The 234,051-nt window shown below is 36.1% G+C and overlaps 40 protein-coding genes across 40 annotated transcripts; 16 read left to right on the top strand and 24 right to left on the bottom strand.

Annotated features, from left to right (window-relative positions):
* The first annotated feature begins 1,407 nt into the window (after positions 1–1,407).
* On the top strand, positions 1,408–3,190 carry MONOS_18115 (uncharacterized protein). Its single transcript, XM_067871102.1, has 3 exons — positions 1,408–1,634; positions 1,704–2,194; positions 2,258–3,190. Exons 1-3 carry the CDS (start codon positions 1,565–1,567, stop codon positions 3,023–3,025), a joined length of 1,329 nt encoding a protein of 442 aa, XP_067721379.1. The 5' UTR covers positions 1,408–1,564; the 3' UTR covers positions 3,026–3,190.
* Positions 3,191–4,378: 1,188 nt separating this feature from the next.
* Positions 4,379–7,055, top strand: MONOS_4791 (uncharacterized protein). The gene is made up of 2 exons (XM_067874891.1): positions 4,379–4,929; positions 4,985–7,055. Exons 1-2 carry the CDS (start codon positions 4,429–4,431, stop codon positions 6,344–6,346), a joined length of 1,863 nt encoding a protein of 620 aa, XP_067721380.1. The 5' UTR covers positions 4,379–4,428; the 3' UTR covers positions 6,347–7,055.
* Positions 6,904–34,594, bottom strand: MONOS_4792 (putative ubiquitin-protein ligase; the record flags this gene model as incomplete). The annotated part of the gene is made up of 3 exons (XM_067874892.1): positions 6,904–12,457; positions 12,756–25,199; positions 25,374–34,594. The coding sequence occupies 3 exons, from the start codon at positions 34,592–34,594 to the stop codon at positions 7,240–7,242; spliced, it is 26,883 nt and encodes an 8,960-aa protein (XP_067721381.1). The 3' UTR covers positions 6,904–7,239.
* A 1,057-nt stretch (positions 34,595–35,651) lies between these two features.
* MONOS_4793 (uncharacterized protein) lies at positions 35,652–36,667 on the bottom strand (the record flags this gene model as incomplete). The annotated part of the gene is made up of 1 exon (XM_067874893.1): positions 35,652–36,667. The coding sequence occupies one exon, from the start codon at positions 36,665–36,667 to the stop codon at positions 35,909–35,911; it is 759 nt and encodes a 252-aa protein (XP_067721382.1). The 3' UTR covers positions 35,652–35,908.
* A 1,933-nt stretch (positions 36,668–38,600) lies between these two features.
* MONOS_4794 (uncharacterized protein) lies at positions 38,601–40,999 on the top strand (the record flags this gene model as incomplete). Its single annotated transcript, XM_067874894.1, has 2 exons — positions 38,601–38,912; positions 39,020–40,999. The coding sequence occupies 2 exons, from the start codon at positions 38,601–38,603 to the stop codon at positions 40,997–40,999; spliced, it is 2,292 nt and encodes a 763-aa protein (XP_067721383.1).
* Positions 41,000–41,591: 592 nt separating this feature from the next.
* MONOS_4795 (uncharacterized protein) lies at positions 41,592–50,237 on the top strand (the record flags this gene model as incomplete). Its single annotated transcript, XM_067874895.1, has 2 exons — positions 41,592–42,957; positions 43,210–50,237. The coding sequence occupies 2 exons, from the start codon at positions 41,592–41,594 to the stop codon at positions 49,701–49,703; spliced, it is 7,860 nt and encodes a 2,619-aa protein (XP_067721384.1). The 3' UTR covers positions 49,704–50,237.
* Positions 50,238–50,674: 437 nt separating this feature from the next.
* MONOS_4796 (uncharacterized protein) lies at positions 50,675–53,055 on the bottom strand (the record flags this gene model as incomplete). The annotated part of the gene is made up of 5 exons (XM_067874896.1): positions 53,039–53,055; positions 52,901–52,968; positions 52,517–52,821; positions 52,298–52,421; positions 50,675–52,224 (listed from the first exon to the last, which is right to left on the bottom strand). The coding sequence occupies exons 2-5, from the start codon at positions 52,950–52,952 to the stop codon at positions 50,675–50,677; spliced, it is 2,031 nt and encodes a 676-aa protein (XP_067721385.1). The 5' UTR covers positions 52,953–52,968; positions 53,039–53,055.
* Positions 53,056–58,995: 5,940 nt separating this feature from the next.
* Positions 58,996–64,458, bottom strand: MONOS_14540 (Tre-2/Bub2/Cdc16 (TBC) - like protein A). The gene has a single exon (XM_067867350.1). The coding sequence runs from the start codon at positions 64,362–64,364 to the stop codon at positions 59,418–59,420; it is 4,947 nt and encodes a 1,648-aa protein (XP_067721386.1). The 5' UTR covers positions 64,365–64,458; the 3' UTR covers positions 58,996–59,417.
* A 690-nt stretch (positions 64,459–65,148) lies between these two features.
* MONOS_14539 (uncharacterized protein) lies at positions 65,149–69,117 on the top strand (the record flags this gene model as incomplete). Its single annotated transcript, XM_067867348.1, has 2 exons — positions 65,149–68,221; positions 68,336–69,117. 2 exons carry the CDS (start codon positions 65,149–65,151, stop codon positions 69,115–69,117), a joined length of 3,855 nt encoding a protein of 1,284 aa, XP_067721387.1.
* A 2,227-nt stretch (positions 69,118–71,344) lies between these two features.
* MONOS_14538 (uncharacterized protein) lies at positions 71,345–73,162 on the bottom strand. The gene is made up of 4 exons (XM_067867347.1): positions 73,066–73,162; positions 72,873–73,013; positions 72,473–72,819; positions 71,345–72,377 (listed from the first exon to the last, which is right to left on the bottom strand). The coding sequence occupies exons 1-4, from the start codon at positions 73,116–73,118 to the stop codon at positions 71,614–71,616; spliced, it is 1,305 nt and encodes a 434-aa protein (XP_067721388.1). The 5' UTR covers positions 73,119–73,162; the 3' UTR covers positions 71,345–71,613.
* A 36-nt stretch (positions 73,163–73,198) lies between these two features.
* Positions 73,199–75,677, top strand: MONOS_14537 (uncharacterized protein; the record flags this gene model as incomplete). The annotated part of the gene is made up of 5 exons (XM_067867346.1): positions 73,199–73,234; positions 73,334–73,501; positions 73,582–74,575; positions 74,750–75,568; positions 75,629–75,677. 5 exons carry the CDS (start codon positions 73,199–73,201, stop codon positions 75,634–75,636), a joined length of 2,025 nt encoding a protein of 674 aa, XP_067721389.1. The 3' UTR covers positions 75,637–75,677.
* A 524-nt stretch (positions 75,678–76,201) lies between these two features.
* On the top strand, positions 76,202–79,118 carry MONOS_14536 (putative Lecithin:cholesterol acyltransferase; the record flags this gene model as incomplete). The annotated part of the gene is made up of 6 exons (XM_067867345.1): positions 76,202–76,210; positions 76,267–76,404; positions 76,481–76,591; positions 76,730–78,179; positions 78,341–78,465; positions 78,615–79,118. 6 exons carry the CDS (start codon positions 76,202–76,204, stop codon positions 79,116–79,118), a joined length of 2,337 nt encoding a protein of 778 aa, XP_067721390.1.
* Positions 79,119–81,384: 2,266 nt separating this feature from the next.
* On the top strand, positions 81,385–84,375 carry MONOS_6774 (putative peptidase S9). The gene is made up of 4 exons (XM_067877034.1): positions 81,385–81,525; positions 81,566–81,988; positions 82,064–82,571; positions 82,757–84,375. The coding sequence occupies exons 1-4, from the start codon at positions 81,397–81,399 to the stop codon at positions 83,941–83,943; spliced, it is 2,247 nt and encodes a 748-aa protein (XP_067721391.1). The 5' UTR covers positions 81,385–81,396; the 3' UTR covers positions 83,944–84,375.
* Positions 84,376–84,608: 233 nt separating this feature from the next.
* MONOS_6773 (uncharacterized protein) lies at positions 84,609–91,360 on the bottom strand. The gene is made up of 4 exons (XM_067877033.1): positions 91,200–91,360; positions 85,997–91,113; positions 85,420–85,783; positions 84,609–85,261 (listed from the first exon to the last, which is right to left on the bottom strand). Exons 1-4 carry the CDS (start codon positions 91,298–91,300, stop codon positions 84,982–84,984), a joined length of 5,862 nt encoding a protein of 1,953 aa, XP_067721392.1. The 5' UTR covers positions 91,301–91,360; the 3' UTR covers positions 84,609–84,981.
* A 6,128-nt stretch (positions 91,361–97,488) lies between these two features.
* On the top strand, positions 97,489–98,806 carry MONOS_6772 (uncharacterized protein; the record flags this gene model as incomplete). The annotated part of the gene is made up of 5 exons (XM_067877032.1): positions 97,489–97,540; positions 97,618–97,922; positions 98,018–98,141; positions 98,224–98,544; positions 98,652–98,806. 5 exons carry the CDS (start codon positions 97,489–97,491, stop codon positions 98,804–98,806), a joined length of 957 nt encoding a protein of 318 aa, XP_067721393.1.
* A 2-nt stretch (positions 98,807–98,808) lies between these two features.
* MONOS_6771 (uncharacterized protein) lies at positions 98,809–100,486 on the bottom strand (the record flags this gene model as incomplete). The annotated part of the gene is made up of 3 exons (XM_067877031.1): positions 98,809–99,914; positions 99,975–99,999; positions 100,307–100,486. 3 exons carry the CDS (start codon positions 100,484–100,486, stop codon positions 98,809–98,811), a joined length of 1,311 nt encoding a protein of 436 aa, XP_067721394.1.
* Positions 100,487–100,547: 61 nt separating this feature from the next.
* Positions 100,548–101,216, top strand: MONOS_6770 (uncharacterized protein; the record flags this gene model as incomplete). Its single annotated transcript, XM_067877030.1, has 1 exon — positions 100,548–101,216. The coding sequence occupies one exon, from the start codon at positions 100,548–100,550 to the stop codon at positions 101,214–101,216; it is 669 nt and encodes a 222-aa protein (XP_067721395.1).
* Positions 101,217–102,794: 1,578 nt separating this feature from the next.
* Positions 102,795–111,398, bottom strand: MONOS_6769 (uncharacterized protein; the record flags this gene model as incomplete). The annotated part of the gene is made up of 1 exon (XM_067877028.1): positions 102,795–111,398. One exon carries the CDS (start codon positions 111,396–111,398, stop codon positions 103,314–103,316), a length of 8,085 nt encoding a protein of 2,694 aa, XP_067721396.1. The 3' UTR covers positions 102,795–103,313.
* A 218-nt stretch (positions 111,399–111,616) lies between these two features.
* MONOS_6768 (uncharacterized protein) lies at positions 111,617–114,435 on the bottom strand. The gene is made up of 3 exons (XM_067877027.1): positions 114,079–114,435; positions 111,715–113,970; positions 111,617–111,634 (listed from the first exon to the last, which is right to left on the bottom strand). The coding sequence occupies exons 1-2, from the start codon at positions 114,388–114,390 to the stop codon at positions 111,994–111,996; spliced, it is 2,289 nt and encodes a 762-aa protein (XP_067721397.1). The 5' UTR covers positions 114,391–114,435; the 3' UTR covers positions 111,617–111,634; positions 111,715–111,993.
* Positions 114,436–118,622: 4,187 nt separating this feature from the next.
* On the top strand, positions 118,623–122,803 carry MONOS_6767 (uncharacterized protein). Its single transcript, XM_067877026.1, has one exon. The coding sequence runs from the start codon at positions 118,677–118,679 to the stop codon at positions 121,773–121,775; it is 3,099 nt and encodes a 1,032-aa protein (XP_067721398.1). The 5' UTR covers positions 118,623–118,676; the 3' UTR covers positions 121,776–122,803.
* On the bottom strand, positions 122,733–140,085 carry MONOS_6766 (uncharacterized protein; the record flags this gene model as incomplete). Its single annotated transcript, XM_067877025.1, has 2 exons — positions 122,733–134,043; positions 134,263–140,085. The coding sequence occupies 2 exons, from the start codon at positions 140,083–140,085 to the stop codon at positions 122,962–122,964; spliced, it is 16,905 nt and encodes a 5,634-aa protein (XP_067721399.1). The 3' UTR covers positions 122,733–122,961.
* Positions 140,086–140,731: 646 nt separating this feature from the next.
* MONOS_6765 (uncharacterized protein) lies at positions 140,732–143,256 on the bottom strand (the record flags this gene model as incomplete). Its single annotated transcript, XM_067877024.1, has 2 exons — positions 140,732–140,765; positions 141,071–143,256. The coding sequence occupies 2 exons, from the start codon at positions 143,254–143,256 to the stop codon at positions 140,732–140,734; spliced, it is 2,220 nt and encodes a 739-aa protein (XP_067721400.1).
* Positions 143,257–144,119: 863 nt separating this feature from the next.
* Positions 144,120–145,798, bottom strand: MONOS_6764 (uncharacterized protein). Its single transcript, XM_067877023.1, has 3 exons — positions 145,746–145,798; positions 144,577–145,658; positions 144,120–144,387 (listed from the first exon to the last, which is right to left on the bottom strand). Exons 1-3 carry the CDS (start codon positions 145,750–145,752, stop codon positions 144,316–144,318), a joined length of 1,161 nt encoding a protein of 386 aa, XP_067721401.1. The 5' UTR covers positions 145,753–145,798; the 3' UTR covers positions 144,120–144,315.
* A 301-nt stretch (positions 145,799–146,099) lies between these two features.
* Positions 146,100–148,019, top strand: MONOS_6763 (uncharacterized protein; the record flags this gene model as incomplete). The annotated part of the gene is made up of 4 exons (XM_067877022.1): positions 146,100–146,262; positions 146,318–146,382; positions 146,445–146,806; positions 146,879–148,019. 4 exons carry the CDS (start codon positions 146,100–146,102, stop codon positions 147,225–147,227), a joined length of 939 nt encoding a protein of 312 aa, XP_067721402.1. The 3' UTR covers positions 147,228–148,019.
* Positions 148,020–149,407: 1,388 nt separating this feature from the next.
* Positions 149,408–157,521, bottom strand: MONOS_6762 (uncharacterized protein; the record flags this gene model as incomplete). Its single annotated transcript, XM_067877021.1, has 2 exons — positions 149,408–156,900; positions 157,152–157,521. The coding sequence occupies 2 exons, from the start codon at positions 157,519–157,521 to the stop codon at positions 149,909–149,911; spliced, it is 7,362 nt and encodes a 2,453-aa protein (XP_067721403.1). The 3' UTR covers positions 149,408–149,908.
* A 1,093-nt stretch (positions 157,522–158,614) lies between these two features.
* On the bottom strand, positions 158,615–159,674 carry MONOS_6761 (putative 60S ribosomal protein L22). The gene is made up of 2 exons (XM_067877020.1): positions 159,123–159,674; positions 158,615–159,030 (listed from the first exon to the last, which is right to left on the bottom strand). The coding sequence occupies exons 1-2, from the start codon at positions 159,594–159,596 to the stop codon at positions 158,761–158,763; spliced, it is 744 nt and encodes a 247-aa protein (XP_067721404.1). The 5' UTR covers positions 159,597–159,674; the 3' UTR covers positions 158,615–158,760.
* Positions 159,646–161,636, top strand: MONOS_6760 (Uridine kinase). The gene is made up of 7 exons (XM_067877019.1): positions 159,646–159,995; positions 160,062–160,135; positions 160,183–160,351; positions 160,409–160,479; positions 160,591–160,666; positions 160,727–160,893; positions 160,951–161,636. Exons 1-6 carry the CDS (start codon positions 159,671–159,673, stop codon positions 160,834–160,836), a joined length of 825 nt encoding a protein of 274 aa, XP_067721405.1. The 5' UTR covers positions 159,646–159,670; the 3' UTR covers positions 160,837–160,893; positions 160,951–161,636.
* Positions 161,637–162,767: 1,131 nt separating this feature from the next.
* Positions 162,768–167,242, bottom strand: MONOS_6758 (putative solute carrier family 45, member 1/2/4; the record flags this gene model as incomplete). The annotated part of the gene is made up of 9 exons (XM_067877017.1): positions 162,768–164,413; positions 164,514–164,705; positions 164,773–164,899; positions 165,142–165,192; positions 165,402–165,464; positions 165,533–165,541; positions 165,639–166,218; positions 166,790–167,017; positions 167,112–167,242. The coding sequence occupies 9 exons, from the start codon at positions 167,240–167,242 to the stop codon at positions 162,768–162,770; spliced, it is 3,027 nt and encodes a 1,008-aa protein (XP_067721406.1).
* A 3,701-nt stretch (positions 167,243–170,943) lies between these two features.
* Positions 170,944–172,209, top strand: MONOS_14490 (uncharacterized protein; the record flags this gene model as incomplete). The annotated part of the gene is made up of 1 exon (XM_067867295.1): positions 170,944–172,209. The coding sequence occupies one exon, from the start codon at positions 170,944–170,946 to the stop codon at positions 172,207–172,209; it is 1,266 nt and encodes a 421-aa protein (XP_067721407.1).
* A 594-nt stretch (positions 172,210–172,803) lies between these two features.
* Positions 172,804–181,426, top strand: MONOS_14489 (uncharacterized protein; the record flags this gene model as incomplete). Its single annotated transcript, XM_067867293.1, has 1 exon — positions 172,804–181,426. The coding sequence occupies one exon, from the start codon at positions 172,804–172,806 to the stop codon at positions 180,892–180,894; it is 8,091 nt and encodes a 2,696-aa protein (XP_067721408.1). The 3' UTR covers positions 180,895–181,426.
* Positions 181,427–182,028: 602 nt separating this feature from the next.
* Positions 182,029–184,143, bottom strand: MONOS_14488 (uncharacterized protein; the record flags this gene model as incomplete). The annotated part of the gene is made up of 2 exons (XM_067867292.1): positions 182,029–182,141; positions 182,370–184,143. The coding sequence occupies 2 exons, from the start codon at positions 184,141–184,143 to the stop codon at positions 182,029–182,031; spliced, it is 1,887 nt and encodes a 628-aa protein (XP_067721409.1).
* A 10,908-nt stretch (positions 184,144–195,051) lies between these two features.
* On the bottom strand, positions 195,052–195,480 carry MONOS_15831 (uncharacterized protein; the record flags this gene model as incomplete). The annotated part of the gene is made up of 2 exons (XM_067868732.1): positions 195,052–195,205; positions 195,380–195,480. 2 exons carry the CDS (start codon positions 195,478–195,480, stop codon positions 195,052–195,054), a joined length of 255 nt encoding a protein of 84 aa, XP_067721410.1.
* An 824-nt stretch (positions 195,481–196,304) lies between these two features.
* On the bottom strand, positions 196,305–196,610 carry MONOS_15832 (uncharacterized protein; the record flags this gene model as incomplete). Its single annotated transcript, XM_067868733.1, has 1 exon — positions 196,305–196,610. One exon carries the CDS (start codon positions 196,608–196,610, stop codon positions 196,305–196,307), a length of 306 nt encoding a protein of 101 aa, XP_067721411.1.
* Positions 196,611–204,986: 8,376 nt separating this feature from the next.
* Positions 204,987–205,652, top strand: MONOS_13997 (uncharacterized protein; the record flags this gene model as incomplete). Its single annotated transcript, XM_067866756.1, has 3 exons — positions 204,987–205,083; positions 205,155–205,180; positions 205,227–205,652. 3 exons carry the CDS (start codon positions 204,987–204,989, stop codon positions 205,350–205,352), a joined length of 249 nt encoding a protein of 82 aa, XP_067721412.1. The 3' UTR covers positions 205,353–205,652.
* Positions 205,653–205,710: 58 nt separating this feature from the next.
* Positions 205,711–207,404, bottom strand: MONOS_13998 (putative proliferation-associated protein 1). Its single transcript, XM_067866757.1, has 4 exons — positions 207,289–207,404; positions 206,963–207,203; positions 206,209–206,879; positions 205,711–206,066 (listed from the first exon to the last, which is right to left on the bottom strand). The coding sequence occupies exons 1-4, from the start codon at positions 207,392–207,394 to the stop codon at positions 205,780–205,782; spliced, it is 1,305 nt and encodes a 434-aa protein (XP_067721413.1). The 5' UTR covers positions 207,395–207,404; the 3' UTR covers positions 205,711–205,779.
* A 1,419-nt stretch (positions 207,405–208,823) lies between these two features.
* MONOS_13999 (putative DDE superfamily endonuclease) lies at positions 208,824–210,022 on the bottom strand (the record flags this gene model as incomplete). Its single annotated transcript, XM_067866758.1, has 2 exons — positions 208,824–209,642; positions 209,756–210,022. 2 exons carry the CDS (start codon positions 210,020–210,022, stop codon positions 208,824–208,826), a joined length of 1,086 nt encoding a protein of 361 aa, XP_067721414.1.
* Positions 210,023–212,995: 2,973 nt separating this feature from the next.
* MONOS_14000 (uncharacterized protein) lies at positions 212,996–213,529 on the bottom strand (the record flags this gene model as incomplete). Its single annotated transcript, XM_067866762.1, has 1 exon — positions 212,996–213,529. The coding sequence occupies one exon, from the start codon at positions 213,527–213,529 to the stop codon at positions 212,996–212,998; it is 534 nt and encodes a 177-aa protein (XP_067721415.1).
* Positions 213,530–213,628: 99 nt separating this feature from the next.
* MONOS_14001 (uncharacterized protein) lies at positions 213,629–214,444 on the bottom strand (the record flags this gene model as incomplete). Its single annotated transcript, XM_067866763.1, has 1 exon — positions 213,629–214,444. The coding sequence occupies one exon, from the start codon at positions 214,442–214,444 to the stop codon at positions 213,629–213,631; it is 816 nt and encodes a 271-aa protein (XP_067721416.1).
* A 321-nt stretch (positions 214,445–214,765) lies between these two features.
* On the bottom strand, positions 214,766–215,491 carry MONOS_14002 (uncharacterized protein; the record flags this gene model as incomplete). The annotated part of the gene is made up of 1 exon (XM_067866764.1): positions 214,766–215,491. One exon carries the CDS (start codon positions 215,489–215,491, stop codon positions 214,766–214,768), a length of 726 nt encoding a protein of 241 aa, XP_067721417.1.
* Positions 215,492–220,008: 4,517 nt separating this feature from the next.
* On the bottom strand, positions 220,009–220,671 carry MONOS_14003 (putative DDE superfamily endonuclease; the record flags this gene model as incomplete). The annotated part of the gene is made up of 1 exon (XM_067866765.1): positions 220,009–220,671. One exon carries the CDS (start codon positions 220,669–220,671, stop codon positions 220,009–220,011), a length of 663 nt encoding a protein of 220 aa, XP_067721418.1.
* Positions 220,672–234,051: the final 13,380 nt, after the last annotated feature.

Here is a 234,051-nt window from a genome sequence, read left to right on the forward strand (position 1 = left end):
TCTGAAAAGAAGAAGAGGAGGATGAAACAAACATTAAGCATCCCCGAAAGCGCACATTTCAAGTCTGATGCAACGCTCATGTGCAGCCCGTGTCATAGAGCTGTAATGTCAAACGGAAGTGTTTCCAATGTTCGCAGTGTCTGCAGTGAAAGAAGCAGCTTCGATGAAGTCGTTGCGAGTGGAGTATGCATGAAAAAGAGGCATCAGGCACATCAATTGGCAGATAGCTGCAGCAGTGTTTAAAAATCTGTGATACTAATTATTAACATGGATTGTTTGCAGAGGATACAAACGTAAACAACTTATTCCGTTCAAATACAGTTTCTTTCTTCTCTTTGTCTTGTTGGTAATCAGAATTGTCGAAGTTGTGAAGAGACATTTTGATTCAGACAAAGCAGAGCAAAGCGAAGTACAAATGGAAGACTAGAGCAAGATGTCATTTGAGGGAGGACATTCACAACAGAGAGGAAGTTTGATTGGGGACGCAAAGGAATCATTATCTTTCTGATTGATAAGAACAATCAACTGCAAAAATTTGCCTTTTTTGTTTGCTTTGAAAAAAAGATGGAAAAGGAACAATTCGGATGATTCTTTGAAACGACATGAAGAAGCGGATATTGAGATTAAGGAAAATGAGAATGCTATCGTTGATTCTCCTGTTCAATTGAACAAACATTGAAAAGCAAAAACATTACAATCAACGAACATTAGGAGCTCAGCTTCAACTTTATCTTCTGCTTCTGCTTTCGATAATTCTTTGAATCCTGATCCATTCAGATCCTACTTCGAGTCACCTCTTTTGCTTCGTTCTGTTTTAGATAACATCTTCCTGAGAACAATTTGCAATTTTATATTTTCGAAATGGAAGCTTTTATTGGCTCTCATGAACAGTGCTTGGTGAAGAGTGCTTGCCAATTACCAGACAAATTCATCAAATTGACCATTTTTTTTACGAATTTCTTCTGTTTTCATTCAAAAATTTGTTAACTTCTGTTATGATTGAAAGTGAAATTCATCATCTGAATTTTTTGTTCTCTCTCGGAAGATTTCTTGTCTTTCACGTTTTCTCTTTTGGTTAATTTTTTTTAATTGATTGTTAAACTTCTATCATCATCTTCTTCTCAAAAATGGCGAATCAGTCTTTATTGATAGAATCAAAGCTATATCCGCAAATTCATTTCGTCCTGTCTCTTGAAATTGTTGTATTGAGTGAGATGTTTCGAAGCGAATTTTTCAATTTCTTTAATTTTGTTTTATTCATCAAAAAGAATATAACAGTTTTTCAATTTTTTCCCCCGCTTTTGGAGATGAATGCTAAAAATTATCATTATTTTTAAGGTCAAATTATCGATCGAATTCAAAGACAATATTTTTGGAAAAGATCAAAAATTCCAAAATAAGAGAGTTTGTTTTGAAGAAAAGAAACCGAACTTGTGCATATCTGCATTTCATAATTGGAGATATTATCGAGCAATTTTGTTCGAGGAAGAAACAGTTATTCTGAGATTCAACACCGAATAAAGAATTCACATTTGCGATTTGAGCAGAACAAATAACGAACGAAATGAATGTTGCTGTGATTGTCAATGAAACTGATGAATTGCAAGAGCCACCCCCAACCGAAAAGTTTTTGAGTCTGTGCATTGTTTTCTTATCGTAATATAACTCAACTGCATGCTTTTTTTTTAAAATGATTCTTTAAGAATTGTTTTCAGGACTGGAAGATTGCGAAGAGAAAATTCAAATACAAAAAATTGTTGAAATGATTGAATTAATGGAGGAAATGAATAAAGGTGAGTTTGTATCCGTTTTAACAAAACAACTGTTCAATGAAATGGACAAAATAATTGAAGAAGAGAAACTTTCGATGGAGATTGCAATTTTACTTCTGAAGCATGCTGGATATTGCAGTGATATTAAAAATGAATGGATTTTTAGTTTTAGAAGATCTTCTCTGAGTAAAAGATTTCAGAATATGATTGATGAAGAAGAAAAGAAAAAAGAAAAGAACGTAAAGCTTCTTGTTGATCTTTGTGAGTGCTATCTAACTCTTTATTATGGCTTCTCATCTGAATTTGTATCAATCTATGCGACTTACCTTCTGAAAGCTGCATTGAAGAAAGAGGAAAACGAGGAAATTAAAAAAGAGGTGGAAATGGCTTTGCTTTCTTTGAGCAATATTCCAGGATATTATGTTTGAGCACTTTTTTTTCATTTTTGTTATGCTTGTTTTTTCCCCCTTATTTTTTTAAAAAAGGAAATGGAACAAGAATTGTTTTTGGACGAAATCAAAGAAATTATTCAATATCATCAGGAACATCGCAATCTGACACGACTTGCTTATCATTCTGCTTGGCGATTTTTGATTGGAAGATTATTTGCAGACAAAAGTTTGAAAGATGTAATCGTGAATGAGATGCATTTTATCGGAGAAGCAAGAAGAGAACTGGATGAACTTTCAAAATATGTGGATTGGAAGAGAAAAGAAGAGGAAAAAGAAAGACGAAAAAGAAGGGAAGAAGAAAACATTTTTATGAGATGGATCGAAACATTGACAGCTTTCTTTTGTGGATGCACATTGCGAAATGAAGAATATGTTGGGCTTGTTAGCAGCATTGTGAGTGCATTTCGAACAGCAAGAGATAATTACGGAGAAATAAGCAGAAAATGCATTTATTTATTTGAAGAAGCAGCGTATAACAGAGCAATAAACATTGATGACTTGTTGAAAGAGGGAGCACTTGATATTGTTTTGGAGGAGATTCAGCAACCAACACTTGATGAAGAAATGTTATACGAATGCTTCATATTTTTTATGAAAGTTTTTTGGAGATTGAAAGAAAAGACGGATGATGAAAAGGAAGAAGAGGAAAGAAAGGCAACGAAAATGGAGATGTTCGAAAGGATGGAAGAAGAAGGATATGAAGAGGTCATTGAAAGCTTTCATAAAATAATGGATTTTCTAAACAGTAAATATAATGATGATTTATCTTTGAGTATTTCAGATTATTTTGTGAATATTTGAAGAAATGAAATGTGTTGAATTTTGTCACTCTTTACTTTCAATTTTCTCTTTTTTCATCATTTCACAAAACGATGCAAAAATTAATTTTTTTAAGTTTGTTTAATTGTTTTTTAATTCACTTCATCGAAATGGAAGGAAGTAATAAGAAAATTAGCAAACGACTGTTGGATAATCGTTTCTCTTTAGCAAATGGGACAAATATTTTGCAATTATAAAAAAAACAGAGGTTTGTTCCAAACTTTTCTGCAATTATATCATTGCAAAATTTTCATTTCAATGCAAAAAAATACAGAAAATTTTAAAAATTGAGAGTCGTATTTGAAAGAATGGTGTGGAACATAATTCATAAAGAAAAATGTTTTGCACCAAATCTTTTCTCCGTTGTGTAGATTCCTATTGTCACAAACAAAAATATTACGGTAAAAGGAGATTATAGGGGAACACGAAATTTTCAAATTTTTTATTATAAACGGACATAAAATAGTATAAGAATCATTTATTAATTAATTAAAATTTGAGATCATCAATCACAAAAATTTCTTATTTTCAATCAAAACATTTTGATCTGACCCAGTATTTTTTAAATAATTTGGGTAAAAATCATAAAAAATCTCCACATTAAGAGATTAGTTTAGGTTCTAGGGTTAGCAAAACAAATATTGGGTTTAGGGTTTGTTCCCGTTCTTCTTTATAGGGTAAGCACTCAAAAAATAACATGAAAATTTATTGATCTATCCCATAAATATTAAGAAACCTTGATTATTATTTATCAAACAATTTGATGATCTCAAATTTTTATTAATTAAAAAATGATTTATATACTATAAAGAATTCGTTAATAAAAAAAAAAATATGAAAAATTCGTGTTCCCCTATAATATACATTTACCAATATTACTTTCTGAATTCTGTCCCCAGCCTTCCTTCTAATTTCAACATCTTTTCTCCTTCTTTTTTGAATCAACTTTCTTGAAAGATGTTTTTACTCCATCAATTATTGCCACCTTTTGTGTCCCCTTCTTAAACGTACTTTCTTGTGAATTTCCATTTCTTTAACACATCTTCTTTTATGAGGTTGTGGTGAAATATGAAGATAAATTATCTCAAATTATTGATTATTCAATTGTTTTCTTGTAATTTTCCCAAACAACTGATATTTCAATTATCCTGCAAACTTTTCAAAAAAGTGACAAATAACTTTCAAAAACTGTTTTTTTCTTTGGATGAGAATTGAATCTTGACATTTTTATTTTTTGCACAATCCTTAGCATTTCACTAGTTTGTGGCCAACAAATAATCCCGAATAAAGTGAAATATATTTCTTCCAAAAACCAATCACAATCATGATCATACCATAATATTTTAATTTTTTAATTCTGTTTTGATTGGACACAACTCGATAAAATGATTTCAGAAGTTGAAAATGCAGTTGAAGCTTTGGAAAAGCAGGAAATACCGGAAATATACAAATTTATTGTTGAAATGGACAAAAAAGAACTCAAATCTTATCTAACAATGAAAACTTTTAATAAATTCAACAAAATGATGGAAGAAAAATATTCGGAGATAGAATGTATCATTTCTTTGTTGAGTTGCATTGGGTATTACAAAGTTTTGTTCGGAATTAAGAATTCTTGCTTTGAAGGTTCTTTGCTTTATAAAAGAATTGAAAATATGATATTGAAAGAAAACAACAACATAATTGCAACGAACGAACCATCTCTGATAAGCCTTTGTGAGTGTTATCTATCTATGTGCAAAAGTCATCTCGAAATGCCGGGTATTTTAATTTTAATTTGTGTTCCTCTCATTTTGAGAACTGCAATGAACAAAGAAAAAAACGAAAAAATTGGAAAAGAAGCGGAAATGTCTCTGGTTTCTTTGAGCAACATAAAGATGAGATTTGTTTGATTTATCTTTTTTTCTATTTATTAATTTTAATTTTTGATTTTTCTCATAGAAAATAGAAAAAGAATTATACATGAAAGATATCACCGAACTCATTAAATATCATCAAGAACATCATAACTTGACTCACCTTGCTTACCAATCCGCGTGGGAATTCTTAATATGGCAGACAAATGAAGACGAGAAAATGGCACATTTTGTTGAAAACGAATTGAATTTTCTGAGAGAAGCAATAAGAGAGTTAGAAGAATTAGAGGAAAGAGAAAATTGGATGAAAAGAGGAAAATTCTTGAAAGAAGTGACGGATGAAATTACTTTAACGAGATGGCTTGATACATTGGGCTATTATTTTTTTTTCTATGAATGGAAAGAGATAAAGTCACCCAACTTTTTTGAATGCATTGTTAGAATTCTGAGAAAAGTAAAGAAGTATCACAGAAAAGTGTTCAAAAGGTGCGTTTATGTTATCAGCCGAATTGCGAATCCAGTGTCATCAGACATTAGCTATTTGCTCAGAAGTGGGATTATTCGAATCATTATGGAGGAAATGCAGCAGCCAACTGTCAGAAGAGATTACTTGGAATGGTGCCTGAAGTACATCATTTCGCTCGTGAAAAGTGTGGACGAACCTTCGAACGATGCAAACGAAAGGGAAAAACGTAAAATGCAAAAGCATCAGATTCTCGATATTTTAGAGGAAGAAGGATACGAGAATGAGATTATCAGTGTTTATGAATCCATGGTCAAAACATTCTATTTCTATTTTCCTATTCACCCCGCGGATATAATTAGCTTATTAGTTCAAAACCAGAATCTAACATTTTTGAATGATGAAACAATTACAGGCAGAAATAATCCGTTCGAAGCCAATCCGTTCAAAACAGGTCAGCATTCAAGCCTTCAATTTGGAGCTATTCCACCTTCAGTCAATCAATTTCTGGTTCCTTCTGTTGAACTGAACCCGTTTGCAACGCAGGAAACTGCAAACCCATTTGTATCTGCAACAGATCCATTTGCATCTTCATCTAATTCAGAAAAGCCATGTTGTTGCTCATTTGTCTCTGCTCCTGATCCATTTGCACAATCTACAGGGCCATTTGCACCTTCAACAAACCCATTTGCGTCTTCTGCAAGTCCATTTGCGCCTTCAACAGATCCTTTTGCACAATCTACAGGACCATTTGCACAATCTTCACAACCATTTTCACCTTCAACAAATCCATTTGCTCCAAATATTTATCCGTTCAATCCAGATGACATTCCAAAAAATCCATTTGTTTGCGTATATGAGTCTTCAAAACAATTTATCCAATGTGCTAATCCTTTTGATTTTTCTATTGATCCATTCACAAGAAACGAAAATCAATCTACACAAGCTGAAAATCAGTGTGCTTCAATCTTGAATCCATTTTAGACTTCGGATAGCACTTTTTGTTCAAAGTTCACATTCTTTTCAAACCATCACATTAGCATTCATTCAATAAAGGAACTGCACACACATTTATTGCAAATTTTCAAAAAGATAGAATATTTCTGTGGAAATTGTTCGACAGAAATATTTTAGTTTCTTGAGCATGAAATTGCATCATTTATACTGCGAAATGAGAAATAAATTTTTTTTTCATTTTTTTTTCCTTTTTTCTATCTATCTATCCGTCTATCTTTGTTTCTTTCTTTTTGTTTTTTGTTTTGAAAATTATGTTATGATTGTTGAATGAAAATATTTTTTGATTAGTATTTTTATTATAAATTTTGTTTTTTTATGAACAATTAAATTTTCTTTTATAAAATGTTAATTTTTGAAATTATTATAATTTTTCTCAATAAATTCTTGAAATGCGATTTCTGTTTGAAAACTCAAAATGAAATGCTATTTTGCTCTTCAAATGTTTGATTTTTTAACTAGAAGAAGAGCATGCTTAAATTTAGAGTTTTTGTGAATCTTTGTTTTTTGAATTAAGAAACAAAAAATTTTTTATTCTTCTTTTATTTATTTTTAATTCATTATGTTTGAAAATGGTTACTGGTTGATTAGAATGTTTTTTCAACAAGAATGCCAAAATCTTAATTCATTTCAAAAATCAAAAAAATTTAGAATATTTTGAAAAATGAAATACGAACAATTGAAATCAAATGTTAAAAAACAAAAAATATAGATAAAAATTTAAATTCAAAAACCGTGACACAATCTTTGCGAAATGCTAAAATTTCTTAAAAAAACAAAATTAAATAAAAAATAAAAATAAAAATAAAAATCAACACCAACAATCCACCAATCAAAATGCAAGTGCTAAGTTCCACAAGCAATCACAATCCTCTTGCTTGCCTCAGCGTCTGCTCTGTTGTCTGCGCACTGATCATGCTATCCCCATCCATCGTGTTGCACTCCCTCTGTGCAAACAGCAGCTTCGCCTTCAAGTCTGCCTCCGTCGCATAAATCGGCAAATCCAACCGGAACCCGCATGTGCACGCATGCGGCAGCTCATTCGCACTCAGCGCCGAAGACAGGTTGATCCGCATGTTCACCCCTTTAAAGCCAGCATCATCCAGCGGAAGCGTGTCTCGACCCCACACAAACCGCAGGAACAGCCGCTTGTCCGCCAGGCTGAATGAGTTGATCACTCGCCAGAATGCCTCAGTGAACCACGCAGGTGCTCTTCTCCCTGTGAATGTGGAGTTTCTCCGCAGCAGCTCCACATCGAAGCCGTCTTCACCGCACGCCAGTCGCGACAGCTCGTACCAGTTCAGTATCACCACCGACCTTCCAGGCACAACAGCCAGCAGCCCGTTTTGGATGGCGTTGCACTGCAGATCGAACTGCGACAGGACATACGACTCGGCCAAGGAAGCGAAGATGCCTGCATTCCCGCCGTAGACTGTGATGTTCTTCCCGTTCGGCACAAGATCCACAATTCTGTTGGCTGCATCGCGGATAGCAAAATACCCTTCATCTGTCGCATTCATCGCTGCAAGCTCAGCATCATATTCATCAATAAGAGCAGGATTCGACGAAAGGATCATCAGCTTCTGGTACTCCATCTCTTCCTCTTGACGCTCTTCGTTCGCTTCGTCATCGTCACCCACAATCAAAGAGGAAGACGAAGATGATGCTTCTGAAGAAGAAGAAGAAGAAGCTGATAACGAAGAAGAGCTCAGTGAAATCGAATTTTTCTTCATCGCTTTTCTTTCTTCTCTCCTCTTCATCTTCCACTCTTCGTGCGACTTCCGCATCGTCTGAATCAGTTTCGCTGTCGACGAGTCAAACGCCATAATGTCCTCAAATCCGATGCTTTCACACACTATCTTCTTCCACACAATCGGTGCAAATCTCAGATTGAGTGGCGACTTCGCATAAATCGCATGGCCCAGAAGTGCTCCAATGTAGCGATAGTGTGCCAGATCTGTCTCGCTCGTCTTCGTCGGATTCGGAACAACTGTCTCTGTGCCAACACCTCTTCCTTCTCGTCCGTTTGGCGTCTTCACAAACAGGTTCGGCTGAGCTTTCAGCTTTTTCTTTGGCTTTTCTCCTTCTCCTCCTGAACTGCTACTGCTGCTGCTGTTTGACTTATCTTCTTTCTTCCCACTTTCACTATCTTTCTTCTCCTTCTCTTCCTCCTCCTCCTCCTCCTCTTCTTCTTCTCTCTCTGCCTCCTCCTCACTATCTTCACACGATTCATCATCGTCTCTCGTGTTCATCAGCTCCTTGCAAATATCTGAAAGTGCTTCATTATACGGCCCGCCTTGATCAATCGTGCCTTCTCCCTGGAAGAACACTGTGAACACTCTATCTGTGTTCCTGAACAGCGACAAGGGACGCTTCCCCATCTCCGCCCAGATCTGCCCAAACACCGTTTCCTTTGCATTGCGTGCGTTTCTGGCGAGATATCTGTTGATATGTACATCGCAGCTCCTCTTATTCGATCCAGCCGGAAGCGACTCCGCAAACAGACCAGAGCGAATAGCTGGAAACATCAACACATTGCTCGACGAGAGGGAAGATGTGATCAGCCCGCTCGTGAGCATCTCCGTCTGCGACTGCACAGTACTGCCCCGCTGCCTGCTCTTGCTCTTCCGCAGCGCCTCGAGCATCGCTGCCGACTGTGCGTCAGTCATTCCGTCGCGCACAACAGCTTCCTCCTGCTCTTCTTTGCTCGATGCATCACAAAGCACATCATCCACCATGAACGGCCGATAGAGTGTGCCCGGAAGTGTTGAGCAGCTCCATCCAATAGTGTCAGCAGACATTTCAATGTCACTTGCTCTGCCATTTGATCCCATCCCATCGCCGATCTTGTCTCCACCCATCCTTCTCCCATCACGTGATTGTCCACTCAACGGAGACGATGTCTTGATACCCCATGCATTCAGCTCCTTGTTTGCTGATCGGATCAGACTGTCATACGAGCCGGCTATCAGCCACTCCCGCTGCTCCCACCCTTTGTTCAGCGCCACAATGAAGATGAACCGCGCCTGCGCCAATGCAGGCGAAGAGGCAATGCGGTGGAGATACTGGCTCGGCCGCACATCCGACGTGAACACACAGCGCAGCAGGAACGACACAAACAGCGGCGTCTTCAGCAGCCACCGCCGCAGCGAGCCGACAAGCGGGCGCACGTAGTCCGTCTCTGAAGACGGGAACTTCCGCTTTTTGATGAGGCGCTCGCGCCATTTGACGAATTCAGGGCGGAGCTCTGGATTGGGTTCGGATTCTGTGTCAGTGTCAGTGTCAGAGTCAGAATTGGGAGAGGAAGAGGAAGAGGAAGAAGAAGAAGATGATGATGAGGATGACATTGATGGCATAGCCATTCCAGGAGCGAATGAAGCATCCATCATATTCTTATTTGCTCTCTTCTTATTCTTCCTCTTATCCTTCCTTCTGGAAGAAGACGACTCAATCTCCTGCAACGATGAAGGATCGAAGCTGAAGGCTGACACAGCCAGTGAAGGGCACTTGTATCTCTTCTTCTTTGCGAGGAAGCTTGTTGGCTTAGAGTTACTACTGTTGTTATTGTTATTATTGTTACCGCTGCTGCTTCTGCTGCTATTGAGATCACTTGTGCTTCTTTTGCCATCGATGTCTTCCTCGTCGTCGTCTGCCACATCCACCAGATATTCGCTTTCCTTTGGCCGGGCGAGCGAAAGCGGATGAGAATGCGGCAGAGAGGAGAGGAAAGTGACTGAGGAAGATGGAATCAGGTCAGAGCACACAGTGATGAACTCATCCAGCTGGGAAGAAGAGGCTGACCACTCATTCAGCATCCGGAGGAAGATCGGGTCGCGGTGCAAGGACTCGCGGAAGCTGAAGTGCTCTTCGCGAAGGAGACGCTCTTGCTCACTCAGAGAGAGGGGACGAGAGGATGAAGAGGAAGAGGAAGAGGAAGAGGAAGATAAAGATGATGAAGAAGAAGATTTGCGTCCTTCTGTTTTGACGACTGCATCTTTCTCTTCCGTTGCATGTGATTCTTTGTCATCCTCCTTCGTTTCAGCTTTCTCTTCCATCTTATTCTCTTCTTCTTTGTTTCCTTCTTCCATTCCCATTAAACCTTTGCTTCTGCCCTCTTCCTCTTCTTCTTCTTCTTCTTCTTCGCTTTCCTCTTCTTCGCTGTCAACCTCATATTCCCTCTCTTCCTTCACCACAACCGGATATCCATCAATAAGCCCAGATTCTCTTCTTCTCAGCTCATTTTCGCCCATCAACACCTCCCTCGACCAACAAATAGACTCTTCTTCCTTCGCATTCTTCTGGTTTCTGCTTTGAGACACAGCGAAATCATTGGATTTATCTGAAGTGTTTGAAGTTTGAGATGAAGATGATGAGCTGTTTTCGGATTCAAGAACAGCATTTTCCCCTGTTTCTCCTTCTTTTCTTTCTTTTTCTTCATCCTTTTCAATATCCTTCTTCTTCTCCTTCTCCTTCTCTTTCTCCTTCTCTTTCTCCTTCATTTCCCCGTATATCCCCTTCGACTCGAAGATAAACCCAGATGTCCAATAAGAAGGCGAGACACCCGACGGAATCAGAGGGAACTGAAGCAGAGAAGGAGGAATTGCCACCCAAACAGGCACTTTCTCTGTCTTCTTCACAAAAATTTGTGGTTTGGATATTTCATTGATTGGTTTTGAATCTTGTTCTGTGGAGGCTGAAGAAGAAGAAGAGGAAGAAGAAGTAGATGAAGAAGTTGCTTCATCATCCTTATTTATGCATTTGCTTGGTGAACATGCTGTTAATCTATCGTCGTCTTCTTTCTCTTTCTCTTCATTTTCCATCTCTTTCTCTTCCTCTTTGCCTTCTGATGATTTCTTTTCGCTCTCCTTTTGTTCTTGTTTGGCTGCATCCTCACTTTCATCGTCCTTTTTCTTCTCTTTCTCTCCTTCTTCTTTCCTTTCTTCCTTCTTTTTCTCTTCTTTCTCTTTCTCTTTCTCTTTCTCCTTCTCTTCTTCTTCCACATCCACATCCACAAATGTGCAACCCCACAATGGTGCAAACAGATGATTCTGAGGGTGTGAAGTCAAACACGTCGATGAAGAAAGAGGGTTTGCCACGTTTTTCGAGTGCGAATGAGGAAGCATCGAAACCATCGCAGCATCGCGGCAGGTGGGGCATCGGATGTAGAGATCGTCTCCATCTTCTGAGAGAGAAGAAGAGGAAGAAGAAGAAGATGATGAATTAGAAGAAGAATTCGAAGAAGAAGAAGAAGAAGAAGAACTTGAGGATAAAGCAGAAGATGTGCCGCTCTTCTTGTTCTTGTAGCAGCATGTGCATATCATCCAGGGCCCCTCACGAATCTCTTCATCTGTCAGCGGCTTGAGAATAGGAGGTTGATTAGATGGAGAAGAAGAGTCAGAAGAGGAGGAGGAAGAAGAAGAAGAAAGAAGATGATTGTTGAGAAGATACGGATGCACACGATGGCAGTGGGAGCATCTGACTCTGTTGGCTTCATCGACTGTGGATGAATCAGAAGAAGAGGAAGAACTTGAAGAAGAACTTGAAGAACTTGAAGAAGAAGAAGAAGATGTTGACGATGATGATCCAGATATTGTTCGAGAAAGCATTGAAGCCAAAGGAAATGTGGGAGGTCTAAGAAACGGATGGGGCATGTTGATTTCCATTTGAGAAGGTTCAAACGATGATGGCTGTGAAGACGTGTTTGCATTATTGTTCTCAGAAGAGTCAGAAGATATTGAAGGAGTGGATGAATCAGAAGAAGAAGACGATGATGAAATCGAAGCAGAAGCAGCAGAAGAAGAAGCAGCATTATTAGCAGAATCAATGATAAGCGATGGGTCATTTCCAGATGTTTCAACACATGCCACTCCATTATTCATCATCATCAACATCTCCTGCCTTCTCACCATCTCTTCTTCTTGTCTTCTCTTTCTGATCACATTTTTCTCTTCGTTCGTCAGCTTCCTCACTGTTGGAATGGGAGAAAGCACTTCTTCTTCGCTGAAGAGCTCTTTCAGGCGGAGGCGCGTGTGCTGAGGGAGAGGACGCACAAACTCGACAAACATGCAGAATTTGTTGAGACTGGAGAGAGTTTAAAAAAATAGGAATTTGTGAGTGTTGAATGAGAAGAAATAGAAAAAAAGAAAAAGAAAAAGAAAAAGAAAAAGAAAAAGAAAAGAAAAGAAAAGAAAAGAAAAGAAAAGAAAAGAAAAGAAAAGAAGAAAGAAAGAAAGAAAGAAAATGAATAGGAAAAGAAAAAATATGAATAAAATGAACGAAATCACATTTTCAACAAAATTTCATTCAAAAATAAATAAATAAATAAATAAATAAATACAAACACAAAACATTCAATGAAAATATGAATATATCAACATACTCAGTATCTTGTGGGTAATCATACACCCACCCTTTCTTCACAAGCTTCCCTTCTCTTTCCAACTCTTCCTTTGCTTTTTCTTCCTCTTCGAAATATTCTTCTTCATTCTCTTCTCTTTCTCCTTCTCCTTCTTCCTCATCATAATCCTCTTTCTTCTCTTTCTCTTCATCCATTTCACTTTCATTTCCATTTCCATATCCCATCAACTCCAAACTCTTCCTCCTCCTCTCCTCTTCTCTCTCCCTTTTCATCCTCTCCTTCTTCTCTTTCTCTTTCTCCTTCTCCTTCTCCATCTTCATCCTCTTCCTCCTCATCTCCTCTCCTTCCATCCATCTCTGTCTCCCATGCTTCTCAGACGCACACGCTGGACACACAAGCACTTTGCACCTCAAACAGAACCAAATAACAGGCGTTCTCTCTCCACACAAAGAGCACTTGTGAGTGAGAAGAGAAGGGGTGAATGAGGTCAAAGTGTAATGGAATGTGTCGCCAGCGATGTGGATGCCCCGCCAGAAGGGTGTGGTTGTGCTGCGGCGAGTGGCGACAAGGCGGAGGAGGGGTGCTTTGGGGGATGGTTTAAGTGAAGTGGAAGAAGAAGAAGAAGAATATGATGATGATGATGATGATGAAGAACAACTTGATGATGATGAAGGAGATGAGGAATTAGTTCTGCGCTGTGATGTTGATTGGGAAGAAGGCGGAGGAGAAATAGAAGACGAGCGACAAGATGAAGATTTGTGTGCAACTGGGCAATGAAGACAGCTTTCGTCGCTATCTTTCACAGAAATGTTATTATTAAGTTCACTTTGGGAGTCAGCTTCCATTAAACCTCCTGTTTTTACTGCTTCTCCTTCTCCTTTCTTCTCTTCTCTTTCTCCCCTCTTCTTTTCCATCTTCTCTATTTTCTCTATTTTCCCTTTCCTCTCCCCATTCTCCTTCCCTCCCTTCGCATTCGTGAAGAAACACAGCAAATCCCCTGGAAGGATACCAGAATGGCCAAAGAACGAGATTCTGATGGCAGCAGCGCCTGGAATATGGACAGTGTGGTGGGTGATTAAGGAGTCCTGAGTGAAGGCAGGGGCGGAGGTAGACTCGAAGGGAGAGTGCATGGGAGAGGAGAGGCGACGGTGCTGCTTGACTGGGGTGTGAAGAGAAGAAGAAGAAGAAGAAGAAGATGAGGATGATGAAAAATCGGAAGGTGAATTGGAATTAAACACAGACAATGGTGTGCCAGAAGGAGAAGGAGAAGGAGAAAGATTTTTTTCATTGGCAGGTGTTGTTCTCAAATGAGGTGTGCTTCTGCTGCTTCCATTGCAATTGAAGGCATCAAATATGCGCTGATAGTAGCTGTGTGGCAAATGCAAGTCAACTCCACTCAATTTTGAATAATCAGAAGATTTGTCTGAAGGAGTATATAAAAGGGAAGAAGAAGAAGAAGAAGGAGAGGAAGAAGAAGGCGAAGATGCAGTTGTGAAATGAGGAGGAGGTGAAAGAGAAGAGAAAGGCGGTGGTGATCTGCCATAGGGAGAGTGCCGTAAATAAGCAGAACCTGGACGATGAAGATGTCTTTTTGCAGAAGAAGAAGAGGAAGAAGAAGAGACTCCTGGTGTATGTCTCACTGGAGTGGAAAGAGCAATAGCAGGTGATAGAGACGAATGCGTATGACCAAATGTCTGTGAAGAAGAAGACAAAGAAGAAGAAGAGGAAGGCGAAACCGGTGGGGAAGGTGTACGTAAGTAGCCAGAAGGAGAGGAAGGGTCGTATCCGCTCTCATATCCATCGTAGACGAGGGAAAGAGAGCTGTTTCTGTCAGAAGACGAAGGAGACATAGAAGCTGCTATCAGTGCATCGACAAGGGCAGCCTGTGCAACATCTGAAGTGAGAGAAGAAAGAGAAGAAGAAGAAGATGATGATGACGATGACGATTCTGAAGAAGAAGAAGAAGAATTCGAATCCTTTCCCGCAGATCCGCTTGCAAGTGCAGACAGTTCGTGAGCATCCGGCATCACCAATCGGTGGTGTGTTTTGTATTTCAGAGGGAAATCAGACGTCGCCAGCTGCTCAACAGTCGCCATAGCTGCAGACAAGATCGAGTTCTGTGTGTCGCTTTCGTGTTGGAAGGAAGAGGTGAGCGAGGTTGTTGGAGAAGAGAGGAGAGAAAGGCTTCTTTCGTTCTCAAGTTCTTCTCCTGCTTCCATATCTCCCCCTTCTTTTCTTTCTTTTCCTTTCCTTCCGCTCATCTTCCCCTTCTTCTTCCCCACTCCACCTGTTTTTATGTCTCTTCCTCCATAATTCGCACAAGCAAGTGACGTAGCCACATCAATCAGATGAGCTGCATGTTCTTCTTCTTCTATTCTTTCCTCCAAACTTCTGCCCTTTCGATACCTTCTCCACATCTCTCTCTCTTTTCCTTTCCCTCTTCCTTTCCTTCTTTCTCCTTCTCCTTCTTCGCTTCCATTCTCTTTCTCCTTCTCACCTCTCTCTTCCTCTCCTTCCACCTTCACCCTCTTCACAGGTATATACTTCCCCCTCTCTGACCCAATAATCGCATCACCCTGATATGGATTCAGAACATAATGCAGATGATGAATTCTTTCTCCTCTTCTGCCTAACAACAAAGATAGCATCGTCTCATGTGCCGAAAACACATCCACAGCCGGCGAAGGCGGTGAAGAGAATGTCAAAAACGACGTTTCAGACGGGTTGTGGGAGAAAGATGTGAGCACGGACACGATTTGGGCAGAGCTGAGAAGAGAGAGAAGAGGGGAGCAGTTAGCACCATGGGGGAGGAGAGGCATGGAGAAGGTGTTTGCGGGCACGAAGAGGTTTGAAGGGTATAGCTGCACAAATGGCTGGGTGCTGTCGAAGAGGGAGGAAGAGTTGAGTTTGCGGGAGGACAGAGGAGAAGAAGAGGAAGAGGAAGAAGAGGAGGAAGAAGAAACATCAGCAGCGTTGTTCATCTGCGGCGGGTGGAGCAGGTTCGGATGGTGTGTCTCAACTGCCTCTGGCAACTGCGCCTCGTTTTCTCTTCCTTCTCTTCCATCTCTCATCCTTCGAGCCCCTCCAAACTCTCTAACATGTCTTATAAACCCATTTATCAAATCCATATCCTGCTGCCCCCTCGCCCCCGACTCTGCCACCGATCCTAAATAGCTCAGTATCATAGACTGCATCCTTTCCACCATCGCCTCGTTAAACAAGTTCATAAACATAAACTCATCTTCACTGTCGCTCGGCTCCCACTCAGGTATCCCTCCTCCTCCTCCTCCTCCCTCGCTCTCTCTTTGCATCTCTTCTCTTTCAGACTCCCGTGGGTCTGTTGCCTCAGTCAATGAAGGTGCATGGCCGGAATCAAGAGAACTACTGGAGTTATTAGAATCACTTGAATTACTCGAATTTCCTGTATTACCAGAATTATTCGAATTACTTTGCTGGTTTGAGCTATTACCTTCTCCGTTCTCTCCACTCTCTCTCCCATCCCCCGCTATCTCCTGCATCCGATCTTCCAACGACCGCCTTTCCTCAGCCATCTTCATCCTCTGCTCATGCAGCTGCATACGGTGTGTGTGCATTCTGATGCGCTGCTGCATCATATTCGCATAGTGTCTGGCTAAATGGATGCGATCTTGTGTCAAGTTGATTAACCCCCTCTGGATGGATGACTGGATTTGGGAGAAGTCAGAGATGTTGGGTGGGGATGAAGAAGAAGAAGAAGAAGTATTTGAAGAAGTTGCTTGTGTGGAAGAAGAAGAAGAAGTTGATGTTGATGATGATGAAGTTTGTGAGTTTTCTATTCTTCCTCTTCCTCTCCCAGAGTCCATAAACATCGCATTTCGTGACGAATTCAAAGCAGAAGCAGAAGAAGAAGAAGTCATCTGCATTCTTCCTCTTGTGTTAGGCCACAGTGCTTCTCTAATTGGCAGTGAAAGAGACGGGAAAATGTTCAATTGACTGAGATAAGCTGGATAATTGCCCCATTTTGCTGCCTCTTGCATCTGCCGCTGGCAAAGAAGCACAAATTCAACCAGTGCAGACATCATTGGGAAGAGAGAAGGAGGCAGTTTGCCTGTTTTGTTGACAGAAGAAGAGGAATTTGAAGAAGAAGACGAATTTTGAGCTGATTTGTTTGTTTGAGGTGGGTTTTGGTCGAGAAAGTCGACGAGACGAGCGAAAAGCAGAGAAAGGAGTGTTCTTGTTTCTGAGATGTGGACAAGGAACGGGAAGAGTCTTGTGAGTGAGGGCTGAAGAGCAACCAGAGTGAGTTTCAAGGAGATTGGGGAAGGAAGAAGGAGAGAAGAAAATAGCTGGAGATGGAGGGCAGAAAGGGAGAACATCAGGGCAATCAGCAAGGAGGCGGTGCCTGTGGTTAAGAGGGATGGGTTATTATGAGGATTCAAAGAAGAAGAAGAAGAAGGAAATGCCTTAAACGTCGCAGTTGTCGTAGCAACCGCTGGGTTAGTATCGACATCTCTTTCAATCACCAGCCTCTGTCTGAACTGTTTTGTCTGCTTTTGAGCTGTTTTGACCTCAATGATCGACGTCAGAGAAGGAACAGAAGTGAAATCTGGCAATGAAATGGCATACGGCGCCATGCCGCAAAACTGCAGCGAAGACGACAAAGTTGTCAGAGAAACACTGAAAAACCGCTCAAAAGCGAAGAAACTCCACTCCGGAATGCATCTAACGATGGAGCTGAACACAGAGAGAGTGTTGGTGAATGTCTCACACACAGCAGCTGGAGTGGCGATTGGCGTGAAAAGCGAGCGGAAGGCAGGAAGAGAAGACAAAGACGAGGCATACTCGATGCTCTGCTGCTTGTGTGTTTGGGTGATGAGGGTGCGGAGGTGGTGTGTGCAGTCGTCGATGAAGTAGATGAGGACAGGGAGAAGAGAAGGGGTGAAGAGGAGGTGGAGCACTGAAGGGTAGGAGGAGAATGTGGCAAGAGCAGTGGCTGTGATGCAGTGGGAGAGAGGGTTGGTGTTATTGTGGAAAGTGGAGAAAGGAATACTGGGAATATTCAAAGAAGAAGAAGAAGAAGAAGAATTCGATGATTCAGATGCAAATGAATTCGATGACGAATAACACAACGCAGCTGGAGTCAGCCTCACATTCCTCTCCATCAAACCCTGTGAGCAAAAAGCGAACGGTGGGATAACCACAATCGGTTTATTCAATGACAGCATCGGATGAAGCAGTGTTGGTCTTTCCCCCATCAGCTTCCCCATCGACAGCGATGTGAGTGAAGCAGCACCCAAAATGGAGGTGATCTGCCGGGCAACGCGGAGGAAGATGTGGAGACGCTCTTCTGCTTTCATCTTCTCCCTCGTCCGCTCAATCCAAAACTGTTCTGACAGAATTGGTATATCCTTCTTGTTCCTGCTTCTTTTTCTTCCTTTCTCATACCTCTTCATCATCTCGTTCTTCGCATTCCTCCTCAAAAGCGCCATCGTTGCTCCCTTCGGTGCTAATGAATCCACTTTGCTCTGAAACTCCGCCATCATCCGCACAACCACACTCCCCACAATCCCTGTCATCCCCAGCCACCTCAGCAGCTGCTGCGCTTTCCGCAGCGAAAGAAGAGCCAAACCTGCTTTGACTGACAAGGGAGAGGCAGAAAGAAGAGGATCAAATTGGCCAATGGGCGAAGTGCAGCCAGAGGAGGAAGGAGGAGCAAGAGGGAAGGATGGATAGTAGGCATCGGCAAGAGATTCTGAGGAGTAGGAGGAAGAAGAAGAAGCTGATGATGATGATGACAATGCAGATATAGCCATTTCCCCCTCTAATTCTCCTATTCCTCCAACATCATTTTCTTTCATTTCTTCTCTTCTCAGCTTCTTCTCAATCCCATCTCTCCTCTTCTTCCCAACTCTAAAAGCGCCTCCAAACACCGCCCCATCCGACGCGTCTGCTTTGCACATCTGGAAATGCCTCCACTCAGCCCCTTCGCTCTCAATCCACTGCAGCCCCACAGAAGACAAAGCAGCTGAATGCACAAGAGTCGCTACCCTTCTGCCTGTAACATCAACAGACAATGAAAGACCCAATGAATCGATGTGGGGTGAGCTGAACACAGGAGGGGACGAGGCAAATGCAGGGAGTGTAACAGAAGGAGGAGTGAACATTGCAGCGGGCGCAAAAGAGGGAGAAAGAATAGGAAGAGGGGTAAGAGGATCAACTGTCTTGTAATACGGCTGGATTTCACGGGGAATTCTTTCTGCCTCTTCTTTCTCTTTCTCATCTCCCTCTTTGTCTTTGTCTTTGCCCTTTTCTTTGTTCTTTTTGTTAGTTTCGTCGTCCAATGGAGCAGCAAACGAGCACACAGCCCTGCCAACTGCGTTGGAAATGGCAGAAAGTGAGTGAGTGAAGCAGATATAAGCATTGGGGTGTATTGGAGGGAAAACAGGTTGATTCTGAGTGAGTGAGAGAGAGGAAGAGAATGAAGGAACAGAAAAAGAAGAAGAAGAAGAAGAGTTTTGTGAAGAATTTGATGAAGAATTGTTTGGATTCATTGCATCTTTGTCTTCCAGCACGATTTCTGCTCTTCTGAGACGTGATTCTGTTTGAGAGCGGATGAAGAAAGGAACACTGAACGGATTTCGGCTGCTGCCTTTCTTCATTGCCTGGGAGACAAGGGCGTTGAGTGTGGAGGAAGAGAGAGATGTCTGAGCAGAGGATATAGTGGAAGGAGAAGACAATGAAGAAGATGAAGAAGAAGAAGAAGATGATGAACTATCATCTTTCTTGTCATTGACAACAACAAGTGTGATCGATTCGTCCTTTTGACTTGATCTGCCTTTCATTCCTTCTTCTTCTCTTTCCTTTTCCTCCTCTCCATCAACATTCGCACAGCCTCCTCTTCCTTCTTCTTCCTCCTCTTTCTTTTCTTCCTCTTCTCCATCATCCACAATAATGCTTCCTCCCCCCAGTAGCGTTGCCCATTTCCTCCCCATCACTGTTTCTGAATGATTCAAGCCACCAAAGGTTAAAATAGGAACATATGACAAATAAGACAGAGGAGTCACATTTCGCATGTTTCCTAAGGGAAGAGTGGATAATGACTGCATTTTGTATGATTTGATAGAAGAATTCAAAGAAGAATTCAAAGAAGAAGATAAAGAGGAAAAAGAATCTGACAATAAAAAGTCAGAAGAAGAAGAAGAAGAAGATAAAGAAGATAAAGCAGATAAAGAAGAAGAGTTATACTGTCTGCTATTCAATGCATACACCGGTACAAACTGCTCTCCAACGCCCACTTTCGCATAACCCCCCGCCGCAAACGTCCAAAGCGGCCTGACCATCCTGTTAATCGTCTCGTTCTCCTTCTTCGTCATAATCTCAGTGAATCTGTCGCTGTCCACATGCAGATCGTAGTCTGTAGTGAACGGCGTGGTTTTGTCATTCACCACTTGCGCCTCCAAAAACGAGGCGGTGAAGAGAGAGTGTGGGAGAACAGGAGAAAGCTGAGAAAGGAGAGCGGTGGAGGAGGCAGCATATGTGTCGGGAGTGTGGTAGAAAGAGGAGAGGCTGCTGCGATTGTTGCGAATGTTGAAGCGCCGAAGCTTTCTGTTCAGACGGCGCAAGCGGCGGATTCGATCTGAAGAAGAAGAAGAAGAAACAGAAGAAGAGGATAAAGTTGATGAAGATGAAGCAGATGAAGCTGAAGCTGAAGCAGAAGCAGAAGAAGGCGTCAGAATCGCAGAAGCAGTCGCTTTAGCTTCTATTTCGTTGCTCTCAACTCCATCCAAACTTTCGCTCAGCATCGAAAACGGAGAAAGAACCATCGCAGCTTTTTCCTTCATAATTTGCAGCGTTTCCTTTGCTGCTCTTTGGCTTTTGCTTCTTCTGCTCTCAACAAACTCATCATCTGAGTCAATAATATCATCATCATCCTCTTCTTCTTCCTCATCTTCCTCTTCTGAACTCCCTTCACTCATCTTCTTCCTCTTTCCTTCCTTCTTCGCCACTTCCTCCTCAATCATCTGCGCCAGCAGCAAAAACTGATCGTTTTCATCTTCTTCGTCGAATTCTTCATCGTCAATGCCAAACTGCCCTTCTTCCTCTGCATCCAACCTCATATTCCTCCTCTGAAACTCTCTCTTCCCTTTTCCTTTTGCTCCTTTCCCTTTCCCTTTCATTCCTTTCCCTTGTTCCATCATCTCCTTCTCCTCCTTCAGCCTCTTCATCTCCATCTCATACTCCTCCGCCTCTTCGCCCGTTGGATCCAGCGCATCGTCAATCTCTTCGTGTATCCAGTTTTCCACATCGCTCTCCTTCAAGTCATTGTTCTTCTGGTTCTCCAGCCCCCACATCGCTGCCTGCTCTTTGTTATCGTTGTGCTTCAAAAGCGCATAATAACCTAACTCAAACGGAATCCCCAGCTCTTCCAGCTCCGTTGCCTCGGCCGTCCTCCGCTCCAGCATCTCGATCCGCTGCTTCTTCTTCTTCTCTCTCGCCGCCTTCAGCTGCTGCAGCGTGATGAATGGGTTGAAGAGGAAGGGATCTTGTCCGCAGTTCACTGAGATTGTGGCTGTGCCTGTGGAAGCAAGCGACACGTGAGGATACAAAACAGACTCATTCCGGGCAAAGGGAGTGGATGAGACGGGAGAAGAGAATTCAGACGATGAGGCTGAATTGTCTGAGAAGGAATAAGAAGAAGAAGAAGAAGAAGAAGAAGAGGAAAGGGAGGATGATGATGATGATGAATTTGATTGTTTCTGTGAGCTTCTCCTGGTTTTGAATGCACCAATTCCGATTGATGATACGAGGGAAGGCAAAGAAAGACCAGAAAGTTCGTTCATTTCCTGCATCCTTCTGTGAGTGTTTCTTCTTCTCGCCTCATTTGCCTTCTTCTTCTTCATCATCAGCAGCTTCTTTTTGCCATTTTCATTATCATCCTTCTTCTCTTCTTCTTTCTTCTCCTCCTCACCTTCCTCTTCACATTCATCTTCCTCTTCCTCTTCCTCTTCTTCCTCACTGCTGCTCTCCAACTCATCCTCCACCCCATTCCACCTAATCCTTTCATCCAATGCTGTGTAATGTGCCGGCGTGATGTTCGAATCATTCAGCGTCACCCAACTCGGCAGGCTCATTGAAGCACCTTTCACTTTCTCCCCATTCAATGTAAATTCCACTTTTCTGCTCTTCTTCCTCACAAGACAGCCAACAACATCGCCTTTCCCGAAGCAAACACGCGATCCACACGATGAACCCAGAGAAGAGGAAGAGGAAGAGGAAGAAGAGGAGGAGTTTTGTGAAGAACTACTGCCATTTCCAGAATTTCCGCCCAGAATCGCAGAACCGCCTCCTCTTCCCGACAAAATCTTCACCTGTGCTTTATCATCAGACAGAACCCCCTTCGACGAAAACGTCTGCAGCGTCGTAAATCGATAAGTCATTGCAAACTTCCCTTCAGCCACTTTCTCTTCCTTCGAGTCCTTGTTGATCGTCCTCGCACACAGCCCAATCGCGCACTGCTCCAGCTTCCCTGTGCACTGCTCAATGGACAGCTCAAAGTAGAAGTTGTTTCCATAGCGAGGAACAGGCAAATTCAACGGGAACATCAGCCCTTCTTTGCTCAGCTGCGACGTGGTGACTGTGCAGCGGCGGCAGGACGGCTGGTGGAAGTGAACGGAAGGAGGGAAGAGGATGCTTGCGTTGAAGGAGGTTGGGGTGTATTGGATGATGTTGCGCGGGAGGAAAGAGAAAGGGGTAGAGGCAGTGGTGAGAAGGGCGCGGGAGAAGAATGGGTTGAAGGTATATTGGGATAAAGAAGAAGAAGAAGAAGATGATGAAGATGATGATGATGACAATGAAGAAGAAGGAGAAGAAGAAGACGATGAATCAAAACCAGGAAATGCTGTTTTTTCATCGTTTTCCAATCCAGTTATCGGTGCATCATCTTCATTTTCTTCATTTGCATTGTTCTTTTTGCTGTTGTCATCATCGCTTTTCTCCATCAACTTCAATGAAGACTGAGCATTTGCCATCAACGCCTGCTGTCTTTCTCTCTTTTGTATCATCCGGTCAACTTCCATCTGTTTTTCCTTCTCCACTGCATCCCAATCAACCTGCGCTGAAGCAAATGGATGAGGTGCTAAAGAAGAGGAGGAGTTTGGCAGCAAGGCAAACAAGCCAGAGGAAAGAGAAGAGAAGTAGAGAGGAGAGAAGAGATGGCAGAGGACGGAGAGAGGAAGAGAGCGAGATGAATGAGAATGGAAGAAAGAGGAAGAAGATGAAGATGAATCGCTTTCATTGATGGAAGAATAAAGTGAAGCAGGGAAAGAGGAAGAAGAAGGCGGGATAAGAGAAAGAGAAGGAGAAGGGGTGGAGCTTGTGAAGAATGATGTGATGGGTAGAAGAAGCTCCAGCACAAACGGAGTGACTGAGGCAGCAGAGATGGCCATTGGTGTGAAAGGTTTGCTGTTCAGATAGGAAAGATTAGCATTCTTTGAAGAAGAAGCAGCAGAAGAAGCAGAAGCAGAAGAAGCAGAAGCAGAAGAAGAAGCAGAAGAATATTCAGAATGTGAAGAACGAGAAGAATATTCCAACGGCACATGCCCGATGGACTCTGCAATCAGCTTCGTCTGCAGCAAATTCGGCAGCGAAGGTGTCTCAAAGCAAGCTGTGATCACATCCAGCACAAACTCCACCACCCCTGCCCTCACAATGGACAGCTGTGCAGATGGCATTTCTGTTCTGGAGAGTGTTCCAATCTCAAACAGATGTGCTGTCAGTTCTCCTTGCTTTTTTGTGAGCCGCAGCTCTGCCGGCTTCAGCACCGCCGGGCAGAAGCCGAACCCGCTGCTCTCCAGCTCGTCCATGTCGTTCGTCGCCAGGCTCGACGTGTTGATCACTCCACTAATGCCTCTGATAGTCCCCTTCATCCGCCTTCCCTCGCGATGCAAGAGAGCAAAATGCCTCATTGATCGGTCGCGGGCTAAACGTGCATACATTCCTCTGGAGCGCACCCAGTCGAAGGAGCCATTCAGGAGGGAGTAGTGTGTCGTCTTGGCGAGTTTCTCTTCTTCTTCCAGGATTTGCTCTTCAGTTACGCTCATTGAGGAGTTGTGGATGAGCAGTTCAGTGGGGGAGAAGATGGAGAGGAGGGAGGTGATGAAGGAGGAGAGGATGGAGGTGGATGTGAAGGATTCGGATATCAAAGCTTCTAAATCGGATTGCAATGAAGAAGAAGAAGAAGATGATGATGAAATCAAATTTGAACTCTTTTTATTGAAATCTTTTCTTTTTCCTTTCATTCCCATTGAAAATCTATCTTCTCCTTCTTTCTCCTTCAGCATCTTTCTCTTCCTCTCCTTCTTCCTCTCATTCACACAGCTGCTCTTCATCTTCCTCCACACGTCACACAAATCGTCTTTCTTCTCTTCTGCTGCCACAAACAGCTCAAACAGAGGGATGCAATAGAAAGCTGAATGGAGCAGCGACACGCCAACTGACTGAATGCTCCAGGCAGTGTCTTCCAACAGAACTAAATCTCTTTCTTCTTCGCCTTCCTCTTCTTCTTCTTTTTCCTTATTTCGATCACTAACTTCACAACTGTTGCCTTTTTCGCTCTCTTTTCCACCATTTATCTCATTTATTCTTTCTCTCTCCTTCTTCTTCCTTTTCTCCTCCAATATCCTCCTCCAATCCTCTGCCTGGTCTTTTTTCTCCATAAACAGCGCAAACAGCGCCTTCAGCCTCCTCAGCAATGCCAAGTAGATCGAATACAAAGCATCGCCACTCAAAAACGTGAAGGAGCAGCTGAATATTCTTGTTGCAACTCTTGTCGCACTCAGCACCTCCACTGCCGACGACTCATCTATCGGCTGCTTTTTCTGCTTCTCTTTCTCTTTCTCCTTCTCTTTCTCTCCATCCTTTTGCTCATCTTCAATGGCTTCTTCAGTTGATGCGTGCAAAGATTCCATGTTGTATAAGCGTGGTTGTATTCCCTTGTGAAGATAACCTCTGCTGGTGGCAGCAAATGGCAAGCGAAGCACAGTGACTAACAATGAAGACTCAGAATATGTGATCCCTGAATGGAAAGGAAGGGTTGTGACAATTGTGGGTTGAGCGGAAGAGGATTGGGAAGAAGAGGAAGAGGAGGAAGAAGAAGAAGAAGAAGAAGACGAAGAAGAAGATGATGAATCACTTCCTTGCCCCTTCGCAGGTGCCGAAAACAGCAACGACGGGCGATAGAATCTGAAGTGGCGAACAATCTGCGGGTGTTGAAAAGGAATGAGACGAGACGAGAGCGAAAGCGAAGGCAGGAACAGCTGCTCAAACAGTGTCTGCTTCTTCAGCTTCGCCTGGTTTTTGCTCTGCTCGCTGTTTTCTGCCTTTGATGGCTGTGGTGTTTGGGAAATTGCTTCAGCTTTCTCAATGGAATAGTCGAAATATGTGTGGAGCACTTGATCGGGTGGGACTGTGCCGTTTCTCATTCTCTCTCTGATCGTCATCGTTGTCAATGAAGAAGAAGAAGATAAGGAGGAGGAGGAGAAAGAAGAAGAAGAAGATGATGATGATGAACAATTCCAATTTGTCAATTCATTTGAACTCATATTAGCATTTCCATTTGTCATTCCATTCAAATTCCCATCAAAATTCGTGTTTTGTCTGCACCTCACTCCACTTTCAACAACCACACACGGAAACATCAGCGTCTCTGTTGTCATCAGCAGCTCCTCACACGCCTCTCTGCCGCCTTCCAGCAGAACAATCGCATTGTTCCTCTTCAGACAGCGAATGAGGTATTGAACAGCGTCACTTCCCAAACTGAATCGGTTGGTTAAAAAGCTTTCCACTGCTGCTTTTCGGCTCTTCAGGAGATCTGGGTCGTGCAGAAGGAGAACAGAATAGTAGGTGGTTCCTGTTGAAGGCGGAAGCGGCGGCAAATTCTTTCTCTCTTCCAGTTCGCGTGCTATCGCTTCTTTTCTTTGCCTTTCTCGCTCTTTCTCTCTCTCTTCTCTCCTTCTCTTCCGCTCTCTTTCCTTCTCTTCCTCTGCCTCCGCGTCAATTTCCTTCCCTTTCCCATCGCCTTCCTCCGCTTTCCTATTCATTTCCTCCTCCTCCCTCTTCTTCCTCTGCTCCTCCAGCCTGCTCCTCCTCCTCGCCTCCCTCAGCTCCTGCGCCTTCTGCTGCCTCTTCCTCTCTCTGTCTGCCCTCGCCTCTTCCAAGCTGATGGCAATGGCTGCTGCTAAATCTGGATCTGCAGTCGGATCTATGCCCATAGCATACAATATGGCATCAGAGTCGGAAGCATCGTCAGCTCCAAACTCAGAAATAAGCATCGCCTCCAGAAGAGACTCGAACTCTTCGTTCTCTTTCTCGGTAAAGATCGCTTCTTCTTCTTCCTCTTCTTCTTCATCGTTTTCTCCATCATCTTCTCCTTCTCCTTCTTCATTGCTATCATCATTGTCCTCATCAAAATCACTGCTCCAATTGGAATCATCAGCTTTTTCATCCTCTTTGTTTTGTTCTGTTCCATTTCTTTTATTTTCTTTGTCACTTCCTCCTTTCTTCATCTTCTTCATTCTCCTTCTCTTTTTCTTCCCTTCACTTCCTTCTTTTCCTTCTCCTCTTGCTTCTTCTCCATCTTTCAAGCCTGATGAATGCTTTCGTGGATGAGGAGATGATTGTGAGTGAGGTTGAAGGCCCAGCCACTTTCTAACAAGAGCAGGATGTGGATGTTTGCTAATCTCTTCATCCAGTTCGGGAGAAAGAAGGAAGGAAGAAGAAGAAGAAGAAGATGATGATGATGAAATCGAGAAAGAAGAATAAGAGGAAGAATAAGAGGAAGAGGAAGAGGAAGAATCAGCAGAAGCAGAAGCAGTTGCATTTGCATTTGTCCCATTTACTTGTTCTTCTTCATCTTCCGCAGCTGGCTTCACAAAATAATTCCGAGTTGAAGAAGCAAGCGGAAACGGAACTTTATCCTTTTCAGTGGGGAGAGAAAGAGGATGAGGGAGATGGAAAGAAGAAGGGTTTTGTTTGGGGGAAGTGGCTAAGGAAATCATGGTGAGGAGAAGGCGCTGGATTAAGGAATAGGCAACGATCTGCTCAGGGAAGAGAGGAGAGGAAGAGGAATTTGATGAAGAAGAAGAAGAAGAAGTTGATGAAGATGATGATGAAGATAAAGAAAATGATGATGAAATCTCTTTCCCCGTTTCCTTTTGTTCCAATTGAGTTTCATTTCCTTTCTCCTCCTCCTCCTCTTCTTCTTCTTTATCACCACTGAACCAACTGTACTGCTCCTTCATCCATTTTCTCTCGCTTTCACTCAAATCTGCATGCAAAAACGAATAGCTAACAACTTTATTCACCACAGAAATAGCTGAATGCGGATTGTCCAATGGATAATTGCTGGGAAGAGAGGAAGGATGGAAGATGTGCGGGGGAAGAGGGACGGGATCGATGGAGCAGCTCTGAGGGTTGTAGATGGAGGAAGAAGGGAGAAGACATGAAGAAGAAGAAGAAGAAGAAGATGATGATGATGAGATTAATGTTGAATTATTTGAATGAGTTTGTTTATTTTCCATTGAGTTCTCTTTCATTGAGCACACTCCTTCACTTTCACATTTCTCCTTCTCCTTCTCCTTCTCTTTCTTTCTCTCTCTCTCTCCTTCTCTCCTCTCCACAAACACATCCGCATCCGGCTCACACGCCAGCATATACTCAACCAACGAGTGGATTGTGTGTATCACCACAATCGTCAACGAAACAGGCACAAACTTGAACTGCCTCAGAAGCAGATCCAACAGAGAAGCCACAGGAACAAGATGCCTCAAGGGGAGATGGGGGAGCAAAGAGCGATGGACAGAAAAAGTGGAAGAGGAAGCGACGGAGCCAGAGGTCTTGCCAATGACGATGGAAAGAGCAGGGCTCATGGAAGGAGTGGTGATGTGGTGATTTGGAGTGGATGGGCTGAAGGAAGAAGGGTTGTATGCCTTGTATGTGGTGAGTGAGGTGCGGAGAGAGAAGTCGAAGGAGGAAGAGGAGGAAGAGGAAGAAGGAGAGGTGAAAGGGAAGGAGCAGGCGGAGGAGGAAGCGGAGGTTGCTTCGGTTGAATAAAGAGAAGAAGAAGCTAAAGAAGATGCAGAAGAAGAAGAAGAAGAAGAAGCAGATTCTGCTGAAGTATTCAACTTCTTCCTCACCACAATGCCCTCAGGCGCTGTAGCTCTCAAAGAATCATATCTCACTTTCAGTTCATCTTTATTCAATGCATTCACCTTTCTCTTCCTGTCCACTTTCTTCAGCTCTTTCAAATCGTGTTCGGCTTCTGCGTATTTGTTGATGAAGAGGGCGAAGGCGGAGAGGACGTGGTGAAGGTGGAGGGTGGAGCACTGCCAGGCAAGCGTGTTTTCAGAGACGGAGGGGGAGAGGGGGAAAAGAGGGGAGAAGGAGAGGAGAGAAGAGGAAGAAGAAGAAATATCTTTGTTAACATTCTTAAGCATCGCATTCACATTTGCAAATGGCTTTCTATCGATCACAGCCCCAGCACGCGACAAGAGCGAGTTGCTGTATGAAGACAGCACCTGAACAACATAATGGATGAAGTGAATGGGAGAAGAGGAAGAAGGGGTGCAGCCGAAGATGGCGTGCTCGGCATTCTCCGAAGGCTGAAGAAGGGCAGAGGCGATGTGGGAGCGGGGGAGGAGCGGAGAGAAAAGAGGGGAAGAGGAAATGGAGGGGAGGTGGTTGTTGTTGTTGTGAGAGGAAGAAGAAGAAGAAGAGAATGAAGAAGAATTTGAAATGGAAGAAGAAGAAGAAGAAGAAGCAGAATCAGAAGAATAACTATCTTTACTCATCTCATTCTTTTTCTCCTCAATTGCATTCAAACATTGAGAAAGAGGACCTACATAAGATATTTGCGAGTAAGGAGTGGCCGTGAAGAAAGAGCGATGGCCCAGTTGAACTGAAATGCGAGAGAACAAAGTGGTAGCGAGGGAAAGGGCATATACAGAATATAAAGAGTAGTTGCGAAGAGAAGAGGAAGAGGAAGAGGAAGAAGAGGAAGAAGAAGAGGAAAGAGAAGAAGAATTTGCAATCTTCACATCTTCTCTGTTTCTTCCTTCTTCTTCAATCATTATTCTTTCTCTTTCTCTCTCCTTCTCTCTTTCTCTTTCCATCACCACATTCCTCAGCCCACAAATCGAGTCAAACACACACCGCTCTGCCAGAAACTCCACCTGCGCCTTTGAAGCAGGCACAAACAAAGAAGTCTCAAAAACATCGCTTTCTTCTGCTTTCTTCTGCAATTCGGCTATTTCTGAGGGAGAAAACGGATGATATTGGATTGAGAGCGATGGGAAGGGAGAGGAGGAAGAAGAAGAAGAAGAAGATGAAGATGAAGATGAAGATGATGATGGTGTTTGTGGTTGGTTTTCTCCTTCTTTGGAATCTTTGTCTGTTTCTTTTGGTTTGTTTTCGTCAGATTTGCTGGTAGAAGAGGAAGAAGAAGATGACGATCGTTCTTTCTCTTTGCTTTCTTTCTCTTTCGCTTCTTTTTCTCCATCTGAAGAAGAAGAAGAAGAAGAAGAATTCGATCCATCTTTTGATGATTCTGTTGGAGCAAACGAGACTTTAGCCGGAAGCATTCCAGACAATGCAAATTCAGGACAAACAGCAGGAAAGAGAGAAGATAGTAAGTTGTATAAGGGAGATTGGGATATTAATCGAGGTGTTGGCTTGTGAGGGGAAGAAAGGGAGGATGAAGAAGAGGAAGAAGAGGAAGAAGAGGAAGAAGAGGAAGAAGATGATGATGAAGATGAAGAATCAGAGGAAGAAGAAGATATAGAAGAAGTTTTTGATGTCAGAGATTCTATTTCTTTTTCTTTTAGCGTATTTTTAATTGAAGAAGAAGAAGTTGCTCTTTTTCCTTTGATTTTCTGTTTAAGCGCATCAAATGAATTGGAAGTCCAGACATTGCAGTTGTTCAGTGCTTTTTTAATATCTGAAGCAGTTATCAAAGAATCGCTTAATATTTCTTCTTCTTTTCCTTCTTCTTTTCCTTCTGTTTTCTCTTCTCCTTCTCCTTCCTCTTCTTTCTCTTTCTCTTCTTCTTCTTTTTCTTCTTCCTCTTCTTCTTCACACTCCTCATCAAACACCAGAAACTTGTCCATATCCACATGTATCTCGTTATTCGCTGCTTTCTTCAATGGCATCAGCGATCCAAACATTTCTTCAAATTTTGGCAAAGAATCAAGATAAACCTCAGATTTTGCTGAATTTCTTTCGAAAAACGGATCTTTTTGTGGATTTAATTGGTTTTCTGAAATGTCAGGCGCAAGTTTAACCTCAGGTTTTTCATCAGAAATTGCTAATTTTTCTGTTTCTTGGTTTAAATTGAGTTTCTCTTTTTCTTCTTTTTCTTTTTCTTCTTCTTTTTCCTCTGTTTTTTCTTCTCTTTCTTCTTCTTCTCCTTCTTTCTCTCCATCCCACCCCATCAACCCTCCCCTTCTCCTCTTTTCCCCCTCAAACCTCTCTCTTCTCCTTCTCTTCATCACAAACGAAGCAAAACCTCTGGTTGCCATTTCAACCAGCACTTCATCATACAAAGAAGCGCTTTCGGCAAAGAACGTGGTCAGAGAAGGAGGGTAAAGAGAGCGATAGACTGAGTCCAGAAGGACGGGGACTTCCGGATTGGAGGAAGAGGAGGAAGGGGAAGAGGAAGAAGAAGAGAAGGAAGATGACGAAGCCGATGAAGTTGATGAAGCTGATGTAATGTCGGTGGAAAAGGAAGAAGAGGAAGAAGAAGATGATAATTTTGAGTTCTTTTCATCAACATAATGCTCTTCTGGACAATAAGAGCTTTGCATAATTGGATCAAATGAACCAATTTCTTTGAAGCAGCGCTTTATACTTAATTTTCTCTGCTTCCCATCAGAATCTATAAGATTTTCATCATTGTCATCATCTTCTTCTCTATCTCTTTCCATATGTTCTCCCACTCTTTTCGTCAGCCCAAACGCATCTTCTCTTCTTGTTCTGCTGACAGCATCACGAATAATCGCGCCAAATCCATCTGGAGTGGCAAAATTGACTGGCTTTGGGTCATTTATGCGAGATAGGAGATGGAGAAGAGGATGATAGCTGAAGCAGGATATAACTGTGGAAGAAGAAGAAGAATAAGGAGAAGAGGAGGAGAAGGAGGTTGATTCATTAATGTGATTATCATAATCACAATTATCTGCATTTACAGATAACTGTACAGAATTTTCTTCAGAACTATTCAATTTCTCCTTCTCTTTCTCTTTCTCTTCACATCCCTTCTTCTTCTTCTTCTCCTCCTTTTCCTCCTCCTCCTTCTTCTTTTTCATTGTCATCACAGCCACAGGCGATGGAAATCTTGCAATGTCTTCGCAAACACACAGCATCGAAACAATCTGCTCGTGTGTCGTTCTTTGCAGCACCCCCAGCGCAATCACACTGCAAACCTGGAAAAGCTCATTGGTATCTCTGGAGGAGAATGAGTGGAGGGGAGAGGAAGAAGAAGAAGAGGAGGAGGAGGAGGAGGATGAAATAGAAGAAGAAACAGAAGAAGAAACAGAAGAAGAAACAGAAGAAGAAGAAATAACAGAAGTTAAAGCATTCCTCCTTTCACTTCCTTCAGATATGCCACATTTCGTATGCTCCAACACAGAATAATCAAGAAGCTTGTCATGAAACGTATCAGAAGGCAGTGCTTTTGACATCAATGCAGCTGTTTGTGCCAAGCAGAGGAGGAGGCAGTGATGAGAAGAAAGAAGGAAAGAGGCGAGGGGATATGGAAGCATCGAACCAGATGAAAGGAAGGTGTTAATAGAAGAAGATGAAGAATACGAAGAAGAAGGCGTATCATCAGCCATTGAAAAACAGGATGAGTCGATTGAAGACAAAAGCGGCTGCAGCGACGCAATCACTGTGAACAGCTCATCGACAAAGGAAGACAAAAATGGAAGAGATTTTGGTGTGCAACTGAAATTCTCTTTCGATTTTTCTTTATTGTTTGCGCAAGTTGCATTAGAAAGAGAAGAATTAGAAGCATAAATCGAATGTGAAAGCGTCAGAAGAAGAGAAGAAAGAATGTTTATTCCTTTTATCTTCTGCATCAAAACAGCTGTGTTCCTGTGAAACATCACCGTTTGCAGCAGAATTGAGTCGGTTGGGCGGAATATCGCATTGATCACACGGGAAATAGGCTCTGACTGTTCAGACGAGTGTGAATGAGAGGGCGTTGTGAGACAAATGGAAGAAGAGATAGAAGAAAGAGAAGAAGAAGAAGAAGAAGAAGAAGAAGAAGAAGAGACAGATGAATTGCGCTTTGCTTCTTCACAGTAAGATGAAGAGTTCACTTCTTCCTTCTCTTCTTTTGTAACATTTGCAATCCCCTTGACAAAATTGCTCATGTTATTCTGCTTCATCCAATACTCCTTCCTCTCCTCCGCCTCCTTTGCCAGCTGCTCTTTCAGTTTGTATGTCACAATGCTATCCAAATCCATCTTCTTCAGTGTGTTCAGCGTATCAACAAAGGAAGTATGCGATGCACACTCCATCTCTTTCCACTCACTGAAAAGAAGGAAGCAGCAGATGGTTTGCGCAACAAATAGAGAATTGTCATTGGATTTTGATTTGTTTGGCTTCTTTTCTGTTTTTTCAACTTTGAGTTTTCCTTCTTCTTTTTCTTCTTCCTTGTTTTCCTTCTCCTTTCCTTCCGTTTCTGTTTCTTCTTCTTCTCTCATTGCTTCTTTGTCCTTATTCTCCATCTCATCCACCATCTTCTCTCTCTCCTTCACCTGCCCACTCAAGCTCCTCACTTCCTGCACCACCCAACTCAGCAGATTCGCAAAGATCCGTCCCAACTCTTCATATCGTGTCAGAACATCCCTCATATTCAACGTAGCATTCGCCATATCTCCTTCTAAATGATTTCCTTCTTTCTTCACTTGCTCCTCCGCTGGCAGTGTCGTGACAACTGGTAGAAGCTTCGTGTATCTCAATACAACTGCATATGCATGCCTCACAAGCGATGCCTGAGAACAGCTGCTTGCTTCGTCTTTCAGAGCGCTATCATCATCTTCACCTTCTTCGCTCAACATCTCCTTTTGCTTCTCTTTCTCTTTTTCTCTCTCTTTCTCTCTCATCTCTCTGTACTCTGCATTCACTGCGCACATCCACTCATCAAACGATGCTGCCCTCACAAGAAACGGATAGAATAACCGAAGTCCTGGTGAAAGCTTATGCGCATCCAAAGAAGAAAGATTGAAAGAAGCAGAAAGAGAGAAAGGAATGGAAATATTCGCCTGGCGAGAGAAGGAGCTGTTGAACAGCTGGTTGTGGAGAAAGAATGAGAAGAACAGAAACGCTGAGTGGTTGAAGGCTTTTTCATCAACATATCGGGCGCGGTTGTAGAAGCACATGGGAAGAAGAGAAGAAGAATTGGAAGAAGAAGAAGAAGGGGAGAAAGAAGAAGAAGCAGAAATAGATGAATCCTTCAGCATTGTGTTATGCTCCAGTGAAGAAGGAGCATTCATCATCTGAGCCATTTCAAAGAAGTTCCTATACGGAAGCAGAGGAGAAGGCAGCGGTGAACGGCAGGCTAATGAAGAGAAAGGGGAAAGAGGGATTTTTGTGTTTTTCCCACTGCGTTTGGGGAGAGGGGTGCCAATGAGCTTCACAAGAACGCTGAAGAAGCTGCGGTTGACGAGATGCAGATACGAAAGAAGAGAACGTGCAGAGACAGATGTGGTTGAAGAAGAAGATGAGGAGGAGGAAGAAGAAGAAAAAATAGAAGAAGATAAAGATGTTGTTGTTGTTGTTGTTAAAGCATCAAGTGTTAATTTCTTCATTCCATTGCTGTGCTGCTCAATCACTTTGATGAATTCTGACTGAATACACTCCACTTTGATTGGACATTCAACTTGCTTTTCTGCTTCATTGGCACATTTCACAGCAATTTTTGTACCTTTTTGAGTCTTTTTATTATCTGCGGGTATTTCTTTACTGGCATCTGTGCTGATTGCACTTTCTGTTTTTATTTCCTTTTCTCCCTCTTTTCCTTCCCCTGTCTCTGTAGAGCATTCATCAGCTTTCTCCTCTTTCTCCTCTTTCTCTCCCTTCTCTCCCTTCTCTTCTTTCTCTCCTTTTCCTTCTTCTTTTCCTTCTTCTCTTTCTCCTTCTTCCTCTTTTTCCTTTTCCTTTGAAGCTGCCCCAACATCCCATCCATCCTCGCTGCTCACAAACCCTCCGCTCTTTTCAATGGCGCTGATAATCTCCTCATCTCCTATTTCAGTCAGAAGCCTTCCTTCGTCCCTGTTCGCTTCGTCGTTTTCTTCTTCTTCTCGAATCGCTCCTTCGTCAAACAGAATCGGAATCAACGACATCTTCCACCCTTCTTCCTCTTTCGCACCTACACCCTTCTGCTCCACAAGCACAGCGTTTCCCCGAAGAAGCAGGGGAGACGCGAGATAAAGAGAAAGCGTGTTGGAGTCGATGGTCTCATGGGCAACAGGGCAGAATTGGAAGGAGGACGGAGAATTTGGCACAGGAAACTGGGAAGAGGAGGGAAATGCCCTCTCAACAGAAGATGGAGCGGAATGTGAATTATCATCCTCCGAGCAGCTGTTGCCTTTGGACTTTTCTTGATCTTGGCCTTGCGCTTGCCCTTTCCCTTGCCTTCCGTCGTCGCTGTTGATGTCTTTTGTCATATAGAATGAGTAGATGTCTATGGGCGCAGAGTTAATAACGCTCTTCTTGTCAACTTTTATCATTATTATATCGCATCCGCTAAATGTGAATAACCGAGAAAAGCACGGCTTTATTTCACCTGCCTTGTTTGAGTGAAGCAATATTGCCTGAGTAATCATCAAACTGGAGTTAATGCTTCTCTCCGTAATTTTGTCATCCAAATAAAATATATCTTTTGTCAGTGAACAAACAATAGAAGATATAACGGATAAATATTTTTCCAAATCCCTATTTTGATTTCTAATATTCAGTATATTTTTCATGAGATTTGTTGACTTTGAATCTTCTAATTTCTGACATTCAGCTATCGAGTTTCTAATAATTGACTTGTTTATTTGATTCTCGATTTTTTTATAAACATCAATGAAGTTATTCAAAAATGAAAGAAATTTTCGGTTCTTAAAGCAATAAAATTACAAAAAAAATTTTTTTAAAAAAATTCTAAATTCTAGAAATAAATTGATATTTAAAACAAACCACAATGATTTGCTTTGAATTTTGCTCGTGAATATGAAATTTGATTAATTGTTGAAATCTCATCATAAGATAATGATGAAAATCATTTTGTTTTTTCTGCTGTTTGGTTTCAATGAATCTGTCCATTTTTCGAATGACACGTCGATAAAGTTGAGGGTAATAATAAGGCTCTGAATGAGATGTGAAATACAACGATGAAGTGGCTGACGGCTTACTACTTTTAAATTCCGGAACGGTGGGGAAAAAATATTGTAATAAAGTTCCATCAAAAGGAGAAACGTTTACGACTTGCCTTGCCTCGCTTGCGGGCGTATCGTTTTCAATACGTATAACAGATGTCACATTAGCAATATATGGATTTGTGTAATCATTGACGCATTGCAAAGTGTATGATGACATCTCTATTCAGCAAAAACACGCAATTGATTTTTCTCACATACCCATACCAAAAATTTTTTGCCAATACAATGATTTCCTTCAAAAGAGTAACAGCTCGACAGATGAATAGCAAGAAAAATTATTATGTCAATGAGGCTTATTTTCTGAAACTGATGTTAAGTTTAGCTGTGATTTTCATTAAAGAATTTTAAGAACCATTTTCAAAAAAAAAAATGATTCTGTAATTCTTTTTCCTTTTTTGATTTTCCTGCTTTATTTTTGTTATTGCTATGTTCCATTTTGAAGCATTGAAAAATTGCCTTCTATGAACAACAACGTTATTAGTTGTTGAATTGTGAAATGGCAAAATTGAAAAATAATTGTTATTTTAAAGTTTCAAAATTCAATACATGTCATTTCCTCAAACATTTACAGAATAACCTGATAAATTACAGAATATACTGAAAAAAAATTTTTTATTTTGAAAATGAAATATGTTCAAAGTTTAGAAGAAACATTAATCAAAGGAAAAAAAAAATATATCATTTGCTTGCAATTAAAAAAAACTAATCATTTTCTCATGAATTTACAAAATAATCAGAGATATCAAACGGTAACCCATTAAAATTGTTTTCGTCAAGAAACTTAAACACTTCAAGAAAGCTTATGACGATATCTTCGTATCCTTCTTCTTCTAACTTTTCGAACATCTCCATTTTCGTAACCTTTCTTTTCGCTTCTTCCATTCCATCACCCCCCTTTCCTTTCAACCTGCTTGAAATAGATTCAAAAACTCCCCAAAACACAAACTCCATTTCGTCATTTATTGTTGGCTGCTGAATCTCCTCCAAAGAAATATCGACGACTCCACTTGTCAGCAAGTCATCAACTTTCATTGTTCTTTTTGATGCAGCGTGTTCAATGGAATTAAGGCACCAGAAACTAATTTCTTTATTTTTATCTTTTGATGCTTGAAAAACACTCATAATGCTACCAATAAGCCCAACATATTCTTCATTTGGCACGAAGCATACGCTCAAGAAATGCTCCAATGTTAGCAACCATCTCAATAAAGCATGTTCTTCTTCCCATTTTCCCTCTCTTTTATCTCCTTTTCTCTTCCAATCAACACATCTTGTCAGCTCATCCAGTTTTCTTGATGCCTCTCTTATAAAATGCAGCTCATTTACAATTACATCTTCCAAACTTATATCTTTGAAAAATCTATCTATTAAAAACTTCATAGTTGATTGATAAGTAAGTTGTGTAAGATTGTGATGCTCCTGATGATACTTGATGTTCTCTTTGATTTCATCCAAAAACAATTCTTTATCCATTTTCTTATCAAAAAATTAGAAAAATACATAATATCAAAATGGAAATGGAAATGTTCAAACACAAAATTGAGAATTACTCAAAGCAAGCAAAGCCATTTCCACTTCTATTTGAGTCTCTTTATTTCCCTCTTTCTTCGAGGCAACTTTCAAAAGACAAGGTACACAAATTGAAATTAGCTTCGATGAAAATATGCCGTCAAACGAAAGATTGCATTCGCAGAGATCTATCAGAAGCTTTTTATTTTTTTCTTCTTCATTTTTCTTATCTTCTTCAATTATCATCTTCTCAAATCTATTTCCCAATGAAGAATTTCTAAATCCACAAACACTCATGGATTTCAATGCATTCCAAAATCCAACATGTTTCAGCAACAGAAAAGCATTCTCCAAAGTCAGTTTCTTTTCTTCAATCATCTTGTGAATTTCATCTAACAGTTCTTTTGTGATAACAGATTCGAATTCTTCTCTATCCATTCCTTCAATAGCTTTGTTCATTTCAATAATTTTTTGTTTCTGCTCATCATCATTGCAATTTTCAAGCTCAGAAAACAACTCTTCAATAAAAAAAGGAGAGAAAGAAATGCAGTTATCAAGAATTTAAGCACAACATCAATTGCAAACTTGTGAATGCGGATTGTTCATTCTTCGCCCCCGTTTTCATTTGAACATTGCAACCAGAAAGCAACACCATTTTGCCATTTAAATCAAAAAAGCACACGTTTGGATTAAGGAAATAGAAAAAAAATAAACTCTTGAGATCGCCCTATAAATTTGTGCATTCACACTACTCTTTCTTTTGCTGACATTTTGGCAAAGGGCTTAGGAGAGAAACAACGCTTTGTCTTTTTTCTTTATTTGTAATGGAATCAATGATCGAATATTTATCTTTGAACAGTAATGACAATTGGCGAGATGAGGGTGCAAGGAGTGAAGTTGTCCATCAGAATTGGTAATATTATTTCCTGTTTAAACAGCAGTCAATGATGGAGATGCATTGACTTTGAACTTTTTCCTGATGATTTTTGGGAATTGGATGGCGGACGAAATGCAACAATTTCGTTTTTTATGCAAATCACCATATTTCTGGGCTTTGGAAAGCTTGCAGTTGAAAAATTTTTTCATTACAAATAAAATGACAATAATAAATGGTTACATAAGATCAATTTGTCAGATGGAAAATGTCGATTTGATTGTCTAGAGCATCTGGAATGTGCATTGCAAGTCGTTGGGAAATGTTCTGGGGAAAAGACACTTGGCGAATGGGATCTCTTTGAACACAAGCTATATGCTGACAATGAACATGAACAGTCACCTCTGAAGGGAAAGGCGCTGAATGGGTTGTTGCAAGCAGGAGCCACAACAGAAAGAGTATTTCGCAATGGGCATGACAGAAACTTGACACAATAATAATAATTTTTATTATTATTAAAAAAATTAAAAATTATAAAAATAATAATAAAAATAAAAACAACAAATACTTTCGATGTTTCTGTTAAAGCTTGGTATTTGAAAATGCGAATGCCTTTCATTTATTCATAAAAATATTCTTGTTGGCTCAAAAAGCGAGATAAAAAATCTTTCAGCTTTGAAAACATTAAATATGTCTATGATCAGTTTTTATCAAATCATAAATAAATGAACATGTTTGGTTTTGTTTTATTGCTTGTTTTTAAGGATGAAATTGCGCAGATCCAAACTGTACGACAAGGTGGGAAACTTACTCAGAGAGTGCAAATCTAAGCATTTATTAATCGATTGCTTTTTGGTGGGAAGCAGAGAATTTGAGAGTATGTTCGTTGTGTTAGTTGTTAATTATAACATGCTTTTTGCTTTTAGCGATTGAGTGGCTTGGAGATTCGGTTCTTGAGGAATTGTTTGCAAACTTTTGTTTGATATATCTTTAAGGCTTCATAGAATCACAAAAAAGATTATAATGAAGCATTTCAATTTTGATGGAGAGCTTTTAAGGTTTTTGCGCGTTTGCTGCGTGCAGAATGGGCATTTCAGAGAAATTTTTGAGAATCTGAAAATCAGATTAACAATTCTGACTCCGCAAGAAAGATTGTCCTTTGACAAATGCTTCCAAGGCACAGACAACGAACTCAAGCAGCAAAAGCTGTCAGCAGATGTTATCGAAGCAATTGGAGGAGAGCTGTACAAAAAAAGGCAAGAAGGTGATTCAAATCTTTTGAGAGAGACAATGGACAATTTTGTTGAGTTGATTTATCAGTCTGGCTATAATTTTGTATGTGGTGATAATATTATTTTATTTTGTTTTTGTTTTTTATTTGTGCTTTTTTTCAAATATTTTTTTAATAAATAAATATTTTTTCACTTATTATGTGCTGATAGATGAGAAGAAAACTGATGTCAATTTTCGCAAAAAACAGATTTGAAACATCTCCAAATTTGGTCACCCCGCACACGTTTTTGAAAACAAAAACAAACAAATTCGATTCGCCACAGCTTCTGATTCAGCATTCTTTGCTCACTGCAATTGGCCAATGGAAGAATTGCGATCTTAAATCAAGAGCGGAGGGGGTATTAATGAAAGGCAAGGAAGCAAGGGTTAAAGATACTCGCAACATTGAAAAGAAGACCAGGAATGCAAGCCAGATGTTTGAAAACGAAGAATCATTAAGGAAAAAAGTGATCACGAGAAAAGTGATGGCATCGTTGCATCGGAAGCCTCTCACATCGACTCAAGCAGTTTTGTCTGTTCTGAACAGCAGAGGTGGCGCTTCAGGCAAAATGCATTCGTTTTTTTCTCCTCCGCCAATGATGCGATCACATCAAGAGAAAAGTGGCGCTTCACCAAGCACTTATCGATTTGGTTTTCCGCCTGCAAATTCTGGGTCTTCATTTTCGTCAATTCGTGCTATTTCTCCTGCCACGCGACTGCCTTCGTGTGCTGTGTTTCTCCGTCGGTCGCTTTCTCCTTCGAGTGTCGACATATCCTTCAGTTTTGCAGATAAAACTGCTCGCAACACGATTTTAGGAAAGCTTTCAAATGAGCAGCATCTGAGAACAAGTTCTGAATTTGAGTCTCGTTCGCTTTCAGCAGGCAGAGCTCGACCGCTTTCTGGCAATCTTTGCTCGTTCTCTCCATTTCCTGTGCCTGGAGAGCATCTGAGAGATCGAATGCCGTCTGGCCTTTGTGAAGAGCAAGCCAAATCTTCGACAAACAACTGGGGAAGAGCTCCGATTGAATGGAACGAAAAAAGGCGTCTTCAATCGATCCCATCATTTCCAGCAGCCACAACGCCTCATTCGCATCCTGCACAATTCCATCTGCAAGCATCAATGCCAGCATCATCTTCCTCTTCAGCTGGATGGGGATATCATACGGCACATCCGATAGGCTCTGAGAACAGGCTGTCAAACAATGCTTGGAGTGAAAAGAGCATCTCGTCAAACGAGCAAAGACGGGCGAAAAGGAGCATCAGCACACTTGGGGTGAGGCAGTCTGCACCGTTCTCTCTTTTTGACAGCAACAGAAGGTGGGAGGAGCAAAGAGATCCAAATGAAATGCCTTCTTCTTCTTCTTCTTCTTCTTCTTCTGATTCGAATTCGGGCATTGCAGATAAAGGGAGCTTGGGAGCTGCAAAGAAGCCTGAGCCATCGTTTTCAGGGGATGCAAGCACGTTTTTTTGGAGAGCTCGCAAAGAGAGCGGGAAGGAGCAGAGCGATTTGGAGAGCGATCTGCTGGGGAAGTTTGGGAAATGGAGAGAAGGAGCCTCTCTGTCGCCTTCTTCGTGCACTCCGCCTGGATCGCCATCAGCAGCACAGCCACACACATTCAGTGCAGCAAGTGTTCCTTCGAAAGAAATGGCAGATGACAGAGGTGAAGAGAGCAGCAGATTTGCAGGGGATGAGTTTGATGCTTCTGCTCATTCAACGCTTCCGCGAGCACAGGCAGAGTCAGGAAGCAAAGGGGATGCAAAGCGAGATCCTCGAGAGATAGCTGCAAAACAGACACAGACAATGTTATTTGCTCAGAATTCTTCAGGTGGATTGAAAGATGAATCTGTGACAAATCGACAGGAAAGGGGTTCGCTGGAAGATTGCACACATTCTCCTTTGGGCAGCAGGTCAAGTGGTTTGTGGCAGAATGGAAGTGGGATGAAAGGAAATCAGACCAGCAAAACCAGCAAGATTCATCAGAATGAAGAGCAGCGCAACTCTTTTTGGAAGTCCAAGGCAGACTCGAAATTGGTTCTTGTTGATTATTTCCACGGCTTCCAACGAGCAAAAGTATTTCTGGCCAAAACAAAGAAGCAGCGAAGAAAAGCCAAAGACTTTGCAAAGTCGTTGAGAAGAGAAGTGCCATGAAAGGGGGAAAAAAGGAATTCATAAGGAAAAAATGGAAGAAACCAATGAATGACATCGCTGTTTGGCAAAGAATTCTCACGTATTTGGAGATTCAATCAGAAAAAGAAGCGATGAAAAATCAACCAAAGTATTTTATAAGATGATTGTGCAAAACCTCTGGAGATGGCATTTGAGATTGGCGAAGAAGATTTGACAGAGCTTTCCTTTCAAAATGCAGAGATATAAAAGAAATGCCGGAATATATTGATATTCTTATCATTATTGGAATGAATAATTGTTTGCTTCCTTTTTTTTTTATGATTTATTTGACATCTTTTAAAATCGCTTCATTTTATTCTGATATTTTTGCTTTGAAGAACTTTGAAATTGAAAAAAATGAAAAGTTGAAGAATTATAATTAGTACACTTATTTTTGGAAAGATTTCGCTTGGACGTAGAATGAAATTTTTAAATCTTCATTTTTCGATTTTTATAACATTGAAATAAGAAATTTTCCTTTTAAAGCTCAACTGAATGTATAATTAATGCTTTCAAATGTTGATCAGACCCGTTTCAGTTTTTCAGCTGAAGAATTTTGATTTTGAAAGTTCGCATGAGATGGTTATTCTTTGTGCTGTATCTGGTGCAATCTTATTGCATCGCGCAGCAACACTCCCTTCAGTTGAATGAGCAGCTGAGCTCGCCTGGATTATTGGAGCAAATCAATCACCACAATTCACTCTATTCAAGTGGAAACTTTTGCAATAATGAGCGCAACTCATTTTTATTGCGTATCAAGAGTTCTGATTGGAGCGAGATGAAAGCAAGCGTTAAATTGAGGAATGCATCACTGGAAGTGAGAAAAGGGGGTTTCACTCCAAAAGAACAAGAACATGTTGTGCATCTGGAAGGAAAGTCTTTGCTTGTGCTGAATGACTGCAAAATCACTTTTTGTGGACACTCACAGAAAAGCCTGATTTCCCATCTTGGTGGGAACATCCATTTGCGCAACATATCGTTTTGCTTCGCTGATTGTCACGCAATTTCAGTTCAACCAGTTGTCTGGTCGCAGAAGGATCATTCGTCGGCTGTGGGTGACGGGAATCTGATTGTTGAGAATTCTGCTTTTTCGTGTTTTGAACTGAAACAAGGGCCATTTTTGCACTCAGAAAGCATCTCTTCTGTTTTGCTCGCACAAACACTCTTCTTCAACATCTCCACTGCAGTAACAAACAGACAATCAAATATTTGCACAGAAAATGCCTTCACATCGACACTGAGCAACTGTGTATTTTGCAATGTGGATGATGCGATCTATGGGGGAATTGTTGCTTCCATGAACAGCCAACAAGCACAGCTCTTCACAACCAACTGCTCATTTGTGCGATGTTTCCATTCTTCGAATGCCCGCAATGCATCGACTCATATTGACATTTCGAGTTCAATCTCTTTCATCTCAACTGATTTTGAGAATTGCTCAGGGGTGAAAGGAGGGGCTATAACAGCAGACGACCGCCCATCACTTGCTCTTTGTATTGTTGACTGCGCATTCAAGAAATGCACAGCATCATCCAGAGCTGGAGCAATATTCGTCAACAATGCTATGTGTGCGCACATCAAACAATCAAATTTCTCTGGAAATTCAGCTCCGACGAGAGGAACAACTGAGTTTTTGAATGTCTCGACCGGATTCTATATTGGAGATTGCCATTTTGAATTTGGGAAAACAACAAGTGGAAATCATGCGTTTATTGTAACAACATATATTGGGGCAACAAGCTGTGAATGTGTCTGCCCGAATGAGCCCTCCAGGCATTGTACAAGCTCTTCAAGCTCTTTTTCATCAGATATCACAAGATTTTCACCAAAGGAAAAAGGAACTGAGTATATCATTCCTCAAAAAAGAAATGAAGAAGAAGGTAGTCTGGTTGAAAGATGCTCTTTTCAATATGGCTTGGCAGCAGACGTTGGAGGAGCTGGTTCTATTCAGTGTTGCAATAGTCTTTTTTCAATGAGAGAATGTGACTTTCAGCACAACAGAGCAAAAGGAAGCTTCATCGGATGTTTAGAATTAATTATAAAAAAAGATTCTTTTATTTCGAGAACATGGTTAGCTTTTTGCTATTTTTACAACAATTCTGTTTCTGGAGGACTTGGAAATGATGTTTATTTAAATCACTTTTCAGAATACACTTTGACTTCGGAATTGCTTTTCAATTGTTTCACAATAGAGAAATCTGCAAAGAGTGTGAGTAATTCGACACATGATTTTTCTGATTGGATTGGTGAGACTCTGATTGAAAGATATGTGAGCACATCTGGTTCAGACAATAAGAGCATGTGCGGGAAAAGTGAATCTGATGCATGCCTGACAATTGGGTATGCCACCAGTCAATTTGTGCACTGGATGGACTGCAGCATTCATCTTCTGAGAGGAAGGTTTGAACAAGAGGGAACAACGATTGAGGTGGGAGAGAAGAGGATTGGAATCAGGGGCAAAGGGAGAGCAGACACAACAATCAGCTCGCAACTTCTTGAGAATGGAAAAGAAGCGCTGTGGTTGGTGAGTGAGGGGCGACTGGCAATGGAAAGTCTGACTTTTGTGAGGGTGTGTGAAGAGGAGCGACATGAAATGCAGAGAATGGTTGTGTTGAAAACAGCAACTGGAGATGGGAGGATAGATTTGAATGATATGAGGATTGAAGGGGAAAAGGCAACAGAATCGCTGAGCTTCAGTGCTCCTCTTCTGGAGGCAAAAGGAGGAAAGATGAATCTGAACAACGTGGAATGCACATCAATGCGCTCTTCAGTTCCTCTTTTGTCTCTTTCAGAGGGAGTGTTGCTGGAGATGAATCTGTGCAACATCTTTGGCATCGAGTCAGTCGGTGACTGTCCGAGTGTTGTTGATGGATTGGCGCCAAAGGGGATGATGTTGTGTTCTGAGTGTATTTTTGAAGGATGTTTGGGAAGAATGAGCAAAAAAGGCGGATGCATGAAAATCACTGTGGATGCTGACAAAGAAGCGATTCTGCTGAATGGCACTTCGTTTGATGGATGTGAAGCATCTACGGAGGTTGATGATGAAACAAAAAGTGGCAGAGGGGGTGGGATGTATTTGGATGCAACACTCGGATCAGAGATAAGAATGATGGAACTTCAGTTTTCTAGAAACAATGCTTCATGTGGGCGAGACATCTATTTTGTGTGTGAGGATCTTCGGGTGAGTGTCACTCAGCTGATGTTTCCGTTTTGGAGCTCGATTGAGAACAAAGAGAATTCGCTGTTTGGGAGCGATCACCAGGTGGCAAGGGGATGTGATGTTGATCTGTTTGTGTTTCTTTCAGGATTTTTGGAGAAAGAGGTGTATATTGGGCAGAGCGGAGAAGATGCAACATATTGTGGCCATGTGCTGTATCCATGCAAAACACTGGACGAGGGCATGAAGCATTTGGGCTCTGTTGAGGGAGATGGAAGAATTCTTGTGAAGGAAAATGGAGTGTGTAGAAAGCAGTTGAATATCTCTGGTGTGTCTGTGAATGGGGTTGGGTCTTCGGAAACAGTTGGAATTGAGTTGCACGAATCACTGAGTGGGAGCGAAAAGGATGTTCTGGTGAGTGAGGCAGACGCAACATGGGAAAGCGTGGATTTGCTATTTCCGAGCTTGTTCATATCTCCAGAAGGAGTGGAGTCGCTGCTGAATTCACGAGATGGAGTGCTAAAGATGTGCTCCTTTTCATTTTTGAGCTTGACACCTCAACAGAAGGTTGGGTTTTGCCTGGTCAAGGCAGATGGTGGCAGAGTTGAAATGATGAGTGTGAAAGTGATTGGGAAGCAGGGAGTTCTCTCATTTGCAAGTTCTCCGTTTGCCTGTTCGTCGAGTGTTGGGGAATGGAAGATGACGAAATGCCTTGTGGGAAACGTGAAGGTTGAAGGAGGTAGCATGCTGAGCATCGCTTATTCATCTCCGCAAAGTGAATGCAAGATATCGATGCAGAATTGCACGATCGCTTCTGTTGAAAACACGAATGGCGAAGCGTGTGTGCTGAACACAATGTTGAATGTCCAGACAACAATGATTGTTGAGCTTGATGCTGTGGCGTTTGAGGGATGCAAATCAGCAAAGTCAGAAAGGGGAGGAGCATTGGGAATGAGCATGGGGTGTGGCAGCAGTCTGAGTGTGGTGAATGATTCACAGTTTGGAGGGTGTGAATGCAGTTCAGAGAGTGGGAAAGGAGGGGGAGTGTTTGTTGAATGCAAAAGCGATGGTGAGGAGTATTTCTTTTCATCAGTTGTATTTGGAGAAACAAACAAAGCGAAACAGGGGAAGAATGTGTTTGTGATGAGCGACAAGCTGAATTCGAGTGTGAGCATGCTGCACTTTGGAGAATGGGTCTGCACTTGGAAGGAGGAACAAAATGCGTTTGTGGGAAGTGATGAGCATTTTGGTGAGGGTGTGGATTTGGGTCTGTTTTTATTTGAGCATTTTGCACCAGAGATATGGGTATCTTCAGAAAATGGATATGATGCGATTGGTTGTGGAGATAACAGAGTGATGTGTGGGACAGTTGGGTTTGGGCTGGAACGTCTGTCAAGCAGTGAAAGTGAAGGAAGCCAGAAAACGCTCAATCTGATGAATGAGAACTGGATGAAGGAAGAAATGGAGCTTGACGATCGCCAGATTGAATCGGGATTGGAAAATGAGAAGACCACTCTTGTTGTGGGACGTGAGGTGAGTGGGAGCAGAGAAGATGCTGTGCTTGTGAGCGGAAAAGGGAGGTTGAGGATGCTGAGCATATCGCTTGGAAGCACTCTTTCAGAGAGGAAAAGTGTGCTATTTGCCGTTAATCAGCAGAAAAGCGAACTGTGTGTTGAGAGATGTGATTTTGCAAAGCAGGGTGGAGCATCAGGGATGAATTTTAATCTGATTCGGCAGAGCTCGGGCAAAGTTGAAATAATCAGATGTGCGATTGATGAGTTGACGATGGGAGCTTCAGCTTTTGTTGTTGGTGGTGGTTCGTCATATTTTGGAATGAACAGGACAAAAGTGATGAAAGTGGAGTTTGAGGAAGGATGTGCATTGGAGATTGAAGATGGAGGCAAACAGAATGGAGCAGAGGAGCTTGGAGTTGCAATCGAAGGGTGCATTTTCTCTTCTATTCAGCAGACAGGAGTGGAAGAAAAGAGAAAGCCCAGCATTGTTGACTCACATGTGTTGAAGAGCGGGTATTCTTTCGTTGTGCTGAACAGCTCGTTTGAAGGATGCAGTTCTGCAGAAGAGAGAGAAGGAGGAGTGCTGCATTGCGAATATGAAAGAGAGATGAAGTTTGAGATCAAAGACTCGAATGGAACATCGTGCAGTGCGGTGAAAGGAAAAGGAGGGTTTTTGTTCTTGGACTGCCATGGGGAGGGAGAGCTTGGGTTTTTGCTGAACAACACGCTGTTCAGGAACAACATGGCTGTGAAGGGGAGAGATGTGTTTGTTGTTTGCTATTTGATAAGTGCACAGATCAACGAGCGACAGTTTGTGTTCCGGATGGATGAAGGGGTGTTCAACAGGACAGATGCTCTGTATGGGAGAGACTCGACGCTGGGGGAGGAGGACGAGGATATCAACCTGATTGGATATGTATTGTTTTACCGTTCGGATACTGTTTATGTGTCATCCGCAAAGTTTGATGAAACAAGGATGTGTGGGTCTGCGTCTGCCCCGTGCCGAACAGTGGATGTTGGGAATGAGCATGTTCAGGGGGATTATGACAGGAGGATACTGATTGAGGGATGTGTGCCGATTGAAGGGTGGATGCGAGCAGAGAATGTTGTGCTTCAGAGAAAAGGGAAAGGAGAAGGGATGGTTGTTCTGATGAAAGGGGCAGAAGACGAAGCAGAAAGTGTGATCAGCTGCAGCGGAGATGTGATGCTTCAAGGGTTGAGTGTTGTATTTTCTGAGCAGTCGCTGATTGGCAAGCAGTCGAGTGTTCTGTTGTGTGAAGAAAATGGAGAACTGTCGGTTGCCTCGTGTTCATTCGGGCGAATGAAAGTGAGTGAAGAGGGAAGTGACAACAGGTTGAGCATTCCATTTTCGGTTGTGAAATGTGTTGGTGGAAGTGTTTTGATGAATTCTGTGGTTATTGAAGGATTGACATTTGAGAAGTCTGTTCTTGTGTTTTCAGAGGGATCTGCTTTGAGAATGCAGGGTTTGAACTGCTTTGATGCTGTGCTTTGCGAGAGTTTTCTTGCATCAAGAGAATGCAAGATGACCCTTGATGGTATCAATATTTCAGGGATCATTGCTGGAGCATCGATTTTTGAGATGCAAGGTGTGAATGGGGAGATGTCGATTGAAAAAATGGTGATGAAAAATGTTGAGCTGAGGAATGGAAGCATTGTTGATATTCAAGAAGCAAAACCCGAAAGAGAGCAAGAAGAGGAGAACGATGAGCCAGTCGCCATGATGAGTGTTTCTGAATATGCTAACATCACATCGAGTCACTCAGAATCGGCAGTCATTATGTGCAATGGATTCAGAGGAGCAATGAGACTTGCAAACTGCACTGTGAAGGAGAACAGAATGAAGAAAGACAAAGGGGATGAGCTTTGTGTGTCCTTCTGCAAAATGGTTGATTTGGACTCATGCATTTTCGAGGGAGAAAAGGAAATGGCAGAGGAAGAAGAAATCGAAGAGACCAGAAAGAGAGATGAACTGTGCAAGTGGAATGGATCACTTGTCGATGTGATTGGCAGCGCGATTTGTGTGAAATACTCAGAGGTGGCGAATTCTGGGAAAGGAGGGATGTCCATATGGGGTGGGATTGTTTCCATTGAAAAAAGTGAGTTTTGGAACAACAATCCGGAGGTGCCAGGGTATGGGTCAGCTCGGAGGAATGTGCTATGTGCAGGAGCAGGGGAGTTGAATGTGATGAGTCTGAAAGGAGGGGATGGAGCGTTGCCGAATGCATCGCTGTGGATTCTGAACGATGGTTGTGCCGTTAAAGGGGTGGTGGTGGGCAGAGAATCGCTGTTTTTCATTCCAGTTTTGGAGGATGTGAAGGTTGAGTGCACAGAAAAGAAATGCGAGGTTGTGTTTTTTGGGCGTGAACTTATGCCTTGTAATTTGTCGTTCCAGGTTGTGTATGTGGCAGGAGACTCGAAACAAATTGATAAGCATGTGTTTTTGGAGGATGGATATATTTCAGAATGTGAGGTGCGAGGCACAGTAGAAGACTCAAAAATGACAACATCATCTGAGGAGACAGAAGTGTCAGTGTGCATTCTTTTTGGAAATGAAGGATCTCCATCAACTACCGAATCATTTGTTGTGAATAACAGAAGTGAAAAAATAGAGAAAGGGGATGAAAGAATTGTTGAAGGAGGAAAAGAAGAGAAATCATCTTGGGCTTCATTTATTGCGATAATATTTGTTGTTTTGTTTTTGATTGTTCTCATTGGATTTGTTTTGTTTGTTATTCGATGGAAGAAGGTCAAGAATGAGAACAAAGATCTGAGAGAGATTGTGAATGATAACATCAAAAAGGATCCAAAGGCGTTTGAGATGGTGACGATGGAGATGTCTCCAGAGGAGCAATGGAGGAGAGCAGAGAGGGAGGCTGAGAAGAAGAATGAAGAGAGGATCAAGAAGAGGGTGTATGACACAAATATGGAACATTCAGAGTCATCAGAGCATCTTCTATCTGAGAGTGACTCCACTGAATACATTCTGGGAAGAGACTCAGATAAGATCCCAGAATGGATGCTGGAGAAAGTTGACGAAAAAGAAGATGAGGAAACAAGAAAGAGAACTCCATCGCCTTCCATTTCATCCACTTCAACAACAGACACTTCAGACACAGAATCCACTTTTGTTCGTAGGGAGGATCTGTGTCCAACCACTTCATCGATGTCGAATCTGGTGGATGCGATGGCGTGCTCGTCTCCTCATGAGAAGCTGATTGTGGATCTGAGGGATTCTTTGTTTATGTTGTTGCATGGAAGGAACGAGAAGAAGGAGATGGCGATTGGGGCTCTGCAAGAGAGGGAGCAGACAGCTGCTCAGGTTCTGTTCTGGGTGGCAAATCTCGCTCTTCACTCATTTGATGAAATGGAAAATGAATTATCTTCTCTTGCCAATCTGAGTCCGCACATTGTGCTGTTCTCCGAACACATGGTTATTTGCATTGCTATGCATTCTAATTGCTTCTTCGATTCTGATTCGGATTCTTCGTCGATATCTTCATCAACTGTTGTGACATCAGCAAGTGATGATGACGAGGAGGACTCTCTGCCCTCATCAGCGTTTGAGGATGAGAATGATTTCAAAAAAGAGTGCTTGAGGTGGAAGGCTCCAGAGTTGCTGATCAACAAGAAGTTGGGAGCGTCAAAGGAATCGGTTGCATTCTCGATCGGAATGATGCTTTGGGAGTGCTTGACATTGAATATTCCCTTTGGGGAGTATGAAGCAGAAATAGCTGGAGACAAGATTGTGAAAGGAGAAAGACCAAGTTTGGAGGGAATTCAAAGCTCAAAGCATTTGCAAGCAGTTATTTCGTGCACTTCAGGGAATTCTGAAGACAGACCCACATTGGCTGATCTGAAGCGTCACTTTATCCAGTGCTTCCCAGCAGATGTAGTGCTGATCACAGTTTCAGATGCCATTATCGATGAAGAAGGTTCTGATGATGAACAAGTTCCAAGCAACAACAACGAAAGCTGTGGGCAATCGGAATCTTGAAATATGCAGATTTCACTCTTGCACATTTTATGAATGAAACAATATTTTCAAATTGACAAAAAGACACAAGAGTGCATTTGCTTCGAAGATGAAACATGAGATTTAAAAGAACTGCCATTACCTAAAGTTGCTTTGGGTTTTTGAAATAAAAGGTTTTTCAATAGAGAATAACAAGAATCACCAGGAATCGTATCATTATTATTGCCAAAAGTTTAGTCATCACTCAATCATTCTCACAATATCATTGAAATTTTTGAATGTGTTACCCGTTTTGCAAGCTCAGTGAAAAAGGAATTTGTTTGTATTTTGTCCAGGAAACATCAAATGTCAACAGCCTTTGCTTGGATTTGTGTTCAAAATGCAAATACTCAAAAGTTCTATTGGTTTGAGAGTGGGTTCCAAAAATGATTGTCTTTATTTCTCAAGGGAGTCATGATTAAATTTGACATTTCTTGCTCATTCACTTCACATTTAATTCCATTTCAACAAAACAATAAATAAAGTTCTCAATATTTTCAAAGGTCTACAAAAAAACGCTTTTTCTTTCTTTCAATAGTCCAGATTCTTGAGTGAAAATTGAATTTGTCAAAAAGAAAAAGGTTGCTGCCAAAAATAAAATAGAAAATGGACTTTAATGACTAGATAGTTTATCAATATGCATATTTGCAAGTGCATAATATCTCAACTCCCAAAGAAGATTGACACAAAACAATATGCAGTTGCATTGTCTGCTGTTGTGTGCCAAACACTGCTTTGGTTCTGAAACATCAGCGCACAAGCAAGCTGAAAGAAATCAGCGTGCTTTTGCAAGCAGGTGCAAATAAATGATAAATGTAATTGCAAAAGAAAACAGAAAAAAATGGGAAAAAAAAACAAATAAAAGGAAAAAAATGAAAAATGAAAAGTTAAGATAAGATAAGATAAGATAAGAAGTAGAAGATGAAGATGAAGAAGAAATTGCTAATATTCAGTTATAAGAACTTCTCAAATAGCCATGAATATTCTTTGAAAAAAGAAAGACAAGGATGATTACGAAGAAATTCGGGATCACTAGAAATACTACTACCATTACGAAGAAGAAAGGTAATTCCACGAACAAGAACATTGCGATAAGGAATAAGGAAGGGAAAAGCACCAAGAAGAAAGGAAAAAGAACATTCAAGAATTTTTGGATGGAGAAGAAGAAAATTAAAAGCAAGAAGAAGGCCACGTCGACTTAGAAGTCGACGAAGAAGAGAAACAATAGAAGAAATAGCGAAAGAAGAGGAGGAAGAATTTGAAGGCTTTGAGGAAGAAGATGGTTTTAAGGAAGAAGAGGGCTTTGAGGAAGAAGACGATGATGAAGGAGAAAACCAATCATAAACCTCAGAAAGATAAGCAGGAAGAGGGGTGGAAGAAGAATTGGAATCTGAATCGGAATAGGATGAAACGCAGCGTTGAGAAGAAGATGAAGACTGACAAGAAGGACGGCAAATACAGGAAGATGATGACGATGATGATGAATGGGAAGAAGATGAATTAGAAGATGAAGAAGAACAACGATGAGAAGTAGAATTGGAGAATTGAGTGGAATGTGTAGGTTGAGAGGCAGAAATGGCAGAGAGAAGGGAATTTGAAGAGTCCTTCCGATGGACAAGTGGAGGAATTGATTGGCTGTGAATGGAATGAGAATGAGAATGAGAGTTAGAAAAGAATGAATCGCGGGAAGAGGTCTGAGAAAATGCGTGAGAAGAAGGAGACGGAGGAGAAGACGGATAAGAAGGGCAGCAAGCATATGAAGAAGAAGAGGGACAAGAAGATAAGGAAGAGGAAGAAGAATCACAAAAGGAGTCTGAATCTGAATAATCATAGTGTTGAGTTGAAGAATAAGAAGAAGAGTTATGAGAAGGGCAGCAAGCAGAAGAAGAAGATGATGATGATGAACGTAACATTGTTGGCACAGGACGTTCCGAGGTCGATGACGAAATTGAAGCTGATTTTCCATTTTGTGAAGAAATTCTCTCTGTAATCTTTTCATGGTGCTTGTTCATCTCTCTCATCAGATGTTCAGTGCATTCTTCTCTTTGTACCCTTTGTGAGTAATCTCTATGTTTCTGATATTCTCCCTTTGAGTCTTTGAAGCTGTTTTCAATACTACGATGAGTCTGCTTGTATATTTCCCGTTCCGTCTCAAATCGTCTTGGAAGCTTCGACTCTACACTTGGATGAGTAAGCACACTGGCCAAGTCAACTTTGCTGTCTGGGTTGTGGATAAGCAAAATTAATATGAGTGACGCAATCCCTTTGTCAATTGAATCACCTAAGTACATCTCAACGAATCTCCTTGCGCCAAGCCATGACAACTCTTCCAAATCATCTTGTGACAAAGGATGGAGCGTGCACAATTCAAAGAGCACCATTCCAAGTTGCCTGAGATCGGTCGCTGAGTCTGAAAACGCTTGAGCTGCTGATGACGATGAACTCGAAGACGAAGCAGATGCCCGTCCCAATGCCGATGATGGCTTCTTGATTCGAAATAAGCCTGATTGATTAAAATCAAAAACGTTTTACCACTCAGATTTGTGAAAAATAGAAAAAAAAACTTTTTCACATGCCTAGTTTTACGTGTCCATCAGGTGTCAGACGAATGTTGTTCGAATGAATGTTACCATGCTTCAAACCCATCTTGACATATTCAAAAAGCCCCAGCAAAAGTTCTGTTATGATGGTCCACAATTCCTTCAACAAATGAAAAAATTAAAAATTGATTTTTTTTGATAATATTATTTTATAAACTGCAAATATAACATTGTCAATAAATGCAATGTGCAAACCTCATTAGAATAGTATTTCCAGTGTTTTTTTCTCTTCTCAATATCATCTTTCAGTAAAGTTCCTTCACAGTACTCAAAAATAATGCGCAATTCGTTATCATCATTGAAATTTGCTTTCACAATGTTTTCAGTATATGGACTTTTGATTGTTTTCGCTTTTGAAAGCTTTAAGTTTATAAGTTCATATGCATAATAAAAGCTGTCTTCAAAATGATAACGCTTCAAAATGTTCTTTTCTCCATTTCCTTTCGATGCCCTGTACACTCTGCACTCTTCAGATGAATTCATTAACTCAATGCGTACATCTTTTCAATATTCAACACATAAATAAAATTCACGGTTGAGCCAAATTTAGCAACATTGCAAAAACAAAAAACTGCAAACATTCATCCATAACACTTTGCATAATTTTCTCTTCAGCTTTCGATTTCGCCATCAAAGCTATTTCACGTCTGTAAAGAAAATATTTAAAAAAAATATACAGATCAATGTGTATAAAAGGCAATTGTTGATGTATCAAACTTTTATTAATCAAAAAATGGTTTATTATGAAGAAAACCAATATTTAGAATTGATATATTTTTTTCTAAATTCATTAAATTATTTCACTTTGACATCTTTGTTTCATTTCCTTTTTTTATTATTTTTGTTGATAATAGTCATTCAAATTTTTTTGTAATAATAATGTTAGACTTGTTATGATTTGAGAAAAGAAAAACAATGTGAGAATATATATGTGTCATTAATAAATCACGCCACTTTATTTTCATCAGGTCTTATAATTTCTGGCCCTCCAGAACACTTTTGGAAAAAAACAAGTAACAGGAAACCTTCAAAATATTATTATATATTATTCCAGAAAATTTTTTTCAATTTTTGTATTTTTGTGAAAAGATCTGGAGTTTTTTGTTTTATTTTTCAGATAAAAGACTTGCTCGTATTTTCACGAGCTTTTTGTTTTGAGATTTTTAAGTGTTGTTTTTGTTATTGAACATAACTTCTTTATAATTTTGGTTATTTTTCATTGTTTAACACTTTGTTTTATTATTATTTTTTCCATTTCACTAAAATTTTAACAAATTAAAGATTTTGTTGTGATTATTGAGTTGCTTTGTTTTTTAATGTTGAAAAATAGTTGGAAAAAAAATTGAAATGATCATCACAAAATTTTTAAAATAAAACAATGTGATATGAAGCGAAGGAATTGAAAAAACGCAAAAACAAATTTATTAGAAAAATAATTACGATCATAAAAAAATATGATTTTCTACTTATGAATACCTGTATTTGTTAATAATTTTCATATTCACATTTTCAAAAACGAAAAATTATGTTTATGAAAATGTATCCTTTTTATAATCAAAATTAAGTAAAATGGAAAAAATAATAAAAAACGATGTATTAAACAAAGAAAAATAACCAAAATTATAAAGAACTTATGTTCAATAACAATAAAAACACTTAAAAATCTCAAAACAAAAAGCTCGTGAAAATACGAGCAAGTCTTTTATCTGAAAAATAAAACAAAAAACTCCAGATCTTTTCACAAAAATACAAAAATTGAAAAAAATTTTCTGGAATAATATATAATAATATTTTGAAGGTTTCCTGTTACTTGTTTTTTTCCAAAAGTGTTCTGGAGGGCCAGAAATTATAAGACCTGATGAAAATAAAGTGGCGTGATTTATTAATGACCCTCATATTTATTTTAAAGAAATCATACTTCTGGAAATATCTTTTTCAGTTTTGTGAATGATTCATTTTCGGAAAGCTTTTGAAGAAAAAATAAATTGAAAAATAATTGAAAACGAAAAAAAAATTTTTCCGTATATGAAGGAGAAAAACAATTTCCAATGAGATTTTCTTTTTTTTGTATTTGAATTTGAATTTGAAAAATCTCTTTTGAACATAAGTTGAAAGAGATTTATTTAGTATACAGATTCGCTGATCTTTTTAAAAAATTCTTGTTGCTTAATATATAAGGAAAAAAAGCATCACACCTTGATGTAATTTTTGTTTTTTCTCATCAAATATCAATGTTTGGGAATGAATTCATTGTCAAGTTTTTATTTATAAACGAGAGAAATGTGGAAAGAAGAAAGATAAAATCAAAAAAATATCAGTTTTTTTTTTAACCAGATAATTGTGTAATCATTTATGAGATTGCATTTTTTTTTACTGTCAAACAGTTCCGTTTGAAATTCACTACGAATATTGATAAATGGGTAATTATTTTTTGTAACCATAACTTTTTTCGGTGTGTTTATGATAAAGAATATATTTTTTTGTTTTAGTTAAATCTTTTTTTCTCACATTTCAAATTCATGAAACTGTTTTTTCAAAGTCAGTGTTTGAGATTGAACTTGACATAACAATTTCACAATATTGAAATAAGTTTGCAATGCTCATTTTATAATATGGGACAAAATATTTCACTTCAGGTATTTTCATTGAAAATTTGGGTGTGAATATGTAACTTCAAGCTTTTTCATTGAAAAAATATGCTCTTTTTATTGTCTTTTTTTGATCAAAAAATCCATGCAAAATTTCTTTCTTTATTGTAATATTTGTGATGTCACAAAACTTTATGTTTCTATATCAATGATATCAGTTAATGAATATGAGAATCTTATTTATTCTGAAATCTGACAAAGATAAGAAAAGTTTTGAGTGAAACAATTTTTTTGTTTTTTGCGCATTAAAAGCTTGAATATTCATATTTTCCCCCATTTATGCACTTTTCATTGACCTTTTGAGAACAAAAAATCATAAAAAGAATGTATCGATTTTTCGAAATACGTGAAATGTTGGAAGACTTTTTGTTTCTATTTCAACGATTCGTGTTTACGGATACAAAAATCAAATTTATTTTGAAATTTGAGAAAGCAAAATTAAGATATGAGAGAATCTATTTTTTGTGCTTTGTACAAAAAAAGCTTGAAAGTCAGTATTTTCACCCATATTCGTAACAAATATACAGACAGAAAATATAAACAGAAAAAATTAATTTTAAAAAATAATCGGCATAACTACCGATCATGGCATCTGATCGATCATTCCCTAAATTTATCCTTTGAATTATTAATTTTTGTTTTTTGTACAGATAATGAAATGAGAATGTTGAAATAGGAAAAATTGAATTGCATAAATTTCTGTGTTATGAATACTCCAGGATTTGAAGCACAACCGCAATCCTCATTCATTTATGTTAAGATTTATGTAATTGACTTTCGTCCGATGAAAAATGTGAAAATTAAAAGTTATTTTTAGACTTTAATGAAAACGCAATGACAGACTTTCTTCGCGCATTAATTAGGGCATAAATTTGTGTCTTCATTTCAAATTTTCATTTATTAGTTTCAGAAACAATGCTGTTTTCTTCAAACCTTTTAAAGCTGCATTATCAACGATTTAATAAATTTTTTAGAACATGTGATGGGTGAGTTTCTTCAAAATCTATTACAGTTTCAAAAGTTATAAAGAGATATTTGAAAAATAAAACGACAAATTAGATTATTTTTGAAAAAGTTTTGGGGTTGATCAGTATGATACCATGATCGAAGGTCATGCCAAATAATCAAACAAATGAAAACTGAAATGTTTAAACTCGAAACAAAAATAAATATTTCATGAATATAATCTCGAACATCGTCATTTTTAACAATTGAGACACATTTAACACTTGAATGAATATTTTCTGTTAATAATGAAAAACATAAAAGAATGATGAACACCCCGAAAAAAGCATTGATTTCAAATGTAATAATTTGGGTGATTCTTTTTGAAAAGTCACAAATGTTTAATTTTCAAATAAATCTAAAATTTCATATTTTGCTCAAATTTCTGTTTCAGCTCACAAATCTCCTCAAGAATGTTTGAAATAGCATTATCAAGAAATTGATTACATGTTTGTAAAGGATAGACTATGTTAACAAAATTTTGAGCAAAAAATGAAATTTTTAATTTATTGGAAAATATAACTTTTGTGCCTTTTCAAAAAGAATCACCCATTTTCATGTCATTTTTTCGTGAATTCTTTCAATTAGTTACCCAGAAATCGTTCTTTAACAAATTGGAGCTATGAATAATATCCGATAAGCAACGATTTGTATTCCGGTTAAATCCAACAGATCATTTGAAAGGAAAAAAGAAAAATATGTCAAATATCAACGAACCTTGTAGTTCAATTTATGCGATTTTTCAAAAAAAAAAATAATTAGATATTAATAAGGTCCACATATTCACGCACTATCTTTCTGATCGAAAACTTATATGAATTCGAAAAAATTCAAGAGTTAATTCTCTTTTCTGAAAATGTCTGCGTTAATGGTCAATTGCGTTGAGCTTCAATCATTGTGTCTTTCTGCAACAATTGAACAGTTCTTTCTTTTTTTCTTCCTTATCTTTCTTTGCAGCCTTCATTCTTTGTTTTTTCATGTAGGGTGGTTTTTTTATCCGGACTTTTTTTTTATCCGGACAAAAATTCAAAAATCAAATATCTCAACAAATATTCAATATTAATTTCCAGCAATTTGCACATTTGTATGTTAGCATATATGACATCGATTCATATACAAATTTTTAATAGCAGTGTTGTATTTTTTTTGAAATAAATAATTTTTATTTTTGACAATCCGACTTTTGATGTTATTTTCTATTTTAATGAAATGGTTCAATTCATCTTTTAATCACACATCTTATTTTTTCAATGTAATAAGCAATTCTGGTTATTTTTTTTTCCCCAGCAATTTGCTCTTTCTAACAAAATGAAAATCTATCATTTTTGAAAAATCATTGTCAATGGTACAACTTAAAAAATATTTTTCATTAAATGAAGGAGCATCTAACTGAAACCAACACATGCATTAATTAATATTATAGTTATATAAAATTACCACAAAGTTATAATTATAAATGAATAATTTAAGATTCCACAAAATAAGTATTATTTGAATTTCGATGAAATTGAATTTCAAAAATCCACTATTTTTAAAACAAATTACATTTATGAAATCTCCATTGAATCATTCATAATTATAACTTTGTGGTAATTTTATATAACTATAATATTAATTAATGCATGTGTTGGTTTCAGTTAGATGCTCCTTCATTTAATGAAAAATATTTTTTAAGTTGTACCATTGACAATGATTTTTCAAAAATGATAGATTTTCATTTTGTTAGAAAGAGCAAATTGCTGGGGAAAAAAAAATAACCAGAATTGCTTATTACATTGAAAAAATAAGATGTGTGATTAAAAGATGAATTGAACCATTTCATTAAAATAGAAAATAACATCAAAAGTCGGATTGTCAAAAATAAAAATTATTTATTTCAAAAAAAATACAACACTGCTATTAAAAATTTGTATATGAATCGATGTCATATATGCTAACATACAAATGTGCAAATTGCTGGAAATTAATATTGAATATTTGTTGAGATATTTGATTTTTGAATTTTTGTCCGGATAAAAAAAAAGTCCGGATAAAAAAACCACCCTAGGGTTACACTTTTACTCCGACCTATATTTTTACACCCACCCTTTTTTTGAGGAGCTGGCTACGGCTTAATACAAGCTTGTAGCCAACAAAAAATAACTAGAAATGTTTATTTTAATAAATTTTACTTATGCAGAAAAAAATTTTTAACGAAAATTTTTTTAACTTTGAGATCTCGGTATTTTTTAATTGTATTTTTTGATCATTAAATTGATGGTCTTTCCATGAATATAACATTCTGGAAGTTTTAAGCTACATCATCATAACACATCATATCCTTTTTATTGTTTTTATAACTTTTCACATTTCACTTGTTTCTTTTTCATCTGTTTTCTCATTTCATCCACTTTTTGATAAAATGAAAATGTATATTGTATTAGAAAAAATTTTTAAATTTTATATGCTGTGTCTCATTTTAAAATCATTATATTGTTGCATACACACATAATTTTTTGCTGAAAAAATGTTACTGGTTGGAAAAATCAAAACTACCGAAATTGATGTTTTTCGTTTTTCTATTAAAAATCAAATTTGTAAAACTTTTTTGAATATCAACATAATTAACATTCTTGCATATATTAAGTATAATCTTATAATTTTTTGCAAAAATTCATCATTCTTTAAAATTTTTCATTTTATCAAAAAGTGGATGAAATGAGAAAACAGATGAAAAAGAAACAAGTGAAATGTGAAAAGTTATAAAAGCAATAAAAAGGATATGATGTGTTATGATGATGTAGCTTAAAACTTCCAGAATGTTATATTCATGGAAAGACCATCAATTTAATGATCAAAAAATACAATTAAAAAATACCGAGATCTCAAAGTTAAAAAAATTTTCGTTAAAAATTTTTTTCTGCATAAGTAAAATTTATTAAAATAAACATTTCTAGTTATTTTTTGTTGGCTACAAGCTTGTATTAAGCCGTAGCCAGCTCCTCAAAAAAAGGGTGGGTGTAAAAATATAGGTAGGAGTAAAAGTGTAACCCAATAAGTTATTCAATAAAATGAGAGAAATGGATAAAAATGAATTCAACTCTGTATTCCGTAACATTTGAAACTCGACTATTTAGAAATGCGCTTTTTGTTTGTGTTTTTGTATCAGGAAATGAAATTGTTTGTATTTTCTTTTTTCTTTCTTTCCTTCTTTCTTTTAAAAAATGAATAGACTGTATTACTCATATTAAAAAACTACAAAAAATGAGCTAAACATCTGTTAAGCACATTTTAAAAAAAGAACTTTTTCAAACAGAGAACATCGCCCATTCACAATGATATGAAGTTGCGAAATTATTGGTAACAACTTTCATTCGGAAATTTACCAAAAGCTGATTTTATTTTGTAATAATGTTTGTTATTGCAAAAATTAAACACAGATGAAAATTCATTATCTATTTTCTCTATTCAATAAAATAAGGAGATCGAGGTTTTGCAAGGGTTTCCTGCGAAACTGGAGAAACAAATGATCGCTTTAAATCTCTATTATCTCTCAGAGTTGCATATTCATAAAGATTTGCCCAGTTCTTCCCAAGATCCTCAATTGTTGAGTTATGTTCATCTCTTTTACCTCTTCTATCAGTCTGCTGCTTTGGCTTCAATGATGAATGTGAAAATCGTTTTGGAGTGTTGAAATCTGCTGATGAAAGAGATGTTGTTGATTCTGTTTCTGTTTCTGAAAGAGACGACGACAAGGAGCTTGATATTTCTGATTCCAATTCTTTTTTCTGCTCATTCATTTCATCTTTTCCATCAATTTCAGATCGTTTGTACTTGCTTTCTTCTTTCTTTTTCTTGTTTGATTTCAATGATCCTGCATTTCCCCTTCTCTTTTTCAACTTTTCTTCTTTTTCCTTCTCCTTTAGTCCTTTCTTCAGAAGCCTTTTTCTTTCTTTTTCTTCGTTTTTTGTCATCTTTCTCATTTTTTCTCTCGCTTTCAGCATTCCTATCATCACCTTATCTTCTATTCCTCCGTATGGCAACAATTCTCCATCTTCCGCAGCATTTAGAATATCATCGAACACCTCTTTCTGCTTTAAAATAGTTTCATCAGCAGATTTTTTTGCTTTCTCTTTTGCTTCCTCTCTTAAAACTTTCTCCACAATTTCATCTTCTTCTTCATACTCTCTTTGCTTGCTGAACATTTCTTCTCTAGTCTCTCTTTCCGCTCTAATTGACTTCAGTCTTTCAAATGCAAGTTCCATTTCTCGCTCGGCTTCTTTTTGCATGCCGCTTCTGTTCACTGCTAATTCACCTATTTTCTTATCAAATTCCAAATCTCCTCGATCCACCTCATCTCCTTCAGGTCCAATATCTTCATCTTTAAGCTTGCCGTGCTTCCCTCTTTTGCTCCCATCTTTTCCTCTTTTATGCCGTTCAAACATATCATCTAAAAGTGCTGTGGGTGTGATTAATGCTTGCCTCTTTCTTTTATCTTCTTCAATACCATTCATCAGCTCTTTTCTAAGCTTTGTCATTCGATCATTTTCATTTTCTGTTCCTGCAATTTGCTCCTCTTTCATCTGGTCCAATCTTCTCAAAAACTGCTCTTTTTGCCTTCTCCCTGCTCTCTTTGCTTCTTCTTCCACGATGTTGTTTTCTCTCGCTAGATGGTCAATGTCTGCTTCTTCGTTCGCTTCCCTTTCTCCTCTTTTCATCGTTCTCTGATTCCTTCCTTTCTCAATCATTCTCGCTCTTTCTCGCCATTTTGTTTCATCTTCAATGTCTTTTCTACTTCGAGCTGCCTCAATTTTCCTTCTTCTTTCCTCTTGTTCGCTCAGTTGTCTCCAAACAGCCACGTCAATTGCCGATTTTGCTGCCATCTCATCTTTCTCCATAACAGCTTCATGCTTCATTTCTTTCAACTTCTCTGCGCGTTCAAATGCCTCAGCTTCTTCATCGACTTCATTGTCTGCTTTCCTCCACATATCTTCTCTGTCTGCCTGCTGCCTCTTCTCCTCTCTCAGCCTGTCTTTTGACTCTTCAATAATCCCATCATACACTTTCTTTGTATCGTCTATCATCTTCGACACTTCTTCCATACCGTTCATCATTGCTCTCTTGTTTCTTCTCCGATCCGCTTCTCTTTCTTTCTTTCGCCTTTCTGCTTCTTCTCTTTCTGTTCGAACTTTTTCCATCCTTTCTTTCTTTAATTCATCTTCTTTCCGTTCTTGCTTGATTCTATCAGCATCTCTCTCCTCTTTTTCTTTCTTTCTTTTCCTTTCTTCAATTCTCTTCTTCAGCTCCTTTCGCATCTCTTCTTCTCTCTCGCTCATCTCCCAGTTCACATACGCAATCGGATATTTCAATCGTGAAGGCATAATTGCTGCATCCGAGGGAAGTGGCACAAAAGAAGGAATAGAAGAAAACAAAGCCTTTCTGAGTGGAAGAGGAATGGTGGAGTGAAGTTGAAGAGCTGTTGAAATGACCTGCCAACACGACGCGGCTTTGAGTGATGTGCTATGAAGTGTAGTTGAGCTTGACAAAGAAGAAGAAGAAGCACGTCCAACAGCCACAGTAGATGCTGAAGCTGAAGCAGAAATTGTCGAAGATGACGTTGATGAAGGAGAAGTTTGCGGATGAGAAAAGAAGTCTACAAACTGTCTCCTTGAAGTGCAGTTCATCAGAATGTCTCTGTTGCAGATGCACAACGCAACACTCAAAAGAATCAGAAAGTTTGGCTCTCCACATTTCCTATTGCTAACCATCCAAATTGCATAGTCCATCAACATCCACCAATCATCTTCTGCGAATACGTTGTGGAATAACTCGCTTACAGGAAGCCAGCACCAAATAGACGAGTCAATAAGTTTGTATGAGAAGTGTGCGGCAAGCGCAGGATCCAGCGACCGCAGCAGCAGTTCAGCTTCTGAGCGCAATGGAATAGGCACAGCAGGAAGAGAGACAAACCAGTCGAAGCAAACATTGACGAGAAGAGTTTGGAAGCATTCCAATATAAACATATCGTCGTTGGCTGGTAAAAATCGGAGAAGCGGAACGAGAAGAGAAACCAAAGGTCCCGTTCTTGCATGTAAAAGGAGAAGATCATTTGAATCAGAGCAATCCAAATATTGTGAAATAATAGTTTTATTCTCATTGCAGCTTTCATAGTTTTCTCGATCCACTTTGCAAGTGCCCTCATCACCGAGTTGTTCGCTTCCATCAACATCACCACTTTTCTCTTTAGCATTCAAGAAATTATCTCTTATTTCATAATTCGCACTGCCATCTCTCTCGTTGCGTTCTCTCGTTCCTGCACTTGTTCCTCTTTCCCTTTCATTTTCCCTTTCTTCTGCCTCTTTTTCCTTCAGGCTCATTGGGATAAACCAACCCAATCGCTTCATCACGCTCTGCTCGTCTGCCAAATACGAGTGCTCTATTCCGCCAACATCACCACAGACTGGACTCCATGCCGCCAGACACCCCATCAGCCGGTGCAAACGACTGAGAAGACGGATTTTCTGGGCAAATGGAGTTGCCGCAGGAATTTGTGATGCAGAAGAGGATGGCGTTATTTGTATGGAATGAACTGACGCTTCAGCTGACTGCTCATTTTCCTCTGTGCTCTTTTGCGCATTCTGTTCATCTGCTGTAGCTTCTTCAATAATTTTGTACATAAATGGGACATGAAACACAGCTGGATGATCTCTGCTGTTTGCTGCTAGCCACTCGAAAGCTGCATAATTGTTGGGAAGATGCAAAAGTTCAGTCCATGTCTTTTTTCGAAGATGATTGGGAAACCTGTTGTATTTGCGAAGCAGTGGGTGAAGTGAAGACAAAAGAGAGGCATTTGAAGAAGATGGAGATGGAGATGAAGAAAGCGAAGTGGATGAAGACGGGGTAGAATTTAGTGAGTGAGTTGAATGGAGCTGAAGTGGATGAGGAACAGAAGATGAATCAGTCTGATCCAGTGATGAATGATTTTTGAAATGAGTATCTGAATCAGATGGAATGTTATCAGCTTCTGCAATGTGACGTGAAGAATAATAAGAAGAGTAAGAAGAAGCTGAAGTGGACGGATCTAACAATGCCAGCGAGTGAACCACTTCAGGCGCTGGCGGTGGCGTAGTGACATGATATGAATTTGTGGCTGTTGAAATGGCAGGCGCTTTGAGAATGTTTCGTCTTTGCATTCGTATTTCGCTTCGTTCTTCTCTTTTCAATTCACTTTTATTTTTCATTTTATTTTGCTCTAATGAAATGTTCTCTTTGTCTATTTTTCTGGGTTTTTCGTTTTCAATTTGTGGATTCTTTGAATTTATTTCACTTTCTTCTTCTTCCTTTTCTTCTTCTTCTTCTTCCTCTTCCTCTTCTTCCTCTTCCTTTCCATTTTCAAGTTTTTCTTCCACTTCTGCTTCTGCATCTATTTCTCTCTCTTTTCTTTCTTCAATTAAGTCATCTTTCATCGACTCCGATTCGGACTGATCCAAATGAATTTCTTCTTTGAGAAGTTTTGTTCTGTGCTCAATTCTTTCTGAAGGCAAATCGTTAGACTCCAAAATTTCAGATGTGCCTGTTACTTTTTGACTGCTAACAGCAGGAGGTGAAAATCTTTCCTGTTTTTCTTCTTCATGGTGCATCTCACCCTCAATTTGCTCTCCAATTATACTATTTGAGGTCTTTTTTGTATTTGGAGTTGTGCTCTCGGACCAATTGCATTCGACTTTCGCGAAATTAAGAAGAAATGAAGGATTTGTTGTTAGAATGTCTTCAAGCGAAGAATGCAAAGTTTTCGTTTGCAATGCTGGATCAAACGTTGCCACAGTGAGATCAATCTTTCCGTTAAATTCAGTGAAATCCAAGACATACTCGTTTTCTTGGATTAAACTTTGCCCAATAATTTGTTTTGTTGATAATGAAATTACGTAAAAGATACCATCTGATACAAGCACTGCTAAAAGTGGAGATAATGGATTGCTTTCAGATAAAAATTGACACTTAAAAATGCGAGGAAAATGTGGTTCTTCCGTGCTCTGGAGAGATATTTTTGAATAAAGATATTCTGATCTATCATTCATGCAGGGTATTGACAATGAAATATCACCATCAATTTTTTCGACTTCATTGCTTTCATCTATTTCATCTTCAAGATCCAATAATTTTCTTATTTTCAGAGGGATATGAACAACAAGAATTGACGGTGACCATTTTTCAGCCATGACAATCATCGCATTATCGTCAGAAACCGTAAAATGAACATATGGTATTTGATTGCTTCCTAATTTATCGTTTATTGAATATATTAACGGAAATGGAGGAACAAGCGAATAAAAATAATTTTGATTGAGGCGATTCCAAAGAAGAAGCTTCCCATCAGCCTGCAAAGAAAACAAAACACCATCTTCTTCCATGAATATTTGGTGTAGTATTTATACAAAAAATGTCTTTTGCCTTTGTCAAGCTTATCGGATTTGCAAAGAAAAAATTTTTTTAAAAGATACCCATATCTTTTGTTTCATTTTTCAATTTTTGATGAACACATTTTTTAATCCAAAAAAAAAAAAAAAAAAAAAAAAAAAAAAAAAAAAAAAAAAAAAAAGAGAGAGAGAGAGAGAGAGAGACGAGAAAAGTTTGGATTGGAATATTGTTTTCATTTTTTCATATAATGAATCGAAATAGGAGTTTCACAAAATTGTCAATGTTGCTTATGATGATTTTATAAAACGGTTACGATGGCAAATTTTATTTGAAATCAAACTTTTGTTCGAGTTTTGATTAAAATTACAATCTCAATTAAAATTTTGGAAAAATGTGCAACAATAAATTTAACAAAATGTTTAGATGTTGTTATAAATTAACAAATTTTGATTCAAATCCCATCGAGATTAAATTTTTGATCAAAACTCGAACGAAAAAATGATTTCAAAAATAATCAGATATATGGGACGTAGTGTTTTGTTTCGAAAATTTTGTTCAATTCTTTATTTCCTATTTTTTTCACATTTTTTGACTTTACTGAATTATTTTTAGCTTGAGAATGTTGCACTTTTTTATGATACGATTTCAGAAAATATTTGGAACAAATTGTTATTTATTTCATAAACGCAAGTATTTTTTCTCAATTTTGTGAAATGGACCCATAACTTAATGTTTGAATTGAAAAACTGAGCTTTGTCACTTTAAAGAAAATTTTCTATGCAATTTACATCGAGAATAAGTTATAAATTCTTTGCAGCATTTTCATTTTCTGTAGTACTTTTTGTGCAAACTGTTTGCTCTGAAGATTTGGATTTGGTGGAAGAAGTTGAAAGTATTCCGGACTGTGGTTCTCCTCCTTATCCACGCGAAGGCTCGTTCATCCAATACATCAATACCTCACAAAGAAGAGGTCTGCTCATAGGAGGTGGAAGGGATGTTGATGGAATTATCATGAAGGATGCATATTTTTTTGATTTAAACAAAATGCTTTGGAGCATTGCTAATACATTTTCACTAGATATACTCCCTGATCGATACATGTGCATATCATTTTGCATTGAAGATGATGTATATATTTGGGGAGGACTTAGTAGTCGTGGGCTTTCAAACGAGTTGCTTTCATATGATTTTGAACGAATTTCATGGAAAGTTATTCAGCAGTCAGATAGTATTCCATGCGAGAGATATGCTGCTTGCAAAGCAGAAACAAAGTCGCACGTTTATATTTTTGGAGGACAAGGATCTCATGGACTATTAAATGACATATGGGAAATGGACAAACAGACATTTTTGTGGCGTTGCTTACGCAAAAATGATCCCACCAAAAATCCGCCTCCGATGCGAGATGGAGGGGCATGCGTATTCAAAGATTCTTTGTTTATTTTTGGGGGACTGACAAGTAATGTTAAAGAAAAACCATGTGCCTACAAAATAAACTTATCAAATCCTGATGATTGCCAGTTAATTGAAATAATTACTAATTATCCTTTTAGTGGAGCTATATTTCGATCTGGTTTTACAAGTTATGTTTCGGAAACAGAATGCTTCGGAATTATATGGGGAGGAAAGGAAGGGACAATGACAAGGCCGATAGATAAATTATATTTTTTGAATCTTACGGCTGCTGGACTCAACTCTGCTGTTAAAAATGCTTCTCTTGTTCCATTTTACTTTGACGGCTGGACAATCGGATACGTGGGGGCCTCGTGTACTGTGGATGAAGAAGGAACTATTTATGCATTTGGCGGAAAAGACGAGTCATTCATATCAAATGAACTTTGTTCTCTGAATAAAGAAGATTGGGCAATATCTCAGGATAGTAGATGCGTGCACGGACTTTTGGATAACACATCTGCTTCTTCCGCTTTTCTTCGGAGCAGTCAAAGCAACCATGTTAATATTGTGTCACAAATTGCTAATCATGTACCACTTCCAGTACTGAAGCATCATCTTGCTGAATTGAATGGAGAAATAGCTGCCATTGGAGGGTACAACCCCGAGCTAAACAAAATGGTGCCAGTGAACAAAAAATTCAATCCTCAGGAGATGTTTTGGTTGGAGTTAGGAGTATCAAAATATCAAAGCGAAGGAAAACCGTCGATTGGCGAAGCAGGGGTTGCCTCGTTGAATGGAAAAATTTTTGTGTTTGGTGGAGCAACTTACGATAGCAACGGAGATTTTCTGACGATGAGCAATGCTCTTTGGGAGTATAGTCAAGCGACACTTTCGTGGAGGAAGATAAAAGTGAAAGGCGAGAAAAAGCCACCGAAGATGTGCCGTTCCGGCGCCACAATATATGAATCAATTCTGTACATTGTTGGAGGTTGTGATATTGACAAGAATCTGAACCGAGACATCTGGACATTCAATTTTGCTACGTCAGAATGGTTCAAAATCTATAGTTATGTTTTTGCAATACAAAGACCAATTGTTTTTGTGAAAGACATTTTTCCTAGAGAATACTCAATTAATGATAACAAAAGCAATCATCAACATTTAAAAAACACTCAGAATGGGAAGAAAGTTTTGAATGAAAAAGTTAAAGAAGATGATGAACAGCCAATTCCTCACCTATTTGTTTGCGGAGGTGATGATGGGGAAAGTCCCATGGAAGGATGCCGAGCACATCCACTAAAAGCCACAAGCGTTTATCATGATTGGGCACGCTTATCAGGACCATATTATCCGATAGGCAGCTCTGGAGTTGTTGTTGGTGAAGGAGAAGCTGGATTTGTTGTTGGAGGAGAAGAATCTGGAATAGCAAAGAAATCGTACCTTTCTGTATTCACTTTCGATGAATACGGAGAAATCAAATTAGCAACACACAAGTATGACGAAGGCAGAGAAGAAACAGATTTTTCTTTAGTACGCGGAAGCTGCGCTTTCATGATTGATTCGCTGTACTGCCTCGGTGGCCACGCGGTGAGTGAAGGTATGACGCCATTGCCCATTGCCACAAATAAACTAACCAAAATCAAATTGAAGAATCACCTTTCCGGCTGCTCACCGGGATCGTTCTTCAATGAAAGCAAAAAGCAATGCGATTTTTGCGAAGACGGATCATATTCATCACATTTCAATCAAACGAAATGTGAAAAATGCCCTGTAGGAACTAGTTTATTAGAATCTGGAGCATCAATAAGTGCATGCGTTCCATGCAAAGATGGAATATATCAGCCTGAAACTGGAAGCAAAGAATGCATTAAATGCGATTTAAATAGTAGTTGTATTGTTGGATCAGCTTCAGAGAAGAACACTTTGCAGAGAAAGCCATTTGAATGCACAGAACAGCCGAAATCATATAATCCGAATTCAAATAAAGAAACAATGTTCACAGTGTTGTTTTATGGAGTTTCACTGACACTTGGCTTGATTGTGGCTGTTGTTTGCTTTTGCCTGCCGACAAGAGACAAACTGTACAAACTGGATCAATACTCCAATACTTACAAGGATGTACTCGATGAAAAGACACACAAAGCAATAAAGACTGTTAAGAAAACGAGTTATGGCGGATGTGTTTCAATTATTGGCATATGCTTTGTGGTTGGTGCAGCTTCAGCAGTGATTGTGTTATTCTTTTTGATTAACACGCTCGAGAATCGAATTTATGTTGACTCAAAAATCCTGAACATTACGCTGGATAAGTTTTCAAATAAAAAGATTGAGTTTCTCGTAAGATTGAGAGATTATTCAGGCGAATGCATAAATGATGTGAAAGATAAGCAAATTGAAGCAAAAGGCAAATGCTCTCCACTTCTCGGAATTGGAAAAAGTTCATATGATCCATTAAGTTTGCCTTCTATTCTTTGAAAACAATTTTAATTTTTATGCAATTGCTTTTTCTTGTTTTTATTTTTTTGGAACATTATCAATCTATTTATGTATTTCAAAATGAAACTTTCAGATACTTATCCTGCTGAGCCGGCTGCTATTGAGCCAATATGTTATCAATCTCCGTCTCCAAACAAATTATTCACACCAACAGCAGACTGCACAATTCAACTTTCAGCAGAGAATATCAGCATTGACGCAGTTGATAGACAAGCTAAACTTCTTTCATTTTATTCAAAGGAGAAAGATGCATTATTTTATGGAATAGATGGATTTATTTCGGTGGATTCTGGAATAAGAAAGCAGGAAGGGTACTTTTTCATTGATTCAACGTACAAATCACAGGCAGAAAGTCATTTTGATGGAGATTCGCCGCATGTTTTCAAAGGTGGAGAGCAAACACAGGTTGTTGCTGAGCTGATGGTTAGCAAGTATGAAGAGAACAAGTGGAAGCACATTGTGCAGATGGGGAACGAAGCAAGCAAAATATCAATTAAACCAGGCTCGCAAGCGAAGAGAGAGGATATCGGTTTTGCAATGAGTGTGGGAGTGGATATATATGCGGAACTGTCTCAGACGGTGGTTGTGACGACGAGATCGTTTAAGACGTCGGCTGTGGGGCTGATCACTGCATTAGGAGGAACTTTTGTGTATTTGAACTACATTGGGAAGCTGATACCAGTGGTGGAATTCATATTCAGCGGGAAATTGTTCTGTGGCTGCTGCAAAAAGAAGTGGAAAAAGTCGAACTTAAAAAGAATTGTGGGGAGGGAGCCTCTTCTGAACGATGAGAGAAAGAAGATACAGATGGAAAGTGATGATGTGACTCAAGACATGGTTGGCTATGCATTGTGAAAGAATGAATTCATTTGAGACTGAATTTGATTCCTTCAATTGCAATATCTATCTATTTATTAATTTTTTTTTACTTTAGCTGTATTGCATTTTTATAAGTTTCTTTTAATAAAAATGTTAAAAATGAGTTTAGTTTCTGTTCTGTTTAGTTTATATTCTTTTTCTCAAGAAATGTAAGTGGAATGATGTAATTTATTTATGCATTTATTTGATTATGAAAACCAGAGCAACCATTGCGATTAAAAAGTGATGGTTTTTTTACTCCTTTTTTTTTTTTTTTTGAACATTTTATCTTTACATTTCAAAAAATTATGATTTAATTTACAAAACATAATCAATTTCTTGTTTTTCTTTGTTTAATTATTTCCAAAAATTATTAATAATTAATGAGAACTATGAATAACAAAACTTCCTCTCTCTATGTCTCTGTCTCCGTTTCTATCTCTATCTTTATCTCTGTCTCTCTCTTTTCTCTTTTTTAATTGAGGACATTCACCAAAAATTATTTAAAATGAGAACTTTTGCATTCAAAATGGAAATTTTTCAAACTTAAATATAATTTTTACAAACAAAATAATGTTTTTTGCATTCAAATTAATAATTGTTTAAAACTGAACTAAATTATATTCACTCTCTCACGTAATTTAGTGAAAACTATTTTTTCACTTTTGAATGGGAAATTATTTTGCGTTATTATTATTTACATGTGTGTGAGAAATTTACTGGAAAATATTTTTTTTTCCCAGAAAATTTGTAAATTTTTAAAAAAAATTTTTATTCATATGAAAACAGAAGATATTTTCATTTCGAACTCAAAAATTACAACAAAAATTATTTTTATTCGAAAAAAAAAAATCAAATTCGATAATTTATTATTCAATTTCGTAATTTATTTATTCAATTTCGAAATTAAAAATTTTTGATTTCTGGAATGAATAACTTGTGTTTTTGGTTAATAATTCTCTTAATTTTTATTTCATCAGTTTTCTTTGTTTATCAATATTTGTAAAATGATGCATTTTCAATTAAAAAAAAATTTCATTCATTTTGAATGTCTATTTCTTTAATTGAAGTATTTCAAAAAGAAAATGAATTCATTTTCGTGAAAAAATTGATGTTTTTCTATTTTTTCACCGGAGAAACAAAAAAAAATTATTGGTAATAATATTCTTGTTTATTGTTATACAATAAATGTTATTGAAAATTAACAATTTTTATTTACTTATTTTATAGAATGAATGTTTTTATTATTTCCATCATTTGAGTGATGATTTTCGAAAATAAAAAAAAAATTGATTTATTGATTGTGACAATTTAAAAAAACACTTTTCTATAAGTTATTATATTTGATTGGTTAAAAAATAACTTGAAGTTTTCCGAAATCCATTCTCGAGATTTATAATAATTTTTTGTTATAAACGAATTTTGAAATTGAAATATTCATTTTCGAAATTGAATTATAGTTAGTGTTAATAATGGAAGACACTTTCAATAATTGTGGACAGTGGCTTTATCTCAACAACCGTTAAAAGTTGCTTTTTCACAATTAACCTAATTATTCCCTCAATGCATATTAACTTATAAGACATACAGAAATGAAACAACTTTCTCAGCAGAATTTTAAAAAACACATTTTGAATATTCGGAGAAACTTGAATAATCTTATTTCTCCTTATTTCACCGAAAAATAAAAAATATATCTTTCAATATTCTTGGGAGCAAGTTGTTTCATTTCTGTATGTCTTATAAGTTCATATGCATTGAGGGAATAATTAGGTTAATTGTGAAAAAGCAACTTTTAACGGTTGTTGAGATAAAGCCACTGTCCACAATTATTGAAAGTGTCCACTATTATTAACACTCACTATAATCTTTTTTTTTTTTTTTTTTTTTTTTTTTTTTTTTTTTTTTGTGAGTTCTTTATATCTGTAAGTGAAATCCCATAGTTGAAAAAAAATCAAAACACATATTCATATTATCCAAAAAGCGTTTCATTGAAAAGTGCAATTTGACTTTCTGATTGCAATAAATGTTCAAATAATATGGGGGAAAATACCGACTTTTAAGCTTTTTTTGCACAAAGCACAAAAAAATTTTTTTACTCATAACTTTATTTCTTCTTCTCAGATTTAGAAATAAATTTGATTTTCATATCTGTAAACAAACATCATTAAAAAATAAATTGAGTTGTCAAGTGACTAAATATGTTGCAAAAAATATCATTATATGCTAGACGTTAGCGAATTTTCATGTTTACTTCAACTCATTTTCATTTAGAAAAAAAATTTAAAAATTTAGCCATTAAGAAAAAATTCTAAAATGAAAATTTAATATAAATCATAAAATATAATCCAAAAATAGGATTAGCAGCATAACGCAACGCTCATTTGAAAAAAAACTATTTTCAAAGTTTTTTTAATTTTTCTGATTTACTGTTATAAAATAAAAATTCGGCTTCACATTGCGAGAAAGCTCTCTTCTGAATGTAACTCAACGCTATCTGTTTTCATTTATTTCATATCTGCCTTCATTTCTAGAAACCTTTTGATCTAATTGTTCATTCCCACTGTCAGCTCCTTCTTTTGAACGATCTTTCTCCACATCTTCTTTTTGAGTAACTTCGTCTTCGTGAAATCTCATTTCCGCCTTTTCAGCACTTTCTTCGTCTCCATCAGCATTCTCATTGTAATCTTCATCATTTTCGCTTTCCTTTGGCATTTGCCAATTTTCATACCCAATTCCTGTCTCTCCAGGCTCAACAACACTTTCACGTCTTTCCTTCTGTTTTTTGTCCTCTCCGCTCAAAATAGCCATCGCCTTCTGCTCTTCTGCCCCGACGCTCTTCACACCCACCAGCAGCAGCATCAGAAGCGTCAGCGAAAACTCCCCCAGCGCTGTTCTGATCAGCGAAATGAGTGAGGTTTCGCTCTGTGTCAAGTCCACTTCATAGAGGAAGATGTAAAGCACTGCCCGCGCAGTAAACAAGACGCAGCAGACAATAGACTGCGCAGCAATCTTCATGCGCAGCTTTGAGAATGCAGTGGTTTTTGCGTGCTTTTGCGGTTTTCTTCTCTTTGCACCTTTCCGGCTCCTCCTGCTCTGCTTTCGGTCAATTGGACTTCCATCTTGAAAAGAGCTTGATGGTTCATTCAAATCCCCGCTCTCTCGCGCCAATAGCGGAGATGCTTCAAAAGAGCTGTTCCTTTCAACTTTTTTTATTTTTAAACTAATCTGAGACAGATGGCTGTTTAGAAAATATCCTTTTTTGATAAAAAAAAAATTGAATTTTCACAAATCAACATAAATCATGGAAAAATCATCACAAAAAGTCATAACCAGGAAAAAAAAAGCACACCATAAGCAAAAAAGAATAAAGATACAACAAAATTCAGGAGCACATAGTAAAACCCTTCAGCCACCAAAATATCCTCCATGGCTTGCTGGCCAAGTGCATCCAATACCAAGATTGTAATCATAAATACCACTGGAATGATTATGCAAAATAATATAATCCCAATTGAAATAAACAACTTAACGCTGGAATCTTTGTTGTTTTGATGAACAACGCTTGCCCATTGCACTAATATAAAAGAATATGCTAAATCAAAAAAGTAGTCAGAGCCAGCGAGTAATAGCCTTTGATGTGACGAAATACTCATAAGCTTCAAGCATGTAGATTCCCAAACAATGTCGGCAACTCCTCTTAAAACACAAAAAATATTCAATATGTTACTTATAAAAAAATCAAAAAAGACCTGAAGAGAGGTGCAAATGGAATAAAGGCATGAAAAAGAAATTTTGGATTTATACGGCATCTTTTCAAGCGCAAGGCTTTTAAAATTTCCGATCTGAAAAATTCAAAAATTGAAATCAATGCAGTTACAAGAAGTAATCCACTTTAGAATTAGAAAAATGTTTTCAAAGAAAATATAAATGTCTCGTCAATACCATTCAATCCATCTAGTTGGCTCACATAAAGGATCCAACATTATTTTAGACATATCATCCCCTCTCTATTCAAAAAGCAAAAATGTCCAATAAGATCTTTGCCAAAAGAAAATATTTAAAGAGTTATTTTTTAATGAGCAGAAGGCCTCTTCCAAAGGCTAATTCAAGAGTATTGCGAATTTCATTTTTGTTTTAATATTTTTTAAATTGTATCTTTTTGATTCACATGTGCTTATTTCCTTTGCTGTTTTGAATTGATTGCTTTTAGAATATTATTGTTGAAACAGGACAAAGAAATGCAGCCCCAGATAGTTTAATCGTCGCAGATCCAGAGCTTGTTCAGTCGATATTTTCTAATGCAGAACCAGCAGTTGTAGCTCGACCCAGCGTACAAAAAGATGATCAAAAGCAAAACGTTATTCCTCCTGTTTCATCTGTTTGAAAACGCAAAATTTTTAACAAACTTATTTTCAGTTTTTAATGTGACTTTGTTTTTTTTTAATTTTATATTTTTAGAAGCGTTCTGCACAAGAAAAGCATTCGTATGCAAAAATTCACGCAAGTCGAAAAAAGCCTGCAACTCCTTCAACTCCTCCAAGGGCAACTGGTTCTGTACAGTTTTCATCTCCAAGATACTCTCCATCAAGCACTGAAGGAGCTGTTGAAGAAACTCCTTTTGTGGTCATTCATCAGGATCAATATTCTCAATCAAACAGTTCTCCTCGACTACCACCATTAGATGAACAAGCTACAACTACTCAGCAAATATCAGAGCAGCAAGTTATTTTGCCGTCTCAATTTATTCAACAGCCACAGTTTACAGCTCAAAGCCATTCAATTTTGGATTTGACAACTGTCACAGAAGTTGAAAATGAAAATGCATTTGAGTTCGAATCTGAAGAGGGAAATATGCAGAGTTTTGGCGAAGAAGGAGAAGGAGAACTTGATCAGTTTGAGAAAGAATTTAATAAAGATCTCTATGAAGAAGATGGTATCCTCTCTCAAAGAGATGAAGATCAGGAGGAAGATGATGGTCTGAATGATAAGAAAGAGACATTTGAAGATTATGCAGACGCTATCAGAGCTTCCAAGTCAAACCAAAACGTCAAAAATACTTCTGCCGAGAAGGGTTTCACTTCATCTTCTTCTCCCACTTCTGATCAAAAAGTTGCTACAGCATCACCATCATCAACAACCCATTCACCTTCAAACACTTCTATTTCATCACATCCTGCTTCACCTACTTCTTCGATTGCTTCTTCTCCTTCTTCTTCCCCTTCAAAGCCTTCATACACCCCATACACCCTCTCAGACTTTCTTTCGCTTCCATCTCCCCCTGCTCGGCGCGGTGGGCTGGGAGCTGACATAGAGAATGAGGAAGTTAAAAGGAAAAGAGAGGAAAAAGAAAAAGCAATGGCTTATGCGGAGAAGGTGAAAAAAAGAAACATGGAGGCACTGAGGCTGAAGGCGAGAGAAAAGGAGAAGGAAAAGCTTGCGGGAGGGAAATCGGGTTTGTTTATTTTTAATGTTATTAGATGCATTTTGGTTGCTTCTAAATTTTTGAATGAAAAAATTGTTCTCTCTCTCTCTCTCTCTCTCTCTTTTTTTTTTTTTTTTTTTTTTTTTTTTTTTTTTTTTTTGAATAATAAAAAATGAATTTTGAAATATCTCAATTTCAAAGCAGGAAGTCTTTCTTCGACTCCCTCTGCTGTCCGCAAGTCACCCGAGGAAGAGAAAGAGGAAGCCATCAAAAAGAAAGCCGAGGCCTCAAAAAGAAAGAAGATGCTTGAATTTGCCTCGAAGATTCCCAAACCAAAAATTGCACCTAAGCCATCAGGAACAAGAGCTGCTTCGACTTCTTCTTCCTCTTCTTCAGCTGTTACTCGGGCATCATCATCATCTTCTTCTTCTTCTTCCTTATCATCCAGATCATCCGTTTCCCGCTCCTCTTCCTCTTCACGCATCCCATCAAAATCGCCCCGTGTATCAGCAACTGCTGCTCCTTCTTCTGCTTCTGCTAATTCTTTGCCGTTTTCCGGTGCCGAAGACTTTATTGGCGACGACGATGAAGAGCTGAGGCGATTAGAGGAGAAAGTGGCGCTGCTGTCTGTTCGGCACTCGAAGGACGTAGAGACGGCAGAAGATGTGATTGAGAAGATTAATCTGCATGAAGAGAAATACGGTGCTGATAGTGGTATAAAACCTTCAGCAGGAAGAATGAGTGCCGGAAAAATTAATGTTCAAAATAAAAAAAGTGGGTGGAAAATGCCGGAAATTGTCATGCCAAGTAGCGATTGTGCAAATGATTCGGAACTAAAGAAGCCAAATAGAATGGGAGACAGAAAAGAACTTGGGTCTAAAAGCAGTTCGTCTAAGGCTCGCTCTTTTCAGATGCCGTCTTCTGGTCAAGGAAAAGAGGAAATGATGTTTATGAAAGAGATGACTGAAGACGACATTATTAAGAACGCAAAAGTTGCAGAGTTGTATGCGAAAATGATGGAGGGTTGAAGGATTTTTTTTGTTAATGTATATTTTTGAATGATCGTTCTTTGTATCTTTCTAGTTTTTTAAACCAGAATACTAAAGATATGAAAATTGCAAAACTTATTTAAAGACTTTTTTTAACATTCATTTTTACGGTTGGAATATTCTTTGAAGAATTATCTAAGATATAATTTAAAAGTAAGCATGTCTGAAATGAAGATAATTCATTGTGAAAAAAATTTTTGGCCATAACATAATTTTCGAAGATATGCGAACTCAATTTTCATGATTTTTCGGCTCACTTAAAGCACTGATTTTTGCTCGATATTGAGCCGAGCTTATTTATTTATGATTAAGATTTTATGTTTGCTATAGTATTCCTTCTATCATTTTTAAACTGTTTTCAACCTCGTTAATCCTGTTTTGTTAATTTTTTGCAACTTGACTTGATATTAGGGTTATTTGCAGAGTTATCTGCAATACAAATTATTCCCACACATCAAAAAATAAATAAAAATTTTATTTCAAAACAAAATCAAGAAGTTATTCTTGATCCAATCATTGAAGTTCCAGGAATTGGAGCTTCTCGCCTTGAAGTTTTACATAAAAAGCATGCATATACTTACCCAATAAAGGAATATGCACGTGATAAATGGAAATTGTTTTGGGTATTCTGTTGTTTTTGTTTTTATTCAGAAATATTCCATAAAAAAATAGATTTCCTCAGATATTATTATCCCATTCGTCAGCTCTAAATATGCAAAAGACTGGATCGTTAATTACGATGAAATGCAAAAAGAATATCAAAACAAAGGAAATATTGAAGTGAGGCCTCTGGGCTATGGAACGACTGATGTTCGATAAAATTTTTTGATCTTTACGAATACAATGAAATATTTATTTCCAACGATTACACATTTCTGACTTTTAGGGAATAGACTTTCTGTTTCCTTGGTTTTATGGATCTACTGTGTTTGGAATGATGAATGATTTTTTCGAAAAACATGGATACGAACGGGGTGTCAACTTGTTTGGAGCACCGGTATGATCGATTTTAAATTATGTAACAAGTTCATTTATCTTATATTGTTGAAATTATTTTATTTATTATTTTGATTGCGAACGTATTATTGTGCATTAACCATTTATCCTAATTCCGTGAATTATATCATTCTCCAAGTATGATTTTCGAACTTTTTCGGTGGACGGATGTATGAAAAATAACCGTAGCACTCATCCGTTCAGCATGCTTAAATCGTTGATTGAGGAGGTGCATATGAAAAGCGGGAGAAAAGTGCATTTGCTTGGACATTCGCTGGGTGGAAATATCATTTACAGATTCATTACTCAAGAAAAGTGGAGAGAAGAACTGAAGAAAATGAATGCAAAGAAACTTGCAAGTGTAAACAACAGTTCAAGAAATGCAGATACACGTGAACATGAAGAAGATGAATGCAATGGAGATGGATATGTTGATGAAGAGTGGGTAAAAAATCATATTGAATCGTTTATCAGTCTGTCCACTCCATTTGGTGGCTCTCTCCATTCGCTGCTGCTGATGTTTGCATCTCCATTGGAAATGGGTGGAAGAGAAGAAAAGAAGGAATTGTTGAAAGAGGATAAAGTCTTTTTAGGCTTATCAGAGAAGAAAGATGGCAAACAAAACAGATTTGAGCATTCAAGTGATTATTCTTCAATGGACAGATTTGAAAGGAATGTTTGTCCAAGACACATGAAAGATAGATGGGAAAAGAGGGATATTTATCAATGTCTTAAGCAGCACAAGGAAGGATGTGAGAAACTCCAGATTAAAAAGAAGATGAGCTGGCTGAACAAATCAAGATGGAATGACTGCGCTCACTTTTCAATGCATCCGAAAAACTCTTCAAGAGAATTTGCAAATAATCAAATTAATTATGACTCTAATGACAGCAAAATAGTTTATGAACAAATTGATGATTTTGAGCATCCTTGTATTCATTTGCATTATGAGTCAATTGCTTCAAAATTTGATCCGCAATATAATAACCTTCAATCCGGAACAGAACATTTTGTCAATTTAGGAATGTCTTATAAAAGTGATGTTTCTCTCGACTCAAAAGTTAACAGCTCGAAACAAAGAAACAAGAAAATGGATGAGCAGAATTCTGTGACTGTGCTAAATTATTCCACTTCATATGAATCAAAACGAACAAATGATTTGGTGAAGCCTTCGGTGGCATTTGAAAATCTTGTGTGGAGCTTCTTTCCTGACTGGGATAGAGAAATGATAAGTGCTATTTATAAAATGCTGCTGAGTTCAACTGCTTCAGTGGAAAATTCTGAAAGTGCAGAAGAAAGAAAGAAAGAACATGTGAAGCATTCGGTGAAGGAGAGAAGTAATAGCGGAACATATGAGAATCTGAATAGTGAAAGCGCTTCCAACAGCTCCAAGTTGTTTAAGATTTCATCACATTTACATTCAAAATTGCTTCGTGATAAAGTGGAGGAGAAAAATAAAGAGATTCAATCTTTTACAAAACAAAATGAAGATTCGGATAAACACAAAATAGAGTTGAAAAACGGGAATTACACTTGTTTGAAACCATTTATAACGAAAGACGAGCTTCATAAAATGATTCAGTCATTAGGTATGCATTTAAAAAGAATGAAGTGGCATTCTTGTTTTTGTGTGAGAGAGTATTTTATGTGATTTACGGTTTTGCTTTAATTGATTGAATCTATGGAATTATCAAACTTGAAATCGATATGTTTTGGAATAATGTATTTCTTTCTTTGTTTTATTCTTCAGGTGCTCTAATGATGCTAGTTCCGGTATCTCCGCCTTATTCTGACAATACGCCTATATTCTCAATTGACGATTCTTATTATTCGCTAAGCAACATTTCTTTAGCGTTCAATTTGCGAAACTTATCGGTTTGATGGATTTTATTTTATTTTATTTGATTTTTTTAACATATTTATTTCAAAATTGAATGTTAATCTTATCAATAAACTTGATTCATAAAACTCTCCTTTTAATAATCTCTTCTTCAAATTTTTACTTATTTTTTTGAATTGTTTAGTCTCTTCTTTCATCGTATTCTCATCATTATCCTCCCCTCAGTGTGTTTCCAACTCCACCGATATCTTCTCATTTCATTTACTCTTCAAATGTTAGCACGCTGAGTCGATTTGCACTTTACACAGAGAATCCCTTTTCAACTTCCCGTTTTCATCCAAATGAGATGCCTAAGAATACCTCTTCTCCTGCTCCATTTACAAATGTTATTATCGAGAAAGGAGATGATGGTGATGGAACTGTTGCACTTAAATCGCTTCTTGATATTCCTCGCCAATGGATTGAACAGAATGAAAAAAATAGAAAATTAAATTTTGATAGAGACGAAAGAAAGCTTGATATTTTGAAAGTTAAGCATGCAACAAAGAACGCATCCATTGAGCATTCACATTTATCATCGCAGTCATTTTCTCTGCATCATTTCCCTTATCTATCTCATACTTCAATTCTTTTTGAACAAAAAGTGTGGGAGACTATTCTAAATATTACCTCACACGCACAAATTTGAATGATAGATTTGAGAAATGCATGCATTCTTTATATATTTTTATTTAAGATTTTTGGAAAATTGCACATATTTTCCCGGCTCTTTTTACAATATTTTTATCTTTTGTAATCACTCTTAAGTTTTCTCACAATTTATTTGAAAGAATTTCTTAAAAATAGTAAATATTATTACTGAATAAATTTATTTAGCAATATAGGGTTACACTTTTACCTCTGACCCTTTTTTTACCCCCACCCTTTTTTTTTGTGGAGCTGGCTACGGCTTAATACAAGCTTGTAGCCAACAAAAAATAACTAGAAATGTTTATTTTAATAAATTTAACTTATACAGAAAAAATTTTTTAACAATTTTTTTTTAACTTTGAGATCTCGGTATTTTTTAATTTTATTTTTTGATCATTAAATTGATGGTCTTTCCATGAATATAACATTCTGGAAGTTTTAAGCTACATCATCATAACACATCATATCCTTTTTATTGTTTTTATAACTTTTCACATTTCACTTGTTTCTTTATCACGTGTTTTCTCATTTCATCGACTTTTCGACAAATTGAAAATTTTTAAAGAATGATGAATTTTTGTGAAAAATTTTAAGATTATTCTTAATATATGTTAGAATGTTAATTATGTTGATATACAAAAAAGTTTTACAAATTTGATGTTAAATAAAAAAATGAAAAATATCATTTTCGGTAGTTTTGATTTTATTAGCCAGTAACATTTTTTCAGCAAAAAATGATATGTGTGTCCAACAATATATTGAGTTTAAAACGAGATACAGCTTGTAAAATTAAAATATTGTCTTTAAAACAATCAAAAATTTTCAATTTAGGTAATTCTTTTTGAAAAGTCGCAAATGTTTAATTTTCAAATAAATCAAAATTTTTATATTTTGCTTAAATTTCTGTTTCCACTCATGAATCTTCTCATGAATGTCTGAATTATCATTATTAAGAAATGGATTTTATTTTTGTGAAGTTTGGTTTGTGTTAACAAAATTTTGAGCAAAATATGAAATATTTGATTTATTTGAAAATTAAACAGTTGCGACTTTTCAAAAATTATTACCCATTTGTCGAAAAGTCGATGAAATAAGAAAACACGTGATAAAGAAACAAGTGAAATGTGAAAAGTTATAAAAACAATAAAAAGGATATGATGTGTTATGATGATGTAGCTTAAAACTTCCAGAATGTTATATTCATGGAAAGACCATCAATTTAATGATCAAAAAATAAAATTAAAAAATACCGAGATCTCAAAGTTAAAAAAAAATTGTTAAAAAATTTTTTCTGTATAAGTTAAATTTATTAAAATAAACATTTCTAGTTATTTTTTGTTGGCTACAAGCTTGTATTAAGCCGTAGCCAGCTCCACAAAAAAAAAGGGTGGGGGTAAAAAAAGGGTCAGAGGTAAAAGTGTAACCCTATCAAGACAAATCCAAAACTGAAGACTCATTTTTTATTGCTGCTTAAAAATTTTTTCCTTGTTAAATATTCCTATTAATGAAACGCCTCTTAACAATTATGAAAATATCGTCAATGTTTAATTTTTTCTTTTCTTCTCTTTTCTTTTCATTTCATTTTGTAGTTGTCGTTTCAGTTAACATCGATTCTATTTGGTTTTATTTCTTCAAAAGAAAAAAAAATGTGTATGTATGTATGTATGTATGTATGTATGTATGTATGTATGTATGTGTGTGTGATTATTCTTGTATTAAAATAATTTTTTTGTTGAAAGTGTAATTTCAAGAATATTTTTTTGTGAGAATTTAATTTTTTCCACATTAAAATTTGAATGAATTTCATTTTACGAAAAACAAAGAAATGAAATCGAAATTTCACAAATAAATCGAAAAACAATTAACTTGTTATTTCAAATTTTGTTAATATATTTTTGAATAAATTTTGAGAATTCCTTTGTTGAAAAAAAAAAATAAAAAATGTGAAAATTGACGCCTCAACATAAGATAAAATTATAAAATCAAAAAAAATAAAGTGCCAATTGGTTCGCCCAAAGTTCTTCAATAATATCATTCAGTTTGAGACTTTTTTCGAAGTCATTTTGAAATGGAATCGAAAACTTATAAATCTATCGTATTTTTATGATTTTTTCTTAAAAAATAAAATATTGTGTATATTCTGTCCCAATAACTTGTTTGAATACAACAAAAAAGTTTCAAATGCTCAAAAAGATATTAATTACGAAAACTATCATTTTCAATCAAAAACAATTGAAGAATCTAATAAACTTATAGGAATATTGATCATAAAAAGAATGCTTTCAAAATTGCTATTATTTCTAGCATTAAATGCCATGCTTCATGGAGAAGCTCAAGAATTTTCTGTCGATGTTAATATATACATGAAGAAAGTCGGAAATTTACAAGCTTCTCATGACGGAAGCGTTTGCATTTATTTTTGTTTTAAATGTAACATTCTTTCAGAAAATTGCATTTGTTGCAAGAAAATTGGACGAAAACACGCATAAAAAGCACGCAGTGCTTTATGTTCAAAAAGTTAATGATGCAAATCCAACTGCCGTGATGGAAAATGAGGCATTCAGCGTAACTGAATTTTCTTGGGGACCAGATGGAGATTCCATTGCATTTCTACAATCTGAAGATCCTAAATCCATTTATCTATATACGATTTCCAATTCAAAATTTGAAAAGAAAGCTAGTTTCCCACTACCAATTGGTAACATTCGATGGAGCAACAAAGGCGGAATAATCGTATTTTCAGCTTCTGTCTATCCTGGCATGACGATGCAGCAAACTGTAGATTATCAAACACAGCGTGACGCTTACGGATCAGATGCAATTGTTTTTGATAATTCACCATTATATTCGTGGGATCATTTTATAAAGGTCGGATTAATTTTCAAGCAAACAAATACAATCCTTTTTATTATTTATTTATTATTTATTTATTTATTTACGCAGGGAGATTATAACCATTTGTTCTACATAACAGTAAATACGAATGAGATGACATTTGGAGATGAGGCGACAGATATAATGAATAAATTTGAAGGAGAATGCCCCGAAGAATCATTTGGATCTTACAGTGATTTTGATATATCCGCAAATGACGACATGATTGTATATTCAACTCAGCCAGAGGCTGTTGAGCCATGGTCTGTTCGAAAGCATGTGTATGCATATTCAATTACCGCGAAGAACCAAGTCAAGACAGATGCAACGTGCCTGACATGCGGAAGAACTGGAATGCATACAAATCCAACTTTTTCGCCAACAGGAAGATATGTCGCGATGTTGGAGACGACAGACGATTATGCGGAATCTGAATATGCGAAAGTGCTTTTGTTCGACTTGTTCACAAAGGAAACAAAGAAGTTCTTGGAGAAATGGGACGAGATGCCAAATGGCATTCATTGGAGCTCTCATCTCCCTGGAACCATTTTGGTGACAGCTAGCTCAAGGGGAAGAGGTTTGATGATGGAAGGAAAATAACAAATGAATATAATGTTTTGTCTGAAGTTATTTTTATTATGGAAAACAATTAACAAAGTTTATATAATCCATTCAATTCGGTTTTGCGTTCAACATTTTGTGTAATTTAATTTTATTTAACACTTCTTTTGCTTTTTTAATTTATTTATTTCGAATATTCAGGAAGGGTTTTCTCTCTGGACATCGCAACCGGCAAGATTGATGCCAGCAACGATGCCTTCTCCGTCAGCAGCTGCCAAATGATCGACAAAAAGCGGATGGTTTACTTGAAGTCTTCCTTCACGCACCCGACGGATGTTTTCATTGGCAATCTTGTGAAAGGCGAAGACGGGCTGAAGGAGACCCAGCTGACGAACATGAACAAGGAAGTGCTGGAATCCCTCGCCACTCCGCTGATTGAGCCTGTAGAGGAGTTCTACGAAGGCGCACTGAAGGAGAAAGGGAAAGTGCAAGGATGGTACTTCCCTCCAAAGGGAAGGAAAGAAGGTGACGGGAAGAAGTACCCGCTTCTTGTGTGGATCCACGGAGGTCCAGAGGGATCGTGGGATTCGTCGTGGTCAGACAGATGGAATCCGGAATGCTTCCTGATGCAGACAGACCATGCAATGTTCCTGCCGAACATCCGCGGGTCGACTGGGTTTGGAGAAGAATTCACAAAGCAGATCAGAGGGAACTGGGCAACACATGCACTGACAGATGTAATTGAAGGACGAAAGTACATTTTGCAAAAGTACAACTATCTCGAGCCGAAGAAGACAGCAGCGATGGGAGGCTCCTTTGGAGGATACATGGTGAACTTGCTCCAGTCCCAGGACTCCACGCAGGATAAAGAGAAAAGCAAAAACCCATTCGCAGCTCTGGTTTGCCACGATGGAGTGTATGATCTGCCGCAGCTGGCATATGAGGGCGATTCATTCTTCATGCTTCCCTGTGAGTTTGGCAAGACTGTTTGGGAAGACCGTGCTGTGTATGAGAAGCACTCTCCCTCACATGGCCCAGGTGCAGGAAAATGGTCAACCCCGCAGCTGACGTTCCACGGGCTGAAGGATTACAGATGTGCAAAGGGGCAAGGAATAGGTGTGTTCACCGTGCTGCAGAGAGTTGGGTGCCCTTCACGGTTGGTACTGTTCCCAGAGGAGAATCACTGGGTAGTGAACCCGTACAACTCGGTGGAGTGGCATAAGGAGGCGCTTGAGTGGTTGAAGAAGTATCTGAGCAACAAGGAGGTGGAGGCGACATGGGAAAGGAATGCGAAGATGGCGGAGAAAACAAGCAGTGTTACAGAAAATTCAAACGATACTTCTGAAGTTGCAAAGGATGCTGATTTGCCGATAATGGATGAACTGTAAAGTTAATGATGAAAAATACATTATTTGGAGCATTAATGCTTAAGAGTGTTTTTTTTTAACTTTATGTTTGCGTTTGCTAAGAAGGGAATATGGAAAGAAAAGAATGAGAAAGGTATAATAGAACAATTGAAGAAAAATTTCATGATTCAGGGTGATTTTTTTACTAACTGTATTTTTTATTTTTTTTCAAAAAGCTAGTTTTGATTATTAAAAAGAAAAAGTTAATTTATTTTTAACTCCCTTTTATGAAAAATCTACTTCTTTCAAACTATTTTGGATTGATTTCTCGTGGTAAAAACTGTTTCTCCTGCTTTTTACAAAGATTTTTTCATTTCCCTTTTAACTTTCCATTTCGTTTATTTCGTTTGACGAAAGAGAGGACACATTCACACATTTTCACAATACATTAAATATAATTAAAAAGGCTTTTTCATTTTTTCACAATAAATAATAATCCAAAAAGAATGAAAATTTGATCGGATTTTGAAGAAGATTTTCCTTTATTTCATTTGAGAAATTCCTCATTCACTAATTAAGAACAGATTTATTTTTCATAAATATTCGAAAAAAGAAATGGATAAGAACAATTCATGTTATTTCCGTTTTCCCCTTTCTTCGTTGATTTGCTTCCTTTCTTGTCTTTAGCTTCTTAAAAACAAGGAAAATTTTTCTTTGTGGAATTACATAATGTTGAATAAAAAGATGTTAATTTCTCAACAGAACATGACAATGAAATGCATTTTATGAATAATGAAATTCCCTTCAAAAAAATAAAGAAAATACAATTTTCTGTTTAAAAATACTTTATGGGGGTGATTAAAAGCTTTATGGAACAAAAGAATGAAACGAGTGGTGAAAACGTGTTCAAATGAAACGTAAACAGCCTGCAAACACTCAAAAAAACAAAGTATTTTCATACAAACATTGCTCACACTCATTAATATATCATCCAATAAAATACAAAATGAACAGGAAAATAAGAAAAAAAAGGGGAAGGGAAAAAGTCTTCCTCTTCTATTTGTTTATTAATTTGTTTGTTTATGGCCAGAGTCCATCATCATCATCACCAAATACATCACCCGCTCCTCTTTTCCCTTCTCTCCCTTCGCTCTCTTCCTCATCCACTGTGCCCATGTTCAAGCTCTCCACATCATCCGCATTCGAAAACAGATCCTTCGCACGCTTCGCCGTCTGCCTTAAGTTCTTCATCATCGAAGGTGGATTGCTCACGCACCCTTCTGAAACAGACAGAAGAGTCGACAATGTGTCAAAGGCAAGAAGCTGGTGCGTTGGTGATGGTGCAAGTTTGGAGTTAGAACTGAAAGATTGAAGGGGGGAAAAAAAGATTGTTAAATTTATTTTATTTTTATTGGGAAATGCAAAGAATAAATAAAATATTAAAAAAAAAAAAAATCCAAATAAAAAATCAAAAATAAAAAATTCAAATTTCTGAATGAAAAAAGAGATGTTGCATACAGCATATTCCCGAAGCTTATGCAAATGTCTGTGACAAGCTTCAGATCCGAAAGCCCAAAGTCTGTTATGATCTGTAAAAGAAGTGGGATAATTCCATTTTTCCTTTCATCTTCTTCCTCTTCCTCTTCCTCCTCTTCCTCCTCTTTCTTTTCTTCTCCTCCAACCGAATTCTCTAACTCTCTTCTTCGATCATTGAAATTGCTTGAAACATTCCCCTTTTCTTCTCTCACTTTATGTGCTTTCCATTCCATCAGCGCATCTGCTCCTTCAGCTGACTGCGATAAGTGCGACAGGCAAACAACTGCATTGTCTAAGACTTCTGTATTGGTGTGTGACAGAAGCTTCACATAAACGTCTAATATTTCTGTTACAATGGGAAAAAAAAGATTGCATTCAAATAAAATAAAATAAAGTTTGCAAAAAGAAAAATTGAAAGTTCAAATTGGAAAAAATTCAATTTCAAAGAGAATATCATTTTTTTAAAAAGAAAAATGTTTCGTGTTTTGCAACTTTCAAATTTTATTTTTCTTTTTTTTCATTCCAAGACATTTTCATCAAATAATTTCAAACTACAAACCTTTTGATTGATATTGGCTTCTCTGAATTTCATTCACTTTTGTCAAACTTGTCATCAATTCTGTTGATTCCATCACAATTTCTGGTTTGCCTTCATACAAAGCCAGTTCTCTGATAACAGAATTTGCAAAGGAAATAAGAAGCGAAAGAGAAAGAGAAGAAGCGTGAGGTGTTAAAAGAGATGCTGCTGTGAAAGAAGAAGAAGAAGAAGATTGAGAAGAAGAAGAATTAGTTGTTGTTGCTGATGATGATGATAAGGATGAAGATAAAGCTGATGAAAAAGCACCAAATGAAGACAGATCAGAAGACAGCAATGAAGTGACAAACAACATCTGATTGGATGAATAATCTTTTTCCTTCAGCAAATTCGTCAGCAAAAACATAAACACCAACAGAAATCCTTCTTCTTCTTTTCTAAACATTCGTTTTTTCTCTTCTTTTCCTTTCTCCTCTTCATTTTTCACTTCTCCTTTTTGAGTTTTCCCTTTCTCATTCTTTTTCAACTTAGCCATTTTCAACATTTTATCAGCAAAACTTACGAGTCTAATCATTTCCATTCGTGAACACATTTCCTTTCTGGCAGTTCTTTCTCGGCTGAGCTGCGAGCAAACAGAAACACACCTCGTCAGAAACTCCAGCTCCTCAACTGAATAAAAAGATGAATGAATGGAAAATTGAATATTTTGCTGAATATGCTGTTGCATTGATAAATTCTTTGTTTTTTCTCCGTTTTCTCCGTTTTCACTCTTGTCAATAATATTGCCTTTCTTTTCCAAACAATGCAAAATAACATCCAAAATCTTCAAAAGAGGAGGAAGAAGGCCGAATCGAACCCAAACACGACGATAATCGTTGTTTGTGGAAGGAAGCACGCTGCCTGTTAGGTTAGACACAGCACTCAGCAGATGTTGTGTGGAGGTGATGAGCTCTGGTTCAACGGAGATTCCAAATAATGAGGATGAGGATGAGGATGAAGAAGAAGAAGATGTTGTTGTTGTTGAAGAAGAAGAAGATGATGATGTATTTGAAGCAGAAATAGCTTTTAAAGCAGTCTGCATAACACTTGCCACATTTTCCAACTGTAGCACAATGCTCTTCTGAATCAAAAATTCATCCTCTCCCACTCTGTTTTCTTCAAACACAGCTTTCGTTTTATCTCCAAAACTTCCAATTTTCTTATCAACCTCTTCTTTTCCTTCTTTTCCTTCTTTTCCTTCTTTTCCTTCTTTTTCCTCCATTTTTCTCAAAGCACGTTTTTGCCGGCGCTTATTTTGAAGCAAAGAAGCAGATTGGGGTAATACTGACATGCGGAATAACACAACTGAAATGTTTAAGGTGACGAATTTGTTGTTTAAGGATAAGAAAAGAGGAAGATGTGAAGTGAAAAGTAGAAGAAGACGGGGGAGAGGAGGAAGAGGAAGCTGAAGATGCGAATGATGAGAGGGATTTGATCTTGATGATGAATTGTTCATTGAAGTATTCATGCCAATGGAAGGAATGGAGGTGAAAGAAGAAGGAGGGAGAGGGGCAGAGGAGGAAGAGAAGGAAGAAGAAGAAGAAGGTTGAAGATTCTCTGTCACAGAAAAGGCAGATAAAGGCATAAGAGAAAGAGGAACAGAAAGAGAAGAAGAGGAGGAAGAGGAAGAGGAAGAAGGAGACGAAGAAGAAAGAGGGGCAGACGCACCAGTAGCGCTTGGAGAAGTCGGGGCAGCATGCGCAGACGAATAAGCATTGTAAAAGGCAGTTGTGGACTGAGGAGGCTGCGAAGGCGAGTGAGAGCCAGAAGAATGCGAATAGTAGTAGTTGTAGTGGTCGGGTGACAGAGAACGGTTTCTGCTGCCGTTTTTGCTGTCTTCGTTCAGCTCATCCAGAAATCGGTCATCAGGTATCAGAAGTGAGGTGGTTGAAGTAGAAGAAGAAGAGGAAGAAGAGAAGGAAGAAGAAGAGGAAGAAGAAGATGAACCTTGAAAAGCTCCTCCATTTGAAACATCTCCTTCATCTCCCACATCTTCCCCCAATGCCAATCTCAGCAGGTCCTTTCTCTCTTTCCTCTTCTGCGCTGAACGAGAAGCTGTTGACTTCACAGAAAGACGGCTGGCGCGCTCTTCTTTGTCATCAATGTTGCCTTTTTCACTGGAACTCCTGTCAAATTCACTGGAAGGCAGCAAATGTGAGGATGGATTGCTGTTAAGGCGAAGATGCTGACTCGGATTGAGGTTGAGGTTGAGGTTGCTCAAGTTATCTGTGACAACTTCAGCTTCTTCCAATTCTTCGTCTTCTTCGTCATCATCGTTGTCTTCTTCTTCGTCTTCGTCTTCGTCCTCTGCAAATCTTTCTTCTTCTTCTTCTTCCGCTTCTTCTCCTTCTGGGCCTGATCCTTTCCCTCTTTCTGATTTAATATTGTCATCATCATCTTCTTCATCTTCATCTTCATCTTCTTCGCCTTTTGTAACATGCATTTTTTTATTATCTCTTTTTGAAGAATTCTTCGTTTCTTCTTTTTCTTCTTCTTCAACACCTTCACCTTTTCCCATCTTCCTCTTCCCTTTCTCATTCCCTTCTTCATTCCCTTCTCCCTTCTTCCTCTTCATTTCCCTCTCCCTCTTCTTCTCCTCTTCCTTCTCCTTCTCATATTCCTCCTCTTCTTCCAGCGCAAATGTCGTCAGCCAATACGGCAGGGCTGTTGAGAAATCAGAAGAAACATTTTTGACAAGTGAAGTGAAATGAATGACAAGACATGTCAAAATCGCTGGCTCATTTGACAGGAACTCAATCAGAGGCGTCGAGGAAGCAGAACGAGAGGCAAAAGATGAAGGAACAGAAGAAGAAGAAGAAGAATTGATAGCTTGATCAGATGATTGTGATTGTGAAACACTAAGAATCAAAGATCCAGGAAATGAATCTTTCCCATTCTCTTTCTCTCCCCCATTTTCTTTCCCTTTCTTTTTTTCATTCCACCTCACCACCGCAGGCACCAGCACTCCCTCCGCCAGCGCTGCCAATGACTCCATCCCACCCCCAACAGCAACCGCATGGCAGTTCTCAGCCGACGTCTGTGTGAAGTTCCTAAGCGCTGCCAGCACATAAAGCAGCAGATCTGCTCTTTCTGCCGAGTAATGCGGAAGCTCCAGCAGCTGTCGAAGCGGAGCCAGAAGGTGCTCCTCGGCAAAAAGCTTGTCGTTTGCCTGGCTGGTTGACTGGAGAAAGACTGCACACGCAATGAGAGAGAGATACGCACTGGGCGGATGGGACTCGATAGCCACAGACGCAGCTCGCAGAACGATGCGGCTGAGCTCAGTTGAGTTGAAGGTGTCGGAGTCGGGCGAGTGGGGGAAGTGCTTGGTGGTGGGGAGGGAGGTGAAGGAAGCGGAGGAAGAAAGAATTGGGGTTGAAGAAGAAGAAGTAGTAGTAGTAGAAACTGCTGCTGAAGTTGTGAGTGCAGATGTAGGAACCCATCCGTTGAGGAACAGAAGCGGTGCAATGAAGCGTTCAAGCGCTGCAAACGGGAAGCAGCCAGCCTGTTTTGCCATCGCGTCCTTCAGTTTGCCCAGCGCCTCCAGACATTTTCGGCCGGCTGTGCGGGAGACGACGATGGGCGGAAGAGAAGGCCTTGAACTTCTGGCTTTGGACTCAGTTGGATTGGTATTAACATTCACATTCACATTCACATTAGCATTTGCATTAATGTTTGTATTTGTATTTGTATTTGCATTCATTTTTGTGCTTGACTGAGTTTTCCCTTCATTTTCTGCTCCTTCTTTTGCCTCTTCGCTGTCTCCGTTGTTTGTTCTGTAGAGCACCTTCATCCATTCTGCAGGGAGCAGATGAAACACCTCAGCATTCGCAAAACAGGAGCGGAAAAGGGCAGAAGCAGTTGGGGACAGGAGAATCCCGCGGGTAGTTGGTGAAGTGGGTGCTGAAAGAGTAGGAGAATTAGAATTAGAAGAGGAAGAAGAGGAAGAAGATGGCGATGAGGGTGAAAGCGTGTAGTCACTCGAACCTTCAATGTTCTTTTTAGCTGGAGGTGTCTGTGGAGCTTGTGAAACAGCAGAAGAAGAAGAAGAAGAAGAAGCTCCTCCGCTGCTCTGCACCACAACCGGCGCAAATGAGGACTGCGAATGGGACGGCGAGAGAGACGGTGAAGTTAGCAGCTGTGACATAGAGATAGATATAGGCAGTGTCAGCGACGACGGCGAGGACGGTGAGAGAGGAGGGGTAATCGGGAGCCCGTCGCAGATCTTGTCCTCCAGCAGGTGCTGGTGCTTATAGACCACCCCGTTGTACTTCGGAGGCGACACGGCCACAGGCACACGGGCGCTGCGCACAGCGACTGGGGCAGACGAGAATGAGTAGTCTCCTTCCTCCTCGTCGTCGTCATCGCCTTCGTTGGCAGCATTGGATTCGTTGTCTTCTTCGCTCGAGTTGGCAGATAAATGCCTGCTGGAGGTGCGGTTCATCGCCCTTCGGCTTCTGTTGCTGCGAAGACTGCCGTCGTTGCTGCAGCTGCAGCTGTTGCTGTTGCTGTCACTCGTATCGCTTTCGTCTCGAGGAGACATTCCTCTCTGCGGAGATGGAGATAAAGACGATTGACGTTTGAACTTTACCGGGGTAACAAGAGATGAGACATTGGTATCAGCTGTCATTGACAAAGATCGACTTTGCATTGGCGACGCTGAATCCGACTGAGCTGGAAAAGCAGAAGGAAGCAAAGTTGTAGATGGACCCAAGCGCAGCACTGCTGATGATTGGGGGGTTCTGTCGTTTCTAATTCTTGTTAACGTGGAATGTTTTGAAGAAGGAGGAGAAGTTGTTGAAGAAGACAAAGATTTTCCTGATAACACAGGCGGAGCATGTTTGCTTCCTTGAGAAGATGTTCGATACAAATGTGTTGCTTCTGTTGGTTTTAGTCGAACAGAATTTGTAGGTAATCGATCAGATAGAGTTATCACAGGAACGGAATTGGTCATTTGCCCTCGAGGAGATAAAGATTGAGCATTTGAATAAAAAGTATGTGGTAATAGAGATGCTAGCGAAGGAAGGAAATTTTCAATTTCTGGTGATACATTCAATCTTGCATTGTAAAAAGGCGAATCAAAAGGAAGCGGAAAATGCAGCTTTCTATTCCAAAACACACATAATAAGAAAAAAGCAAAAAATTATTTTCATTTGAACAATTTTGTAATAAAAGATAATTTCAACAAAACTGTTTGCCTTTGTTGGAAAAAAACTTTCCAGAAGGCCCGAAAAGCGAGCGTGACGTTTCTCTGTGAGAAAAATTTTTCAATAAGTCTTTGTTCTCTTGCATAAAAAGTAAAAAGAATTGTGTTCTGTCTTGAGAAAAACTTTGATAAAAAACGGAGTTTGACTTAAAAATATTAAATATGTTATTTTTGATCTTCGAAAAAGTTATTAATCAAATATTTTCAAATTTTATTTGTCCTGAGTGATAAACTTTTATTCAACTTGAATTTTTCGATTACTGAAGAATGTTATAAAAAGTCATTTTGCAAAAAAAAAATATCACGAAATTTAAAGATAGTAATTAATTATTATCAATAATAAATTATATTTACCTCTTTTAAAAATAAAAAAGGTATATAACTGTAAACCTGTGTCATACTGTGACCATTTACAGACAAATTTGGCTTCCTGACGAACCGAGAGATAATTTTCACGTCAAAACCCCAATTATGAAAACAATAATTTAAAATGCTAATATTGCATCATATTAATTCAAATAAGCGAATAATAAGAATTTGATTTTCAAAAATGATATTGACAAAAAGTCAAAATTGGAATTTTTGAACGCCGGACCGTTAGGGATGTCAGTGACTAAAATGGAACCAAAATCTGGTTGGAAAGTTTTTTTGTTTTATTTTTGAAACAAAGTGAAGTACGAAAAATAATAAAATGATAAAAATTAATATAAATTGATTTGTATAACGAGAATTCTAAAAATCAGTAAAAATAATATAATATTTTAAAAAATCATAACTGATATGGATTCACAATTTCTGATTGACGTTTCAAAATATTTTTATTTCTGAAACACATGTTTAAATCATAGTGGAAAAAATAAAAAATATCTGACTTTTTCGTATTATGATTTCAATTTCACTGACATGATAGCCTAACTCTTAATTTTCACTCTTCAGTGATATCCATCACTTATCATTCAAATATTACAAAATTTTTTTAAAAAGTTCCTTTTGTTTAATTTTTTTAATAAAGAAAAATTTCATATTTCGATAAATTTTCTGTTTCCACTCACGAAACTTCACTAAAATGGAAATATAAACGTTGTCTAGATTTTGCTTTCATGACAGCGAAATTTGGTGAGTGGGAACAGAAATTTGATCGAAATATGAAATTTTAATTTTATTTGAAAATTAAACAAAATGAACCTTTCAAAATAATTTAGACATATGGTGAACTTTCTCCAAAATTGTTTAGTTGCTAATTCGAAACAAACTTTATTGAGTGTTCTGAAACAAAAAATCAGTGTGTCAGCCTTTTATTGATTGAGTATTGGAAAGCGAAGAAAATGTCAAAAAATCATCGTATCGAAAAAATGATGAAAAATCGAATCCAAATAAATATTATTTGTTGAATAACACAAAAAAATCTTCTTTTTCTGACAAAAATCATCGCCATGGAGATTTAATTATTTTTCAATGATTACCCCTCACATTGTTTTATTATGCATAATCCTATTAAGGAAAGTTATTTTTATTTTCATAAATTTTAATGAAAAATATTTAAATCATAAATAATTCAGAAAGTGTATGCATCGATGAATTCAATAGCGAATAAAGTGTAACTTTCAGCATCCTGTTTTTTTGTCAATACAAAATAGTTATTGAAAATGGATAGTCTCACAATATGAGATAAATTTATTCTTAAAATATCATATTTCCATGACGATGATTTTTGTCAGAAAAAGCGGATATTTTTGTGTTTTTCGACAAATAATATATTTGATTATCTTTTAATCCACATTTTCACAATATAAATTATCTGTTTGAAAATTCACTTTGAATATTGATAAATAAACACTGATTAGTTGTAACCTCTTTCAAACGTTATTTTTTTTTTTAAATATAATCCCTTCAATTGTAATATTTAACAATTATCATGACTTTTTTATTGAATGAATAAAACATCTCCAAAGAAATAAAACTGTTGAAGAATCAGCATTTCAAAAATTGTTTTATATTTGGAGGAAAATATGAACTTACAAGCTTTTTATGCACAAAGCATATAAAAATTGTTTCACTTATAACCTTATTAAACTTTATCAGATTTCAAAATAAATAAGATTTTCATATATTTAAACTAACATCATTGAAATAATAACATTATGTTTTGTGACCTCACATGTATTTCAAAAAATAAACCCATTTATTTCACATTTTTTGATCACAAAAAGTTTATCTGATGTGCATAATTTTTCAATGAAAATGCCTGAAGTTATATAATTTTGTCCCATTTCAATATAATCACCCGAATTATTGGGATTTAATTTTTCATTATTTTCATTAATATTGAAAAGTTACGGTATTTTAATCACTTTCCGACGCTCAACCAATGGAAGGTTTTATTTAAAAAATGTTTTTTTTTAAAAATCAATTTGATTAATTGAGAATATGAAGTTCAACAACTAGCATTCTAAATCAAATTACATTTTGTGAAATGCTTTCCTTTGAAAAGTGTTGAAGCCACTTTTTTGCACTTTTTAAGACTGAATGAGAGACCCAAACTGTTCAGCTTCACAAACGAAGCAAAAGGAAAGTACTTATTACATGAAAAGTATTTCTTATCGAAAAGATTTATCACGATCTCCACCAACGTGATTATTGAAATAATTCTCCTTCAACATCTTCTTCTTCTCATTCTTTTAAAAATAATTATTATCATCATCAAATTCCACTGGAATTCATTTTTATCTTCCTCTTTTGCATCTTTATTGAATAAGAAATGAATAAAGGTTTATAAATCAGCATTCAAAACAAAAGAATTTGTTTGTTACAGGAAATGTTAACAAAGAAAGTGTAAGCGATGAGAATCATTATTTGAATATCTAAAGAAGACAAAAAAGAAAACAAAGACAAGAAGAAAAAGAATAAGATGAAGAAATGGTTTATGCTGAATAATCAGAGTTAAACACATTGACTGCTTTCGCAAACAAAATTCTTGCAGAAGCAGATGTGAGGAAAGAACGAAAGAAAAAAGGAATGAAAAAGAGAGATAATGTGAATTAAATCTGATGGTGCTCTTTGGACGAGCTTGGAGACAAAGTGAACAAAAACCCATTTGATGAAAATGCGGAAATAAAGAAAGGATTCGAATTTCAACACATATTATTACAGCAAAAGATAACCGATTTATTTGGTGTTGCAACATAAAAATTTGATTGAAATTGTGCTTCACATTTTCAAACATTAATTCTCTAATACGAAGGAAACCATCTTTTCACCAAGCAAAAATATTGGTGATTATTTTTGAAATCATATCTTTTATTGGAGTGTTGATTCTTTAATTATTTTATTTCTTAGGAAATGAATTCTTCAATAAAATGAAAAATGCTTGATAATTGTTTTTATAAATTTGATGTTTGAGAAAATTTGCATGAATTAAGTATATTTGAAAAGAGTTATAAAATTTTTGTGTTCATTTATCATTATTCAAAGAGAATTTTCATTTCGAGTTTTTTGATATGTTAAATGTGGATTCAAAAATCATCACCCATATAGATGGAAATATTATCACAATTTATGGAATAATAAAAAAATAACATTCATTTAGCATTTTTGTGTTTTTAATAAAATTGTTGCATTCGTTTGTCCATCCAATTACAAAAAATCATCAGAAAGAATTTCAAAAATATTGCATTGCCTCATTTCCAGCTGTCATCATAGGAAATAATATTTCAAATTTTATAGAAAATGTTCACTCATTGAACTCTCAATCAGTGCATGAATATTCCAGTTTTAAAAAAATTATTTGATCGTGGAATCCATAACAACAAACTTAGAAAAAACAAAGCGTTCTTTTTCTTCTAAATCACAAGCCGAAAATGCCATCGCAAGATAGAATGGTTTGAATGCATATATTACTATGGTCTTTTTGAGTTTTTTATTTTTCATTAATTTCTTCTGTTCAAACATATGCGAATTCAATGTGAATGCCTAAATCTTCTTGTTTTCTGACTGCAATGTATTTTCAAAAATGCAGACGGAGAATGCCACTCAAAAATGCACTGGTTTGCAAACATATTTGCTTTTTGAATTTTTGCTTTTTTCTTTTTATTCTTTGTTTTTTATTGAAGAATTGCTTAATGAACTGGAAGGCTGCACTGAAATTGAACAGAAAGTTAAAATCCTTGAAATGAATAAAATGATTGATGAAACGAATGAAAAAGAATTCAAGTCTATTTTCGGGATTGAGCTGTTTGACAAAATACCAAAATGATTGAAGAAAAGAATTTGACAATTGAAAATGCAGCTTCATTTCTAAAACACTTAGGTTATTGGAAAATAATTTATCAAGTTGATGAAGATGAACTTTTTTATTCCCAGCTGCTCAAAAGACTCAAGAAAGTGATTCTTGAAGAATATGGAAAAAGAGAAAAGAACGAAAAGTTTTTGGTTGATCTCAGCAAATGCTATCTTTTTCTCAATTATTTTCTTGGAGATTTATCAAAAGAAATGACAGAAATTTGTGTGCCTTGCCTTCTGAAAGCTGCATTGACTAAAGATGTGACCGAAGAAGCTCAAAAAGAAGTGGAAATGGCTTTGCTGGCATTAAGCTGCATTTGTGAATTTTGTGCATGAACGCTTCTTTATGTTTTATTAATAATCTTTTTCAACATATTTTTTAAATAGAAAGTGAAATATGAATTGTATGAAAAGGAGACGAGTGAAATCATCAAATATCATCAAGAATATCGCAATCTGACGCGACTTGCCTTTCAATCAGCTTTGCAATTTTTGGTTTATAGATTGAAATATCGCAAAAGCTTAGAAAAAGTGATTATGAATGAACTTCATTTCATGAGAGAAGCAATAAAAGAACAAGAAGAATTAAAAAAATGTGTAAATTGAAAAAGAAAAGAAGAAGAAGAAGAAGGCGAAAAAGAAATGATAGAAACGAAGATTGTCGGTCGATAGTTAAATGTTATTTTGGGTTTTTTTTATCATTGCAATTTGCATGATGATGAGGCATTAATCAGACTAATTTGTTGCCTTGTTGGATTGTGCAAAGCAGTGAAAGAGCATGAAAGAGAAATAATCGTTTGGATCATTTTGATATAAAATCTTTTAGCACGTAATGAAACTGCAGACCTTGATATCTTTGTGAATTACGGAGCTGTTGGTGCTATTTTTGAGATAATACGAAGAACAACGTTGAATGATTCAACCGCAAGAAATTGTTTGACGTGTTTAATGGAGACTTCGGAAAGATTGAAAAGAAAGGAGAACGAAGAAATGAAAGAGGCAAAAAGAAAGGCAACAAAAAGGAAATTGTTTGAAAAATTGGAAGAAGAAGGATTCGAAGATATCATCACAAGCTTTCAAACTATATTGGAATATTTTAACAGAGTTTACAATTCTCAATTATCAATAAATTTTGAAGACTATTCTGTAAATTGATGGTTCATTCGCTTTTTGATTCACTCCATTTGACATTGATCTGAACATCTGTTCGCTTTTATCGAATTCGAGAAAAAATAACTTTCTCTTCAAAAAGAAATTACATTCAACGCTTAATTTTGCTTTTAAGGATTTTCTGAAGCAAAAAATTGAGTTCATTGATTGCGTCCAGGTTTTTTTTTTGATCTGGTAAGTTTGCTTTCTTTTCTTCTCTTCCTTCTGTTTCTCTTCCTCTTAATTCTTCTTTTTATTCTCTTCGCCAATTTAATTCTTCAATATTTCCCTTTCATTTCAATCGTATTCTCCAATTTGGACTTAGATTGAAAAAACTCCAATAAGATGTTTTGATTGATGATGAAGAAGTGTAATTGCTTTGAATGACGTTGCAGTATCGAAAAAAAGTTTAATATTTATTTGACAAATATAGAAGAACATTATTTTCAGAGTTTTTAATTCAAAAGTCAAACGTTGAACCATTTTGATAAAACTTATTTTTCAACATAACAATTTTGTTTTAATTATCCTTTTATGTTTCAAAAGTTCTGAAAACAAAAAGAAAACATAAATTTTTTTCGAAGTGTTTTATCAACGAAAACAAAAACTGAAATATTCAATTTTGTATCACATTTTTGGAAAACAATCGCAAAAACGACAAATATTATTTCAAATAAACACAAGCAAATTTTCAAACAAATTTGAAAACAAACACCAATATTCATTTTTAAAAAGTCCAACCATTATATTGTCTTTAACAAAGTTTGATTCATCAATAATTGCTTTTTTCCACGTTATTCTGCATATTTATATTAAATATTTTCTTTACAAACGTAAGATAGCTTTGATGGCAAAATCTCAAGCAGAAAAGAGATTTGAGCAATTTTTATTGGATGAATGTTTGCAGTTTTTTGTTTTTGCAAAGTTGCTAAATTTGACTCACCTATAAATTTATCTATGCATTTCACTCTGAAAGATAAATCTGTGAAGTTTTTGAGGAATGTTGATGAGTGCAGGGTGTTCAGCACAGTGAAAGAAAATGGAGAAAAGAACATTTTGAAGCATTACCATTTTGAAGACAAATTTTGTTTGGCAAATGAACAAATTAACTTGAAGCTTTCGAAAGCGAAAACAATCAAAAGTCCATATACTGAAAACATTGTAGAAGCAACATTTGATGATGATAACGAATTGCGCATTATTTTTGAGTACTGTGAAGGAACTTTACTGAAAGATGATATTGAGAAGAGAAAAAAACACTGGAAATACTATTCTAATGAGGTTTGCACATTGCATTTATTGACAATGTTATATTTGCAGTTTATAAAATAATATTATCAAAAAAAATCAATTTTTAATTTTTTCATTTGTTGAAGGAATTGTGGACTATCATTACAGAACTTTTGCTGGGGCTTTTTGAATATGTCAAGATGGGTTTGAAGCATGGTAACATTCATTCGAACAACATTCGTCTGACCCCTGATGGACACGTGAAACTAGGCATGTGAAAAAGTTTTTCCTTTTTTTTTTAAATATTCAACACAAATCTGAATATGAAAACGTTTTTGATTTTATCAATCAGGAGAATTACGAATCAAGAAGCCATCATCTGCGTTGGGACAAGCATCCGCTTCGTCTTCGAGTTCATCTTCATCGGCTGTTCAAGCGTTTTCAGACTCAGCAACCGATCTCAGGCAACTTGGAATGGTGCTCTTTGAATTGTGCACGCTCCATCCTTTGTCATCAAATGATTTGGATGAATTGTCATTGAATGGCTCAAGGAGATTTGTTGAGAATCACTTCAGGGATTCAATTGACAAAGGGATTGTGTCGCTAATATCGATTTTGCTAATCCACAACCCAGACAGCGAATTAGACTTGATCGACGTGCTAACTTATCCGAGTGTGATGTCTAAACTTCCAAGACAAGACAAGACGAAACTGGAAACATACGAACCGACACATCCCAGCCTCGGAACTAGCTTCAACGACACAAATGGAAACTGGCAGAAACACAGAGATTACCCACAAAGCACACAAAGAGGCGAACGCAGAGAACATCTGATGAGGGATACGAAGAGCAGCACTACAGATATGAGCGCATCTGTGGCTCTTTTGATTCAAGAGAAAGAAGAGACCGAGAAGAAGGTCAAGTTGCTGACTGAATTTAATGAAGAGCTGAAGGGGAGGATGGGTATGATGGAAAGACAACAAAAGCAGTGTCAGAGGCAACAACAAGAGCAACTTCAGCAACAACAAAAGCAATTGCAGCAACAGCAACAACAGCAACAACAACGGCAACTACAAGAACTGAAACAACAACAGCAGCAACAACATCAAAAACAACTGCAACAATTGCAACAATTGCAACAATTACTACAACAGCAACAAAAGCAACAGCAGCAGCAACAACAGCAATTGCAACAGTTGCAACAACAATTGCAATTGCAACAGCAAAAGCAGCAGCAGCAACAACAACAGAAGCAGCAACAACTGCAACAACTGCAGCAATTGCTACTGCAGCAACAACAAGAGCAACTGCAACAACTTCAAGAAATGAAACAACAACAACTGCGACAGTTGCAACAACAGCAAGAACTGCAGCGACAACAGCAACAGCAACTACAAGAACTGAAACAACAACAACTGCAACAACAGCAACAGCAGCAGCAACAACAAAAGCAAATGCAACAACAATTGCAACAGCAGCAGCAACAATTGCAACAGTTGCAACAACAGCAACTGCAAGAATTGCAGCAACTACAAAAGCAAATGCAACAACAACTGCAATTGCAACAGCAAAAGCAATTTCAACAGTTGCAACAATTGCAACAATTGCTACAGCAGCAGCAGCAACAACAACAACAGCAACAGCAAGAACTTCAACAGCTACAACAACAGCAGCAGCAACAACAAAAACAATTGCAACAACTGCAAGAACTGCAACAATTGCAACAGCAGCAGGAACAACAACAAAAGCAGCAGCAGCAACAGCAAGTACAAGAACTGAAACAACAACTGCATCAGCAACAACAACTGCAACAACAGCAACAAAAGCAACAGCAGCAGCAACAGCAGCAACAATTGCAACAGTTGAAACAACAACTGCAATTACAACAGCAAAAGCAACAGCAACAGTTGCAACAACTGCAAGAACTTCAACAGCAACAACAGCAGAAGCAGCAGCAGCAACAAAAACAATTGCAACAGCAGCAGCAGCAGCAACAACAGCAGCAGCAAAAGCAATCGCAACAACTGCAAGAACAGCAGAAACTTACCAATGATATCCTCAACTTCTTGATATTTCTTCTACGCGGAGAAACAGAAACTGACAAAAGTCGTGATCTTCTCGAAATGCCTAAGATGCACCGAAAAATGATGGAAGAGTGCGCTGCTTCAATAGACAGTGAATTGGCTTCTTCTTCTTCTCCAATTTCTTCCTCTTCCTCTTCCTCTTCCTCTTCCTCTTCCTCTTCCTCTTCCTCTTCCTCTTCCTCTTCCTCTTCCTCTTCCTCTTCCTCTTCCTCTTCCTCTTCCTCTTCCTCTTCCTCTTCCTCTTCTTCTTCTTCTTCTTCTTCTTCTTCTTCATCCTCCTCTTCTTCTTCCTCCTCTTCTTCTTCCTCCTCCTCTTCTTCTCTTCCTTCTTCTCTTCCTTCTTCTTATACTTCTTCCTCCTCTTTTCCTTCTTTTCTCTCAAGAGTTTTTAGTTGGGTTTCTCCTCCATCATCAACTACTTCTTCTTCCACTTCTTCTGTTGCTTCGCCACAGTTATCATCCACATTAGCATCAACAAAGTCTTTAAATGTGACTTCAACTTCTTTTCTATCTTCTTTTTTTGATTCCATTTTGATGACTTTTCATTCTCTTTCTTTTGGTGTAAGTTCATTTTTTGATTCATTTTTTGATATGTTTTCTTCCGAAAAGGAGGAATCAAAGAAACAAGAAACAAGAAAAGATGATCTTTGTCATTCAACAACATCTTCTTCTTCTTCCTTTTCCTCTAACCCTTCTCCCTCCTCCTCTTCTTCTTCTAATAGATCATCTTCTTATCCTTCTTCTTCTTCTTCAAATAGGTTGTTATCTTGTCCTTCATCATCTTCTTCTTCCTCAAATCCGCTTTCCTCTTCCTCTTCCTCTTCCTCTTCCACTTCCTCTTCCTCTTCCGCTTCCGCTTCCGCTAATCCTTCTTCTTTTCATTCTTCTTCTAGCAGGATATCATCATCATCATCATCATCCTCATCATCCTCATCACCACCACCACCACCATCATCATCATCTTCATCATCATCTTCTTCTTCCACTTCTCTTTTCTCTTCTGCTAATTTTCACCCTCCTTCTTCATCTTCTTCGTCTTCGGCTCATTTTAAAGACGATGCATACGAAATTCATGTTGTTCAAGATGAAGATGATGATATTCCGATTGTTTATTTGAGAAGTACATTACGGCTGCTGACAGACAAAAGCAACGCGCCTTATTTAAGCATTGATGAAGACACTGCAACGTGCTTGGCATCTGATAGAAACTTTCTGGTGACTGTTGACAAGACTTTGAGCAAAGTGTGCGAATTAGAGTGAGTAAATGAATGAGTAAGTGAGTGAATGGATATATAATTATGTGTATTTATTTTCTAATGCTATTTATTAGAAATTGTGCCATTTTTTTGTTTGGAAATGCAATTTGTTCGCTGTTCTATTTATTATTTGATATGTCTGCCTTTCATTCTCTTAAATTGTTGATTGTCTCATATGCGTTTTATTTCTTATGTTGCTGGTGCATTTTGTTCTGTCTTTTGTGAATTGCTCCATTTTGCCAGGGGTTTTGGGAATGGTGTGTCTTCTGCTTCATTCAGAATATTAACCAAACATTGTTCATGATTTATCTAAATTTCAATTACAATATCAATATCAATTTCTTATCTCTGGATGCTTTTATTGAATTCAGTTCGTTCTCTTTCAGAGTTAATCCTGCTTTTGTTGTTGGAATTGGTCTGATCAGAAGAGACAGTCTGTCTGACATGCGCAGCAGATTGGGCGAAGACAGCAATTCTTTTGGATATCAAAATAGGTGTGCTTCATTTTAAGAAATGCTGCAAATGTAATTTTTGTTGCTAATTCTTCTCTTTCTCATTCTTTCTCTGCCCTATGCTTATTGGCCATATGTTACAAATAACACATTGACATATTTTCTTTTTAACATTTTTGATAATTTCAATTATTATTTCCGTTTTCATCAAAATTAGTGGGTGTGTTGCACATGGCGGATGCCTTACAAAGTGCATGGACAGCTATGACATTTATGATGTTGTTTCGATTGAATTATTTATCCCTGATAATTGCGGGAAAGAAACATCTGAAGCTCATTTTTATGTCAATGGAGTGCTTCAAGACGTGTATTTGTGCAACTTTCCAAAGAATGTAGTTTTGGGGGTGTGATTTGTGCAGTTTTATTGAAATAGCTAAATCCCATTTTCCCTTCATAATTCTCTTTCTTCATTTTTCCCCTGATTTTTTAATGATTTTCAAAATGTACTTGTTTGGATGAATGCTATGTTTCCAGTTTCATCTATTTGGCAAAAAATCATCGTGCCGCGTTTTTGGATTCTCAAAAATATCGGGTTTTACAAATCCTGGCCATAGATCGTTACAGGCTATCAGTTGGTAGAAGTGAAAGAGGAGATGGAACTCTTTTCATTGAAATTTTGCTTCTTTGCTTATTTTCTTTCTTCACTTTTAAATCGAAAAATTTCCGTTCATGCGTTTCTATTCTATACTTTTAATTTTTTTTCTTTTTAAATTTTTCTTTTAATCTTTCTTTTTTTCTCATTTTCCCCTGCAAAACCGTTTATCATTTATTTGCATTTGATTGCAAAAGCACGCTGATTTCTTTCAGCTTGCTTGTGCGTTGATGTTTCAGAACCAAAGCAGTGTTTGGCACACAACAGCAGACAATGCAAATGCATATTGTTTTGTGTCAATCTTCTTTGGGAGTTGAGATGTTATGCACTTGCAAATTTGCATATTGATAAACTATCTTGTTATTAAAGTCCATTTTCTATTTTATTTTTGGCAACAACCTTTTTCTTTTTGACAAATTCAATTTTCACTCAAGAATCTGGACTATTGAAAGAAAGAAAAAGTGTGTTTTAAAGACCTTTGAAAATATTGAGAACTATATTTATTGTTTTGTTGAAATGGGATTAAATGTGAAGTGAATGAGCAAGAAATGTCAAATTTAATCATGACTCCCTTGAGAAATAAAGACAATCATTTTTGGAACCCACTCTCAAACCAATAGAACTTTTGAGTATTTGCATTTTGAACACAAATCCAAGCAAAGGCTGTTGACATTTGATGTTTTTTGGACAACATACAAACAAAATTCGTTTTCATTGAGCTTGCAAAACGGGTAACATATTCAGAAATTTCAATGATATTATGTGAATGTTTGAGTGATGACTAAGCTTTAGACTATAATAATGATACGATTCCACATGATTCTTGTAATTCTCTGTTGAAAAACCTCTTATTTCAAAAACCCAAAGCAACTTTAGGTAATGGCAGTTCTTTTAAATCTCATGTTTCTTCTACGAAGCAAATGCACTCTTGTGTCTTTTTGTCAATTTGAAAATATTGTTTCATTCATTAAATGTGCAAGAGGGAAATCTGCATGTTTCAAGATTCCGATTGCCCACAGCTTTCGTTGTTGTCACTTGCAACTTGTTCATCATCAGAATCTTCTTCATCGATAATAGCATCTGAAATTGTGATCAGCACTGCATTTGCTGGGAAGCACTGGATAAAGTGACGCTTCAGATCGGCCAATGTGGGTCTGTCTTCAGAATTCCCTGAAGTGCACGAAATAACTGCTTGCAAATGCTTTGAGCGTTGAATTCCCTCCAAACTTGGTCTCTCTCCTTTCACAATCTTGTCTCCAGCTATTACTGCTTCATACTCCCCAAAGGGAATATTCAATGTCAGACACTCCCACGTCATCATCCCAATCGAAAATGAAACTGATTCCTTTGTTGCCTCCATTTTCTTGTTGATCACCAGTTCTGGTGCCTTCCATCTCATGCACTCTTTTTTGAATTCATACTCATCCTCAAACGCTGATGAAGGAAGGGAGTCATCATCATCATCGCTGGCGGAAGTCACAACAGTCGACGAGGAGATCGATGATGAATCTGAATCATCATTGGACAATAAATCAGAATGCATCACAATGCAGATCACCATGTGTTCGGAGAACAGCACAATGTGCGGACTCAGATTGGCAAGAGAAGAGAGCGGATTGTCCATTTCATCAAATGAGTGAAGAGCGAGATTAGCCACCCAGAACAGGATCTGAGCAGCTGTCATCTCTCTTTCTTTCAAAGAGCCAATCGCCACCTCCTTCTTCTCGTTCCTTCCATGCAACAACATAAACAAAGAATCCCTCAGATCCACAATCAGCTTCTCGTGAGGAGACGAGCATGCCATTGCATCCACAAGGTTTGACATTGATGAGGTGGTTGGGCACAGTTCTTCCCCTCGGACAAAAGTTGATTCTGAATCTGTGGTTGAAGTGGATGAAATGGATGGTGATGGTGTTCTCTTCCTGAGCTCTTCTTCCTCCTCCTTTTCTAATGCCCAATCAGGGATCTTATCTGAGTCTTTTCCCAATATGTATTCAGTGGAGTCACTCTCAGATAGAAGATGCTCTGATGACTCTGAGTGTCCCAAGCTTTTCGCAAACACCCTCTTCTTGAACCTCTCCTCATTCTTCTTCTCAGCCTCCCTTTCGGCTCTCCTCCACTGCTCCTCTGGCGACATCTCCATCGTAACCATCTCAAACGCCTTTGGATCCTTTTTGATGTTATCATTCACAATCTCTTCTAATTCTTCTGTCCTTATCTTCTGTTTTCTCCACCTAATAGCAAGAACAATTGAAACTATCAAAACTATTAATAGTACAGCAGCCATTACAATCACAATCAACAACCAATAAGATTTTCCTTCTTTTCCTCCTTCAACAATTCTTTCATCCCCTTTTGGTTTGAGATCGCTTCTGTTCTTCACAACAAATGATTCGGTTGATGATGGCGAATCTTCATTTCCAAAAAGAATGCACACCGACACTTCTGTCTCCTCAGATGCTGTTATCATTTTTGAGTCTTCCACTGTGCCTCGCACCTCACATTCTGAAATATATCCTCCCTCCAAAAACACATGCTTATCAATTTGTTTCGAGTCTCCTGTTGCAAATACAACCTGGAATGACAAATTACAAGGCATAAGTTCACGCCCAAAAAACACAACCTCGCACTTCTTTTCTGTGCACTCAACCTTCACATCCTCCAAAACTGGAATGAAAAGCAACGATTCTCTGTCTGTCACCACCCCTTCAACAACACACCCATCGTTCAGAATCCACAGCGATGCATTCGGCAACACTCCATCCCCTCCTTTCAGACTCATCACATTCAACTCCCCTGCTCCTGCGCACATCACATTCCTCCGAGCTGACCCATACCCTGGCACCTCCGGATTGTTGTTCCAAAACTCACTTTTTTCAATGGACACCACCCCTCCCCATATGGACATCCCTCCTTTCAGAGAATTCGCCACCTCTGAGTATTTCACACAAATCGTGCTGTTTATCGTGTCAAAAAGTGATCCATTCCACTTGCACAGTTCATCTCTCTTTCTTTCCTCTTCAATCTCTTCTTTCTCTGCCATTTTCTTTTCTCCCTCGAAAATGCATGAGTCCAAATCAACCATTTTGCAGAAGGACACACAAAGCTCATCGCCTTTCTCTTTCTTCATTCTGTTCTCCTTCACAGTGCAGTTTGCAAATCTCATTGCTCCTCTGAATCCATTGCACATAATGACTGCCGATTCTGAGTGACTCGATGTGATGTTAGCATATTCAAAAACACTCATCATGGCAACTGGCTCGTTGTTCTCCTCTTCTTGCTCTCTTTCGGGTTTTGCTTCTTGAATATCAACAATGCTTCCATTCCTCAGCTCAACATTTTTCATCACCATTTTTTCAATCGACACCTCCCCTTTCACACCTTGCATCTCAAAAATCGATGCTTCAGCAATGATCCCTGAAATATTGATACCATCAAGGGCCATCTTGCATTCTCTTGATGCAAGAAAACTCCCACAAAGCACAGCATCAAAGCAGTTCAAACCCTGCATTCTCAAAGCAGATCCCTCTGAAAACACAAGAACAGACTTCTCAAATGTCAATCCTTCAATAACCACAGAATTCATCAAAACACTTCCACCAACACATTTCACAAGCGAAAATGGAATGCTCAACCTGTTGTCACTTCCCTCTTCACTCACTTTCATTCGCCCGAATGAACACGAGGCAACCGACAGTTCTCCATTTTCTTCGCACAACAGAACACTCGACTGCTTGCCAATCACCGACTGCTCAGAAAACACAACACTCAACCCTTGAAGCATCACATCTCCGCTGCAGCTGATCACACTTTCTGCTTCGTCTTCTGCTCCAATCATCAGAATAACCATCCCTTCTCCTTTCCCTTTTCTCTGAAGCACAACATTCTCTGCTCGCATCCACCCTTCAATCGGCACACATCCCTCAATCAGTATCCTCCTGTCATAATCCCCCTGAACATGCTCATTCCCAACATCCACTGTTCGGCACGGGGCAGACACAGACCCACACATCCTTGTTTCATCAAACTTTGCGGATGACACATAAACAGTATCCGATCGGTAAAACAATACATATCCAATCAGGTTGATATCCTCGTCCTCCTCCCCCAGCGTCGAGTCTCTCCCATACAGCGCATCTGTCCTGTTGAATACCCCTTCATCCATCCGGAACACAAACTGTCCCTCGTTGATCTGTTCCTTTATCAAATAGCAAACAACAAACACATCTCTCCCCTTCACAGCCATGTTGTTCCTAAACAGCGTGTTGTTCAGCAAAAACCCAAGCTCCCCCTCCCCATGGCAGTCCAAGAACAAAAACCCTCCTTTTCCTTTCACCGCACTGCACGATGTTCCATTCGAGTCTTTGATCTCAAACTTCATCTCTCTTTCATATTCGCAATGCAGCACTCCTCCTTCTCTCTCTTCTGCAGAACTGCATCCTTCAAACGAGCTGTTCAGCACAACGAAAGAATACCCGCTCCTCAACACATGTGAGCCAACAATGCTGGGCTTTCTCTTTTCTTCCACTCCTGTCTGCTGAACAGAAGAGAAAATGCACCCTTCAATCCCAACTCCAAGCTCCTCTGCTCCATTCTGTTTGCCTCCATCTTCAATCTCCAATGCACATCCTTCCTCAAACTCCACTCTCATCACTTTTGTCCTGTTCATTCCAAAATATGACGAACCACCACCAACAACAAATGCTGAAGCTCCCATCGTCAACTCATCAATCACACATCCGATTATTTCAACTTTGCCCGAGCTCTGCCGAATCAGATTAAAATTCATCCCTGATGCTCCACCCTGCTTTGCAAAATCACATCTCTCAACACACAGTTCGCTTTTCTGCTGATTCACTGCAAATAGCACACTTTTCCTCTCTGAAAGAGCACTTCCAAGCGATATGCTCAGCATCCTCAACCTCCCTTTTCCACTCACAAGCACAGCATCTTCTCTGCTCCCACTCATTTCACAGCTCACAACAAGAGCGGTCTTCTCATTTTCCAATCCCGATTCAATCTGGTGATCGTCAAGCTCCATTTCTTCCTTTATCCAGTTCTCATCCATCAAATTGAGCGTTTTCTGGCTTCCTTCACTTTCACCGCTTAACAGCTGTCCCATCCCAAACCCAACTGTCCCACACATCACTCTGTTGTCTCCACATCCAATCGCATCATATCCATCTACTGAAGATACCCATATTTCTGGTGCAAAATACTCAAACAAAAACAGACCCAAATTCACACCCTCACCAAAATGCTCATCACTTCCCACAAACGCATTTTGTTCCTCCTTCCAAGTGCAGATCCAATCTCCAAAGTGCATCATGCTCACACTCGAATTCAGCTTGTCGCTCATCACAAACACATTCTTCCCCTGTTTCGCTTTGTTTGTGTCTCCAAATGCAATTGATGAAAAGAAATATTGCTCACCATCGCTTTTGCATTCAACAAACACTCCCCCTCCTTTCCCACTCTCTGAACTGCATCCACACCCTCCAAACTGTGAATCATTTACCACCTTCAGACTGCTGCCACATCCCATGCTCATTCCCAATGCTCCTCCCCTTTCTGACTTTGCTGATTTGCATCCCTCAAACACCACAGCATCCAGCTCAACAATCATTGTTGTCTGGACATTCGACGTTGTGTTCAGCACACACACACAGCCATTCATGTTTTCAACAGAAGAGATCGTGCAATTCTGCATCGATATCTTGCATTCACTTTGCGGAGATGAATAAGCGATGCACAGCATGCTCCCTCCTTCAACCTTCATGTTTCCCACAAGGCATTTCGTCATCTTCCATTCCCCAACACTCGACGAACAGGCAAACGGAGAACTTGCAAATGAGAGAACTCCCAGCTTCCCAATCACTTTCACACTCATCATTTCAACTCTGCCACCATCTGCCTTGAGAAGGCAAAACCCAACCTTCTGTTGAAATGTCAAGCTCAAAAATGAAAAGGAGCACATCTTTAGCACTCCATTTCGTGAATTCAGCAGCGACTCCACTCCTTCTGGAGATATGAACAAGCTCGGAAATAGCAAATCCACGCTTTCCCATGTTGCATCTGCTTCACTCACCAGCACATCCTTTTCACTCCCGCTCAGTGATTCGCTCAACTCAATTCCAACTGTTTCCGAAGACCCAACCCCTTTCACAGACACACCAGAAATATTCGACTGCTTTCCACAAACCCCATTTTCCTTCACAACAATTCTTCCATCTCCCTCAACAGAGCCCAAATGCTTCATGCCCTCATCCAGTGTTTTGCATGGGTACAGCACATGGCCACAATATGTTGCATCCTCTCCGCTCTGCCCAACATACACCTCTTTCCCCAAAAATCCTTCAAGAAACACAAACAGATCAACATCACATCCCCTTGCCACCTGGTGATCGCTCCCAAACAGCGAATTCTCTTTGTTCTCAATCGAGCTCCAAAACGGAAACATCAGCTGAGTGACACTCACCCGAAGATCCTCACACACAAAATAGATGTCTCGCCCACATGAAGCATTGTTTCTAGAAAACTGAAGTTCCATCATTCTTATCTCTGATCCGAGTGTTGCATCCAAATACATCCCACCCCCTCTGCCACTTTTTGTTTCATCATCAACCTCTGTCGATGCTTCGCATCCATCAAACGAAGTGCCATTCAGCAGAATCGCTTCCTTGTCAGCATCCACAGTGATTTTCATGCATCCGCCTTTTTTGCTCATTCTTCCCAAACATCCTTCAAAAACGCACTCAGAACATGATATCATCCCCTTTGGCGCCAATCCATCAACAACACTCGGACAGTCACCGATTGACTCGATGCCAAAGATGTTGCACAGATTCATCTCCAGCAACCCTCCCTCCGAAAGAGACAAAAGAGGAACTGAAGAGCGCATTGATGTGCATTCCACGTTGTTCAGACTCATCTTTCCTCCTTTTGCCTCCAGAAGAGGAGCACTGAAGCTCAGCGATTCTGTTGCTTTTTCCCCTTCAATCCTCATATCATTCAAATCTATCCTCCCATCTCCAGTTGCTGTTTTCAACACAATCATTCTCTGCATTTCATGACGCTCCTCTTCACACACCCTCACAAAAGTCAGACTTTCCATTGCCAGTCGCCCCTCACTCACCAACCACAGGGCTTCTTTTCCATTCTCAAGAAGTTGCGAGCTGATTGTTGTGTCTGCTCTCCCTTTGCCCCTGATTCCAATCCTCTTCTCTCCCACCTCAATCGTTGTTCCCTCTTGTTCAAACCTTCCTCTCAGAAGATGAATGCTGCAATCCATCCAGTTCACAAATTGACTGGTGGCATATCCAATTGTCAGACATGCATCAGATTCACTTTTCCCGCACATGCTCTTGTTATCTGAACCAGATGTGCTCACATATCTTTCAATCAGAGTCTCACCAATCCAATCAGAAAAATCATGTGTCGAATTACTCACACTCTTTGAAGATTTCTCTGATGAGAAACAATTGAAAAGCAATTCCGAAGTCAAAGTGTATTCTGAATCACAAAAAAAATAAATATCAGTTCCAAATTCTGTGGAAGCAGTATTGTTGTGAAAATAGCAATAAGATAACCACGTTTTGGGAAGAACAAATCCTTTCCAAAGATATAATTCAATTGCCCCAGCATAACCACTATTTGCTCTGTTGTGCTGAAAGTCACATTCTTTCATTGAAAAAGGACTATTGCAACACTGAATAGAACCAGCTCCTCCAGCTTCTGCTGCCAAGCCATATTGAAAAGAGCATCTTTCAACCAGACTTCCTTCTTCATCATTTCTTTTTTGAGGAATGATACGTTCAGTTTGTTCTTTTTTTGGTGAAAATCCTGTGATATCTGATGAAAAAGAGCTTGAAGAGCTTGCGCAATGCCTGGAGGGCTCATTCGGGCAGACACATTCACAGCTTGTTGCCCCAATATATGTTGTCACAATGAGAGCATGATTTCCACTTGTTGATTTTCCGAATTCAAAATGGCAATCTCCAATATAGAATCCAGCTGAGATATTCAAAAACTCAGTTGTACCTCTATCAGAAGCTGAATTATCAGAGAAATTTGATTTTTTGATATGCACGCACATAATGTTGAAGACAAATAATGCCCCAGCTTTTCCTGATGCTGTGCAATTCTTGAATTTGCAATCAACAATACAAAGAGCAAGTGATGGATGGTCGTTCGCTGTTATAGCTCCTCCTTTCACCCCTGAGCAACTTTCAAAATCTGTTGAGATGAAAGAAATAGAACTCGAAATGTCAGCATGAGTGGATGTATTGCGGGCATTCGAAGAATGGAAACATCGCACAAATGAGCAGTTGGTTGTGAAGAGCTGTGTTTGTTGGCTGTTCATGAGAGCAACAATTCCCCCATAGATCGCATCATCCACATAGCAAAATACACAGTTGCTCAGCATCGATGTGAAGGCATTTTCTGTGCAAATATTTGATTGTCTGTTTGTTACTGCAGTGGAGATGTTGAAGAAGAGTGTTTGTGTGAGCAAAACAGAAGAGATGCTTTCTGAGTGCAAAAATGGCCCTTGTTTCAGTTCAAAACACGAAAAAGCAGAATTCTCAACAATCAGATTCCCATCACCCACAGCCGACGAATGATCCTTCTGCGACCAAACAACTGGTAGAACTGAAATTGCGTGACAATCAGCGAAGCAAAACGATATGTCGCGCAAATGGATGTTCCCACCTTGGTGGCAAATCAGGCTTTTCTGTGAGCGTCCACAAAAAGTGATCTTGCAGTCATTCAGCACAAGCAAAGACTCTCCTTCCAGATGCACATGTTCTTGTTCTTTTGGAGTGAAACCCCCTTTTCTCACTTCCAGTGATGCATTCCTCAATTTAACGCTTGCTTTCATCTCGCTCCAATCAGAACTCTTGATACGCAATAAAAATGAGTTGCGCTCATTATTGCAAAAGTTTCCACTTGAATAGAGTGAATTGTGGTGATTGATTTGCTCCAATAATCCAGGCGAGCTCAGCTGCTCATTCAACTGAAGGGAGTGTTGCTGCGCGATGCAATAAGACTGCACCAGATACAGCACAAAGCATTGCCATCTCATGCGAACTTTCAAAATCAAGATTCTTCAGCTGAAAAACTGAAACGGGTCTGATCAACATTTGAAAGCATTAATTATACATTCAGTTGAGCTTGATTGCAAATTTTCTAATTTCAATGTGATAAAAATCGAAAAATGTAGATTTGGAAATGTCATTCCACGTCCAAGCGAAATCTTTCCAAAAATAAGTGTGCTCATTATATTTCTTCAACTTCTCATTTTTTTTCAATTTCAAAGTTCTTTAAAGCAAAAATTCCAGAATAAAATGAAGCGATTTTAAAAGCTGTTGAATAAATCATAAAAAAAAAAGGAAGCAAACAATTATTCATTCCAATAATGATAAGAATATCAATGTATTCCGGTATTTCTTTTATATCTCTGCCTTTTAAAAGGAAAACTCTGTCAAATCTTCTTCGCCAATCTCAAATGCCATCTCCAGAGGTTTTGCACAATCATCTTATAAAATACTTTGGTTGATTTTTCATCGCTTCTTTTTCTGATTACATCTCCAAATACGTGAGAATTCTTTGCCAAACAGCGATGTCATTCATTGGTTTCTTCCATTTTTTTTTCCTTATGAATTCCTTTTTTCCCCCTTTCATGGCACTTCTCTTCTCAACGACTTTGCAAAGTCTTTGGCTTTTCTTCGCTGCTTCTTTGTTTTGGCCAGAAATACTTTTGCTCGTTGGAAGCCGTGGAAATAATCAACAAGAACCAATTTCGAGTCTGCCTTGGACTTCCAAAAAGAGTTGCGCTGCTCTTCATTCTGATGAATCTTGCTGGTTTTGCTGGTCTGATTTCCTTTCATCCCACTTCCATTCTGCCACAAACCACCTGACCTGCTGCCCAAAGGAGAATGCGTGCAATCTTCCTGTAAACCCTTTTCCTGTCGATTTGTCACAGATTCATCTTTCAATACACCTGAAGAATTCTGAGCAAATAACATTGTCTGTGTCTGTTTTGCAGCTATCTCTCGAGGATCTCGCTTTGCATCCCCTTTGCTTCCTGACTCTGCTTGTGCTCGCGGAAGCGTTGGATGAGCAGAAGCATCAAACTCATCCCCAGAAAATCTGCTGCTCTCTTCTCCTCTATCATCTGCCATTTCTTTCGAAAGAACACTTGCTGCACTGAATGTGTGTGGCTGTGCTGCTGATGGCGATCCAGGCGGAGTGCACGAAGAAGGCGACAGAGAGGCTCCTTCTCTCCATTTCCCAAACTTCCCCAGCAGATCGCTCTCCAAATCGCTCTGCTCCTTCCCGCTCTCTTTGCGAACTCTCCAAAAAAACGTGCTTGCATCCCCTGAAAACGATGGCTCAGGCTTCTTTGCAGCTCCCAAGCTCCCTTTATCTGCAATGCCCGAATTCAAATCAGAAGAAGAAGAAGAAGAAGAAGAATGCATCTCGCTCAAATTTCTTTGCCCTTCCCACCTTCTGTTGCTGTCAAAAAGAGAGAACGGTGCAGACTGCCTCACTCCAAGTGTGCTGATGCTCCTTTTCGCCTGTCTTCTCCCTTTTGACGAGATGCTCTTTTCACTCCAAGCATTGTTTGACAACCTGTTCTCAGAGCCTATCGGATGTGCCGTATGATATCCCCATCCAGCTGAAGAGGAAGATGATGCTGGCATTGATGCTTGCAGACGGAATTGTGCAGGATGCGAATGAGGCGTTGTGGCTGCTGGAAATGATGGGATCGATTGAAGACGCCTTTCTTCGTTCCATTCAATCGGAGCTCTTCCCCAGCTGTTTGTCGAAGATTTGGCTTGCTCTTCACAAAGGCCAGACGGCATTCCATCTCTCAGATGCTCTCCAGACACAGGAAATGGAAAGAACGAGCAAAGACTGCCAGAAAGCGGTCGAGCTCTGCCTGCTGAAAGCGAACGAGACTCAAATCCAGAACTTGTTCTCAGATGCCGTTCATTTGAAAGCTTTCCTAAAATCGTGTTGCGAGCAGTTTTATCTGCAAAACTGAAGGATATGTCGACACTCGAAGGAGAAAGCGACCGACGGAGAAACACAGCACACGAAGGCAGTCGCGTGGCAGGAGAAATAGCACGAATTGACGAAAATGAAGACCCAGAATTTGCAGGCGGAAAACCAAATCGATAAGTGCTTGGTGAAGCACCACTTTTCTCTTGATGTGATCGCATCATTGGTGGAGGAGAAAAAAACGAACGCATTTTGCCTGAAGCACCACCTCTGCTGTTCAGAACAGACAAAACTGCTTGAGTCGATGTGAGAGGCTTCCGATGCAACGATGCCATCACTTTTCTCGTGATCACTTTTTTCCTTAATGATTCTTCGTTTTCAAACATCTGGCTTGCATTCCTGGTCTTCTTTTCAATGTTGCGAGTATCTTTAACCCTTGCTTCCTTGCCTTTCATTAATATCCCCTCCGCTCTTGATTTAAGATCGCAATTCTTCCATTGGCCAATTGCAGTGAGCAAAGAATGCTGAATCAGAAGCTGTGGCGAATCGAATTTGTTTGTTTTTGTTTTCAAAAACGTGTGCGGGGTGACCAAATTTGGAGATGTTTCAAATCTGTTTTTCGCGAAAATTGACATCAGTTTTCTTCTCATCTATCAGCACATAATAAGTGAAAAAATATTTATTTATTTAAAAAAATATTTGAAAAAAAGCACAAATAAAAAACAAAAACAAAATAAAATAATATTATCACCACATACAAAATTATAGCCAGACTGATAAATCAACTCAACAAAATTGTCCATTGTCTCTCTCAAAAGATTTGAATCACCTTCTTGCCTTTTTTTGTACAGCTCTCCTCCAATTGCTTCGATAACATCTGCTGACAGCTTTTGCTGCTTGAGTTCGTTGTCTGTGCCTTGGAAGCATTTGTCAAAGGACAATCTTTCTTGCGGAGTCAGAATTGTTAATCTGATTTTCAGATTCTCAAAAATTTCTCTGAAATGCCCATTCTGCACGCAGCAAACGCGCAAAAACCTTAAAAGCTCTCCATCAAAATTGAAATGCTTCATTATAATCTTTTTTGTGATTCTATGAAGCCTTAAAGATATATCAAACAAAAGCTTGCAAACAATTCCTCGAGAATCGAATCTCCAAGCCACTCAATCGCTAAAAGCAAAAAGCATGTTATAATTAACTACTAACACAACGAACATACTCTCAAATTCTCTGCTTCCCACCAAAAAGCAATCGATTAATAAATGCTTAGATTTGCACTCTCTGAGTAAGTTTCCCACCTTGTCGTACAGTTTGGATCTGCCCAATTTCATCCTTAAAAACAAGCAATAAAACAAAAACAAACATGTTCATTTATTTATGATTTTATAAAAATTGATCATAGACATATTTAATGTTTTCAAAGCTGAAAGATTTTTTATCTCGCTTTTTGAGCCAACAAGAATATTTTTATGAATAAATGAAAGGCATTCCTTTATCCAAATGCCAAGCTTTAACAGAAACATCGAAATGATTGTTTGTTTTAATTATTATTTTTTTTAATTTATTTTTTAATTTTTTTAATAATAATAAAAATTATTATTATTGTGTCAAGTTTCTGTAATGTTCATTCAGAAGTGCTCTTTCTGTTGTGGTTCCTGCTTGCAACAACCCATTCAGCGCCTTTCCCTTCAGAGGTGACTGTTCATGTTCATTGTCAGCATATAGCTTGTGTTCAAAGAGATCCCATTCGCCAAGTTTATTCATTGCTCTTCTTTTCTTCCTCCTTCGCGTTTCCCATCTTTCCAGCATTGCCCATGCTGCTCACTCCTCTCATAACCCACCATCTCCGTTCCTGACATTGATTCGCAATCCTTCTCCCTCAACAGCAGGCAAAGCCTTTTTATCTTTTGTTGTGCCTCATCTGTTTCCTATTGCTCCATCTCATTCGCTTCCTCCAGCTCTTTTGCATCATTCAGCAAAATCTTTGTGATCCCTTCGTCATCATTGAAGGAGAAGATATCACTTTACAGAAAAACTCGAGACTCATCGCATTCATTAAATTCAATAACCACACCAACAAGCCCATGCACAAATGTTCTCTGAATCGCTTGCAAACTTCTGTGCTTTTACGGTATGGGTCACCACTTTTGGTACTTCAATCACGCTGCACCGCAAAAGACACCACATGAGGAACATATCTGCCTTGCTGAGTTCGTCGTTGTTCGTCGTCTGCTTCTGCTGGATGAAGATGTTGAAGGCAAATGATTCAGATGAAGCGATGCTACCGAGCTATGAGTAGCTTTCTTCCTCTTTTCACTGCACGGATCTTCATTTTTAGTTGTTTTTCACTTTTCCTGGTGAATGCTTCCATCTCCTTCGATTTCAGATAAATCAGCTGTCAATCGACAAACCTGTTTTATTTTTATGTAAACTCATGACTACAGCATCGAGAGGGAGCATTGGTAAAATATCATGCTCATGAAGGAGCAACTGGTAAGGGTATTTGAGAATTTGATGCGCAATCGGACTAGAATGCTTGCTGAACTTTCTATTTTTTAGTGTTGAGATAAACTTATTGGAAATAAACAAAGGCTCACTTTGTCAACATGGAAAAGTCGAATATTAAGCAGTTAATGATGATGGGAAACAGAAATTTGAGGAATTTGAGGAATTTGAGGAATTTGAGGAAAAAGAAGAGGAAGAGAAAGAAATAACAGCTATTAATTTGAGAGACAATTTCAATGAATGTGATTTGGGAATGGAACGAAGGGCCATTTGAATGAAGAAGGAAGAATTGCAATTGACAGAGAAGAGAATGAAGAGGATCGACACAAACACTTTTCCTTCTCAGTTTCATGGAAAATATTACAAGAAAGGGGATAAGACGAGAAAGCGAGAGGTTGCAAGAGATGATAGCTGACCAATTGAACACATAATAAAAAAATAGAACTTCTGAGAAGAAAATAAAGCTCAATAATTCGTTGTGAAGATTCTTGGTGGCAATTAAAGAAAAGATTTGAAAGGATTTTTTATCTTTTTCATTTATTTTTTTTCCCCTTGAAATGAGACAAAATAAAACTCTTAAAAGCTTCTTTCAAAACGAATGTTTTCAATATCGTGAGTGCATAATAAAAAGAAAAATATCAATTTGGAGTTACAGAATTTAAAAGATTCAATTTATTAAATATTCACAAAGAAATTGGAAAAATTTTTCATAAAATGAGCATGATATTTTTCATAAACAAAATCAAATATTTCATGCAAGCATGTGATGCTATCTTCGTATCCTTCTTCTTCCATCCATTCAAATATTTTTCTTTTGAATGTCTTTCTTTTCGCTTCATCCATTTCATCATCCGTCTTTTTTTTCAATATTTGTGAAATATTCAAAAAGAAATGAAAACAATAGAATACAATAAAATCGTTCAAAGTTGATTGTTTCATTTCCTCCAAAAATGCATCAATGACACCTTTCTTCAACAAAGCATCAGCAATCTCGATCACGGCTTCCGTTTCTTTTCTAAAGATAAAAATGCACAAAAAGCTAAAATTTCGGTAATTTTCCATTGCTGATCGATAAACTCGAACGATGCTGTCAGTAAGACCAGAAAGCTCTTCATTCCAATGTGGGCACGCCCCAAAGAAATAATAAACAGTAGCGAGCCATCTCAAGATTATATTCATTTCTTCTTCTTCTCTTTCTTTTTCTTCTGTTTTTCTCTTCCAATCAATGCATTTCATCAGATGATCCAGTTCTCTGCTTGCCTCTCTCATAAATTGCAGTTCATCCACAACAACTTCATCCAAGTTATCGTCATAGCTGTATAATCGGTGAATAAAAAACTGCCAAGCTGATTGATAAGCAATTCGTGTCAGATTGTGATGCTCCTGATGATATTTGATGATCTCTTTGATTTGCTTCAAATACAGTTCTTGTTCCAGATACTAATAAAACCGAGAAAGTCATTTTAAAAACGTCTTAAATAAAATAGAAAAATTCAGACTTCATGTTTTATATTGCTCAAAGCCCTTAAGACCACCTCAACTTCTATTTTGGTTTCCTCCTTTTCTTCTTTGTTCAAAGCAACTTTCAGAAGGCAAGGCACACAAACAGAAAGTAATTCTTCTGAACGATCATCGTAATGCAGTATAATATAGCATTCACAGAGATCAATCAGGAGTTTTTCATTCTTTTCTTCTTTTTTCTTCTCCTCTTCAACAACCATACTTTGAATAATTTTGCTTGCCAATGATTCATTAAAATTTTTCGAATATAATTCATTCAATAATTCATAACATCCAATAGACTTCAATAAATAAATGATATTTTCCATCGGTATTTTCTTTTCTTCAATCATTTTTCCAATTTCATTGAATCGTTCTTCTGTGAAAACAGATTCAAATTCTTCTTCATTCAAATAGGCAATCAATTCGTCCATTTCTTTGAGTTTCCAATTTTGTTCATCTGCATCGTAATGCCCCAGCTCAGAAAACAATTCTATTAAATTTTATGAATAAAAAGATGTTGAGCATTCCAAGAAACAATAAAAATATTGCAAACTTAAAAATTTGTCCGTTGATGGCATCTCTTGAAGTTTATTGGCAGACTTATTATCGGATAATGCTTTCATTCGAATTATAACTGGTTTTTCTCTTTTTATTTAATTATTCTTCAGACAAAATAAAATATAAATGCAAATATCGATTATTATCAAGCAAAAAGAAAAGGATCGCAAAGCAAACAATTAATTTTTTGTTTTATATAAAGAAGTGAAAAAGAAAGTGCGAAGAAGCAATAAGGACTGGTTGTAGGATACCAGAAATTTAAATCTTTTTTCTTTTTGATCTTACCAACAGTTTATTAGATGAACATTGTTTTTTTACAATAATTTGAAAAACATTCTTTTAGCACTTTTTTCTCATTTTTGAACGGAACAAATCTAAAAACATAAATTGAATTTGAGTGAACAGAAAAAGAAAGCAGATTGTCTTGAAAGTTCAATGGCGTATTCTTCTTGTTTTTTTGATTAAAAAATGAAATTGCAAACAAAAACATGAGATGTTTTTTTGCTTGATATGTTTTGCATTGTATTGCATTAGCCATGGGTGAAGTAAAGAAAAAAGTTTGTCACGTCCGTCACCACTTCTCCACTACAAAAAAAAAAAAAAAAAGAAAGAAAGAAAGAACACTAATATTCTATCTGTCAGAGATGATGAAGAAGAGACATTTATTTTATAATGCTCTTCTTAGCTTTAGTCTTTTCGTATTTTAAACAAATTTTCCATTATAAAAATACTTAATTAACTTGGATTAGACTATTAATTATTTGTATCGAAAAAAGGGCTTTATGTGCGCGCTATGGATGAGAGATGCCCTTACTCAATTGGAAAAGATGGTTCATCTTTTATATGCAGAAAATATTGCCGTCGTTTCTGTTTGACAATATTTGGCTTATATTATAATTTTTTGCAATTATTATTTCAGAATAAATATAAATATTTATCAATTCCATTTATCTGTTGCTTCTATCTTTCTAAATTAAAAGGACTTCGGCTTCTTCTGCATATTTTGTCTTCATCTTCTTTTTCTGTAAAAGACAGTAAAAAGAACTTGTTGCAATGGCGTTGGACAAAAATCAAGCAAATTTTTTCACAACTTTGCATTATGCTTCCAAGCGATGCACAACTTTCTAGACTTGCTGAAGTTTGTTTCTCGTCTTTTGGGACTTTTGATGGCCAATGCTCAAAATGTTGTGTGTGCCGCAAATGTTCGTTTCGGAATTGTATTAAGCACTCGAGATGTTGTTGCTATTTGGAAGAATCTCGATTAAGTTCAATGGCTTCGGCTAACGGAAACAAAAATACATTCATGGAGGAAAAATTATCTCCAACATTTATCCATAACGTATTGAATCAAGATGAAATATTGTCAACGATGACAATACCCAATCAACAAAAAAGGGAAATTTTTAAGATTTTTTCACAAAATAGTATTGGAAATTTGGCAAATAATTCCACTTTTCAGTCACTTAGAAATTGGTTGCCATTAATTTTTCAGGTTATAAAGCAGGAGCTTAAACTTTTCCAAGAATTAACAAGCCGAAGAATGTGCAGTGCATTCGATTTGATTGCTGTGCCTCATTTAGCAACCCAGCTCATGTCGCTGATATTCTTTATTGATTTCAGCTTTCGGACACTTGCCAGAGCCAATCAGTGCTTCTTTTCTCTATCAAAGGATACAAAGTTGAAGCCTCGGGATTCTGTCAGTTCGATTCATTCTGAATTTTCTGTGTTATCCTTGCCAAAATTCCTGCTTTCGCATTCTTTATCAGAACTGCCATCTGTGCTTTCTTCTTCTTCTCTTTCTTCTTCTCTTTCTTCTTCTCTTTCTTCTTCTCTTTCTTCATCGGCAACCATGAGCATTATGTGGAACTTCGTCACCAGCATCAAAGCCAGCGCACTGAGCATCTGCTGCTTTCTGATTCAGCACGCTTCACCCGCTGACGTCTTTCGCACGCTGAACAAACCTCTTTTCACAGACAATTTCTGTTCCAACGTGCGAGCACAATATTCTGCACTTCCTGTGGCCTATTCGATGACGGCAGTCTTTGTGCATCTGCTTGTGAGTGAGGCACATTGCTCAGTCTTAAATGCTCTCACGGCGCTGCTCGTGGCTGTCCAACAGCGGTTTGGCAGCTGGCGTGTGGGAAATGACATGAAAGATGAAAAGATTGAAATGCGAACAGCAAATAATTCATCGACTTTGCGAAAAAATGAAATTTTCTCGTCGAATTTGCATTCGACATTTACTGGTGCTACATCTTCTGCTGAGCAAACGTCAAACTTTTTGAAGTTTTCTCCATTCAGCCCAACACGAAAAGACTTGAAACAATGTCCGTATTCCGTCTCTTCAATAAAGACAAGTCAGTTAAATCATTCTTCCTGCACAGCTTCTTCTTCTTCACAGTCTTCTTCTTTATCATCATCATCTTCCTCCTCTTCTTCTTCTTCATTGCCTTCTTCTTCGTCAACTTCCCCATTTTCTTCTTCTTCTTCTTCTTCTTCTTCTTCCTCTTCCTCTTCCTCTTCCTCTTCTTCGCCTAAACGCCATCCAAACTCAAACTTCACTCCTGTTTCTCCTTATTCCCTTTCCTCACGATTGTCTCCAAAGAAAGAAACACACACAGAAAGCACAACAACAGCAGCTGCCAATGTTGAACTTTTGAGCTTTCTGAGTCCACCTCCGTTTCCTTCTCTTTCTCCGCTGATTGATTGCTTGGTTACACCCCCATTGATTGAATCGCCTGGATTTTCTTTTCATCTTTCTTCTTTTACTCCTCCTCCTACTCTTTCTTCTTCTAATTCTTCTTCTCCATCTTCTTCTTACTCTTACTCTTCCTCTTCCTCTTCCTCTTCTTCCTCTTCCTCTTCCTCTGTAAGTTTCCCAGCATCAGCTTCAACTGAACTCCACAGTCATTCATCACAACCGGCTTCTCCTCTTTTCTCGCTTTCTCGTTCGCTTTCTCTTTCTCCCTCGCAAAATGCAACAGAAAAGCAACAGCAGCAGCAACAGATGAAAAAGTCGCAAAGATCGCTTCCTTTTTGCATCTCAGACATTTTGGCATCATCAACTGCGTCGACATCATCATCATCATCATCATCATCATCTTCTTCTTCTTCTTCTTCTTCTTCTTCTTCTTCTTCTTCTTCTTCTTCTGTAGCTTTACTCCCTCCGCCTTTTCATATAAATTCTCAAACTTCGAATTCAGCAATTGCAACATCATCATTAACAGCATCATCATCATCTTCTTCTTCTTCTATTTCTTCTTACTCATTACCATCTTCTTCTTCCTCTTCCTCTTCCTCTACTTCTTCTTCTTCTTCTTCTCCGATTTCTCCAAATCCAACTTCTCACTCAGAACTGCCCAAGCCTCATCGTTTCAACGCCGAACACATGAAAATCCTTCCTCCTCCTCCTTTTATTTCCCCCAAACATCATTCAATTCGCACTAGTTGCTGTTCTTATCAGTGTCATAATTGCTCAGAAGCTGCGCCTCTGCTTTCGAATGGCCATCGATATCATCAACAGAATCGGCAGGAGAAAGCAGCCGTTTCTCCTGTTCCAACCGGAATTGGCCAGAACTCATTGAATTTTGGAGCAAATGCTCATGTGCCGCTTTTTTCTCCGATTTCTCCTGATTCTTTTATTTCTCCGAATTCTCCAATTTCTCCGAGTTCATCATCATCATCTTCGTCGTCGTCGTCGTCGTCTTCTTCTTCGTCGTCGTCGTCTTCGTCTTCCAGTGATGATTCATCTTTGGCTCGGGATGAGAGCGAGCTGAGAGATGAAATGATTGAAGAAGGACTGTTTGATCTGGTGGTAGCGTTTATTCACCATCCCATTGCTGAAAAGTCTTTGAATGTTGCTAAATTATTCGAATTTACTCAGCTTTTATAACAGTTTTGATTTTTTTTCTCTCTCTCTTTGAAATGTGGACCAAACAATGGTTTTTTTTCTTTATTAAACATTCGAAATATTAATTGAATTGTGTGAAATTCTGTAAACTATTTTCCCTTATATATTTTTTAAGTTTTTTTTCGATTTTTCTTTCTTTAAACTTTTTAGTTTTTTACAAAACAATGTTAAGCTTTTGATATCTTCTCATTTCATTTTGTTTCTTGTTGTTATTTCGCAAGCTGAATTTTGCTTTTCTTTTTTATTTTATCTTTCAACTTGAATGAAAAAAAGGAAGCTTGCACAAGTGCATTCTTCAGCCATTTTGTTTGAACCTTCTCTTTTTCGAACAGAATTTTATATTCTATGAATCGTCAATTATTGTAAATTTTTCTCTTTCTTTTTGATTTTTTTTCTTTTTTCTTTTCTTTTTTTGTGTTTTGTAAGATTTCCGTTCTTTCAAGTGAATGTTACGCTCTTAGAAAATAAATGGATTATGCTGCTGTAAATTTACAATTTGGAGTTGTTTATAATCAACTGTCAATTGTAATGTTAACCATTTCCTTTCATTGCCTGCACCGTGTTATTTGAATGGCAACGCAACTTTTTTCACTTTTTTTTCCATTTTCTTTAAGTGTTTATTTAAAAGTGGATTTTCTTCATTCGATCCTTTCTCTGATTGGACTGTCGTTTGGCATCCGCCACGCAAATTGCATTATTCTCTGATGATTTTTCATTTTTATTAACTTATTCTTTTCTTCTTCTTTTTCTTCTGAGAGCTTTTTGACGGCAAGCAATTGCTTTCTTCATCGGGAAAAACATGTCGTTTTAGTCATGTTTAGAAAGAAGAAGACAACGTTGTTTGTTTTATTTTTTTCATTTATTCCTTCTCTCTTGATTTTTTTAAAAAGATATTTTCAATTTTATTTCGACAATGAGTTGCGTACATGTGCTTAGTAATTGTTTTATTCTTCTTGTTTCAGAGAAGAACATATTGAACACAAGAAAAAAAAAGAATAAACAAGAAAAAAGAAAAAACAGAAAAATCGAATTTTTTTAAATCTCGCTCCGGTAATCAATCATAAATAATAAAAGAAATCTCAATAATCAAAAACAAATAATGCACAATTCACAAAATAATAAACTGCAAAGATAACAAAAATCCAAATGAGCGATGTTCAATTAAAGCTCATTTTGAATCAGAATCTGAATCTAATTCAGATTCTGAATCTGAGTTAAATGCATCCATCAAAGCAGTAGCACTTTCATTTGTGCTTAACATCTGCTTTTGAGCCTCTTTCATTTCACTCACAAACTGCTGATTTGATGAAGAAATACATACAAAAGGAACAAACGAAGAATCATCGTGCACAGAAACCGTTTTGTGCTCATTGTCATCAACAGCCTCAGAAAACTCTTCCAGCATATTTTGAATGAATTCATTCCCACTGGAAGTCTCCTGCTTGAGCGCTTCAATCATCTCCACCATCTTCGGAAGTTTGTTTTCTGCTAAATTCCATGTTATCAATGCTTCTGAAAGAATAGCATCACAACAGTATTTGTATACGCTCGCTTTCTCTTCTTTGACGATGTTCGTGTTGCGCTCAACCCAACTTGGAAGTAAACTCGTCAGCTGGCTGAGGAGAAAATGAGTACCTGTCTGTGAATCAACTAAATTGTGTGTGAGTTTTGAGAGTTTAGACGATACAAGCTTTGCAGAGAGGCTCATTTGTTCTGCATTAGAAGAAAGAGAAGAAGAATTCGTAGATGATTTAAGAAGCGAATCATCATCCTGTTTGAATAAAAGTGTATCGTAAAACGGACTTGCTTGGTCAGATAGCGCATTGCGATTGAGAGAGACCGAGATTAATGGGAGAGAAGGAGTTATATGTTTAAGAGAAAGAGTTTGAATTGATGATTGCAAAGACTGGCAAGATGAAACATTGTTGTCTTCCTTTTGAATTGAAGCAGATAGAAATTCTTGCTGATGAGAAAGATTTAGAGTGGAATATAGATTAAGAACGCTGTTTGTGAAAGCAGTGGGATTAGAGGAAATTTTGGAAGGAGAAGACAGAGAAGTGGATGAAGAAGGCGACAATGCTTGAGACATTTGGATTGATGATGGTGAAGATAATGAGAAAGACTGTTTTCCTAGAGAATTTTGAGTATATTTTGTGTTTCTCCTTTCTTTTGAAGCTGCATTTGCAGCCGAATCTAAATCGCTTCCCTCAACTTTGCCTTCGGTTTCCAGAATATTTGACAAAGAAAGATGAACATGCTTCAAATTTGCAGCTGTAAAGCTGACAGTCGCAAAGAATGCTCCAAAATTCGATAAAATACTGTTCATTTCGGTTGAGTCCTTTGGAGTGCTGTGAGAGAAAGAAGATAAATTGGATGTGTTTGTGTTTGTAGCTTCAGTCGCAGTTGGCATTTCTTGATTGCAAGAAAGGATAGAAGGCTTGCACTGTGCTGTAAGTTGCTCTAATATTTCAAGCAGGCTATCAAAAATATGTCTTTCATGCTGGGCAATTTCATTCGATGATTCCACATTAATTTTTGACGATTCCTCTTGAGTATGTTCTTCAAACGAAGCTGATCTCTGCGATTCGCTAATGACCATATTAGAGTGTTTGATCTGTCCGAATTGTATTTTATCTTTCGTAAGTATATTTGAAGCCGAACTACTGATAGAATGGAAAAGTTTTACAATTTGTTCCATTGATTGATATAAAAGAGAAGTTAATGATGAAGCACGTGAAGATAAGATGGCTGAAACAACTGCCTTGAGAGATGATTCGACTGCACTGCATTCAATGTTTGTATCCTTCAAAATGGTGCTAAGCTTCATAAGATTATCTTTCATCTGCTTATCACCTTGCAGTTGCTGTCTTGATTGCTCTGTCATTTTGCTTTCTGGTGATGACAATGGTGATGCCAATGCAGATATGGAATTCTTTTGCGGAGTTTGAACTTGTGAATTGTTGTTTTGCTCTGTTGATGGGCTAGTTTGCTGTAAACTTCCGTTTTCTGTGTTTTCAATATCCAAATCTTTGATTTCTCCTCCTTCCTCTTTTGCCTTTTCCTCTTCTTCGATAAATTCCATCCTGATCACACCACCAGATGTTGCAAGTTCTTCACTCTTTTTAGCTTCACTCATTCTTCTCAACAGCCTGTCAAATTCTGTCAATAACACTCGTGCAGCACAAGTCAGTGGATAGATGCTGATGACTCTACGGTGCGTGAAAGTCCAGTTGTAGCAGATGAACATCACACGCTTTGCCAACTGAGCAAAACCAGAAAACAGATTGATTCGTTCAGTGTTAATTGAAAGTGGATGTTGAACGATCAAAAGCAAATAGTGAGCATATTCCGCGATTGAACGAAAAAGTGTAGAAAGAATGAGCTTTGGAAATCTAATCTTCTGAAAGGCTGAATTTTTGTCTGAATATGAAAAAACAGGTTCAGTCTGCAAATTAAGTGGAGGTGGCTTGTGAGAGATTAACGAGCTTGCACAAGATGCTCTTTCGAACTTTTCACAGTCCATTCCAGAAGCATTATTTTCGCTTTCAGTTTCAATGTGTTCAACAGATTCTTCATTTCCATCTTCATATTCATATTCATTATTTTCCTCAGTTTCATTTTGAGAATCGTCGGCATCTTCTTCAAAGCCCTTCAAGATCCACATGTTCCAATCATCTTCAAAGCATCTTGTGCAAAAGTATGCTTCAGCCTTTGAAAGACCTTTTGTAATTCTATTCTGCTGCATTTGCAATAGACTTCTCTGAGTAGAAAGTTGCTCGAATTGTTCTGATTGCTCGAAAATCCGAGTGTGAAGTTCTTTGAATGTTTCAACCAGAAGCGTAATTGTGGAGACTGCTTCTGAGAGACGCAACGAGAGGAACAATGGCTGTCTTGTTGACGGAATAATTGAATTAACAGAAGCAAATGGGATAATGATGTCATGATTGAACTCTCCATTCTCCTTTGCTTTCTCTCCTTTTTTGCGGAGGATGAAAAGGCATCGCTGGATTGAACCGTCGAGTAGATCGCATATTTCTGCAAAGTTAGAAAGAGAAGATAAAAATGCTGTTGGATCAACTCGAAAAACTTTTTGCAACTCAGCATCTTCATTGTATTGTGAATCCTCGGTAATACCATCAATTTCTTCGCTTTCTTTCGTTTCGTTTCTTTTTGATTGATCTTCACCAAATATGAATTTATTGAGTGGAGTTGTGTTAATTGAAGGGTTGTTCAAGCAATGGCAAGCTTGTTCAAGTGCATTTTTCGCTTTTAATAGCTCTTCAAGGCAATTTGTGTATGTCAAACTTGATAGCGAAGAATAATTAGTCATTGCAACATTAATTTTTGAAGCACTATTTGCAAATGCTTCGCACAAAGTGACGCAATTGACTATTGTTGAATCTAACAAAGAAGAATACTCACAAGCAATGTTTGAAAGAGCAAATAGAAGATAGAATTCCATATATTCGCTATCAAATAAGGCATTGAGTCCACAATTTGAAGGATATTTTGCTGGTGGTTGTGTCGAATGTTCGATAAACAAATGACTGAAAAATATATGTTCCTCTGTTCCACAAACAAATGCATTTGGCATTCGAATAAATGACTTTTGCATTTCCATTTCTTTTGAATAGTTTTTGTGCAATTCTTCAGTATTTTCTGAATCAATTGATCTGCTTTGTGCTTCATCAGTTATTTGAAGGCACAACATACTTGCAAATAACATCTTCTGCTTTGTTGTTGCAAACGAATCAGATGATTTTTCGAACTCCATTCCTGAATTTTCAAGTAAGCTATTCATCATCTTCATCAGCAATGTGCAATAATCAACAGAACGTTTTGCCGAGAGATCCATTTGCATCTGAGAGAATGTCTCCACACTTCCATCAATATCTTCCAAGGTATCATCAAATGTTGAGTCAAATCGTGAATTTGATGCTTCATGCATCTGCTGATTTACAAATTCACCTTCTTTTACTCGACTTAGTTCATTTTTTGATGTTCTTCTTATCATTTGTTGATCCTTAAATATTACGAAAAGTTCACTTTTGCTGTTCATTTGAGTCAAACTTTGTGTCTTTCCAAAGCAGCATTCCAACATCTTCTGTGCCCAAATTTGGTAAACTTCTAATTGAACATATTTTGTTCTGTTATTCAAGATATTGTCAATAATGTCTCTTGAACAAGAAGTGAATCTGCTTTGAAGATCTGCCAGTGCCTTAATTTTTGCATTCCATTCACTTTTAATTTGAATGTTTAATTGTTCAGCTTGTCGGACATCTTCGGCATTGCTCGTAAAGTCACGCAATTCCACAACAGATGAATAAAACTTCATTAATGGATCATAACGAACGAATTGTGTTTGGTAGAATAAAATAGCAGTAAAGCATTGCATAACAATTTGATCAATTTGAATCTTGCCATTCAGTATATTTTCATTACAGTTTTCACTATCAGGATTTGTGTTATCATTTTCTTCTTCGCTGAATCTTCTATAATGCAGTTTATTCTTTTCAATTTGCTGATTCGAAAGATTCTTCATCTGATTTTCATCTTTTTCTTTTTGAACTTTCAAATATTCTTTATATGCAGCCTCCACTTTGTCCACTGTTCCTTTTGCACTCTCCAAAAACTGCAACAGAAAAGATGCTATTCCCATCAGAATCTCCATATTACTCATCTCTCTCAACTGTCTGTGTGCAGATGGTGATATTTCTTGCATCACAGCAACCGAGTTAAGCTCAGCTCGCTTCAGCTGTTTCTGACTCTGAGTGCACATTTCGATAAGAGCAATGGTTTGCTCAGGCGATGCTGCTGTTGAGTTCAAGAAAGAAGATGACACATCTCTTTCAGTCCCTTCTATTCCTGTTGTTGAATCCAGCTGTGAATTAGGGTTATCTGAAGATATAGACAATGATAATTCCTGTGAACTATCAGTTGTACATAAACGAGACGACAAATAAATTTGCTTTTCAGAAGCTAAAACTGAATGAAGCGGTGGTGAAACAGAAAAGAAGGGAAGAAGAATTGATATCTGATTGTTGCTGATCGCAGATTTTTGTGCAAGAGAGCAAAACATCTGAATCGTTTTCTCGATATCACCTCCATTTGTTGAGTGATTAAACTTATCAGAAGAAGCATCAAACATATTACTGAGTGCTGCAAACGAACGTATGTTTGCTTTTGTAATCTGGGGAAAGTCTGGTGAAGAAGTTAGTCCGTCGATCTGTTTCTCTTCATCGTTTATCTGAATTCGAACTGGCAATTTATGCACTGCAGATTCGAATGAAACAGATATTTCTTTCGATTCGTCATTTATTAGTCCTGCAAGCTCAAACATGTTACTATAGAATGTTGAGACAGCACTTGCAGATGTTGGGAAGAGTATGTTACGTAAAGCCAGTTCTGGAGCAGTCATTAACTGCTTTTCCTTCTCATAAAGAGCATCAGTTGAAGCGAAAAGAGAAGGATTGAAAAAGAAGTCGAATAGAAATGAAACAACAGAATTTACAGTGACATTCAGTTGAGAATGTGTTTGCGCTTGTGTTTTGTTGGAAATTTCAGCAACATCATTTGCGTCATTGTTAGGATTTCGCAGGTATAGCAGCGTTTCGATCGTCTTTTCCTTTTTTAAATCTTTCAATTGTGATTTCAATTTTGATCTTAATTTCTTCACAATTTTTTCCTTTTGAGTTGTTTGTTCAATCTTTGAATAATTCTCTTCCTTTCGCATTTCATTCAACTCGTTTGCGTTTTCATTCATTTTCCTCAAAAATAGAAGCAAATCTTCAGCAGACTTTGTTTGAGCAGTTGATTCATCGAACTTCTTCTGCTTTATTGCATTCAACAAGAATAACATTCGTTGAATGAATGCATTGAATGACTCGATTCGTGGAGCAATCATTGATGCATACTGTGGAAGGCTTAGTGTTGGAGAAGAAGATGTTTGAAAAGAGGGCAGATAAGACTTTACAGATCGTAATTTGACCGAATTCGTTTCAGAATATAACCTTTTTGTGTGTTCGTAGCTGGATTTTTCATCTAAATTGTCGCACATCTCCTCCGTTGAAGTTGGAATTGTGTAAATTGTTGAAAGTTTGTTGTTCAATAGCTTGAGGAACATTCTAATAACCTGCTGATGAAGCGCATTGGGATACAAACAAAGAGGGAGATGTGTTATAGCTGCAACAGATTCCGATGAAAAAGAAGAAGGAGAGCTCAAAGCCATTGTCACTTCCCATTCTTGTTGCGAGTAATTCGTTTTCTGACAGTCGTCAAGATGGCTCTGCAATATGAATTCCGCATCTTCGATTGTGCGCTCTGCAATGTTCAAAACTGTGTTTCTGAGCATCTCACTTACTATGTCATGATCAACGCTTTGGAGCAAATGAAGCAGATGCTGCGAGATTTGAATGAATTGCTCGCAAAGATTGTTCCATTTGTCGATGAGTGAAGAAATGTGGGAGTGATCTCTGATTGAAAATGACGGTTGCTGAGAAAGTTCATCAATTTGTGACGAATCTGTGTTCATCGAGCTATCTAACAGCGTCAATTCTGCTCCTTCTCCATCCATTTCCCTATTCAGCACAGTTTCCTTGTTCCTCTTCTCATTTGCAATCTCTTCCTTTTGACTTAGCAAACTTTCTCTCTCAAATTCTTCATGCAACTTCAATTCCTCTTCTGTCCACACATCCATCTCGCTCAGTTGAGCAATCGCATTTTTAATGTTGATGCTTGCATCACGGAAAGTGGTTACATGCAGAAGCAGAATTTGAGACAAAGATGTTCGTTGTGAAAGAGGAGATGCTGTTCTGGTCTTTATCTTTGTAGAATTCGAAAGTGATGAATTGCCTTTGGATAAATCTGACATCATCTTTTCCGCAAAATATTCATTTTCACTTGATTTTTGTTCGTCTTCTTTAACTTCATCTTCACCTTCATCTTCAACAATGCCACTTGCAACTGCATCTGCTTCTTCTTTCGACACTTTCATTGCTTCAATCAGCTCCTCAATCACTTCACTCGTCCCTTCGCACACATCTTCCATTGCATCCACTCTTTTCAGCACATCTTCCATTTTCTCCTGTTTTGCAACAAGTTCATCAGTCAATTTGTCTTTGCTGTCTGAAAAGAGAAACCAATATGAATATACACAGGAAAAGAAACTGGACGGTGGATAGCTGAATTCTCCATAGTCCTCTTCGTCTTCTTCGTCTTCATCACCTTCATCTGTAAATTCTTCCTTTTCTTCCCTTTTTCTTTCCGAATAAATGGATCGAATGCTATTCAAACCTGAACCATTCTCAAAACTTCTTCTTGTTGTAATTTCACTGTTTTGTAATTCAAGTTTGCTTTTATCATATAGTCCTAATTTGATATCTGAATAATCTTGATTCATTGAATTTATATTTGACATTGCCAAATCTTCCATTTCTCCTTTTGTTTGCTGCTCTTTTTCATCTTTTTCATTTTCTCCTCTTTCTTTTCTCTGCTCAATTGCATCGAGAAGCATTTGCAAAGAACATCCTCTCTTGAACATGTTTTCTTCTTCTTCTGCGCATTCAGCCAGAAGATTGTTCCAACCACTCTGTGTTTGTGAATCAACTCCAGCAATAAACAGCAAATGCCACTTGTAACACCAGAAAAGAAGTTGAAGCGAATGAACAACAAGAAGATCACGAGGATAGTTGTGTTTTGGTGAAGATGTCGACGAAGAAGAAGCAAATGATTGAGAAGTCAAAGCAGATGCAACAGAAGCGGAGGATTCATTTAATGAAGGACTTATTCCTGTTGATGAAAATGTTGAAAACGAAGAGAGCATATCATTCGAAGGCAATCCATCTTCATTGCTTCTCCTTCCTTTCTTCTTCATCTTCTTTGCTTCTGCTGCTTCTTTTGTCAACAGATCAACTGCCACATAAAGCTGCGGATGTATGACTTGTTGATCGGTTCGTGCCATTTGCTCTTTCAGCTCTTCCTCCAACTTCTTTTGCGTCTCAAGCAGAATACACTGAAGCGACCACACATCGCTCAAAAGAGATTTCACCTCACTGACAGTTGTTTGAATTATCCTCAATTGTCCTGGTGATTGACTGGGAGAAGGAGTTTGCTTGCTATTTTGGTTATTATGTTGGAGGGAAAACTCTGAAGATGATGATATTTCCGCGATTTCTACTAAAAGAGTGCTCGAATTACACCAAATATCTCTCAATTTTTGTTGATTTTCTGCGATTGTTGAAAGGCAGTCAGGAATATAGTGTCCGTTGCGAACGATTGTTGAAGCGATGCTGAAAGGTGACATGGAAAGCACAGGAGAAGGAGCAGGAGAAATTGATGGAGAAGCAGAGGAAGATCGAACAGAAGCAGAAAACGTTGTTGCGGCTGATGCTGATAGTGAAATAGGAATGTGTGTGTTCGTTTCCAAGAATTCGTCCAGAGACTTCCGAACACTTTCAAATGAATTCTTTAAAAGGCCAGCTCGTTTAGAAATATCAGAGATATCAGATTTTGATATCTGTGAAGCGTCTGATGGTGAAGATGAAGAAGGAGAAAGCGATAAGATTGAGACTTTCGATTCAAACAACGTTGAGTTATTAGGGCTGTTTTTCTTTTCCATTCTACTTCGGTTTGCTTCAGATTTAGTTGCCTTTTTGCTTTGAAGAAGATGCTCCAGATATCTTTTTTGTGCAGTTTGCGTTTGGTCAAAGAACTCGCGCAAGTCGTCCATGAGCAACGAAGATATCACTTCCTGACACAAACCACAATCGCATTTTTCAGTTTCCATATCAAAACTTTCATTGTTTTCATCTTCTTTTTCAATGGTTTCTTCACTCTCATCCGAAGAATTCATCGAATTGCTTGCTAATAATTCGTTTTGTTCGTCATCTTTCTCAACTTCTGTCGAATCTATTAAACTTGTTGCTTTTGTTTCTTTACTTTTCTGTTTATCAAAGCACTCATCTGAACACATTGCATTGCATCTTCCTTGAATTGACGACTCAAGATGTTCGAGTGTGTTTATCTCCAATTTTATCATCTGGTTCCTTTTTGTTATTTGCTGAAGGCACATTTTCACTGCCTCATCAACTCCATCAGCATCTGCTTCTTCTTTGTTTTCATCTTCCTCTCTTTCATTTTCACTCTGCAAACTCTCAAAAGATGCTTCCATGTCTGCTTCTCCATTTTTGTTCTTTTTCCCCTCTGTCAAATTCTCTGTGTCATCTTGCTGCTCATTCGGAATAATTCTGCAGTTGCATCGTGCCTCTTCTGCAGAACGGAGTAAATAATACAAATTCTTCTGATACGAAGAAAGCGATGCGAAAAGTATATCAACTGAAGACTGACTTGATGACGATAGTGAAATTTCCAGGGAAGACGCCGAAGAGGCAGAAGAAGATGAGGAAGCTGATGAATTTCGTTTATGGTTGGCTGCGTTATCAAAATCAGATTGAAGTAATGGTGTGAAGCTTTGCTGCGGAATAGGGCTTCCATTTTTATTCTGCTCCTTTTCTTCCTTCTCACATTCTTCTTCATTCATCGCTTGTATCTCGTTTTTGTTTTCTTCTTCGTCTTTTTCTGAATCGTTTCTTTTTATTTCTCTTAACATATCATCGGCTTCTTCTCCATCTTCGTTTTCTTCCTCGTCATATTCTTCTTTATTGCCTTTCGAATGAATTCTCATTCCTGATTCTTGATTGTTTTCTTTGTTTCTGTTGAAATGTCGATTGTATTCATCATCATCTTCATCCTCATCTGCCTCTTCGATGCCTTCGTCAGCATCCTCCGAATCATCATTTCCGTCTGCAAAGACAAACAGAGTATGTTCTGTGTGTTTCCTCATTTGAGACTGCAAATAAGCAACAAATGAATCGATTGCACGAATAACATAAGGGAGCAGCGGATGTGGTGGTATAACTGATGCATTCACAGCAGAAAGCAGTGGGGCATTAAGCGACGATCGGGCAGAAGAAGATGAAAATATCGTTGAAGTGGACGATTTCAATGTTGTAACTCTCAATTCCTTTGGAAGTTGGATGTGATCTTTTGCGTTTGAAGGATAATTTCTTTGATTTGACTGCGTTTGTAGCAAAGCATCTTTCAACTTTTGCAAAAACGACAAGAGAAGCTTGAGTGTTTTGTCATCCATCATTGAAACAGCAGAAATATGTTTCATTTCAGTTGAAGGAAACAGCAAGTTGTGTAAAGATTTTGAAAATCCGGTTAACAAAATAGAAGAAGCAACAGATTCAAATCCCAAGATCTCATCATTGTTGTTTTCTGCTTTTTCGTGATTGTTATGAAGATTTAAATCTGCAGCTGCATCTTTTTCATCAGCGCATCTTTCCTTCAACCACTTCACTTGCTGCACAAACTGAGGAGGGCACGTAAATCTGCTAGCGAAGTTCGAAAGAAAAGCAATCGCTTCAATGACTGTAATGTGCTGCCATTTTGTTTGGTTCATATTGGATGGTATGTGAGACAGAATTAAAGGTGAAAGTTTCAATGTCAGTGAAGATAGCGTTGTAAACTCTTGTTGAATAGTCAGAAGAGCTGGAGGAGAATGCAATGGCAAAGGAATGTCCGTTGGTTGCTCTTCTGGAATTGCCTGTGAAAATGAAGAAGTCATCTTCAAATAAGACGGAGGCGCAAAGTTGTTGACTGGTTCGTATGGATTTGAAGAAGGTGCAGAAGAAGAAGTGTATCTCTGGTTATCATCACTTCCATTTGATGCTCCATAAATGTGTTGTGACGCATGCTCCATCATGTTTGTAAGAGCCTCATCGTATGCTCCGCAGCTAAAAGAGTTTGAGTATGAACCATTTTTCTTGTTTTGTTCGTTCAGAAGCTGAGACGGAGAAGAAGAAGAAGAAAGTGGTGAAAGGGTTGCATTCTGCAATGGAGACGGATTTTCAGTGCTTGATTGAAACATATCAGAGATCTGTGGCGAACTGGCAAATTCTTCATTGTTTTCATATTGGTCGCAACTGTCAGACAACTGCAAAGATTCTTGAATATCAGAAGATTGCAACGAAGCAGAAGAAGAAGAAGAATCCAAATGTGACTGAAAATGTTGAACGAAACGCATGACGTTTTTCACCAAGACGAGAAACTCGGAAGCAATCGGATATACAGCTTGTAGATAAGTCACTTTTGAGCACAAAGAAATAAACATTTCTTTATCATCGTTTTCATCGCATTGGTGTTCAAAATTGTCAAAATAACCTTCTGTCGAAGAGTGCAATGCATCATTCTGTTGATTAGTGTTTGAAATATCAATTTCTGAATATTTAAGTGAATCTCTTTGTTTAGATGTAATTTTAAGTTCTGAAAAGCCTGATGCCATATATTGATTCAATGATTTTGTACCTTCTGATTGCTTCATCTGAAATTCTCCTTTTTGTTCGTTGCTCCTTTCTCTCGTTTTGTATTTCTCCCAAAAGAACAGAAGCTTATTGTAAGTATCACACACCTCAGAACAATAGCTTGTAATGAACTGTGCAACTGGCTGAATAAAGCGAGATATCAATATTTCAACTCCTCTCAGTTCATCCTCAAGAATTGCCTTCCATTTAATGAGAGACGGAAGTCTTTGTCTCATCTCCACATTTGCAGAATGACTACTTTCAGATTCTTCACTTGCTCTGTCTGATTGTTTTTTCCTAAACCCTCCGCTTTGCTTTTCTTTTGCTTCTTCATCATTCATTTCTTCTGACTCACTTGCATTTGTCAGAACAGCTTCCCACATCCTCATCTTCTCCTCAAGTGAATTGAGCAGATGAAACATTGCGTTTGCTTCTCCAGACACCTCTTCATACTTCTTCCACTCGTTTGCACTTTCGATTCTGTTCCTCTCCTCCAAAAACTGAATGCATTGGGCATTTGCTGTTGATGCTATTTGCTTCAGTTCTGAAAGGACTGCTTGAGAATGGGAAAGGAATGTGTTGAAAGAAGTGAAAGATTGAGTAATTGCAGGATGGGTCATAATTTTTGGTTCAAAATGCAGTAAGCAATTTGAAGAAGAAGCGGATTGCGTTGAATCATTTTCCGTGCAGCAGGTTTCTTTCAAAGAAGAACTTCTTTTCTCATCATTGTTATCAATATTCGAATTTGAGAGCTTTAATGAATCTCCAATTTGCTTCATAAATTTGCATCTTGAGTCCCATTCTTGTTCAGAGCCATCAACTGATTCATCCTTTTGATGCTGGCAGACACAAAGAATAAGCGGAGTTTTTGCTAATTCTGAATGAAAAGCGCTGAATTGCGAGAGGCAAAAGGCACATAATTTGGATGTCATCGAACTGTCGATCTCCTGCCATTGAAGAAGAGTTCCTTTCAAAGAAGAAAGAAGAGGAATGAACGGCGACACTTTCAAAGGTGCTTCAACAGATTGCGTTGCAAATGACGATGAGTCTGTTGGAGTATAAGATGCTGTTTGAATTGCCTTCTGACTGTCTGAATTTCCTGAGATCATTCGCACAACGTGCTCCACATCAACATCTGCTGGGTGTGAAAGAAGAGAAAGCAGTCTCGAACTCACAATGCTTTTTTGGGTTTGGTCTGAAATCTGTGAGTTGAGCAGTTCTGATGCAAAAGAAGACAGCAATGGAGATGAAAAAGATGGTTGGACTGCAAACACATCAGACATGGACTGCAAAATGGAGTCTTTGATTGAAAAAAGCGAAGAAGAATATTCCTGAGAAGGTGATAACAAAAATGTATTGCTTGTTGATGAGGATGATATTGAACGGCTATTTGCATGTTGACGCTTGCTTTTCATGTTTTTGTTCTGTTTGTAAATGTTTGTATCAACAAGAATTAGCAACGTCAGTGATTTTGTGAGTCGCTTTGTTGCAATTTCAATTATTTTCTCTATTTTTTCAAGAATTTCGCAATTTTTATCCTCTCCTTCTTGGATCGCTTCTTTCAATGTTTTCAACACAGCAGATATAATAAGCTGCTTTTTCAAAAGGATGTCGCATTGGGCTCTCCACATCTCTACATCTGATTGATTTCTAAATGCTGTTAAATCCTCAGATCGCAATTTTGATTGAAAAGCAGTTGTTTGTTGTGTTCCCTCATTTGACTGCAAAAGAAGATCTTGAATTGAATCAGCAAGGATAATCAACTGTTTCTGTGGAAGATGAACACTTTGATTATTCGATGCAGTTGAATGATGTTCTTCTGAAGCATCTTTCTGTTCTGCAGGATCAAAATCTTTGGATGTCTCATTTTCATTAATCATATGCATTTCATCCTCATTATTATATGCTTCTGTGTGAAACAAGTCAGATGAATTATTTTGCTCAAAAGTATTAGTCACTACAGAGATTTTGCCTGCATTGTCCAAAAACACACCCAGAAAAGAAGTCTGAGCAAAGAATTCTTTGGCTGCACTAATCCAATTCGGGATAGCGCTGCACAAAAAGTCCACAAATAAGCGATTTGGATGTAATTCATAAGGATATGGCGAAGAATGTTCATCTGAACAAAGTGGCTTAGAATCATTGGTCTCATTGAACTTATCATCACTTGAATATTCTTCCATGTTATTTCCTTCTTTTTCTATTTCATTCCCATCAATCTCCTCAATCTCCATCCTCTTTCTGCTTTTAATCTCATTTCCAATTGTTCTCTTCTGTTCATCATAAAACAGCTCAGCCACTTCATCCAGCAATCTTCCTGCTGCCTTCCATCTGTTCTTCCTTTCGATTGCCAATGAGCTCACAGAAAATGACAGCGGAGACTCAACACACAGCCTGAAAAGAGGTGTTTGGTGCATCGTGAGGAAGAGAAGAGAAGAGTTGAGATCGTTCAAACGAGAGAGAATTGGAGAAGCACAACAGCTTGACGATGTTTGCACAAGTTCTGAATGAAACTGAGAAGATGAAATTTTATCGCTTTCTTCATTCAGCTGTCTCTTTGCTAAGTCTAATTGTGCTTTGGCAAAGGCAAAACATTCGTCAAAAGACATTTTTCTACCAAATTCCGACTCGATTTGCGTCTGAAGGTTTCGCCTTTTTTCGTCGTTGATTCTGTTTTCGTATTCAGCCACCATCGTCTTCAGCACAATTTTCTCATCTTCTTCCATATCGCTCATGTTATCTTCGCTGCTGTCGCTTAAATATTCCTCTTGTTCTTCTCCATTTCTGTTCAAAAGCTGTTCGTTGTTCATTTCATTGTATTGTTGGTTAACATTTTGAGGTGATGTTATATCAGAAGCATTTGCTTGTGAATTATGCAATTCAGAATTGTTCTCTTCTTGTTTTGAATGCTTGTGAGTCTTTCTTGAAGAAGAAGAAGATGATGATGATGAAATATTGCTTGCTAACCCTTCTCCTTCAATTGGATGCAACTGGCATCTTGTCACATCAATAAGCGCAACGATAATTGCAATGAAATTGAATGAAAGAACGAGAAGAATGTGAAGAAGTTGTGTTTGGAATGGGTTTGTCATGGGATACAGATATTTCATACTGTATGAATGGCTCATTGAAATAGAAGAAGAAGCAGAAGAAGCAGAAGCAGATGAGACAGATTGTGAAAATACCAAGGAAAATGGAAGCAAATCAAGCATTTCATCGAGTTGATCACTGAAATTCTGTCTGAATTTTGAGGGTGATAATCTTTCTTTTTCTTCTTCTTCTTCTTCTTCATTTTGATGTTGAAGTTCATCTTTTGAAGCATAAGTCCAATCGAAACAATCAGCTCCTTCCTTCACAAAATCTTCATTGCATCTTTCTTTCTCTTCCATTCCCACTTTGCCAAACATTTTCATTTCCTTCATCATCTTCTCTTTTTGTTCGTTCAACACACAATCCAACGGAGTTAGTTTGTTCCTCTGTGAAAAAAGCACATCCAAAAACTGTCCAACTGCCTTGGAATGCACATAAGATGAAAGAGACTCATCGAGTGAAGGGAAATCGGGTTCGGAAACAGAAAGAAAAGAAGAAGAAGAAGAAGAAGATGTTGAATTAGAAGATGTTGATAATGATGAATTTTGATTAAAACTCGAAGTATTTTGCACATTCTCATTGAAAGTGGCTGGATTTCCCCAGAGCGGAGAGGAAGATGCCTTTAAATCAGCATCTTTTTCGTGAAACTGACTGAAAGTGAAGACGAGTGGACGAGAACGGAAAAGGGTGGCGAAGTCTGTTGACAGAAAAGACAAGAGCGAACGGAATTTTGAGTGAGCTTCAGTTAAATGGGAACAAACAGGAAATGAAGAAGAGGAGGAGGATGAGAAGGATGATGATAAAGCAGAAGAAGAAGAAGAAGAAAGAGAAGAAGAATAACCTTTCCCCATCTTCAAACTTCTTTCTTCCTCGCGTCTTCTCACCAGATGCTTCACATGCGTAAACAGCCTGTGTATTTCCAGCTTCTCTTTCCTCTTTCGAAACTCCTCTTTCTCCGCCAGCTCCAGCTCAGGGCAATCTTCCTTCATTCGCACGCTCTCAATCGTCTGCGAGTCGTTTGAGCTGCCTTCGCTGCTTCGATATGTGCTTCCGGAAAAGCTCGATTCTTGTGTAAAGTGAGAATTCCGCTGTGTTCCTTGGCTTTTCGTGTCTAATTGTGAATATGATGACTTTTTGTCTGCTTCTGTATTTGCTTCTCTTTCCCTTTCCCTTTCTCCTCTTTCTCCTCTTTCTCCTTTTTCTCCTCTTTCTCCTTCTCCTTCTTCCATTCTCCCTTTCATCATACGCTCCCTTTCTCCAACTCCACATGCATTCCTTCCAGACTGATAACTCACACTTGATCTATCTGTCATCGCAAACTCTTCTTTCTCACAAATTGTGTTGTCATTTTCATAGCCATTTCCATTTCCTTCACCTTCGCCTTCATCTTCGTCTAATACTTGTCGTGTGCTGAGTTCAATCCAATCGTCCAGTTGAGAACACAGCTGCTTCATCGTCATTGGGCCGGCGACGGTTGAGAGAGGAAGCTCAGATTCTGTGATGTTCTGCTTGGTGAAGGTGGGGAAGGATGAGGAAGAAGAAGAGGAAGAAGAAGAAGATGATGATGATGATGATGGAGTGGAAGAAGAGGAAGAGGTGGAAGAAGAAAAAGATGCTGCTGTTGTTGATGTTGGTAATTCCGATGGAGGAGTTTGACGTAATGAATCTATTTGAGGTGAAGAAAAATGAAGTTGTTCTGAAGTATTGTTTGACGAACCTGCCTCTTCTTTCTTCATTTGCACTTCTCCATTTTCCTCATTATTTTCCTTAAGAATTTCTGGTTTTGTTACGTTTTCGTTGTTTTGCTTGATTTCTGATGGAATTTCTTTTTTTGTTCCACTTTCATCTGATTCAACTGTTGAATAGACTTGTTTGTCTGTTGAGACACTTGATTTCTCTTCTTTCTCGTTTGTATCCTTCTTTATTACTTCTTCATTATTCTTCTCTTCTTCTTCTTCTTTCATTTCTTCATCTTTCATTTCCTCTTTCTCCTCCTGCTTCTCCTTTTGCTTTGCCTCTTCCTTCGCCTCTTCCTCTTCCTCTTCCTCCTTCTTTTTCTCTTTCTCTTCTTTCTCCTCTTTCTCCTTCTCTTCCTCTTTCCCCTCCTCTTCCTCTTCCTCATCCACCTCTGCAGTCAGCAACGCCACTCTCAAAAACGTCTCCAGCCTTTCCTTCTCTTCCCGTGCTGTTTCTTTCTCATCTCCCAATTTTTCAATGCGACCAACAAAATTCTGAGTCAATTTGCCTGTTTCCTTCGAAAGCGCCTTGAAAATCTTGGCAAAAAGAGGAAGAAGACGCGAAAGAGGGATGGGGATTGGGGAGAAGAGAAGAGAAGAAGAGGAAGAATAGGAGGAGGAAGAAGAAGAGGAAGAAGAAGAGGAAGAAGAAGAGGAAGAAGAAGGATAATTATGTTGATAAGGTAATCTTGAAATGAAGACAGAAGAAGCAAGGGAAGGAGCAGGAGAGCGAATGATTGCTTGAGAAGGCGAAGAAACAGACATAAACGAAGCAATTGAGGAAGGTTTGGTGAAATGTGGAGAAGTTTGAGGGAGGAAAAGAGAAGAAGAAGAGGAGGAGGAGGAAGAAGAAGAAGAAGATTGAGGTGAAGAAGAAGAAGAGGAAAAAGAGGAGGAAGAGGAAGAAGAGGAGGAAGAAGATGTTATTGGTGAAGATGATTGAAGATGTTGTGAAGTGATTTCTGATGTGGAAGAAGAAGAAGAAGAAGAAGAAGAAGAAGAAGAAACAGAAGCAGAAGGAGAGGAAGAATTTAATCCAATCGATGATATGTTAACAGAAGAATTAGCAGCTGATGTGTTTGAATGAATATTTGTTGAAGCCATCTTTCGAGGAAGGGTTGTAAGAAGAGAACGTGAAATGAAGCGGAAGAAGAAAGAATGGAAAAGAGTTGCGTGTTCGTTGAGAAACAGCTCGGAGAAGGTGAAGCGGAGGTAGGAGAGAAGAGGAGGAGGAGGAGGAGGAGGAAGAGAAGAATGAGGAAAAGGAGAAGAAGAAGAAGAAGAAAGAGGATGAGGTTGAGAATGGTAAAGGGAATGAGGTGGTTGAATTGATGAGGAGGAGGAAGAAGAAGAAGAAAGAGAAGAAGAAGAAGAAGAAGAAGAAGAAGAAGAAGAAGAAGAAGAAGAAGAAGAAGAAGAAGAAGAAGAAGAAGAAGAAGAAGAAAGAGGAGGAGAAGAAGAAGCAGAAGAAGAAGTATTATTGTTATTGTTATTTATGCTGTTCTGATCGAATTGTCGAAGGGAGTTGAGAAGGAGGGAATAAAAATGCATGTGAATGTGAAGGAGCATCAGATGGAATGCGCTGAGAGTGAGAAAAGGAAGCTCTTCTTGAAGAAAATGAGAAGAAGAAGAGGAGGAGGAGGAGGAGGAAGAAGAAGAGGAAGAAGAAGTTAAAGTTATTTGACTTGAAGGTGTTAGAGGCATCGGAACAGAAGAAGAGGAAGAGAAAGTAGAAGCAGCTGGAAGCAATTTACTTGGCAAATTTGAAGAATTCGGTGAATTTTCTATTAAATTCATTTTTTGTGTATTGTTTTGACTCATTTTCTGTTCAGAAGCAGTCAAAGAAACATTAAAACGAGGCGCAGGAAAAGGTTTTAATTGACAAGAATCGCTTTCTTCTTCACTTGTTTCTTCATTTTCATTGAAATTTCTTCTTCTCTTTTGAATTTTCTTGCTTTTCCTGCTTTTCTCGCTTTTTTTCTCGCTTCTTTTCCCACTTCTTCTGCTTTTATTAGCAAGATCATCATCATCATCATCATCATATTCTTCTTCTTCTTCTTCATTGTTATTATTGAATGGACTATCAAACATAGCAGAAGTTGGAGTTTTAGGTGTTTTAGGCGATTTTGGTGAAAAAGGCGAATAAAAAGAAGAAGAATAAGGCGATGTTGGAATTGCTCCTCCTTCACTGTCATATTCTTCCGAACTCAAATTATTGTCCCTCTTCCTTCTTCTTTCTCTTTCTCTTTCTCTTTCTTTCTTTCTTTCTCTTTCTCTTTCCTTTCTCTTCCTTCTTTCTCCTTCTTTTCTCTTCCTCTGAACTTCTATGTTTTCCCTCGCTTTCTTCACTTCGTTCATCAAATGTATTCGACTTATCAAATTCACCAACACATCCAAAACACTCACAATTCTTTTCAAAAGCCGTTTGGCGCTGTTTCGCGCTTCCAAATTAAGCATCGCAGCGAAAATTCCGCTGGCTGCCTCGTTTTGCTGCTTCAGCCATATCTCCTGGGCAGTTGCGGAATAAAGAGAAAGAGATTTGCTGTAGATGTGTTCGAGAGAAGAAGAGGAGGAGGAAGAGGAAGAAGATGACGAAGAAGATGATGATGAGGATGAAGGGGAAGAAGAGAGGGAAGAAGGGGAAGAAGAAGAAGAGCGAGTGTGTAATGTATTTTGAGGTGATTTTTGAGGAAGAATTTCTTTTGAATGAGAAACAGAAGAAGAAGAAGAAGAAGAAGAAGTTGATGATGATGATGAAGATGATGATGAAGCTGAATGAACATAATTTGTGTTATGATTGTTGCTGTTGTTGATTTTAGCAAATGACACGAGATATTTGCAAAGTGACACTAAAAATGGCGAAATTACATGTTTTTGGTGAGTTAACCATTTTCTCGTTGTTTTGCGCATTTCAATCGCTTCTTTTCCTCTTTTTTCGTTTTCTTCTTCTCCTTCTTCTTCTCCTTCTTTTCCTTCTTTCTCTTTCTCTCCTTCTTCTTTTTCTTCTCTTTTCCCTTTCTCCCTCCCTCTCCTCCTCTCCTCCACATTCATAATTTCTCCGCTCCACCAATTAATTTCTCCGATCGTTTCTTTGTTTCTCTCTCTGTTTATTTTCTGCTGCGAAAGAAGAAGAAAATGTCTGTGAATGAGCAAGGCGCCTGTAACAATCAGTTTTCGTGTCAAAAGCGAAGAAATCTCACAAAACTTGTCTAAAAATGTGGGTTTGGAGAAAGAAGAGGAGGAGGAGGAGGAAAGGGGGAAAGAAGAAGAAAAGAGAGAAGAAGAAGGGAAATAAGAAGAGGAGGAGGAGGAATATGGTTGAATCAAAAATGGATGTTGTTGATGTGACTGAATATTTGTGTATGAAGAATGAAATGAAGGAGTGCGAAATGAAGAAGAGGAGGAGGAAGAAGAGAAAGAAGAGGAAGAGGAAGAAGAAGAAGAAGAAGAAGGAAATGTTGGAATTGGTTGAGATGAAGTGTTCTGAAACAGCAATTCGGATGAATTGAAAGGATGAGAAGAAGAAGAAGCAGAAGAAGAGGAGGAAGAAGAAGAAGAAGAAGAGGAAGAGGAAGAGGAAGACGCAGAAGAAGCAGAAGAAGAATTGACAATATTTGAAGCTTGCACATTTTTTATCGAGTCTGACTGCATCTGTCCAGCAGATTGGTGAAATGGCAGTAAATTTTGCTGCATTTGTGGTATTTTCTCTATTTTCTCTGTTTGCTCTAATTTCAATGAATTTATTGAATTTGATGCATTTTGTGCTTCAATTGGCTGAAGTGATTGTGATTTGTCTGAACATTCAGAAAAGAGAGAGTGAATTTCATTCAACTGAGCAGTGGCATTGCGGGCAGTATATATCAGCTGCTTTTGAAGAAAAATGTCATCAGCTCGGAAAAATGAAGAAGAAGGAGAAGAAATAGAGGAAGAAGAAGAGGAGGAGGAAAGGAAAGAAGAAGAACTTTTTGAATGTTTTATTTGTGAAGGAGAAGTGAAATGTGTTGTTTCTGAAGCTGATTGCTTCGGATGAGTACGAGGTTGAAGGGAAATGGAAGGGGAAAATGAAGATGAAGGTGAATGAGATGGAGAATGAATATCTTGATGAAAAGTTGATTGATTAAAATAAAGAGAGATGTTAAAAGAAAGTGCGAGGAATATTGCTTGGCCTTTGTCTTGGAGCGATTCAAGGCAAAGACTGTTACTTTGTTCTGATTCTTCTTTGGCACTTTCAACTGGTGGTGTGTCGAAAAACAATTGAATTTCGTCCAATGTCATTGACTGAAAGAAGTAATGGCAGTTCTTTTGGAATAAATAAAAAACCTTTCGAAGGGAATATTTGGTTGTCTCTGAACGTTTTTGAAAAGAGTTTGCAAGAATTGCAACTAGTTGAGTGATTGTAAATGGAATTTTTACCGTGTTTGAGCTCTTATCCGAATCTTGGGCCAATTTATCTTGAATCCAAAGAAGAAGCGCTTCAATTCCATTTCGCCCCTCAAAAACTAATGATGAAAGAGTCAGCTTTTCAAATAATTGCCACAGAAGAGATTCTTCCGCGCCTTCTTTTTCTTTCACAATTGAAACAGCTATTTCATGTGCCTGGGATTGTGAAAATAATTTTGAATCCTTCAGACATCTTTCCATTTGAGAAATTTTCCCAAACTGTCTCAGATTACTAGATCTATGGTGAGACTGATAAAATGTCCCGTGTTGCTCCAAAAATCGATCGAAAATAGCAGGAAGAATCCATGTTCCATCTTGTTTCATTGAAAGTGAAGGCAAAAAAGTTACAAATGGATTGTTCTCTTTTGATAATTTAATTTTTGAAACTGACAGGCGGCTATTCCCTGATAAAATCGATTTTTGTTCAGTCTTGCTTGACAATGAATTTATCGTTCGTTTTTGAAGTTTTGTTTCTTCATCTAAATTCCATTTATGTAAGGCAGAATCCAAAAAAGAAGTATTATCGCTTTCATCATCAATTTCTAAAGCAAATGATTCGTTTTGAATTGGTTCGTTTTCTGGATATCGAAGTACAAAATGCACCCATTCAAGAAGAAGATTTTTAAACGCATTTTGAAGCTTCTGGCTCATGAATCCAACTTCAAAAAATGCGAATTTTTATTAAAAATAATAATGGGTTTCTCAACATCAACGACATGTTATGAATAGTCCACCAAAAGCGAGGAAATGATACAAAGATAGGATGAACATTCATATCTCAAAAAAATTAATCAATTGGAAAATATTGAAAATAAAATTCAACGGCATCAATAACAAAACATATGATTAAACTTCTTAGCTTTAAAAAAAAAACTGTTCTCAAAACATTTTCAGTTAATATGCAACATCACGATGTTGCCTATAATCTGGCATTGGAGCGGAAAGATCGTCACGTGCTTGTGGTTTCTGAATAATTGAATGATTCAAATTATTAGACAAATATCAAACAGATAAAAAATGAAAGTATTTCATAAATTTCAATAAAAGTAAAAAGTGTGTAGAAAAAAATTAAAAACACAAATATTAATATACAAATACATATAAATAAATTTTTTGTTTTGAAAATAGAAAAATAAAAATGTTTGTAAAGCACACTTGTTTGCAAGCCATGCAAGCAGAAATCATGACTAAGAATAAGAAGATAACAATAATAAAGGCAATAGCTACAACAATGCTGAGCCATCCGCCAAGCATATCCTTCATGTATTTAATGATAGTTGAAAATGTCACGTTGGACATGCATTTTGCTTTTTCGGCATCGTCTTTGATGAGCCCGCAGAGATTTTCCTGAAGTGCCACTTGCATTTCTAAGCATGTCTTCTGATTGTCACCTGAGCACATGTTATCCAAGACCTTGAAGACGGCTGTCTGTGCAGCTATGCCCACAATGCCCACAGCAAGGAATGCAATAAACAGAATAATAACACCAATCAAGTAGATAAACAAGAGGCATCGTGACTTGTGCCCACAGCATGCGGAGATTAAACCAAATAATCCCCAAAGAAGCAACAAAGCACCAACAACGATAACTACAACGAATACAGGGGTTCCTATTGTAACTGTTGAAAACTTGGTTCCAGATGCAACTAAAAATCCACTTAATCCTGCAATAACTATTCCGACAACGAACATCACAATTGATCCTGCAGCGATAAAGAACTTGAAAAATAGTTGATACCCCATATGGAACGATGTGACAATCAGTACAAAAAAGATCACTCCACCAATCACACAGCACACAACACCAACAGTCGTAACTGAAGTAATTATTGTCTTGACAAATTTGTTAACATCTGCGAGATCAGCTTTTGATATTCCAGAAAAAATCTTCACAATCTGATCTTTGCTTTGTGTCATGATCCATTCGATCGTTGGTTTAATGCATATGCAAGCAATTCCCAAAATAACAAAGACAATGCACAATACCATCATCACAATGAAGAAAAGAACTATGCAAAAAGTATATTTTCCTTTCTCACGTGGGTTATATGCAGCACCCAAAAATCCACAAACTGAAACTCCCAATCCTAGAACACCAAATATTATAACTCCTACACCAAATGCAGCAAATCCTTTCATATTCACTGTTGCAATAATTCCAATGATTGTTGCAGCAAGGAATAAAAGCATTAATACGATGGAAATAATCCTCAAAAATATTTTCGTGCACTTATTAGCTATATGGTAAAATAACAAAAATCAAATTGAAAAATACACGTAAAATAAGTAGTTCAAATATTTGTGATAAATTATCACTTGCAAACCAGCCATTTGATGAATTCAATTCACAATAGTGAATATATGAATATATTCAAATAAAGGGGATTCTTGCCATAATAATGTTAGTGCTTTGTTGTCAGTGTTTATTTATTGAATGAAATTGTTAACATGAATGAAAACAATTTTATCAAAATTCACAGCAGTTTTCCAAATCGTTTGCATGACATTTTCTTCCATTCCATTGATCAATATTTTAATTGAATTTGCAGGAATGTGTTTTTTGCCGGAAATTGCCTAAAATGATATCTTTAGTGTTATCGATAACATAAAGCTGAATAATACTCAAAGATAAATCATCACAAATTTTGATCATAATTTTGCATAATAAAAATATTGAAATGGTGTTTGAGAAGATATGTCTCAGCCTGGGAGTATCTGAAAAAGATATTAATGAAGGAACAGCGTTTCGTAAGCATACTCGCACTTTCCAGTTGGCTGTTACAACATATCGAATTATTGTTTCAATTTACATGACAACATATATAATTATTGGACTATTTAGTTTGCAACAATAAGTTTCTATTTTTTTAAAATATGAATACATTCTTTTTTGTAGGAGATAGATGCACCCTCGAATTTTATACGAATCAAAGTTACTACATCACAGCATTGTACTTTTTCGTTTGCCTTTTTTTTGTTGTTGTTATTGTTTCTGAAAACGAAGGAATATCAATTTTATATAGGTCATGTCTTCATATGGTTTTGATAAAACGTCAAATGATGACTCTTTGACAAGATTTAACAAGCACAATAAAAAACCACAGCAAAGAGAAGGGCTTGTTTATATATTCGCTATTCTTGGTTGTACAGGAAGCGCAACCGCTACTTTAGGGTACTGGATTTTTCTCTTTAAAGAAGAACCAGAAATTTCCTTTGAAATTTTGTGGTTCGCGATCAATCCACATGGATTTTCGTTGCTTTTGCTGATGATTGACTTAGTTTTTTTTAATTATGTAACTTTTAAATACATACATATGGTAATTCCACTTGTGTATGTTATATGTTATGCGGCATTTGCATGGCTTTATTACGCGATCAATCACATGTGTGAATCAATTATATTGATTGCAATTTTTTTTAATATTTAAAAATGTTGAACATTTGAAAATTTTTAAAGTTGGATATATTCATTCCTATCTCCTTCAAACGCCTATTCGCACCTGGCATATCCAACTCTTTTAGTGACTCCTTGCTTTATTTATCTTCTTGTGAAAGTTGTACTTGATTTGTGCAGAAAGTACATTCCATCTGATTATGTTGAGCAGTTTGGCTCACCTAAGCAAACACAAAATATTTGTGAAGTCGACACTTTGCAACCAAATTGTTCCCAACAAAAATCAAAAAAAGCTGAGGAAACAGAAATTGCTGATAGCCTCAAAACAAATGTTGCGTTGTCGTCAACTCCTTTTATTGTTGTTTGTGAAGAAAAAATTGAGGATGATCTCAAAAGTCAACGAGAAATTTGATTTATTTAGATTTGTATGTTGTTACAATTACAAGGCATTGCTCTTTCGGTAAATCCATCAACTTACCAATTTGCTTGTTGCTGTGGTGGTGGTTATGAAATGATTTGCATTTGCCGCTTGAAAAATGTTGTCATTTTTTACGTGCTTGATTCTTTATTAAACTCCTATCTGGGTTGAGCATTAATGTATAAAATCACCTTAATGATTTTTTTTGTTGTTGTTTTATGTAAAAAAAAGAAAAATTATCTGCATTTGATGAAATTTTGGTCTTGAAATGTTGCTTGTTCTCATTTATATACTTTGAATTTGAATTTTTTTATTCATCGAAAAACGTCATTTAATTATTTTTTTTTTTGACTATCAGAAAGAGTGTATAGTCAATGTATTTCAGTTTATTGTTTTTTCTTTTTTTTCATTATATATTAATATTAAGACTTTATTAGTTGTGTATTAGTTTCACTCTTTTTCAATGATGTATTCCATTTAGATATGGGATAAAATATTTTGCTTTTTGAATTTTGTTCCACATAATATTTTCAAATCTTTTTCTCATTTTAATATTTTTTCTGTAATTGTTTGCATTGTTATTGTTGATTTATAATGAAATGATTGCAGAAAAAGTTTTGAACAAATCTCAGTTTTATTCATAATTGCAAAATTTTTGCCCCATATGCTTTGCTGATTTTAACATCTTTTTTAGAATTAGGGTGGTTTTGTATTTCCGGACTTTTTTTTAATCTGAACATTTTTTTATCAGTATATCTCACTCTTTAAAACCAAAAAATAGAAAAATCATATTGAACCAGATTTGAACACAGATTAAATGTAAATGGTTTTTTTTTTTTTTTTTTTTTTTTTTTTTTTTTTTTTTTTTTTTTTTTTTTTATCGGAAAAAAAATGAAAAATAATAATAATAATATAAATAAAATTCAGAAATAAAAAAACAATTTTTCTTGAACCTTGCTGAATATTTCAATTTTGCACAGCAAATTTGATGCGTTTTCATCCATTTCCTTTTTTCACTATTTATTTGTTATTTCACAAATTAATTGAATGATTCTTTTTGATATCACATTTTTCAATTCAAAAATAAAAATTTGAATATTTCCCTTGAATATTAACTAATGAATACTGTAAAATAAAAAGGTTTGTTAAATATATATTCATCAATATTTCTGGTGAAATATTTATTTTTTAAACTATCGTGATAAATTTTGAATTCGAACTCAAAATCTCTTCCCTTCGACAAACAACATTCGAAAAATCAGTGTCCCGGAAAAAGTTATGATTTCCAAAATAATCACCTATTATATTTGTTATTCATTTTGAAAAGTTGCAAATGTTTCATATCTCGGTCAAAAATTGTACCTTGTTTGATAATTTTACACCATTAATTGTTCAAATTTTGTGAACTGGTTAGGGGGAAAATACGGACTTTCAAGTTTTTTTTGCACAAGGCATTGAAAAATTACTTCACTCATAACTTTATTACGCAAACTCAGATTTCAAAAAATTTTTGATTTTCATATCCATAAACATGCATCATTGAAATAAAAACACAAAGTTTTGTGGCATTTCACGAATGTCAAAAAATAAACCCATTTTAATTGTGTTTTTTTGATCTCAAAAAGTTTTTTAAAAGTGCATGATTTTTCAATGAAAATGCCTGAAGTGAAATATTTTACCCCATTTAGAATTTGGATTTTAACATCATTTGTTATTCAAATTTGGTGAGCTTCTTTTGCAAAATAAATCAAAAATAAGAATATTTCGGAAAATAAATATTTTGTGATAAATTGGTTTTTGGCTGATTTTTAGAAAGTGATGAAATTATTATATTGTGTAATTATTCGTGAAAAGGAAGAGAAATCGAACCCAGATGTTTATTATTTGTCAATTAACATGAAATTTTCTGATTTTTCAGTAAAAAAATCATCATCATGGAAATCTAACAATTTTTAATATTATTTCTGTCACATTGTTTGATTACACATTATACAATCAAAATATATTATTTCCATCAATACAAGATGCAGTATACATAAACTTTTTTCAATTGAATAATTCTATTTATGCGCTTTCAGAATTCTTCATTTGTTTATTGTTGAACTTTTGAATACGGGTGATTTATTTTTGTACTCATAACTTTTTTAGGAGTGTTAATTTATCAAAGGTTTTTATTTTTTGGTGTGGAGTTTTTAATTTAAATGTTTAAAGAATCAAAGTTGCTTAAAAAATAACGATGTTTGAGATGAACACATGAAAAAAACATCAATCAACTCTGTGATTTCTTTTCATTGTTCATTCATTAATATTCAACACAAATCTTCGAACCTAAATTTTAGAGAGTAATAAGTTATGAGTCCAAAATAAATCATCCAAATTTAAAAATATCTTTGAATTCCAGAAAAAGGTCACAATAACTCAAAATAGTTTTGATACAATAAACTTTTATGAATTGATTGCAATGACTTTCACATACATATAATTGTAAGAATTATTAAAAAAATATGAAAAAGTTGTAATCATTACATACATTCAAAAAGAAAACAAGACAAATCAATGAAAAGATACTTCAGAAAGGTGAGATCAAAATAAAAGAAAGTTTGAAATGATCAAAAACAGATATTCGAACATACAAAAAAAACAACATATATATTTTCGTATTTACATAATAAAAATTATTCGTGAATAATATTCACAGGAAGATCATTGATCGAAATTGCAGCAAAATCAGACTGTGAATTTTCTCCATGTGCAACTTCAGACGAACAACTCCTCGTTCTCTCTGTCTCAGGAATCTGCGTCAATTGACTGTCATATCTTGTCTGGTGCTCATTCTTTTTCGGCTTCTCAGAGCCACACCCATCAGTTCTCACATGCAGCAGCATATCCAATTCCAACCGGCTTGGAGAAAGGCTGCTTTCTACAACAAATTCCGAAGGAAGAGGAGGAAATGGATCAATCTCAGATGTGCTCGGCAGCTCTGCAAGAAGCGAATGTGAGAAAGAAGAAAGCGATGAACGAACATTCACTGATGTATTCTCATTTGCGGATGAACTTTGTGAGCTGTCCTGATTGGTCGCACAAAGAAATGCAGATGTTGCTGGTGAGATGTTTGTGGCTGGTTGAGAGTCTGAAGTGCTGCTGTTTGATAGCAAATTACACGAAGCAGGCACAGATGTGTCAGAAAGATTGTTTGACATTGAAGTTATAGCTTGTGGCAGTGTGCGGTTATCGATACAGATTTCTCCATTCTCAAAGGATACACACCGAAACAGCATGGAAGAAGAAGAAGAAGAATTAGTTGATTTCGACGTTGGCGAAGAAGAAACAAAGGAAGAAGGAGGAGAGGAAGAAGACAGAAAGGCTGCTGTTGGAGAAATTGCACACAGTTTCCGTTTGGGAGAGATGCTTTTATCAGAAAAAGAAGGGCTTGACAAGCCCGTCTCTTCATCAGAAACAGAGAAATGTGCGCTTTGTGGTGTATCTACATACTCATCTGCAACATTCATGCATGCTCTTGTCATTTGAGGCTGAGAAGCAGTTTGTGCGCAGTTTTGAGCAGTATAACCAGAAAGATAAGTCAAACAGTGCTCATTTTGGATGCTTGCAAGATGTTCACACAACTGAGGCGGAGACAAACGAACGTTTTGTGCTTCATTTTGATAGAGATTACCAAACATGACCTTCATTGCATTTTCTTTGTCTGCATCATCAGCATCATCACTTTCTTCGCATTCATCGCTTTCATCGTCATCTTCCTCTCCCACACCCGCACTCGCACTCCCATCGTTGTCTGACACATTCTCCGCTGTCTCTGCTCCTCTGTTTATTGATTTCCCAGCCTCTGCCACTGTCTGCATCTCAGCCAGCTGAGGAGCAAGCACAGGAGCACACGCCATCGATGAGAGCAGCTGAATGTGCGAAGACGAGCACAAAGCGATAGAAGAGCTGCCCGACGACTCCAGACTCGACTCCACACTCAGCCGCGGGCTGTATGAAGGCAGCCAATGGGCAGAAGATGGCTTGTCGTTCGAGTTGTATGCTTTGCAGGGCAGCACCGCGGGAGGATTGAGCTTGCCGCTGCTTCCACTTCCAGAGGCACACGCACACGATGCCAGTTTCTCGTATTCCTCGTTCTGAGGAGCATCCGAATACACCTCGTTCACCTCGACCTCTTCCTCTCCCGTGGTGATCCCATCCTCTTCTTCTCTGCTTTCTCGCGTGTCTTCCATTTCTCCGCTCACTGTGAAATCTTCTGTTTCACTCTGAAGTCCTCGCCGAATCGGCTCAATTTGTTGTCCTTCACTTTCCCTTCTCAGCTTCTTACTCTTCTTACTCTTCTTCTTCCCTCTTTTCTTCTTTCCTTTCTTTCCTTTCTTCTTCTTCTTCTTCTTCTTCACATTGCTTTCTTCAATGGCTAAAGTTACACAAACACGTCCTTGCCCCATTGGAATTTGTTCATCTGCCACTGTTATTGCCGTCGCTGCTGTCTCTGTTGGAGCAATCTCCACATCAACTGTCGAATTCTTCTTCTTCCTCCTCCTCACGAACAGGAATATCACAACTGCCAAAACCGCACACAAACAAAACAGACCACATCCCAACCCGATTGAGACAAATGTGATTGTCTTAACTTTCTTTTCAGCTAGTTCTGTCACAACAAAAGTCACTGCCCCATCCCCAGGATCGTCTTCAAATGCCATCGGAGGCGGGGTTGTTGCGTTCTTCAGCTCAAACGCTTCACTTGCAATCGAATCTTCCCTCGAAAAATTGAACAGCACACGGAAGCTGATTGACTCCCAGTCGGGTGAAGAGGTGAAGATAGATCGAGACAAAAAGAAGCGCAGTTCAGATTCATTGTGACTCTTGATAAATGCTTTGAATAATGCAGGTGAGTGATTAGAAAAATGATTAGGGGAGTGATTAGGAGAGAGATTAGGTGAAATACAAACAGAGTTATTGTGAGGGATATTAAAAGAATAATGAGGAGAAGAGGAAAGATTTGCTAAAAGATGAGTTTGAAGTGGATGATGTGAATGACAAGAACAATAATTTCCGGATTCGGAGTGAGATTTCATATTTGAAGAGCGAAATGATGAGAGAGAGGAGGTTGTTGGCAATTCAGCTTCTGTTATTGCAGGCAAAGGAGAAGAAGAACGAGTAGAAGTAAAAACCGGAGAAATATTGTGTGTATTGATTGCTTGATTTGAAGAATGTTGAATAGAAGACTTTGCAACAAATGAATCACGAGTACAACGCTTTGTATCGCTGACTTTTGAAAATACGTTGTTTGAGTGAGTCAATGACTGCTGTTTCTGGATCTGCTCTTGTTTGTTTTCACGCTCATATGAGTGATTTGTCATTTCATTTGCATTCACATTTGAGTTGAAATCTAAAATATGCACTGAAGTTGAAGCGCCGATTGTGCTAATCATCTCAACAGTCAGTCCACACGGAACAAGCAATGACCCTTTCACTGCAACCTCCACCATTTCTTCTGAAGTATCCATCAGAACAGAAGTTGACGTTATTGTTTGTGAGTCAGTGTTCTTATGCTTCAAATTGGGGCATTGCTTCTTAAATGTTTTGCTTGTTGTGGAACTGTATTGGTTTCCTTTTCTGCTTCGAGCAAAAATATTATCATTTCTCTTGTTTTTATAATTTCCATTTTCTTCATCTTCTTCGTTCTCGATGGTTATGCTTTCAATAAACGGAATACAAAGAAACGATTTTGCCTTTTCCAAACCTTGTACTTCGCAGTTGTCAATATAAAACCACAAATCGTACTCAACTTCTTCATTGCTAAATAGTTTTTGAATGCTGAGTGTTGTTCGGCTATCTTCAGAAAGTGAATTTCTCTTTTTTGAATTATTTTTGAAAACAGAAAAATAATCTTTTGTTTTTTTGAATTTATTTGTATATTTTGTTCCCGATTGTTGTTGCGATTCAACAAAGTAGGATGATCCATCTCCTCCACTCAGACTTCTCACCACCACTTTTCCAGCTTCTGTGCACTGAAGATTCTGTCTCATTGAATCAAACCCAGGTAAATGCAGGTTGTTGTTCTGAAACATCCCATCTTCAATGTATATTGTTGACTTGACAACAGAAACACCTCCCACAGACGAATTCACAATTGGCGTGCTTTTCAGTGTGATTGTGCTGTTACTTGCTCGAATAAGAGAACCATTCCACTTGCAGTTTGGCTCAAAAGAATTTGCTCCTACAAATTGAGACAGATTGGAATAAGACGATGAAATAGAATAGTCGCTCCTTCCTGTTTGATTCCAGGAGCAATTGCTGACAACCACGTTTGCACACGAATCAAAAAGTGCTATCATTCCATCAATGTTGCTTGCAGAAATGCTCACACCAGACTCAATCGTCACACCTTCGAACTTCACCTCCTCTGCTTCTCTCAGCACAAATAACGACAGCACAGACAGATTGAACAATCGCACCGAACTTAAATGCACTCTTCCTCCAGAACAGCATAAAACGGAAATCTGACTGGCAATTTTTTCATTGGATGAGAGTTGCAATGAAGAGTCAGAAGCAGAAGATACAACACCACTGCACGACGAAACAGAAGCATTGCTAATCGTCAGAAACCCGTCGTCCACAAAGAATATAAAGTACAAAAACGGCAAAAAGTCGCTCTGAATCACAAAGTCAATACGCTCCAGAGCCGAATCGCCGACACACGTCACATACCCAAAATGCGAAGCCCTGTCCATTTCAGAAATAGTCACTGTTGATCTCTCCTTCTCTGAAGCAACACGAACAGTCCCGATTTCAAACGGAGGACCCATCTCTGCCTTGTCCAGCAGCTTCAGCAGCGGAACACAGCTGACTTCTGCTGGATCAGCTGAGTCACTTGCACAGAAGCAGAACAAAGGAGAGATCGAATACGGTAGAACGGGCAAAAAATCTTCCATCACTTGTTTTATTCTGTCACTCATGAATTCACTCGCTGCGCAGTCAACATGCTTCACAGCCTCCCTCATAGTCGCACACGGAAACTCCGCACTCCCGCAAAATGCTCCATCAATCCCATCAACATTACATCCCTTGCTTTTAACTGAACCAGCAAACACCGCTGCTGCTGTGTGGAACAGAAAGAGAGGCACCAGATCTTCCAGCTCGTTCGCATTTTCTGTGCAGCTGCCCCAAAACGCATTGGCCGGGTCAAACGCAGCTGGGGCGAAGGGAAACTGGAACATGAAGCGGCTGAGCTGCCTGCGGAAGGAGTTGCACAAGACAAACACGTTTCTTCCGTACGTCGCTGCGTTCTGCTTAAACTTCACATCGCGAAGGAGCAGACGGACCAGCAGGTCGCCTTCTTCTGCCGGTTCCACTGTCAGCTGCGGGTTCGGCTCACACAAAAGACAGAGAGCTCCGCCACGTCCGATGAACTTCGGATCGCCGACTGTTTTGTTTGGCGCGGCACACGAGTCAAACAGTGTCTCTCCTGCTATTGTCAGCGAGCAACCCTCACGCAGGCCGACGAAGAGGCAGCCACCGTGGGATCCCTTTTTCGTGGTGCAGGCAGTGAAGTTAGTGTTATTAATGAGCAGGTGCAGCGGCGGGTGGGTGTCGCTGACAGGCGAATGGCGCAGCGGCTCCGTCGCCAGCACGCAGCTGTTGTTTCCGGCGAACGGCTCGTTTGTGATGTTGGCAAACACACAGGACTCCACAACGAGGTACTTCTGACCGTCAAACACTGCCCCGTTCTCGCACGTGCGTATGATGATGACAGGAGCACAGGGACTCAAGTCGCAGAAGCACACGTCCCTCAAATAGCACACCCCTGTCCGAATCATAATCACCCCTTGCACAAAGTCGGTGAATGAGCTGGCGGACTCTGTTATCGTCACATGCTCCAGCAGCAGCGAGCCTCCACGGTATGCCTCTTCATTTCCTTTGCTTTTACTTCTGCTGCTGGAAATGGAATGACGATGGCTTTTGAGTTTGTTAGTTCTTGTTCTTGTTTCAGTTCCAATGCTATTTTCCACACCAACTCCAACAATAACATCATCTTCATTATCTTCGTCATTAACATCATCATCATAATGAGAAGTATTAGCATAATCACTTATCACTCCATCGTCCTTATCCGACTCAACCAGAAAAATCGGCGCCTCAAACGTCGAATGGTATGTGTACAGCACCCACTTCACATTCGCCACAAGCAGCGCCCCCGAAGTCACGTGGAAGATGGGCTGCTCAGAATCGTCGTATGAGTCTGAAGACAACTCAGTTGTGTCTCTGCCTTCGCCATACATCTCCACACTCAGCTCAAACACCTCAGCTGCTGCCCAGATGTCGTATACACCGCTCGCCAGGCGGATTACGCACTTCTGCTCTGTCTCACTTTCTCCTTCGTCTTTCTCTTTCTCTCCTTGCTTCTCAACTTCTCCCTTCACTTCTCCTTCTCCTTCTTTTTCTATTCCTATTTCTATTCCTATTTCTTTCTCTTTCTCTTTCTCTTTCTCCTTTTCTTTTGCTATCCCAGCTCGAAACTGGTCAATGATCTCGTAGAACTGCGTGCACGGCTTATCAGCAGTTCTTCCGCATGAGCTGGCAGGCGCATTGGAAGAGCTTGCCATGAAGAACACGTTTGGCAGGCCATCAGCAGAGCCACTCAGAAGAGAAGGGAGGAACGAGGTGATGAAATCAGAATGTAGCTGTTTGAAAGAAGGGCATTGGACACACACGAAGTTGCGGAGCATGTCGGAGCTGCAGAAGGAGAAGAGGAAGGAGGCGGCGGTGGAAGAGTAGGAGGAGGAAGAAGAGGAAGAAGAGGAAGAAGAGGAAGAAGAGGAAAATAATGAAGAAGAAGAGGAAGAAGAAAGAGGAAGGGGATGCGAAGAAGTTGAATCTGAGTTATATTTAAAGTCATCATTTGTATTCTGAGTAGATAAGTTCACTGAATTGTTTAGCTTGTCATTCAACTGAAATTCCTTTGCCGGCTGTTCATCAATCACCACACACTCAGATTCATTCTGTGATTTCTTATTTGTCTGCATCGTATGCTTTCTATGTTTCATCTGCTCTATTTCATTTATTTCAGTCATTTTATTCTTTTCCTTCCTTTCTTTTATTTCTTTCATTTCTTTCATTTCTTTCATTTTCTTAATTTCCTTCATTTTATTATTTTCTTTCATCTTTTTCATTTCATTCCTTTCATTCCTTTCTGCATCTGCACAAGTTGCACAACAATGGCAGCAGCTGCAGGAAAAATAGTTGTCGCATTCAATCAGAACACCATACGTGGAACCTCTTTCAGAACAGTTGATAAAGAGCATATAGGAGAAGAGTGAAGGAAGTGAATTGGAGGAAGAGGAGGAAGAGGAGGAGGAGGAGGAGGAAGAAGAATGAGAAGATGTTGAACATAAATACGAATCTACATACTTATTTGTGAAATGGTTAGTTAAGGTATGTTTAGAAAGAGAATAATGAAGTGAAGGAATGGAGTTGTCATAAGAGGGAAATGAGGAAGACAATGAAGAAAAAGAAGAAATAGAAGAAGAAGAAGAAGACAATGATGATAATGAAGCAATAGATGAAGCCAAACAAGAGCTGCAAATAAACGAAAAAGCTCCGTTGTGAGATGAATAACAGCCACAGCTCTTGATAATTGCAAGATGGATGATTGGCGAAGAATCTGTATGAAAACAATTGAGTTATCCAAAATTTGCAAAGAGGGTTGCAAAAAGAAGAGAAAATGAAAAGAAAAGAAATTTTTTGTAAAAGAAAAAAAAAAGAATTTTTAATTTTAATGGAAACAAACATAAAAAGAAAGAAAGAAAGAAAGAGAAAGAAAGAAAGAAAAAGAAAGAAAGAAAAGAAAAGAATTCAAGAAAACCACAAGCACAAAAAAAAATTAAGCGTTTCATATATTCAGTTCATTCACACCATCCATTCTATTGACATAATCAAGCGCCAGCGCCCCGCCTTTGCCACCAGCAAAGCAATCAGTGCAGCTCAAATCGAATATCAACACCCGAACACAGCTAACCAACCCTTGTTCATCATTTGCCCTGCATTTCCTTGTTTTGTAGGCTCCTTTTCTCAAATCATTAGAAATTCCCTCAGAATTCCCCTCACTCTCATTCCGACACATATGTTCTTCATTCAACACCCTCTTTGCAGTTGAGCTGTATTCCCCCCTGATCCACACCCCGCCTCCTTTCCCCGATTCCCCGTGCGCCTCGCACTGAACACACGTCACATGCCTCATAACAGCAATGCAGTTTCCCACCACACACACCGCCCCACCGCTCATTGCGCACTCACAGCGGGTGAAGACGCAGCTGTCCAGTGTGAAGGCGACGGGAGGATCTGTCCAGTCGAACGGGAACGCTGCAAAGATGGCGCCGCCGCAGCAGTTTTCCGTCTCGAACAGGCACGTCTCGCTGTCGTGCAGCCCAATTGCGCAGGAATAGAAGTCGTCGTTGAAAAATGTGACGTTTGTTTGATAAAACAATTGCTGCTGGGTAATAGTGTTGTCTCCATTTCGTCGGTGAAAATTGGAGCGGGAGCAATGCAAATAAGAATTGTTTTGTGATAAAAATGTGCAGGTTCTCTTTGAAAGCCCATGAATTATTCCACCTGAAAATATGTCATTACAACTGGAAATCTTATTATTTGAAAGAGTGGCGGAGATGATCGCAGAGATATCATAATTCTTCTTAAATTGCTGTGCAAATGAAACATTATTTATTTCACAATTTTCAACAACTTCATTAACTCCATTTCCAGAAGAAAAAAAAGGTGAAGTAAAACATGCAGACGAAATAAATGAAGATGTTAAAGAAGCCGAACCAACGCAAATTGATTGAGAACAAAAATAAACAAGAGGCCTAGAAACGAAAATAGTTGTACTTACAGAAATGTTCTTTAAAAAAAGAGAACCATTTAAAGAAAATATAGCGGTTTTTAAACTGGTCACAATATTGATTTTTGATGAAATAAAATGAAATGCTGAACTACATGAAGTATATATAGAATGTTCACATGACGCTGGAGTGAAAAGGATTTGAGAAAGATAGCAAGAAGAATTTTTTAAAGAAAATACACATGACACATTTGAAGTTAGTGAAGTTTGCTGAAAACATGATCTATCATAAATCTTCGGAGCAATTATAGTTGTTTTAGAATTTAAATCAACAGATGAAAATTTCGAAGAATAGTTTTGATAAGTGTTAAAATTGTTGGAAAAATTATCTTCAATGGATGTGTTTGAAAATAAAGCAAATGCCTCGGAAAACAATGCAAAATAAATGGAATTAGCAACTAGATAGAAAAATATATCCATAGTTTCATCGTATTCAAATGTTTTCTCTTAAAAGTTGTGAAAGATCAATTACCCTTAACCATTTGATAATATTTCTTTTTTTTTTTCAATTTTGAACTTAACTTAATTTACAAAAACTCTTTGTACAAAAAAGAATTTGAAAAATTACTAATCCAGCAAAGTTTGAAGGAAGTGAAATTGTTATAAAATTGTCTAAAAAAAATGTGTTTATGCTTCGACTTCTTCCTCCTCGTCTTCTGGAGATTCAATCTTATAGTAGCTCATCTTATATCCTTTTCTTCCGTTCGCAATGATACGAACCCAATCGCGAAGAGTTTGCTTCTTGAGGAAGCGACGTGTTAGATATTTCAAATATCTTTTTGTGAATGGTGGACGTGAAAGAACATAAACTCTATTTCTCTTCACGAGAGTTCTGACTTTCTTTCCGAAGTTGTGAGTTTTTCCGTGAACTTTGATGTGTTCTTTAAGATATTTTTCCTAATAAGCAAAAAATTGTTTGAAATGATTTTCATGAAATACAAAAGAAAAATATTCAATAAGCAAATATAATACAATTTAAAACAACAAACCAGCTCTCTTGCTTTCAAAATGTGATCTTTTGCTTGTTGATGGCAGTCAATCACAAATCTAACATATCTCCTCCGTCTCAGCATCTTCAATCTCTTGGCATGGAAATCGTTCTTGTTCAAAGGTCTGCCGTTCTTTCTTCTGATGACTTTTTTAACTTTCTTAACAACTTTCTCTTCTTTCTTTCCTTTCTTATCTTGAACTTTCTTTGTTGCTTTCTTTGTATCTTTAACTGCTGGCTTTGCATCTTTCTTCTCTGGCTGTTTCGCTGGTGCAGCAACTTTTTTCTCTGCTTTTGGTGCTGGTTTTGCTGCAGCGACTGCCTTTGGTTTTTGTTCGACCTTTGGCTTATTTTCTTCACTTTTCTTTGTTGGTGTAACTTTCTTTGCTGCAGGCTTCTCTGAAACTTTCTTTGTAGTTTCAACTTTCTTTGCTGGTTGTTTGGTCTGGGTAGCTTTCTTTGTTCCCTTGTTCATCCCGAACGAAAGATCCTTCAGATCTAATTGGCCAAATAGGGATTATATATACCATAATAAACATTTATATTTGAATGTCAGAGATCAAATCCCCAATTGCCTCGCCTCCAAAGGCTAATTCATTTTCATTGAAAACGGATCGAAAGAGCATGATTTCAGAAAATATTGAAGATGCATTGGACGAATACTCAGAAGAGCCTGTTTTCATTGCAGTCGCTGGTGGAACTGCAAGTGGAAAAACTACAATTTGCCAAAGCGTTATTTCTTATTTAAAAAATCATCAGATTGTTAGCCCAACTCAACGCGTATGCTTACTTTCCCAAGATTCATTTTATCGTAACCTCACTCCGGAAGAATCAGAAAGGGCATTACGTCAAGATTTTAATTTTGATTCTCCTGGTTTGTCAAGTTGTTGGACATGAATTATCTGAACGATATTCAATCATACATTTTTTTATCGTTAAGATGCATTTGATTTCAGACTCATGCATCAGATAATTCTTGATATAAAGGCTCGAAAACCAGTGAAGATTCCAGTCGTATGAAACATTATTGATTTGCTTTAATATTATATTGTTGACTAAAGTATGATTTTTCGACCAATAGTAGAAAAACTGATGAATTTATTTTAATTGAAAAAGCCGATGTTATTATTCTTGAAGGAATTTTGGTTTTATATGATGAAGAAATACTTCCTTTGATGTCCATGAAGCTATTTGTTGACTGTGATTCGGACATACGTTTAGCAAGAAGAAGTACATCATTTCTTTAAGTCTTTTCACACAATTTTTAAATTTCAATTATATTTCAAGTACGTAGGGATATTAAAGAAAGAGGAAGATCTGTCGAAAGTGTTTTGACGCAATATTTGAAATTTGTGAAGGTTTTAAAAATGAATTCTTTAAAATTTTTTAAATGTTTTATTTGCCTATGAATCATTATGATAATTCGATCAATTGTTTTATGCATTCACACATTTTTAATGAATTTGTAGCCAGCGTATGATGACCTCATTTTGCCAACAAAAAGATGGGCTGATCTAATCATTCAAAATGGGAGCAGCTTTAAAGGTATTTCAATTTTTATTTAATTAATATTTTTAAATTTTATAATATGATTTATGATCAAAGTTGCTGTGAGATTGATTTGCGCTCAAATACGTCTTGTTCTGCAACAGAGACTTTTACGCTCAGAATCTCCAGCTCCGGTTCATCGTTCCCCTCCTCTTATGCTTGGATAATCATTGACTGAACGAAGGAACAAAGAGATGAAAATGTTGTGTTTATTCATTTAAATGGTTTGCTTTGAAATAAATAGAAAAAAGAGAAAGTGACGATTTTTGTTTGGAAATTAGAAGGATAATTCAAAAGATGAGGAGGATTACATGCTATGCCAAAAGAATTACGTAGCTGCTGGTGTATTTATGTTTCTCTAATTTTATTTGGATCAACGAACGATGAAGGCTTTCTGTTCGAATATTTGTGGATGCAACATATCCATGTTACATAAAGATTGATTTAACAATGTTAATATATCTGAATTTTATAGTCTGACTTTGTATGGGAAATGTTTTTGCAAATGAAGTGATTATCTTTTCATTTTTTCTTTTTTTATCTTCTTCTTTTTAAATGTGATGGAGCGGTGGAAATTGGAGAATTTATATAAGGAATGATATTTTTTCGTTCAATTTGTTATCCTCCGCACTGACTTTGTAAATTTTATTTATTTATTTATGTGTTTTTATTTATTGGTGGATCTATTTCCCCGCAGTCTTTTGACATTCAATTTTGTTTTGTCTCACTTTCACATTTTCCAGTTGAACTATAAAAATTTTGTATTTAGTTTTCTTTCTTTCTTTCTTTCTCTTTCTCTCTCTCTTTCCTTCCTTTCCTTTTTGATTACCTTGAAGTAGTATTTATTGACAATCATTTTAATTATAAAAAAATATTGTATTTTGGATACATTTTTTTAGAAAAACCTTTTCTCTTACGTTTTCATATACGTCAATTAGAATGAATAAGAAATACTTTTGTGCATCAACTCTCATTATTTTGTTTGTTATTGAAGTGTCATTTTATTGCAGCAAATTCAAAATTCTTCAAAAAACTGGTCACTTCTTTCCAAAGAAGATGATTTTTTGAGTACCAGCTAATCAACAATATCTTTGACAAGAAAAATAACCATTTGATAACGAAATGATGAATTTTTTTGTTTTTATTTTCTTTATTTCGATAATCAAAATGCGAAAAGAGCCAGCTGCTTATCATTGAATTCTGAATATGGCTATCTCATTTCATTTATGCAACACCTTTGAAATGAATGCTTTGTGTAACGCACAAGCAATGACAAAATTATACAGGAATATATGAGAAATGAAATTTTAAGTCCTCTATTCATTCAAAGACAGCAGAACAAAACAGCAATTTACGAAGCAAAAAATGAAAAAAATTAGCAATGGCACTCAAAACTTATCATAATTAATAATAACAATAAAAATAAAACTGAAAAGATATTATTGTTTTCAGATTCACACTCGAATGAGAAAGTTAACATAAATAAAAATTGATAAGAAATGCATATATCCATTAAACAAAACATCATCAGTTGCGCGTCCACAATCCAACGGATTGAACACAACAGATGAATTATTTAGAACTAAACTCTTCAAAAAACTCTCTTAAACAGAAGAATCAAACGAATAGCTCGAAAAGATTTATAATAAACAAAAAACCATATATTTTTATTTTATTTAAATAAATGAAAAAACAAGATTTGAAATCTGTCCATAAAAACCTGAAATTGGGGGGAAAAAAATGCAACAAAACGGATGAAATACAAGTAAAACTTATTCAACATGTACATATCACACAAAAAAAATTTTTTTAACAAAAATAATAAGCTTTATTCAAATTTATATGAATCACTCAAACAGCTTTTAAAAAGCCGCCAACTATATGTAGATATAAAATAAAACTCAAAAGAAAAAATTTTTTTCTATTTTCTGGTTTCTTCCTACTTCGAAATGACTGGCTCTGATTGCAGAGTCGAAAAATTTCCCCGTGTGCTTTGAAGAAGATTATCTTCTCCTTTTTTTTCTTTAAGAAAAGGCAAATTTATCGTCATATTCGAATCCTGCAGGCAAGTCGATGGTTCTTCAGCTATTTCCACTAATTATCCGCTCCTGCCTGCCTCTAAATTTGCAGACTCATTTTTGGAGCCCTTCGCTTCATTTCCACTTGGTACAGGAATACTCTTGGTTGAACTTTCAAATTCCTCCATGTTCAAATTTTTCATTCCAATGCTCCATTTTCCTGGTGTTAACGCACTTTTGTTCTTTTTCTTTTTTTGGATGCCATTGATTTCTTGATTACCTGCTCCTTCTCCATTCTTGTCATTTGGTTCAATCAACCCTTTTCTTTCTGCACTTTCTCCTTCAATTCCTCTCCATTTTTCCTTCTCTTCATCTTTGTAATCGTCGACTTCATCTTTTATATCTCCAAGCTCACATCTTCCTTGTTTCAAGCTCCCACTTACACTCATTTCAAAAGATTTGCTGCCATCCTTCTCTCTTTGACTTCCATTTTCCCGCGTCTTCTCTGCTTTAAGCAGCACAAACACTGCAACTGTAGCTATTGCACTGACTCCGCATTCCCCCAGGAAGCACCACTGCAGCGGCCGTCTCCCCCCCACTTCTCCACACTCATCCACCGCTTTCTCTGTGAAATACGTCACAACAGCCGACAGCCCCAGGCTCATCATCTGGCCGGCCATGCAAAACAGATTCATTACACCTGCAGTCACGCCAGCTTCTTTTTCCTTAACCACTGAAGACACCAGAGCAAAGGGAATTGAGTTGAATGCAGAGAAGCTGATGCCGAGCAGCGAGTAGGCGATAAAAATGAGGAAGACGAATTGCGTATCCATGTGCGTAGGGAAAAATAGACAGAAAAGTGCGATTGTCGCAATGAGCTGCGAAAGGACGTAAACACATCTCGGGCCCAGCAGCGTTTGGAGCTTGGTTGACAAAAGGGAAAAAATGGATGTGATGCCAGACAGTGCTATCATGGCAAACGAGCCCATCATCTGACCTGCTGCAAAAGTGTCTGTAATGTTTGACGAAGAAGAGGAAGAAGATGAATAAGACGAATAAGATATGAAAGAACGAAGAGATATGAAATTTGTGGTAGGCATGACAGAGGGAGAAGAATGAAGTGGGATGCGAAAATACATAATTGAATTTGCCAACTTCAAAAAAGTTTTAAAGGAAACCGAAGAAAATGGGGATGCATTGCTAATGGATAGGGAAGCGGAAGGAGTAGGAGAAGAAAGAACAATTGCGTTCGCTCTATTTTCCATTGTCAAATTCCGATCGCATCTTCCTTCTTCGATTCCCCGATACACAACATCTGCCACAAACAATGTTGCTGACGAGTTGAACGAGAAATACGCACACCAACTGAGCAAAAATGCGAAGCTTGCGCAAAGAACAGGTCCCCCTTTAAACACATTCTTCACTGCTTTTAAAGCCGTAATGAAAGGATTGTCCACTTTCTCATTCAAAATGCGAATATATCGCTTTTCTGGTGCGAAGATCAGAGTTGGTATTGAGCAAATTAAAATCAGCACCAATCCATAATAATAAGGCTTTAATACGAGTGCAGCAAAGATGTATGAAAGTAAATTACCCACTCCGATAAGAAGAGCAATAAAGTTGTTCCCCAATGATTCCTGTCCTTCTCCACACACATCAAAGATAATGGCTCTAGCAGGAAGCATCAACATATTGATTGATACATATATTAGAACAAATGCAATAACTGCGATTACAATTGAAATAGAATTATTTGCGAACACTTGTTAAAGTCAAACAAAAGAATAAACGAAGATGAGTGACAAAAAACATTGAAGAATACAAACCTTCTTCAGTAATGAGAATAAACAGAGCAAACGAAATCGAAACAATAAATAATCCAGCTAAAATAAATGGACGCCGCCGTCCCCATTTGAAGTTTGCTTTATCTGAATAAGCTCCAATGAATGGCTGCAGCAATCCACAAATTGGACCCAGAAGCCAAATAACAGAACCTAACCAAGTTTCAATGCCAAGTTCTAAATGAAAAATAATGAATGTATTTTAAATATAATTTTAAGAAAAGAACATTTATAATTTCATAACTTGTTATCATTGGAGAAAATAAAGCAAATGTGAAGCCAAATGATAACTGTACTGAAGCATATGAGCACGATGTTGCAAAAAGACGTAATGGATGAATTTTTATATTTTTCATTGCGCTAGATTGCAGCTTAAAAGAATTAAAAGTCGATTATAGAATGCAATGACTTCCAAATACAAAGTTTCGAAAATAAACCAAATATATATATATATTTAGCTTTAGTCCTAAAATATGCTTATTCGAAATTTTTGTGCCAATTCAATTAAGCAAGATATTTTATTTATATGATCACATATATAAAAAAATTTTTTTATCAATATTTCACTTAAAAAAACTGTTTTTTTAATGTTTGTAATGTATCAATAACACACATATAGGAAGCTCTGAGTGATGTTGAGACAAACATTTTTCACATCCAACCACTTTACCACTTTTGTAAAAAAAAAATGAGAACAACTCATTTCATGAAAGAGAATAAAGTTAAAAACCTTATATAATTTGCAATGGAAGTTTAGAATCCAAACAAACCTTTTTATATTTAAATTTTGATTAATTTCAATGAAAATGAATGAATAAATAAATAAAAAACATAATTCTCAAATTATACTATCTTTTGTTTGATGTTTCATACAGTTTTCGGAGTTACATTGCTCAACAATGAAAAAATTCCAATCTCAAAACCAACAAAGTTGAACTGAAAAAGAAAACAAAAATTGATAACTGAAAACTGAAAACAAAATTTTCTTCAAATAAAAAAAAAACTCTTTGTCTCTTGGAAATTACAAAAAGAAAGAAAATCTCTAATTATTTAAACAATATAACATTACAGAATCAAATAAATAACAACAACAACTGACACAATAAAAACTTTTGAAATATTAGATTCCAAAAGTCTGGTGAGATTGACCGCAAAGGTCTCTTCCTTTTTGGCAAAACAAGTCCACCAATTGCGCTCAAGGGCTTCAAATTTTGCATAGAAATCCTTTCGCATTTTCAGCGCTTTTTCAATTGCATCATAATCTTTCCATGATGATTTTTTTGGTCTGCCTGTGGGCCATATTCCTCGTCCTGGCTCCCTTTCATCTGTTTCAGTGAACTCAGCAAATCCAACAACTGTCTCGTTCTCTGCAAACTTAGTCAATCCAAGTTTCATTCTCAGCCACTCAAACTTTTGAATGGCGAAAGAATACCCGCTTCTTCTTTCTTCCCACTCCCATCCCCTTTCCAATTTTAAACTGTCGGATACAGACAACTGCGGAACCCATAAGAAATCTGCAATTATCAAAGGAGCAATCACAGATGCAATGCAAAAGCCAAAATGCAGTTTAATAGAGCCATCAAGCTTCAGCGGAACCAGAATCAGAAAAGGAAGCAGAACCACACATGCACAGACCATAAAAATGCTAATTGTTATGTTATCAGCATGAGTTAAAATTTCTCCAAACATCCTATCAGAAAACAACATGGTCAAAAAGCGAGTAAAGAGAATCAGCACGCTCAAAGTTAATAGAAAATATATTTCTCTCCATTTGAGTGATGCTATATACACTAAAACTCGATAAATATGTGCTGTTTAGTACAACACAGTAAATATGATAAGAAAGAAAGAAAGAAAGAAAATTATTAATAAGAAAAAGAAAAAAAGAAAGATAATATGATTTTCTATAATTCAAATTCAACAGTCAGATCTAACCATCAGCTTTCAGCGAAGCAGTCACAAAAAACATCAACATAAGAACAGCTGAAATAGAATCCAACAGCAAAAATATGTATTTGGAAAATGAAAATGCTCGTTGAAATTCACTCATTAAGAGCCAGGCAAATATCAAAGCAGAAAGCGCAAAATACGGCCATATGAACAGAAATATTGGAACATGCTTCCAAAAATAGTCGAAATACAACGCATTTGATAGAACAAATCCATGAATAACATATAACAATTTGCTTAAACAATGTTTATTTAAAAGGTAAATGAAATAATCTATTAAGCAAAAAGATCCAATCAGAAGCGTTGAAAACGTCAAAGTATCTGTAAACGACTTTTTAGCTGCTTCTCCATTCGCTCTAACTCTATAAGCAATTTCGCTATTTCTCAAGAAACTGAGCAACCCAAGCACCAACAAAATTTCTGCCATGAACTGCAAAATTGAACGAATCATTATTGATAACGTATTTTTTATCCACTTTTTCCTATTTTTTCCTGTAATCTGTGGGAAATCTCGTATGTGTGCTAGTTCTTTGTAAATTCTAAATGCAACAGTAACATTCAGCAAAACACATTAATTAAAGTTAAATAACCAGTCAATGAATAAAAAGTGCTCAAATGCTTCAGAACACAAACTGCAATGTCTCCTTCCATCCCTTTGTGCTCACTCCGTATTTGTAGCTCTCTTTCCAGTCTTCTTCTGAGCTTGGCTGAAATTTAGAAATGTCTTGAAATGCACATTTTGGTAGAAGGCAAATAATGTGCATGAAGGGAATTATCTCTCTGCACTTTATTCTCGCACATCTGTACGGTCAGTGGGAGAGGTATTATAAAGCGTGAAATATTGATTCTTTCTTTGAAAAAAAGGCAAAAAAAAAGAGAGATAAATTCAAACTCTTCTGTTTTTGAGAGTAGATAAAATCTGCGATTCACACGAGACAACGAAAGAATCGTTGAGCAATTGCATTTCCCAAAGATTCTATTTGCAACAATCGATAAGCAAAAATGAAAAATCTTTTCTCATCAAAAGATTTCAATAATTTAAACTCAAACATCTTCAAAATATCATCGGGAAGGCTGCCTGGATAAAACGATCACAAAACATAAAATATTGTAAATGAAGCATATGCTAACCTAAACATGCACCGACAGCACCCTTGGAAGAGCTTTCTGTCCTTTCCATGAAAAACAAAAGTAGCAATTTATGGTTTTCGGTACTCAAAAATGAGAAAATTATCTTAATGTGCAACGCAAAAATAACTTATGTTTTTTATAGGGGAAAAGGCTCCTTTAGGGGCATCAACTTTTTTTCGTTAAAAAAATGAATAAATAACAAAAAAAATGAAATAGAAAAAAATCGGGCAAAATTTTTGCGTAAATAAAAAATTCAACGATTTGTTTTAAAACTTTTTCTGCAATCAGGTAATTACAATTCTAACATACAGATATTGCACAAAATACCGGACAAGATAGATTTCACAATAACTGCAAGAGGTTTAATTCTGATAATTTTCCTCAAAATACATCTCATTAATACAAACTCATCTGATGTGCAAATCTTTCAAAATTGCTTCATTTGTGCTCAGAAAAAATAATTTTGAAATATCCGGAAAAATTCAGAATTCAGCTTCTCCAATAATTTCAAAATTATTTTTTCTGAGCACAAATGAAGCAATTTTGAAAGATTTGCACATCAGATGAGTTTGTATTAATGAGATGTATTTTGAGGAAAATTATCAGAATTAAACCTCTTGCAGTTATTGTGAAATCTATCTTGTCCGGTATTTTGTGCAATATCTGTAGGTGGTGGAAAACCCGGTAGGTGGTGGAAAAGCCGGTAGTCATAAGTGATAATAGTCAGTTTTTTTCATCGTTAAAGTCCTCTCAATTCTTTTTAAATGTTTTTATTTTTGTTTTGTAAGATTTTCGTGAACACTAAATTTTGTGTTAATTAAAAAAAAAGGTGTGATTTTCATTAGAAAATTATTATTAATAATTGATCAAAACCATAAAGATGTAAAAATTGGTTGACAAACACAACCACAGCTTGGAAGAACGGTTTGTGAAAAAATATTTCAGCAGGCATTGAAAACAATTAATATTTCTTTTAACTTGCAACAATAATTTTAGTGAATATATGCTGCATTCCTTTTTTCGAAGAGTGTACATTTTTTGTGATATGCTATCTAAAAGAAAGATTACAGTCTGCTTATTTTTTGCATTATGCTTATTTTATAAATTTTTGTTATGTGTTATTATTTAAATGCTTCAAAAACGAAGTTTGAACTGCATAGTTTGACTTACATATTTTTTAAGTTTATTTGTGTTTAATTTGTTCAATGATAAGTGACACTTTGTTTGTTTGTTATTTAAACAATCTAGTTGCTGTTGTTTAAAATTTTGATATGCATCAATGCATATTCAGCGTTAATTTTGAAATGTTTTGTTTATAGAAATTTCTTCAATTCTTTTTATGCAAAATTATTTATCTCCTGTTTTTATTATTTTTCTTTAATCTACACTCAGTGTATTGTGTGCGTTATTTTTATTTCTTAAAATACTTTTTTGTTTTAATAATAATTTGTGATTTGTTTTATTTAATTAATGTTGATACAAATTGTTTTATTTGCAACAAAATGAAAGCATATTTGAAAAATTGAGATATGGGTAATCCTTTTTGAAAAGTCGCAAATGTTGAATTTTCAAATAAATTAAAAGTTTCATATTTTACTCAAATTTTTGTTTCTACTCACGAATCTTCTTTAGAATGTGTGAAATAGCATTATCAAGAAATAGATTCCATATTAGTGAAGTTTGGTGTTTGTTAACAAAAATTTGAGTAAAATATGAAACTTTTAATTTATTTGAAAATTCAACATTTGCGACTTTTCAAAAAGGATTACCCATATCTCAATTTTTCAAATATGCTTTCATTTTGTTGCAAATAAAACAATTTGTATCAACATTAATTAAATAAAACAAATCACAAATTATTATTAAAACAAAAAAGTATTTTAAGAAATAAAAATAACGCACACAATACACTGAGTGTAGATTAAAGAAAAATAATAAAAACAGGAGATAAATAATTTTGCATAAAAAGAATTGAAGAAATTTCTATAAACAAAACATTTCAAAATTAACGCTGAATATGCATTGATGCATATCAAAATTTTAAACAACAGCAACTAGATTGTTTAAATAACAAACAAACAAAGTGTCACTTATCATTGAACAAATTAAACACAAATAAACTTAAAAAATATGTAAGTCAAACTATGCAGTTCAAACTTCGTTTTTGAAGCATTTAAATAATAACACATAACAAAAATTTATAAAATAAGCATAATGCAAAAAATAAGCAGACTGTAATCTTTCTTTTAGATAGCATATCACAAAAAATGTACACTCTTCGAAAAAAGGAATGCAGCATATATTCACTAAAATTATTGTTGCAAGTTAAAAGAAATATTAATTGTTTTCAATGCCTGCTGAAATATTTTTTCACAAACCGTTCTTCCAAGCTGTGGTTGTGTTTGTCAACCAATTTTTACATCTTTATGGTTTTGATCAATTATTAATAATAATTTTCTAATGAAAATCACACCTTTTTTTTTAATTAACACAAAATTTAGTGTTCACGAAAATCTTACAAAACAAAAATAAAAACATTTAAAAAGAATTGAGAGGACTTTAACGATGAAAAAAACTGACTATTATCACTTATGACTACCGGCTTTTCCACCACCTACCGGGTTTTCCATCAATGGCACTCTGGATCCAATAGAATATTCTGCACTTCTTCTCATTCATTGCTTCGATTTTTTGATAATTATTGAAAATTATTTTTCTTTTTATTTTTCAGCATTCAAATTCTTGAAACAGAGTCAAATCACATTTTATTGTTCCGATAATCTCTTTAAACTTTGATATTTCTTTTCAACAACAATTGGACATTTGCTTCACTCCTTCAGCATGTCATAATGAAATAACGACAATCAGATGATATAATAGCTATTCAGATAAAATATTTGCATTCAAAATAAGTCAAAGATTGAGAATTAAAAAAGTATTATTGTTTTTTTCTCAAATATCCCCACCATAAAGAAAAGATTTTTTAAGTTCTGTACAAAAAAGGATTTTTAAAAATAATGCAGCAAATAGTGGAGTTCTCATGTTTTATATCTTCAACAGGGATCCCCATAATAATATTTTTTCAATTTTTGTTAAGTGGAAAATAAGAATTTTAAGATATTTGAAGGTAATGGCTTTTAAAAACTGTAACACATAGAGAAAATTTGCTTTTAAAACATTGACATAGAAAAAGGTTAACTCAAGCAAACGTCGAAGTATGAATTTATTTATTAATATATTTTTATTATTGTTCGCAAATAAATATTGATTTACTTGCAAAAAGTGCATAGTAAAGTTATCTCAATAAAATGCTTTGTTTAAGCGAAGTTCACTCATGGGCAGAGCTCGACCGCTTTCTGGCAATTTTTGCTCGTTCTCTCCATTTCCTGCGTCTGGAGAGCATCTGAGAGATCGAATGCCCTCTGGCCTTTGTGAGGAACAAGCGAAATCTTCGACAAACAGCTGGGGAAGAGCTCCGAATGAATGGAACGAAAAAAGGCGTCTTCAATCGATCCCATCATTTCCAGCAGCCACAACGCCTCATTCGCATCCTGCACAATTCCGTCTGCCAACATCAATGCCAGCATCATCTTCATCTTCAGCTGATTGGGAATATCATCCAGCACATCCGATAGGCTCTGAGAACAGGCTGTCAAACAATGCTTGGGGTGAAAAGAGCATCTCGTCAAACGGGCGAAGACAGGCGAAAAGGAGCATCAGCACACTTGGGGTGAGGCAATCTGCACCGTTCTCTCTTTTTGACAGCAACAGAAGATGGGAGGGGAAAAGAAATTTGAGCGAGATGCATTCTTCTTTTTTTTCTTCTTCTGATTCGAATTCGGGCATTGCAGATAAAGGGAGCTTGGGAGCTGCAAAGAAGCCTGAGCCATCGTTTTCAGGGGATGCAAGCACGTTTTTTTGGAGAGTTCGCAAAGAGAGCGGGAAGGAGCAGAGCGATTTAGAGAGCGATCTGCTGGGGAAGTTTGGGAAATGGAGAGAAGGAGCCTCTCTGTCGCCTTCTTCGTGCACTCCGCCTGGATCGCCATCAGCAGCACATCCACACACATTCAGTGCAGCAGGTGTTCTTTCGAAAGACATGGCAGATGACAGAGGCGAAGAGAGCAGCAGATTTTCTGGGGATGAGTTTGATGCTTCTGCTCATCCAACGCTTCCGCGAGCACAAGCAGAGTCAGGAAGCAAAGGGGATGCAAAGCGAGATTCTCGAGAGATAGCTGCAAAACAGGCATCACGAATGAAATTTGCTCAGAATTCTTCGGGTGGATTGAAAGATGAATCTGTGACAAATCGACAGGAAAAGGGTTTACAGGAAGATTGCACGCATTCTCCTTTGGGCAGCAGGTCAGGTGGTTTGTGGCAGAATGGAAGTGGGATGAAAGGAAATCAGACCAGCAAAACCAGCAAGATTCATCAGAATGAAGAGCAGCGCAACTCTTTTTGGAAGTCCAAGGCAGACTCGAAATTGGTTCTTGTTGATTATTTCCACGGCTTCCAACGAGCAAAAGTATTTCTGGCCAAAACAAAGAAGCAGCGAAGAAAAGCCAAAGACTTTGCAAAGTCGTTGAGAAGGGAAGTGCCATGAAAGGGGGAAAAAAGGAATGCATAAGAAAAAAATGGAAGAAGCCAATGAATGACATCGCTGTTTGGCAAAGAATTCTCACGTATTTGGAGATTCAATCAGAAAAAGAAGCGATGAAAAATCAACCAAAGTATTTTATAAGATGATTGTGCAAAACCTCTGGAGATGGCATTTGAGATTGGCGAAGAAGATTTGACAGAGCTTGTCTTTCAAAAGGCAGAGATATAAAAGAAATACCGGAATGCATTGTTATTCTTATCATTATTGGAATGAATAATTGTTTGCTTCCTTTTTTTTTTCATGATTTATTCAACAGCTTTTAAAATCGCTTCATTTTATTCTGGAATTTTTGCTTTAAAGAACTTTGAAATTGAAAAAAAATGAAAAGTTGAAGAATTATGATGAGCTCACTTATTTTTTTGAAAGATTTCGCTTGGACGTGGAATGACATTTCCAAATCTTCATTTTTCGATTTTTATCACATTGAAATTAGAAAATTTGCTATCAAGCTGAAGTGAAAGTATTATTTGCACTTCAGAATGCTGATCAGACCCGTTTCAGTTTTTCAGCTGAAGAATCTTGATTTTGAAAGTTCACATGAGATGGCAATGCTTTGTGCTGTATCTGGTGCAATCTTATTGCATCGCACAGCATCACTTCCTTCAGTCGAATGAGCAGCTGAGCTCGCCTGGATTGTTGGAGCAAATCGATCACCACAATTCACTCTATTCAAGTGGAAACTTTTGCAATAATGAGCGCAACTCATTTTCATTGCGCGTTAAAAGTTCTGATTGGAGCGAGATGAAAGCAAGCGTTAAATTGAGGAATGCATCACTGGAAGTGAGAAAAGGAGGTTTCACTCCAAAAGAACAAGAACATGTTGTGCATCTGGAAGGAAAGTCTTTGCTTGTGCTGAATGACTGCAAGATCACTTTTTGTGGACGCTCACAAAAAAGCCTGATTTGCCACCAAGGCGGGAACATCCATTTGCGCAACATATCGTTTTGCTTCGCTGATTGTTGGGCATTTTCAGTTCAACCAGTTGTTTGGTCGCAGAAGGATCATTCGTCGGCTGTGGGTGATGGGAATCTGATTGTTGAGAATTCTGCTTTTTCGTGTTTTGAACTGAAACAAGGGCCATTTTTGCACTCAGAAAGCATCTCTTCTGTTTTGCTCGCACAAACACTCTTCTTCAACATCTCCACTGCAGTAACAAACAGGCAATCAAATATTTGCACAGAAAATGCATGCACATCTGCGCTGAGCAACTGTGTATTTTGCAATGTGGATGATGCGATCTATGGGGGAATTGTTGCTTCCATGAACAGCCAACAAGCACAGCTCTTCGCAACCAACTGCTCATTTGTGCGATGTTTCCATTCTTCGAATGCCCGCAATACATCCACTCATGCTGACATTTCGAGTTCTATTTCTTTCATCTCAACAGATTTTGAAAGTTGCTCAGGGGTGAAAGGAGGAGCTATAACAGCGAACGACCATCCATCACTTGCTCTTTGTATTGTTGATTGCAAATTCAAGAATTGCACAGCATCAGGAAAAGCTGGGGCATTATTTGTCTTCAACATTATGTGCGTGCATATCAAAAAATCAAATTTCTCTGATAATTCAGCTTCTGATAGAGGTACAACTGAGTTTTTGAATATCTCAGCTGGATTCTATATTGGAGATTGCCATTTTGAATTTGGGAAAACAACAAAGGAAAACCATGCTCTTATAGTAACAACATATATTGGGGCAACAAGCTGTGAATGTTTCTGCCCAAATGAGCCCTCCAGACATTGCGCAAGCTCTTCAAGCTCTTTTTCATCAGATATCACAGAATTTTCACCAAAGAAAGAACAAACTGAACGTATCATTCCTCAAAAAAGAAATGATGAAGAAGGTAGTCTGGTTGAAAGATGCTCTTTACAATATGGTTTTGCAGAAAATCTTGGTGGAGCTGTATCGATTCAAGAAAGCAAGAGTCCTTTTTCAATGAGAGAATGTGACTTTCAGCACAACAGAGCAAAAGGAAGCTTCATCGGATGTTTAGAATTAATTATAAAAAAAGATTCTTTTATTTCGAGAACATGGTTAGCTTTTTGCTATTTTTACAACAATTCTGTTTCTGGAGGGCTTGGAAATGATGTTTATTTAAATCACTTTTCAGAATACACTTTGACTTCGGAATTGCTTTTCAATTGTTTCACAACAGAGAAATCTTCAAAGAGTGTGAGTAATTCGACACATGATTTTTCTGATTGGATTGGTGAGACTCTGATTGAAAGATATGTGAGCACATCTGGTTCAGATAACAAGAGCATGTGCGGGAAAAGTGAATCTGATGCATGCCTGACAATTGGATATGCCACCAGTCAATTTGTGCACTGGATGGACTGCAGCATTCATCTTCTGAGAGGAAGATATGAACAAGAGGGAACCACGATTGAGGTGGGAGAGAAGAGGATTGGAATCAGGGGCAAAGGGAAAGCAGACACAACAATCAGCTCGCAACTTCTTGAGAATGGAAAAGAAGCGCTGTGGCTGGTGAATGAGGGGCGACTGGCAATGGAAAGTCTGACTTTTGTGAGGGTGTGTGAAGAGGAGCGACATCAAATGCAGAGAATGATTGTGTTGGAAACAGCAACTGGAGATGGGAGGATAGATTTGAATGATATGAGGATTGAAGGGGAAAAAGCAACAGAATCGCTGAGCTTCAGTGCTCCTCTTCTGGAGGCAAAAGGTGGAAAGATGAATCTGAACAACGTGGAATGCACATCAATGCGCTCTTCAGTTCCTCTTTTGTCTCTTTCAGAGGGAGGGTTGCTGGAGATGAATCTGTGCAACATCTTTGGCATCGAGTCAGTCGGTGACTGTCCGAGTGTTGTTGATGGATTATCATCAAAGGGGATGATATCATGTTCTGAGTGTGTTTTTGAAGGATGTTTGGGAAGAATGAGTAAAAAAGGCGGATGCATGAAATTCACTGTGGATGCTGACAATGAAGCGATTCTGCTGAATGGCACTTCGTTTGATGGATGTGAAGCATCTACGGAGGTTGATGATGAAACAAAAAGTGGCAGAGGGGGTGGGATGTATTTGGGCGCAACACTCGGATCAGGGATAAGAATGATGGAACTTCAGTTTTCTAGAAACAAGGCAACATGTGGGCGAGATATCTATTTTGTGTGTGAGGATCTTCGGGTGAGTGTCACTCAGCTGATGTTTCCGTTTTGGAGCTCGATTGAGAACAAAGAGAATTCGCTGTTTGGGAGCGATGACCAGGTGGCAAGGGGATGTGATGTTGATTTGTTTGTGTTTCTTGAAGGATTTTTGGAGAAAGAAGTGTATGTTGGGCAGAGCGGAGAAGATGCAACATATTGTGGCCATGTGCTGTATCCATGCAAAACACTGGATGAGGGCATGAAGCATTTGGGCTCTGTTGAGGAAGATGGAAGAATTGTTGTGAAGGAAAATGGAGTGTGCAGAAAGCAGTTGAATATCTCTGGCGTGATTGTGAATGGGGTTGGGTCTTCGGAAGCAGTTGGAATTGAGTTGCACGAATCACTGAGTGGGAGCGAAAAGGATGTTCTGGTGAGTGAGGCAGACGCAACATGGGAAAGCGTGGATTTGCTATTTCCGAGCTTGTTCATATCTCCAGAAGGAGTGGAGTCGCTGCTGAATTCACGAAATGGAGTGCTAAAGATGTGCTCCTTTTCATTTTTGAGCTTGACATTTCAACAGAAGGTTGGGTTTTGCCTTCTCAAGGCAGATGGTGGCAGAGTTGAAATGATGGGTGTGAAAGTGATTGGGAAGCAGGGAGTTCTCTCATTTGCAAGTTCTCCGTTTGCCTGTTCGTCGAGTGTTGGGGAATGGAAGATGACGAAATGCCTTGTGGGAAACATGAAGGTTGAAGGAGGGAGCGTGCTGTGCATCGCTTATTCATCTCCGCAAAGTGAATGCAAGATATCGATGCAGAATTGCACGATCACTTCTGTTGAAAACACGAATGGTGATGTGTGTGTGCTGAACACAATGTTGAATGTCCAGACAACAATGATTGTTGAGCTGGATGCTGTGGTGTTTGAGGGATGCAAATCAGCAAAGTCAGAAAGGGGAGGAGCATTGGGAATGAGCATGGGGTGTGGCAGCAGTCTGAGTGTGGTGAATGATTCACAGTTTGGAGGATGTGAATGCAGTTCAGAGAGTGGGAAAGGAGGGGGAGTGTTTGTTGAATGCAAAAGCGATGGTGATGAGTATTTCTTTTCATCAGTTGTATTTGGAGACACAAACAAAGCGAAACAGGGGAAGAATGTGTTTGTGATGAGCGACAAGCTGAATTCGAGTGTGAGCATGATGCACTTTGGAGATTGGATCTGCACTTGGAAGGAGGAACAAAATGTGTTTGTGGGAAGTGACGAGCATTTTGGTGAGGGTGCGAATTTGGGTCTGTTTTTATTTGAGTATTTTGCACCAGAGATATGGGTATCGTCAGAAAATGGATATGATGCGATTGGATGTGGAGATTACAGAGTGATGTGTGGGACAGTCGGGTTTGGGCTTGAACGGCTGTCAAGCGGTGAAAGTGAAGGAAGCCAGAAAACGCTCAGTTTGATGGATGAGAACTGGATGAAGGAAGAGATGGAGCTTGACGATCACCAGATTGAATCGGGATTGGAAAATGAGAAGACCGCTCTTGTTGTGAGCTGTGAGGTGAGTGGGAGCAGAGAAGATGCTGTGCTTGTGAGTGGAAAAGGGAGGTTGAGGATGCTGAGCATATCGCTTGGAAGTGCTCTTTCAGAGAGGAAAAGTGTGCTATTTGCAGTGAATCAGCAGAAAAGCGAACTGTGTGTTGAGAGATGTGATTTTGCAAAGCAGGATGGTGCATCAGGGATGAATTTTAATCTGATTCGGCAGAGCTCGGGCAAAGTTGAAATAATCGGATGTGTGATTGATGAGTTGACGATGGGAGCTTCAGCTTTTGTTGTTGGTGGTGGTTCGTCATGTTTTGGAATGAACAGGACAAAAGTGATGAGAGTGGAGTTTGAGGAAGGATGTGCATTGGAGATTGAAGATGGAGGCAAACAGAATGGAGCAGAGGAGCTTGGAGTTGGGATTGAAGGGTGCACTTTCACTTCTGTTCAGCAGACAGGAGTGGAAGAAAAGAGAAAGCCCAGCATTGTTGACTCACATGTGTTGAGGAGCGGGTATTCTTTCGTCGTGCTGAACAGCTCGTTTGAAGGATGCAGCTCTGCAGAAGAGAGAGAAGGAGGAGTGCTGCATTGCGAGTATGAAAGAGGGATGAAGTTTGAGATCAAAGACTCGAATGGAACATCGTGCAGTGCAGTGAAAGGAAAAGGAGGGTTTTTGTTCTTGGACTGTCGTGGGGAGGGAGAGCTTGGGTTTTTGCTGAACAACACGCTGTTCAGGAACAACATGGCTGTGAAGGGGAGAGATGTGTTTGTTGTTTGCTATTTGATAAAGGAACAGATCAACGAGGGACAGTTTGTGTTCCGGATGGATGAAGGGGCGTTCAACAGGACAGATGCGCTGTATGGGAGAGACTCGACGCTGGGGGAGGAGGACGAGGATATCAACCTGATTGGGTATGTGCTGTTTTACCGATCGGATACTGTTTATGTGTCATCTGCAAAGTTTGATGAGACAAGGATGTGTGGGTCTGTGACTGCACCGTGCCGAACAGTGGATGTTGGGAATGAGCATGTTCAGGGGGATTATGACAGGAGGATACTGATTGAGGGATGTGTGCCGATTGAAGGGTGGATGCGAGCAGAGAATGTTGTGCTTCAGAGAAAAGGGAAAGGAGAAGGGATGGTTATTCTGATGATTGGAGCAGAAGACGAAGCAGAAAGTGTGATCAGTTGCAATGGAGATGTGATGCTTCAAGGGTTGAGTGTTGTGTTTTCTGAGCAGTCGGTGATTGGCAAGCAGTCGAGTGTTCTGTTGTGCGAAGAAAATGGAGAACTGTCGGTTGCCTCGTGTTCATTTGGGAGAATGAAAGTGGGTGAAGAGGGAAGTGACAACAGATTGAGCATTCCATTTTCGCTTGTGAAATGTGTTGGTGGAAGTGTTTTGATGAGTTCTGTGGTTATTGAAGGATTGACATTTGAGAAGTCTGTTCTTGTGTTTTCAGAGGGATCTGCTTTGAGAATGCAGGGCTTGAACTGCTTTGATGCTGTGCTTTGCGAGAGTTTTCTTGCATCGAGAGAATGCAAGATGGCCCTTGATGGTATCAATATTTCAGGGATCATTGCTGAAGCATCGATTTTTGAGATGCAAGGTGTGAATGGGGAGATGTCGATTGAAAAAATGGTGATGAAAAATGTTGAGCTGAGGAATGGAAGCATTGTTGATATTCAAGAAGCAAAACCCGAAAGAGAGCAAGAAGAGGAGAACAACGAGCCAGTTGCCATGATGAGTGTTTTTGAATATGCTAACATCACATCGAGTCACTCAGAATCGGCAGTCATTATGTGCAATGGATTCAGAGGAGCAATGAGATTTGCAAACTGCACTGTGAAGGAGAACAGAATGAAGAAAGAGAAAGGCGATGAGCTTTGTGTGTCCTTCTGCAAAATGGTTGATTTGGACTCATGCATTTTCGAGGGAGAAAAGAAAATGGCAGAGGAAGAAGAGATCGAAGAGGCAACAAAGAGAGATGAACTGTGCAAGTGGAATGGATCACTTGTTGACACGATAAACAGCACGATTTGTGTGAAATACTCAGAGGTGGCGAATTCTGGGAAAGGAGGGATGTCCATATGGGGTGGGGTGGTATCCATTGAAAAAAGTGAGTTTTGGAACAACAATCCAGAGGTGCCAGGGTATGTGTCAGCTCGGAGGAATGTGCTGTGCGCAGGAGCAGGGGAGTTGAATGTGATGAGTCTGAAAGGAGGGGATGGAGTGTTGCCGAATGCATCGCTGTGGATTCTGAACGATGGGTGTGTTGTTGAAGGGGTGGTGACAGACAGAGAATCGTTGCTTTTCATTCCAGTGTTGGAGGATATGAAGGTTGAGTGCACAAAAAAGAAATGTGAGGTGGTGTTTTTTGGGCATGAACTTATGCCTTGTAATTTGTCATTCCAGGTTGTATATGCAGCAGGAGACTCGAAACAAATTGATAAGCATGTGTTTTTGGAGGGAGGATATATTTCAGAATGTGAGGTGCGAGGCACAGTGGAAAACACAAAAATGACAACAGCATCTGAGGAGACAGAAGTGTCAGTGTGCATTCTTTTTGGGAATGAAGGATCTCCATCATCAACCGAATCATTTGTTGTGAAGAACAGAAGCGATCTCAAACCAAAAGGGGATGAAAGAATTGTTGAAGGAGGAAAAGAAGGAAAATCTTATTGGTTGTTGATTGTGATTGTAATGGCTGCTGTACTATTAATAGTTTTGATAGTTTCAATTGTTCTTGCTATTAGGTGGAGAAAACAGAAGAGAAGGACAGAAGAATTAGAAGAGATTGTGAATGATAACATCAAAAAGGATCCGAAGGCGTTCGAGATGGTTACGATGGAGATGTCGCCAGAGGAGCAGTGGAGGAGAGCCGAAAGGGAGGCTGAGAAGAAGAATGAAGAGAGGATCAAGAAGAGGGTGTATGCGAAAAGCTTGGGACATTCAGAATCATCAGAGCATCTTCTCTCCGAGAGTGGTTCAACTGAATACATTCTGGGAAGAGATTCAGACAAGATCCCTGATTGGGCATTAGAAAAGGAGGAGGAAGAAGAGCTCAGGAAGAGAACACCATCACCATCCATTTCATCCACTTCAACAACAGATTCAGAATCAACTTTTGTCCGAGGGGAGGACCTGTGCCCCACCACCTCATCAATGTCGAATCTGGTGGATGCAATGGCATGTTCTTCGCCTCACGAGAAGCTGATTGTGGATCTGAGGGATTCGCTGTTCATGCTGCTGCATGGGCGGAATAAAACAAAGGAGATGGCGATTGGCACCTTGAAAGAAAGAGAGATGACAGCTGCTCAAATCCTGTTCTGGGTGGCCAATCTCGCTCTTCACTCATTTGATGAAATGGAAAATGAATTATCTTCTCTTGCCGATCTGAGTCCGCACATTGTGCTGTTCTCCGAACACATGGTGATATGCATTGTGATGCATTCTAATTGCTTCTTCGATTCTGATTCGGATTCTTCGTCGATATCTTCATCAACTGTTGCTACGTCTGCAAGTGATGATGATGATGATGATTCTCTTCCTTCATCAGCGTTTGAGGATGAGAATGACTTCAAAAAAGAGTGCTTGAGGTGGAAGGCACCAGAATTGTTGATGAACAAGAAGATGGGAGCGACAAAGGAGTCTGTTTCATTCTCGATCGGTATGATGCTGTGGGAGTGTTTGACATTGAATATTCCCTTTGGGGAGTATGAAGCAGAAACAGCTGGAGATAAGATCGTGAAAGGAGAGAGACCAAGTTTGGAGGGAATTCAAAGCTCAAAGCATTTGCAAGCAGTTATTTCGTGCACTTCAGGGAATTCTGAAGACAGACCCACATTGGCTGATCTGAAGCGTCACTTTATCCAGTGCTTCCCAGCAGATGTAGTGCTGATCACAGTTTCAGATGCCATTATCGATGAAGAAGGTTCTGATGATGAACAAGTTCCAAGCAACAACAACGAAAGCTGTGGGCAATCGGAATCTTGAAATATGCAGATTTCCCTCTTGCACATTTTATGAATGAAACAATATTTTCAAATTGACAAAAAGACACAAGAGTGCATTTGCTTCGTAGAAGAAACATGAGATTTAAAAGAACTGCCATTACCTAAAGTTGCTTTGGGTTTTTGAAATAAAAGGCTTTTCAACAGAGAATTACAAGAATCATGTGGAATCGTATCAATATTATCGCCAAAAGTTGTAACTTCTACCAATCATTGTCATAATATCATTGAAATTTTTGAATATGTTACCCGTTTTGCAAGCTCAATGAAAACGGATTTTGTTTGTATGTTGTCCAGGAAACATCAAATGTCAACAGCCTTTGCTTGGATTTGTGTTCAAAATGCAAATACTCAAAAGTTCTATTGGTTTGAGAGTGGGTTCCAAAAATGATTGTCTTTATTTCTCAAGGGAGTCATGATTAAATTTGACATTTCTTGCTCATTCACTTCACATTTAATTCCATTTCAACAAAACAATAAATATGGTTCTCAATATTTTCAAAGGCCTTTAAAAAGCACTTTTTCTTTCTTTCAATAGTCCAGATTCTTGAGTGAAAATTGAATTTGTCAAAAAGAAAAAGGTTGCTGCCAAAAATAAAATAGAAAATGGACTTCAATGACTAGATAGTTTATCAATATGCATATTTGCAAGTGCATAATATCTCAACATCCAAAGAAGATTGACACAAAACAATATGCAGTTGTATTGTCTGCTGTTGTGTGCCAAACACTGCTTTGGTTCTGAAACAACAGCGCACAAGCAAGCCAAAAGAAATCAACGTGCTTTTGCAATCAGATGCAATAAATGATAAACGGTTTTGCAGGGGAAAATGGAAAAAATTTTCAATAAAATAAAAAATGCAAATTTAAAAAGAAAACAAATTAAAAACATGGAAGAGAAACGCATGAATGGAAAAATACGAATTTGACGTACAAACAGACGGACAGAAAGAAAGAAAGAAAGAAAGAAAGAAACAGAAATTTTCAAAGCCCACCCATATCCACTTTGACTCTTTTTTTAATTTGTTTTTATTATTCCATTTTTAATTTCGGTATTCGATTCGATTATTTTGAGCTGTTATTTGGTTTCTTTTTCTGTTTGTTCGTTTTTCAAATGTCAATTGATGCCTTTTTTTAAAGAAGATGGAAATGAAAACCTGGTTGAAGAAGAAGAAGAAGAAGAAGAAGAAGAAGAAGAAGAAGATGATGATGATGATGATGATGACGATTCTTGTGATGATAATTTAAGATATTGTGAAGTGATTTCTGATGTGAAAGAGAGAGAGAGAAAAAAGAAGAAGGAGAAGATAAAGAAGAAGGAGAAAATGTAAATATTCGGTTATAAGAATTTGGCGAATAGCCATGAATATTCTTTGAAAAAAGAAAGATAAGGATTATTACGAAGAAATTCGGGATTATTAGAAATATTATAACGACTACAAAGAATAAATGTAATACCACGAATAAGAACATCGCGATAAGGAAAAAGAAAAGGAAAGGCATCAAGAAGAAATGGAAAAGAACGAACAAGAACTTTGCGATGACGAAGAAGATAAAAAACATCACGAAGAAGACGACGACGATTTAGAAGTTGACGAAGAAGAGAAACAATTGAAGAAAAAGTAGAGTAGGAAGATTTTGAGGAAGAAGAAGAAGATGATGATGATGAATACCAATCATAAACCTCAGAAAGACAAAAAGAGGGAGAAGAGGTAGATGAAGAATCTGATTCTGTGTCTGGATAAAAATCAGAATCAGAACCTGAATCAGAATCAGGAAAGAATGACTCACGATGCTGAGAAGCAGATGAAGGGTGATGAGAATGACGGCGGGAACAGGAAGAATTGGAGAATTTAGTGGGATGCTTGAGTGCATAGGCCGAAGTTGGAGAGCGATGGGAGTTTGAAGAGCTCTTCAGGTGGACAAGAGGAGGAGTTGGCTGGCTGTGAATGGAATGAGAATGAGAATGAGAATGAGAATGAGACTTAGAAGAGAATGAATGCTGGGAAGAGGTCTTAGTGCGTTTGTGAATAGAAGGAGACAGAGGAGAAGACGGATAAGAAGGGCAGCAAGCATATGAAGAAGAAGAGGGACAAGAAGATAAGGAAGAGGAAGAAGAATCACAAAAGGAGTCTGAATCTGAATAATCATAGTGCTGAGAAGAAGAATGAGAAGAAGAGTGATGAGAAGGGCGATAAAAAGAGGAGGAAGAAGAAGAAGATGATGATGAAGGAGGAAGAAGAGGAAGAAGAAGAAGAGGAAGAGATGGAGGAGAAGAAGAAATTGATTCAAATTGAGCTTTTGGAGGAGCACCTAATACAAATTTTGTTTGAGAGTTGGAAGAAGAAGAAGAAGAAGAAGAAGAAGAAGAAGAAGAAGAAGAAGAAGAAGATGATGATGATGAGCCTATATGAAGAAAAGAAGGGGGAAGATTGGGAAAGATAGGAGGAAGATTGGCAGAAGGGAGTAAAAGAATAGTTTGAGGATGAGATGACGAAGAAGAAGAAGTCTGTTCCTTGCTTTCCAAAAAATTATCCTCTTCCATCGTTTTTTGTTGTGTCTTTATCTTTTTGGCATCACTACAATTTTTGCTGACTGCTCGCTCTTTGTGAAGTAATTGACGTTCCTGCTCTTGTTGTCTTTCCATCAAATTCATCTTCGCCTTCAGCTCTTCGTTAATTTCAGTCAGCAATTTTTCCTTCTTCTCAATCTCTTCTTTTTCTTGTTTCAAAAGAGCCACAGATGCACTCATATCTGTAGCGTTGCTCTTCGTCTTTCTCGTCGGTTGTTCAGTTCTTTCATCTTTTTGTGTGCTTTGTGAGTAATCTCTGTGTTTCTGACTGTCTTCCTTTGAGTCTTTGAAGCGGTTTTCAATATTACGATGAGTTTGTTTGTACATTTCCAGTTTCGTCTTGTCTTGTCTTGGAAGTTTAGACATCACACTCGGATAAGTTAGCACGTCGATCAAGTCTAATTCGCTGTCTGGGTTGTGGATTAGCAAAATCGATATTAGCGACACAATCCCTTTGTCAATTGAATCCCTGAAGTGATTCTCAACAAATCTCCTTGAGCCATTCAATGACAATTGATCCAAATCATTTGATGACAAAGGATGGAGCGTGCACAATTCAAAGAGCACCATTCCAAGTTGCCTGAGATCGGTTGCTGAGTCTGAAAACGCTTGTGCTGCTGATGAAGACGAACTCGAAGACGAAGCAGATGCTCGTCCCATGGCCAAATTTTGCTTTTTGATTCGAAATAAGCCTGATTGATAATATCAAAAACGTTTTCACATTCAGATTTGTGAAAAATAAAAAAAAGGAAAAACTTTTTTCACATGCCTAGTTTCACGTGTCCATCAGGTGTCAGACGAATGTTGTTCGAATGAATGTTACCATGCTTCAAATCCACCTTGACATATTCAAAAAGCCCCAGCAAAAGTTCTGTTATGATGGTCCACAATTCCTTCAACAAATTAAAAAATGAAAAACACATTTTTTTTAATAATATTATTTTATAAATTGCAGATTTATTCTTGTTAATAAATGCAAAATGCAAACTTCATTAGAATAGTATTTCCAGTGTTTTTTTCTCTTCTGAATATCATCTTTCAGGAAAGTTCCTTCACAGTGCTCAAAAATAATGAAAAATTCGTTATCATCATCAAATGTTGATTCTACAATGTTTTCAGTATATGGACTTTTGATTGTTTTCGCTTTCGAAAGCTTCAAGTTAATTTGTTCATTTGCCAAACAAAATTTGTCTTCAAAATGGTAATGCTTCAAAATGTTCTTTTCTCCATTTTCTTTCATTGTGCTGAACACTCTGCACTCATCAACATTCCTCAAAAACTTCACGGATTTATCTTTCAAAGTGTAATGCACAGATAAATTTATAGGTGAGTCAAATTTAGCAACTTTGCAAAAACAAAAAACTGCAAACATTCATCCAATAAAAATTGCTCAAATCTCTTTTCTGCTTGAGATTTCGCCATCAAAGCTATCTTACGTTTGTAAAGATAATATTTAATATAAATATGCAGAATAACGTGGAAAAAAGCAATTATTGATGAATCAAACTTTGTTAAAGGTAATATAATGGTTGGGCTTTTTGAAAACGAATATTTGTGTTTATTTTCAAATTTGTTTGAAAATTTGCTTTTGTTCATATAATAAAAACATTTTTCGTTTTTGTGATTATTTTCCATTTCAATCAAAAAATATGAAATTATTGGATTTTGTTTTTACCGTTATTTGGGTTTTTGGAAAACGTTCTATTTTGACTTCAATGGAATAAACTATCTTTGTTGTAGCCCTGGGTGACGTGAAGGAAAAAATTCATCACGTCCGTCACCAATTTTCCACTTCAAAAAAAAAAAAAAAAAAAAAAAAAAAAAAAACATTTGCTGTTGTTTTAATAATTTGTCCATTTATTTTTTGCTGAATTCAGATAATCTTTTTTGAAATATATTAAAGATATTTTATATCAAAAATCCCATTTTTATATAATTAGAAAATTGAGCTTTCTCTGTATCAAAATCAAATAAGAGATTCATGTGCATAAGATGATGGTTTGAGTGCAGACTTTTCGTTGCTTTTTATAGTTATTCTTTCGCCTGGAATAGTTGTGCCAAAGCATGTGCTTATCAACTATTTATATAAAAACAACATTGTTTTCTGAATACAATGCATTTTCAAAGAAATGAGGGTAGAACATCTGTTGTAAATATGCTGATTTGCAGATAATATTGTGCTTAATTTTTTCATTTCAATTTTTTTCCAATTTTTTCATCAAAGAATTGGTGGCTAAAGTGGAACTGTGCGAAGATAAAGATCAAAAACAGAAAATAGAGAAAATGAATGAAGAATAATTTGGATCAATTTTCAAGAAAGAAATGGCGATGGAATTGATGATATGATTGGAGAAAAGAAAGTTACAATGGAAAATGCAATTTTGCTGTTGAAGTGTGTTGGATATAATTAAATAATTATATTTATTTTAACAGCTTTCTTTTAATGAATCTTCGTTATGTTAAAAAGATTTGAGAAGTTAATTATTGATGAAAATGAGAAAAAAGAAGAAAAGAATGAAAGATTGCTATTTGGCCTATGAAAATCTAACATAATGCTTCACAGTTATTAAAATATCTGTTAGGAATTGCTTTTGATACGTGTGTCTTGACTTTTGATAACAGCTTTGAACAATGTTGAAAGCGAAGAACCATTGAAAGAAGGAAAAATGGTTTTATTTGCTGTGAATTGCAATAATGGATAAAATGTTTGTTCATTTTCTCTTTCTTTTTAATGATTTTGTATTTTTCTTGTATTTTTTTAACAGAAAATTGAAAAAGAACTTTTCCTGGATGAAATCAAAGAAATCATCAGGTATCACCAGCAACATTATAATCTGACTTGGCTTGAGCATCAGTCTGCTTGGTGGTTTTTGGTGTTCAGATATTGCAAGGGTTTCTCATTTGAAATCGTAATTGTGAATGAACTGCATTTTGTGAGAGAAGAAGCAAAAGAACTGGAAGAGTTGTCAAAGAGTGTGGATTGGAAGAGAAAAGAAGAAGAAAGAGAAAAAGAAACTGAAGATGAGCTTGTTTTAAAGAGATGGCTCAAAATGTTGGAGATTTATTTTCACAATTGCAAATCATGGAATGAAGAACTTGCTGGACTCATCAGCAGCATTGTGAATGTATTTCGAGCAGCGAAGGATAATTACAAAGGAATAAGATAACAATTCATTTTTTCAATCAGAGTGGCAGCAAAAAATAAATGTATGAAAATTGATACTTTAGCAAATGAACGCACTATTAATCTATTTTCGGAGGAAATGAATCAAATAATTTTGAAAGATGAAACTTGTTTGAAGTTATTTGAATTTCTCACTGAATATTTCAAGAAAATTGAAAAAAGCTGACGAAGAAGTGAAAAAAGACAAAGAAAAGCGAAATGTTTGAAAAGATGAAAGAAGAAGGATATGAAGATATCATCTCATGCTTTCATATTCTTCTTGATTTTCTTTTCAGAAAGTATAATTGTTTTTTGATATTGAAATTCTATGATTATTTTGTGAATTATTGGGAAATTGCTTTGAGTCTAATTACTTAAAAATGACATTTTTCCATTTTCATTATTTCGAAAAAAATGAAAACAATCATTTTCTTTTTTAAAAGCGACTGTTTTTCATTATTTCAAAAAAAAAGTGAAAAGGTGATAATAAAACAAAGTTGAAAATGCTATTTATGAATGAATAACTTTCTTATTTTCATTGACTCTTCAAAGTTGTTTTCCTAAAATGAATTGTTACGTTCATCTTCTTCAATTTGTTCCATTTTGTATTATTCCTTTCATTATTTATATTCTCCTGATGGCTCAACTTCTTCAATAGCAATTTCAACACACCCTGATTGAAAACCTTCGCCTGCTGTGCCCACAAACAAAAATTTTATTCACTTCATAAAAGCAATTGTGAATCTTATTGGTGTTCTTGGAATTAAAAAAAGTAATTTTTTTTCTGTAACGTCACATACGGTTCCGAATGAGTGCAAAAAATTGTAGAAAGATGGTTTTTGATATTAATAAGTTTCGTTTTTTTCCGATGAAAATTGTTGTATCACACGAAGCGAAAAGTTTGATGAGTTGATCAAACAAAGAACTATTCAACAACAAAAGAGTCGAATTCACAACTTCGAACAATCATCTATTTTTTAATCAATCAATGAGCATTCTTCAGCATCATTTTGAGATTTGTATTCAGTTCTTTCATAAAAAATAAGAGAATTTCCAATATTAATTAAAATTGTAATGGTTGTGTGAATTGAAAATAATTTAAGCTATCAAATAAGAAATTTTGCTAGTTTGTTTTGATCTTCTGCTCCTTTTTATGCTTCATTTATTTAATGACTGCATATGACTTCAAAAGTCACTGACGTCAGTGAAGCGTCAAAATTCCGATTTCCGCTTTTGCGTCAGTGAAAATTGAATAATGGTAATTTTTAATTAATAATTTAATTTTTTTTTTTTTTTTTTTTTTTTTTTTTTCGTGACGTGGAAAAATCTGTCACGTCCGTCAAAAATAGAAAATGTCACGTCAGAAGTCACCACGTCACCCAGGGCTACTTTGTTGCCAAATTATTTTGGTAGAAATTATTCTGTGGTTATGTTTTGTTCATAATGAATAACATGTGTTCAACATCCGTCCATCTCATTAATAAATACAGTTTATGCAAAAAAATTCCGTACATCGCAAAAAAGATCGGACAAGATCGATATCTCAATAACCGCAAGAAGAAAAATTCTGTTAAATTTCCTCAAAATATATCTCATTAATGCAAATTCACGTGATATACAAAACTTTCAGGACAGCTTCGCTTGAGCTCAGAGAAAATATTTATTGAAATTTCGGAGAAATAGGATTTTGAGTTTCTCCGAGAATTCAAATATCATCTTTTCTGAGCTCAAGCGAAGCTGTCCTGAAAGTTTTGTATATCACGTGAATTTGCATTAATGAGATATATTTTGAGGAAATTTAACAGAATTTTTCTTCTTGCGGTTATTGAGATATCGATCTTGTCAGGTCTTTTTTGCACAAACTGAATAATAATTCGTTCATCTTATTTTTAGAATTAAAAAATTTACAAAGATTACGCAAAAAAACGCTGGACAATGTAATGATTTTTCACGTTAGATAATTTTCTCAATAACTGCATAAGGAAAAATATTATTATTTGCATCCATATTTATCACATCATTTCAAACTCAAAAGATAAAAATTGCTTTCATTTTTAATTTATTTGCACGCAGAAAAAAATAATAATTGAAATCATTATGAAATTTTAACTTCATTTTATTCTTGAGATTTTTTTTTTCTTTTTTCTTTTTTCTTTTTTTTTTTATTGATCTTTTTTTTTGTGCACGATAATAAAGAAGAAATGAAAGCATTTCAAATTTGATGAAACAAGAAAGATTTCAATGAAACCTTATAGAATTCTTCAGCTTTTATTATTCCATTATTTATTTATGTATTTTATCATAAATTTATTCAAAAACAAAAATTGAGAATTGTTTATACGGTGGAAAATATGTGCTTTCAAGCTTTTTTTGCATGAGTTATTAAACATTCATTTCACTCAAAACTTTATTAAACTTTATCAGAGAAAAAATTAATTTGTTTTTCACATTTGAATACAAACGTTATAGAAATAACAACATTATATTTTGAAACCTCAAACGAATATCAAAAAATGAACCTATTTAAAAGAAAAATTTGTGTGATTTGTTTTGAAAACATATATTTTCATTCAAATTTTTCTGTTCAAAAATTTCCTTCGTATAAAAATAAATGATCACTGAAGAGTGAAAAGGCTCAATAAAAAAATGTTAATTCTTTTTTAGCTGATTTTCTTATTCAAAAAATATCTGTGAAAATAAAGCATTTGAATTCAAAAGCTTTTCACAATAACAAGCAGAATTAAAAAAAATTACACACCCAAAAAAGAAAAAACCTCAAAAACAATCACCCATTTTGTTCACAAAATGTTTATCAGAAATGTATAATTATTCAATGAAAATGCCTGAAGTCAAATTTATTGTCCCAAATGGATGAAAATTTATCGATTTATTACCCACGAAGTTCTGAAACAGTGAAAAAAAGAAAACTATCTTTAACAATTCAAAATTCACTCCAATTTTTGTTCTTGAAATATGTCTTCATTTCGCAAATGTGGCCAACATACGTTTGGGATCTTTATAAAATTACTCTTTTTTCATTTTGAAAATTCTTATTTTGCGAGAATTTATTAATAGAAAAATTCAGATTAAAGTGATCTTCAGATCAGCGTTTTTATGATTTTTGATTTTTTGAAAACCAATTTTGACTGCACAATAATTCAGATATCAGTTTTAATAACAATGGGTTTGTGATCAACTTAAAGAATTTAAAATTTTTAGGAATAAAAAATTTGAGAAAAATAATTTTTGCTCTTTTTGTTTCAGTGTATCACATTCAGTGCCTTGAAATTTATAAATGAGATGATAAATAAGGATGAAGATTTTTTAAAAAATTCTTTATGCCGAAATTGGTCAAACATCCTTTTAAAACATTATTTAATGATTTTTGGTGTCTTTTTTAAAACGCAATTAATTAATTTTTCATTAAAGAATATTTTGCGGGAAAGACCAGTAATTGTCTAAAAACCTGAATGTTTTTTTCGAATTTCGTTTTATTAACATTTGGAAAAAATATGTGAAATGGGCAATTCTTTTAGAAAAGTCGCAAATGTTTAATTTTCATGAAAATCAAAAATTTTATATTTTACTCAAATTTCTGTTTTCACTCACGAAACTTCTTAAGAATGTGTGAAATAGCATTATCCAGAAACGGATTCATTATTAGTGAAGTTTTTATGTTGTCAAACAAATATTTATTAAAAATATGAAACTTTTAATTTATTTAAAAATTAAACATTTGCGACTTTCCAAAAAGAATTACCCAAATAATATTTAAAATTCAATGCTTTGTTAACAATATGATGTAGTCTATTTTTGAGAATATTTTCATTATGATTGAAATTATTGAATATTCGAAATTTGTTTTTTCATAAAGTTATGTGATGAAATGTCTCATCAATCTGATAATTTATTACTGAGAATGTTTCACATCTTTCATTCAAATTTAAAAAAGAAATTTACAAAAATATTATTTGTTAATATAATGTTATTTGTCACAAAATTATTTTTATGTGTTGTCTGTATTTCTCTGGAAGAATTTGTTCCAATCCTTTCACACACATTCGAACTTCAAAAAAAATATGACTTATTGAAAGAATCTAGTTGTCGGAACTTACAGCTCTTTCTTCAGCAACTCCAATCAAAACATCACTCTCCATTGAACATAGATATTATGAAGAAAAGTTAATTTGCAAATGATGAAGAGGGCACAGATAGTTAAACGCCACTAACTTGTTTGACCAAATTATCTGTTTTTGAATTTTCATTCATTTTAAAATAATTTTATTATTATTATTATTATTATTATTATTATTATTATTATTATTATTATTATTATTATTATTATTATTATTATAATTTAAAAATAACTTTTGACAAATATTAACTCGAATGTGTAACTTCCAAGCTATTCTTATTTATTGGATGAACACACAAAAAATTATTCGAGATAATTGTTTTTGCATTCAAATTAATAATTGTTTAAAACCGAACATTATTTTATTCACTCTTTGGCGAAATATTGTGAAATCAAAATTTCACATTTGAATCGGAAATTATTTTTTGAAGTTATATTTTCCCCCACATGTCTAAATTTTTTTTAAAACTTCCTTTTATTTAATTTTCAAATAGAATAAAAAATTCATATTTCGATCAAATTTCTGTTCCCACTCACAAACATTCGCTGTCATGAAAACAAAATCTAGACAATGTTATTATTTCCATTTTAGTTAAGTTTCGTTTGTGGAAACAGAAATTTGATCGAAATATGAAATATTTCTTTATTTGAAAATTTAACAAAAGGAACTTTACTAAAAAATTCAGATATGTGGAGAAAAATATTTTGATTTAAGCATTTTCATTGAAAAATTATGCACTTTTCATTGACTTTTTGAGATCAAAAAACACATTAAAATGGGTTCATTTTTATTTATACGTGTGAGTTCACATAATATTTTGTTGCAATTACAACAAAGTTTGTTTACGAATATGAAAATCAAACTTATTTAGATAATCTGAGAAAGTTTAAAAAAGTTATGAGTGAAGCAATTTTTCAATTCCTTGTGCAAAAAACTTGAAAGTCCGTTTTATTCACATGTGTTAAAAAAATATTTTGAAAATTTATATTTTTCACCTGAAAAATTCAATAATTGCAAATAATCTTTATTCTAATGAAAACATTAGAAATTTTCATTTCATCCGAAAAAATTATTTATTTGAATTCAAATTTATTATTTAGAATGAATAAAATTTAATTATAATTTTGCATAATTAGATGAATTGTGAAATGAAAAAAATATCAAAATGATTGGGTTATTTTGAAATTACCCAAAAATTTTGAAATTGTCTATGGAAATTATGAAAATTTTGGGGAATTTTGCAATAACTATGGTGGACAAAATTTTTCTGTGAAAAAATATATTATGCATATACATGAAGTTATTCAAATCACATTTTCGAAAAATATTCTGTTGTTTCTAATTATTATTAATTAAAGAAAAAAACTTTTTAACAAAATTATAATGAAATAATGAATGATTTTTCGAAACAAGCTTTGGAATACATTTTTGTTCCTTTTTAAAAAACATTTTAATGAAAGTTTCAAGGTTTTCATTGAATATTTTTTTCTGATGAATGATACAGGTCAAATTTTTTTTTAAAGTCTTTAAGGATATAATATTTACCGATTGGAGAAAGTTATAAAACACTCAGTGGACATTATTTGTCATAAATATTGAAATTTTCATTAATGAGTTGGACTATCTGTGAAAAACTTCAGGATCCAAAAAAATTGACTCTTGAAAGAAAATATTGATGTTATTTTTTGATCAATTTGAAATTTTATTATCAGGTGAAATAAGATTTGTTGCATTTTATCATGAAAGTTTCTGAACAAGACATTTGAGGAACAATGTGTTTTACAAGTTTTAACGTTGAAAAATTATTTAGATCTGAAAAAACTTATTTTTTCATTTTCACTGTTTTTCTTGGTTAAAGCAATTCAAATGAAAAATTCTTCTCATCAATGTTAAATAGAATTGAATAATACATAAATAAAAGGAAAAATAAAATGGATGCAACAGAAAGTTAGTCATTTTCATTATGGAAATGGATTGGTTGCGCATCGCAACAAGGAGGTGCACTTCATGTCCAAGACTGTGAAAAAACCGTTCTTAATATTGAAAATTCGTCATGAACAAGATGCAATGCTTCATCCACATGATGTGGAAGAATATATGCATTGAATATCGCTGAATGTAATTTGCTCCAGACCACATTTGTCCAACGTTCCGGAAAAGGAACCCCCGAGTTAGGAGGCGGGGAAGGGATGAAGATCGAAAATGTTAATACACAGCCAGTGGTTTATGATTGCTCCTTTCAAAATTACTCTTCAGGCAACGACGGAGGGGCAATTGATCTGCGTGCAAAGAGAACCGAGAGGCAGAAGAAATATGTTTTTAATTCGTTTATTTTTCAAATGCATAGCGCTTAACCCTTCAGGTTCTGGAGGTGGTGCAAATGAGCATTGGCTTTCAATGGACAATGTCTTAATAAATAACTGCCTATTCTGCAACTGTTTTTCGATGACAGCAGTTGGTGCTGTTTGCTCACAAATCAATGCAGTGAATAATGGAATTTTATTTTTCTGTTGTGTTTTCCACAAAAGTTCATGTGTGAAAGGTGGACATGACATTCTTCTTCAAGACTTTTCGCAAAACAACATTCATCCAAATTGTTATTCAAACAGACAAACACCAAAAAGAGTTAGCTCAAAATGCAACTCAGTTGTTAATAAAAGTGAATAGCTTGATAATGTTTGCGGAAGAACCAATTTTGTTTTTTCAACTGCTGCTCAACCAAATTCCAAAGGTGCTTTTTCATGTGGGATCAATGAAAGCTATCCGTGTAATTCTATCAGCCATTGGATAAATCAACTTTTTCCACGTTATGCAAATGAAGTTCAGATATTTACAGGAACAATAACAGAAATAAGAAGTGAAGACTTCGATGACAATTCTGATGTGAAATATGGACAACGAAATGTGAGCGCAACTGTCCAAACAAAAATTGAAGCAGCTAATGTTTCTCTTATTTCAGTCTTAACAGGAACTTGCTCTAGTGCATGGCTCAAAAGAAGTGAATATTTATAACTCAAGAATACAGTCTAAACCGGATATAATCACGTCGAATATAATCACATTCGTATATAGTCACATTTTTCCATGCATCGACATTTTCTGCTTATTTTTCATTCAATTTCCATCGCATATAATCACAGGGCTGAAAATATATAATCACATTTTGTTTCATGATGGGTGGATTTTTTCATTGAATAATCGATTTTTTGATCAAAAATTTTAATTTTTGATTTTTTTGAAAATGTGCTCATATATACAAAATTTTGTGCATTAAAGAAAATAATTAATTTCGCAAGTGAAAAATGTATTTTAATGAAGAACTTCCAAAAAACAATTTTTTTAACTCAAAATTGATTTAATTATTGATTGATTTTTATTTTTTCTGTGTTAAGCAGTATCGAATATTATCACAATCGGATATAGTCACAAAAAGTTGTACAAAAACCGATGTGATTATATCCGGTTTAGACTGTATTTGTGAAAAATGGAACTTATAATGTTGGAACAGGAGGCTGCACAACTCTTTTCTCACTAAGTCTACAGTTTTCGGCGAACCCTTTATGAAAGTTCTATTAGCTACAGCTCCATAATCATCTACTCATGTTCTCCAGTTAAATGCCAATAATGTGCGATTCGTTGCAGATTGAATTACTTCGAATAACGGCCATTTTTATGATTTCACATCATCTGGGTCTGCTTTCTCTAGCATTTGTCTTCTCTTCCCTTTCTATTCCATAACTGATGATCCCATCTCTTCTCCAGATCTCTTTTGGTGATAATTGAATGTTTTATTAAATTCCAGTCAATCTGACAGAAAAACAATACTCAAACAATTTTCGTCATCATTATCAACATTTTCTTCAACATTTCCTGCCTTTTTGAAGGAAATCTTTTGAAAGAAAACAATGCTTTCTCAAGATTCGAGATATATTTATTTCATTCGAACAATTCTTTGAATGAAAATGACTGCGATAAGAAACAAGAGATAAAAGAGAAAGAATGAGAAAAAGAAGACAACACTGACGAAAATTTTTGTTGAGAAATCAAATGATCAATCACATCTAATAATGGCTTAAATGACCTCAACATTTTGCTTATCACCAATTCTTTGTTCTTTAGGAGATCTCAACGATGTTCTGAAGAAGCAGATACTGATGAATCTTAGCAAGATTTAATTCCTTCTCCATCTTTGATATCATCGTCTCGTAAAACTTCATTACTCACTGTCCGTCCCACAGCAGCATCCCAAAGCATATCAACACTTCTTCCTCATTCCTCTTCAGCTGCAGCCTCAGCAGTACCACCAGCTGCCGCACCATTTGGAACAGCGCCCTCTGCCCTTCTTTCTTTGAGATATCCTTCTGTGCAGTCTCCTTTCACCACCTCAGCCCCACCAGTGCTCTCATCCATTTTCACGCAGACGCTATTGAAAGCACACTCACAGCGCAATGCAGTTCCTGTTCACATTCTTCGATATCACTCTGTATTCATTTAAAGTGAGAGGAACTCTCCAGTGAGTTGCATTACACATATTCGGTGACCTAAGACACAACAAGAAGAAGTCGTTATATTTGAACGCTTCCAGTTCCTTGCAAACGAAGGCGGACAGCACACAGACAGCCTGTATGCATCTCGGAAGGTCCAAAGCAACATCGCCTGTGAAATCTGTGGATTGTACAAACGCAGAAGAGATTCCATTTGAACAGACGTGATCTTTCTGCAAGCTTCTCCTGATGACAAACACGAAGAAGAAGACGTATCGAAACAAAATAAGAAATCATGCAGAGCTTCGATCGCCTCTTTCCGCTTCGCTGCTTTTGTCTGGTTGTTGTTCAGAAAATATTCGAGTAATGCAAATGACTCTGTCCGCACCTTCTCCAACTTCAACCATTTTAACACCTCAGAAAACTTCTAGATCTTCTTCTTTAACGCATCAACAGCATGATGTTGAAAAGTAATAAAAATGATTTCTCATCTTCGGTGAACTTCAAACACGTGAACCTCCCGGACAGCAACACATCCACAAAAAACTTCCAAAATATTTTTTCCTGCTGATCTTCTCCCATCATTCAGCCTCACTTTTCTTCTGCTCTGCATGCTTCTTTCCCAGCCACTGAACAACAGTCGCCTTCCCTGCCTCTTTCTATTGCCATGTTGGAGTTGCAGCAAGCATCCAGTTCTTCGCTCTTTTTTCGCATCGTGGTGCGTAGACAGCTGAATCACATTCAGCTCACTTGCATCTCTTTTTTCTGCATTTATACACTCTTCTTCCTCTTCTTCCTCTTCTTCCTCTTCTTTCTTTTCTTTTTCTTCTTTTTCTTCTTTTTCTTCGTTTTCTTCGCCTCCTCTTCTGTTCATCCATCTTCTCTTCGTTCTGTAACATTCTCTCGCCCCTTTCTTCTCTGCCCCTCAATCCCTTTCCATGTCAAAGTTTCCCCGCAACACCAGCTCCTCCTGCTCCTTTCCTGCCCAACCAGCCGCTTAACCTTCTCTTCATACTACGCCGTCATTTTTTTCTGCTTTTACTCGCTTTGCACTAGCCCCGTCTTTAGCTTTTCAATCACATTATTGAACAGCGCCTTCTTCTCAATTGTCATCTGCTCATATATTTTCGATAGCTCCATCAGCATCTTCGTTTCCTTCTCCATCTCGTTTATCTTCTTCCACAAAGTTGTATTAACTCCTCCTTCACAACTACCACCAGTATCATCAATGCTTCCACCATTGACCCCAGCATCGTTCTTCTCCGATCTTTCTCTGATCCCAGAATTTGCTCCCCTCCTATTATCTTCTCCTCCACAGCAGTTTTCTTCTCCGGCAAGACTCATACAACACCTAACTTCACAACAACTCATTTCCCGCTTGGGAATGGCCCAAGTACAACAGCACTTCCATTTCTAATTATTTCTGCAATCTTCTCCTGGCACTTTTCACACAACCTTAACTGCAGAGCCAATAAAGCCAAAGATATAACCATTCCGCTCCCTGCAGAGGCCAATGAAGAAAGCATAGCAACATTGATCGCCAACACCACCAGTTTTTGTTTGAAATCCACACTCACCACTCCTCCTTGCTGAGCTCTATCTTTTTCATTATCTCCACCAGCTGCTCCATCAGCTCCTTCGCCTCTGCATTGGGTTTCTGACTCAGCTCCAGAATTTTCCTTACCAGTTTCACCACCATCTCCTCAATCTTCCACACTTCATTCTCTACAACTCCTCATCTTATCACTTCGTTGTCTGTCTTCACAGTCACACTCCTCAACTGAGCAGATCGGAACACCAGTTGAACTGTGGAAGGTTGTAACTTAGAATGATTAAACAGAACGTAGATCAAAAAGAACGCTTTCACACCGTTCGATACTAAGATCCACTTTCTCCCAAACAACGAACTTACCAACGTTGCAAGTTAAAGATGAAATTTCACCAGCAAAACTGAAATTGTCGCCGAAAGTGCTACAACATACCACCACAGTTTCAGCAGTGCGCATGGGAACAACTGAATGCACTGATCAAACACCCAAGTCACTTTCTAATCTTCGCTTATTTGCCTTCGGAATGGAAAGGCTGATCTGTATTCAGCATGAGCAAAAAAGATGTGAAAATCATTTCAGAATCTTTTCATATTGCAAAATTTGTAATTTCAAATTATATCTAGTTGTATTTTGGAGGATTCGAGCTGTGACGGACAAAGTTGATATCAATAAAATCTTTAGGCAAAAGGTTTAAATGCTCTTTCTCCATGGAAAAAAATGTTAAACAAAACTACTTATTGTTTTATTTTATTTCCAGTCTGTGAAAAGCTCCAAGTCCTGTATCTTGTGTCTAATTACTGATAGAACGGTTCAAAAATTAGTTGTATTTCCTTTTTAATCAACATTTTGTTCAATAAGACTTTGAATAAATTTTCACATTCAGCTCAGATTATTCAAACGACTATACGATCCACACAGAGTGATTTGATTGCAATGTGAAGAGATATAACAGAAGAAGAAAGCCATATATTCAAAAAGAAACAAAAAATCAATAAATCGCTAGTGAATATTTGCTTCTTTTCTTCTTTGTCCAGTGGAAAATCATTTCAATGGATATGATCTGTTCATTTTCGGCTCAAATTTGTTGTGATTTAATGGAAACAAACTTTATGAATCGGACAACAATGCAGCTTTATTCATCTCAATCATCGGTTTTTTTCAATTTTTCGAACATTAAAAGGCATAGAATGTCATTTGTTTCATTGAAGGTTATGCTTTGATTTATTAATGATTGCTTTCACTGATTGCGTTCACAGTTTCACAGGCAATGAATGTCACAAAATATTTTCAAATTATTTTTTTCTATTGAAATTTTGAAATGTTTTGAATATTGACAATCATTTGTTGTCACAAAAATATTTTGTTAATTACAAAAAACTTGTAATATGGCTGATCCTTTTTGAAATCATACTTTCGTTCGAGTTTTGATCAAAAAATTTTTCTTAAAGGGAATCGGAAAAAAAGGCTTAAAAGTGCAATAGTTTAATCTTTAACTTATTAAACTTTAATTTTAAAAATGTTTGGACAAACAAAAAATAATTTTGATGAACCTTAAGAATATTTTTCAGTTGCTATTTAATTCTTTTGATTATTTGAACTTTCAGAGGCGTTTATTTCTGTATAACAGATATGGCATGAGTATGCAATTTAATAAAATTTTCACATGTTTTGCGTTTGTATTAAAATTTTACCTCGTTAATGTTATTTGACAGAAATGAATTTTTGCTAATGATTTAACGATTCAAAGAATGAATAAAGTTCCAAATTCAACACAAAAATGTCGAAAATAAGTCATTCTTGCGCAAGAATATGTGCTTATATTTCTTTATTGTTTTGATTAATATTAGTTTTTGTTTTTTCTTTTTGGTTTTTTGATGAAAATAATAGGGCATATTGATCGGAAGAAAAGGAAATAGAATTAACAAGAGACTATAACAAATATGATTAGCTTAAATTACATGGAGACAGTGTTGATTAAAAAAAAATAAAAGAAATGGAAAAGTTCTCATCAAATAAATGTAATTGGAACATGATAGGAAGTGTTGGGAAGAAGAGATAAAGAAATTAGAAGATGAATGAAAAAGATAAAAGTGAGAGGGAAAGTGTTTGGAGAGAGAGAAGAAGAGTTTGGAAAGAGAGAGAAAGTGTTTTGAATGAGAGAGAAAGTGTTATGAAGATGAATGAAATAGATTTGAATAAGAGAAGAAGAGATTGGAATGAGAGAAGAAGAGTTTAGAATGAGAGCGAAAAAGTTTGTAGAGAGAGAGGAAAAAATAAAAGTTAGATGAAAAGATTTATGATTGAATAACTTTTATTATAAACGTGCTTTTTTTTATTTTTATTGTAAAAGAATAGTATCTTGTAATGTTGTATTCAATGTGTTTTATTCATATGTTAAATGGATTATAAAATTTTTTTTTGTTTTACAAAATCAGCATTTATCTTCAGAACATTTATAGCAGCATGAACGTACAGATTTTTTGTGTTTTTTTCATTTTATTTGTTTGTTTTCAATTAAAAGTATTGTATAAATAAATACGTGGATATTTCTAAACCCAATCCTTTTTCTGAATTAATCATATTTATTCTTAAACAATTTTCTATCAATGTTCACAATTCCCGTGTCAACTCTTTCGACATGGGCTTCGATAGCCTGGGAAGAATTGAAAAGGATAGGTGGAAACAAAACAAAACAATTAATTCTGTATTTATTTCTAAAATTTTGAGACGCAACATCAATATTGAATGAAGTAAGAAAACAATTAAACAGTTTAACTCTTTATTCTCTATATTCAATTTTGAACAACTGATTTCCTTTTTGTGATGTTTTTTTTTTGCATTTTGAAATATTCAAAGCGGATATTGACTGCTTAATAGATGATTTTTCAGTGATTTATAAATATGCACATAAGCATGTGAAAACAATGCTTTTGCAATCGTTGTGCAGAAATAATACTCTGGAGCAATTACAAAATCATAATTTTGATATTACAAATGGGATGTTTAGCTATGCAAAAAAGTCTCTTATGCGAAACAACAACTTTATCCTTAAACCGAAAAAACCAACAGTTCCAGAATGCAAGCAAGGTTTATATTTGAATTATAAATTGTTTGATTTCATTTCTTGATAAGGCTTGACAGAAAAAGAATGGATTAGAGGAAATCAATGGATGATAAAAAATTCCACAGAATTTTTTACATTATTGTCACCTACACAAAAACGAAAACTACATAACAATGAAGCTAAAAATTAAGAGGAATCTTCTTGGAATAATTTTATTTTCATAGGATCTTCGAAAGAAAAGAATAGCTTATACAAATTTGGATCATCCATGTTGCAAGAAATCAAAACTGATAAAAAAACATGAAACCCTCACGAACAGGAGTGAAATAAGCAATCCACCAATTTCACCAATTATCATTCCTCAAAATTGTTTTTGTTCCATAAACGAATCAGACAGAAAGAATGAAGGATGCGAAACAATCATTTGCACATCAAATATGACTAATAGTTTGAATGATGATCAATCACATTTCATTTTCGATGGAAAAAAACAAAAATTCATTACTCCTCTATCTAATTTTTGTTTTTGCACATCACACTCACAAAATTGGTTCAAAAAACATCGTTTATTAAAATCGGACAATATTTCCCAAAAAGAAGATTAATCAACGGAAGAAAATAAATACATAGAAAGAATAAGGAGAAGGCAAAGAACTTATAAATTGGAAACACCCAAAGAAAACTACATAACTAAAAAGACAAAGGAGTTATCTCATTGTTACAATGATCCTTTCAATGAAAATCTTCAATTAAAACGGAGCGGCCTTGAAAATTGGGGAAATACATGTTACTTGTCTTCCCTTATTCAATGCTTATCATCAATAATAAAATTTGCTCCTTCGCTGATAACTGCGCCTTCAAATGGATCAAAATTTTCTTCTTGTGTCCTTGATATTTTCGAATCCCTGAACACAAATAAAAAGAATAAAATATTCTCCTGGACTCCATCATTTGAAGATATGTGGGAATTTCATTGCAAGTTTGCAAAAAGGCAACAGCAAAGTGTTATTGATTCTAATTACAAACTTATCTCCATTCTGGTTCATGAGAAGCATGTTGATGAACAAGATTTTTGTATTAAATTGAATCAGTACACAAAATGCGAAAGATGTCACACAATAATATCAAAAGTCACATCAGTCAGCAATTCAATAGTGTCAAATTCTTTATCAATCATTGATGGCTTAAACAAAAATTTTCGAAAGGAGTATTTAACATCAGAAAAACTATTTTTTGCTATCTTTGTCAAAAACAAACTCGTGCTTGTAGATGGACAGAAATCTCAAACTTTCCATTCATACTTGCGGTTGATCACGAATACACATCAACTCCTTTCAGTCCTCCTCCTCAGAGTTTGTCCATCTCATCAAATTCTTCAAGCAATTAAACATTTGTGAAATCACTTGATAACTCATCTTTGTGTTTCAATAATGAGTTTGGAGGTGTTCCTAATGTTTATGAAATTGCTGGACAAGTTCTTCACAAAAGAATCGATGAAACTCATGGGCATTTTATAGCAATAGTGAAAGAAAAAATGTTTAACAAAAATTAATGGTATATTTACAATGACAATCATGTTTCTATGTTCTCAAATCAAAACTGGCAACTCTCTTGGAAATGTGAGCACAATCAAGGATATTGCTCTTCATTGACTTTCTTCATTAATAACGTTCATAAAAAAACAATCGTTGCAGGTTGCAAATTGGAAACAAGTCAATATTTTCTTCATTATTATCCAGAAACAACAAATTTTCAGTTTCAGGGTGCAATTCAAAGATATGTCAAAATTTTTTTGAAAAGTTCCATTTGTTTAATTTTCAAATATAACAAAAATTTCATTTTTCAATCAAATTTATGTTCCTACTCAAGAAACTTCACCAAAATGGAAACAAATCCAAAGGAATGTTATCATTACCGTTTTTATGAAGTTTCATTATTGGGAACATAAATTTGATCAAAATATGAAATTTTTGTTATATTTGAAAATTAAACAAATGGAACTTTTCAAAAAAATTTTGACATATTCAAGATTTTCTTACAAAGAAATGGAACTGTCAGCTTCAACTTAGAACAAGATCAGCTTTTTTGCAAAGTCAAAGCAAAAAATATTTTGTCTATTCGAAAAGCGATTAATTTCATATCGTAAATGTCACCTTTGGAGACAATTTTCATCTGAAACTCATATTCAGACTTCTCTGCAATACTTCAACAAGTTGACTATTCATTTTTCAAAAGCCAAACGAAGAACAGATATGTGCGGAATGTGCAAAGCATTGGAAAACATTACAAACAAGCTAAAGTCAAACCCCTCTAAAATAGTTAACTCAAAAGGAACAACGATCATTCGAATTTTTGAAAACGCACAAATTATATGCAGATTGGCAAAGAAGAAGTTTCAATGAAGCTGTTATCAACCTTCAAGAAAACGAATGTGTAATATTATTCGATTTTAAACTAAAGTGGAAGTTGCCCATTAGAAAAGATCAGCTTCAATTGAAATTTTTCACGTATTGTCAAGTGTCTCACTTTACAATAATCACTTTTCAAAAATTTGGAAAAACGTTTGTGAAAAAGGTGCACAGTTTTCTTTCCAATTGTTTGACAAACAATTATCAAAATGTGATAGAATGCCTAAAATCAGTTCTCAGTCAAAAAGATTATGAAAATCTACAAAAATTCATTTTTTATTGCAATTCAGGCCCTCATAATAGAAACAGATTTATATTTCATATTGTTTTATCCAATGAAACTCCATTGTTTATCATTAAGGCATGTGAAATTAACTACTTCGCTGAACATCATAAGAAAAGTTTGTGCGATGGAGAATTTGGTGCTTTCACGAATGCAATAAAAAACAACATTTCAGAAAAAGATATTACAACGCTTAATGATTTGATAAACTTTTTCAAAAATCATCTGAGTTTGCACTCAACTTCAACAAGATCTTCATTTTACAACCAAAATAATGCGATCAATAAACAACAGAATCATTCAAACTCAAATAATTTCGACGTCGAAATAAAAGATAGATTTTTTGAGGAGTACAAACCAATTGAAACAAGCGCATTCCCTACACTTATGATAATTCATATGAAAGATTATTTACATTTGGAAAAAAATAACAACAAAATACATAGATCATCAGTAAGCTTGTTGAGCGCGCGTTCATTGATCAATCTTGAATATTCAATTCACAAAGAATGCATAAGAGAAAAAGGAAAGACGAACTTGAAATTTGCAAACATTCAAAACACAGATACGTTATCGCAAGCTTCAATAAATATGTTACAAAGACTATCAGAAAATTTGCACATATTCTTTAAAAAAGATTGACGAAATAAATATTCATTAAATACTTGCAAAATAAATAATAAAGTACTCAAAAACGGATGAAAATATCATCATTTATTTCAATGAATCAATAATTTTCAAATCATCTTCAAATCTATTTCATTCATCTTCATAACACTTTCTCTCTCATTCAAAACACTTTCTCTCTCTTTCCAAACTCTTCTTCTCTCTCTCCAAACACTTTCCCTCTCACTTTTATCTTTTTCATTCATCTTCTAATTTCTTTATCTCTTCTTCCCAACACTTCCTATCATGTTCCAATTACATTTATTTGATGAGAACTTTTCCATTTCTTTTATTTTTTTTTAATCAACACTGTCTCCATGTAATTTAAGCTAATCATATTTGTTATAGTCTCTTGTTAATTCTATTTCCTTTTCTTCCGATCAATATGCCCTATTATTTTCATCAAAAAACCAAAAAGAAAAAACAAAAACTAATATTAATCAAAACAATAAAGAAATATAAGCACATATTCTTGCGCAAGAATGACTTATTTTCGACATTTTTGTGTTGAATTTGGAACTTTATTCATTCTTTGAATCGTTAAATCATTAGCAAAAATTCATTTCTGTCAAATAACATTAACGAGGTAAAATTTTAATACAAACGCAAAACATGTGAAAATTTTATTAAATTGCATACTCATGCCATATCTGTTATACAGAAATAAACGCCTCTGAAAGTTCAAATAATCAAAAGAATTAAATAGCAACTGAAAAATATTCTTAAGGTTCATCAAAATTATTTTTTGTTTGTCCAAACATTTTTAAAATTAAAGTTTAATAAGTTAAAGATTAAACTATTGCACTTTTAAGCCTTTTTTTCCGATTCCCTTTAAGAAAAATTTTTTGATCAAAACTCGAACGAAAGTATGATTTCAAAAAGGATCAGCCGTATATTATTTAATAATTTTTAATTTTTAAGGTAGGAAACATATTATAATAAACGATTTGATTACATTATTGATTATTGAACGTTATGAAAAGTGCGTTGACAATAAATGAGTATATTTCAACCTATTTCCAATATTTTTTGTACCACAATTTTTAGGCAAAAAATGAAGATCTACCCACAATTTAATTAAACTTGAAATTTGTTGGTGTAACTTGAAATAACTGCCTTATTTTCAATTTTTCTGAAAAATTTCAAAATATCTTGATTATTTCAAAATAACATTATGGAATTTCAAAAATTTTCAAAAATTTCACAATTACACAAAAATTGTGCTATTCAACAATTATAAATTAGAATGTAAAAATTCTCATTTTGAATAATTTTTGGTGTAATTATTTAATGAAGAAGACTCAACATGCTTAGTGACTTGTTTTGAATAAAGATAACCTTTTATTGACAAAGACGAGAGAAAATTTCTCGATGTCTTTCACATTATTAACCATAATTAAAAATGTGATGTAAAGAAAATCAAAAGTCAATATTTTACATGCTATCAGTTATTTGTTTGCTTTATATACAGGTTACAAAGTCCAACGAAATATCGGAAAATTACGAAGAAGCATTAAATTTAAATTCAACTCTGGAATCATGCGAGGAAGAAGAGAGCACTTTATGTGAAAGCCTTTATTTGTATGAAAGCTTGAAAATTTATTTAATAATACATTATAATTGTATTAGATGTACTGCATGGAGGGATGCTACATGTAGGGATCCTTTTGGTGGTAACTTTGGTTTGAATTCTTTTTTTTTTTACTTTCATAAAAGCTTTCACAAGGTAATCGGAACATCGGGTGGAGAATGCCCGGAGGGAGACAATATCCAAATTACCTATACCAATTTGAACCCGGGGCTGCATCAACAGTGTCAAAATACAGGCTGGGAGGCCAGTCTTGCGGTATTTGACTTATTGAATCATCTTTGCATTAATATGTTTTCTTCTCAACGCCTTTGTTGGGGGTTCATAAGGATATGGAACACCTACCTATCATGAGGTTTGTTTATTCTTTTCAAACAGTATTTTCACATTTTATTAACCAGAACCAGAATTGCGAAATGAATCCAACTTCATATAATCCCTTGGATACAGCTTTTTTAATGCACAGCCCAATTTTGGAATACTGTGGAGGAGCAACTCCATTTCAGCAACGTTATTCAAATTGCTAGTCAAAAATGAAAAATTAACCAGAAATGGCTCAGATAAAATTTATAATTTTCTTGTTAGATTGAAAGCAACTTGAAATATCTGTTTTGCATTGTTACACTGTTTTTTGCTGAAAATTCATATAATAACATATTATTTTGTATTTCATTTAAACTTTCTTGCCAAGGAAAAAATATTTCATATTTTGATTTATTAACAATGAAATTCAAAAATGCATATTCTTTTTCAAATTTTAAAATCTTATATTTTGAGGTGCAAACACCTTAACAAATCGTACATAATGATGTAATATTGAATGTAACGTATGAATTTCATTGGTATTTTTTCAATAATAAATTTTTGAAATTTAAAAAAAAAATATTATAAGAAAAAATTAATGCATTGTTAAAGAATGATGTGAAAATTTCCATTTTGAATAATTTCATTCATTTATTTACTCTCAGCTTTTGAGTTATCTTCCTTTTTCTTTTTGTCTTCCTCTTGTGATTTCTCTGCTGACTTCTTCTTCTTGTTCTTCTTCTTATTCTTTTTTGCAGATGGTGCAGACCCAACAGTAAGTGGTTTTTGAAGAATAGAAAGAATTTCAGGATCTGTGATTGCTTTTTCAGAATGGTGAGCAGCAGATAATATTGAGGCTGAAGCAGCACCTCCGCACAACACTTGCACACCCTTTTCAGTGACGATACACGTCAATTTAACTTGAGCAACGAAAGTGCCTGGTAAAATAAATCACATTGATCAAATATTAAAAAAAATATACAAAACAATTAAAAAAATTATCAGATGGAAAAAAAAATTTCAGTTTTGAAATAAAGATTTTTCAAAATGAAAATGAAAAAATTCAACAAAAAGGCAAACCAGGTTTCAAAAACATTGGAGGATAAGTCGACAGCATGTTGTGCTCAATCATTTCCTTTATACCAATTCGTGGTAATTTAGTGCGAAGAGATCTTATAGAGAAAGGAAATGTAGCGTGCTTCTTTTGAATCTCCGACATGAGTTGTCTTGAAGTCTTCAAACGCAGCATAAATTGCTCTTCAACATTTCTCTTATAAACTGTAGGGCGGAATTTGTCTCCCAGTTCTTTAGGTGCTGCAGGTGGAGGAATTGGCTCTCCTTCAACTTCGGGAATGATTTGTCCTCTTTTGTTCGTCTTTGGTTCTTTAGTTGACATAACAACATCAATACAAAACACATCATCCAATTCTACTTCTGCATTCGGATCCATTGGAATGTTTGATGCAGAAAGAAGGTTTGGAATCGTTTTATTTCCATCAATCACAAATCTCTTCATGCAATGAGAAAGCACTCCATCAACTGGAAATACACCATACGCAGCAGCAATTTTTTTGATGATAGCGGAAATTGCAATGGTTTTGGTTCCAGGAACCAAGCTCTTTGCCACAGCATCAGCTGCAACCCAAGCTGCTTCTGTTGCATCAGCTCTTGCATCTGTAACTGGAGAGCTGCTCACAATCACAGTATGCGATGCACAGGCGGTATATCCGTCAATATGACAACCCAAATCACTATAACAAAAAATAAATATAAAGAAAACATTTCACGATCATAAAATAATATTTCTTCAATCTTCATAAATCCATCTTCACACATTTTCACAACGTCTCCTTCTGCAATTTTCCTTGTATCTTCAGCTTCAGGAGAATAATTACCAACACATTCGTTGATTGAAATGCACGTTGGGAATGCAACTCCTTTTTCGATTGGTTCTTCATCTTTTTCAACGTTGTAAATAGCAGATGTCATCTCTTCAATTGTGCGATCTCCAATGTCAGCAAGCTCTACAACAGATTTTCCAACTATACAAGCTTGAACAACTCTTGTAAGAGCATCTTTGAATTAAAACAATTGCAATAAGTTCGCAAATTCAATAAACATATATATTTTCGCTAACAATAAACAAAAAAGCCAAATTACCCTGTGAAATCCTTGCAGCAGCCTTGTATTTTTCAAGTACTTCTGGCTTCAGTACATTATCATCCTCTTCAGAAGACACAGAGCTTGAACTTGGTTTTTCAGACATTTTTGATCTTTTTTACCAATTTATGAAGATCCAACTTCATGATTTATGGGTGAAAAAATAAACTGTGGATTTAATTTCCATTTTTCTGTTATTGAATGTTGATGTTAATGCACGTTAATAACTAACTTCTCCCTCTCACATTAACAATCTGCTGTTATTTAATTCGCAGCATTTTTTTTAAATTATTTTTTTGAATCTTGTGAAACATGTGATTTTGTTTTGCACTAAAAAACGAGTTCATTTCTTTCTTTCTCTCTTTCTCTCTCTAACTTTTTTTCGCATGTGGAATATAAAGCACTCATTTATTGCAGAAAAAAAATGAATATTCATAAGAAATAAAACAGTCTTTTTTCAACAACTGTTCTTCAAACTCTATAATGTTTCTTTTTTTTCTTTGTTGAGTGATAATGTTAATTTATATACACAAACAATTGAAAATTTATTTGCTTTACCGTAATTTCTAACGCAAACAAATAAAAACAGAATCGACATTTCTGGAAATACAGTTTGTGCTAAAAATACCGGACAAGATCGATATCTCAATAACCGCAAGAAGAAGAATTCTGTTAAATTTCCTCAATATACATCTCATTAATGCAAATTCACGTGATATACAAAACTTTCAGGACAGCTTCGCTTGAGCTCAGAAAAGATGATATTTGAATTCTCGGAGAAACTCAAAATCCTATTTCTCCGAAATTTCAATAAATATATTTACTGAGCTCAAGAGAAGCTGTCCTGAAAGTTTTGTATATCACGTGAATTTGCATTAATGAGATATATTTTGAGGAAATTTAACAGAATTCTTCTTCTTGCGGTTATTGAGATATCGATCTTGTCCGGTATTTTTTGCACAAACAGTAACTTCATGCATTTTGTGTTAACTGAAAGACCAACAATAAAAAAAAATTAATGTTTCATGTTCTTATCGAAAAAGTTGAATGCAAGAAAATTGGATTTTTATTTTATCTTGGAGCTTTTTCGTCATTCTGACCCAAAAAAAATGAAGTATGAAAAGTTCAAAAAACAACATGAATAAAAGAAAACAAAATCAGAATTAATTCTTCTGATAACTTTCCTTTTTCCTTCACCTCGATTTAATGCATTGTCTTTCTTTTCATCGACAGAATCATCGTTTTTTTACAAAAAGAAATCTTCTTTTTATTTTTTTCTTTTCATCCACAACAGTCTTCACTTCGTCCTTCTCCTTTTCATCCATTTCATTTTTCCTTTCAATATTTATTTTCAAATGATTTTCCCATTTCTCAAAAAGATTTTCATCAGTAATCACTTTTCCATAAAAGTTGAATCGATTTCTTCTGGATGAAAGAGGATAAATTGAAGATTCGGGCAGTTTCAAAAGAACTGGCCCAGAAGAATTGTGAAGAACACCACTGCAGACGAAAACTTTCTGAATTACAGAAGGAGATTATGCAGTGTGGATGGCTTGAGGCAGAACGTCGTAAATTGCTGCTCGTTTGGAGGAAGATGATGAAGAAGATGGAGCCTCAAATCTGTTTGTCAGTTCAGATTTGAACACAGCAAACACTCCTCTGTGAAGAGGTTGACAGATGTGTGTGCTGTGTGGAAAGAAGGTTAAAACGTCGACTTGTTGTTTTTGGAATTCTCGCCATATCGATGGATCTGCGCGAGAAACATGAGAATCAAGAAGGAGAAGAATGTATTCATTTTCAAGTGACATGCGCTTTCTTCTTTCGATGACAGAAGGTAGAAGAACGGTGAGAGCATACCTTTGAAAGCACTCGTTGTCCATCCAGCCCCTTCCATTTGCCCAGATCTCAAGCATTGGAGATAACAGGCTTTTCAGCTCTTCTGGAAGCTTCACACTTGGCCACAAAATGACAGAAGGAAAGGCATATCCATCTGCTTCCACAGCTGCCACGAATGTGGAATTAATCATTCTTCGTGGTTCTTTCTTAAAACCTGGTTTCGTATCTGCTGTATGCACAACAAGCCGTTTTGTATCTGTGGGTTCGCGCGTTGAAGATTCGTCGATGTTTTTTATTAAAGCTGGATTATAATGGTATTTTTCATGCAGCTCGTCGAGTGTTTTGTACTTGGGTTTTAAAACACTTCTGCACGAAACAGCCAGTCTGTTGATGTCCAGATTCTTCGGCGTTCCAGTCTTCAGCTCCGGATGACGCTTGACAAGTCCATATGCCGCAGACATTGAAACTGCGGTAAATGGTGCGTCTTCGTCATCGTTGTCGTTTATAAAATTTTCTATCTGAAAAACAAATAATTAAAACATATTAACAAAAATAAAGCAAACCAATTCTCTCTTTTTTTTAAAGTTAAACATGTTCCAGACTTTGCTTCAATGTGAATAATGTCCATTACTTTTTGTTCATTTTCGCCCACAACTGCTGCATGTCTGCCAACTTTTCCAACTGGTCTCCCTTTTCTCAGTGATCGAATTGCATTCTTGATCCCTGTGCGGCTGAATTCCTTGGAATTAATCGCATCTGTAATACGAACAACTCCATCTACAACGATATGAGCCATTCGATCCAGCCGACTGTGATGCTTCCTGTACTTGCGCGAAGACATTGCACGCTGTAATTTTTTCTGACCTTCTTTAAATTTTGTTTCTGTAAATATTTTCATTTTTTAAATTATATTTTAAAGAACAAAATAATTTTTTTTTATGAAATGAAATGAAAAAAAATCGAAAAATTACATTTTAAACAAACAAAAGGTTTTATGCACCATGCCACCATCCAATTCCACACAGAAGTTCAATGAAGGGGCTAAACCCCACTATCCCAACACCAATGAGAAATTAGGTTTGTTTCTAAATGAATTTATTAATATCTACTGAATTCATGAATATACTTAAAATTCTTTTTAAATATGAAATTGTGTGAAAAGTTAATGATTTATTAATGTGAAAGGTCTTGATATGACTAATTTTTTGTAAACTTCCTTTTGCTTAATTTTCAAATGAAACATAAATTTCATATTTCTTTCAAAAATCTGTTCCAACGAACGAAATTTCACAAAAATGGAAATAACAACATTGTAAAGCATTTGTTTTTATAAAAATAAAATTTGGTGAGAGGGAACGGAAATTTGATGGAAATATGGGCATAATGAAACTTTAAGGACATCAATGAAACCTAATAATATTCATTTATTTTTGTTAAACTATTCTTTAAGTTTTCTTTTAAATTGAGGATAGTTTATATGTATGAAATAAATGGATAAATAGACAATGAAGTTTTTTAAAAGTGAAAAAAATAGACGAAACTTGGAGAGTTAAAAACACACTCAATTTTTTATCCTCAAATTTTGTCTCTTTTTTGTAATATGTAATTCATTCGTTAGGTGTCTTTGCAATAATACTCTTTTTTTATTCAGAAAAGTCTTATTTCGAGAGTATTATTTATTTGAAAATTTAAGATCAAAGTGATCCTAGGATCAATATTTTTTGTTTTATAAATTTTCTCACTCAATTTAAAGTGTTTTTGAAATTTTTTCATGCTTTCATAACAAAGGGATTATAATTATCTAAAATAACTTCAATTTTTTATTGGAGTGATAAAATTGTGAAAAATAACTGATGTGCTTTTTGTTGCAGTATGCCGAAATATGAAATTTTTCTTCATTAGAAAATTAAACAAAAGGAAGTTTTCAAAAAAAAAAATTAGCCATATGAAAAAAGTCAAGATAAAATAATAACAAAAATAAAATTTTTGTTTAAATATTACAATATATATTTTTTGATGTTGTATTATCAGGTTGAATACGTTTTGCAAAGAAAAAATTGAAATAAAGATGATAAAAGCGAATTGACGGAAATTGAAGAAAAATAGGCAAGATTGCTCAAAAAAAGCTATACATTATAAATGGAAAAAACACAAAATCAATTGATACAAATAGGGTACCAGCATCCTTATCGACAAACATTTCAACAAGGTTATCATTATTGAGGGATATAATAAGTACAAATAAAATATGCACTGATTTGATATCGAATATAAACGAAACAGGCATATGATTATGAAAACTGAAGACGATTACGAAATCATTCGATCATCTCAAGAAGACACAATGTCACACTCCCTACAACATCAGCCAAATGCAACATTAATTTTTGGAGTTTTTTCTGATGTATCATCTTTAATTCCAGTGATGATTTGCCCTCAAAAACTGGGCATAGGTTCAAACGCGTTCCTTTTGCAATTTGCGTTTTTTAACCCTCAAATAATAGCGAATTAATAGATAATAATTATTTGAAAACTTTTTATGGACCGATTTTTCGAAAAGAATTTTATTTGTTGAAAAAAATGATTTTTGAAAAATGACCTATGAAAACATGAATTTCATCGAAAAATATTCAAATTGAAAAGAAAACGTGATTTTTACACATCAAAAGTGTTTGCATTATTATATAGACTTATTTAATTTATTAATTTTCATCATAAAAAATATAAATTACGAATAAAAAAACCTATAAAATATTTTTGATCTTACCCATAATAAAATTTTTAATATCTAGAAAACTTGATAATTCCGTTTTTGATAAAATAGAACCTAAAAGTATGTAATTCGTTCACTTTTATATGTTAATATAAGTATATTATTATATGCGCACTCGTTTTATATTGAAAACAGCTTTTATTCAAAGTCAAGTGAACTTGTTGATATTTCTTTGCTATTCAGGAACAACAAAAGACACATTATATTAAAGATGAAAACGGTTTGAAAACGGTTTGTCGAAACTATGAATGAATAAAAAATGCATAATTAAATTGAAACAGTGAAAAACTAACATATTCTTTCATTTTTTTGACTTTTAATTTGATATTTGACAAAAAAAGTACAACGCAACTGGATATTTTTTGGTTTAATTAATCTTAAAGGTCTCCAAATGATTTTGAGTTGAGAAATATTGAGAATAAGTTTATAGTGAGTTAGTTTTTTTATTCTTTTCTTTTTTTGCAAATCATAAAATGTCTCAGATTTAAACAGAAATGTTTTTATCTTTAACAATGAAAAGCGAGTTTAGGGTTTATTTATTTATTTTTGAAACTGTTTTTGAAATAATTCTCAAAAATGTCTTCTTCAAATATATTTAAATCATTTTATTCTCAAAATCGTAAATTAAACATCAAGAAAAAATGAATAAGATATTTATATACATGCAGCTCTATCAAAACAATTTTAATCGATAACAACATAGAATTTGCAACAAAATATTTTGTTAATAGCAGTTTTTGCAAAGTGAAAAAGTCTCAATATAAAATGTTAAACGTTAATAACTTTCATCTATATATTTTCTCCACTTATTGTTATTCCACTTTCTGGTGAATTTGATATCGTTATGTCTTTCATAATTACAGAACTCTTCACAACATCCACAAGAGATCCTTCCCATCTGCATTTCTCTTCTTCTTCATACAAATAATATTCATTTCTTTCCTTTGAACTCCCATTAAAAAAGCAATTGTCTATTATCACATCCAAGCATTCACAAACCTCCATCATTCTTCCCTTCACTTTTGTGCTCTGGCATTTCACAAAGGAACAGTTTAGCACACTCAACCCCCTTTCATCTCCATCCATCTTCTTCACGCTTCATTCAAAAGCCACTGAAATATTCTCAAACTTCACTTCCTTCATCTCTGCCTTCGCTTTTCCCCCAACTCTCACAGCTTCCACCTCACACTCGATATTCAATATTCGCGTCTCAGCAATTGACACACAAGATTCTCCACAGAATGACAGAAGTGGCACAGCTATATGAATTCCACTGAATGATGTTACGCTCATCTTCAGCTCCCCACTCTCTACATGAAGAATCATGCTCTTCATCACAAGATCCATTGCTGAAGAGCTGAAAAAGCATTCAATCATCACCATCCGCCCCTCCTTCACTTTCATAACATATTTGTGTGTGCACTCAAACATCTCTCCAAACACAAACAAACACCTCTCCATCACACTTTCATTCACAAACTTCATGATGCTGTCCTCCTCAGTTGTTTTTTCAATCTTCCCCTCAAAATGCACTGTCGCCTTCTCCCTCCGAATCGACACCATCCTCACATCCCCAATCACACATCCCTCTCCCATCATCCCTTCCCCATCAATCCATAGCACATTCATCATAATTGGTTGAATGTGTTGCACAGCATTTCCAATGCTCTCACACGGATTGCTCTGTGCTCCACACTGCCTGCTGTCACTCCCATTCACGCTCAAAAACACCTATGAAGAATAATTGAATGCAATCAGCGGCATCAGATCAACATCAACTTTCCCTTCTCCATCGCTCCCACACATCGACTTCTCCCCCTTCAGCGCCTCCTGGCTGAAGTTCAGTTCAAACAGTCTTTCATTCATCTGCAAGTCAATCGAGTCGCATCGGATGAACACATCCTTCCCCACAAACGCATCGTTCATCATGAATCGGATGTTCTCCAATCTCAGCCCAAGTGGTTGTATTTCCGTGTTGGAGCATTCCACATTCGGGTCAAGTGCATCAATCATCATCCCTCCTCCCCTTCCATTCCCTGTCAAGCACACACTCATCTCAAACGAACACCCACTCACTTTCACCTCCGAATCTCCTCTCTTCATCGATATCTTCATCCCTCCTCCATCCAAGCTTCTCTCGCTCATGCACTTCGTCAGCACACACCCTTCAATCACACACTCCATCCCTGATAAAAATGATCCCACACTCATCACACTTGCCCTGTTCTCCAAACATGTGATGTTCACAAATGAGGAGCTGTTCACCCTCACTCTTTGTTTTGTGTTTTCTCTTGCTTTGTCGATCAACATGCTTGACAGAAATGGTTGACTCAGCGATATCAGACTGCTTCCTGAAATCGTTGTGTTCGAAGCAGACACATTCATCACATCAATCACTTCCACTTCTGGGGCAAACTCCAAAAACCCTTTGACCAGATTGAACTGAGAAAGGGTGCAATCTTCAATCACCACACTCCCTCCATCTGCGATTACCAATGTATATTTCGTTTCCTTTGTTGTATCCTCACAAACAAATGAGCACCTCATGATTGAAAGTGATGTTGCTGAGGATGACAATGTTTGAATGAATGATGAATGCCTCCCCAATTCATTCGGTATTGTGAATGATATGTTCTTGAATTAAAGATGAACTTTCGAAACAACCATCGATTCACTTTCTCCATTTTTATCCATTTCTCTCACTTTCAAAACTGTCCCTTTCTTTACTCCTTCGATTGTCACAATGGGAGTTTCTGAAAATGAAGGAGGTGATGGAAATGTAATTCCTCTGTTCAGTTCTCCTGATCCAGTGATTTTGATGTGTAATTCCCCTTCTTCAAGTGTTGTTCATCAATTGATCACTTAATTTCAATGAGATATCCAAGGTGCTTCCGAATACCCACACCCACTGAAGTCTCCTCCATTTTCTTTCGAAACAAACCCATCCCCACTCCAATTGAACCACATATACACAACAAGTGGAATTACATATCCATTTTCTCCTGTCGTCTTCCTCTCCCATCCACACAACTTATCCAATGATCCCAACTCCTCTGAACTCATCTCCCATTTGAAGTGCTCCTTGTTCACAATCTTGCTCAGATCCCATCCTGAAACAAACATGTTCTTCCCTTTCCAAGCATTGCATCCCTCCAATGTCATTCCTTCCATCACAAATGTTCCCATTTGATCAGGCAGTTCAGCAAACATTCCTCTTCTAATTCTGTTTCCTTTTTCCTCTCTATCCTCTGATGGCACAGTACATCCTGATAATTTCACTCCTTTCACTCTCAATGTTCCTCCACTTCCAACTGATATCATCATCCCTCCCCCTTTCATTCCACTTCCACCTGAGCATGTCGAAGACAAATTAGATTCTTCAATTTTCACATTCCCATTAACGCCCATCCCAACATTCAAGCATCCCCCTCCTCCATTTCCACCTGCCACATTCACTTCCACTCCAATCACCCTGCTGTTCAAAATCTCCAATTTCACTCCGCCAATCATCGTTATTGGAGATTTCCCATTCATTGTCAGTGTCACTCCACTTTCCATCACAAATCCATCAACAATTGGATTCCCTCCTGCCATGTCAATGATGCTGTATCCTATCCTTCCATCAGTCAATGCCTCACTCTCAAATGAGACTGAACAGTTCGTCACACTGAGTGTTGATGTCGAGTGAATGAATGCACTTCTCCTGGAATTCAACTGACCTTTCACAACAAATGAAAATCTCCTCATTGTCAGCGAACTCGAACGTCCAACAAGCCATTTTCATGTGAATGATCCTTTATCATTTTCTTCCACACATCCTCCAATTGCATCCACAAGCACACAATCAAATCCATTGTTCACTTCTGCCTCTGAATGGTATGAACATCCAGTTATCGCCAATTCTCCAGTTCTATTTGAAATAATCGTTTTGGCTGAATTGTCAAATCCAGATACCAGTTGCAGTTTGATATTTGTTCATTCAGGATGAATATCATTTCCCATGAAACATTCCAGTTGACTTTCAATTACCTTTTCAACACTCAATATTGCTTTTGTATCTTCTTCTCCCATTGATGAAGCCTTTTTGATCTGATAATTGGACACATCATATGAATCTCGAATAACACTTGATCCTTCAATCTGAATTGTTTTCATTTCATCTCCCTCTTTCATGTTTTCCATCCCTTTCCACATTGTGAAGCATGGATCTTCTTCACTTCCACAACGTGCAACATCAAATCCATTAGAACAGCTAAATCAATCTTATTTTTCATTTTTTTTTAATAAACATAAAAATGACAAATCTTTATTAAGTTCATTGTTTTTTACAATACAATTTTGAATTGTTTTGTGTGATAGTTGTTTATTTTTGCAAGATTTATTCATTAATGCATGTTTTGATCGAGCCTAATACAAAAAAACAAGATAATACCAAAGAACAAGTAAATATTTGAAGAATAATATAAATATAAATTTCATTAATATAAAAAGTGTCATTCGCAACCTATTTTGATATTTTTATCTGCATGCCAATTAACATTATAGAGGAAAAGTACGTGTAACCTTATTGAAAAAAATAAGCTGCTTTAAATACAAAACAAGTGCGCATATTATAATATGCTAAAATTTACTTACATAAGCATGCGAATTACGAATTTTTGAGTTCGATTTCTGCTCAAACAGCATTTTTAACTTTTCATATAAAAATATATTTATTGTGGGTTAGATCAAAAATATTTTATAAATTTTTTTATTCGTAATTTATATTTTTTATGATGAAAATTTATTAATAAAATAAATTTAAATTAAAATATAAGCACATTGGATGTCCAAAAATCGCGTTTTCTTTAAAATTTGAATAATTTTTTATGAAATTCATGTTTTCATAGGTCATTTTTCAAAAATCATTTTTTTCAACAAATAAAATTCTTTTCGAAAAATCGGTCCATAAAAAGTTTTCAAATAATTATTATCTATTAATTCGCTATTATTTGAGGGTTAAAAAACGCAAATTGCAAAAGGAACGCGTTTGAACCTATGCCAAAAACTGTTCCAAAAGATCTTGCAGCATTCAAATATTAACAAATTGAAATAGAAGGTAATTGAATCTGGAGGATGACATAAAAATACTATGAAGAAATCATGATGGAAAACATTTAACCTTCTGTTTGAAAAAAGAATTGAATTGTTATGGTCGGAAGCATTTGTGCTTTTTAATACAAACGGACATTTATCGAGACTTTGCTAGCCAGTTATTTTATTGTGTTGTGAACATTCTGTGGAAATTGTTATTTCGTCATCTCATTTTTCTCATTTTTTCAAATCACTTGATCTGTTATTGTTTGTTCAATAAAGAATGATATTGTTTTCTTCTTTCGAACCTCCTGTTGAAAATGGAAAAACAGCATGCAATAAAGTCTTTTCAGCCAGTATTGGCAGATGATGTGAGTGCTGCCTTTGATTCAAAAACTTTCAAAAAAATCAAATAATTTATGCTGCATATAACAGTTTGATCCTTGAGTTGCAAAGTTTGAATTACTATATCAGTCTTCAATGACGATAATATCTGAAATAAGTTCATTGTGTGTTCTTCATCCTGTGTACTTAACATGAAAATTCAAACGAGTGATAATTTTGTTCAGGAAACTGTTCTAAACAAAGAAGGTTTGAATTATTAACAAAAGATTGAAATGATATTTATATCTTATTTTCTATTATTTCTTCCGAGAAAAAGAAAAAAGCGAATCCTGCACCTTGAAATTAAATCTGCAAAAATATATGTCCAAGAGGAAAACAAACGATGAAAAATGTGATGCGAAAATAAAATGTGAGATGTGCGAACAAACTCATGAAGAAGGAATAATTGAATTTTTTATGTTTTTAGGAAAAAACCGTTAAAGAAAAAAAGCTTTTGAAACAAATTGTGGAAATCAACATGTGGGTGATCATTTTTGAAGTCATAACTTTTTTCTGTGCATTGATAATAAAAAGTATTTATTTCTTTGAAGAAGAAATTGCACATTTAAAAAAATAATGAATGATAAATGTTTTTAAAAGCCGACGTTAAAATGATAATCATGAAAAAATATTCTTTTTAAGTAGTAATAACTTTCAAATGTTCGTTAATCAATATTTAAGTATGTTCACAAACCGAAATACAAGAAAAAGAAAATGTGAATTCAAAAATAATCACCTATGTTTGAAGCAAAAATTTATTTTCATTTTAAGAAAATTAAGAGTCGTTAAAAATCGTAGGATAATATTCAAATTGGTCGATTATTTTCCTATTTTCACAAATCAGCAAATGTTTCTTTTCGATCGGGGTTTCTTTTGCTCTTTTCTTGTTACAACAAAAAATTATTTTCTTCTATAAATTACATAATTATTATTTCTCTAATATATATATTTTTAAGTTTTGGATAAAAGAAACCTTTAAATGGAATCAATAGTTGAAAAACTCAATTGATAAAACATTCTTGATTTTTGTCCCTTTCACGGGTTTTGTTCACAACTGAACATGAGACTCCTTTTGATGATTTTTGAAAGATGAGTGAGAAAACTTTTTAAAAAAAAGAACATAAATTTAATGTAAAAACTCAAAAGTGAAGTGTTGGAAAGGTTTTGAAAAGTTGGAAACGAATATTTTTTTCACAAGCTTTTATGAGCCATTCATTTTTTTTTTTTTTTTTTTTTTTTCGTTTGTTTTTACAAAGATCGATTATCGTTTTTTGAACAATAACATATTTGATCAATATTTTTATCAAAATAAGATGCTTTTCCTGGGACTTGATGATCATGATATTTTTATTTTTCTTCGAAACTTGATCTCATATTTGATTGATATATGAAAACTTGAAACAATTTTCAAAAACTCGTTTTTTTCAAAAGATTTTCATCATGAAAAGGTTGTCAGCAACATTATTGAACTGACTTGAAGTGAATTATTAATTTATTGCAGAAAGATGAATTGAAAACAAAATACCATCGTTTTCAAACCTTGTTCTTTTCAAAAATGATGGAATATTCACCTTTGATAATCAACAAAAAATTTTTATAAGTCCAAAGAGAAAAAACAATCGAACTTTTAAGAATTTTCCCAGCCGCACCAAACTGATTGAGTCACAGCGTATTTTATTTATTTTATTAAATGTTATTCAATCAAATCGGTACTTTTTCGCTCTTAAAGTGGGAAAAGCGAGGAATTTCCTATTTTTTTTGTTTTGTAAGTTATGATCTAAACTTTTTTTGTTTCTTTAATTTCTTCACCATTATTTTGAGTTAGGTTTTAACATTTTGTTTGTATGTTTGTTATATATTATTAAAACTTTTTATGATCCGTTTATTGAGTTTTGTTTATTTTTTGTTCAGTGCATTTATATCATGTTTTTATGCAATTTTAACGAGTATAAATAACTTTTAACCATTTTTAACTATATTTTTTATATGTTTAGTATAAATATGAAAGTTCTTAATGTTTTAATAATATTTTTTTAATAAATTCAGATATTTCACATTTTTATATTTTGTTTTGAGCACAAACAAGAAAACAATGATATTCAATGAAAATTTCTTGTATTTTTATTTATGTTTTATATTAATTTATATAAAAAAACAAGTCAATAGGAGAATCATATTATTAATGGAAAAAAATGTTAGTGAGGTGAATTAAAAACAATAGAAAAACTCACTGTCTTTGGTTTAACAAGCTCTGCAACGGGGTTTCACTTGCTCTTTTTTCTTTTTTTGAGGTACTAGAGGAAGAAGCAGAAGGAAAGGAAGACGATGATGAGGATTGTTGAAGGCGAAGAGACCTCCACTGATTGGGAAGATACCAAGCTTGAGAAAAATCATTGATTTCCATTTCTTCTTCCATTTCGTCTCTTTCATTTATTATTATTTCATCTTTTCTTTCTTTTTCTTCGACAGATATTTTCTTCTTTTTTTCCTTTTCCTCTTTTTCCTCTTTTTCCTCTTTTTCTTCTTTTTCTTCTTCATTTTCTGACTGTGGGTCATGAGAACCGCCTAAAAAGCAAAGTTATGGTTATATTTAAATGAAACCTAGTGTTCTTAACATCATAAACATTAATATCGGTTGAAAAATAAAACCATTTTTATATCTTTGCAAGCAAAAATGTGACACCGGGAGTCAGTTGCAAATCAGGATTCATGCGGTTTTTCAGTTTTGCTCTATATTTATCGTTGGTCACTTTTTTTGCTCTCATTCGATTTAAATAGTTAAAATGCAAGTCGTTGACAAACCTTCGATTTGCTTCAGAATCCTTTGCAGTCAACGGATTGTGTAGAATATGAAAATTGACCAAGCAGCACGCAACAGAAAAGTAACTTCCGACTCTGAAGACTTCAAAAGGCCTAGGACGGAGAAAGACAGCAAAAAGCGTTTTCAATCTGCCAAAGAAGCGCTTAACGATTACGTGGCGAGAAGCGAGGTGTGGAGTTCCGACTGGTTTGGAAATAATAGCGTCAATTTCAGCTCTTGCACCAATGAAAGCGGAGTCTGCGAGCACTTTTGAGCCTCCTAGAAGAGCCTGAAATTGAGGGTAAAGATCCTTAAAAATGTTAAAATCGTGTGTGCTGCCTGTATTCACCGAACTGAGCGTGCATGCTGTGCCGATGCGAGGGTTGACTCCAACTTCTATTTTTACACAGTATATGTGGTGCTTCCCACTGAAATACTTCTCGCCAAATTCCAAACGTCCAGCAGGCAGGTTGATATGTATGACCGTGCAATCCACAACCACTCCAACATCTTTCATGTCATCTAACCTATCTGGCCGAAATGTTAACAGCAAATCAACCAATGGTAATTTTAAATCATTCACAACACTATGAAGAAGTCGAATAAAAGTATTTTTTGTTTTGTAAAAAGAAGAAGCTATAAAATTAGTGAATGTTGTTGATCCAAGGTGCAAAAATGAAAGAAGCAAAAAAACTTGATCCTCAAAATAACTCAACGCTCTCTCTTTTCCTCTGTGATATGGTATTTCCTTTTGAAGAAGTTTCAGAAGCAGGTAAAATTCACAACGGGAAAATCCCGTCAGTCTGAAAAATGCCTTTGTCTTATCTCCTTCAACTTTTTTGCATGCGATTTTTATCAACGACTCTTTCTCCACTGAAACATAAAAAAATATAATACTAAAAATGATGACAACAGAATAACCTTTTATTATTATTATAATTATGTGATCACACCACCCAGTATCGAAATCATCGGTTGTGACTCAGTCACATTGCATTATTTAAGTCTAAATTGTTTAATATCTATCTCAATAAACTTTGATGGATATAAATCAATATGAGTGAATAAATACGAACAAGTTCTAATTTCTCTTTTAAAAAAATCAAAACATCTTTATAAATTATAATCTCATTATTTGTTCAAGCAAAAGGAAAAACATGCACACTTTTCCAAGAAGCAAATTAAATTGGATTGAACAACAAAAGTCTAAACGGAACTGTATTTTTTCTCTATGTTTTCATTATCATCGTGCATAATGCGAAGTCGTTTTTTCTTAATTATTCTTTCTCTCAATTCAAACTTGTTAAATGTCATCTCATAATTCAAACTCTTCTTATTTGGCTCATAAACGTCGCTGCAATTTCCTTAACTGATTTCTGGATTGCTTCACTTTTTTCGTGCGAATTTTCACACGAATGCTGTCATCCTTTTTGTCTGGAAAATTTGTGACAGATGTTTTCTCACTTTCTGCTGGCTTCATGTTGCTGCTATCCATATGGCTTGTTTTTGTTTTCATCCTTTTGTTTGTGGGAGAAAATTTTTCATTTAACTCTGAGTCCCAGTTTGATTATTTATATGTTCTTTGCGAAATGGGTGAATCAGAAACTCTTGACAGAACAGGTGCTGCCATCACAGGCCAGATACCAGTTTTTTGAAACGAGCTTTTAATTGTTAATGGAGATGTTGAAGAAGTGAGTGCTTCAGGAAGAACTTTTGCTTATTCACTTTGACACAAAAAAGAAGAATGTAGTATCATTAGGTTTATATTATCAGCAAATGTCTTTTTGAATCTCACAAATATGATGCTGTCGCATGGCTGAAATAGATGAGTGAGATTTGGAGGAAATCTCATGATATTTATTCCTTGTTTATCTACGCATTTCTCAACTTTTTCATTGAGGTGAGAAGGATGATTACCAAGAAGAAAAACAATTTTCAGCATGTTCTAAAGTATCATTTATGTTTTGATCAAAAGAATCCAATAAGAAATTATGCAAGTTTCAAAGATGGAATTATCTATCCATCCTGAAGATAATGAGATAAAATGAATGTTGAATGACAACAAAGTTTAAAATTCAATTCGCAGATTTCGATTTGAATAAAGAAGAAAAAAAGACAAAGACTATTCATCAACCCAAACGCAGACGTAAAAAGTGGAAATTTTCCCCCAGCAAATTGAGTATATCGTAAGGATTTGATTTCAAAAAGATACATTTAATTTGCATGAGCTTTCTCCACATCTCAAAGATGTTTCATCGAAATTAAAAATACCGTTTTCACAAATATTGTATGTTTCCAAAACATTTTTGAATTGATCAAACCATTTACGGATACCATCTGGTGACTGTGCCAACATTTTGGATCGTTCTATCGGTTTGGATAATGCAGATTAAAGAATTTTGTTATGATCGATCATATAATATGCAGCTGAAATACATGGAAATTTTATTTTTGTTTTTTCCTTAGAGTTTTCTTCATAATAATCTTTCATCTAAATAATAAAAAAAATTAAAAGAAATATGAAAATTCCATTTCAGACCATTTTGAAGATATCTTTTACTCGAACAACCTTCCCTTCTGAAAGCATAACAAGTGTTTTATTTTCTATTGTTTCAATCATTGAGTCTGTAATTATGGAAAGTCTTCCATTGATTCCTACTTCTCTATTATTCTTTTGGGCATTCACTCCTCGATACCAACAGCCTTTCGAAATTATGCCAGATCCTATTGTCACACGAGGTAACACAACATTATTCTTTATGATTTCAAAAATTTTCTTTGAAATGCTGTCTAATTTCATAATTTCAGCTCATGCCAATTTTTTTTGTAGGTCTGATGTAGAAAGTTCGTAATGGTTTGTCATTTTTTATGGTTTTGATCGTTCGACTTCAATAATGAAATTTCAAAAAAGAAATGAAAATCATTTTATTTTACATGTTTCAGCATAAATACATTCCAAATAATCAATCTCTGAAAATTCGATGATATTAATTAATTTCTTTCTTTGAAGTTTTTGAAATAGAAATATAACGTTGTTTCAACAGTTTTTTTGATTTTTTAACAAAAAAATGTGGTTGACTATGAAAAATAACTATTCAAACATAAAGAACAATCTATTCAAATTGGATAAAATAATCTTTATCCATAATCGTTAATTTTTATAATTAATATCTTTAGGAAAACCAATTCAAAAAAAAAGAACAGGGTTTCAGAAAAATGGAATTTTTGAAATATTTGTAATGTTCAGTTGGTTTTAAACCGGATCTAATTCAAATAATTAAGAACAGCTTTTTCATAACGATAAAAGATTTACCATTAAAAATTTCAAACTGGACTTACTATTTTATTATTATGAAACTCTCACTCCATTAACGATGAGCTCGAATGTCAAAAACAATTTATTAACTGAAAACCAAAAACAATGAAAGTTTCATATTTCAAAACAAAAAGCAAAAAAAAATAGTGTTTGCCCGTTTTTGTGAATTTTCAATTAATTATCAAGAACATTAACCATATTAATTTGCGTTTTTTGACTTTCCTTGCACCTTAAAAGCTTAAATTTCTTATTGAAAAATCCATTATGAATAATAAAAAGCATGGAATTAACTTCTTTTCAGTTACATAGATAACTTGCAGCAAGTGAATATAGAGCTTTTGAGTCACCTGTAAAAAAATATTTGTTATTAAACATAACTTTCATGTAAAATGGTAAACTGCAGTTGAAGAAAAAATTATATCAAAAGGTGCTTGGTTTCGTGTAAAAAGGCAGAAAAGGAAGGAAGAGAAATTGGACACGATGGGGGGGAGGGGAGGTGGGGGGCGGGTCCATTAATGGTAACGAACAATCAGCTAGAAATAATAGAAAATCAAGTATTTGCTCTTTAATCAGAGCAAGCTGCTATTCGTGAAAGAGATATCCAATAGATGGTATGTTATTGTTTTGTTTTAACTTTTCGAATCTATTGCTTCATTTTTATGCGTTGATGTGATTGAAAAAAGTTCAGCTACAGATCAAGAGCAGAAAAAATTCAACAAAAAGTATGTTTATAAATCGCTCAGAAGAAATAGAATTCTGCATGCTGCTGTTTCAAGACAAATGGAAATAAAGAAAATTGAAGCACATTTTCCAGATAAAGTGAGATTTTGGTTTACAAAATTTTCATCACTCATTTCGGAGGATGACATCAGTTCTTCATATATTGGCAATTTTGACGAATCATCTGTGTCAATTGGTTCAACAACATCAAAACTTGTTGTTTGCCTCAAAGGACAAAATCCGCCTACTCCTTTATCTTCTCCAAAAGTGACATGTTCCACTTTGTGCATGTGTATTTGTGCTGATGGTTCATCATAACCTTGTTGTCTTCTTTGGACTTCGAAAGATCTTCCTTCAGAATTTTCTTCTCTTTCTTATTTCAACATCCACTTTATTCCAGCTTCTTCTGGATGGATCACAAAAGAAACATTTAAATCCATCATGTTGAATAACTGGTTTCCTTTTATCATCAATAAATCAAAACTATCTTCAACACACAAAGCTCTTCTGCTAATGGATGACCGCTGAACACATTTCGACGAAACCGTATCAAACATTGCAAAAGAAAAATGAATTCTTCAAAAATTCTCCCCTCCAAACAAGACGCATCTTCTACAACCATTCGATTCGTGTGTGTTTTCTCAGTTGAAAAATACTCTTTCCAACAAGTTTTGTACACCTAACACGTTTTCAATAACCAGTAACAGATCTTCATTGGCAGAAGCACTTCCTGATGCAGTTGCAGCTGCATCAGCTCCATCAACCATTCGATCCTCTTTCATTAAAACAGGTATTTGGCCTGTAATGGCAGCTCATGTGTTGGAATGAATTTCAGGTTCTCCGATCCAATCAGTCGCTAAAAGTCTTTTTTGTGACACACAACTTCTCGGTGGAAAGAAATATTTTTTGGAGAAAGATCTCCGAAAAATGAAATATGAAAAATCAAAAAGCAACAAGAAACAAATTGCGAATCTTCCATAAAAGAGCTATCTTTATCTCTCGACACATCTTTTTCATCTTCTCAGCCGCAAACAATTTTGAAAGAATTGGATCGATTATTCGAAAATAATAATAATAATAATAACAATAATAATAATAATAATAATAATAATAATAAGAATAATAATAATAAACAAACAAAAAAGGGCTAGATGAATTGGAGGATTAAATAAAGGATCCACTGAATCAATAGCGTTATTTTCAAGAGCAATTAGAAAAAGAAAAATAACTAAAAAATGATAGAAAGATATTAAAGGAGCATTAAAACAAACAAGTATCGAACTTTGAAATCATCCAGACTATAATGGATGAAAGTTTTTGACAAAAAGATAAAAAAGAATAGAAAAAAAGATCCACATTATTGATAATATCAAAAAAGACACTGGAAAAAAAAACGCTCAGAAAGAAAAAGCAAATTAATTTTACACTCCTTCAAAATAACTTTCTCATCCTAATTGCCGCAAAGTATGTTGGAGAGTTGTATTGCATGATATGGAATAATTAGCAACAATAATCATTTATAATATGTCAAAATTTTTTTGAAAAGTTCCATTTGTTTAATTTTCAAATAGAATAAAAATTTCATATTTCTTTCAAATTTCTGTTTCCACTCACCAAATTTCGCTGTCATGAAAACAAAATCAAGACAATGTTATTATTTCCATTTTAGTGAAGTTTCACAAGAGAGAACATAAATTTGATCGAAATATGAAATTTTTTCTTCATTTGAAAATTAAACAAAAGGAACTTTTCAAAAAAATTTTGACATATAAAAGGAAATGTGTGAAAATTTGGGGGGAAAATAAAGACTTTCAAGCTTTTTTGCACATAGCACAAAAAATTGCTTTTTTCATAAATTTTTTTCACTTTCTCAAATTTAAAAATAAGTTTGATTTTAATTTCCTTAAACAGGCATTGTCGAAACGATAACAAAATGTTTTGTGTCATTTCACGAATGCCAAAAAATGGACCCATTTTTATTGTGTTTTTTGATCTCAAAAAGTCAATGAAAAGTGCATAATTTTACAATGAAAAAGCTTGAAGTTACATATTTCCCCCCATTTTGGGAATAAAAGTATTTCTGAAGCGTAAAAATTACCAATAATGTTAAAAAAAAAATAGTTCAAATTTTATACCAGCAAGAATAACGCTTGCTTTCAAAAGTCCGTGGAAACACGAGCAAAATAATGATCATAAAATAAAACTTTGAAAATACAGATCTTTTTTTTGAAGAATTCATCTTCTTAAAAATTGCGGGTGCAACCTTATAATTACTCATTATTTGTTTGAAAATAAATCTTAACTAATCCAAGTTTCTATTTTAAACAATAAAAGAAAAAAAAATTTAAGATATAATAAAAAATCTGGTCCAAAAAAAATTTTTGCACCATATGCGTTTATTAATAATTAATTTTTTTGAATAATTCCTCTTGTCTGATTCTCGATTCAAATAATAACTTCACAAACTGATCAAATCTATTTTCTTTCAACTATTTTTTTTCTTCATTGGTTATAAAAACATTATCAAGTATTCTCTTCAATTTTTGTGAAGCTTTACACCAAAAATAATTCAGAATCGAAAAAAAATAATTCATTTTCGAAAAAGAATAATTCAAAATCGGAATTAATAATTCGAATTCGAAAAAAAATAATTCAATTTCGTAATTTATTAATTTGATTTCGAAAAAGAATAATTCAATTTTGAAAATGAATATTTATTTGATTTGTGGAATGAATAACTTGTGTTTTCAATTATAAAATTCTCATTATTTTTATTCCATCAGTTTTCTTTGTTTATCTATATTTGAAAAATGATGCATTTTCATTTCACAAAATTCATTCATTTTGAATTCATATTTCTTTTATAGAAGTTTTTCAAATTAAAAAATGAATTCATATTAGAATTTAAAATTGATGTTTTTCTATTTTTACTCCAAAGAAACAAAAAAAATATAATTGTGAAAATAATTCTTGTTTTTAGTTATTCAATAAACTGTGATTGATTATTTGCAATTTTTAATTGGCTATTCAATAGAACGAATTTTTGAAAATATTTTTATATTTTGAGTGATGATTTTCGAAAATGAAAAAAATATAAAAAAATTGATTTGTTGATTGTTTCATTTTTAAAAAACAGTTTTCTTAGAGTAATAATATTTGATTGGTTAAATAATTTCTAAAAATTTTCTGAAATTCATTCTCGAGAAAAATTTAAAATTCAGTTTTAAAATGAATTTCGAAATTGAATTATTCTTTTTCGAAATCGAATTAATAAATTAAGAAATTGAATTATTAATTTACGATTTTGAATTATTTTTTTTTCGAATTTGAATTATTTTTGGTGTATGAGTTGGAATAGAAGTTAGATAAAAAAATCAAATATTGATTTATTATTTGAAAATAAACATAATAAAAATTTTGATAAATAAACACCTTTTATTTATTCATTTGTTTGTTTTCAAGTTTTATTTTTTTGTTGGGAGAAATCATTCTTTTGGGAAATAATTTCTTCCAGATAGCAAAAAAGGTTAATCATTAAACATGAATAAAAGAGATTGTGTTCATTTGTTTTTTGTTTTATTTATTAACGTAATTTTTTTTTTTTTGAAAAATCAACACAAAAATGAAAAAAATGTTCAGTTTGTCTTTTTTCACATGATATCACATATCAACTATTGATTTATTGAAATTTAATGTTTGATTGTTATTTGATTCATTAATAACTGATCACATTTCATTTTACAAATTCTTAATATGCAAAACAGCTGTCGCAGTGCCAAAACAGCATTTGAAGTTATATGCGAGATGAATAACAGATATGAATGAGATTTCTTTACCATTATTGTTTGCAAAAATGGAAAGGACTTGAAAAAACAATTTCATGTCATGATAATGATAAAAAATTAGTATGATTTTTTTGTTCACTTTATTTTGTGAAATTTTCATATGAAACAAAAATATCATATTTTCATATATATTCTGTTCCCATTCATAAATCTTTAATAAAATGGAAACAAAACCTTTTAAATGTTATTATTTCCATAAAAATGAAGTTTTGTTAGAAGGAACAGAAATAAGAACGAAATGAGAGATTTTTTTATTTGAAAATTAAACAAAATGAAGTTATAAAAAAACAATTAGTCATATAAATGCGATGGAAGAACAACAACGTCTTCACCTTCTTCTGAGAACTTCTTCCAACGATGTCTATTTCTTCGAGATGAATGCCCATCAAAAAAAAGAAGAGTTTGGAGTCTTCTGACTTTTTCAATTATCGTATGTCGGTCTTTTTTCTCCACATTCTTCAATGTTTTCTCTTCTTTATCTGTTAATACTTTTATCAATTTTTGACAAAAACACATTTTGATGTTTTCGATAAGAAACCACCAGTTGTAATCATCCTCCTTAATTTGTTTGAAAAAAAGAATTTTAAGAATCTGTTGAAGTTTTCTCAGAGCAACATTCTTCTTCGAATTTCTCCTTTGCAAAAATGAATGCATTTTCAAAAAATTTATATGATTTTTACGAAATACATTTAATCATCTTGTTCATCCATTGAATATGAATTGTCTTCTATTTGAATGTTCGAAGTTATTTGTGAACATGAGAACGACAGGTATGAAAGTGGAGGTGAAGATGATGAGGTGGGAGCTGTGTGAGATAGAGATGAACTGCTTGATTTTTTCAGTGTTTATGTTTAAAATTATGATGAATAATCTCCAATAAATGTATTTGATATTTTCATTGTTAAATTTAATTGTTGTGTTTGTAGAAAACAATTCTTTTTTTCGATTTGTTTGTCTGATGCTTATCGTTGAAGTTGACAATCTTCTCGTTTGAATTAAGTTGTTTATTTTTTCTATTTTTCTTCGTTGATCTGTTAAGTTACGCATGACAACATTTAATATGATTTGTTAAAATAAGACTGATATCATCCATCTTTATGTTGTAGTATGCAAAACAAAATCGTCATTATACCACTGTTCATTTATTTCTTTTTCAAACTTTGGAGTGAGAATGAGATGAGTGGGAAGATGACCCCCATCTACTGAGACAATGAACAAAAGTGTAAGATGTCTTAATGGAGGGACTTCCAACATTGGGAGAAATCTGCACATTTTTGAAACAGTTTTTTTCTATTTGGATTTTTCGTCTGTTTTGTAACTTGTTTCGTCAAGCTGCAAAATAAGTGATGGATGGTATTTTCTTGTTAACATTAATCGTCGATAATAGATTTAATACGTTTGTGTTTTTATATTCATTTTTCTTATTTTTTTTTAAAATGTTATGTTCTTTTTCCATGTTACATGGTGTCGACTTTTTAATAGGAATTTTTCTTTTTACAGAACTTTTTTTTTGTTTTTGATAGCAAAATGCTGAGATGTGTGAAATGGCTTTCAGAATTTGGATAACCGATTTTAACATAGTTGATTCAATTTATTAAGGTTTGTTTTTTTATTTTTGCTTATTATTAAACAAGATATTACGTTTTTTTGTTAATTTTGAATTGGCTTTTCCCACTCAACCAAGCATTTCCAGAAAATGATAAATGCTTTTTTTTCCAAAAACATTAACATTTGTCTATTTATATTTTTAATATCTTGTATAATGAATACTTTTTTCATCAGATTTTTCCATTTCAATTTTTTCATTACATGCAAACATAAAATTGATTATTTCATTGTTATAATAATAAAACGATAAAAATAAAAATTTAATATGGAAAATAAACACTCATATAATGAAATATTCAAATAATTGAACATTATTATTAAAAATTTATGTCGAATTTATCGAAATAAAATAGTTACATCGAAGATCAAAAACAGTTGGAACCATTTGGATGTTCTAGACATAAAGAAAAATACTATGTTCTATTTTTTTAATATTTCATTATATGAGTGTTTATTTTCCATATTAAATTTTTATTTTTATCGTTTTATTATTATAACAATGAAATAATCAATTTTATGTTTGCATGTAATGAAAAAATTGAAATGGAAAAATCTGATGAAAAAAGTATTCATTATACAAGATATTAAAAATATAAATAGACAAATGTTAATGTTTTTGGAAAAAAAAGCATTTATCATTTTCTGGAAATGCTTGGTTGAGTGGGAAAAGCCAATTCAAAATTAACAAAAAAACGTAATATCTTGTTTAATAATAAGCAAAAATAAAAAAACAAACCTTAATAAATTGAATCAACTATGTTAAAATCGGTTATCCAAATTCTGAAAGCCATTTCACACATCTCAGCATTTTGCTATCAAAAACAAAAAAAAAGTTCTGTAAAAAGAAAAATTCCTATTAAAAAGTCGACACTTATCAAAAGGCTAAATATTAAATAATTGCATTTTCGATTATTAATGGTTTATTGTTCATTAAAAAATTGATATTTTGATCGATATATCGATTTTTGGATTTTGAAAATAATGTCTGAATAAATCTGAATAATAAATACAAAGGACAAAAAATGTTTTCACTTTCGGAAAATGTTTTTTGAAAAGAATTTACAAAAATTTAAAAAATAATCCTAATTTTATCGATTAATTTAATGTTTTTAATTATTTCTGTTTAAAGCGACATCGTATATAATCACAATCGGATATTATCACAAAAAATCGAGAAATATTCGATGTGAGTTCTTCATGTATTAATTTTGTTTAAAGAAGTATTTTTCATTCTGTGTCATAACTTTTTTTAGGGTATTTTATTAATTAGTAACTGTTGAAAATGGTTTGAAAACTATAATTCTCATTTTTTCTAGTTGCAGTTGTTTCAAATGCAGATATAAAGATTTCTTCATGATTGTTTTTTTGAAATGGTATTATCACTTTTCAATGTTTATTATCAAATATGGAAAACAAATATTCTAACTCAATTCTTTGATAGAAAAAGTGTGATTTTTAAAAGAACCACTTCCAAGCACGACATTATTAATATTTAATGTTTTCGAGAATAATCACGTTGAAAGAGAAAACAAAACTGTTATTGCTTCATTTTTCTATGTTCATTTTAATCTTAGTAAAATGTTTAAAGTTGAGAAATCTGTTTCGAAAGGTGCATTAATTTCAATAACTTCGTTAAGAAGAATAATCCTGTTCGTCACGAATGTTCCTTTCTCTGCTTTCTTTATGTATCTCCTTTGGCATTCTGATCCTTCATCCCATCTACCAATTATAGCAGTTGTCTCCAAAACACTTTCTTTACTTTCCATATGATTTCCTATCTTCAGCAATGCCGAGCAAATGAATCCAACTCGTAATGAGTGGAATCCGAAGATATTTTCTGTATATCCTGCTTGTGAAGCTCTTTTTTGAAATCTTTTTCTCATTGCTTCTTTTCTGATGCCCCAAAAAAACTTGTTTCCTAAGTTTCCTTATTTTCATTTATCAAATAATGTCAAAAATAAACCATATTCCTCCACAAGAAATTGCTCCAGCCAATATGGGTGATAATTTATAATATCATAATTTTTCTTTCAAAATTTTCGAATCGAAAAATTTCATTGAACATTAACAAATGAACTCAAAAAAATGAAATGGCTTTTTAAAGACATCTTCATCTTAATTTTTTCAATGACATTTATTAATCAAACACTTAAGATGTGTTTATCATTTGAAAACAAAATAACTTTCCAATGACTAACATCCTTTAAAAAAATAACGCTCCGAAAAAAGTTAAGATTTCGGAAATAATCTCACATATACAACGTTTATAGTTTGTTTCTGTGTAATAATACCCTCGGCAGTTACGCAGTGATCGTCGTTGAACATTCCTTTAACATGAACTGGATTGATTGGAACCTTCATTGTTGTTGAATTTTCACCAACATAGACTCTCGCAATATCTCTCAGCTCATTATTGGAGAAAGTATGGCTTCTGGCACCTGTTCAAATCGCAATTAGATATAAGGTCGATTCCCTGGGCTTTTCAGTGCACCAATCCGGAACGCATTGAAGAATTCAACACAAGTCATGCACAATCAAAGGCTCCTTCTTCCATTTTTCTGCTTCCTCCTTCTCTTTCTTCCTATGAGCTTCGCTCAAACAGTACCTTTTTCTGGCGAGCTTAACCTCCTTCAACGAAACAAGCATTTTATGTAAAACAACTACTGGAACTGGGCAATTTGTACGAGATCTGGAAATAGCTTTCAGGGAACTAATCACATCATCTTTAATCGTGCTTATCGAATATTGCAAGTCAATTCCCATCAACTTAATGAATCTGAATGTTGATTTTTCGCTGAGAGACCATGGCTCATTCTCTATCACTTCGCTAAATTACGTATTAATTAGGAAAATCCATCTGTGAGTTTTTCTTTTTTCTTCAGAGAATTGAAGACCCAATTGAAGGAATTTTTTAATTGTTTCTTCACTGCAACTTTGAAAACCCTTGGATTATCTTGTGGGAGATTCGCATTCATTTCTATTGGGATTCAACAGCAGTCTTGATGACGGATTTGTTGATATGCTCAATGGTGGGAAAACTTCAATCAATAACATCTCTTAATTTTTTTGAAAAATTCCTTTTGTTTAATTTTCAAATACAATGAAAATTTCATATTTCGATCAAATTTCTGTTCTCATACACCAAAATTCGCTGTCATGTTAATAAAATCTTGGCAGTGTTATTGTTTCCACTTTTGAGAAGTTTCATTCGTGGGAACAGATACTTTATCGAAATATGTATTTTTTATTTTGTTTGATAATAAACAAGAGAAACTTCACAAAATAATTAGACATATTCATTTTTATCAGTTGCGGTAGAATTGATAACCACTTGGATGTCTGATTTGTTCAATTTTCAGATTCTTTCTTTTCTTATTTGAGTGATATTACTAGAAATCATGACTTTTTTCGGAGCGTCAATTCAATATATGTTTTTTCCCTTAAGAAAATTATTTTCCTTCAAAAGAAAATTGAATAACAATTGTTTATAATAACGATATTAAAGAAATAATTCATGAAATTAAAATATTCAAAAAAAATCCTTAAATTTCAAGTGTTCATTAATCAATAAAATCATAATCGAATTTTATCAACATCACTTCGAATTTCATTTTCCGATAAACTAATTTTGTTTTTTATTTTATTTTCTTTCTTTTAGTCATATATTCAAAAACTTTCGATCGCATATAATCACAGAGCTTAAAGCGAATCACATTTATTATTTGAATGGGTGGTTTATACATAAAAAAGTCTATTTTTTGAAAAATAATCTCACTTTTTCTGTTCATAAAAAAGATTTTGTCAAAGTCTGAAAAACATTTAAAAACAATTAAAAATTTGTTGTCTTATAATAACGAAGCTGAAAAGGGATTATGCATAATATGAAAGTTTGTTTCACTTTCAGCACCTAAAAAATAATCTCAAACCACTCCAATGCTCAAATGACAAAGCTGTCAAAATTCAGCAAAGACTGCTTCTGACCTTTCTAAAAATGCTCAATGATCACTCTGTGTTTCGATAACTCAGGCGTTCCACACGGCTTCGTAATGTATGCTCCAAGCTATGTTTTTGGTCATATGGATGCAGAGTCTACTTACAGTTTTGTGTTTCCTTATTTGTTTTCAAACGTTGGATAATGATGTTGAAATACAACATAATCATGTGTGCTTCAAGGAGAAGTATCACTGATAGAACAAGCTATTCCAAGTTTGGAATTGATGCCCACTTCGACTTAAATAAAATAATTGTGGAGCTTCCTGCTGAAGAACTTCATTCCATCTTTAATTTTTCCTCCTGGTCGATTTATTGGGAGAAAAGAGAGAAATCGATAATAAAGCTTATATGTATTTCTTTTTTGTAAAATTCCTTATGTTTTATTTTCTTATACATTGGAATGACTTATTTAGAT

The sequence above is a fragment of the Monocercomonoides exilis genome (genome assembly GCF_001643675.1).
Source record: "Monocercomonoides exilis strain PA203 chromosome Unknown scaffold47-789622, whole genome shotgun sequence".
Taxonomy (NCBI): domain Eukaryota; phylum Preaxostyla; order Oxymonadida; family Polymastigidae; genus Monocercomonoides; species Monocercomonoides exilis.

Coding starts and splice junctions, on each gene's coding strand:
- MONOS_6768 (XM_067877027.1), bottom strand. CDS start 114,390: ATGAAGCATTTCAATTTTGATGGAGAGCTTTTAAGGTTTTTGCGCGTT. Junction 113,971..114,078: donor ATCAGTCTGGCTATAATTTT/GTATGTGGTGAT, acceptor ATGTGCTGATAG/ATGAGAAGAAAACTGATGTC.
- MONOS_6767 (XM_067877026.1), top strand. CDS start 118,677: ATGGATGAGAGATGCCCTTACTCAATTGGAAAAGATGGTTCATCTTTT.
- MONOS_13998 (XM_067866757.1), bottom strand. CDS start 207,394: ATGTCTGAAAAACCAAGTTCAAGCTCTGTGTCTTCTGAAGAGGATGAT. Junction 207,204..207,288: donor TGCTGCAAGGATTTCACAGG/GTAATTTGGCTT, acceptor TTTAATTCAAAG/ATGCTCTTACAAGAGTTGTT. Junction 206,880..206,962: donor GAAGGAGACGTTGTGAAAAT/GTGTGAAGATGG, acceptor TTTTTGTTATAG/TGATTTGGGTTGTCATATTG.
- MONOS_6761 (XM_067877020.1), bottom strand. CDS start 159,596: ATGAACAAGGGAACAAAGAAAGCTACCCAGACCAAACAACCAGCAAAG. Junction 159,031..159,122: donor TTTTGAAAGCAAGAGAGCTG/GTTTGTTGTTTT, acceptor TTTGCTTATTAG/GAAAAATATCTTAAAGAACA.
- MONOS_6774 (XM_067877034.1), top strand. CDS start 81,397: ATGCTTTCAAAATTGCTATTATTTCTAGCATTAAATGCCATGCTTCAT. Junction 81,989..82,063: donor CGTGGGATCATTTTATAAAG/GTCGGATTAATT, acceptor TTATTTACGCAG/GGAGATTATAACCATTTGTT. Junction 82,572..82,756: donor AGCTAGCTCAAGGGGAAGAG/GTTTGATGATGG, acceptor TCGAATATTCAG/GAAGGGTTTTCTCTCTGGAC.
- MONOS_4791 (XM_067874891.1), top strand. CDS start 4,429: ATGATTTCAGAAGTTGAAAATGCAGTTGAAGCTTTGGAAAAGCAGGAA. Junction 4,930..4,984: donor GCAACATAAAGATGAGATTT/GTTTGATTTATC, acceptor TTTTTCTCATAG/AAAATAGAAAAAGAATTATA.
- MONOS_6773 (XM_067877033.1), bottom strand. CDS start 91,300: ATGCAAGAGAACAAAGACTTATTGAAAAATTTTTCTCACAGAGAAACG. Junction 85,784..85,996: donor AAGCCAATATCAATCAAAAG/GTTTGTAGTTTG, acceptor CCATTGTAACAG/AAATATTAGACGTTTATGTG. Junction 85,262..85,419: donor ATAAGCTTCGGGAATATGCT/GTATGCAACATC, acceptor TCAATCTTTCAG/TTCTAACTCCAAACTTGCAC.
- MONOS_14540 (XM_067867350.1), bottom strand. CDS start 64,364: ATGGAAGAAGATGGTGTTTTGTTTTCTTTGCAGGCTGATGGGAAGCTT.
- MONOS_18115 (XM_067871102.1), top strand. CDS start 1,565: ATGAATGTTGCTGTGATTGTCAATGAAACTGATGAATTGCAAGAGCCA. Junction 1,635..1,703: donor CCCAACCGAAAAGTTTTTGA/GTCTGTGCATTG, acceptor TGATTCTTTAAG/AATTGTTTTCAGGACTGGAA. Junction 2,195..2,257: donor GCAATATTCCAGGATATTAT/GTTTGAGCACTT, acceptor TTTTTAAAAAAG/GAAATGGAACAAGAATTGTT.
- MONOS_6764 (XM_067877023.1), bottom strand. Junction 144,388..144,576: donor CTTGCATGGCTTGCAAACAA/GTGTGCTTTACA, acceptor TCAATTATTCAG/AAACCACAAGCACGTGACGA.
- MONOS_6760 (XM_067877019.1), top strand. CDS start 159,671: ATGTCAGAGATCAAATCCCCAATTGCCTCGCCTCCAAAGGCTAATTCA. Junction 159,996..160,061: donor TTTTAATTTTGATTCTCCTG/GTTTGTCAAGTT, acceptor TTTATCGTTAAG/ATGCATTTGATTTCAGACTC. Junction 160,136..160,182: donor AACCAGTGAAGATTCCAGTC/GTATGAAACATT, acceptor TGTTGACTAAAG/TATGATTTTTCGACCAATAG.
- MONOS_14538 (XM_067867347.1), bottom strand. CDS start 73,118: ATGTCTAAAATAATGTTGGATCCTTTATGTGAGCCAACTAGATGGATT. Junction 73,014..73,065: donor CCAACTAGATGGATTGAATG/GTATTGACGAGA, acceptor CTAATTCTAAAG/TGGATTACTTCTTGTAACTG. Junction 72,820..72,872: donor CCATTTGCACCTCTCTTCAG/GTCTTTTTTGAT, acceptor TTGTGTTTTAAG/AGGAGTTGCCGACATTGTTT.